At 52.0% G+C, this 283,637-nt stretch overlaps 4 protein-coding genes and 1 long non-coding RNA gene across 16 annotated transcripts; 3 read left to right on the top strand and 2 right to left on the bottom strand.

Moving 5' to 3' along the window:
* Positions 1 to 7,958: 7,958 nt before the first annotated feature.
* On the top strand, positions 7,959 to 51,186 carry ACSS1 (acyl-CoA synthetase short chain family member 1). Of its 5 annotated transcripts, none has more exons than XM_060123079.1 (14): positions 7,959 to 8,257; positions 15,911 to 16,007; positions 30,206 to 30,405; positions 37,003 to 37,178; positions 37,555 to 37,707; positions 40,690 to 40,837; positions 41,897 to 42,034; positions 44,112 to 44,204; positions 45,096 to 45,208; positions 45,415 to 45,844; positions 46,108 to 46,235; positions 46,350 to 46,413; positions 48,573 to 48,691; positions 49,667 to 51,186. In XM_060123079.1, the coding sequence occupies exons 1-14, from the start codon at positions 7,966 to 7,968 to the stop codon at positions 49,844 to 49,846; spliced, it is 2,331 nt and encodes a 776-aa protein (XP_059979062.1). In that variant the 5' UTR covers positions 7,959 to 7,965; the 3' UTR covers positions 49,847 to 51,186. The 5 variants fall into 5 exon arrangements, with proteins under 5 accessions (XP_059979062.1, XP_059979064.1, XP_059979063.1 ...); XM_060123081.1 differs by having other exon boundaries at positions 45,415 to 45,541; XM_060123082.1 differs by having other exon boundaries at positions 8,117 to 8,257; positions 15,911 to 15,990.
* A 6,055-nt stretch (positions 51,187 to 57,241) lies between these two features.
* On the top strand, positions 57,242 to 155,394 carry APMAP (adipocyte plasma membrane associated protein). 8 transcript variants are annotated; one of them, XR_009535291.1, is made up of 12 exons: positions 57,242 to 57,378; positions 65,369 to 65,485; positions 70,003 to 70,118; positions 77,383 to 77,475; positions 78,743 to 78,859; positions 79,986 to 80,160; positions 80,620 to 80,754; positions 81,174 to 81,366; positions 84,205 to 84,333; positions 145,631 to 145,725; positions 154,756 to 154,849; positions 155,184 to 155,394. XR_009535291.1 is itself a non-coding variant. In XM_060123086.1 (11 exons), exons 1-10 carry the CDS (start codon positions 57,287 to 57,289, stop codon positions 145,682 to 145,684), a joined length of 1,221 nt encoding a protein of 406 aa, XP_059979069.1. In that variant the 5' UTR covers positions 57,242 to 57,286; the 3' UTR covers positions 145,685 to 145,725; positions 155,184 to 155,394. The 8 variants fall into 8 exon arrangements, 7 of the variants coding, with proteins under 7 accessions (XP_059979069.1, XP_059979070.1, XP_059979071.1 ...); XM_060123086.1 differs by lacking the exon at positions 154,756 to 154,849; XM_060123087.1 differs by lacking the exon at positions 154,756 to 154,849 and having other exon boundaries at positions 145,634 to 145,725.
* On the top strand, positions 84,460 to 90,333 carry LOC132505171 (uncharacterized). Its single transcript, XR_009535292.1, has 3 exons — positions 84,460 to 88,524; positions 89,382 to 89,493; positions 90,108 to 90,333. It is a non-coding gene; the product is annotated as an uncharacterized LOC132505171 (long non-coding RNA).
* CST7 (cystatin F) lies at positions 88,002 to 97,790 on the bottom strand. Its single transcript, XM_060123092.1, has 4 exons — positions 97,710 to 97,790; positions 90,069 to 90,241; positions 89,079 to 89,195; positions 88,002 to 88,446 (listed from the first exon to the last, which is right to left on the bottom strand). The coding sequence occupies exons 1-4, from the start codon at positions 97,777 to 97,779 to the stop codon at positions 88,369 to 88,371; spliced, it is 438 nt and encodes a 145-aa protein (XP_059979075.1). The 5' UTR covers positions 97,780 to 97,790; the 3' UTR covers positions 88,002 to 88,368.
* Positions 155,395 to 161,067: 5,673 nt separating the features above from the next.
* SYNDIG1 (synapse differentiation inducing 1) lies at positions 161,068 to 218,254 on the bottom strand. The gene is made up of 3 exons (XM_060124112.1): positions 217,778 to 218,254; positions 194,782 to 194,919; positions 161,068 to 162,133 (listed from the first exon to the last, which is right to left on the bottom strand). Exons 1-3 carry the CDS (start codon positions 218,252 to 218,254, stop codon positions 161,975 to 161,977), a joined length of 774 nt encoding a protein of 257 aa, XP_059980095.1. The 3' UTR covers positions 161,068 to 161,974.
* Positions 218,255 to 283,637: the final 65,383 nt, after the last annotated feature.

Genomic DNA, 283,637 nt, shown 5'->3' on the forward strand with positions numbered 1-283,637 from the left:
TAATTGATTGATATACCATTGTGTAAGTTTGAGGTGTACAATGCGCTGATTTGACACATGTGTAATGGCAGCCAAAGAACCCCGGGCCATTGATCTGATATTGGTCTTGGGATTCTTTAGAGCCTCACTTTGGAAGCTGAGTAGGGGTTGCAAAGGTTTCAGAATCCTGGGAATGGGACCAAGAATTTTGTCTTGGGTATAGCTCTAGGGAGACCTGCTCTCAGAGAATTACTGTGAAACTCTCTGTTTTCCAATGTTAACTTCTGCTCATTCAGGTCCCGTTCACAGGATTTCATCAGGGACCCCACAGGCTGCTGCATACCCTGTTTTGGTGCATGACCACCTTCAGCTACACCCTCTGATGTTGCCAAAGTTTGCTCCTCTGGGGAGTTTCTCACACAGCTGTGTTCTGCCCAAAATAAGCGTGCTGTGTCCCTGTCACCACTGATGGTCCCTGTTAGTGCGCGCCCCATGTGCAGGGCTCCCCGATGATGCAAAGGGCTCAACAACCTTAGGACAGAAAGCACTGATCTCCCAAGTGTATTGTATTCTTTCCCAAATCTATTACCCGGCTGGTGAGAGCAGAATCACACCCATGACATCTGGGCCCAAGGAAAGGCGCGCAAAGCTGTTCTTACAGAAGCGCCCTCCAAGTTAAGGCTTCCACACAGATATCTATCAAGGGACTTCCCTGGTAGCACAGTGGTTAAGAATCTGCCTGCCAATGCAAGGGACACGGATTCGAGCCCTGGTCCGGGAACATCCCACATGCCACGGAGCAACTAAGCCCGTGTGCCACACTACTGAAGCCTAGAGCCCGTGCTCCGCAACAAGAGAAGCCACCGCAGTTAGAAGCCCGCGCACCACAATGAAGAATAGCCCCCGCTTGTGGCAACGAGAAAGCCTGCGTGCAGCAAAGAAGACCCAACGCAGCCAAAAAAAAGGTATCTATCAAAAGGGAACGGTAGAGACCCATGGTTTCGTTCTGACTTCTTTGGATCCTCCCCACTTCTTAAAAATTCATCCAAGGCTGGCTGCCTTTTCGCCCTTTCCATCAAAATAAACGGATAAATAAATCAATCATCACCAATAACATGCTGGCGCCACCTGTTGGCAGGCATGTGGCTGTGCTCTGGCCTGACTTGCGGGTCAAACATCTAAAAGCACAGCTTGAACACGTTTGTGTAGAGGAATTTGTTTTTCTACCCATCCTTCCAACCCACCCACTGAGTCACCGGTGGTGGTCGTCTCCCCTTTGAAATATCTACAGTCATGTAACTGTCTCGTTAGCCACCCTTTCTGTGGTTAAACTGCCCAGTTTATGATACTTTGTTATAGGAGCCCACATGGACTCAGACAAAAAGGCCTCATCTTTTTTCAATTTATCATCATTTAAAATAAATAATTCCCGCTATTCCCTATGCCCAGTCCACCACCTTAATCTCTCTCTGCCGCTTACACTAGATCTCTCCTCTCCTTCCCCAGATTGTCTGTCCCTCAAGTTCAGGACTGTTCTGGACGCAACTAGCCTTCGTTGATGAGGGCCTCATTGTTCAGGATATGCTCCTGGACTTCCCTTGATGGAGACGTGGCTTCGAGGCCTGCGCCGTGTTCTTCCTGTCCGCTGGTCCTGAAGCAACTTCAAAGTTAAAGGCAGAATCCATCACTAGGTGGCAGTGTTGGCCAGCTTTAAAGTTTGTCAAAATGGGCACTGGGTACTAGAAATTTGATTGTTTTGTTTTCTATCCCTCATCTTCCCATTCAATCAATCCACAATCAATCAATCAGTCCAGATTCATTGGGTCCCTGCTCAATCCACACACACCCTCCTGGATTCTCAGCTGGTGCCTTCAGGGCTGGGCTCTGTTTAATTTCTTTGGGACCCCCAGGGGCCAGCCCCAGAGGAAGTGGTGTCCACCCCAGGCGGTCAGCACATGTTTGCTGGCTGACCCTTCCCTGTCGTGGCCTTTGTCTCAAGGTCGTGCTCATATCATAACTCACTTTTGGGTTGATTGAGCTGAGAGGCTGGGGAGCCCCAGAGACATTCCTGAGGCCCCAGGTAGGGACGGTGATGTGTTTTCAGCTGTCTCTGCTATCTCAGGCAGAAAAAGAGACTGATCTCTCAGACCAGCCCAGAAGCTGCTCCCTGGTTTCACTCCGTACCTCTCATCCTCCTCTGATTCTGAGGAGCCCAGCATCCAGGGCGATCACCGCCAAACGAGTGTCTGAGCAGGGATTTCCACTGGCCTGAGACCATAAAAGGGACAGGGCAGCCACCACTGAGCATCGGGACCTCGGGTTCAGAGTGAGGGGACTGCACAGGCCTCTGCCGGACGATGGACCTGCAGGATGAACCACGAGGACAAGTGGCCACGGGGGCTTTCTGGCGTGTGTGGGAGACCCACAGGCTGTTCAGGATGAGGTCTTGGTGTGGGAGCTGGCTCTTCTAAGCAGTGTTGCCCTTGGCCGTCCTGCCCCCTTGCCCTTGGCAGTAGAAGCATCCTCCCCCTCTACCTGCCCGCTGCTCGCGGTTCGGTCTCAAAGGAAACTCCGAGAGTCAGCCGAGAGCACCTTCCCTAGCTGCCCAGCCCCTCAATTTTTAATTTTATGCATGTCAAAATACAAACATTCCCAGCCAGAACTGCTGCCATTCTCAGAAGCTGTTGGACCAAAATCTGTTTATCCCTGGCTGCACTTGAGTCCAGGATACAGTTGGTTCTAGGGGGACCGGCTTCAACAGGAGACCGCAGGAAGTGAGCTGGGGTTCGGGGGTGAGGGGAGGGAGGCATGACTTCACTGCTGGAGCCCTGAAGTGGGAGGAGAAACAGCAGACTGAGGGGAACAGCAGCCCTCTAGCTGGGAGGGGGGAGTCTACTAGTTGGGAGCCAAAGAAAGACAAGGGAAGGGGCGGGGAGGGCATGAGATTTAAGCTCATTAGCCCTTAAATACGCCTGTGCGACCCCCATGCCTTAGAAGTTATGATTTTACGGAAACAGAAAAAGCCGGATACTCTGTCTGCCATATCCCCATCGGGATGAACACAGCACCTGGCGTTCGAGAGCCGACGGATTCAGAGTCTGGCTCCCACTCATTCATCTTGCACGTGACAACACCGAGGCACTTACTGCACGGTGGGCTGGGGGCAGTGCAAGGGCCTGGTGCGCTTGTCCTGGCTCCCTGACAGCGCCCTCTGTCCACCCGGCTTCCTCGAGGTGGACGGAGGAGGAAGCCAGGGCTTGATCCACGGGTGACGGTGGCCACGGCTCACAGTTCCTAGAGCTCGGCCCTCAGAGGGACCTTCTGTGTCTGGTGATTGCCCCTGGCCTGCTGCCACAGCAAGTGTCCATGCAGACAGGCGGGAGGGGCCGTGGCTGTGAGGTCCCTGTGGACCTGGGCAGCGAGAGAACCGGTTCCTGGAGGTACCAAAGACACATCACAGGAGATGCCACTGTCTTCTCTGATGGTGCTCTTGACCACTGTGGACTGTGGGAGTGTCTGCTGGGGGCCACGGAGAACTCAAAAGCCAAAGTCCTTCTTGTGGTTTGTGGATGGATGACACCTCAGTCTTTGCTGCTCACAGAGGGCTAGAGGGAGTTAAGGGGTTCCAGGATTTGGTGTTGACAGCATTTAGGGAGCTTGTTGCAAGAGCTGCATGAGAACAGACCCACCCCGAGGTCTGCTGGCTCCACATGGCCCCATCCTAAGCAGATGGGGGTCCCCAGCTCTGGGAGGACACCACTGCCAGCCCTGTGCCACCTGGAGTCTGTTCTGGTTTTCACATCTGGTGTCTCCCACTCGTTGGTGGTGAACCCTCCTGCCCTGGAGCTGCTGTGTGCATGCTCCCTCCCGGGGATCTGGTGTGCAGGGCTACAGGGCACTGCGTGGGGGTCCTGGAGACCCAACTGCTGAAGCCACGGATACGAGTGTGCCCACACGTCATCGCTGCCACTGAGGTCATGGGGACATCGGGAAATGCGGGCCTGGGGGCAGGGAGCCTGATACCCCTGTGCAGCCCATCCCAGACCCCCAGCAGCTGCATCCTCTCCTTCCTCCTACCCACTTCAAGGCTCTTAGTGTGGATTTTCTGTATTGGTTTTGCTTTGCATTTCAGTCATTTGATTTGATGCCTGTTTCCCTGTCTCCCCCTTTCCTTGGTCGTGCCCTTGGGCTCAGGGGCTGTGTCTAGTTCATTGCTGTTGAGCTGACAGCCTCCATGTTGGCCCATGCACACGGTGTGGGTGGTGGTCCATCACTGAAGAGAGTTGTGGGAGTGAGGAGAACAGGGGCCAAGGAGCAGGGAGCTCTGGTGGCTCAGTGCTGGGTCTGCTGAGGGGGACAGGTGGGTCTCCCGAACCTGTATCTACAAAGCTGCTTCTCAGGAGGGTCCAGTGCTCCGAGCAATGTGGGAGGTTGGGCCTAAGAAGTCAAACACCCTAAAGCTGCTAAAGCTGTGAGCGCTGGGGGCCAAGGCCCCCAACTTGACAGCTGTGCCGCCTTAGGTGGGTGTGTCCCCTCTCTGTGTTTGTTTTTTCATGTGTAAAGTGGGGACCAGGGCAACCTTCTCTTAGGATTGTGAGGGTTGCTGTCTCCGAGTTGAACATCAGGGCTGAGACGTAAAGTGAGCCCAGCTCCCCTGAAAACCCTCCCAGGCCTCCCACATCGCACCTGCCAACTTGCAGCCTTCTGCAGCAGAGGGTCCTGCCTGTGTTAAGGGCAGGGGCTTCTGTGACCCACGCTGCCTAGACGACCGGCTGCTCTCAGAACTGCCGAGGCCCCATGGGAAGCTGCTCTGTGGATGTGGCCAGACGGGCGGTGGGGTATGGCTCCACCTGCCATAGTTCCCAGAGAGCCGCTTCCAGGAGGCAGCTGGTGGCCTTGGCCTCAGTGGCCTCATCCTGGGTAACTGGGCTGCGGGAAGTGCAATCTGTACCACCCGATTGGCTCAGCAGTGTTTTCTGTACCCACAATCACTTCTCTTTACCCAGCCTGAAGGAAACACCAACTTTGTACTTCTTTCTTTCTTTTTTTTTTTTTTTAGATGTTGGGGGTAGGAGTTTATTAATTAATTAATTAATTTTTGCTGTGTTCGGTCTTCGTTTCTGTGCGAGGGCCTTCTCTAGCTGTGGCAAGCGGGGGCCACTCTTCATCACGGTGCGCGGGCCTCTCACTATCGCGGCCTCTCTTGTTGTGGAGCACAGGCTCCAGACGCGCAGGCTCAGTAGTTGTGGCTCACGGGCCTAGTTGCTCCGCGGCATATGGGATCCTCCCAGACGAGGGCTCGAACCCGTGTCCCCTGCATTAGCAGGCAGATTCTCAACCACTGCGCCACCAGGGAAGCCCCTGTACTTCTTTCTTTAGAGTCAATTCCATGTACATTGCCCACTGTTCTTGTAATAGGGGTGGGGCAGTTGAGCCACCTTTATGTGGCTGTTACAGTCAGCTGGCGGGTGTCCTGGTGGCAGAGAGTGAATTGAGAGGTGGATTGCGGCCATCTGCCCTGGGGGGCCCGGGGACAGGCTGGGGGCTGTGTCCCACGGAGCTCCAGAGCCCTGGCCTCGGCTGCCCACTGGCCGGGCCCAGGCCTTGAAGCAGAACGTACCTCTCCCCCATCCCCACCTCCGCAACCTGATGGCGGCGGCAGTCTCCATTGGTCACAGTCTGAGGGACCTGGCCCCACTTTGGGTGACCTGAGGGCCAGCTGGGTCCTGGGCACCTGGCTCCCTCAGTGATGATGGCTGGGCAGGGTCTGGGGACTTGGCCGTGAGGGTGCCGCCAGCTGAGATCTCCCTCTTCAGTCTGGCCTGGGCACTGGCAGGAGGAGCCGGACTGGGTGCTGGACGAATGCTCCCAGGTAAGGTAACCGGCCAGCGCATGCACCCCCTCCTTTTAGCCTTGGAGGGTGAAAGTCAAGCCTTGGGACCTTGAACAAATAAAATGAAGGGTAATGATGTTGCTTTGCTTATGGGATTTGTTAAGTGTTAAAAGCCGCAAGGAGGCATGGAGACAGAACTAAATGCCTCCCCTTCCCTTTCTTGTCAGAACAGAGAATAACATTTGTTTTGGTGGAGGTTTTCTAGGAACATCGTCACCTGGCCATGACCTAACCTCAAGAACAAAGGATCTGAAGTCTGCAACAACTAACCACGCCCCTCCCTCACCTTTCCTATAAAAGGGCTTTGCTGAACTCTTCTGGGGAGTTCAGGGTTTTTAAGGCATGAGCCACCTGTCTCCGTGCATGGCCCTGCAATGAATGTTTCTCTGCTCCAAACTCCGATGTTTTGATAATGTTTGGCCTTACAGTGCATCAGGCACACGGACTTGCATTTAGTAACATTCTCTCCATGGGGTCTCTTCCTCCAGAAGGCTAGAGCTTACAGTATGGCAGCTGGGTTCCAGGACAGCAGGAGCTGCAGCTGTGGCCTTGCAGGGCCTGGACTGGGACAGTCAGAGCAGCACTGCTTGCCCACTTGAGGGGGAGCTTCTCACTTACACAAAGGGGTGAAGTTGATGGCCATCTTTGGGGCCCCCAGCCACAGTTATGGTCTTTCCCTATTTCAATTTTATTTATTCTATTAAAAAGGTGATTCAGGCCAAGGGGTGAAGCAGAAATTGAGGTGGGAGTAGGGTTCTGCCCACCATGTGCCTATTTCTTAGGGCTCAGTGCCCTCATTTGTTCCACTCAGGAGTTGAGAGTGGGAGGGACTTGATAGCATTAGGTAATTTTTAAATTAAGTGAAAAATGCAGGTCAAGCACTTGGCACAGAGCAGGGCCCATGTCTAGTGCTAGTTATCACTGGTTCCCCAGCCTAGAACTCAACCAACCAGTTTTCAAAACTACCCTTTTCCTTCTGTTTACCTTATTTATTATGTATTTAGTTTGTGGGTGCTGTAATATTTAAGAGTCTGGTTGAGACAAGTTTCTGTGGGTTCCCTTCTATCTTTCCTGGCTTGACAACAAGAACACCACCCCCACTACTGGGCTTCCTGGGTACAGCCCAGGGAGGGAGGTATCACTCCTGTTTCCCCCTCCTCAGGGCTGCATAAGAATAAAAGAGTTGGTGCCTGAAACATGCAACCTGGAAGGGGCACTCAGTGAGTTCAGTAGTGGAGGTGGTGTAGACACAGAGACGTTAAGGAACTCGCCCGAGGTCACAGAGCTAGAAATGCCGGGTTTTGAACCCAGGCCACAGATGCTGGAGCACTGATCGAAAACTCCCCAGGGTTCCAAATCAGCTACGGTTAGGGGAGCGTTTACTTCTCTACCACATGAAAGCACCGGACCCCAGACCACCGCCCCAGGTCCCCACAGCCTCCTGCGCCCAGGACCAGCCCATAGCCCACAGGGGCTGCTTATGTGTGTGGGCATCTTGGTGGGGGGCGGGGGACGGGTACAGGCCGACCAGGCCGCTAGAGGGTTCACTCGCAAGGGCGCCCAAAAGGATGAATATTTTGCCTTCAGCCTCTGAGATGTTGAATTGACCTAACTGGTGGTCCTCGGACCCACCTAAGCGCCTCGCTCCGTCGGTCTCCTGAGGCCGAGCCGGCTCCCTCCCATGCCAGACAGTTCCGGGCGCCCCGGAGAGCCTGCGTCCGCGGCGCGCGTATCTGCAGGTCCCCGCGCGGCGCAGCCGTCGGGGCTTGAGGACGCACCAACTGAAACCCCGGCAGCCCGCTCTGGGACCACTTCCCCAGCTGCTCCCTCTCGCTTCCCGTCTCCGCTCTAGGGTGGGAGAAGAGAGGCGAGGTGGGACGAGGTGGGGCGGGTAGATTCTTCAGACTGGGACCGGTAGGGTCCGGGGTTGGCCGGAGGGCGGGGTCGGGGGTCGGGGCCTGGCCGGGGCGTTGACCGGAGGGTGGGGCCTGGGCTGGGCGTTGGCCGGAGGGCGGGGCGGGAGCGGGCGGGGCGGGCGGGGCGCGGGCACGCGAGGGCTCGGTTGCCACAGTCGCGCGGGGCTCTGAGGCGCGATGGCGGCGCGCTGCTTGGGCCGCGGTGTCGTACGGCTCCTGGGCGGCCTTCGCGGGGTGGGCGCGCGGGGCTTGGCGGCCCCCCGGCTCTGGGGCAGCGCCTCCGCCCCCGCCGCGCCGGCCGGCTCGTACCAGGAGCGGATCGCGCTGGCCGCCAGCGAGCCGGCAGCCTTCTGGGGGCCGCTGGCGCGGGATGTGCTCGTGTGGGACACTCCCTACCACACTGTGAGCGACTGCGACTTCCGCAGCGGCAGGATCGGCTGGTTCCTGGGAGGCCAGTTGAACGTGTCCGGTGAGTGGGCCTGGGGGCCGGGGCGCCCCAGCTCACGCGGCCCGAGGGGACCCCGAGCCCAGCCGGCGGCGGCCCCACATGCTCCCTCCTCAGCGTTCGGGACTCGACCCCGGCGAGCTGCGCAGTCACCCCGCCCCCAACCACTAGCCCCGGAGACTCCCGGCCCGGCCCGACTCCCCAGTCCCGGCTCGGGCACCCGGCGTCCCCCAAGTTTAACTGGGGCTCCCACCGTCCCGCACGGCGAGCGTGCCGGGCCGCGGTGGAGGCGGCGAGGGGCTCCAGGAGCAGGACTACCTGCTCTCGCCCCGGCGCCAGAGACAGAACCGAAAAGCTTCTGGCCGATGTCACCGCCGGGTGCCGGCCGGCGACCCGCCTGGGGAGCAGCCCTGCTCGTGTAAACAAATCGAGCCGTGGCGGGTGGCGGGGAGGAGGAAGCCCGGCCGGCAGCGGGAGTCAGCCCGCGGGCGGGAAGGAGGCAATGGTGGAGCCTCCCAGTGCTCAGTTTCCCCCTCGCCCCCAAGACCCACGGGGCTGGCTTTAGACCTCGTGCGACTGAGATCCCAGAAACCAGCTCCACCGCCAGTCAGTCCTCTGGTGTCTGCTGAGATTGGATCCACTACTGTTTTTGTCAAGATTTGGGATTGGGGTGGGGTGGGGAAGGGTGCACTGCACCCACCCCCTGCCCAGCAAGCGGAGAAGGCCCAGGAAATGAGGGCGAGCCCAGGCAGGCTAGGCCTGGGGTGGGGCGGCCAGAGGGGCTGCCTGTCAAGGAGGAAGGGGGTAACTGGGGATAGAGAGATCTAGGGGGTGTTTAAGGAAAGGATCTGTAGGTCTTGGTGGCCAAGGCCTGAACTGGGCGGTGGGGTCTGAATCTCCCAGGCTCCACCATTTACTGGCCCATTTTTTCTGTTCCTCTGAGCCTCAGTCTCCTCCTGTGTAGACCGGAGGCAGTAATGCCCACCTGAGGGACTGGTTGTGAGGCCAAGGCACGCAGAGCGATGGAACGGGCCTGGCACTTACTGGTGACCAATAAGTAGTAGTGATTTCAACTTGTGAAATTCAGAAATAGTCATAGAATTATAGGTAGTATCTTGCAGTTATTTTTCAAACAAAGAAACTTAAGGGAACTTCAGACCAGATTTTTTTTCATATGGTATATTGCTTTGCTGGTTTAATAAAAATGACTCAGTAGAGAAGTGTTTTCTCTAAACTTGAGTCAGCAGCGAGTGTCCTTGAACTATTGGGAAAAATCCAAACCCTTAGGTTTGCAGGGTTGGTGGAATGCGCCCTGGATGGGGGAGAGCTGAGTGCAGAGGGACGGCGCAGAAGGGTGCAGCTCCTTTGGAAGCTGCCTTGGACTTGGGAGGCCTGAGGCTGCGGGACATTCAAGGTTGACTCTGAACATGTGCCACCTTTCAGTCTCAGATAAGACGGGGGTCGGGGGGTGGGGTGGGGTGGGGGGGATGGGTAACGACAGACATAATGGGACAGGCAGCAAGGGCCTCCTGAGCCTCACTTGGTCAGGGTCAAGGTCAGGGTCAGGGTGCAGCAGCAAGCAACTCTTCTGCCCCTTTTTCTTCACTTATTTCTCCTTTATGGTTACCTTAGCCAGAAACTGAACTTCAGAAAACTGCCTTGTAGAAAAACAGCTTTTCAGCCGCATTCTCACCTCAAATGTGTATGCAACCCACTCATCTGTCAGGAATATCTCTGCTGTTCGCCAGTGTCTGCAAATCACAGAGGTGATGGTATGAAAAAGGACCAGGCCAAGCCATGGCTGCCCTGGGAGCCACTAGAAAGTTGTGGGCTGGGTGGGGTGTTTTGGCATGATCTGTCTGTGTGACGATTGTGTGATGATGGCTTGTTCCAAAGGAGCATCGCTTGAAACTCCCTTTACCCCTTCAGGAAGGTCTGTACGTACAGTTCTCAAAGTGTGGTCCCTGGACCAGTGGCATCAGCACGACCTGCAAACTTTTTAGAAATACAAGTTCTCAGGTCCCATCCTAGGTGGCCAGAACCAGAAACCCAGGGGTGGGTCCTCCAGGTGCTCCTGATACATACTTGAGGCTGAGAACCACTGACCTATGTCAAACCTGCTAAAGTGGGCAGAATTGGGAATTGTTTAACAGAGAGAACTCTGTTAAACAAACAAAAAGAGTCTGTGGGTGGTTCTGTACTGTTGAGTCATTCCAGGTGTGTCTTTGGAGTCACACCTGGGTTTGAATCCTTGTTTTCCCCGACTGTTCTTTTTTTTTTTTAAGTCTTGCCAAGTGCTTTTTTTTAGTTAATTTTTTTATTGGAGTATAGTTGCTTTACAATGTTGTGTTAGCTTCTGCTGTACAGCAAAGTGAGTCAGTTATACATATACATATGTCCACTCTTTTTTAGATTCTATTCCCATATAGGTCATTACAGAGTGTTGAATAGAGTTCCCTGCACTATACAGTAGCTTCTTATTAGTTATCTATTTTATATATAGTAGCATGTATAAGTCAATCCCAATCTCCCAATTTCTCCCTCCCTCTCTCCCCTAACTGTTCTTTCGTGCGTCTCCTCTTCTGTAACATGAGAATAGTGCGTAACTGAATTCTGTTCCAGTTCCTATTGTTGCCATTTTATTAGTCTCACGGATTCCGTGGGTCAGGACTTAGGACAGGGCTGGCAGTGGCTTGCCTCTGCTCTCCGTCATCGACGTGACTCTCGTCATCTACGTGCTGCTGACTCCCAAGTCTGGGGCCTGAACTGCAGGCTGGGCTCAGCTGGAGCTGTGGCCCAAAGCACCTACAAGGGGCTTCTCACAGGGTGGTGACTAGGCCCAGGGTCGTTGGTGGCCAGAGGTCCCAGAGACCAAGGCAGAGGCTGCTAGGCTTCTGACCAGCGCCGGGTGACCTGGGGACACCTGGGGCTGCTGTTACCATTGAATGAGAAAACACTTCGAAAGCACTCTGCACTGTCTTTAGAACATTCCTTGCACCCAATCACTGGCCTTTGTTAATTATTAATGAATCCTGGAAGGGAGGCTGGGACCTTGAACCTGGTGTTCATCAGTGCTGCTGAGCCTGCTGTGCTTCCTCTGAACGGGACCATGCGGATTTCTACCTGATCAGCCTGTTCCAGGAAGCAGGCTGGGGAGGGCACACAGGTGGCTGACGTGGCTCTGAAAGCCCTTCTTGGATCCTGGGAGAGCCAGGCTGTTGTTGTAGGGGTGGGTAGGTCGTGGTGTCAGAGGCCCTGGGTTGGGGAGGTAAAGCCACACCCCCCTGCAGTGCCACGTTCTGGAAAGGATTCTTTCCAGCTTTTGAAGTTTGGCTCTTTCCCTTGTAGGGCTCAACAGATGTCTTTGCTCCTTGAGTATAAACTCTGAGATGTCAGGCAGTTGCAAGTGCAGAACTGGAGGGTAGTGACGCATTGCTTTCAAAACACAAAACTAAACTCTCCTTTGAGTCTGATTTTAAAAAACAAGTGTGTTTATTCTTACTTTCAAGCTCGGGTATAGAGACACTGTTGTTAACTAAGCATTGAACACAGAGATTCCTTGGACGCTTTTGAGAACGTTCCTTGCAGCAGTGGAAACCATTTCGCTGTAGCTCTCTCCTCTTCATGATGTGCCTCGAATAATTCAGATGGCAGACACACTGAGATGGCAAGAGCCTGCCCCCCGCGTTGCATTTCCTTCCAGCGACTGAAGTAGCTCTCTCAGGTCCTTCAAGGAACTCTAAGTGGACACATGACCTCAGGTCTCAGAAGGAGCGTCCCTTAGAAAAGTCTGAATCCTCCCCAGTTGTTAGAGACCTACTTTAAATAGCAGATGCTTCTGGAAGGTTGGCAAATACAATTTTTGTGACTGATGTAATACCTCAAATTGTACCAAGGAGGTTTTCTATTTAAAACCTATTGTGAGTTCTTTTGTGAATATTAACTCCCTTATCTCTTCGGATTAAAATTGAATTTCTGTAAAGTGGGGAGGGGCAGGGATGCATTTAAACAACAAGCAAGAGTTTGTTGAATGAAAATGTCTGCCTTTGTGTGTACATGTTTATGATGGAAATGATGACCCTCTCATCACCTTTTCTTAAAAACAAACCCAAACCCACCACACACACCAGCTTACCTGCTTGCAGAGCTGTGACAGGCCCGGGTGCAGACCTGTCCTTAGGTGAATGAGATGATGCTTCATCTCCCATCATACCTGTGACACCAACATGAAGTGTCTGGTGGCCCCCTTGTACAGATGGGGAAATAAAGGCTCCAACTCATGTTTGGTGGTGAACGGTGCAGAAAATGCACCAGTGCCTCGGAGCCTGCATTCTAATGAGACGGACCACAGATCAGTAAAGGAGCAGATCCACCCTGGGGAATGTTTTCAAGGTTTTTACAGCTGCTAAGGGGAGAATTAGGAAGTGTGTTCCACCATCCCCTGCCCCCACTCCCGTGTTGAAGGAATCTTAGGGACATGGTCTCTGCCTGCAGGGACGTTCTGACCCGGATGGGGGAGGGTTTAGCGAGCTGGGAAGATGAGTGAGCGCTGAATGGTGTGGTGGGAGGGAGAGATCATTGTGTGCTGGGAAACTTGGAAAAGGCTTGAAATAAGAGGTCCGGTTTGAGCCAAGCCTTAAATTGCACTCTCTTCTTGCCCAACTCTTCTTGGAAATACTTGGAAAGGAAATTCCCGTGTCCCACTGCCCAGTTCTTTGGGTGGAGACTTTTTTAAAAATGGGGGATGTAAGAGTTTCCTTCCCTTCCTCCTTCCTCTTCTGTTTTCCTCTCTGCTGTTGAGGCAATAGCGGGAGCCATGCATACGTGTTAAGAGCCAACATACACATGGCATTGTAGAGCCACGTCGCCCCACACCCTGCACTGTGCTTTTCTCTGGGTGCTGTGTCATCTGAGTGTTGTCCATGGCAGTTGTGAACTGTGTTTCCCTTGGGGACACAGCCACAACATCTGACCCCATGGCAGGAAAACTCCAGTGGCATCTAATTACTACTGTGACTCCCAGAGTCTGGAATCATTACCACCACCACGGATTAGGAGAGTGAGATTTAGCGGTGCTGTTTAGAGATAAACAAGTGAGTCTGCAGTTAGCGGTTAGCGAGTGGTTGGACAGCGGCCTGGCTCTAGAGCATGGTTTTAACCATGACCCCAGGCTGCCATCCAGTGGAGGCGTGGCCAGATGTCTTACAGAGCTCCCAAGAGTCTTTAATTACTCCTGTCCCCATTGGAAAAAGAAAGCCCCCCTGGAATTGGGAATATACATACCAGGTAGACGTGAGTGCATGTGTGCGTATGTCCGCCTGTGTGAGCGTGGTCCTGGACCACAGCATCATGTCAGATCTTGGTAGAAGTGAAATGCTTAGGCCCACCCCGACCTGCTCAGTCAGAGACTTAGGGTGGAGCCTCGCTACATGCTCATAAGTCCTCTGGGGATCCTGGGGCATTTAGAAGCCCTAATTTAGACCAAAAAGAAAACTTCTTGAGGGACTAAGCCATGAAGATGAGAAGAGGTCTCTTCCCTCCCCTGGGCATGGGGCCAACCTGGTGTCATTTGGACCCCACATTGCCCTCCAGCTCAGGGACTTAGGAGGTCCATCCGTCATCCATAGCTTAGGTGCTTCCTCTGCTCTGAGCCCCGGGTCAGGCTGCAGGTGTCCAAACAGGAACAGGGCATCTGGCCCCTGCCCACAGAGGGGCAGCAAGTTGGATACATTGCAGGAAGAGTTAAGAGTCTGGGAGGCTTGAGGTCCAAGGGAAGAGAAGTGCTCCATAACAGAGTGAGGACGTGTAGCCTGGGACCTGTGGGAGGGTGGGCACCAGATGAAGGGCAGGAGTGGTGAGGGTGGGACGGTGTACCCCAGGCAGGGTGAATCTGTGCAAGGCCCCGAGCCAGGAAGGCCTTCAGCAGACTCGGCACGGCCAGTGAGGGGAGGGGATGGGATCCACCCCTGCTGAGAGTGGTCACCACCTCAGCTGCCAGGCGAGGGTATGGCCTCATCTGCTGCTTGTTCAAGAGAAGCCAGAAATCTGTGGTTTTAGTGTGAAAACTCTTGATTTCTAAACTTTGGACCAGACTGACACACACATTGATGTTGGGTTTATTGTGTAAATCCAGGTTTTGCCACCAAGCCCCTTCTCAGTTTGCCTTCTTGCTTTCCTCTCTTCTATTTTTTTGGCATTTTTTTCTCTTCTATTTTTCTAGTCATTCAAAGAACTTTCCTGTGTAAGTCGTAATTTTTCCCATGACATCTATCTTTATTTATTAAATTTTTTGAGGTATAATTTATATACTTGCTAGGAGCCAGAAAGTTGAAATGAAACTTTTTAATTTGTAAGAGGAAATGACAGATAAAATAACCTGAGAGGGAAAAATGTGATACACACACACACAGACACACACACAGACACACACATACACACAGACACACACACACACACACACACACATACACACAAGCTAAAATTTGTAAATGTTTTCATGTGAGTTCACCCTGTTGAGGATTATGGGAATCACGTGGTTTGTTATGGGGCGGGCCTCCCATGTCTTTTGTCAGAATGGTTTTCCATCAGGAAATATTTGTAGTGACTCGCAGCAGGGTGATTATCAGGTGGTAGTTGACCTCGTGTTCCTGTGGTAGCACCTCAGTGTTGCCTTCCACCTGATTCTGACCCAGCCCTGTGAGTTAGATGCAGCAGTGGGTGCATCTCCCATTTATGTAGGAGGAGATTGATTTGGAGAAGATAGTAACTGCCCCAAAAAGAAAAAAAAAAGAAAAATTTATGTACCTGGACATGAGGGTGACCCTGAAGACCAGGTGAGCAGTGGCTGCTGCCCCCAGAGCTGTCTGTGGTGTTTATTCCTCTGCTGATGGGGACGTGCGTAATGAAAACAGGCCACGAGGGCCGGCTGGAAGGGGCTCTGGCACAAACCGGCCAGAGCCAAGCTCACCCTGAAGTCCAGCCAGTGGTGGTGAATAGGAGGTTAGCAATGAACATGATCCTACTAATCTTCAGGTTGACGGTAAACCAGCACAACTGACCTGTTTTTGTGGGCAGTCATGTGACCTGAGCTTGGGTAGTGGAGGGGAAGTGAGCAGAGCCTCCCGGAAAACTAGCAAGGCATTTTGCCATCATTGCATCACTTCTTGGGGGAGGGTGCTGGCTGGACACCTGAGAAGGGATGTGGGCCCTTGTCCTGGATCGCACCTCCACCACACGAGAGCCCACCACACGAGAGCCCACCCCACGCACGCACACTGATTTGGGGCACCCTGTTTGCATCGAGTCTTCTTTCCCACAGCCCAGCCTGCGGCACTCAGCCCTGGCCGTGCACGTTAGAACCGCCGGGGAGCCTTGAAAACCACGGGGCCAGTCGGGTCAGGGTCCCCTGGGTGGGGGCCGGGGTTGGGACTCCTGGTGTGAAGCACCTGCTTCAGAGCATTCCCAGGGGTCACCTGTACCTGCGAGGTCATCTTTGTGTAGTGACACCTCGTTTCTGCAGGGTCTATCACCATTCTCCTTGCAAGGAAGTAGAAACCCGCCTCTGATGAGGGAAGGGTCCACCCCAGTGAGAGCAGCGCAAACCACTGCAAACCTGACCCTCCCCTTTCCGACTCCAGTGGCACCAAGTGTAACGTCCATGAACCTGTTTTTGTGCAGTCAACTGCTTGGATCAGCATGTTCGGAAGTCCCCGGAGAGCGTCGCTTTGATCTGGGAGCAGGATGAGCCTGGAACTGAAGTGAGGATCACCTACAGGTACCGTGTGTCCCCTGAGGGAGGGCACCTCTGTCGTGCTGGACGTCAGCACCAAACGCTGCTGCCGGGCTGTGACAGGAGGAGCCCCGGCCTCCTTGCCTACCTGGGCAATACTTGTTGTCTTTAGATTCCCCTGGAAGGAACTGGGTCCTCAGAAACAAGTATGACAAACGTTCAAGGCACAGGGCAGACTCTTGGTGCGGTCCCGTGTGACTGTGACCTCTTCTGGGCGGGGGGTTATATGAGTATCAGGGGCCATGTTTCCTCTTGGGAAATGTTCTCTGGTCTCAGGAAAAGTAAACATGAACATGGACTGAATAAAGTACACACTGGGGTAACTAAAATCAGCCCCTCTTAGTGTGCTTACAACTGTGGCACAATAAAATGGTCTTTAAAAAGGGGCTAAAATAAAACAAACAAAAAGGGGCTACACCTGATATTTGTATCTGTGACTCCTTAAATAAATTCTTCACGTATTGTGTACGCCAAGCCTGTGTGTTGGGGGGTTTGAACGGACCCGGTGTCTGGGGGCAGGTGCTGGCCTTAAAGCCCTGCCCCCTCCCGGGACTGGCTTGCTCAGAGGTCTCTGGTCTGTCACCGCATCCCTGCGGGAAAAGCCCTTTGCTCAAGCTTCAACTTACCTTTCCAGCGCTATCTCAGGAGGAGGGTTCAGAGGAGCAGGTCCTGACCGCGGGGACCCCTGGTTTCCTGCTTGTTTTTCAGACGCAGGTTTTATCACAGATCCAGGGCACCAAGCCTGGGGAAGCTGTGTTCAGCTGAACTTCTGGATGGAACAAAGTGACATTCGTTAATCTGCTGTGGCTCCTAGTGCGTCCTGCCTTGCTTGTCCCTCCCCTGCTCCCAATACCCCTCAGCCGTCACAGTCCCTCCCAGCCTTTACTGCCAGTCACTGCACTGACCTGGGTCCCCTGGACAGACACCCTCCTGACTCCATGGGGTCCACGCATCAGCAGCACTGTGGCCTGGGACCCCCGGGCCCTGCACACTGGAGTTGGGGGCACTGCTCTAATAGACAAGCTGCTCCGCTGTTCTTCACCCTTATTGGCCCGACTTGATCTCTGTGTGATTGTCCAGTAGATTAAGTCTCTATGAGTGGGGGTGGAGGAGGTCAGGGGAGTTCAGCTGTGGGCTAATTTTCTCCGGTCCTCCCGTGGACCAGGACCCGGAACTGGGGTTGGGCCGAGTCAGGCCCCTGAGAGCTGCTCGGCTGGACTGCTGAGTGTGTGTTTGTAACTGGGGGGGAGTCTCAGGACTGCAGCCATCTTGTTAAAACAAAGAACAACTTCATTTCCATAGCAGAGCAGCCCCGGGCAAGGTATAAACCTGTAAGTACAGGCAAAGAATTTATTATTCTCTCTCTAAAAATAAACAAGCTCAGCCTGAAGAAATGGTTTTACAAACTTCAGCTGGTCTTAGTGCCAGGTGACTGTTGTTATTTACTGTTTGAGGGAAAAGAGAAGTGTGTGAACGGGTTGTCTGTAATTGCAGCTAGTTTTTCTTTTCTTTTCTTTTTTTTTTTGTGGTACGCAGGCCTCTCACTGTTGTGGCCTCTCCCGTTGTGGAGCACAGGCTCCGGATGCGCAGGCTCAGTGGCCATGGCTCACGGGCCCAGCCGCTCCGCGGAATGTGGGGTCTTCCCGGACCGGGGCACGAACCCGTGTCCCCTGCATCGGCAGGCGGACTCTCAACCACTGCGCCACCAGGGAAGCCCCTGCAGCTAGTTTTTGAGGGACTTGCATTCATAATTTTCCTGGTCATGTTAGGTTTTTGACATGAGATTTTCTTCCTCCTGTCTCAGAGGAGAGCTGACTACACTTGGTGCTCGTCGTCCTGCCAGGATACAAACTGCCACTAAGATAAAGTGCATTCCTGCCAAGTGTCTCACATGGTGGCACCCAAGGTGCCCCAGGATGGTCACAGGCCTTGGCGACCTGAAGACCAAGTTCCAGACCCATGGTCTGAGCCCTTGAAGGAAACTGCGTGGGGATGTGGTTCTCACGGGCTGGGGTGCTGGAGGTGGATTCCTGGGGACCACGCCTGCCTGGTCTGTCCTAAGCTTGGGGCACCCATCTCAGTCCTCAGGTGCACAGAGCCTCTCCCTCCTGAGTCTGCTGAATTCTTCTGAAGAGGTGCACTTCTGAAGAATCATCAGAGAGCTTGTAACGTGAACCCACTCCTGTCCCAAGCCCAGTGATATGTGGGTCCACATGTGTTGCACACGCCCTCGCACACACGCCCTAAACGTGCACGTGTCTACAATCTGCTCTTGGTGTTCAAGGATCCTCCAGAGCCGCTCTCCCGGGTTGCAGGCACCACCCTGCTCCTTTTCTGGAAGTTGGGCCGTTGCCTGGGGGTGGCCTGTCTGCTGTCTTCAAGGTTCTGAGTACTGGGGTGTATGTGCAGCTGCACCTCCCTAGGGTGGGGGAGGCCTGGCAGGACCAGCTTTGGGAACCCCAGGGCAGCAGAGTGTCCTCAGCCCGGCCCCACCCCGCCTGCAATTGTTGCTTGGCTGGCGGCAATTCCCAGGCGCACCCTGGCTCTAGACGGGCTGAGGCCTCGGGGGCCCGCTAGGCAGCACGTGGGGCGCCTCATGCTGGCGCCGGCTACGTGGCTCTGGGAGAAGGACAGCCTCGTGGGCTGGGGTTCTGTCCTTCAGGCGCGGTGCTCCCTCCCTGATGGGAGGCGAAGGGGCAGGACCTCCGCCGTGTGGGATCAGCCTGGGATGGCCTGCACGTGTCTCCCCAGGAAGAGGGCAGCCTGTGACCTGAGGCCGGAGCCAGGGCCAGAGGGCCGCCCATCCAATTTCCAGCCTTCCTCTGCCCAGAGGTGTGTTCAGAACTGACCTGAGGGAGCTGTTCTCCCCAGCGAGCCAGCAGGCCTGCAAACCTGGGCCCCCTGGCACCGCCTGAGGCCTCCGAGGCCAGGGCTGCAGAGGCCAGGCAGGCACATAATCTGGGTGGCTCCCCGAGGCTGTGCAGCCAGATAGCACTGGGAGCAGTTCTTTCCAGCCGTCCACGTGCTTATTTCGCAAGATGGTCCTTCACATTCAGTTTAAGCAGACAGATTCTAGAGGCCCTTGGCGACGGGGATGTGGACAAACACAAATCCCTGTCCTCTAGGCAGGTGGTGCGGGGGCTCAAGACCATTGCCTGCCTGGAGCCTGGGCTCTGGGCCAGGGGTTTCCAAGCTGGGCACGGGCAGAGGGCATGGAGCAGAGCAGACGCTGTGGCTGGTCCTGGTGTTCTGTGCTCAGGACCTCTCAGTGGAGGGTGCCTGCGCTCGGACAGAGGAGAGAGCAGCCTGAGAGTATTCACCAGGCTCTGAACCAGGATCTCCCGTGTGAGGCTCTCTGAACAGGGGTCCAGACATGAGTCCTTTAAAAAAAAAGTTTCTTAAAAATTTATTTTATTGAAGTGTAGTTGATTTACAATGTTGTGTTAATTTCTGCTGTACAGCAGGGTGATTCAGTTATACACATATATATTCTTTTTCATATTCTTTTCCGTTATGGTTTATCCCAGGATATTGAATATAGTTCCCTGAGCTCTACAGTAGGCCCTTGTTATTTATCTAAGATGTGACCTTTTAATTAATCTGTAGCATGTTTTAGCCCTGGCCTGGCCCTCCTCTGTGAACGCTGCCGTGAGGGCAGCGCTGCTGTGGTCATGGCCAGGCTGTGCAGCTGAGCTGGGCGTCTGGGCTGCAGCGGGGAGAGCAGGCCTGGCACCCCCCATGTGCCCACACGTGAGCCGAGTGGAGTTTCCACTGTGGGTCCAGCCCTAGAGGCGATGATTTCTGTAGTTGTTCCAGCTGGGCCTTATGGTGGGGCGTGCACAGTGGGGAGCCCCTGCCCAGAGGCGCAGAGTGGACGGAAGGCCCCCTCTCCGCTGCCTGCCTCAGAGCCCCTCGGCCAGCGCGGAGGATGCCTCCTGCCTGGGCCAGCCGACCAGGCACTGGGCGTTACTGGTGCCTAGCGTGGGGGGCCCACTGAGAATACAGAATGGGGCCCAGCCCCTGGGGCGGCCCCCTGTCTGGGGCAGCCACACCAGCACCCCTGGGTAGAGGGTGCCGCGAGCTCTGAAGCCTGGAGGCACCTCCTGAGAAGCTGGCTTGTGCCCCGGGCCCCGGGTGTCTTTACGTGGCCACTTGTTAAGGTCACGGAAGGGCCCTGTGGGCTCTGGTGGGAGGAAGCAGGAAGTTGCTGTAATGCTGTTGGAGAAGACTTTGAGGAAGTGCTGGGGGGTTGGGTTTTGGGAGGCCGAGGAGGGGAGGCCGGAGCATGGAGGCCGAGGGCAGGGCCGGCCAGCGCACTGTGGGGTGAGGTGGCGGGGTGGGCGGAGGCCTGTGTTCCCGCCTGCTTTGTCCCCAGCTGTGTGTGACCTGGAGCAAATCTCCAGCTCTCTGACCCTGTTTTCTCCTCCACTGGGTGCTGGGTGTTGAGCAGCACAGGGGAATGAAAGCCCAGACCTGGGTCTGGGAGGATGTGGGTCTGATTTGGCTGTAGGTCGGGGCAGGTGAAGGGAGGTCAGTAGAGGATTTCAGATTTGACGAGGGGAAGGGCACGGGTGGCCCTGCGGCTGCTGCGGCCGGGAGGGCCGGGTGGGGTTTGCAGGGAGAGGTCCTCACCTCAGGAGAACAGTTTGGAGCCCGCTAAAAGGCAGCCCCCCGACCCTTGCATCTGGTGCTTCTCACCCCCAGATTAACTACAGTTTGCAGTGAGCAAACTCCTTTATTAAAATATTAGGGCAACTGAAGGGGAAGATCACTAATGGACATAGTGAGGCTGAGGGTGGGGTGCTTTGGGGTGAGCCAGGGCTGGTGACCATGAGGCTCCAGGACAGGGGCCCCTGGCAGGCAGGGTGAGTGGGTTTGTCGGTGGGCTCTCCTCGGTGGAGGCACCGGAAGCTAGTGGCTGCCAGGCTTGTGTGCAGTGTCCCCTGCTGACCTCTGAGTAACTCTGATTGCAAAACTTGGTCAGGAATCCCCGTGCTGGCTCCCAGAATCCGGTAGGAGCTCTGGGTTACGTGGATGGAGCTGGTTTTAAACCAGCATTTAACTTTCCTTTAAGACTTGGCTCCAGGTTTTGAAGCTGGCAAGTGCTTTGAATCTTTCTATATGTGACACTTAGTTTTCTTTCTCATTCTTTTGGGCAAGCTGAGGCTCTTGGAATTTCACATTTTACAATGGCCCTGTCTTGGGACTGCAGCAGGAATGACCTCCACAGAGAGTCGAACCTCCTTGATGGGGCCCTTTCTGGGAACCCTCTGGCGGACGTTTAGTTGGAGGAGCACACATAACAGACGTCTCCCTTGGAGCTGGATGCCTGCTTTTTGTGAACTCCCTTCTGCTGTGCAGGGGATGCTGGAGGGGGCTGCATTGCGGGAGATGGAGGGGCAGCAGCCTGCGGAGGGAAGGGGCGCTGGCCTCTTGGGGACCAGTCTTTAAGGAGGTGCTTCTGTTCCAGCTATGTGGTTCGGCTTCTGGCAGCTGCAGACCTGGTGGTGGGAGGGGGGCCGACAGCCTTGCTGTGGCTGTGCTGGGTCCCCTCCGGGGCAGCACAGAGGCCTGCTCGGGTGCTTGTTATCCCAGGCCCCTCCCCCACCCTCCCCGCCCGCTCCTTGGCCACTTCCTCTTCCGGCTGAGGTGGAAAATCAAGACCCCTGGAAGGAGCAGCCCGGCAGGCAGCCCTGAGACCCTGCAGGGCCGCCCTGACGCTCGGCTGACATGTAGCCCCCCGTGCCCACCGTGCTGGACCCTTCTGTCTGCTGCCCAAGACCCGCTTGCAGGAGGGTTCCCTGTAACCAGCCAGGGGCTGGCTGTCCTCCAGGTCCCCGGGCCCTAACCCTGGCCCTGACCCTAAGGCGGGGGCAGCCCCCGCTGTGTGGGCCCCTGGCACTTACGATCTTCGTTTGGATTCCCGGTCACCCTGGATTGTAAAGTGAGGGACCTGATGCCCAGCGAGCTGAGGGGGCTCTCAGGCTCACCCAGCTGGAAATGCCAGAAACAGGGTTTGGACCCAGCAGTGTCTGATCTGCGAGATGTGCTGTGGCATCTTGGAGGCGGTGAAGGTGTAAATGGCGGGCTGCCCTGTGGCGCTAACTTGGTGACAGGCCTGTAGGTCTGTGTGCAAACATCGCACCCCTTCACTGACCAGGGCTATGTGTTCCAGGACCTCCAAGACAAGGAATCGCATGTTAACCGCGATTCCAGCTGGGGAGGAGAGGTCAGTGCCTGAGGGCTCCAGGTGGCCTCTAGGAGGGACAAGGGACGGCTGCGGAACAAGGTGGGCCTAAAGACTGTGGAGTCCTGGTGTGACGGTGGGGCTGTGAGGAGCAGAAAGTGCACATGCTGGAGGGGCTCTGGGGACCTCGGGGCCCTGGAGGCAGGAGGGGTCACTTTGGATACGAGAGGAGGGGCAATGGGCCAGGTTAGGGGGCCTGCCTGGCCCTTCATTCTGTCTCCTGACCCCCTGTGTCTGTCTTGGACCTCATCCGAACCTGGGAACAGTGGGGGTCTGGATGGGGGAGAGGCCTGGCAATTTCCCATCAACAGATCCAGTTAAACTTCCTCTGGGAAGCTGGAGCGAGGTTTCTGGGCCACTGGGAGGGTGGATTCCTTTGCTCCATCTGGGCCGACAGCCCCATTCTCCCTGCTGGTTGTCCTTGGTAGCTCAGGGCTACCAGCCTGCGGGAGCCTCTGGGGTTCTTCGTGTGTTGGCACTGCCTGCCTCGATGTGAGCGGGGCTCTGAGTCTGGAAAGGAAAGAACTTCTTTTCCGGAGACAAGACTCGGGCTGAAGGCCAGTGCCGAGGTCCAAGGGAAATCAGGCGTGAATCAGGGAAGAGGGCAGACCTTTTCTCAAGTCTGACCCGTCACTTCTGTTCCACCAGGGCTGCGTCAGGAGTGGGAGAGAAAGACTTAGGATGGGGGGGAGCTGGACCCGGGGGCAGGTGGTTCTGAATGTGGAGCCAAACACTGAAGCGTGAAGAAAAGCACGCCCACCCCGCCCCAGTTCTCCTCCGTCCTGATTAGAGGAAGGCTCGATTCAACCACAGTGAGCGGCTTTGAGCACTTCTCTTGCTCATTTCAATCCAAGGAAAAATGTTACATAAATAACGATGGAGTTGGCAGACGGCAAACATCCTCAGGTTTGGGAACCTTTGAAATAGGGTGTCAGTTATTCTGAAGCTGTGGGTTTTGAGAGCTGCCCTTGGAGCCAGGCTTGGGTTTGAATCCTGACCTGACCCTTGACCCTTTCAGCTGAATAGCCTTGAGAAGTCACTTAACTCCTCTGTGCCTCAGTTTCCTCATCTGGAAAATGGGGTCGTGATGGTAGCCCCCAGCCCACGGGCTGTTGTGAGTGCTCCACGGATGTGCCTAGGGTTCAGAGCAGCGCTGTTCCCGCTGTCACTGAAGGAACTGTGCATGTGGTGGCAGTGGGCGGGCAGGAGGAGGCTTCCTTGGGCAGTAACACGAGCGGGTTGGGGAAGGCTGAGGAGGCAGGAGCCCGTGGGCCTGCAGGTGGCCGAGGCTGGCCCGGAGAGGAGGCTCCTTGTGGTCACAGTGGGTGGCAAGCGTGGCTGGAGAAGACGGGGCAGCTGGTGGAGGTGGTGGGATGACACGGCAGTTGGCGGATGGGCGGGCTGCACAGGCATGGCGGTGGGCCTACCTTCCCTCCAGGCTCCCGGAACCCCAGGCCATTGCCAAGTGCCTGGAATCTGTAGCTGGCAGCAGCCCTGACTGTGGATGATGCATCCTCAGACCCACCTCCCACCCCAAACGAGGGCTTCCCATCAACAGCCACGGCAGGGCGCGTGGAGCAGGTGGGCCTTCAGGGGAGGGATTCTCGAACCGCATTCAAATACACCGGTGACTCTCATTCACCCTGAGCCAGTGACACGGCTGCCTAAGAGTTACACAAAAGCAAACTGGCATTTTCACTCTCCTTCCTGCTGTTAAGGAACCACTGATTTTCACCAATTTTATTTTTCTGCCATTCTGCAATAATTATAGCTACTGTTTATAGGATCCCTTTATATGTGCCTAGGACTTCATATTTGGTCTTAAGTCTGTTTGGGCTGCTATGACAAAACACCACTGACTGGGCGGAGTGGGGGGGCTTATAAATAACAGAGACTTATTTCTCACAGTTGTGGAGGCTGGAAGTCCAAGATCAAGGTGCCAGCACGGTCACCTGCTGGTCAGGCCCTCCTCCTGGGTCACAGCCAGCGCCTTCCTTTTGTGTCCACACATGGTGGAAGGAAAAAGGGAGCTCTGTGGGGGTCTCACTTACAAGGGCACTAATCCCATCATGGGGCTCCACCCTCGTGCCCTAATTACCGGCCCCCAAGGCCCCATCTCCTAATACTATCATCTTATCATCTTTGGGGGTTAGGATTCTGCAGACATTCAGACCACAGGAGTCCTCGAGACCACCTTAGTAGTGGTCCTATTATTAGGCCATTCTATGGTTGAGACAGTCTAGACCCTGGGTGTATGGGGAGCTGGGTGGGAGCCCCATCTCTGATCAGATGTCGTTCACTGAGGCATTCTCCTGAGAGGCAAATTCTCTGAGTCCAGAACTTTCTGCAGAGTGTAGCAAAACCTCAAGGAGAATACATTTATTTTTTGTAATAAATGTAGAAAACATGCAGCTTTAGTGATTGCAAGTTCACTGGCTGGCCTGGCGTCAGCTGTGGCAGTTCAGCTCTTGTTCCTGTGAACGCTGAGTGTGTCCGGGGCCTTCCTTGGCAACGGCAGCTTGGGCGTTTTTGTGTTGACATGTGGCAGCTGCTTTATATTTCACTGCAGCTTACCTTCGCTCAAGGTCATGGTCACGTGATCAGATCATGACGTGAGAGGAATTTCATACTTGGGTTATGAGCCTGCCCAGCTGAATTTCCTGGGCTTCTGTTCTCTCGGTGGCAGTAAGTAGCAGAGTAAGCGCATGTCATTACGTTAGATTAGATTTAGTGGCTACAGTAACGTCTGGGCCAGAGGAGTCTGCCAGAGGGAAGGAGTTGGTCCCGAGGCCTGGTGAGCTTCTCCCTGTGAGAAGGGGACCCTCTTGCCGTGCTCCGCTTTCCAAAAGCCAGCCCTTGCTTCTCTCACCACCTCCATCTTCCAGAAGTGGCTTGCTGAAGAGAATATCAAAGTCTAGAGAAGTGTACCGAAGAAAGATGTGTCCTGTCCAGTCCTGCATCTGGACCATGGGGTTGACCCCTCCCCTCAGCAGCAGGCTTGGAGGAAAGAAGTGACTGTCACAGGCCTTCCACACACACATCGACACAGTTCCCTGGGTTCCTTCCCTTATCGGCAGAAGGAAACGCAGAGGACAGGAGCTGTGTGCTGGCCTATCAGTGGGGCGGCCCTGCCCATCGCCCTCTCTGAGGGGCAGGATGTCTCCTGCCAGGGTACAGGAGTTACAGGAGGCTGGGAGGCATTTGCGGGGTGGACCCGGCGCTCATGGTTAGAGCTCGGGCTCCAGTCGCCCTGCACCCGCCAGGGCTCTCGTCCTTTCTTGCTTACCTGCTCTTCCTTTCCAGTCCACAGATATCTGTTGCATACCTTCTCTGAGCTAGGCCCGGTTCCGGATGCTGGGAGGAAGGCAAAGAACAAATCCCTGTCCAAGTAAAGCTCATACTCAGTGGGGCAGGTGGACAAAGATAGGAGGTAGCCTCTTTTCCAGTGTTTAATGAGCACAAGAGCCAGAGTAATGGTAATGGTAGCAAGTAAGCAAGGCATGCATTCCGGATGCGTTTCTTAAATACAACAGCACCGCGCGCACACACACACACACACACACACACACACACACACACACACACACACACACACACACACACACACACACACACACACACACACACACACACACACACACACACACACACACACACACCCGGCTTATCTTACTTCCCCTGGGGCTGTCCAGCTGTGTCCTGTTTTGGATTGAGCTGGGCCAGAGGTGCCTTTCTTCTGTCTGTGTTTGGGCAGATGTCGTGTTGGTTACGGATTAGCATTGGATGAATGCTCCTCCCACTTGAAGCTTAGAGTTGGCTGTAGAAGGTTTCCTTCCTTCCCCCAAGGCCAGGCAGCATTTTGCTGGTGTTCAGCACCCTGAATATGAGGCCAGTCTGTGTATTTGTGCCTGTCATTTGCATGCGTCCACGTGGAAGGCATGGCCCTGAGGAGTCTACTCACAGACAAACGTAGATATCTTATTCAGAACCTGCATGACGAATGCTATATTTCTCCTGGCACTTGAAAATAGAACTCTAACTCATTTTGTTGAGATCATTTCTCAGAAAGCTGCGTGTCACTGTCCCTTGGAAAGATCTCGCAGGCAAGGAGGAAGCCAGTGCATCCTGCAGTAACAGCCCAGAGCACCCATCAGTGAGTGGCTGCGTTCTCTGTTTGATAAGAAACAGCATTTCGGTTTGTGAAAGTCTGAGAAGTTATGAGTATCCAAGAACTGCTTTTGAATGATTTTTGAGTACCTCACGTAACAGGATCACTTGAATAGCACTTACTTTTTTGTGATTTGAAGACCTAGGTTTGCTGACCATATATTCCAGTGGTCTAAGTCTGGAGAAGATTGCTAATGAAAAGCAAAAGCTTAAAATGAAAAATCCAAGTTTAAAAATATAATGGATGAACTGGAAAGATGAGGAGAAATTGAGATGGAATTAAATAGGGACAAATGGATAGTCCGGAAAGTCCGATTTTAAAAATTAATTTACTGACTGTGATATGGAGGACCCCTGTTCAGAGTCCTGTTCTGTGTGTGGCGATGGTCAGTGGGTTAGTGACCTCATGCTGAATTTGGGCCACCTTTGTCAGGCATTAGAAAATAAATGTATTCTTCATTTACATGGTTAAATATAGAGTTGGGGTCAAGGGTCTGCGTTCCATATTCTGACCCGGGCAGATACCATGGGAATGCCGGGGTCCGTTTGGTAACCTGGGGGTTTCTAGAGAATGGGAGTGGCGTCACGGAGGGCTGGGCGAGAGAACCTGGGAGAGAAAAGGCTTTGCGAGGTAGTGGTGGGGGGTATTCAGAAATCTGAAGGGCTATCATTGAATGACAGATTTTCTCTGGACATCTTTAAAGGGCTGAACTGGGACCAATGGGTGGAAGTGGAACAGCTACAAGTCTTGGCCTGATTCTAGGAAGACTATTTAGTGCTGTGCGGGGTGATTCCCAGCAACGTGATGTTTAAGCAGAGGCTGGACCGCTGTGGCCAGGAACCCCAGGGAGGCTTCAAGGATCTCTTCGACCTTGAGTTTTACGGCCTTGGCAGAGAGGATGGGAAGGGGAGTGAACTTGAGATTTACCCGGATCAGATTCTTTACCAGAAACTTCTCTGGATGCAGCGGCAAGGGTGTGGGACCCAGCAGACTCAGTTCCAGGGCCCATGAGAAGGCCCCTCGATCCTCCAGGGAACACCTGGGCTACTTCAGCTTGGTCTCCAGACCTTCCCGGGGCTATAGGTCAGCTGCCCAGCTCTGACCGCCAGGCAACTTCTGCCCCTGAAGGGAGTCCTTTCCCCTTTGCTGCCTTTCTCCTCCTCCCCACGGCCAACCTTTCCAGAAAGCTCTCCCTGCTGCCTCAGTAATTGTACCAGAAGCTGAGGTGATAAACGCCCATCACACTTCCATGTGCCTTCATTTCCCCAGTGGGAGCTGGATTGCAAGAGGACACTTTCCCTCTCATTTCTTTTGTCTGGTGCCCTACTCGCCCCCATGGTGCCTAGAATGGAATTTTTAACATCTTACAAATTCATCAAAATGAATTAGTTGATTTTAGTACTTCTAGAAAGTAATTTCAAACAAAGACGTCTGATGGTAAAGATAATCTCTACTGAATGCTTGGCCGAGTCCTGAGTGGGTGAAGCTTTTCATTAACACTCGTGACAGTTAAACAAGGTGGAAGGGGCCTGCTGTTTCTCAGGTGATCTGTGGCAGCTGAGAAAGGTGAGCTCCCATGCCCGTGCAACTCCTATAGAAAGTAACCCAGGCCTCTCTGTCTGGACGGCTCTGTGCCTTCCTCGACTTCAGAATGCTGCCTTCCGTCTGCAGAAAAAGGACTGGATGTCATCACCACTGATCTCTGACGCACCTGAGCCTCCATCTCCCCAGCACCGACTCCTTAAGTCCTTAGCGCTGTTGAAAATGGCACCTGCGCTGGGCTGAAGTTATCCTTCTGTGGGACTGACCATAGCTGCCTCTTGAGTGCCGTCACAGACTATCCTAGCCTCCTCCCCGCGCGCAGGAGGCGTGTTTCTGGGCCCTGGCTCCGGGGAGTTTGCCGTTGGGGGCTGTCGGGGTGCTCTTTCTTTCATCACAAGCTCAGGTGCGGGGTGGATGGGGTCAGTGAATGGTGCTTTTGTCCTCCTAAAGCCTTAAGGAGAAAGGATAGGGTCCTACCAGAGAGGCAGTGTGCCAGCCTGGGCGGGAGTCGAGGGGGAGCGCAGGCTGCACTCGTGTTACCCGAACCAAACGTGGGTCCGTCCGCTTGCCCGTGCACGGTAAAGCCAATCTACTGACACCGGGTTGGAGTGAAGGAAAGTGCAGCGTTTACTGCAGGCACCAAGCAAGGAGTCCAGGGCCGCTGGTGCTCAAAACACCCCACTCCCCGACGGGTTTCAGGAAAGCCTTTTTAGAGGCAAGGTGAGGGAGGGGAGTCCCAGGGTATGTGATCAGCTCACCACAGTTCTCTGGCTGATGGTGACTAACAGGGCTGTTAACATTATCAATCCTCAGGCTCCAGTAGGTCCAGAGGCTACAAGTAGTCAATTTCTTCTGTCTGGTGGGCGTTTTAGCATCTGTAAAACAACTCAGGAATGTGCATCAGATACTATTATCTAGGTACTTTAGAGAGGAGCTAAAGCAGAGGATATGGGGGCGGGGTCTGTCCCTGGAAGGCCCCATAAGGTCCTGCTTGGTTACACTAGTGATCTCTCGTCTGGTCTCCCCCAAGGCCTGTCACTGCCCACCCTTCATTTCCTGCTGGCCCTTGCTGGGCTGCCCCTTTCTGGGCCTCTGAGCACAGGGCAACCACAAACGCTCCTGGGTCTTGGCCAGGAGGGTAGAGCCACGTGGGTGGGGTGGACTTACTCTGCCCTTCCATGCCAGCTTTCTGTTAAATAACAAATACAGCAAGTCATTCACACTGACGTTATGAGCAACATTGGAGCTATGATTTTGAGTGTTTAAAATATTTCTGTTTAAATTGTTTTGATTTTGCTTAAAAATTATTTAAGAAACTAAGTTACAGATGTTGTATGTGCTTTAAAAGTCTACAGTGACCCTTAAATTTGTGTCCTCATATGCTGTATTGAAAAGAAACCATCAATGAATTTCAAATGCAATATAATTTTTTTCTTTGGAAGAAAAATAAAAAATATATATATATAAAAAACAAATACAATAAAACAAGAGCAGTGAAAATGGGAAATGTCCCTTCCTGTGGGAAGTGGGGTTCAGTGGGACCACGTCGGAAGCAGTGCTGAACCCAGCGTCCACCTGCTTCTGCTCTCCTGCACTTTCCTCCATTTCCTGCTCTGGTTTCTGGTAGGCTGTCATCCTCTCGGGGTTGTGTTGGGTCACGTGCTAACCCCAAGCATATCAGCTTGTTCAGCGGGATGCTGCTCTCTGACTGGCTGGCCAAGCCTAAGCCCCTGGAGTGGAGGCAGGGGCCATGTGGGCACAGGAGGCGGGGCACAGTGTCCTGGTCCCTCACCACCCAGCCCTGCCCCGGGCTGCGGGTCGCTTTCCTTCCCAAATCACTGAGGCTTCGCAGAGCTGGGGTCCCCTTCCCGGGGTCCCCTGCCCAGCAAGGCCTGTGCTGACCCAGAGAACAGGGGCCTCTCGGGGAGGATGTGTCAGAAGGCTCCGGGACCGGATGACCCAGGTCTCTGAGAAGCTCTGCTCTCAGTGGATGCAGGGACAGGCGATTTTTCTCAGCAGTGTGGCCGTGAATCTGTGTCAGGACAAGCCTACAAAGTTACAATGTTTTCTGAAAAGAGCCTTCCATGCATCAAGTGTTGGAGTGGCTGCCCTCCCCCTGGCTGGCCGGGGCTCCAGTGCCTGCAGTTTGCAGAATTATTCCAGCCAAATGACTATGCGTTCTGGCCCTCCCCCTTCTCTGACAGCCCTCCCTTCCTTGTGCCACAGGGAACTGCTGGAGACCACGTGCCGCCTGGCCAACACGCTCAAGAGGCATGGAGTCCACCGAGGGGACCGGGTAGCCATCTACATGCCTGTCTCCCCGCTGGCTGTGGCCGCAATGCTGGCTTGCGCCAGGATTGGAGCCATCCACACTGTTGTCTTTGCTGGCTTCAGTGCGGGGTCCTTGGCTGCGAGGATCAATGATGGTGAGCACGTGGGCAGTGGGAGGGAGGGAGGAACCTGGGTCGCCTGGCCTTCAGGGACTTAGCGTGGTGACAGACATCACTGAAAGTCACACATACAGATGATGGACACTACCAGGGACAGCGCATGGCTGAATGAACATTTGCTCTATCAGCTGAGATCTGAGTGCGTTGGATTTAACCAGATGAAGGAAGGGAAGATTCCAGGTGGAGGGAGTGGCATATGTACCCACTGGAGGAGGCTGTGTGGCTGCAGTGCAGGAGGGAAGAAACGTAGGGTGAGATGAGGCTGGGGAGATACGGGGAAGATTCCACAGGTCAACAGCTGGAAGCCTTCTGTGATGAGGACTGATGGGGTGGGCCATCTCCTGAGGCTTGGAGTCAGGTGTGGGCCTCGTGGTGTGTCTTTAAGGCCTTCTGTCTGCAGGTAGGTCAGGGCCTCCCAGACAGGTGTGCAGAGCAATATTGTCTCCTTCCTTTTTCTGGTGTCGGAGGGCTGAGTGTCTGAATGGTGGCCTCATGTCTGTGCAGCCTGACCCCTGCTCCCTTGAGATCCTAGAGGGTTCCCTGAGCTGGCTCCCCTGGGGGCTGTTGGGAATTCTTTGTGTCTCATAGAAGACTTCCCTTTGGGTAATGGACAGAGCTGAAGGGCATAGTTCGCAGACCTCTGTTGACCACTCTCTTTAGGAAAGACTGGGGAGCCTTTCTGTTCCCTTTCAACATTTCCCCTCTAATTTCAAGCATTGGTGCTGCTACTCCTTTCTCTCTCTCTCTGAACTCTGTAGCACCTACTGTGTACCAGGTTTTGTTTTAAGCAGTTTGTGAAGGCCATCTCTCTTCATTTTAACTTAGTCTTCATAAATATTATATGAGATAATACTCTTGCTATTTCTACCCTCTCCCTTTTTCTATTACCATTGAATCATTTTAAAGTGTACAGTTCAGAGACATTAAGCACATGCACAATGTTGTGCAACCGTCATCACTATTCCAGAACTTTCCCGTCATCCCAAATGGACATCTCATACCCATGAAGCAGGCATTCCTCATTTCCCCTCCATCCAGCCTCTGACAACCACTAATCTGCTTTCTCTCTCTCTATGATTTGCTTGTTCTGGAGGTTTTGTAAAAATGAACTCCTACAGTATGTGGCATTCTGTGTTCTACTTCTTTCACTAAGCAGCATGTTTTCAAGGTGCATCTATGTTGCAGTGTGTATCAGTATTTCATTTCTTTTTGTAGATGAATGATATTTGACTGTATGGATAAACCACATTTTGTTTATCCATTTATCTGTTTATGGGTATTTTTACTTGTTTCTACTTTTTAGCTATTGTGAATAGAACTGCTGTGAACGTTTATGTATAAGAATACCTGCTTTCAATTATTTGGGTATATACCTAGGAATGGAATTGCTGGCACATATGGTAAATCTATGTTTAACTTACTGACAAACTGCAAAACTTTTCCAAAGGAGCTATTCTGTTTTACATTTCTACTAGCAATGTATGAGGGTTCCAATTTCTCCAAATCCACATTAACACTTGTTATTTTCCTTTTTAAAAAAATTATAGCCATCCCAATGGGTATGAAGTGGTATTTCATTGTAGTTTTGATTTGCATTTTTCTAATGACTAATATCATTGAATATCTTTTTATGTGCTTGTCCATTTGTGTCTTCTTTGGAGAAATATCTACTTAAGTCCTTTGCCCATTTTTTTAATTGGTCGTTCGTCTTTTTTTTATTGTTGAGTTGTGAGTTCTCTAGATATTCTGGGTACTGTACCTTTGTCAGATATATGATTTGCAATTATTTTATCCCATTCTGTGGGTTGTCTTTTTGCTTTCTCAGTATTGTCCTTTGAAGCACAAAAATTTTTTTTTTTTTTTTTTTTGCGGTACGCGGGCCTCTCACTGTTGTGGCCTCTCCCGTTGCGGAGCACAGGCTCCGGACGCGCAGGCTCAGCGGCCATGGCTCACGGGCCCAGCCGCTCCGCGGCACGTGAGATCCTCCCGGACCGGGGCACGAACCCGTGTCCCCTGCATCGGCAGGCGGACTCTCAACCACTGAGCCACCAGGGAAGCCCGCACAAAAATTTTTAATTGTGATAAAGTCCAGTTCATCTGTTTCCTTTTGTTGTTTGTGTTTCTGGTATATTATTTAAGACTCCATTGCCAAGTACAACATTACAAAGATTTGCCTCTGTGTTTTCTTCTAAGAGTTTTTTATAGTTTTAGCTTTTTCATTTAGGTCTTTGATCCATTTTTTATTTTATTTTTATTTTTTTTGCGGTATGCGGGCCTCTCACTGTTGTGGCCTCTCCCGTTGTGGAGCACAGGCTCCGGACGCGCAGGCTCAATGGCCATGGCTCACGGGCCCAGCTGCTCCGTGGCATGTGGGATCTTCCTGGACCGGGGCACAAACCCGTGTCCCCTGCATCGGCAGGCGGACTCTCAACCACTGCGCCACCAGGGAAGCCCCCTTTGATCCATTTTTAAAAAAATATTTATTTATTTTGGTTGTGCCAGATCTTAGTAGTGGCAGGCGGGCTCCTTAGTTGCAGTTCCAGGGCTTGCCGGCTCCTTAGTTGTGGGATATGGGCTCCTTAGTTGCAGCAGGCAGGTTCCTTAGTTGTGGCATGCAAAGTCTTAGGGCTCCTTAGTTGCAGCTCCAGGGCTCCTTAGTTGCAGCCCATGGGCTCCTTAGTTGTGGCATGCAGGTTTCTTAGTTGTGGCATGCGAACTCTCAGTCGCAGCATGCATATGGGATCTAGTTCCCTGACCAGGGATCAAACCTGGGCCCCCTGCATTGGGAGCGCGGAGTCTTATCCACTGCGCCACCAGGGAAGTCCCAGGTCTTTGATCCATTTTGAGTTAATTTTTGCATATGGTGTGAGGTAAGGGCCCAGCTTCATTTTGTTTGGCCTGTGCATATCCAGTGATACCATTTATTGAAGAGACTATTGTTTCTTTGTTGAATGGTCTTGGAACTCTTGTCAAAAATAACTTGACTGTATATGTGAGTGCTCATTTCTGAGTTCTCTATTCTGTTCCACTGATCTATGTATCTATCCTTGATTTTCGTCTGCTGAACCATCCATGCATTCCAGGAATAAATCCCACTTGGTCATGATGTATAATCTTGTTAATATGCTGCTGGATACAGTTTGTTAGCATTTGGTTGAGGATTTTTGCATCGGTGTTTATAAGGGATATTGGTCCTTAGTTTTCTTTTCTTGTGATCTGTTTGTCTGGTTTTGGTATCAGGGTAAAGCTGGCCACACAGAATGAGTAAGAAAGTGTTTCCTCCTCTGCAATTTTTAGGAAGAGTTTGAGAAAGATTGCTGTTAATTTGTCTTTATCTGTTTGGTAGAATTCACCAGTGAAGCCATCTGGTCTTGGAAACTAAGGCACAGAAAGGTTAAGTGACTTGCCTAAGGTCACACTGCTACTTAGTGACAGACCCAGGATTTGAACCCAGGCATTCTACCAATGCTTTTAACATTACATTAGCTGCTCCTTTCCTCTCTTGCTGATGTGGCCACAGTTACGAAGTGTTTCTGTTAAGATTCTTTGAAACAAGCAAAAGCAATTGACTCTGGAGAATTAGTAACTGGATGCCAGGCAACTCCCAGAACTCAGGAATCCTAAATAGCCAGGCCATGGGAAGGCAGGGGCCCAGTCAGCTCTGAGGGACTCAGTAGGGGAAAGTCCTATAACTTTTCTCTAGAACTTTGCCATTAAGTGGCTCTTCCCCAGGACCCTACAGCCTCCATGTCCAGCTATTCAGGTGTCAGTTTCCTGGGGGCAAGACCCTGTTGGGACAAGTGTCTGTGTTCTCTTGGCTCAGTGAGGGTGGTATTTTGGTTATTTATTGCTGTGTTACAAGCTACTCCAAAAGTAAGTACTTAGAACAGTATATTTTCTTATTATGTTTCATGATTCTGTGGGGCAGGAGTCAGGTGGGCATAGTGGGGATGGCTTCCCTCTGCTTTGTGATATCTGGGATATTGGCTGGATTGGTTTGAATGTTTGGGCGTGGCCAGGGGTCTCTTTCTGTTCATGTAGCCTCTTCACATGACTAACTTGGGCTTCCCCATAGCAAGGCAGCCTCAGGTGGTCAGACTTGTTACATGGTGGCTTATGGCTCTACGAGGAAGCAAGGAGACTGCCACTCGCCCTACAGGCTGACCCTGGAATATGCATAGCATCATTCTGGCTCTACTCCATTGGTCAAACCAGTCTGTAGCCGCCCCAAATTTAAGGGGAGGGGGCCTAGACCATACTTGTCCATGAGAAGTGGCGTGAGACCAGGTCAGAGAATTCACAGCTGTCTTTTGTCCACCACTGGGAAGGAGAGTGTCAGTGTGGCGACCAGGTCTCACCGTGAGTAGGCAGCTTCTTCGGTTAGTATGTCCTATTCTACGGGCCCGGCCCCCTGGCCTGGCCTCTGGGCTCTCGCCACTCCTCTTCCTTTATCTTCCCTCCTGGTCTAGGCTGTGTGAGGAGTGGAGAGAGGGAGGCGTGGGGAGGGTGGAGAATGGCTCTGCGAGATGCTGTGAGGGCAGATTAGTGGCCCAAGCAGTTGTCCACGCCCGAATTCCCCAGTACCTGTGAATATGTACCTTACGTGGCAGAAGGCCTCTGCAGATGTGATGGGACCCTAAAGTGGGGGGATGATGCTGGTCTGCCCGGTGTAACCACCGATCCTTAAAAGCAGAGAACTTTCTCTGGCTGAAGCAGAAAACATGTGGCAGAGAGGGAGGTGAGAGAGATTCCAAGTGACAAGGACTTGACCTGCCTTTGCTGGCTTTGAGGATGAAGGAGGTTGTGTGCATGGGGTGTAGGTGGCTCTAAAAGCTGAGGATGACCCCTGACTGACAGCAAGGAAATGGGGGCCTCAGTCCTATAGCCACACGGACCTGACTTCTGCCAACACCCTGAGCAACCTGAAAGCAGATTCTCCCCAGAGCCTCCAGGTGAGATCTTCCCGCACCCCCACCGGCACCTTGATTTTGGCCGTGAGACTCTAAGCAGAGAACCCAGCTTAGAGTCTCACGGCCGAGCTCACCCAGACTATAGAACCGTGAGCTAAAAAAAAAAATGGGGGTTCTGAGCCACTAAATTTGTGGTAATTGGCTATGGGAGCAATTAAAAACAAATACAGAAGCTGAGACCTGATCAAAAGCCAGGGTGAAAGTGAATCCTCCCCAGACCAAAGTGTCTGCTGATCCTGCCTGTGCTGATGCCGTGTACCTGCCACGGCCCCGTTGCCCGCCCTCGGGGACCGCAGAGAGAGGGTGCTCCTCAAGCACCTCCTGGGGACTGGGCGTGTCAGGCCTGGAGGTTCCTGCCCTGGAGAACCACTCGGGCAGGGAGGCCTCGCACAGATGGGCACTGGGAGTGAGGCCTGTGTCTCGGAGGCCGGGATTCCAGCACCCAGGTTGGGCAGGGGCCACTGTTTTCTCCAGAGGGTCCTGAGCTTTCTTTGTCTCTCATCCCCTTGAGCAGGGTCGCTTTCTACCTGCTTGGCCGTCTCCCTTCCTGCCCCACAGGGAGCTTCCCTGGACAGCCCCAGCTCAGGGATGTAGGCCTGGAGCGTCTCAGGTGGGCTCTGTCCACCTGACTTTGTCTCCCCACGGTGACCGATTGCCAAGGCTCGAGGAGCAAACAGTGTGTGTGGCCGGGGCCTGGCGTGCAGAGCTGATGACACTGTCCTAGGCGCCCCAAGCAGTCCAGAGCATCTCTCTGACCCAGGCAAAGGCCTGTGCTGGTCACAGGTGGCCCGCGGGGCTGTGCCGCCTCTAGGGCTCTTGGGAGGAAGAGAGGCTGTGAGCATGTCTCTAGAAAGCACGTTTCAGACTGGAAAGCTGAGGGAGACTGGCGCCTCAGGTAGGGCCGCCAGGAGCCGCCCTGAGGCGAGAGTTCAAGTGCAGGCAGTTCACTGGGGAGGTGGTCCTGGAAGGTGCTGCGGGCTGCAGGGAGTGAGGCCGGGGAGCTCCCACTGTGGGTGCCCAGGGCTCAGACCGCGGGGAAACCCTGGAAGGTGATGGGGCCCGGGCGTCAGCATGAACCCCGAGGGGCTGCTTGAGGACTACTGGGTGGGGTGATTCCTCAACACTTCCGCCTGTGGCTCCAAATCAGGCCTCGGTGCCCACGTCACAGGTCTGAGGGCTGTGCTTGGCCATCAGCATGGCAGCTGGATGGTTGTTCCAGGCTCTTTCTCAGGGGCCAGTTGTACAATAGCCCACCTCAGCCGTGATCCCTCCGGGTCATCCCGGGTTGGGGCGTGGTGGGTGGAGGGTAGCCTGGGAAGGCCCTGGGGCAGGTGGGAGGGAGCGGGAGACTGGCAGAGTTGAGCTTCCAGTGGCTTAGCTCCAGTTACACCTGCTCCTCCCAGAGCTGGGAAGAGGCTGGCGCTTCTGCTCTGAGCACAAAGATCCCAAAGCAGGTGGAACTTCGCTTTTTTGTGTTGACTCTCTTGCTCAAGGATGGACTTTATCCATCACACCCTTAGGCCTGGGGTGTGTGGCTGTCTGGGCTGTGAAGGTCGGAGTGGGGAGGAAACTGACCAGAAATACCTGCCTTTGACTCCGATAGCCAAGTGCAAGGTGGTTATCACCTTCAACCAAGGACTCCGGGGAGGGCGTGTGGTGGAGCTGAAGAAGATTGTGGACGAAGCCATAAAGCTCTGCCCAACCGTCCAGCATGTCCTCGTGGCTCACAGGACAGACAACAAGGTCCACATGGGGGATCTGGACATCCCCCTTGAGCAGGTGGGTTTATCTCCTTTTGTATAGTTTGAGGAGAAGAGGTTGTCATTGGATTAACTGAGTCTGAGTCTTGTCAGATTGTGGTTCTCAGTCTGGGTCCCCCAGAGGTGCCCAGAGTTCCCCTTTGCTATTTGATGGGCTTCCATCCGGGTAGGGAAGATGGAACTCAAATTCCACAGACAGAGGGAAACATTTAACATAACAGAAATGACTGGATCCATCCTTTTATTTGGAATTAAACTGGGGCAGGCTAGAGAAGGTGAACTCTGAACCCTGTCTGCCGAGTCCTGAGGCCGAGGGGGAGAGGTGTTCTCGGGGATGCTGGGTGCAGGGGCGAGGTCACTGCCCTTGACGGGCTGTCTGGTCTTCTCCCTCACAGGAAATGGCCAAGGAGGAGCCAGTGTGCGCCCCAGAGAGCATGGGGAGTGAGGACACGCTCTTCCTGCTGTACACCTCGGGGAGCACTGGGACACCCAAGGGGCTTGTCCACACCCAGGCGGGCTACCTGCTGTACGCCGCTGTGACGCACCGGGTAGGGCGCTGCCCCGGGGGGCTCCAGGCGGGGGGCCAGAGCTCCTGCTAACGTCTTCTCCTCGCGTGTTCACGAGCAGGGCCGGGAGTCCTGGCATCAGCGTGGTGGAGGGTTGGGCTTGGGGAGCTGAGTTTCTGTCCTTGTCGGAAGGGCCTGGGTCCTTGGACCTGTGTCTTCTGCTGGTCTTTAGCCCGTCACACGTGTGCCAAGCCCTCCCTAGGCCTGACGTGCTGGCTGGCACGGCTGCTTTCAGCTGCTGGGAGTCCAGTGCTCTGGCCTTCCTGTGCCCTTCTCCTATACAACAAGGTTGGTGTAGATATGAGTACATTATTGTTACTTGTTAAGACGCGTTCTTCTACTTAAGATATCTTTTTCATCTGATTTTGAAAGAAAGTAAAACATTTTCATGGGCCCCTAAAAGTGCTGTGGCCTCTAGGCTCTGCTTACTGGGGCCACATTTTAAAAGGAAAATTTTTAAAAAGACTTGATTTTATGAAGAGGCTTAAATTTGGTGTATGGAAATTGTATTACAGGGGACCATCCTTTAAGATTATAAAGCCAATGATCTGCCACAGTTTTATTATAGTAAATGCATTTAAAAATCAGCACTCATTTAAACATGGGTGGGGGGGGGATTTTGGTTAACATGCATCCCTGGTTGCCCTGGGGAATAGCTGACGCTTCCCAGGTGGGATGGGGTCTCAGGATATCGTCTGTGGACTAGACTCTCTCTCTGGCTAAAGGCAGAACTCAGCCCCAGGCAATGCCAGCAGCAGGGGAGCTGACTGGCCATGTGACCGGGAAGCCCAGGCGCATCTAGGCAGGGCTTGGACGCTGAGAGCACCTACAGTCTGGCTGGGGACCAGGGCCCTGCCCACTCAGTCACTATGGTGGGGGTGGGAGTGGGGTATGCTGATCGGTCGTATCAGCATATATCCCAGGCCTGGTCATCCGGAGGTGGACCTTACGGATGAGCACGGACGACGAGCGGGTCCTGGGAGGGCAAAGATGAGGCCTGGGAGTGGCAGCCACTTGCGGGCAGCACTGAAGATGCGGAAGTGAGGCAGAAAGACGTGTCACAGAACCAGGCCGGGAAGACGAGGTATTATGCTTGACACAGTCCATGCTAAAGCCGCTGTCTTCTGGCCGCTGGGTGACCGTGAGCATCACAGAGCTGTTCTTGTCTGAAAGCCCCTTGCTCAGCTCTGGGTGGGCATGTTGCAAAGAATGACACGTTGTGTAGGTCAGAACACTTTGGAAAATGTAGCTACTGAGACCGAACACCAAGAAGGTCACAGAATGGGTCAACGTGTTTCCATCAATTTATAACAAAATTAGCATTAGGGGAGCTGTAAATGTGGTGAAAGAGTCTTCATTTTTTGTTTTCAAGCGTTACCAGGACACTGCCTACATGAGCAAAAGAAGTGGGGATGTAAGGACGGGACCATCTTTTGAATTTCTCTTCAATACAGTGAGGGCATTTTAAAGCATTAGGAATAGAAACTTTCAGCCTTCTGTACATAAGCGTGTGTCTATGAGTGTACGTCTGTGTGTGTGTGTGTGTGTGTGTGTGTGTGTGTGTCCGTCCGCGTACCCGCTGACGGGATTAGGACTGTTGGTTTCTTCAGGGAAAAGGACAGTTGACTCTGCAGGGACGGTGGGGACGTGGGCAGGTTTCAGGGTGAGCAGTGGGGTCAGGGTGCCCTTTGGAGAGTGGCTGGTCCCGGGCACCTGTTCTCCTTCCAAGAACAGCAGGTAGAGAGGTCGCCAGCCCCTTGAAAGATGTGGCACTGTGGGTCCTCATATTAAAAATCCTCTCAGTTCCGGAATGCTGTGGGCCTTGGGGTGTGGGAGTCCTGCTTCACCAGTGCAGTGGGAGTGGTTTCCTTGAAAGACCCCTCTGCCTTGGGTCACGGCTCCACAGGACCCTGGCAGACTCGAGACCACTGTGCTGTCTGGAAACTCCTGGGGGACCTCAGTGTGTGTCTGTGGCAGCAAGAGACTGGGCCTCTCGCCCAAAGGTTAAGAAAACATCTTTATTGCAAAATAGGACACAGATATAGAAAACCACCGAAATCAAATGTGTGGCTTAATGAATTATTGTTGGACAAACTCACTTCAGTCAAAAACTGGAACATCGCCAGCCTCACACAGAAGCCCCTTCATGGCCCATAGTGTCCCTGCCCTTTCTAGTTTTGTCACCCAAATGTGCATCCCTAGGTACTGTAGCTTACTCTTGCCCACTGACTGTTTTGGGTAAGCCTTTTAAGGCAAGTTTAACCAATGGGTTTTCCTCCATCCCTTCATTTCCTTGAATGTTGTCGGTTATAGCGCCCGGCTGTGTGCCTCTCTGTCCTCAGCATCTCCTGCAAAAGGGCAAGTGGACCCGCAGACAGGGTCAGGTTCAGGTTTGACTTTTTGGCAAGAATAAGGAGATGCCCGTGTCTCTCAGACTCTTAGAAGCTGATGATGCTTGGTGCGTTTCTTGGCCTTTTTGGCTTTTGTTTTTTGCAGTTTTAAAAGGATTTAAAAAACGATGGTGTAAAAAAACAAAAAAACAAAAAAAACTATGGTGTAACTTAATGCAGAAAGGTGCCCTTATTTTAGACATAGGACTGGATGGAGTTTTACCTGTGGGTACACGTGTGGCCAGCTCCTTCAGGCCCTGACATCCGCCCGCTCCCCCAAAACCCCCATCCCCGCCCGCCTCAGGACTAGTACTAGGTGACCTCCAGCGTATGCATGGGCTTTGTGCTGGGGCTCAAAGAGTGTCCCCTCTAAAGTCTGGCTTCTTTTGCTGTCATCTGCGGGCCTGGCGCTGCTGTCACCAGTGATTCCCCTCTCATCACCGCTGTGGCTGCTCTGCCCTCACTCCTGCTCTCGGGGGCCATGGGAGCAGCTGTGCCTCGGTGACAGAACACGCCCTGTGATGTGTGGGAACGGGTGACAGGCTCCTGACAGCCCCTCCTCCTGTTTCTGCAGTTTGTGTTTGACTACCGGCCAGGTGACGTCTTTGGCTGCGTGGCTGACATCGGCTGGATTACGGGACACAGCTATGTGGTGTACGGGCCTCTGTGCAATGGAGCGACCAGCGTCCTTTTTGAGAGCACCCCGGTTTACCCCGACGCTGGTGCGGACTGCAGCAGGGGCAGGAGGAAGGAGGAGAGGTTGGGGGGTGCGGGCTGCGGGGTGGAGGCTTTGCTCGGGTCGGGCTCGTGGGTTCTTGTGACAGAGCTGCCGGGCGGCAGGGGCCGGGCCAGGTCTGCAGTGGGATCACACACGCAATGGGAGGGGCTCCAGTCGCTGGAGGCTTCGGGAGACCACCCACGCTAGTGTCCCCCTAACCTCTGCGGCCACCTGCCCGGATCCTGCCCTTCCTCGAGGCCAAGGCCAGTGGCCAGCCTCCCCGGGCGCCCTGCTGCCCGTGCCTTCAGGCCACTCGGGCCGAGCTTGTGGTGTGTGGCCTGGAGCCGCCACCATGGAGAGGGATCCCTTTGAGGACCCACGTCTTGCTCCCCTGGCATCTTGCTCCCTTGTGGCACAGCGTCTTCAAGTGTTTGTTCAAACGTGACTGAAGGTTGGCGGCTCTGCGAGGCTCTTGCCCAGGCTCTTGCCCAGGCGGTCCACAGCGCTGACGGTTTGGTGCCTGGAACTTTGGTCCCCCGCTTCCAGGTCCTCTCCAGCCTCCCGCAGGGGCCAGATGTGCTCCTGGAGGGCGTGCAGGGGGCCTGGCTAGGGATGAGAGCCGAGTCTCAGGTGGCCTCAACCTCCTGTGTGCAGAGTGGTGGCGGCGAGCTGGGGGGTTGACGGGGCGCATGCGTCCTGGGCGCCGCTGCTGCTCCGGGGGAAGCACGGGTCGCCACTAGAGACCATTTAAATGTGCCTGAATGCGGTTCTGCATTGGTGCTACTTCACGGTAATATCCCTTTGACCCGATTCCTCGCTGTGTCCCGTGGGTCAGGACATGGGCTGTCAGCGTGTGGGTCGGCACCCAGGGCCAGGCGGAGGCTGCAGCCTCTGACGCGGGGAGTGCAGGAGGCGGCCCCATGGGGAGCCCCTCCCGTCCCAGAGGTGGATGCAGAGTGCGTTTCGTGGACACCGTGGGTGTCTGCACACGTCCGGCGCCTGGTAACGTGGGCCGCCTCTAAGTAAGGCTCACGGAGGTGACGTGACCCGGGGCCTCTCGTAGGTCGGTACTGGGAGATGGTGCAGAGGTTGAAGATCAATCAGTTCTATGGAGCCCCGACGGCCTTCCGGCTGCTGCTGAAATTCGAGGATTCCTGGGTGAAGAAGTATGACCGCTCCTCCCTGCGGACCCTGGGCTCAGGTGAGCGGCTGCGGGATCCTCCCTGCGGGCCCCGGGCTCAGGTGAGCGGCTGCGGGATCCTCCCTGCGGGCCCCGGGCTCAGGTGAGCGGCTGCGGGATCCTCCCTGCGGGCCCCGGGCTCAGGTGAGCGGCTGCGGGATCCTCCCTGCGGGCCCCGGGCTCAGGTGAGCGGCTGCGGGATCCTCCCTGCGGGCCCCGGGCTCAGGTGAGCGGCTGCGGGATCCTCCCTGCGGGCCCCGGGCTCAGGTGAGCGGCTGCGGGCGGCGTGTGTGTGCCAGAGCCAGAGCAGGTCTCTGGATGGCTTCATCACAAAGGCTGTGTCTGCGCTGAGTTCATGTGATGCGGCTGCAGCCAGTAGAAAGCAGATGTCCCACGTGGAAGCCCCTTCTGGGAGCCCACAGCCGTTAAGGGTCTGGGGCTCAGCATTGTGATGTTGTCTGTGCTCCGTCTTCATTATGAAAACTCACCACCGTTGGAAGGTCAGGCCCGAGCCCTTTCCCTAGTGGCTGCCCAGGATCTCAGCCCCTGCTGTTCCCAGCGCTGTCATCACTGCCATTCTGCCCTTGGGTGCGTGTTTCCAGGCAGGGAGGGAGTTGTGAGATCAAAGGTTATCTCCACTCGTAATCAGGAAAGATGTTGCCAAGTCATGTGAGAACGTTTTGGAAAGGTGACCTGGGTTACCCTGAGTTGAGGTGGTCCTGGGAGGTGGAAGGCGCCAGGCCTGTTCTCCTGCAGGGGATTCGGTTACTAACGAAGCAGGACGCAGGTGACAAGACAGGTGCTCAGAGTGCTCTGCTGCGCGTCCCCTAGGCCAGGGGCGGGCTCCTATGGGCCTCACTCCCTAAGGGCTGTGACCAGAGCCACTCTCTGGTTGGACCAGGCAGCAGCGAGCGTGCAGGGACCCCCTACTCCCCCCAGGGAGTCCTCACCAGCTGGCTGGGCTCTGTGTAGCTTGGGGGCACCCCTGCTGCATAACCAGCTCCAGCAGCAGAGCCCTGCGGGGGTTTCCTGAGACCAGGGTATTGTCGAGGAAAATAATCAGTAACCAGTCTATAATAAGAATAGAAGAGAATTTTATTCAAACCAAGCTGAGGACTGTAAGCTCTAAGGGAAGTGCTCCAGAGAAGCATGATTTTCAGCAGTTTTATGTCTTATCAGGACAAAGAACGTCAGGGATACGTTCCTTCAAGGTTTCAAAAAAGCAGATCAGCACGTGCAGAGAGTCAGTATAGCCTTGGCTCTGGGAAGGGAGTCTTATCATCAAAGGAGTCCCAGCATCGGCGTCCCAGGGAGGCATTTATCTCTATTTTCAGACATTCTTTACCTCTGGACAGCCTGCCCTTTTCTTTAATGATTAACGCAGATGTGCAGTGTATGTCTGATGGGCCACAGACAGGCTGTTCCAGTTAGCATAAGGTCTGAGTTAAATGGTGTGTGAGCCAGAATGACCTTCCCGCACCTCGATGTGTGGACGTGTTTCTTCCATCAGGATCAGTGAGCCGTGCTGGCAGGTGGGTGAACAGCACGGCGGCTCCTGCACCTGGGCCAATTCATGCCTTGGCCGGTGGTGGTCCCTCACAAACGTGCCACAATTCACTTCGCCATTTTCCTCTCCATGGACAGTTTTTAGCTCTTGGCCATGGGAACATCCCCGTCCGTGTCTGCTTCTGGGGGTGGGTGCCTGGAGCGACCTCCTCCAGTCACAGGACGAGTGTGTCTGGCTTTAGTGGGTTCCGTCGCCAGCAGGCATCCAAAGCAGTTGCCACGGGCGTGTGCACTTCTAAACGCGAAGAGAAATACCCGAATCGCTCTGCAAACCGCACTCCAGCAGTGTGTGTGGTGCTGTTTCCTCCACACTCTTGCCAACTTCTTGGCTTTTGACCCTCTAATGGTGAAAATATCTCATTGTCATTTGTGTTCTTCCATAGCCATAAACCTGATGATCTCACTGCTTTTTCAAGTCTCCTTTTGTGTCTTTTGGGAAAATTATAGAGCTGTTTTCATCGTGAAATCAGCTCCTTTTGGTTTCAGCCTTTTGGAGGTCTCTTAACACCTTCTCTCTCTCGCGTGGTTGCAGTGGGAGAGCCGATCAACCACGAGGCCTGGGAGTGGCTGCACAGAGTGGTGGGGGACAGCCGGTGCACGCTGGTGGACACCTGGTGGCAGACCGGTGAGCACGTCCCCGGGGGAGGGGCAGGGAGCACGGAGCGTCAGCTCAACGGGCGCCTGGCGTGTGGGGAGAGGAAGCTTGGGGCAGCAGCTGCCGCTCTGCAGCTGTGAGACATGGGTGTGAAGGCTTCCCTGAGCCTTGGTTTCCTCGTCTGAAAGATGGGGCCCGGGAGGGGACGGAGGGGCGACATAGGGCCCTGCGAACGTTCCCTTCCTTGGCGGCCCACCTCCTGAACCCGGTACAGCCCAGTGATGGGTCCTGCTGTTTAAGCGACCTTGAGTCTAGATTTGGATCTAGAGGGAAAGGAGTTTTTTCTGCACCACTGTGTTTTGATTTGCCCCCCTCCTCTGGGGTGTCTGACTTATCAGGATTTTGGCAGCAAGAGACCACCACTGACGTAATAAACATGGCTGAGGTCTCGTCCTTCAAGAAGCCAGAAAGTGAGACGTTCCCAGTGGCGTGGGCCTCATGGTTCAGGAAGGCCCCAGGTGTTCCCTACAGCAGAGTCTTGGGGGGGCCCTTCCCATGCAGGCTGATGGAGGCCGGAGCCAGAGAAATGCCTGGGGGCAGGACCCGTGGGCGTTCTTTCCCTTTGCCCTCCTTTCCGATGTCCCCACGTCCCCACAACACGGGATGGGGGCCGTGGCTCCTGGGGCTGAACCTGGCCCCCGGCCCGCTCTCATTTCCACAGTGGAGGGGACCAGCACCCAAGCCTGGTTTCTCCTCAGAGGTCCTTTTGTCACTGGGGGCTGTTTTCTTGCCCCGGATGGGCAGGTCTACCCCCTCCCACTCTGGAGAGCATCTGTGTGTGTGGACCCTGTGTCCATACGGTCTGGATACACGTGTCAGTAGCCCCAGACCCACTGGTGTTTCTTTCTGTCCTCCCCGCAGAAACGGGGGGCATCTGCATCTCGCCGCGGCCCTCGGAGGAGGGGGCAGAAATCCTGCCCTGCATGGCGATGAGGCCCTTGTTTGGCATCGTCCCTGTTCTCATGGATGAGAAGGTGAGTCTCCCTGTCTACGTGCCCCGCCACCCCCTGGCCTCGGCTGCCCTCCCCCGTCGCGTGGCACCCACCGCAGGGTCTCCTCTCAGAGGAGAAAGCTCCGGGCGGCTCCCTCTGGGGCACTTGTCCTGTTCCTGTCTCAGGCCCGGCAGTTCGGAGAACGCGAGATGGTCACTCCTCTGTCTCCCCATCTCCCGGGTCTGCAGGGAAATGTCCTGAAGGGTGGAGATGTGTCCGGGGCTCTGTGCCTGTCCCAGGCCTGGCCAGGCATGGCCCGGACCATCTTCGGAGATCACCAGCGATTCGTGGACGCCTACTTCAAGGCCTACCCGGGTGAGACTTTCCTGCCGCCGCTGGACTTGGTCTCAGAACCGTTTCCGAGGGGCCGGGGGTTGCGTGAACGCTCCCTCCTTTCCTTACCTCTGAGCCAGGAGCAGTCCAGCTCGGGGTTCTCCCAGGGGCTCAGGCCATGGGCTCCCAGGAGAAGAGCAGGACGCCACCTTGGCGACAATCGTGGTGGCTCCAGGCCTCCCCCCGGTCTCCATGTCGTTGTCTTCCCGACTTGTGTCGTGTTGTTTGGTGGGAGTTCACGTACACGTGTGCCCCTGGAAACCGATGCTCTGCAGTCGCAAGCACGTCAGTGACACTTTTGGGGAAGCTCGAGTGGGCTCCTCCTATCTTCTGCTTCCAGACGTTCGCAGCCTCCTGCTGTCTGGCAGCCCCTCTGCCCTTTACTGGCACCAGCTTAGCAGCACCGGAGAGGTGTCTCCATGGGGGGTGGTGAGTCGGCAGGGGGGCTTCGGCGCTTCCTCCTGTCCAGGGGGTGTCCCTCACGGAAGGATGGGAGCCCCGCTGGGTCCCAGTTCGGAGCTGGTGCTGAATCCCCCACTGTGGTGCAGGCTACTACTTCACAGGAGACGGGGCTTACCGAACTGAGGACGGCTACTACCAGATCACGGGGCGGATGGACGACGTCATCAACATCAGCGGCCACCGGCTGGGGACGGCGGAGATTGAGGACGCCATGGTGAGCCCAGCCGGCCTCTGTGCCCTGCACTGCCACCGGCTGCCGCTGCCTGGGGTCTGGGGTGGTCGTTACTGGCTGAGCCGCTGCCTCACCTCTGCGTTCTGTCACGCCCAGGCTGACCACCCTGCAGTGCCCGAGACCGCCGTCATCGGCTACCCGCACGACATCAAGGGAGAAGGTGCGTGTCCCCCGAGGACCCTCCTGGCCCTGGGGCCAGGGCTCCTGTATGAGAAGCAGACTCAGTGGGCGGGGGCCAGGGCTTTCTCGTGGGTCAGGCTGCTGGTTCACGTCTCTCTCAAGTGGAGATTTTGGGTGAGGAGGCTGAACAGGCACAGGTGTTAGAAAAAAGTCAGGACTCTGAAATGTCCTGGTTCTGCCGTCCTTTAAGGACACTCACCCACAAGCAGTTGTGACCTGTTTGGCCCAGCTGAGCTTGGGGAGCTTCCTCCCCGTCCACAGGGCCCTGGCGGCCCTGTCAGGGACAGCGTGTGCAAATGCCCTGTGCTGCCCACACGTCCCTCACACGTGCTCCGTCACAGCGCCCCGTGCCTTGCAGCGGCTCCTTGACTGGCCTGAGACTCTTTGGAGGAGTCTGACCTGTGGTTCCCCCTGCACAGCGATGGGCCAGGGGAGCACAGAGCCAGTGATTGGACCGGTCCTTACTGGGGACACACTTTGTTCCAAAGTCCGTCAGTTCCTAAGCGGTGGGTCTGGGAAGGGGCCGGGTCACCTGAGTGTTGTAATGCCAGGCATGTAGCAGTCACACTGGCCTGGCCTGGCCGGGCGTGACCCAGACACTCCCTGACCTTATGCTGCACTGCTGGGCACACTGATGTCTACTGCCTGGCTGAGTGGCCGGGGCACTCTCCCTCCTGCTGTCAGGATGCACCATGACCCAGTGTCACCTGCCTCCCAGCCACGTCTGTGTGCTCTTCTTCTGTTACATACTGTCCCTAAGCCAACCTGTTGGAAAATTGAACACTCATTTAAGTGTTTTAAACAAGCGTTTTCAGTTGCCACAGAAGGATGTGCCCGTGAGGATGTCGCCCATGATAACAGGGGCGGGGATGTGGGGGGCTGTTGGGGGTCGAGGGGATGAGACAGGACGGGCCCTCGAGTGTGCGTCTCAGGGGCCTCGGCCCACATCACGCTCCCACCAGCAGCCCTTCCCTGCATCCTAAGCGACTCCGGCGTTGCCTGCCAGGCTTTGGGGGAGAATTTGTGTATTGGGTGTGATGAGGATGTGCGTTTTCCTGATTTCTAACAAATCTGAGCATTTGTCCACTTGTAAAACATGAACAACAGCAAAAGCTGTGGGTGTGTATTTGTCCCCACTCTCTCTGCACTCGATCTGACAGAGGGGAGCCCCCAGGTCTCGTGTGATTAGGACGCAGACCTGGAGAGCGACCTAAGTCCCTGCCCCGGGGGCTCATGTGCTGGAGGGGCTGGGGGAGAGGGGAGAGGCAGGCAGACAGACAGGACCAGTGGGGGTTAGGTGGTGCGCAGGGAGGGTAGATCAGGATGGGGTGGGCTCGGTGCAGGGACGGACAGGCCAGTGGGCAAGAAGGAGACTGTGGAGAGAGCTTTGGCTTGGAGGCAGGACAGTGCGGGTCAGGGGGAAAGGACAGACCGTCCTAAGTGGCGCTGGGATAGCGATTGCTCACGTGGAGAGAAATGGAGTTGGAGTTGGGTCCGTGTGTGAGATCATCCCTGGTGGGTTAAGGAGAAACGTGCTGGACACCCGTGGGAGCCATTCTGATCCTCACTGGAGTACTGAAAACAAAACCTGGTGTTTGTGCTAAAATACTGGTTGACCAGCGCAGCCCAACAGAACTTCCTGCCTCGACAGAGCCATTCTTTGTCTGTGCTGTCCACACGGTGGGCCCCGGCTACGCGTGGCTCACGTGACTGGGGAGCTGCATTTTACATTTAACTTACCTTTAAATAGCCACGTGGCTGGTGCCCACAGGCTGGACACGTGCCCAGAGACTAGTGCCTGGGCGGTGTTTCCACACCTGTCACACGGGGTGGAGAGTGAATCTTCTACAGCCCACGTCACGGCTGTGTCACGGGTGTGCAGACAGACGTGAGTCACGGCTCCAGGGTCTCTCCAAACATGCCCGCCACCTGGGGCGCTCAGAGGAGCCAATGGAGTCACTTCCACCTTGAATGAAAATGGAAATGCACCTTTGGGGTTGCAGCTAAAGAGACCAGCTGCCACAGGGTCACCAGCGTATGATTTAAAGCCCCTTTGGATTTATGGCGATTTGTGTGAAACATCCTGCCCCGGGAGGTGGGTCGTGGTCTGATGTGCCTGAACCTCTGGTCTCCTTCCAGCTGCGTTTGCCTTCATCGTGTTGAAAGATGACGCGGGTGACGCAGACGTGGTGGTGAAGGAGCTCCGGTCGGTGGTGGCCTCCAAGATCGCCAAGTATGCGGTGCCCGACCAGGTCCTGGTGAGTGGACGCGCCTCAGGGGCCACAGCACTGCTCCTCCTCGCTTCCCACCATTGACGGGGGACGGTGGCAGGAGGTGGGCAAGGGCGGTGGGCTGCTGCGTCCTCGGACGGAGGGAGACACAGCCACCTGTGCAGGGGCCGGGCTGGGCCGTGGAGCATCGTGGATTGTAAACAGAGGCCTGGAGTGGGACCAGAGGTCCCCGGGACGGTGAGGAGGCACCACCAGACCCTGTCTGGGAGCCTATGTTGGGGTCAGTTTCAAGGAGGAACTGGGCCACCTTCTAAGCCCTGCTGGCTTTTCACTCCTTCCTTGGCTGGAAGCTGGGCCTCGGTGGCAGGAGGGCCCAGCTTCACTCAGTGCCGTACAAAGTCAGACTGTCGGTCCGGTGACCAGAGCTTCACCTGAACTCCCCGTAAGTTAACTGGACTCTTTCAAAAGACAGGCCACTGTTACAGGTCCCAAACGCATCCCTTAACATATCGCCTTGACGTTGGATGCCCGTAGTTGGAAAATGTCAAAGGCTAAGTTTCAAACACTAAGCAAGACATTTTCCTCTTGAGCACCCCTTGCTTCTTATGTTAGAAAAAGCCAATTACGGCCCCGGTTGGGGGAGGAAACAAGGCGCCCCGAGAATGCCTGGTTCTGCTGCCACCTGGGAACCCCCCAGTGTAGCGGGCAGGAGAAATGCATGTCGGCAGTGAGGTCCACCTGGGTCGGGGAGAGCCTCCCGGTGGAGGCTCAGCTAAACCCCTGACCACAGCTGATTTCAGCTTTAGGTCCAGATGGAGGAGGATAAAACCAGAGGCCACGGCCCCGCTCTTCTCTGGGATGGGCTGTACATCACCCATTCCTGTTGGGTCCCCAGGGAGGGGCGTCCTCCCTTGAGTAGTACCCTCCTCATCTCAACGCCATCGGACATGGGCTGGGAGTCTGGGCACCACCCGAAGTCTAATGCTGCGCCTTCCCTGCCAGGTAGTGAAGCGTCTTCCAAAAACTCGGTCTGGAAAAGTCATGCGGAGGCTCCTGAGGAAGATCGTCACAGGCGGAGCTCAGGACCTGGGGGACATCACCACAATGGAGGACCCCACTGTCATCACGGAGATACTGAGTGCCTACCAGGAGTACAAAGACAAGTGGGGGGCCGCCCAGTGACGATGGCTCTGCCGAGACCCCAAGCCAGGCCCCGAACTTACGCTCCTAGAACACAGCTCCCGAGTCGGCTTGTTCCTAGACGCCCCAGCGGAACCCACGCTACCCTCCACGCGAAGCCCCAAGTCCCTGCCTTCCCTCTACGTGGGGACCCATGACAGGTCCTCACACAGGGTGAGCTTTCTCCCACTTGCCCTGAATTTGGTTTCCCGGTGAAAAGTCCATCACCTCCATTCCCGTGCCTTCCCGACAGCACAGGAAGGTGGAGCCCCTGTGCCTGCTCAGGTGACTGGCAACTACAAGCAGTCATGTTTTCTCCAGGTGTTTCTAGAAACGCAAGGTGGAAATTTTATTTTTATACTTTTATATTTTAGAAGAAAAATGGTGCAAACACATACGTGCAATGTGTGGTTTACTTGTACACACTCTTCTTAACACTTATGAAAAGCTCCTTCTTTGCTTCCGCTCTTGGGGAAATGTGGAGGGTTGGAGGGTGCACTTTTGGGTACCATTTGGCCTACTTGAAATCCGAATTGGAAATGTTTGTGCCTCTGTCTGAACACAGCCATCTTGAAATCTCTCAAGCCCACAGCATCTGTTTTTGGTGTATGTTTCCACTTCTCTTGGTTTGTGTGTGATGAAACCTAACTGCTAAAAGCACCTGTGGGGATGGGCTCCCTTTTCAGCTCTGAAGGGCTCCGGTCACATGTGGTTTCTGCAGCTTGCGGTCTGGAAACATTCCCCTCCCCCCCGGCCTTGGACACTCAGCAGCCAGTTGGCGCGCTCCATGCCTAGGGCTGTTCAGGGAAGCCAGGGACTCAGTAATGCAGCCGGAACTGGGTCCCTGAAAACTGCCCTACCTCCCTACTCTGAGCCATGTCTTTCCCTTTTCCAATGTGCCTTCGGTTCTCTGGACTTAGCAAGACAACGTCGACCATTAGGTTGCAAAGTGCCTATTGGTAGCCAAGCACGAGAGGGACCACTTGTGGAGTGCAGGGCGGGTGGCCTGCTGAGCTGGGTCCTGGAGGACAGGGAGGGCTGCCTCAACCTGCACCCCACAGAGGGCGGTACCCTGCAGCTGTGCAGGTGTTCACGGGGACCTGGAGTGCTCAACACCCGCCATACGTGGCTGTGCTGGCCTCTCGGTGACAAGGTGAGGACGGGTGGTCTTGGCTGTAGCACAGATTGGCAGCTCTCACCACCTGTACCGGCAGCAGTTTGCTGGACTTAGCAGATTATGGTTAGGGCGCTACTTATGAAATGACAGCTATGAACTGGGACAGCGACCAGTGCTTCAAAATGATCTGCAGGGCTGTTCAAATAAGGCTTTATTTCGTTCATTCTCTTCTTTTCCGTGGTGATGTTTTTTGATCAAATAACACTATTCTTTGTTGTTGAATATAATCCTTGGCACAAAACTGGAAGAGACCTATTCACTCAAAAGAGAACACTTAAAAAATTCACTCTTACGGGGAGGAAATACACAACAAGCGCTCACCTATCTTAAACTGTTATTTGGTAAACTTAACCTGTCTCTAGACCACTGTGCTGGCCAATCACTAATCACAGGTGGCTAGTTAGATATAAGTAAAAAAAACAATAAAATAAAATACTTAGTCCCTTGGTGGCAGTGGCCATAGTTAAATACTCAGGTGCCACATGGCCAGGAGCTACTACGCTGGACGACACGAGACCCCCCTCGTCACGTGGAGCCCTGACCGGGGGTGCTGGCCTAGAGCACAGAGAACAAGGATGCAAAACCACACCCAGGAAGTGCCGCCCATGCAGACCCACAGGTGAGCAGCTCAGCCTGCCTGCGACCCACCCCCTGCCCAGGGGTGGGCAGGGTTTCTGTGTCCTTCAGTGGATGAGATGCAGGCTTTAGAGAAAAACGCACTGAACTGGTGCCCTGAGAGGTGGGACAAGAAATGTTCCTCCAGAGCAGGAGCTGGGCTGTCCCAGGGAGAGTGTCCATGCTGAGCCCCAGGTGTGGGGAGGGAGGCTGTGGAGGATGCTGAATTTACAAAGGCGGCTCACCGGGGAACAACCCAGATCTGCACCTCTGGATGCCTGGGAAGTCACAGCAGGACTTCCCTCTTATCAGAATAGTCTGGCCTGGGGCAGGGCAGCAGGAGAGGGTTATAGCAGCTTTTAACAAGTCCAGTTGTGCAGTGCCCCCCCCCCACCTTCTGGTGAAGCCACCCTGGTTTCGTCTCCTGGCTGCTGGGGGCTTGTGAAGGTCATTCCCAGCATCACAGTCCCTGGCCATGTGATGCATCAGGCCACTGAGAGAGGACAGGACACGGAGGTGAGCCTCGAGCAGGGCCTACCTGGGGCCCAGCCGGGGGATGCGCAGGGACGTTTGAGCTGCCCCTGCCCATCCCGGCCCCAGGCTTCACTTCCTGCTTCGGATCTTCTGTCAAGGCTGAAATGTCCTGACAAAGACCCAACTCGGAGTGGCCAAGATGCAGAATGCAGAGCAGAGACGGATGTCGGATGGTGTGGAAGCAGAGAAGGGACCAGGCAGAACTCAGAGACCGTCGTGATGTGACCGCACATTTATCTAAGGGTAAATCTCGAGGTGATTCAGGCAAATGCCGGTCCCGGCTCACCCACAGCTGCTGAACTTGTAGTGCAGGAAAGGTAGTGTGAATTCTCACCCCACTGCCTCGGCCTGACTCGAGTGAAATTCACTCGAGTCCTCGCAGACTGACCTGCCCCCACCTCCAGCCCTCACAATACCCAATGTCGGAACAGAAATGCTTCTGCTGCTGAGCACAGTGGGCAAGGAGCATTGCCAGGTGCCCCACTCCTCAGCCCACTTCATCCCCATGGCGCCTCCTGAGCAGACACTTGTCCCCACTTGGTAGAGGAGGCGGGAAGGTGGCGGAGCTGGGTTTGGATGGAGCTGACTCCATCTTTGACCCCCATGCTCAGATCCCCTCCTGGAAGAGCTTAGGGGAACATCTACATTTTATTTTACAATTTTTAAGGCATCTTACTGTTGGCCTCTGTATTGGTATCTGGGCCGGGGACAGCAGCACCCAGGTGCAGGCCCAGAGAAAGCCTTCCCAGAGGCAGTGACTCTGGGGGGGGTAGGAGGCAAGGTGGTGACCTCCAATCTGAGTTAGAGGCTTTTCCTTCATCATTGGGAACTTCTGCTGTGTAACACGGTGAAACCAAGCAAACAGATCCTTTCTGGTCTGTGAAAACCATTTGTCTTTGGTTCCACAGTATTATTTTTCAATGACTTGTTTTTATTTATCCTGCCTGGGCTCCATAGGGCTTCTTGGGTCTGTGGCTTGATGTCCACCTGAATCAATTTTGGAAATATCTCCATCATTCATTATATTTTTAAATATAGTTTTTGTCATTCTCGCTTCTTTTCTGAGGACGCAGACATCCCATATGTTGGAACTTCTCATGTTCTAGTCTCTCTTCCTGCCTTGGTCTCGACTGCCCTGAAAGCAGAGCCTGAGATAAAGGCTTGTATACAGCCTTCCCTGTTCTTACTTAGGAATGTGATTCCAGGAACAAGTTTGAGGGATGGGTGTGAAACAGGGAAGGAGGGTAACTAACACCATGGCAACCGCTGCTGACCTCGCAGGACTCACAAGGAATCCTATACATGTGTCTCGGAACTGGCTGGCCTCTCAACTTCCTCCTCTGGACCTGCGAATGCACTCGGGGGAAAAAGTGGCTCCCGACCCTGGGCTCATCTTCCTGGGCCTCTCTCTGTCCTTTCTGTTACCTGATCACCATGCTGGGCTTGCCAGTGTTTTCACGCAGATGTTTCAAATATTTCGTTCATCATTGTCCTCACTGCCAAAGTGAGTCTCAGTTATCTAATCTGCCATCGCACGAACAGAAAGTCATGCATAATGTTCCTTAAATGTGAAAGGTTCTGAATTCCAACATCCACTTCACCCAAGCATTTCCCATAAGTTACTGAGGCCCTTTACATATTACTTTGTACTTGTTTGTTCCCTCCCAATATAATGCAGGTATCTCCCCATCTTATTCCTTGTATTGACTGCATATGGCAAACCTCTGAATTTGAGCATTTATTTAACCATTATTAATGGACACCTGAGGTGATTCCAATTTGTCTACATTAGAAACAAGACTGAAATGGACATCCATGCCCGTCTTTGCACCATGGGATCAAAAGGAATGCTCGACCCCTGCAATGACCTGAATGTTGCCCCCCTCCCCTCCTATTCACATGTTGAAATCCTATCCTTCAAGGTGATGGTGTCAGAATGTGGTGTCTTTGGGAGTCTGGGAATCTGGGGCTTTCAACAATTCCCAGGTGTTTTGCACAGTTGGCAAGGCCCTGGTCCAGTTTCGGGGATCACTGATCAAGCCCAACACTAAATGCATTTCCATTTCAATTTAAGAAAGTGATCCGGACAAAGACAGCTTTCAAACTAGGCAACAGCTTGCTTTCAGACATTTTTGGGGATGAAATATAACAAACATATATAGAAAGGTATTCAAAACATAAATGTACAGCTTAACAAATTGACATAAACAAACACCCAGGTAACTCCCGTCAAGGTCATGATAGGAAACTGCCTGCGTGTGGGAAGCCACCCAGCCCATTCCTCATCATAATCTGTGTTCCCACTGACAAGTCACAGCCCCTCCAGTCCCAAGCCCTCAGGGTAATGCCTGAGTCCCCCCAGCCCCTCATGGCGCACAGCTGCCCCTCTCATGTTTCCTGCAGACAGTCTCTGAGGCTTCCAAAGCAAAGTGGTGGTGGGGTGATTCTCTTGGTCTCCAATCTTAGGGACACTGGACTCAGACCCCTGTCCCCCCCCAAACTGGAATGCTGTATATATGTCTTTATTTCTTATTTCTTCTCTAAGCAGTGATGCTCGACTTCGGCTTTTAAAAGTGTCTGGGGAGGGACTTCCCTGGTAGTAAAGAATCCGCCTTCTAATGCAGGGGAAGAAGGTTCAATGCCTGGTCAGGGAACTAAGATCCCACATGCCGCGGGGCAACTAAGCCCGCGCGCCTCAACTAGAGAGCCCATGCGCCTCAACTAGCAAGCCTGCATGCTCTGGAGTCCGTGCACCACAGCTAGAGAAGCCCGCGCGCCTCAGTGAAAGATCTCACATGCCGCAATGAAGATCCTGAGTGCTGCAACTAAGACCCAACGCAGCCAAAAAAAAAAAAAAAGAAAAAAAGAAAAAGTGTCTCGGGACCCTTTAAAACTACCTATGCCCAAGCCACACCCCAGACCGATTACATTGGAATTTCTGGGATGGGACTGAGGCATCAGGATATTTCAAAGCTTCCTGGATGATTCTAATGTGCGGCTAAAGTTGAGAACCCCTGTCTTAAAGAGTGATAGCATCCTGGGGCAACACGAATCACAGTGACGAGCTGGGGCACTTGCCACTGCTGCCTGGCAAACGTGTTTATTTTCACCCTCATGTCATGCCTTTCAGTCCAGGTGCCGACACTGTGAAGACCTCAAGACTCTGATTATGGCGTCTAACCCCTGGGACGGTCCTCCTGGCACAGGTGACTTAAAAACAAGTGACTGGGAAGCAGCACGGCTGGCATAGGCTCAGGGTGAGGGGAGTGGGTTCTGGTTGGTCTAACCCATGGGACACTTGGTAAGGTCTGGAGACATTACTGATTATCACGACTAGGTGGAATGCTGCTGGCATCTAGTGGGTGGAGGCCAGGGATGCTGCTAAACATCTTACAGTGCACAGGACAGCTCCCCGCTCTCCCTTCCCTCCAAGGAATTATCTGGCCCAAACTGTCAACACCACTGAGGTTGAGGGACCTGATCTAACCAATCAGAGTGGTCCCACTCCCCTGCCAGGAACGGGGTATTAGCTGTGCTGGAGGGTGGGTGGGGTGACTGAGAAGAAAGAAACCACAGCTAGCAAAGTGGGCCTGACCATGACACCCAAACAGAAAAACAGGACTAAACCATGCCGTGCAACACACGTGACTCAGCTCATGCAGAGTACGTGCTCCAAGACAAAACCACTGACCCCTCCAGTGGCTCTCCTGATTACAAATTCTGACCCATCCTTGCCAAGACCATCTACGGCCAACTACAGCCCCACACCCCTCGAGGACCCTTCCATAACACCCCTGTTTTGAGGAGACTCACGTGTCCTCTGGTGCATTCCTTTGCTGCAGCAAGTTGAATGAACCTAACCTTTTATTATTTTCTTGTACAGCCACGTTCCTGGCTGTTTTCACTTGGCATGGAACACAAATAACTCCAGTGAAAGTGCCTTAGACACTAGGAAGATGTCCTGCTTGTGAAATTAGGGGAGGGATTTTCAGCAAATGAAGTGGGTCCTGAGTGATAAAACCGGTCTGACCAAGTGGAGGTGAAGGAACAATAAGGACCAAGGCAGGGAGGCACAGACTTAGAAATAGCGAGCAATCCTGAGTGTGTGAAACACAGGATTCAGGGTAGGGACACTCCAGACAGGCAGGAAGGGGCCGATCATGCAGCGCTGTTAAAACCATCCCTGGCAGAGCAGCTGTACTGGCTGCATCCCGCGGGGAATGAAGTAAGATGCTGCCAAGGCCTGAACTATAATCCGGGACCCTGCCGACCTGGATTCACACAAGGAATCTTCATTCCCCCACGCTGGGTCTTCCGAGCTTTTCTTGGGGACAGCTGGGTGGGAGTCCGGTGCCCTCGAGCACCCAGAAAGGCCGTGGCACACTGGCCTGGGGACCGCCTTGCCTAGTAGCAAGAAAATCGATTCTCAGGGTTTCATTTTGAGTGGCCTTTTCTGGAGACGCTGCCGAGTAACAGGAGCCGGCTTCCTCTGCCGGGAAAACCTCCTCCCAGTGTCTTCCCCAATCCCATACAACTTCAGCTCCGTCATCTGCCGGACGCCCTCACGAGCCCGTTGGTCTCCTTCGGCAAAATTCCTCATTAAAACCCCAAAGTGTCTCACGACGACCGGCTAGAGTCGGCTCTTCCGGGAGGAGATCGCGCGGGTCAGTCGGCGGGCGCGGCCCTCGGCTTGTCCGCTGCTCCTGGCGACAGCTCCGTCCACACGCTTACAAACCGCCGAACGTCGCTGTGACCGACACAATGGCGAACACGGCCGGCTGCCCTTTTCCGGCGCGTTTTCCCCTTAACCCCGTCGGTTAGGAAACGGCCACGGGATTCTTGGTGGGCCTCGCCTCGAGGTCAGAACGGACGTGAAAGGCTGGGACGGCGGGCTAGGACGCGGCGATGCAGACGCCGGAAGCCGCCTCCGGGACGGCGCGCTGGCTCGGACTAGCCGGTGACCGCCTTGCAGCAACTCCCGCCCCGGCGGCCGGAAGGGGCGGGGCCCAAGTCACTTCCGCGCACGGCCGAGGAGGGAGGCGGGGCCTGTTCGTCACTTCCGCGCGCCGGGCCGTAGGCAGGGGGAACGGGGCTCAGGCAGCAGGCGCACGGGCGCCATGAGCGAGGCGGATGGGCTGCGGCAGCGCCGGCCCGTGCGGCCGCAGGTTGTCACGGACGATGCCCGGGTCCTGGAGGCCAAGGGCGGCAGGTAGGCCGGGCCCGGACCCCGAGGCGGTGACAGCGGCGAGCGCCTCGTTTAGTCCCCGGGGGCCTCGCTTCACGGGAGGAAGCGGGCTCTCGTCGCGCGGTATACCTGCGGCCCTTCGGTCATTGCCCGGCTCCCAGGCCCCCCTTCCCCCGGCCCTGCCGCACTTCCCCGTGGGGACGTCTGCGGAGCAGCCCGGGGCGCGCGGAGAGGGCCTCCGCACCTGCCCTTCTTGTCGCGCCTTCAGGAAGAACGGGGAGCCGAAGGGACGTTTTTGGGCAGTTTTTGTGAGGGTCCAGGCTTGCACATTTTCCTGGTAGGGACGGAGATGCATAGGGACCTTCCGGAATTTAAATATACTTTGCTTTGTTAGCTAAAAGCTGAAGCATAAGCCTATAAAATTCTCCTCTTAACTTTATGCCCTGAGTGTCCTAACTTTGGATTTTTAGGAAGAACCAAGAGGCCCCACACAGACCAAGCTCGAAGTGTGGAACTGATTGACTTATATGTTGTTAGAAATATTGGGAATATTTCTTGGAGTGCCAGCGGGTATGGTACATACTGAATGCGGGACAGCTTTTGCTGAGAGAGACCGAATTTATTCCCTGATGATAATGAGAGGAACACATTTGAAGGAGAGACATAGCAGAGAGGAGCGTTTGGGCTCTAGAAAGGAGATTCATGGAGAGTTTTCAATAATATGTCTCGGGGCCAGTGGAAAGGTTGGATATATGTTTCGTATATAGTCCTCACTGTAGGGTGATCAGCTATCCTGGTTTGCCCTGGACGTGGGCAAGTGCTGACCCTGGGCAAACCAGGACAGGTTGGACACCTTTTTGACTGTGGGTGTTGTGAAATCATCTGGTGATGACTCAGGAGCCTGTAGAGCACACATGATCGGACTGGCAGTGCTGTGCTCCAGAAACTGTGCCAACACCGAGTCTCTACACACTCATGCCCAGAAGTCCAGGAAGCAGCCGGCCTGGGTCTGTCTGAAGGTGCAGGGCATAGAGTGCCCGAGGGCACTCGTGCGATGGGCCCAACTCTCAGCTGGGCTCCCCCAGGCACTCCAGGCCCCAGGGCAGGGGGCGGAGTTAATTCAACTGTTTTTCAGTTTCTCTGGGGGTTTCTTCCTTTATGGTAGGGTTAATTGAATGTTCCAAAGTCCTCACCTGTTGCTGGTCTTTCCCTGGGTGCCTTTTGCACTGTGTTGATTTAAGACATTTTCTTGGCTTTCCTGTGTTTCCCTCTTTCTCTTCTTTGCTCTTCTTCTGTATCTTTGTAACTTTGTATCTGTATCTTTCCTGTCACCCACCTTCCTTCGTATGTGTATATTGTAATTCTTTAGTTTTTTCTTATTTTTACCATGCAGTTCTTCTCTATTTTTCACTTCTTTTGTGGTGGTTTCTAGTAGTTCATCTGATTGTCATCTTGGATTACCTTAAAAGTTGAGGGTTCACCCTAAGACAGGAAAACGTTGTGTATAATGGGTGAAGTGAATCTGAAGGAAGTAGAAACGTGATGATGATAAACTTTAGACATGCTGAACAGAATAAAGGAAGCCTTGAAGGACATACTGTTCAGTTAACAGAAGCAGGACAGTAGATTTCGGTGGACAGGACACTGAACGATACCTTGCTCAATCTCCTGACTCTTGGCATGAAAGGTGGCATTAGCTCTGTTTTCCTGGTGAGGTCGTTGAGGTCTCTGTGAGTGACGTGGGTTATGTAAAGTTACAGAGGAATGGAGTCACAAGTGACATGAAAATGAATGAAGGACAGAATTGGCTGCTGGACAGTGAGAAGCATTGAGAAGAGTTGTGTGTGACTCTCAGGTTCCAGGTATACTTGGCACCTTGGGTTCCAGTCTCCCCTGGATTTGGGCCTAACAGGTTTTCCATAAAAATCACAGGTTTTTTTTGATCTCACTGAATCTGTTGGTCAGGACTTCTGTCTGCAACTCGAGGCCCTGATGTCCTGTGTGCAGAAGTGGTTAGAGAATGCCCTCTGCCGCGTTTGGCTGGTGCCGCAACAGGATTTTGTAAGTCGTGGCTGAGCCCATGGTAGTTGTCAAATCCTGTTGCGTCACTGTGATCGCTCTCTTGCCTTAGAGACTGCAGGAAATTTCAGGGTGCAGGTGTAGAGGTTGGGGCAAACAAGTTGATTTCCCAGATGGCACCTGGGAGGGAAGTTGCTGACCTTCTGGGATGTGTCAGCCCAGATTGGGAAGGAGAGTAGGATGGGCATGTGCAGCACTTTGTCGGTGAAAACAGTACGGATGAATGGAGGGTCCTTTATTCGAGTGGACGCAGGGCAGATGTGTGGTGGGGGCAGCCGTGCAGGAGAGGCAGAACTGTGGCTGACTGTGAGTTCACAGGAGCTGGCAGTGAGATGGGCCTGTCAAAGAGTTAATGAACCTTGGGCTAAAATAACCATGTGCCCAGAGCCTGGGTGGGAAGCCCTCCGACCTCACCCCCAGGACCTGTGCACCCAGCAGTTACAGGCTCAGTGCCCAGGGGAGTGCAGCTCTCACCTGTGCCGAGAGCTCGTTGAGTCCTGTGTTTCCTCGGCTGCATGGCTCTGCTCAGTGGTTTCTCCTGAAGTTTCTGGGCAGAGCTCATGGGTTTCGAGCCCTCCCCACCCTCTGCCCGACCTGCTGTACTGTTGCCCTGTGTGCTTGTCATTCCCCGGCGGGCCGTGTTTACACCAGGATGCACGGAGGGCGGGAACTTGATGGGGCCTGGCATGCCTGCCGTGTGTGGAGGTGGTCATTAAATGCTCGTGGGCTCCCAGGTGGTGCTGTCTGATGTGGCAGCCACTTGGCCACATGTAGCTACTTAAGTCTAAATTAATTAAAATGAACCAAAATTAAAAATTCAGTCCCTTTTTGGTGTTATGTAGTGGGTTTGAGGGATGCTGGGGCTGATGAAGGAAAGTGATGTGACTGTGGGGTGGCAGCAGCCACGTGAGCTTCGTGGGTGACACTGACGGGTTTGCGTGTGGGGGAATCTCACGGGGGAGGGGATGAGAGAGGCTCCCAGGTCAAGGCAGGTGGTCAGAGAGCTCCAAGGGCAGGCGTGGGGTGGGAGTGGTGAGGCTGTTTTATCCATGGGTAATAGCTGTCTGGTGAGGTTTCACAGAGAATGCAAAGCAGGCAGGCTCTAAATGGCTAAAAATTTGTGTTTGGGCTATTTTTAAAGTAATTGGATATGTAAAGTTGGAGTTTGGCGCTGATGGGTCTTTTGAGCTAATGTCTCAGCCTGCAGTGAGGAAGTAAACAGCCTGGGGCCGAGCTGCTGTTTCTAAAACTTGACCCTGTGCAGAACTTTCCAAAGGGGCTGGCTGGCGGTCAGCCAGGGTGTTGATGGACTTCTTTCACTGGGGAGGGGTTTGGATTAGGTCAGCGGTGTCCGGCTGCACATCAGGCACAACTGGGGGGCTTGAACCTGCCAGACAGAATCTTGGGCCTTGTTTACAGCTGCCCCAGGGGAGGTGCCCCCTTCAGGAGCACTGGGCTGGGTGGCCTCCAAGTTCTTCTCAAGTTCTTTATACTCTGATTGTAAGAGGGGGCTGGCTGGGTCCCCGGCAAGGATGGGCCGTGTGGACACAGGCCTTTGTCTGAGTTCCGGCCGCCTTTCTAGCTGTATGCAGGTGCCTTCTGTCCTGGCTGGACTCCTCGTTTTCCCCGTCGTAGGAAGGGGCAACCAGGTCTTCAAGCACGCTGCCACAAGCTCTAAATCACATTCCTAAATTAAGATTTTCAAATGTACACAACAGTGTAGAAAAGGAGAGTTAACAACACAGAGTCCAAGCTAGATGGGAAGGATCTGTCTTATGTGGAATCGTGTTCAGCAAGGAAAAGGGAAAGGGGCTCTTTGGCCGATGTCACCATTTTCGTTGGTGAGTTTGCACAAGGCAACTTCCCCTGAGGAGCAGGGGCCGGGGGTAGGGGGATTACATCAGCCCCCTTTGCAGGACGGCCCGTCCTTCTTTGTGGGGGCCCTGCGGAAGGAAGGGTTTGTGCAGTGCCGTGTGGCCCGCTCTTTGGGACTCCACTTTTAAAGGAACCACAGGACCAGTCATTCCTTCCCTGTGCCCTTGCAGATGCCCTCTTGCTGTGCAGACACTGGCTGTGGCCATCACGCTGACAGACTGGGCACCGAGTGAGTGATGCATGTCCCAGCCTGTGGACGGGCGGTTTGCAGAGTTGGTCACTGACTTTGTTTACTTTCTTGACATCTTTGTTGAGATGTAATTCACATACCATTATTCTCCAGTTTAGAATGTCCAATTCAGGGGTTTTTAGTTTATTCAGAGAGATTTGCAACAGTCATCACAGTCTAAGTTAAGAATATTTTCATCACCGTTAACTTTTTTGGAGGTGAAATTCACATAAGATAAAGGGAACCACCTCAGAGTGTACAGTTCAGTGATGTTTAGTGTTGGGCAACCACCACCGTGGTTTCAAAACTTTTCCTCATCCTATGAAACTCCTTGTTCCCATTAAGTAATCACTCCCCGTCTCCCCTCCCACCAAGTGTCCGTTAGCAGACGAGCGGATAAACGTTGGTGGTGTTGAGCTGCGGAAGGCAGGAGGTGCTGACACGTGCTGCAGCTTGGATGAAGCCGGACACGTCGTGTTGAGCGCAGGGAGCGGCTCACAGAGGCCACACCGGTAGCTCCATTTACCTGCAACGCCCAGAAGGGCAGACACAGTCAGCTTGTGCAGAGTGTTTCAAACGCTACTCCAGGCTCCAGGTCCAGGCGTCTCCTCTGGTCCTTGGCAGGTGGCGTTGCTAGCAGTGACTGTGGGCTTGGGGTCAGACCTGGCCCTCGGTCTCGTCCTTCTGGCAGTGGGCCGTGCTCCGGCCAGCGTGCCCCATCCACTTGCCTCGTCCTGGAGCGGACAGTCCGGTTCTGCCTGGTCACCCTCCTGAGCACGTTGCATGGCACCTCTTGTTTTCACCATCTTTGTCATCACCCTTTTTGGGGCCCTTGCTCCTTGCCCCTCGCAGGCCTCTCAGGTCATGCCCGCCTGCTGTTGTGTCTGGTGGTCAGTGCTGATCTGTGCCACGTGTGCACTGCATGCTCTCTGTTCTTGTACCCTTGACCACATGAGTCAGTCACGATAGAAGAAGGCTAATGGGGTTTGGAGACCGGCCTGGGAGGGAGGGGTTGCCTGATTTTCCCTTCCTGGTCACCTGTCTTCTGCCAGGAGCCTGGCAACTTGGCGTTTCATCTGCTGGGGGTGCGTCCTCAACCCCATGTGAAAAGGGGGCTAGGAACAAAACTCGCTTTTTGGAGGTTATTAGAGGGAAAATAGGTGCAGTTTGGGATACTCATTAGCAGAAGGGAAGTGTCAAAGGTCAGCGCTGTCCCCTGTGCATGAAGGTACAGGTGCACCTCAGTTCTGCTTGGAGGTGTCCCGGCTCATCAGGTACAGGCGTGCTGTCCCCCTCACTGTGGGATACAGTCAGCCCGGCTCTCTGCTGCTTTCCTCCAGGTCTGGTCCTTGTCCTGGCATCCTCCTGAGGTCTCACCAGCAGTGCCTTCCGTGTCCGTGTTTCAGCTCACAGTCTGTTCTCACTTCGTACTGAGCCTTTGCCAGCAGAGTCTTTAAGGTCTGTGTTTCTAACAACAGTCAGTTCGAGGAAATCTAGACCTTTTCTTTCCTGATCCTCACGATTCTTTCCTCCTCCACCTACAGCTTGATTCCAGAGCTACTTCCTCATTTTTAGGTATTCGTTATAGCAGCACCCCATTTCCAGGTAACAGATTTAGTTTAATCAGAAAACTGTATTAGGACTTCCATGGTGGCTCAGTGGTTAAGAATCCGCCTGCCAATGCAGGGGACACGGGTTCGAGCCGTGGTCCGGGAGGATCCCATATGCCACGGAGCGACTAAGCCATGTGCCACAACTACTGAGCCTGCGCTCTAGAGCTGGTGAGCCGCAGCTGCTGAGCCTACATGCTACAACTACTGAAGCCCGCACGCCTAGAGCCTGTGCTCCGTAACAAAGACAAACCATAGCAACGAGAAGCCCGTGCACCACAATGAAGAGTAGCACCCGCTCTCCGCAACTAGAGAAAGCCCATGTGCAGCAACAAAGACCCAACGCAGCCAAAAATAAATAATAAAATAAAATAAATAAATTAAAAAAAAACTGTATTAGTTTTCTGTGGCCGCCATGACAAGCAACCACACACTTAATGTAAACAACACAAATAGATTCTCTCACAGTTTTGGGCTCAGGAGTCATGCACAGTCTCACTTTGCTGAAACCAAGGTATCAGCAGGGCCGCCACGTTCCTCCTGGCAGCTCTAAGGACAGTCTGTTCCTCCTGTTTAGACTGAGGGCAGGATTCAAGCACTTCAGCATGCTGTCCATGTGTCTGCAGGGGGCACTCTGTCATTCTTTCATTTCCACCTACCCCCAGTAGAAGCAGAATGATTTGTTTTCTGCTTTATTTGCTTATTAAAATCATGAATGTTCAGAACTGGGTAGGACTTTGAGGTTACTCTGCCACAAACCCCGAGTCACAGTGGGGAACCGTGGGCTTCGGGGTGCAACAGCTCACCTGAAGTGGCGTGGCTGTAGTTGGGACAGTTGGGGCTGGCACCCAGGCCCCCACATTTCTGCATTCTTCATTGAAACCATCTTGTCAAAAGTCAAGTGAAACATTGCCCTCACGTCAAGTTGCTTTGTTAAGTGTGAGTCCTGATTTTTTTCAAGTCAACTTTTTTTGATAGAAAAAGATTTTCCACTTTAGGAGCTCATGATTTTAATTTGCTTTAAGTTACTCTCGATTTCAGGTGTTCAGTGAATTTAAATATGCTGATGCAAGGAAACAGTGATCCTGGGCAGTTTATTTCTTAGCAGGAGGCTTCACGTGCTCCCTGGTCCGTGGGAGGATGTGTGTGAAGATTGTTGGAGAGGAGTCTCAGTCCTCCATGGTCATTTGTCCACACGCTTCGCTAGAGGTCCCAGGGCACTGTCAGGTCTCCCCACGGCTTTCGCAGTGACGGCCTGGAGGTGTGATCTTGTAGGTTCTCTAACTGTCTGTATCTGTCAGGCTTCTCCCAGGCAGAAGAGCTGGGGTCACCTCTTGAGCTCTTAGAGGTGCGATGCCCAAAATGGTTGGGGTTGGATGCTCAGGACGTTCTGCTTCTGTTTCCTTCTTTTTTTTTTTTTTAATTAATTTTATGTATTTATTTATTTATTTTTGGCTGTGTTGGGTCTTCGTTGCTGCACACGGGCTTTCTCTAGTTGTGGCGAGGGAGGGCTGTTGCAGTGTGTGGGCTTCTTATTGCAGTGGCTTCTCTTGTTGCAGAGCACGGGCTCTAGGCGTGTGGGCTTTAGTAGTTGTAGCACGTGGGCTCAGTCATTGTGGCGCGTGGGCTCTAGAGCACAGGCTCAGTAGTTGTGGCACACGGGCTTAGTTGCTCTGTGGCACGTGGGATCTTCCCAGACCGGGGCACGAACCTGCGTCCCCTGCATCGGCAGGCAGACTCTGAACCACTGCGCCACCAGGGAAGCCCAGGCGGATTCTTAGCCACTGCACCACCAGGGAAGCCCTATTTCCTTCTTGAGTTTGTCTCTGAGCGTTGCTTCTTCGAGTCCAGGCGGCTAGAGGTGGTGGCTGAGGGATGCTGTCTTCCCCGTGGATGAGGGTGGCTCCTTGCCTCAGCGCCACTCTCTCCTCTGTCACTTTGTGCCCATCAGTTCTTTGGGTTGCCCACTTTTAACCTCTGCTAGAGGATCCAAGATACAGCTTAGCAGACTACCTTGGAAATAACCGAGAAGAGTGTCCCACACGCTGAAAGGTTAACAAAAGAGCAAGGGCATGGAGTGCACAGTGCTGACCTTTAGTCACTGACGTGGAGGTGGTGGCGGGCAGGCCAGGTGGGAGGGCTGCCCCTGCCCGGAGGGCCGAGACTGCGGCCACTCCGCCTGAGCCCTGCCCAGTGCCTTCCTGTGCTTTGTCTCTGGCAGCTCCTTCAGTGGCAGAGTGTTCCGAGCCACCTTCCTGATGCTGGCTGTGTTCCTCACCGTCCCCCTGCTTGGTGCCATGATGCTGCTGGACTCTCCCATAGACCCACAGCCTCTCAGGTGAGCTGTTGCACAACTTGGGGGGCTGGGGGTGCTGCTTGACAAAATATAGTAAACGGGCTGAAATGACTTCTTGACTGATAAACCAAACTGCTCTGAAAGGTAAGTTATTATGGGAAGTAGAGATCTGTGATTTCTTTAGTGCCTTTGTTTCATGTTAAGTTAGATGTTGTACAGTATTATCCATGTTACTGTTTCAAAAACAAAACTGTACAAAGCAAAATTAAAAACCAGAAAAATCCCAAACAAGAGAAGCTTAAGTATTAGAGATGATTAACCTGAATTCATTTGAAGTGTCAAAAGCACACATAAACGAAGGTTAAGTTCAAGTTGCCTTCTTTAAATTTTTTAAGTAACTGATTTTTTTAAAAAATTGATCAGTGCTATTTGTTCAGCAGTCACAAATATGTTTACTGGAATAAGGATTTATAAGTAGCTGATTTTTAGTAAACCTTGTAATTACTGTTCTATTTTTCCTAAGTTACCCTTTATCAGTGGGGATCTGTGGGTAATGCAGTCCGTTATAACTTGAAAAAATAGTGTACACCTCAGGGTCTTGTGAATGTATTCACATTTGTAATTACAGTCACGCAGAGCCAGGCTCCTCTTGGTGTGATTATTTATGACATCAAGGGCTGTGCAGTCTGGTTCAGTAAGTTCCTGTTTCCCCTCAGAACCGCCCAGGGTGATGAGGCTGTCTGAAGTTTACTATGAGTGAGTTCATGTAAGATTTTAAAGCTTTAGATAAGAACCCTGTCTCAATATAGAGAGAATCTAACAGGTACAGCTGAATAACACGTTGGTGGTTTGTGAGTGAGAGTTGAGGCTTCATGGTGGTGTGTTGGGCATCCTGTCGAAGGGGCTCCCTCCTGCTGACCCCCTCACTGGGTAGAAGGATGTGGCTAACCCTGCCCCAAATGCAAACTGCCTGGGCCTTTCTGGATAATCCAGTTGGCCAGGCAGGAGCATGAATTGTGTCCACAGCTGGGGATCAAAACCTGGGCTGGGGAGCCGGCCTTGGAGAGAGGAGGCAGTGAGGAGCAGGTGAGCATCCGGCATCTGAGGGGCAGGGAGGGTTAGAGCTTCCATGACCGAAGACCTGTGATCTCAGTAGAGGTCATTTATTGTGCAGAGTGGTGAAGAAATTCGGGGAAAGAAGGTGTGAAGTCCTGACAGCCTGGAGGGGAGCGAGGTCAGGAAGGCTTTGAGGTTGTGCAGAATGAGCCCTGTCTGTGGAGTAGATGTGCCGGGTGAGGAGAAACCCAGAGAAACCGGTGTGGCTGATGGGCCTCTCCTGGGCTCAGAGTTAGGGAATGACTGGGCCCACACTGGGGCTGTGGGCCCCCAAAGCCAGAACGAAGGCAGAAGGCTGGCAGATGGTGAGAACGGGAACGATCTGGGGTTTGGGGAAAAGTGCTGATAACAGCAGCAAACAGGACTTTTGTAAAACTCCCTTCAGAGCAAAATGAACAAGGAAGGGGGAGACCCACCGACTAGGGTGAGCGGTGCAGTCTCAGTGCTGGTGGGGCTCAGCTGGGGGAGGTGTCCTGGGGGCTCTGTCTGCAGGGGATTCAGGAAAACAGAGGACAGACAGACCCAGAGGGCGCAAGACTAGGGGAGACCCTTCCAGGGTGGCTTGTTATGCAGTTGGTGGCAGTCCTTAGGGAGCAGAGTCAGCGGGAAGGCTGCCAGACTTGGCCAGATCCTGCTGTGCAGAGCAGCCTTCTTTTCTTTGTTAGGAAGATTGGGGACTAGTGGACACGACATAAGTGACATCCTGATTCCTGGAGGGTGTTGCTCAGTGTACGTCAGGATACATTTTGCATGTGGAGAGATGGGAGCCCAGTGGTGTGGTCACCTGTGGTTGGCACTTGCATCAGCTTAGTGGTCCTCACTGCACAGGAGTGTCCGCTCGTGGAACCAGAGGGGTTGGGTGGCTCAAAGATTTCCTGAGCATCTCTGAGGACCCCAGTGTGTCTCCCTCCTGAAGGGGTCAGGGGGCATGGGACACTGTCTCTCTCCTTCCCCTGCAGGTCTCCCGTGGGCCTTGCCTGAGTTTTATTTTTTGTGTTTCTGTTTGCTCCTCACATCCCTGACCACCTGTAGCATTTTATGGCTACTATTTATTTATTATCTTTGAGTTTTACAGTTTCACTCTGCTAATAAAATGCATACTTTTGACAGTAATGGTAATAGCTTTCAGTTGCTAGAAGAATTATTATTCCTGTTGGTTTTTTAAATCATAGCCACAAAAATCTCTTCTTTAAAACACTGTGTTTTTTTGTGTTAAATTTTACAGTAACTGAAAAATATGGTTTAAATATGGCAGAAACAGTCCTATCCTTTTATGAAAAATAATGTTTCTGTTCCTTTCTGGATGGAAGCTGAGTCCTTTCCACAAAGTGGTGGGTGGAGGCTGCGGTGACCACTGCTGAGTTGGGGCCCATGGGCCGTGTCCTGGCCACATGCTTGTGAGACACATTCACAGCTCACAGTCGGGGGGGCATTTCCTCAGTTCCACCTCAGAAGGAAGACTAAAGAGTGATCCTGATCAAATGGAACCATGGGGAGAAACAGGGTAAAACTGGAAACTGAGCATAAGTGGTGACTGAAGTTAGGGGGAGTAGCACGAGTGAATAGGAGTTAACAATTAATGAGTTAATGCGAGTCCATGGACCTCGGCCGGCCGGAGGTGCTGGGCTGGGCCTCCTGGGCTGCTGTTCCCTGATGCTTCTGCGCCCAGCGGCGGGCCTGGGGGCCCTTTTTGTGTGTCCTTTGCATTTTCTCCTATGTTTCCTTGTTTCCCGTGGAGATTACTCAGACTCCTTGGGGGCAGGGACAGCACGCGATACACTGACTAGTTTGATGCTGCAGCCGTTCCCTGAGGACTTCCTGAGTGTAGGGAAACCAGCAGCGTCCACGTGGGCAGAGGGAGGTTGAGTCTCAGGGGAGGCTCCTCTGCCCCTGCTCTGTGTGCTCGTCTGTTGTTCCGTTTACACGTGTACCTGCACCTGGGAGGTGTGACCTTCCCGGGCAGAGTTTGAACCCAGGTGTGTTGCAGGTCATGGTCCTGCTCTCCCCCTTTGGAAATAAAACTCCTTAGTTAACCCAAGAGTGTGTTTTTGAAAAGCAGGTAGAAAGCCATAATTGGGAGGCAGCAGATGGTGAAGCGGGGGGATTTAATTTGGGGGGAGTTGTGCTGTGTCTTGAGTAGGGGGCGGAAGGGAATGAAGAGTTCTGCCTGGAGGGGGATGGGGGTGGAGAGTTCCCACATCACCCCCGCCCCCCGCCTTGGTTGTCCCACTCTGGCGGGCGAAGTGGGGGGGAAGTGGGAGCTCTCCTCCCTTCCTCCCTCCCTCCCACGGTACTCCCCGGGAGCCTCCTGGGTGCCAGGTGTTCAGGATACAACAGGGAAAAAACAACAAATCCCTGATCTCGTGTGTTCTTGTGGGGACAGACAGTTGACATAGAGAAGTGAGAGCTGAAAAGTGCTGCCAACAAAGTCGAGTGGTGTGGGGTCTGTGCTTCTGGGGGCCGTGTTGGACGCTAAATTGGGTGGTGGGAACAGGCTTCACTGAGAAGGTGATGGAGAGGAGGCAGCAGACTTAGGATGGGAGATGCCTGGTGCCCTCAGGGACCAGCAGGGAGGCAGAGTGAGGGGAGGAGAGGAGGCTGTGGCCGGACTTCAGGGCGAGGAGCTCATGGAAGACCTTGGCTCCGGGGGAGAGGGCCTGTTGCAGGGGTTTGAGGGGCGGATGCCGTGACCTGACTGTGTTTCCTAAGGTGCAGGTGGGCTGCTGGGTTGCGAGCAGACTGTGGGGGACAAGGGAGGAGGTGGGGAGGGAAGATGGTGGCGTGGACCAGGCTGGCAGCAGAGGACCTGACTTGTACAGGTGGCATCAGCAAGAGTTGCTGACGGGTTGGGAGAAATGGCGTATTTGCCTGTGTGTGGAGAGGGGAGAGCTCCTGGGGCGGCTTCTTCGTGCGGGGAGGGGTCCAGGCCAGAGGGAGCTGGGGGGCCCCCGAGAGTGACAGGTGGGAGACAGGTGCGCGTGTGCGGACGCTGGGGCTGTGGCGCCAGGCCCAGCCGTCTTCTGTCCCCTCTGGAGTGGGAGGTGAGGCTGTCACTGTGAAATGTCCACTCCGCTCCCTCCGTCTCAGCTGGACCCGGATGGCCTGGCAGCCCTGGGGGAGAATAAAGGCCTGGGTGTGTGAACTGCAGGGTGGAGCAGGTTGGATGGGTGGGCGGAGGCCCGGTGGCCTCGGGTGGCTGCTCCTGCGGAGTTCTTGCATCAGCCATGCTTATGTTCTCAGTTCTCTTTTGTGCTGTGACCTTTCCTGATATCCCAGGAAGTTCTTTTTCTTAACTTGTGCTTCTGGCAACTAAGGATGTTATTGGAACATGCGCTCTTTGTCAAAGAATGGGGAGTTATGCGTGTAGGTCCTTGTAGGCCCTCCGTAAATACTTTCTTCATGTACTTTTATAGACAAATTCCTATAATTGCGTTATTTTACAGCTTCAAAGAACCCCCGCTCTTGCTTGGTGTCCTGCAACCAAATACGAAGTTGCGACAGGCGGAAAGGCTTTTTGAAAATCAGCTTGTTGGGCCAGAGTCCATAGCACATATCGGGGGTAAGTAGACCCCTGGGACTTGGCGCTGTCTGTTGCCTGAGTGGGGTCCTGTGGGGGCAGCTCCGTGGGGAGCCCCGGGCAGCCTTCTTGGCTGTGGTCGTGCACGTGTTTGTCTACCAGATGCCCTGCGGGAGCCTCTCACCTCTCCGAGTTGCAGGCCATTTTAGTGCTGGGTGATTTTGAGTTCATGTCTGTGAAGCATTTTATTCTGCTCAAACTGTTGGACCCTTTAAAGTGAAAGGAGAAAGGAAAAAATGTGGACAAACATTGGTGTTCAGTTCATTTATCACATTGGGTAGGTGTTACTTGATAGGACGTTCCTAGCACAGATTGTCTTTGTGTAGATTTCATTTTTGAAAAGAACAGGAACCATTCTCAATATTTCCACTTTTTTTTTAAAGCTCACTTTGGTGGGTACATTTAAGGGTAACGATCTGCTTCAAACTTGCCGAAACCTAAGAACTGGAATAGGGTCTGGTTCTAATTCCTGAGTCTGTAGCAACCTGGAACAGGTCTTTTCTGTCTGTTAGAATGAGAGTTAAGCTCAGGAATCAAAAAATATAGTTAATGAAAAGTTTGCCGAGGGTTGAGATGTGAGGATTTCCCAGCTACTTCTTACCTCTGCTCACTGGCCGTCTTTCCAGAGCACGGTGGAACGGCTGTGGGCATGGGCGGCCAGCGTGCTTCTGTTTCCTTCCGAAGGCCTGTCAGGCCCACGCCTCCACTTCTGTTGCTGTGGACCAGCCCCTCTTTCCCAGCCCAACTGTTTGGCTGGCCCGAGGACTGAGTGTTTCTGCCAGTTGGTGGCAAAGTCAGAATTGTTCAGGAGGGATGGGCACTTCGTGATAGAGCTTCATGTTTCTCTTAAAAAGATTTTGATGTTTATTAATTTCACAGATTTTGTGTTTTTGGTTAAAAGAACCCAGTATTGACATTTAAAACTGGAACTTTGAGGAGTTATAGTGATTTTTTAAAAAATCTCTCAGAGGATGCTTTTCTTGTCTTTTCTACTTGGTCTGATGCCTCATCTTGCTCTCTCATCACGCCTCCCTTTTCTCTCTTAAAGGAACTGCTTGTCCTTTGGTGATATTTCTGGTTACCCCCTGCAGGTGTGAACCGCACAAAGGCCCTGGGGACCCACTGCTGCTGACAGTGGAGGGAGGCACTAGCCTCCAGAGTTGCCGATGAACATCCTTTAAGTTTTTAAATAGACTATGTTTTAGAGCAGTTTTGGAGTCACAGCAAAATTGAGGGGAAGGTACAGAGATTTACCATATATCCCCTACCCCCTACTTTCCCCATTATTATTATTTTTTAAAATTTATTTTATTTGTTTATTTTTGGCTGCATCGGGTCTTCGGCTGCTGTGCGCGGGCTTTTCTCTAGTTGCGTTGAGCGGGGGCTACTCTTCGTGCTGTATGTGGGCTTCTCATCCTAGTGGCTTCTCCTGTTGTGGAGCACGGGCTCTAGGCGTGGGGGCTTCAGTAGTTGTAGCATGCGGGCTCAGTAGTTGTGCCTCGCGGGCTCTAGAGCGCAGGCTCAAGTTGTGGTGCACAGGCTTAGTTGCTCTGTGGCATGTGGGATCTTCCTGGACCAGGGCTTGAACCTGTGTCCTGTGCATTGGCAGGCAGATTCTTAACCACTGTGCCACCAGGGAAGTCCCTTGCCCCGTTATTAACATCTCCCATAAGATGGTACATTTGTTATAATTGATGACCCTCCATTGACACATCATCATCACCAGATTCCACAGTTTACATTAGGGTTCACTCTTGGTGTGTACGTTCTATGGGTTTGGACAAATGTTTAATGACATGCATCCATCATTATAGTATCATACAGAAAATGTTTACTGCCTCTCCAGAAATCCTCTGTGCTCCACCTCTTCATCCCTCTCTGCCCCCAGCCTCTGGCAACCACTGATCTGTTTCCTGTCTCCTTAGTTTTGCCTTTTCCAAATGTCTTAGAGTTAGAATTATACAGCATATAGTCTTTTCACATTGACTTCTTTCACTTACTGGTATGCATTTAAGGTTCCTCCATGTCTTTTCACGGCTTTATAGCTCATTCCTTTTTATTGCTGAATAATATTCTGTTGTCTGGATGTAGCGTAGTTTATTTTTCCATTCACCTACTGGAGGACATTTTGGTTGCTTCCAAGGTTTGGAAATTATAAATAAACCTGCTGTAAACATCTGTGTGCAAATTATTTCGTGGACTTAAGTTTTCAGTTCATTTGGGCAAATAGCAAAATAATTGCTGGATCGTATAATAAGAGTATGTTTAGTTTCATAAGAAACTGCCAAACTGTCTTTCAAAGTGGCTGCACCATTTTCCATTCCCCCCGAGCAGTGAATGAGAGTTCCTGTTGCTCCACATCCTCGCCAGCATTTGGTGTTGTCAGTGTTCTGGATTTTGGCCATTTTAATAGGTGTGAAGTGGTATCTCATGGCTGTTTTAATTTGCAATGTCCTGCTGGCATATGATGTGGAGCATCTTTTCATATGCTTATTTGCCATCTGTATATCTTCTGTGGTGAGGTGTCTGTTTAAGTTTTTGGGATATTTTTTAAATTGGATTATTCATTTTCTTATTGTTGAATTTTAAGAGTTCTTCATATATTTTGAATACAAGTTCTTTATCAGATGCATCATTTGCAGATATTTTCTCCCAGTCTGTGGCTTGTCTTATTCTCTAGATGGTGTCTTTCTCAGAGCAGAAGTTTTTAGTTTTAATGAAGTCCAGCTTACCAATTCTTTCTTTCATGGATCATGTCTTTGGTGTTATATTTAAAATGTCATCACCACACCCAAAGTCAACTAAGTTTTCTCCTTTTTTATCTTCTAGGAGTTTTGTAGTTTTGTGTTTTACTTGATCTAGGTCTGTGATCCATTTTGAGTTAATTTTTGTGAAGGGTGTAAGGTCTGTGTCTAGGTTCATCTTTTTGCAGGTGAATGTCCAGTTGTTCCAGCAACATTTGTTGAAGAGACCATCTGTACCTCATTATATTGCCTTTGCTTCTTTGTTAGAGATGAGTTGTGGATCTATTTCTGGGCTCTGTATTCTGTTACTTTGATCTATTTGTCTCTTCTTTTGCTATTACCACACTGCCTTCATTATTGTAGCTTTATAGTAAGTCTTGAAGTCAGGTAGTGTCAGTCCTCCAGCTTTTTGTGTTGGCTATTCTGGATCTTTTGCTTCTCCATATAAGCATTAGAATCATTTGGTGGATATCTACAAAATAGCTGCTTGGGATTGCTTTGAATCTATAGATCAAGATGGGAAGAACCTCTTGACAATGTTGAATCTTCCAATCCATGAACATGGAATATCTCTCCTTTTATTTAGTTCTTTGATTTCTGTTATCAGAGTTCCATGGTTTTCCTCATCTAGATCTTGTACATATTTTGTTATATTTAAACCAAATACTTCATTCTTTTGGAAGCTAGTGTAAATGGTATTCTGATTTTAATTTCAAATTTCACTTGTTCATTGCTGGTATGTAGGAAACTGATTGACTTTTGTATATTATCTTTGTATCCTGCAACCTTGCTATAATTGCTTATTAGTTCCAGGAGGTTTTTTTGTTATTGTTGATCCTTTGGGATTTTCGACATAGACAATCATGTCATCTACAAGTGAAGATAGTTTTATTTCCTCCTTCCCCATAAGTATACCTTTTATGTCCTTTTCTGGTCTTATTGCTTTAGCTAGAACTTTCAGTCCAGTATTGTAAAGGAGTTATGAGAGCAGACATCCTTGCTTTGTTCCTGATTTTAGTGGGAAAGCGTCTAGTTTTCACCATTAAGTATGATGTTAACTGTAGGTTTTTTGTAGATATTCTTTATCAAGTTGAGGAAGTTCCCCTCTACTCCTAATTTGCTAAAAGTTTTTATCATGAAATGAGTGTTGGGTTTTTGTCAATGCTTTTTCTGCATCTGTTGATATGTTCATGTAGTTTTTCTTTACTCTGTTGATATTGTGGATTACTTAACCGATTTTCAAATGCTAAACTAGCCTCGCGTACTTGGGATAAATCCCACTTTGTTGGGGTGTATAATTCTTTTTATACATTGTTGGATTTGATTTGCTAATATTTTCTTGAGGATTTTTGCATCTTTGTACATGAGAGATGTTGGTCTGTAGTTTTCTTTTTTTTTTTTTAATTTATTTTAATTTATTTTTGGCTGCGTTGGGTCTTCGTTGCTGCGCGAGGGCTTTCTCTAGTTGCGGTGAGTGGGGGCTACTCTTCATTGCAGTGCGCGGGCTTCTCATTGCGGTGGCTTCTCTTGTTGCGGAGCACGGGCTCTAGGTGTGCAGGCTTCAGTAGTTGTGGCACGTGGGCTCAGTAGTTGTGGCTCACGAGCTCTAGAGCACAGGCTCAGTAGTTGTGGCACATGGGCTTAGTTGCTCCACGGCATGTGGGATCTTCCTGGACCAGGGCTCGAACCCGTGTCCCCTGCATTGGCAGGCAGATTCTTAACCACTGCGCCACCAGGGAAGTCCGGTCTGTAGTTTTCTTGAAGTGACTTTGTCTGGTTTTGGTATTAGGGTGATGCTGGCTTCATAGAATGAGTTAAGAAGTATTTCCTCTGCTTCTATTTTCTGGAAGAGATTATAGAAAATTGGTATCATTTCTTCCTTAAATGTTTAATAGAATTCATCAGTGAACCCATCTCAGTCTGGTACTCTTTTGGAAGGTTATTAATTATTGATTCATTTCCTCAATAGATACAGACCTATTCAGATTGTCTCTTTTCTTCTTGTGTGAGTTTTGGCAGATTGTGTCTTTCAAGGAATTGGACCGTTTCATCTACATTATCAAATTTGTGGACATAGAGTTGTTCATAGTGTTCCTTTATTATCCTTTTAATGTCCATGGGGTCTATAGTGATGTTCTCGCTTTCATTTCTGATATTGGTAATTTCTATCTTTTCTCTTTTGTTAGCCTGGCTAGAGGATTATTTATTGGGTTGGCCAAAAAGTGTATTTGGGTTTTCCGTAGCATCTTACGGAAAAACCCAAACGAACTTTTGGGCCAAACCAGTATTTTATTGATCTTTTCAAAGAACCAGCTTTTGTTTTGGTGATTTTTCTCTATTGATTTCCTGTTTTCAATTTCATTGATATCTGCTCTAATTTTTATTATTTCTTTCTTCTGCTTACCTGGGGTTTCATTTGCTCTTCTTTTTCTAGTTTCCTGAGATGGAAACTTAGATGATTGATTTTAGGTCTTTTTTCTTTTCTAATATATGCCTTTGATGCTACAACTTTCTTTCTAAGCACTGATTTCTCTGCAGCCAGAAAATTTTTATAAGTTGTATTTTCATTTTAATTTAGTTCAACATGTTTTCTAATTTCTCTTGAGGTTTCTTCTTTGAATTATGTGTTATTTAGAAGTGCACGTTGTTTAATCTCCAAGTATTTTGTGATTTTCCAGCTCTCTTTCTGTTATTGATTTCTAGTTTAATTTCATTTCGGTCTGAGAGCAGACGTTGTATGATTTTTATTCTTTTAAATTTGTTAAGGTGTGTGTTGTGGCCCAGAATATGGTCTGTCTTGGTGAATGTTCCATGTGAACTTGAGAAAAATATATATTCTGCTGTTGTTTGGATGAGGTAGTTGATATCCAGTTAGTCAGTGATGCTGTTGAGTTCAACTGTGTCTTTACTAATTTTATGTCTGCAGGATCTTTCCATTTCTTTTTTATTTTTTTATATCGAAGTATAGTTGATTTTCAATGTTGTGTTAATTTCTGCTGTACAGCAAAGTGACTCAGTTACACATATGTATACGTTCTTTTTCATATTCTTTTTCATTATGGGTTATCCCAGGACATTGAATATAGTTCCCTGTGCTGTACAGTCAGACCTTGTTGTCCATCAGTATCTGTCCATTTCTGAGAGAGGTATGCTGAGGTCTCCTCCCCTAATCATGGATTCATCTGCTTCCTTGCAGTTCTGTCAGTTTTGCCTCATGTATTTTGATGATTGTTTTTAGGCACATACATGTTAAGGACTGTTATGTCTTCTCTACAGTTGACCCTTTGTCATTACGTGGAGGCCTTCTTTATCCCTGATTGTGTTCCTAGGTTTGCAGCTGCTCTGAGATTAATAGAACTACTCCAGCTTTCTTTTGATTAGTGTTAGTGTAGTATATCTTTCTCTGTCCCTTCATTTTTAATCTATATGTGTCTGTATATCTAAAGAGGGTTTCTTGTAGACTGCATATAGTTGGGTCTTGTTTTTTGATACACTCTGACAGTCTCTGTTTTTTAATTGGGGTTTTTATACCATTGATGTTGAAAATGATAATTGATATACAGTTGACCCTTGAACAAGTCGGGTTTGAACTGCGTGGGTCCACTTACACGTGGATTTTTTTTCCAGTAAATACATTCTGCAGCACTACTCGATCCACAGTTGCTTAAATCCACGGGTGCAGAACCTTGTGATGCAGAACCTCTTGAATGCAGAACCTGGAGGATGTGAGGGCTGACCATAAAGTTATACACAGGCTTTCGACAGTGCACGGGGTGACAGTTGACACCCCTAACTCCCAGGTTGTTCAAGGGTTAACTGTAGTTGGATTTCTATTTCCCATATTTGTTACTGTTTTCTGTTCATTGCCTTTGTTTTTTTATTTCTTATTTTCTCTTCCACTCTCCTTCTGACTTTCTAGTTTCAGCTGAACATTTATGATTCTATTTTCTCTCCTTTCTTCGCATATCAGTTATACTTATTTTAAAAACTTTTTTTAGTGGTTGCCCTAGAGTTTGCAATATACATTTAAAAATATGGAGCATTTCATGAATTTTCACATCATCTTTGTGGTTCCAGTTCTCGTGTATGTGCTGCTGAAGTGAGCACTTAATTTTACACCGAGGGCCTTCCTAGCAGTTCTTCCCCTTTGGTTGGGTGTAATCGGCTTCAGCAGCAGACACTGACATGAAGCAGACGTGAACAGCCCGAGGGTCCCCGCTTCTTTGAGGGTAGAAAATCCTGTTTTTATCCCTGACTGGTGTCTGCTGTGCCCTGGATCCAGCCTCGGGGTCACGACCATGCTGTCTGAGTCCCCCGTGGGGTTTATCGCTGCACGTGTTAAGACTTTTGTCCCCAGACACCACTTGCCTTCATCTTCAAAACTGCCGTTTCCTCTCTGGAGATAAAAAGCACAGACTGGCCGCCTCTGTTGTAGAAGGTTGTGAGAGCACAGTTTTTAGGCTAACCCAGTAATACCCTTATTCCCTCCTGTCTTTAAACAGATGTAATGTTCACTGGTACAGCAGATGGCCGAGTCGTAAAACTTGAAAACGGTGAAGTAGAGACCATCGCCCGGTTTGGCTCAGGCCCATGCAGTAAGTCAGTGACCCCTGACGTGTGTCTCTTCCAGGCACCCAGGAGGGTGCCAGAAGGAGCTGTCTTCCCCAGAAGTCGGGTTCTTGGAGGAGGAGAGCCTGACGGCCCAGCTAGAGGCTGCCTGGGCTCCTCATTTGCCACCTGTGCTTGCAGTTTCCCATCCAGCTGTGGCCGTGGCCCTGCCGGGCCCCCACACCCCAGAGCTGCTGCAGGAGGTGCTGGGCTTTGTTCCTCACGTGCTGGAGCGCATTCCTGTACTAGCCCCTCAGGAACCTCAGCCCTGCATCCAGAGTGAAATACCCTTAGGTCACTCAGCTGTTAGAAACTCACTGTTTAAAAACTGGTAGCTCCCAGACTTATTTTTTTAAGAGCTAGAATGTTTTTCTAAAAATGATGCATTTTTATGGTGAAATGCAAACAACGCAGAGAAGAAAGTAAAAATCACTTCAGAGTCTTCTCAGATGTAACTGTTAACAATTTAATGAATAACTTTTCAGATTTCTTTCTGTTCATGGATACTCACACCCACACATGGTTTTATGTGATGGAATCATACTCTACATTTGGGTATTTAACCTGCTTTTTCCCGCTCCGTATTTTGCCTGTAAGTGCCTCTGCAGTAAGTGCCCTGCAGTATACACCTTGAGGAGCACACCCTGCAGTAAGCACCCTGCGGTGAGCACCCTATAGTAAGCACCCTGCGGTGAGCACCCTATAGTAAGCACTCTGCGGTAAGTGCCCTGCAGTGAGTGCCCAGCAATAAATATGCTCCGCCACGGGTTTAAAAAGAGTATAGGTAGCAGAACAGGAGAGTGGATCTCAGCAGTAAAATAGGAGCTTTCCCTTTATGACGGAAGGAGGGACCCTGCCATGTCCCTGGATGGGCATAGCATTCAGGTCCAGCTGTTGGGCCTAAATCCCACTCCTGAGGTTCTGGGGGATTTGGGAGTGGGGCCTGTGTCTGCTGACGTCCCTGAGTTAACTGTTTGAGTCTCAGGATGCTGATGTGAACTTGATTCTTGGGTATCAGTTGCTGTGCTTATGTCCACATCCAGATTCTCGGGTGGTCCCTCTAGACATGCTGGACAATTGTCCTAAGCTCTAGGGGGGCTGGAACATGGGGGGCCGAGTCTGTCTCTGAAGCCATGGTCTGTTTTGTTCTCTACAGCATGATGCAGGTTTAGGACGGGGTGGAGGAAGTGTTTGGACACTGAGGGGCCACAAATCTTGGACCAGCCACTGATTCCTGTCTGTTTGTTTCCCTAGAAACCCGAGATGATGAGCCTGCTTGTGGGAGACCCCTGGGCATCCGGGCCGGGCCCAACGGGACCCTTTTTGTGGCTGATGCATACAAAGGGCTATTTGAAGTAAATCCCTGGAAACGTAAGTGACAGTAACTTGTTTCCTTCTATGATGATTGCTGATCTTTTAAACAGTATGTGCATTTATTTATAAATGGATTTAGTAGAATTTGTTCAGTACAGTCTACTGGAGACCCTGATGTTTTTCTTATTCACTGAATGGAACTGAAAATATTACCTGCAGATACCAGCCAGTATTCACACCGTGTGGCTCCTCACTTACGCCTGCTTCTGGCCCATTCCCTCCTTTCCCCTGGCCTTTGTGTTTGAGCCACAGAATCTCAGAAGGACTCATGTTGAGGATGTTACGCTCCTCTTCCTGTCTTTACTTCTCTGTATTTCTCTGCATCTGGTCTTGCTGTTTGTTTTCTGCCTCTCTGTCTTTTCCTTCCTCCAGTTCCTTCTCCTCTTTCTCTCCCCTGACTGAGCACGATGTCACCTCGATCAGTGCCACAGTATTGCTGTGTGTGCTTCAGCGGGAGGTTCATGCTGAGGGAGGAGTTGCCATCGTGGGTGGTGCACCGGGCCCCTGGGCGGCCCCCGCTCTGCTGGGTGCTGGCTGTGTGAGAGTTACTCAGCCTCTCTGTGCCTGCTTTCCTCACCCACGGGGCAGGGTTGACGGGAGTGCCTGCCTTGCGCGATAGTTGTGGGAGGTTTAAATGGGATTATATGTGGGAAGCGCTGAGCGCTCCTTGAACGTTTGTGCTACAATCTAAAAAGATTTACTATGATTTCTGCCTTTTAAATTTAAAAGCAGATGAGGTGAACATTCTATATTTCTCTCAAGCAGACAAATAGAAAATTGCCTTTTTAACCTAAGATTCTTACCAGATTTTTAAGTCAGTTGGTCTTGATAAAAGGAGTTCCTCATCCTTAGAGGGGGGATTCTGCCTTTAGTGGAGCTGGTCTAAAAAAATTCATCACCTAATAGAAAGAAAGGAAAACACTGATTTTTACTGTAAGAAGGAATAAATCTTCTGTCAGGACACGGAGAAGCTCATTTAGTTTTTCCTTGTAAATCAGTTAGGCCGATTGATATTTTGAAATTATTGAGTTACACGTTCTTAGAATACAAGCAAGTCTCTCCCCTTCGTTCTTCTTTCTTTCTTCCCTTCTTTCCTTTTCTTCCTCCCCCCGCCTTCCCTCAGGTGAAGTAAAACTGCTGCTGTCCTCCGAGACACCCATTGAGGGGAGGAAAATGTCCTTTGTGAATGATCTTACAGTAACTCGGGACGGGAGGAAGATTTATTTTACGGATTCTAGCAGCAAATGGCAAAGACGAGATTATCTGCTGCTGGTGATGGAGGGGACAGATGATGGTCGGTGAGTGTTCCTTCTGGATCTTCTCCTCAGGGAGGCCGTAGACAGGCAGGGTGACTTCGCAGAGCTTACTACATCCAGGAATTGTTGGGGTGTTTCTGAGCATAGTACTCAGCTTTTAAGGGAGGATCTTACTGTCTCCTGGAAACAGGTGGCGGACACAATGAAACAGCGAGATGTTCTCACTTTCTTCTTTGGAGAAATGAAGGTAGAATGGCCAGGCTGTCTGAGGGTGTGGTCTCGCAGCGGGGGGAGACCTCACAGGCGACCTCTGAAGGGGACTCCTGTGAGGCTGCAGCCACGGTGGCCCTCCCTGGTGCTGAACCAGTGCTCAGGTCCGCGAGAGAGCTGACCGTGGGCTTGTCTGGAGGAGGGTGCCTGAGGGCCCAGACCGGGAGCAGGGCTCTAGCCCAGCAGGGGCCCCCAGACACCCCATGTGACCTCCGCTGTTGGCTCCCGCAGCCTGCTGGAGTACGACACTGAGACCAAGGAGGTAAAGGTTTTGCTGGACCACTTGCGGTTTCCCAACGGGGTACAGCTCTCACCTGCGGAGGACTTTGTCCTGGTGGCGGAATTGACCATGGCGAGGATCAGGAGGTGCGTGAGCTGATGTCAAGTCCACCGAGCTGTGGGCCGGGCGGCTGTGAGGTGTCAGCTGCAGAGCCTGGGACGCAGCGGGTGCCTGTCCTGTGTGATGAGAGAGTCATCTTCCCTCTCCCTTCCTCAGCCTTCTTGCGCGTCATGGGCTGGGAGAGTCTTGATGGAATGCTGGCTGTGATCCCGGCCCTTTTCCCTGCTGGTGGGCCTGGTCCGGCCCTGCTTCCCGCACCTGCTTCTTGTTGGGTGGGCCCAGGGCTCTGAGGGCTTCTTGGAGCAGCCGTGCCATCGTTTGTGATGGACGGGTTTACAGTTGTATCCATTTGGTTATTGGGACCAAGACCAATTTGGTGTTTGGCTAAAATTTTTCCTTCAGTTTGGGGGCTGCCACTCATTGCCTGCTTGGGCGAATTTTTCAGGTTCTACGTGTCTGGCCTGATGAAGGGAGGGGCCGACCTGTTTGTGGAGAACTTGCCTGGATTCCCAGACAACATCCGAGCCAGCAGCTCCGGGGGTTACTGGGTCGGCATGTCGACCATTCGCTCCAATCCTGGGTTTTCCATGTTGGATTTCTTATCTGAGAGACCGTATCTTAAAAGAATGATTTTTAAGGTAACTATGAGAACTATTGATTTCAAAAAACAAAATGAAAATGCATCTAATTATGGGTTTTTTGACCTTTATGGAAGCTCTGAAAATTCTAGTTCTGCTTATAGTATTTGGTGCTTTTAACGACTTCTTTAAAACATATTTTATTCTTTGCCTTGTAACGTAAATGTAAACATCTGAGCCCTCTGAGTTTTTTCTCTTGGTTTCCTTGTCTGGGTATTTTTATCGTCACCCTCCCCGTTGTGACCTGTTGGGCCTCTAGCCCTGCCTCTTGCTCTCCGCTCTCCCCGAGACCCCGTCCTCAGCAAGCTCAGCTCTTCCTTGAGTGGTTGCAGGTGCCCCTTCCTCCCGCCCCGCTTCCTCCTGCCTCCTCGGAGCCTCATCACCCCCTTCATGGGATTTCGCCCATGTCCTTAGTTGCAAATACTAAACTATTTGAGCCTTAAGGTCCTGGAAGGTGCTGGGCAGCAGTTGCTGAGTCTGTGCGGCACGTAGCCCTGTGTCTGGGCCCTGCCAAGGGCTGTGGGCACCTTCTCAGTGAGGCTGGCCCATGGCCTTCAGTGTTGTTCCAAGTTCGGCAGGTCACTGTTCAGAAATGACGCATCGTCGGCTGCAGAGTTACATCTGTTCGCTGGGACCTGGAGGGCGCAGAATGGCAGTGTGCAAGGAGAAGGATCTTGAGGAAGGCCTGACCAGCTGTGGGGCCCTGGGCAGGGGGTGTGGTCTCTCTGCCTCAGTTTCTCCATCTGTCAAGTGGGAAGAATAATAGCACTTCATTAGGTGATGGAAAAATTTAATGAGAATATGCAGATGATGCCCTTAGCTGAGTATAGTGAGTGCTTGAAGCTGGTACCATCAGAGGATGTGCTCTGTCCGTGGTGATCGCATCTCCCCCCTGGTTGATAGGCTGCATCTCTGCACCATCAGAGCAGGTGCTTCTTCTGTTGAGTTCTCTCCGTTATCCTCAGCGCCTAGAACAGTGTCTGCATCAGGAGCCAAGACCGTGTGTGAGAAAGGGCCAGCGGGGTGGGCGTGTTCCCGGACATGGGCGTCCTGGGTAGGAGTGGCCCGGCGTCGTCATGTGGCTGGGAGATAGATGGTGGGTCTGGGGCAGGTGGGAGGTGGGAGGTGGGAGAGGACCACAGGCCTTGCAGACTTGAAAAGGAGGTTAGATTTTCTTCAGAATGTTGTTGAAGTCTTTGAGGATTTTCTTTTTTTAGTTTTGAGGCAACATCAGACCTAAAAAGCAGCAGGAAGGGAACAGAGGATGTCTTTCCCTCAGCTGTTTGCAGGCAGGTGGCTGACCTGTCGCCCCCGGATGCTCCAAGCGCTGTTCCTATAGCAGGGATGACTCCCTTGGGATAGGATGTCCCGCGGATACGGGTGACCCTCCGGTGCACAGACCCAGCTCAGGCTCGTCAGTGGCCCAGGGCTGTCCTTTGTAATGGGACTGTGCCCAGGATCGGGCTGGCTTAGTCGCCACCTCTCCTTGTCCCCTTCAGCCTGGAGCGGCTCCCAGGCCTGACCTTCAGGATCCCAGGTCAGCTCTGCTGCAGAATGTCCCTGCCTCGGGCTGCCTGGTGTTTCTCATGGTCAGGTTCAGGCTGTGCCTCTCCAGTGCCCTCAGCGTGACCTGTCGGGAGGTGCGTGGTGTCCACTTGTCCCTGCAGTGCCCGTCACCTCATCCAGTGGTGGGTGCCGGGTTTCTGCTGTGAAGTTACTCTTCATCATTTGTAATTAATAAGTATTTTGTGGGGATAGTTAGTAAGTGTCATTATGATCTCGGGGTTGATGGTTTCATCAGTGATTATGATCTGTTAACCATCGTTGCTTACTTTGACGCTCACACTGTCCGGCTGTGGCCAGTGGGAGCCCCTTCCGTATGGCCCCTTGACCTTTGCATGTGTCCCAGTCGTTCTTGGAGTAGTTCCTGCTTCCTGGCCCCGCACATTGTTCAGGCTCCTCTTGTTCTTTCCCTGCCCGGCTCTGGGATCAGCCGTTTGTCAGGGAGCCCGGCTTCTCCTAGAGGGGACAGGTGCTAAGTGTGCTTACTGACGGGGGGTCGCTGCTCCCAGGCCCTCGTGACAGAGCTGGGTATGTATGCACACGTGTTCGTGCACAGACCCTCACACCTACATTTATGTATCTTCATCTGTTTCTTTAAATTGAAAACCGTAAGTAAGGCTGTATCTCTGCTTCCGGTCCCATACCACAGGATTTATGCCAGTTTTCTTACTGTCTGTGTTTGTACTTCCCTTCTCTAAGGTGAGAAACCCGGGTCTCATGCTCCTTCATACCTATGCGATCAGATTGCCCAGTTGTCCCTGTCTAGCCATTGTCCCGTCACGTGGCCTCAGCTGTCCTGTGGCCCCAGCATCACATGGCCCCGGCTAGGGCTCTAGCACCCATGCCAGCCCTTTTCCCTCCTCCCAGCCGTGTGCAGGGGCCTTACCTCGTAAGGGCTCATGGCCTGTGCCAGGTCACCCTGCTGCAGGACACCATCTCCCCTGCTTGGGCCCTGACACCCTGCTTGGAGCCACGGCCCTCTCTCTTCTCCAGCGTGGACTCTCCCTGCTCAGACTGACTCTCTGGTCTGGGCCACCCCTGCACGCACCTACCCTGCTTGGCTCCACAAGCTACTTCTTGACTGAATTGTTCAGGTGTGGGGTGTGCCGGTATTTTAAAAAGGCAGCTGCAGTGCCGTGTGGAAGCGAGCCGGTGGGGAGGTGGGGGGCAGGGTGGGTGGGACGTGCCCAGCAGTTGACAAGAGCCACAGTGCCCGGCCTGCAGGACTCCACGTGGCCCGTGTCACGCTCTCCTCTCACTGTGCTTCCCTTTCAGCTGTTCAGCCAGGAGACGGTGATGAAGTTCGTGCCGCGGTACAGCCTCGTCCTGGAGCTCAGTGACAGCGGGGCCTTCCGGAGGAGCCTGCACGACCCTGATGGGCAGGTGGCTGCTTACGTGAGCGAGGTGCACGAGCACGACGGGCACCTGTACCTGGGCTCCTTTAGGTCCCCTTTCCTCTGCAGACTACGCCTGCAGTCTGCTTAGGCCCGTCGTTGCCCTGTGCGCCACCCCTGGGCCAGGAGGTGCGTGGACACACCCTTCCCACCTGCACCTGCCGGTCCGCAGAGGTGTGGTGCAGCCTCTCGGGGCACTGTTACCTGGACACCTGGACTTGGCCTTGCATCTGCCCTGGGGAAGATGAGTCCCTTGTCTCTTAAAAACCTTCCCAAGTGCAGTGATTCTTTAGGCCCTGGGGACTTGGTGCACTTAACAGGCTTCAGGTGTGGGGATGGAGCTGTGGGTGAGTCGGCTGGCGTCTCGCTTTTGCTGCTGGCTGTGTCCCGCCAGCCTCGATGTCTTTGTTGTTAAATGGGTGATACCTGTCTTTGTGAGAGGGGCTCCGGGAGGGCGCAGAGAGCTCAGAGGAAACTTGTGTGAAGCCTCGGATGGGCTGTGCAGGTGAAGAGGGCACGGCTACGTTCCCCAGAATCAAGTGAGACCCGAGCCTCGGCCCTGGGCGTCCCTCCCGTGGCTCCCACCCTCCTGCTGCACCTGGCCCCTCCCTACCCGGGTACCTGCCAGCACTCTGCAGGCAAGGACCCGGGTGTGTGTGGAGGAAGAGCACGTTGATTCCAGCAGCTCAGAGGACTCACCGGCTTCTCCATGGACAGCGTGCCGTGTGGATCAGAGGATGGGGAGTGAAGGTGGGCGCTGGGCACCAGGAGTCCTGTTCACACACCTGGTTCCTCACTCCAGACCCAGGTGTGAATAGTGCACGTGCTGGGGTTGCGTCTGCTCTAGTGTTACAAGCCTGACGCTGCTCTATATCCTGACGGGTGTGTCCACACATGATCCCGGTTGTGGGGTGATCCATGTGATTATGGTAATTAAATGGACTTTTCTGCTGATTAACCTCTTGATGGTGTTGCCTGGGAAGTTCTTCTGTGCTTTAATCTACTTTAACAGCGAGTAAGGTCTTGTCCTCCGCCTGTCGTAGGGGCCGTTCTGCTGGGGTCATGCTTAGATTTGCTCGGGGCCTCCCCTGTGGCCGCCTGCCTCCCACGCTGACTCAGTCCACGTGACACTCCTCTCCTGTTTCCATTCTGCAAGGTGGGGCTGATGTCTGCTCCTTCCTTTCCTGCGTATTTGTGAGAACACATCAGGGATTGTGTCTCTGGAATTGTCTTTGTAACTTGAAAAGGCAGTATTTTGAGTAGGGGATGACATTGAACGTCAAGGATGGCCGACATCGTGGTGAGACTTGAACCGTTTGTGTCTTGTGCTGGTTCATAGCTCCTTTCCCCTCCCTGCCCTGCGCCATTTTAGGGGAGAGAGTCAGTGTCTGATGGGGGCTCATTCCGAGTTGCCTGCTTGGGGCTAGCTTTATGCATAGCTGTGTACAGCAGAGTCAGACTGGCTGCATGGCCGTGATGTGACCCGTGTCCTGTCAGGTGTTGTAACTTCATAGGAAATGCTTTTTAACAGGCAACAGTGCACGCGTGTATCGAGTCTGCAGGAATAGTAAGGTGAAACCTGACCATTCTGCCTCGAAAACACAGAACCCAAGCGTGCTGACCCTGAACATTTCTTCTTGGTTGGGAACTGAGGGCTGTGCTCTCAGTGCAGAGAAGCTGGTAGCTTTTCACAGTTTTCAGCAAAGGTGTCTTTTTTTTGTTTTGACTCAGATGTTGATTTTCTGTCTCAAAGTGTCATTTCCTGTATTTTATCTGGTAATTTGCCATGATGAGGTGTAAAATATAGCCTCATTAGGCTTAAATATATGATAGGTTTTTGTTGTAAACATGAAACGGATTTACTCTAATGGGAATTACTAACATGATCTTAAAATTAAATTAAGTGATTCATTCACTGTGTGCTGCTTTGTCATCGTTACAAAAACTCCATCAGGACTCAGTTGCTGCCTTTTATAGGACAGAGGCCCTGCGTTGAGGTTTTTGTCATCAGCCTTCTCTCTGCCGTGTTGAGTTTTCATGTGCACTGACCTCTTTGTGATATAAAGAGACGTGGCCGCGTCTCATGGGGGAACCAAGGCTGGGGAGGGACCTGCCTAGGGGCACAAGCGGCTGGGGGCGAGGAGGCAGGGTGGCTGCCCAGTCCAGGGGTCAGGCCTGCGGGTGGCTATGTCCCGGGCACCGAGGTGGGACAGCAGCGGGACTAAGCCTTGCAAGTGGTCCTCTGGGTGGCTGCGTTCCTCAGGGCCTGGCCTGTCTGCAACCCGGGGAGGGCTGGGCTGCATCTGGAGTGGAGGCCCTGAAGCTGGATCCCAGAGTCTGCACGGCTGGTGAGCAGGGGTGGAGGGCCTGGCGGGGAGGCTCTGGAACACAGAGCAGGGCAGGCCTGTCTGTCGGGAGTTTGACTGGTTTTGGTCAGTTTGAGACCTCAAGTGTTTCTTCTTCTTGGTCATAATTCTGGTACCGTATGTCTTAGAATCCTGTGTCCTTAACTTTACATTTTCCCAGTGACAGTGAATGAGATGAAGGTGCAGCTTCCCACTGTCAGAGTCATTCCCTCTTAGAGCAAAGCTGGTAAGTTTTAAGAAACAGGTAGAATTGGGTGGCAGCATGGGACTTCAGGCCACCACTGGTTGACATCCACTCCCTGTGGTAAGTGACGCTGTCACGGGCACGGGGGAGTTGGGGGCAGGGGTGCCATGAGGCTGCTCCCCGTCACACCTCCCTTTCTCACACCATGTGAGGCCTGTGGGGCAGCGTCCGGTTGGTCTCACAGTTGTCAGGAGACACTTGGCCTTGTGCTCTGGTGCGTGTTTGAAAGTGAGGACGGAGGGGACCTTAGAGCTTGTGTCCCCTGCATCAGTCACGGGGGCCCCACAGGTGTGTCCTGAAGCGTCTGGCCCTGGTGCTGGACCCCGGTGTGCCTGCCGTCCTGCTGACGGACGGGGTCAAGCAGGGGCTGAACTTGCTTGTGTTCACGAGAGGGCTGCCTTCAGGGGCCTTCAGAGTCTCGAATGAGTCCAGCCTCGCGTGGCACAGTGGCCGCCACTGCCCCTGAATTAGTGGCCGCAGAAATGGAGGCAGCTGTGGAATTATCGTGACTTTCATCGCCGCAGGAGCCAGAGGAACTTCACTTGGGGGTTCGCGTTTGTCACGTTTATGACAGCGAGCTAAGTCGCCGAATTTAATGCACATTTTCTGTTTCCTGTGAATTACCGAGTCGTTCTTTTAAAGGTGACAGCACGTTTGGCGCTAATCCGTAGTTGGACGAGGACGCCCGGGCTCACGGTGCAGGCGTCTGGGTCCCCTGCTCCCGCTTGGCCCAGCCTTGTGCCGCCTCCACTGCGAAGCCCTTCCCGCCTTCCCACCCACAGCGGTGCCCCCGCCCAGCAGGTCCCCCACCCTGCCTCCCTGTCCGGGCCGAGCCGTGGGATCTGCTCCGTCCCTGCCCACCTACCTGCCCAGGCGCAGCTGCCGAGCCTCAGGCAGCAGAGAACGTGGGGGTGGGATGCGCAGAGGACAGCGCAGCTGGAGGTGGGGGGCCTTGGGGCTTTGGTCTTCAGTAGGGTTCAGTGGCGAGGCCCCCCAGGGCTTTGTGGAGGGAAGGGGGCCTCCTGACTTCCCCGTTCTCCCCTTAGCAGGTCAAGCAGCAGGCATTGCTTCAAGGTGATCAGTTCTTTATTCAGGTTTATTCCTAACTATTCACCCAAGACGTCACTGATGCCTGGTCCCTGCCCAGTGCAGGGACAGTTATTCAGATGGAAAGATGGCCCTCTGGGCTTTCCTCGAGGGCCTGGGATCTCAGGGCAGTGAGGTGGGAGGGCCCCTCGGGGTCGAGAACCCGTGTAATCCCCACTGGAGGACTCGCCCTGTCTGTGCAGACCCTGAATCTAGGTGCACAGCGTCGGGGAGACTAGTTAAGTTTGGGAGGAGGCTTGATGTGTTCAATGCAGCCGTCTGCCATTCTGCTCTCAGGAGATGGTTTCCCAGGGCCCACGACAGCAGGGATGGAGCTGGGAGGCGGGAGTCAGTGACAGCGGAGGACGGGCACCTTGAAGCTCTGGAGCCAGGGGATGACCCAGACTTCAGAGTAGCAGCTGAGAGTCTGAAACGAGGGTGACCTGAGAGTCCCCCCTTCACGGAGGCGTCCCACCCCGCCAGGGTAACCTCACCCGCCGCAGAGGTGGGTTCCCAGTGCCACTGCCTCAGGCGTGTGTGTGTGTGTGTGTGTGTGTGTGTGTTTGTACACGTGTGTGCTTGTGTGCTCACGTGTCTGTGTGTGCGCCCACGCATGTGCATGTGTGTTTTCTTTACTGAAGAATTCACTCCCTGCCCTGACTTTATTTTGAAAAACTTCAAACCTACAGAAAAGTTGAAAGAATAATTCAAAAATATATACTCAACACATGTATTTACAAATTACCAAATTTTGCCACATCTGCTCTCCCCGTGTGTGTATATAAAATTTCTCAATTATGTACAAGTTTTCTTTTGCTCTCCTCCCACCCCCAAACCTGCAGTGTTTACTCCCTGGAGGTGTGCCTGTGGGAGCGAGGAGGGGTGTCGTTTGGGAAGTCCTGGGGGGCTGCCTCTCGCTCTCCCGTGTCGGGGGTGGACGTGGGCGCTGCTCAGGGGTGGGGTCAGAACCTCGCAGGTAGAGCAGTGCCGAGGGTGATTTCCGAGGCTGCGGAGCTGGCTGGGGGGAGGTGAGCGGTGGGGAGGCCAGAGCCCTCTTACCTGCTTCAGGGTGCGGTTGGTCTGGAAGCTGCAGTTGTCCAGGCTCGAGTGCCTGGTCTTCTTGCAGCTGGTTCTGCTGATGTCCAGGTCCAGCATGAACTTCAGGCCCTTCACTATCTGAGGGGATAGAGGGCGGGCCTGGGTCACTGGGTCTAGGACATGGTGAGAGATGGGGTGAGCTGGGGGCCCACTTCCCTCCCCCCAGGCTTGGGCATGCGCTCCTGCAGACGGTGGAGGCTGAAGACCCCAGTCCCCGGGTCTGGGCCCCTGGAGTCCTGACATTGGCTACTTATACCCATGCAGACCACCCTCCATGATAGGGACAGCATCCCGCCCTGAGAGTTTGCGGTTACCAAAGAGAAGAGACATAATAGAGTCACCCCCCCCAATCCTGTACCCAGGGGTGACCAGTATCGTGAGTCAACCTGTGGGGTGGTGTCGGGCAGCACACATCCTCGGGGCTGTGGGTCTCTCTCCCCAAGGCCAGCTCCCCGGTCAGTGACTGCGAAGCTTGCTGACCGGCTGCACCGGGCCCCTGCTTTTCGAGAGTGGCTGCGTCCTGTCACTGACTGTGTCCTGTACCCTCATTGACCTGTGTTCTCGGGACCCAGGACGAGCCAGGCCTGGCTGCCTCGTGGTGTCCCCGTGGGAGGGGGAGCACTAGGCTGCTCGTATGGGGCCGCTGAGAAGCGTGGGGACCTCGCAGGGTGTGACACTTCTGCAGGGACGGGGCAGTGGTTGGGGGACGTGGCCGCAAGTGCTTTGGGGTCGTGGAGCAGTGGCCTGCGGGCAGCCCAGCAGGCAGGCAGCCCTGAAGGTGGGTGGTGGGGCAGCTTGTGGCCCGTGGTAGCCGCCCTCGCCCGCCCTCCTCCCTGTGTGCTGCCCGGGAGGAGCCTGGTGCAGTGAGAGGCGGCGCCGGCCTTGGTGCCTGACTCTGGTGGCCCCGGTCCGGTTCTGGCCGCCTTGGGCAGTCCTGAGCCCAGACCCCACCTGGACGAGGGCTCTGCTGATGTGTGACTCCCGGAACAGGAAGGCGTCGTTGCTGCAGTTGTTGAAGCTCTCAGCGCTGTGTCTGGCTGCCTTGAGGACGTCCGGGTCGTTGGTCTTGATAGTCTTGGGAAATCCTGGCTTCACACCTGAGTTAAGGATCTTGGAACAAAAATCTGGATGAGAAGCAGAACCAGACAAGAACGTTAACTGGGGGGGGGGTCCTTGGTCCAGGGATCATGCCTCCCGCCTCTGCTCCCAGTGTGGTGCCCGGCCCACCCGGCCTGTACTCCCCTCCCACGGCCGTGTACCCTGCCGGCCTGTCCATGTCTCGCCCCCCAGTGCGTCTGCCCTCCATCCCCGTGGTCGCCCCATCCACAGCCGAGGGCCAGTGCGGTGGGCGGCGCAGAGGTGGATAAGATGTGGTCCCGTCCTGTCCCTGCCCGCATGTGTCCCTGGGTTCTGTCCTTTCAGAACCCAGGTTGTTTCCAACAGTTACGGGAGCCTGGACACCCCTGCCCACCCTCAGGCCTGGAGCCTCTGTCAGGATGAGCCCTGGTGTTCCGAGAAGTCGGCCCTGGCCTATGAGGCCGCCCTCTGGCTTCGACCCCTCCGCTTGTCCCCAGCAAGTGGCAGAGGGGAAGTGCTCGAAGGCCGTCCTCCGCCCCCAGGACTCTCGACCGAATCCGCCCAGCTGCCAGGTCCCCGCGGCACCCGTGTGTTGCCTCCTTTGGGGTGTTTGGGCAACAGGTGGGTGGTGGCTTTTCTAGTTGGTGGCTCAGGGGTGACTCGATTTCAAATTTATGTTTCTCAGTTTTGCTGCAGTGGTCACGGACTACTTTTATATTAAAATCTAAACTGAGGGGAGGGAGAATGGGAAGAGGGTTTAGGGTTGTAGATTACTTCTCTTTTCTACGAATTCCCCAGATTTTCCTGAAATCATCTTGTGCCAGAAGTGACTCGGAGCTGACCCACCCCCCGGGGCCAGCTCAGCTGTTTTCTTTCACTGAGTCGCGTGGAGAGTGGGGTCCGCGCCTCGTGCACGGCCTGCATCGGGGATCAGCTGCGTCCTGGCCGGTGTGGAGGGTCCACTGCCCTGCGCTGCCCTGGAAGGCCACTCTGCCTCCCTTGGCCGTGACCTTGGGGAGCACCTGTGGTGCATTCAGTGGGGGTGGGGTCAGCACGTGGTGGACCCGCTGGAGCCACAGGAAGTAGAGACTCGTGGACGAGCTTCTGCGTGTTGCATGTGGAAAGGAGGGGTCAGTGCTGCCCGGGTCCCCTCCTCACGGGGTACTCGCTGGGACTGCAGACCCAGGGTGCTGGGTGTGGACCCCGCTGTATTGCGGACACACGGTTCCCTGGTTGTGAAGAAGTCTCGACTCATGGGAGGAAAACAGTGGTGTGAGGTCGGCAGTGCTTGGGGGTTTTGTTCCTCAGGGGCTGGACGGGGGTGTCCCACTGGAGACAGGGCCCCCAGCTGAGGACCTTCACCTCAGCTGGGGGTTGGGGTCAGGGTCAGTGGCCTTGCTGGGCCGGGACCCAGGCACCTGGCAGGACGGCCCGTGTGCAGCTATGTGTCCAGGAGCCTCGGCCAGGGTCAGTCCAGAACGCTGGGACCTCTTCTGGGGGCCGGCCTGTACGTGGGTCACAGCAGAGGGTGAGACATGGTGGATGCCAGCTCAGCTCAACTCAGTGGGGAGGTCTTGCCAGGGTGTCAGTGAGCCCTTCAGCCCAGAGCGAGGTTTTCGGAGGAGGTTGGTTCCACCGTCCGCCGCCTGAGGTCTGCACAGAGCCCTCCTTAGAACTGGACATCTTCTGTGGCAGTGGGCACACGAGACCCCCACCGGGTGCGAGAACCAGGACGGCCAGAGCCGGCCCTATGCGGCCTCGCTGAGGGGTCTCCTCTCCAGTTGGGTGGAGCGGTGGAGGGGGCTCTGGCAGTGGGCAGAGGAGGCGTGGGTCTGGTCTGGGTAGAATCTGCAGAGGGCCCACGATCCTGGGGGTGAGCCGCTGGCGCTCACGACAGCCTGTTTGTAAGGGGGGCTGGCACTGCCCGCCCAAGCGGGACCCCTCCTGGCAGGTGGGCCCCAGCTGGGTCCCTGGGTCGAGATGGAGCTCTGGATGGCTCTGTGAGGCCCCCTCAGCTGGGAGGCCTGCTTCACCCCCATGAGAGCTTCCCAGCAGGTGAGGTTGTCGCTCTTCCCCCACGAAGCTTTGTCCCCAACGTCTCTGAGAGTCTCCTTTGCCATAATCCGGCCCTCACATGACGTCCCCAAAGACTGGGCTGGGCCGTGGCTGAGGTCTCTGGACGCGGCAGCTGGGTTGGTCGGCTGGCTGGGCCCTGAGCCCGTGGCTCTGACTCTGGTGCTTTGAGGGCTGCTGGCCTGCTGTTGACGACAGGAAGTCCAGTGTGTTTTTCTGTTTTGAAAACCGTTTGATTTCTGCTTGTCAGCATAGTCTGAACAGCAGACGGGAAGGACCACCTGGTGGACGGTCCAGTCGCCCATGTGTTTGTGGGTCTATATCCACGGCTATTTTTTCTTTGTACAAATTACATATATTGCTTTTTCTGATTATAAGCTTACTTGTTTGGTAGGAAACTTGAAAAACACAGAAAAGTACAACAGAAACATTAGAGCTCACTCTCAGTGTTGCAAAGGTAACCACTGCTACCTGTTTTTTAAATAAAGTATACTACATTTGATTTCGCTTGAACTTAACATGATTATAAATAATGAAGTGAAACTAGGTGAGGCCAAACCTCTGATGATGTCTCTGCCAAACGTGTGATGTCAGTTCCTAAGCAATTTTGGTAAAGTTACAAAGAGGTTGTAGGAAACTTGAAGTTGGCTTATTTTTAACTACATTTCCTGAAATATAGGCTTCAGTTAAGTGAGGTTTCATCAGCAGAGTTATCTAAACAAACAGTAAAACCCCATTTTTAATTTTAAAAAGTTGAAAAGTCAAACCTATTTTCAGAGCGATTCTTCAGAACGTCCACAGGGCAAGGTTGGTGCAGAATAAGCCCAAAGAGGGGCTCTCCTTCTGGAAGAAGACAGGCAGCCGGGGGCCCTGGGCCCCAGCCAGCTAGCCCCCTCCCACCACCGCCAAGGGGTCCCCCCCCCCCCGGGCTGGCCGTGGTCCCATCTACAGGGAGGAAACAGGCCTCGAAGGAGTGCAGGGCGGGTTAAACCTAGGTGTGAAAGCTGTGCTCTTTTTCTCTCAAGAAGTATTTCTCAGTAGGTGCTGTGGGCAACTCCAGGTTGGGGGCAGGACAGTGATCTGGCAGAAGGGGCTCAAAGAGGGAGCTGGGGGTGGGGACCAGTTAGGAGGCGTGGAGATGGGCCAGGGGAGCAGAGAGCAGAGCACGAGGCAGACCTGACTGCCCTTAGCTTCAGGCTGGGTGCGGGGGCCACAGGGGGGGATCGTGAGTCACTCTGGTGGCAGGTGGTGGCCTGGTGACGTGGACTGAAAGGACAACCAGAAGGAGAGGTTGTGAGGAGGAACAAACACTCTTCATCACACATGCTGGGGTGGGGGAGGGCCGGGCGGCGCAGAGAAGTGAGGTTTCCAAATAAGCCGGACTCCCTCCCCCATCCCCTGCCAGGCAGGGCATGGAGGCTTAGGCCCAGAAAGGCACTGGGAAGAGGGAGGTGGGCAGACCCCTTGGTGAGGGGCGGGCTGAGTCAGGAAGGAGAGAAGAGGGCCCCTTACTGCTCTTGGGAGAGAAGCAGCTCTTCAGCTGGTCTTGAAAAAAATGACTCAAGACGGCAAGAGATTGGGCAAGAGATGGGGGGCCGGAGACTTGGGAAGATTAGGGTGACAAAAGCGCTGTGCTGGGTACTGACCGGGGGCTCCAGCCGCCCCCGGATGCACAGTTGTAAGAGCACCGGGTGAGCGCAGTGTGCAGGGGTGCGAGGCTTGGAGGGAGGACGGCAGAGGCCCAGCTTTCCTGGGGCCAGAGCAGACTCCCAGGGCAGAAATGCGAGCGCCTGTCGTCTCAGACCTGGGCGGTGGAGCTGGCCCTGGAACTGAGAGCGTGGGCAGGAACCAGTGCGGGACCTGCCCCTGGCAGATCCTTCCCACCTGCCCTGGCACAGCTGGGACCTGCTCCAGGAGCCAGCACGGCTGGGGATCCTGCAGGCCCCTGGGCTGCTCAGGCTGCACCAGTGGACTCCCGGCCACCTGTTTCTGTGAAGTCACCCCAGGCCCCTTCGACACTCCCTGATTCAACCTGATACAGGGGAGTCAAGGAGTCTCTCCTCATGTGATCAGAATGGGAAGCAAAACGTCAAGGAAACATTCTGATGTTTCTTGCTGAAAAGTAACTTTCCATCTAAATCACAAGTGATTCCTACTCCAGCTCCTGTCCTGTCCTGTCCCTACACCCCCTTCTTCAGAACTAACACTGGCCCCACTGATTTCGGTGGCCAGGCTCTGCGCTTGCCCTCACCAGTTGGGGCACTCAGTTCCCTCCACCAGTGTGTGGGCACTTCACAAACGTCGAGAGGCTCAAGGCAGATCCACAGTTGAGCAGGTGGGGCTGGAGCTTGGGGGACATGGTCAGCAGCCCTTTGGGTTGCGGCAACAGTTAACTGTTTCTGTGCAGGTTAAAGAGGATGGAGTCTGCCCTCCAATTACCACCAAACATGCAGCAAATGTCCCAGGAGAGGACAGTAACTTCCTGACAAAGAACAGCTGGTAAAATGAGTCAGCAGCAAATGTTTTTGGTAAACATCCCTCAACTTGCTTTTCTGAAAAATGAAGCCGTGGGATGATGTCCTGTAGGAGGCGCTGGAGCCTGGGACGCTGGCTGTGATTCCAGGGGTGCTGGGCCCTTTGGAGAGTCCAGTGCCTCAGGCCGCGCAGCCCCTCCCTCCCTGGTGTGGAAGGGAGAGGGGGCTGCTCAGGCAGCTGAGGCTCCCCACCCCTTCCTGTTTCAGGAGTGTCCTGTGTGTGGCTGGGAGGTGGGGAGACCCTAGAAGGGAGCCAGGGTGCCCAGGAGCCAAACACTGAGGCCCCCACTGGAGGCTGCCCCACCGTGTCCCTGCTGGTCTCCTCGTGGTGGCTGCTTCCCTGCCAGCATCACGGGGCCCTTGTCATGTCACGGGCGGGGTCCTGGAGGGCTGTGCCCAGAGAGCGGGGTGCTGGTGTCCACTGCCCACCTGGAGGTTCACTCCGAGCCTCGCCCCCTCACGTGACACCAGAACTCAGTGTGCTGGTGGTTGCCCTTAATTCCGTGGGGCCACACCCACCCGGCTGTGCTCTGGGGGCTCTGACTAATGAGTAGCCCCGTTGTTTTGAGAGCATAGGTGTCCCCCGGCACAAACAAGATGCTGGTTAGCCCCCGCCTTAATCCACTGGGACATGACCAGAGTGAGTCCCAAGTCTGCCTCAAAGGCTGCTCGGCCTTCCTGAGCCTCCGTGTCCCCATCTGTATAATGGGGTGATGATGGCGCCAACCCCACAGGGTTGTGGTGGGGATACAGGAGACCATCCGCAGGAAGATCTTGTCGATAAAGGACATGCCATGGTGTCATGATTATCAAATATGGGAAATGGCTGCGGTGGCACTCTGAGGGCAAATGGGTGTCCCCACTGGAAAAAAGAAACCTCAAAATGCAGAGGGTGGGTCACTGGCCCTCATGCCGAGATGCAGCAGTTCCCCCCCACCCCCCACCCTGGGATGCAGGCCGGCGTGGGCCTCCCTTGTGGTGGGTGGTCTCCGGGTCCTGCCACTGGTGACGATGGCTGCTGGACCCCAGACCCTGCCAGGCGGCCTGTGATGGGAAGATGGGCCCCTGTGAGCCCGACTGGGAGGGCTTCCCAGGAGAGATGAGAGTCAGGTTGAAAAAGGGCTTCCATTTTCAACTGAAGGAATAGTGGCTGAAGAAATCGATGTAGCAATTTCCTAGGTTCTGAAGGGCTTGGGGAGGGAGGCTGCCGGGGTCAGGTCAGCGTAGTTGAGCGCCAGGGGCGGGGAGAAGCCAGGTACCCAGGTGGCGACACTTGGGGCCCCTGTCCTCCCACCACGGAAGGCTCTAGGATCTGTTCTTAGAGGAAGGCCGTGGGGCTGAGGGGCGGACTCGGGTCTGGGGCCGAGCTGTCTCTTCTCGACCCCCAGACAGGGGCCTCCAAGCCACTCACTCGAGCCCGAGGCCCTCGCTGGGGCCGTCACCTGTCACCTGGAGGCAGCAGAAAGGATCTGTGTGGCGTAGGGGCTGCGGCCAGCAGAGGCTCAGGAGCAGGGGTGCGGGTGGGCAGCTGCCCCCCACCCCAGGCCTGGGGCATTGCCTTCCGTGGGCCACCGCAGCCAGGCGCCTCCAGGGCCTGAGGGGTGCAGTGGTTTACCCATTTCATGGACAGTGAGACTGAGGTTCAGAGAGGCTCCAGGTCCCAAGGCCTCTGCATGTGGCTTGGACTCTGGACCCTCCTCCATCTGGGCTGTGGGGCTGAGAGCAGGCCTGATGGGGGAGGGCCAGGCCAGCCAGAGGGCTGTGTCAAGGGCAGGCAGTCTTCCACCTCCCGAGGGGGCAGGTGCGGGACTGGGTTGGAGAGGGTTTGGTCCAGCACCAAACCCCAGCAGAGGGGAGGCAGTCCTGCCAAGGGAAGGCGGCCAGCGTCCAGCACCTCCTGGGCCAGGATTCCCCACACAATCCTGCTCTGCCCCGCTTGTTAGGGGAGGGAATGAGGCCGGCAGAAGCAGCTTAGGAAAGCGGGACAGAGGGCACGAACGTTACATCCCAGTGAGGTGGAGATGGCAGGCCCCTCACTCAGGCTTTCTGAGGGAGTCACTTCCCTGGCCTGAACGTCCAGCCACTTCCCTGGCGTGGCCTCCTCGGTTGGGCACTAAGGGGGCCCAGGAGGACAGACAGCTCCCGGAGGAGAGGACCTGTGAGGCTTCATGGTGTGAGCTAAGACCGCGGCTGGGGGAGGGGACAGAGGCAGGATGTCCCGTCCTCATGGTGCGTGAGATGGTCCTGAGGTGTCACCCACTTCCGAGGCTGTGACCTCCAGGGACTGAGAGGCTCAGGCTGTCCCCTGGGCACCTGCCTGGGCACCCCAGACCTGGTCACCCGTGGCCAGGCTCCAGACCTCTTCAAAGAGGGAGGAGGGCAAAGACCAGTCGCTACCTGGGGGCTGTATCCTCCACCTCCCGCTGGTCACTTCAGCCCCGGCTACCAGCTTCCTCGTGCGCATGGGGCAGGTGCTCACGGGCTGTGTTACTGGGCAAGTCGCCTAACCTCTCTGTGCCTCATTTCCTGGCCTACAGGTGGCGGTTCCCCTCGCCCTCCCCCCAGCTCTGGCCTGGCTGGAAGGATGAAGACTTAGGTTCCCCCGAGCCAAGTCACAGGGCAGCAGCAGAGGCAGGAAGCGTGCACCATCAAATAGAAACGGCCTGACTGCTGCCCTGTGCGCTGTCTCCGTGGAGGGGCCGTGGCGGGCCTCCCTTGGCTACTTGCAGACCCCTGGAGCGGTGGGGGACAGAAGGCACGTCCCCGGTCCCCAGACCCCCCCAGTCCCCCTCTGCCGAAGCTTGCTCCCCACAAAGGCAGCTGCTGTGAGGTCCCCTGGAACGTGCCTTGGGAACGGGGTTGGGGGTCAAGCTCACGGCGCCTGGACGGTGGGGAGGTCCCCTCTTACCTTGCGAAGGGTCCCCCGTGGCACCCAGGACGAGGCCACAGACGACCAGCAGTACGCCGGCAGGATGCATGGCTGCACGCAGGGCTGTGCTGAGCAGGGGCGCCGGCAGCGAGGTGCTGGGGGAGCCCCGCCCCGCGAACCGCCTGCCTGGGGTGCGGGTGGTGGTTTCTTGCTATTCATCTCCACATCTAGCAGCTACAAGCTCAACCGCTTCCTTTCTAAAAGTTTCCAAACAGCGATTATTTGCAGGGGAGGGAAGAGGTGATAGCTGTGAGCAAAACTTTTGCGATTTTCTACCCTTGAAACACACAGAAGAGACGTTGCAGCAGAAAAATGAGCAGGGATTTTCAGAAGCACACGCACTTGGGGTTCCTTCTCCAAAGGGTATGCTCCTCAGGCCTAGATTCTGGGGTCTGACTGGCCCCCTGCAGGAGACTGTTCTCCTGCTGGCATGAATTAGGTGACTTTCCCTGGGAAGTAGCAGGAAAACAGGGTGCAGACTGCAGTTCAGAGGATGAACTTCGCCAGGCCTGGAACCGGGTGAGGAACAGCGTTTGCTGAAGAGTGATGGATTCTTGAACCTTTTTGGCTCAGAGCTGGCAAAGGAGAGGAACAGTGTCTGGGCTAGAGGTCCCGGCGCTCTGCTCAACCTCTAGACCAGGCCCACGGTTAGGAGTGGGAGCTCTGGAGCCAAGAGGCTTGAGGCTCTACCTCTGAACACCTGGCTCACCTTGGGCGGGGGTCTCCAAGCCTCAGTTCCTCAGGTTATGCTGAGGATTTGGGGATGTCGTGAATGTAAACGGCCACTGTGCCTGCGCCCTCCACCAGGCATGGCAAGGAGTTGGGCTTCCCCTGTGCTCACGGCTTGACCCTGCAGTACCTCGGGAGCCGGCGGTCACTCCTGCATGTCCTCAGTGCGGTGGCTCATTCCCACTTTCAGAAGTTCCGGGGGTTGGGGAGCTCAGAGCGGTTACGGGACCTGCCTGTCACTGCACTGTCTCTGGCCCTCGGCCCTGTTGTCCGTGAATGTGGGTGATGGTGCACCTCACCGCCCAGGCCTGGGGGCGAGCAGAGGCCCAGAGAGGAGGAAGGAACTGGGGTTAGAGCAGCGTTACGGGCCCCCGGGGAAGTGTGCATGTGTGCGCTGTGTACATGTGTCATGTGTATGCGTGTGCATCCAGTCTTTACATGTGTCTGAATGTGAACATGTGGAAGTGTTTTTCTGAGTGTGAATGAAAGGTGTGTATGTGCTTACACGCAGATGTGTATAAGTCTGTGTGTGTTTTGTATATATGTTGTGATGTTGATTTTATGTGTCCACTGGGCCACTGAGGGCCCGGACACTTGGTCAAACATGATCCCATGTGTGTCCACGAGGAGTGTTTCTGGAGGAGATCAGTGCTGGAGCCAGTAAACTTACTAAGGCACCCGGCCCTCCTGCGTGGTGGGCCTTGTCCATTCAGTCGAAGGCCTGAATAGAACTAAGCCCAGGAACTAAGAATCCTCTCTGCCTGCCTATCTTCCAGCTGGGACATCGGTCTTCTCCAGCCTTCAGACTCAGACTCAGACTGTCCTAGGTCTGGACTTCTCAGCCTCCTTAATCCCATGAGCCAATTCCTTGTGATAAATGTCTTCATACATACACACACCCTACTGCCTTTGTTTTTCTGGAGACCACTGACCCATACATTTGTGCAGGTGTCTGTGCCTGTATGTATCTGTGTGTGAGTGTACATTGCTTTCGAGTCTGTGTGTTCATATGTGTCTGTGTCTCTGTGCATGTGTGTGACTGTAGGTGTGTACGTGCACTATTTCTGCCTCATCCTCGGCCTGCTGAGGGTTGTGGGCTCTGCACTGAGCCCCACTCATTCATTGGCGGGTCTGTTCATCACTCACCCTTCCTGCCACCCCTTCCTGCTTGAAATGTGGTCCCCTGCCGCCCAGTGCCCAGTCAGCACTCCCTGGGCCCTTGATGGAAATGCAGCTTCTCAGGCTCTGCCCGTGATCAGGCTCTATGAGTGGGGCCCAGGAATCTGTTTTCACAACCCCCCCCCCCAGACTTTTTCTTTTGGCCTCCACGCTGTGCCCCCTGCTGGTTGGCTGGAGCAGTCCAGTTCTCAGGCTGTCCTCCCCCCACCCCCGCCCGCCCCCCGAGGAGCGAACCGGACACCTGAGCCGTCCTGCTGCTTCCAGGTCCCGAGCTTCCTGCCTCGTGCAGCCTGTCTTGGCCACAGCCGGGCTCAGGGAGCCTGGGGCTCCGCCAGAAGTGTTGCTGCATTCGTTCTGATGACAGCCGCGGTGTTGGTGAGAGGGCATGTTCCAGCACTTGCTGTGTGCCGGGCACTTTTCTCAAATCCCCATTTGACATTTGGCAGTTGAGGAAACTGAGGCACAGGGGGTGAGAAGTTGCGCGAAGTTCTGCAGAGTTGGGGCCCAGGCCCAGCGCTGTGGTCCCGGCCGCTGCCCTGCACTCCTTGCCCCCGTCCCCCCTGCCCCCGGCCTGGGGCCCCAAGCCTGGGGCTGTCCGTGCCGGCCACGCTGGCACCGGCCAGCCTGCAGATGCCAGCTTGGCCATGGGGGTCCCCGATGGTGGCCCGAGTGAGCCGACATCCTGTCCAGCACGACTGTTGGCAAAAGCATCAGCGAGCCCTGCAGAGCAGGAGTGTGGGAGGCCTTGGAAGGAGCCTAGGGTTGTGTGTGTGTGTGTGTGTGACTTTTGTGCACCCAAACAATGTACAGAAGAAGCACAAAAAAACTGGTTGTCCCAGGAGAGGATTGCCCGATGGGCTTCTGAGACCTTAACGTCCTGCGTGTACTTTATTTTCTAAAGTCCACGGTGGTTGTCTGAGTGGAGGGGTAGGAATGTGCTTTTTTGGTCTGCGAAGAGCGGCTGGGTGGCGAGCAGACTTTGTCCACACGGTGGCGCCGTGATCCAAGAAACGAGCAGGTCTCGCCCGGCGTTTCCCACGCTGGGGGCTGGGGGCTTCCTCCTCTGCTCTGGGAACCCCCCTGCTTCTGTCGCTACATCTGCTGTACTGGTGATGGATTTCAGCAGTCCTGGGCCCTCTCTGGGGAAATACAGTTCTCAGTGGGGTGGGAGGGACCCTGCAAATCTTCGGCCTGGGGGCTCTTCACTCTCCCCAGGCTGGGCCTCCTCCTGGGGGATCTTGGTGCTTGTGCGGGTGGGGTTCCTGCACCCAGTGCCGCCTGCAACCATCCGTCATGATCACACATGCTGCACGTGGGGAGCTGCATGTGTCGGCATGTCCATCTCCATGGGGTCTGGGGCATCCCTGGGAAGAGCCACAGGCTGGGCCTGGAATCACCCTAAGATGCTGGTGCCGCGTCTGGACTTGATCTCAGCGGGGCTGTTGGTGTAGTGGCCCCTGGAGTGGCAGGTGACAAACCCCTGGATCAAACCTACCCTGAAGCTCATGTGCTGCTAGATTTTCCAGTTATGAGTTCCCATCCAGTCTCTTGCTGCTTAAGACCATTCTAGTTGGATTTTCTAGGTTTGTTTTCCTTTCCCTCAGCATAAAAGGCCCCGACTGACAGATGGGAAACAAGTTTGTGGCTGGGTCGGTATCAGGGGTATGTGCTTGCCAGTTGGGAGGCTGGAGAAGTTGGTAATGCTATTGACCAGGAGAACTGAGAACCTTTCCAGTGGTGACGGGAGCCTGGATCCACAGGTGGAGCTGAACTCACGTGCCACAGGCACAGTGGGGCTTGGTTCCTAGATACTGCACACAACCTGCCTTACCTGTCTCAGTGCTGTAGCTTCTGCCCAGAGGTCACGTAAAGGCCTGGCCTGGCTTCTGACACCCGTTACCTAAGGTTGCCAGTTAAAATACAGGGCACCCTGTAAACTTGAATTTCAGAGAAACAACAAATAAATCTTTAGTATAAGTATATCCTAAATATCGCATGGGACGTACTTATACTGAAATCATTCATTCTATAAAGTCCAAATTTTGTGTATTTTTATGTGCTAAACCTGGCAGCCCAACCCTTGCTTGGTCTGGTGACCTGGCTGGAAGGACAGAGTTGCCAGCTCTTTACACGTGATTCTTCTGTGTGGATCCGGGGGCCCTCAGCCTGACCGCACCGGCCAGCCCTGGGTCCTGGTTTGGAGCAGCACCTGGTGTGACGGGACGGGACGAGATTCTGCTGCTCCTCTTGCCCTTACGCTTTGCGGGTAAGAAGCGTCCTCAGGGGCCCTGATACCTGCTCGCCTGGGTGGGCTGGATGCTGCCCCTCACCTGGGGACTCCACGAGGGCTGGGCTGCTTGGCCTCCCACTGTGTCACCCAGACAGTGACTCACAACATCATGTTGCAGCAGCGGCTTCTCATGGAGACTGGAGCTCAGCCTGCACAGCTGTCTCTACCGCCCTGAGGGGGGCTGAGGCCCGGGCCTGGGACCAGGGGGCTAGCCTGGAGGGGCTGAGGGAGCGGCTGCCCCCTCTGCTGACTGCTTGGTGGGCACAGGGCACCGCCAGCCCCACGGCGGGACCTTGGTGCTCATCCTCCAGCCGAGGGGAGGGTCATGCCCTTTCCCAGGGGCAGCCTGAACCCCCGGGGCTCCAGGCAGCACCTCTGCACAGGCCCATCGCCGCTCCATAGTTCCGGCTGCCCTCATGCCCCAGCAGGCCCCCGCTCTCCCAGCACCACCTTGTTTGCTCCCCAGGGACTCATCCCTACTATCTCCACAGAAGGGATATTTACGTTGAGCTCTGATGACGGGATAGGAGTTTTATTGTCAGGAAAGGAGGGGGTGAAAGCAGAGGTAGCATCATGAGCAGAGGCTGGTGGGGGTCGGGCGCCTCGTCGGGACAGCTGTGCTGTGCTGGCCCAGCCTCATCGTGTGGTCCTGGACCTCTGGGTCCTTCTTGGGGCCACCTGAGCCTAGGAAGGTTTGCTCAAGGGGAGCAAGTGCTGGCGCTGACAGCAAGCTTGGCTCTGCCGCTGCCAGCCAGGCCCTTGTCCAGTGGCTCTTTAAGCCTCACGCTGCAGGACAGTGGCAGTAGAGTGACCTATGACCTGGCATTGGAGAGCCGAGGACTGTGTGCAGAGTTAGACCCTGTGTCCACCTGTATCGTCCCCAGCCGCCTGCTGGGTTTCCATGGGCCGCATTCTCTTCGGGTGGGTTTTACAGCCAAGGGCTGTCAGGGTCTGGAGTTGGGGCTCTGGAAACTCCTGGAAATTCTGGAACTGGACGATGAGGAGGAAAAGGCTCAGGGCAGCACGTCAGGGGCTGGAACCTGCTGTGACCCCAGCACAGGGACACGGGCTGCTGACCGCCGAGGCGAGGCAGCTCTCTGACCTGTTTTCCCCCTTCACAACTTTCTTTCTGACTAAAGCTGCGTTTTCTGCTCCTAAGGCTTCACGTGATTACATTTAGCCCCCTGCCATACCCCTGTATTCTGGGTAATCACCCCACCTCGAGGTCCTTCCTCACATCTGCAGCGGCCCTTTTCCCTGAAGAGTACCATAGTCACAGGTTTCAGGCTTAGGATGTGGGCATCTCTGGGGCCATTGTTGCGTCTGCTCCAGGGGGTGTCAGGAAGAGGAGGGCCCTGCAATGTGGTGGGCCAGGAGCTGCTGAGGCCTCTGGGGGCCTCGGCTCAGCTGTCTCACAGACCGCCTACCTCATCTTCCTCCTCAGGAAGGTCTCACGCTGAGTACCGCCCCTCCAGCAGACCTGAGACAGTGGCTGGAGCACTTGGCATATGGGGGGGGGGTCCCAGTGAGACACATGCACTCGTGGGCAACAGCCAGACCACACGTGACCATGGCACCCTGCCCACTCCCTGCTGCACCTGCCCAGGAAGCCAGACCACAGCCTCTGCTGCAATCATCCCAACGGTCAGGCTTGGTCACGAACTGCCAGCTTCCCTAATTTTTGTCCCCGTATTCAACTTAGCATCAACAAGAGAAGAAAGCCGAATGTACCCCCTGCCAGGCCCGCGGGATGCCCCGCTTCTAGTTGCCTGCTTCCAGCCTCCCCCGTCCCCCTCCCTGGCCTGCACGCCCGTCTCTGCCACATGCCGGTGGCTGAGTTCCCTTGCTGTCTCACGCTCTGAATAGGGGAGATAGCTTTTGCTTGTTCTCCTATGGGTGGTCCTTGTTTATTTCCACGCCGGGGGACGTGGGTGGGCAGTGGGACGGGGACACAGCCTGTACAGGTGGGTTAACGCACAGGTTCTTGCTGGGCGGCTGGGGATCTCAGAGCCAGGCCCCTGGAGGTTGGGGAGGTGCTGGGTGGTGGGCTGAGAGCAGCCCTCAGGGCGGCTGGAGAGAACCCTCAGGCAGAGGTGGCACTCACAGTGTCCCCCCAGTAGCATGGCCACCCCATCAGGCACTGCGATGTGGGCAGGGCACTGAGAGCACCTGCCTCCGGCCTCCGGCAGCTTCCAGGTGGGGTCCTGGTTCCTACGGAGGCCTCTTATTAGAATAGCCCCACAAACTTGGCAAAAATGCAGACTGTTTGTTCCTGAGTGAACACTCACTCTGTGGATCTGGGTGTGGGGCTGGGAATGAGCATCTTCAAAGCTCCTGGGGGCCCAGCTAGACCTTGGAGCGCAGCTGGGTCTCCGCAAGAGCTCAGGCAGACACACCGCCCGCCCCACGGCCCAGGTTTGTCTTCCTCCCTGCGTCCCTCCTCGTTTCACGGAATGATTGCGGATTTAAATGCACGAAGATGGTATCAAGTACAAATTGGCACTTGTCGTTGGCACCTGCCACCTACTTCTACGAGGATTAAATCAGGTGCTGCTGCAGCTGCTGACTTTCAACACCCCCCTGAAAGGAGCTCGGGTGGAGAGCAGAAATGAGGCACTCTGCTCTGGGAAAGACTGGCAGAACAGGTCTGCAGATACATATTTTCAGGAGCAGATTTTATGAGCCCAATTCTTGTATCTCCTCCTATCTAGATAAGCACTGAAATCCTTCATGGTGATGACTGCTTCTCGTGACTAGCAGAAACCTTCTGTAAAAAAATACGTGTTTGATTGCATGTACTCCCCTTGAATGAAAATCACACATATACGGACCTTCCCTCCACCTCTTTGGAGCAGTTTCTCAGAGCTATCTGAAATGCTGTCTCCCGGGCTGCAGTCCTCATTTTGCCCCAAATAAAACTTAGCTCACAACTCTCACATTGTGCATTTTTTTTTAAGTCGACAGTGGCTTCTCTGCCTCGGTCCCCCTTGGCATCTGACGTCCCATTTATTGCTGTTAATTAGGTACCTGGGCGAACCTTCCCTCGGGCGTCTGTAACTCTTGAGCCTCGTTCGTTTGGCTCCACGCTGATGTGGATAACCCATTTCACTGGCTTTCCTTCTGCCATTAGTTTCCGTAGCCCTCGTGTAAAATTTCCAGATTGTAATTTCCCGACTCCAAGTTGTGTGGTGAGCTAGGGTTGGTTTCACCGCCTCCCTTGCCTTTGTCCCATCCTTGGTGAATTTTTAATTGTGCAGGTGAATCTGCTGAGGTGTTTACCCTCCTGAAACCCCTGGGACCAGCCCGAACCGGGGATGGCTGGACTTACATGTCGTGTGTGTGGTGGGTGCAGGTGTCACAGAACCACGAATCTAGGGTCAAAGGGGCAGTCATGAAAGTCGGTTCTCACTTGATTTCTTCCACAACATTTTAGTAGAAAAATTTTCAAGCTTTTTCAGAAAAGTTGAATGAATTGTTCTGTGGACATTCACAAGCCACCCCCTAGATGCCACAGTTAACTTTTTCTACATTGCTCCATCCATCCATCATCCATCCATCCATCCATCATCTATCCATCTATCCATCCATCCATCCATGATCCATCCATCCACCATCCATCGTCCATCCGTCATCCATCCACCCATCCATGATCCATCCATCCACCATCCATCATCTGTCATCCATCCACCATCCATCATCTGTCATCCATCCACCATCCATCGTCCATCCATCTATCCATCCAGCCAGCCATCCATCATCCATCCATCATCCTTCATCCATCCCTCCATCCATCATCCATCCCTCCATCATCCATCCATCATCTATCATCCGTCATCCATCCATTCATCCATCATCTATCATCCGTCATCCATCCATTCATCCACCCATCATCCCTCAGTTCCTCTTGCTGTTTTTGCACATTAATTACAAAGTAGCCGCACTTCAGTTGATGTTAAATCCTGGGGACCCCATGCTGCCCAGTGACCACGTGGCCTCAGTTTAAATTCCCCTGGAAACAGGAAACCTGCTGCCTGCTGCAGCCCAGTTCCACCGCTCCAGGTGAACCAGGTTCCCTTCTGTGCCAGGGGCCCAGTGACAGGCTCCCTTTCTCCCAGGTGTGACTCTTCAAAAGAAGGCATTGAAGGGAAGCAAGAGGTGGAACCCATGGGGATGTTAGCGCCCTGGGCTGGGCCCTTCCAAGCCTCTGGCCCAGGGCCTCTGGCAGGCCCGGAATGTGTGGGTCTAACAAGCCCGTAGGTGAGGCTGATGCGGCTCCTCCAGGCTCCACTTTGAGAACTACTGATTTAAGCTTGCACGGCTCAGTGGAAGTCCAGTTATCCCTAAAATAACTGCTTAGAGTCTTGGGTGTCCTTTTGGAATAGGTATGGAAACATGCTTCTGGCCCGAGGGTACCACTGTTTGACCCCCGAGGGAGGCCAGGCCAGCCCCTCTCCTGGGCCCACGGACACGCCAGGCTGCTGGTCGTGGGGCGGGCACCTTCAGGGTGGCGACTTACTACTGTCTGGGTGTGTTTCAGGCTGCATGTCTCTGCAGGTCTGCCGCCGGCCGCCCCAGTGGCCTCTGTGGCTCTCCTCAATGCCTTGGTGTCCATGGCTCTACCGACCGACAGGAGATGGGGTCCTGGCTGAGTCCCCACAGAGAGGCATCATCATTACAGCTGGATGGGCCGTGGCACCAATAACCTTTCTTTGCTTAATTTATTTCCTCACCACCCAAAGTAAAATGTTCTGTAAGCAGGCAAGTGTTATCTCTGAGAACCCCTTTGCCGCCTTCTGTGGACTGCGCAATGCTGTCTTTCACACTCTGCTGTTGCAAGTTAAGTCATTAAAGAAAGAGTAAACTTGTGCTAATTGTCGATGGCTTATTACTACCTAGGAGGACGGCCAGGCTGGGGATGTGTGTGAATTTCATTAATTTCTCCAGGCTTTTGGGGTTTGGCTTGAACTCAAAGGCCCTCCATGAGCAAACTCTTGTAAAAGCTTTAATTAACTCTTGCCAGTGTCAATGTTTTATTACCTTCTGTAGCCGACAGGCTCCCCCCCGAGACTAATTTACACGGATGTTCCCAGCCGCCGTCATGAAGCCACAGAGGCCACTGGGCAGACGGGAGTGGATTGAGTTGCTTTATGGGCTTCAGCTCAAGGACAGTTCCTCCGTCAGAGATGATGGCGGGGGCGAGTGGGGGGTGTCTTCTGTTCTGGGGAGTCAGAACTTGTTGCATCAGAAACCGAAGGGCTGAGCTTAGACCGACATATACACACTACTATATATAGCATAGGTAACTAATAAGGACCTACTGTATAGCACAGGGAACTCTACTCAATACTCTGTAATGACCTATATGGGAAAAGACTCTAAAAAAGAGTGGACATATGTATATGTATAACTGATTCACTTTACTATGCAGCAGAAACTAACACAACATTGTAAATCAACTATACTCCAATAAAAATTAATTTAAAAAAAGAAGCCAAGGTGCTGAGCTTGGAGATACAACCTTGGCCATGCCCTTGAAGGCTAAGTGGGGTCTGGGACTCAAGTTTGGGCCTTGATCTAAGCTTGGAAGCTGTGGGGTGGAGGATGAGTCACGCCCACCTCTGGCTCCCTTTCCCTCCATTTGAAGGTGAGGGCAGGAATATTGCCCCTAGACGGCCAGGTGCGGGGGCATCTTCACGGCCATAGGTGTATGCAGAGACGCTGACTTCCACTGGCTTGTGGTCTGGGGTCCATGGCTGCCTGGCCTCTCAGGGTGGGAGCCGGAGGACAGACACTGTCAGCCTGGGGCCCCTGCAGCAGCCATCTGCCACATTCCACCCACGCCCGCAGTCCCTGCCTCTCTGCCCACAGGACCAGAGGGGCTTGGGGGGATGACAAGCCCAACCTCACCATGACTCCTGGGGGTAGAGGGGGTGGAGGTCTGCACGATGGGGGCACTGCAGCCTGCCAGGCCTGCATCCCCGTGGCACTGGCTTCCCCTTGGCTCCAAATCCAAATTTATCCAAACGTTGATCTTTGAGGCTTGCTACTTTGATTTGATGGAGGTAATATTTACATGCAGTGAATGTAAGATCGTAAGCGGATGATTCCATGAGCTTCCGCAGATACACACAAGCGGGTACGGAGCCCTGGGTTCCCTCGAGCCCTGGCACCAGTCTGCTGGCTCCCCAGGCACCGTGTTCTGATTTGGCCCCTAGAGACTGGCCACCTTGAGCTCTGCACGAGGGACTTTTCCATCCCCCTTCTTTTGTGTCAGGTGACGTCCCTGGGGTTGAACCCTGTGGTTTGTGTGTCAGCGTCTCCTTTCCTTTTACTGAGGAGTAGGGTTCCCATCTGTTTGTCCATTACTTGTTGACATGTGTTACATTTTGTCCAGGTTTTGGCCACCATGAAAAATGCTGCTATAAACGTTCTTGCATAATGCCCTTGTATGGTTGTTGTTTTTGTTTCTCTTGGAGGGTATTGTTGAGTCGTTGGGTAGTGTGTGTTCAATTTCATGAGAAACTGCCAGGCTGTTTTCTGGCCGGACCGTTCTTCACCCCCAGCAGCAGTGCTGTCAGCACTTGATACTGTCAACCCTGAACTTTAGCCATCATGGTGGGTGCACAACAGTATCTCCTTGAGATTCTCATTTGCATTTTCCTGAAAACTGACGGTGTTGGGCTTCTTCTTATCTACTTGTTGGACAACTGTGTATTTCACTTTGTGAAGTATTTGTTCATGTTTTTTGCTCATTTTTAAATTGCCGTGTCTTCTTATTGATTTGTATTTCTTTATATCTTCTGGGTAGAAATCAACAGTCAGGTATACACATTACACAAGTTTCTCCTGGTCTGGGGCTTGTCTTCATAAGCAGAAGTTTTTCATCTTGATGAGTGCTTTCTACTTTTGTAATTGAGATGTACATAGACTCTCTGAGCTGGGATTGTAAGTTTAGTTTTTTTAATTAGAAAATTTCATTATTCCCTGAAATATGACACAAATGAATCTATCTATGAAACAGAAACAGAATCATGGACATAGAGAACAGACTGGTGGTTGCCAAGGGAGAGGGGGTTGGGGGAGGGATGGAGTGGGAAGTTGGGGTTAGCAGATGTAAGCTTTCATATATAGAATGAATAAACAACAAGGTCCTACTGTATAGCACAGGGAACTATATTCAATATCCTGTGATAAACCATAATGGAAAAGAATATAAAAAATAATGTATATATATGCATAACTGAATCACTTTGCTGTACAGCAGTGATTAACACAACATTGTAAATCAACTATACTTCAATTAAAAAAAAAGTAAAAAATTTCATTATTCCCATGATACATCCCCTGCTCACCCCAAGGTAACTGGCGTTGGCAGCCTCACCTGTATCCTCCTTCACCTTTCTCCACGCTGCAAACACACCCACGTGAGATTGCCCTTTTTTTTTTTCACTTAGATGGGCCTGGACTCCACACTCAGGGACTGGCCTTCTCATGTCACAGCACAGTGGTTCATCCACGGAGGCAACACAGATGGAGATCTGACACCACCTTTTTCGTTGCTGCTTAATATTCCAGAGAATGGCTGTGCCATGGTTTATTTAATTCCTCTTTTTAAAGAATTTTATCGTTTTATTTTGCTGGGAATTCAGGTTGTTTCCAGTTTCTTGCTGCCTCAAACAATGCTGGGATCTGAGCACACACCACCTCACCATGTCACAGGCCTTGGAAGCTGCTGCCTTTTTCCTGTGGGATAAATTCCCAGTGTGAGACCGTTGGGTCATTGAGTATGTGGTTTTGAGACTTGACAGGTCTGGCAGATTCTTCCCCCAAAGACTGGGAATTCACAGCAGTGGGTGAGGTTCTGTGTCCCGTTCACAAGCACTGGCTGTTGTCACTTAACGTGTACGTCAGTCTGATGGGCGATGACACTCGTCCTCATCCCCCTGCAGCCCAGTTGTGCTTTTCCGTGAACTCATCTTAAAAACTGACTTGCACAGATTATCTACAGATTTCTTTGCTGTTCAGAAATGTTCTTTTTCTCTCTTTCTCCCCATTTTGTCTTCAACACTCTCCCTTGCTCTTCACCTTGTCCTTCTCAAATGACGTGTTTGAAACCAATTCTTAGGAGATCTTTGGTTCTCATTCGGTGATTTCCCATCTTTTGAAATGGATGTGACTCTCCCCACGTGTTTTCCTCCAGCCTCAGGCCCTGCCCACAGGCCTTGTGGCCGCTTGAGCTCCCTGGGAATCCAGTGCGCAGCTTCTGGGTAAGACTTTGATTACGGCTGGCTTTATAGGAACCGTCTCAGTTTTGTAATTGCGCCTAGCGTCCTGGACGTGGTTTCTTTTTAGAGGACTGATCCTACCCGCGCCGGGATCAGGTTCATCGTGACTGAATCTGAACCTCCCTCCATGGTGACTGAGCTTGTTTCTGAGCCTTTCTTCCCGAGAGTGGGTTTTGTGGCTGGAGAACCAGCTCCTGGCCGCTGTGGAACTGGCACCGCCGGCCTCGGTGTGGCGTGGTTCCATCCCAACCACCAGCAAGGCGTCTGCACCCCGGGAAGGAGGGTGCCCTTAGAGCCCAGGAAGCGGTGTGCATGCAGGGCCACAGCCTTGTCCAGAGCATGAGGAACACGCCCAGCCGCTCTCTCCTCCTCCACTCTGGGGCGCTTTGTGGGGACTGGGGCCAGGCAACCAAAGCACGGAAATGCTTTTCAAAGCGTCAAAACCTATTTGACTAGAGGTTGAGCCTTTCAGCATTTCAACTGTCCATACGTGTCCACGTGTCAAGTGACATGTCAAGTGAAAGGGCCTCCATGAAATTAATTTCTTTCTCTCTCTCTCTTTTTTCTTTTAAATATTACCTAGAGTACAGGGCCTGCACAAGTACGGCACTTTATTATTTTTAAAAATATTTATTTATTTATTTAGGCTGCGCCGGGTCTTAGTTGCGGCACACAGGATCTTTAGTTGTGGCCTGTGGGATCTAGTTCCCCGACCAGGGATGGAACCCGGGCCCCCTGCATTGGGAGCTCAGAGTCTTACCCAGTGGACCACCAAGGAAGTCCCTCTTTCTTCTTTCTTTCTCTCTCCCTCCCTCCTCCTTCCTTCCTTCCTTCCTTCCTTCCTTCCTTCCTTCCTCTCTCTCTTCTTTCTTTTCCTTCTCCTTCCCTCCCTCCCTCCCTCTCTCCATCTAATAATGCTCTATGTAGAACATTTGAATGATTATACCACAGAGTATAATGAATAAAAGAAAGCTTGCAGACTTCCCTGGTGGCCCAGTGGTTAAGACTCTGTGCTTCCACTGCAGGGGGCACAAGTTTGATCCCTGGTTGGGGAACTAAGATCCTGCATGTCACGTGGTGCGGCCAAAGGAATAAAAAAAGAAAAAGAAAAAAAGTTTGCAAACTTGCACATGATCTCACTATCCTCAGATAATCTCCCACACTAGCTTTGTGGATTTCTTTCAGTGATACACATACATTTATACACATATAATATATATATTAAATGTTGTGTGTATTTAAAATTTGACTCCTATTATGTATGCAATTCTCTCTTACTTAACATTATATTATCTGCGTGTAACTATGTCATTAAGTATTCTTTTTTTTTTTTTTTTTTGGGCGGTACGCGGGCCCCTCATTGTTGTGGCCTCTCCCGTTGCGGAGCACAGGCTCCGGACACGCAGGCTCAGCAGCCATGGCTCACGGGCCCAGCCGCTCCGCGGCATGTGGGATCCTCCCGGACCGGGGCACGAACCCGTGTCCCCTGCATCGGCGGCGGACTCTCAACCACTGCGCCACCAGGGAAGCCCAAGTATTCTTTAAAAGTGTAATTTTTGGATAAACTTTTTATTGAAGTATAATATACACAAAAGAGTGCACGCACCATAAATGTGTAGCTCAACTGATTTTTCACATGAAAATGTGATTTTTACACTACAAAGTAATCTGTTGCATGTAACTTATTTGAGCAGCCTGTTGTTTGTAATTTTGCATGATGATAAATAACTCTGTAACAGACCTCCTTGTGCACAAATCTGTGGGTGCATCCTGGGTGACTGATTTTTAATTAAACATACACGATTGTAGGAATCACCCTCCCAGACTTCAGACTATGCTACTCAGCTACAGTCATCAAAACCACATGGTCCTGGCACAAAAACAGATACATGGGTCAATGAAACAGAATAGCGAGCCCAGAAATAAACTCACACATGTATGGTCAATTAATCTACGACACAGGAGGCAAGAATATACAATGGAGAGAAGACAGTCTCTTTAGCAAGTGGTGCTGGAAAAGCTGGACAGCCGCATGTAAAACAACGAAAATTAGAACATTCTCTAACACCGTATACAAAAATAAACTTACAGTAGATTAAAGACCTAAATGTAAGACCTGAAACCATAAAACTCCTAGAAGAAAACATAGGCAGAACACTCTTTGACATAAATCATAGCAATATTTTTTGGATCTGTCTCTGAAGGCAAAAGAAATAAAAGCAAAAATAAACAAATGGGACCTCATTAAGTTTAAAAGCTTTTACACAGCAGAGGAAACCATCAACAAAACAAAAGGAAACCTATGGAATAGGAGAATATATTTACAAATGATGATCAACAAGGGGTTAATATTCAAAATACATAAACAGCTCATACAACTCGACCTCAAAAAAAAAAAAAACAAACAACCCAATCAAATATGGGCAGAAAACCTGAATAGAAATTTTTTTTCCCAAAGAAGACATAGAGATGGCCAGCAGGCAGAAGAAAAGATGCTCATCATTGCTAATTATTAGAACAATGCAAATCAAAACCACAATGAGGTATCACTTCACACCTGTCAGAATGGCTATCATGCTTCGTATGTGAGAAGATTTTAACTTATTTAATTTCTTTAATTGTTATGAGAAAATTTGGGCCATCATTCTTAGAAAGGTTTCAAATTGAGTGTAACTTACATTTGGAAACATGCCAGTTTGTGTTACAACTTGATGGGTCTTCCATGTCACCGTCACCCAGGTCAGCCCCACTATAGTCCCTTGCGTCCCCACCTGTGTGTGGCTGTTTGACCAAATACTTATCTGCACCTACTGATGTGGCCTTGTACTTTCCCATTATTCTTTTAATGTGGTGAAACACAGTAAGTGATTTTCAATGACAGGTCAACCTTGCATTTCTGGAATAAACCCAACTTGGACATGCTTATTACCGTTTGCATATATTGCTGGATTGGATTTGCTAATGTTTTCTTTAAGATATTTGTGTCTATGCTTATGAAAAAGATTGACCTCTAATTTTCCGTTCTCAAAATATCCCTTTGATGCAAAACCGATTTTGTCAGACAGAAGGTAGAAGGTTTAGCCCTCTGGAAGGCAGCTGGTGGGGAGGGGAGGGAGTTGGTGGTGGCTCAAGAGCTACAGATTCTGGCAATTTTCACTGAGATTTAGCAGGTTTTCTTGCACAAATGTCTTTTCAGTTGCTCTATGCCCTTAGGGCGGTTTCCAGAGACTTCAAAACGGTTATGATTATTTAAAAATACTTTTCACCAGTTGTGGCTGTCTCACTGCAGAACGTGGACTGTTTCGTTATCTTTTTTGGTAGGATTTCCATTATTAGTGCTTTTCTTTCTTTTGCATTTCTTTTCTCTCAGGTGAGACTTCCGTGTAATTTTGTCAGCTCTGCTCTGCAATGGACTATTTCTCTCTCCAGCTAAATCTATTCTGCTCTTCAACCCATGGAGTTTTCAATTTCAATTATTATATTTTTCATTTTCAGAAATTCCACTTTGTACTTTATTAAAACTATATGGTCAATTTTGAGAGTCTCTTGTTCCTTTGGTTTTTCTCCATTTCAGCATATTAAGCATCTTTATATTTTTGAATTTGATAATTCCCTTTCATTTTCTCAGTGAATCCTCTCTCCTCACTTTTTGTTGTTGTCATTGATTCTAGATTGAAATGGTTTGTTTCCTCATACATATCATGATTTAAAAAATTCAAGTTTATCTGTGGGGATTCTTTGTGGCCTGAATTTAAAATACCTCCAGAAAGGATATACGTTTGCTTCTGTCAGGAGCCTGGAGATTGTGAATCTAGGTCTGCTGTAACCTGGATTTTCAGCTTTTATTTTGCACACAGAGGCAGTGTGACTCCCATCCCCAAAGCCCTGGGCGTGTTGTCTTCTTGGGGGAGATTCCTTCCCTTTTCAAAGCTCCCAAGTCTCTGTCCAGCATCAGGGATGCTCGGTGACCCCTTGTGGGAAGGCAGACCTCCGGCCTTGTTCTCTGGCAGGTTCTGGATTGGACAGGCCAACTCCTCTGCCTGCCGGGTGCCTGTGGGTGACCCTCCACCTCAGCAGACCCGGGGTCCAGTCCGCTTCCCCCCCTCTGCCGATGCACAGGCTTGCATCCTGGCATCAAAGCTCAGCAGCTCTGTGACCTTGGGTTAGTTTTTAAAAAACGTCTCTGAACCTCAGTTTCCTCATCTGTAACGTGGCCACATAGCAGTACTCTAATGGCAGTTAAATTATTTCTTTCCTTCTCTTTCTTTCTTCTTTTATACCCATTTTCCCTCACTTAGAGTAACTATTAAGCCAACCAGAAAACCTGAACTGTGTATTAAATTAGATTGAAGCTCTCCTTGCAATATAATAGCGGTTCTTTGAAAATATTTCACCTCTTAATCTGTTCCGCTGGTGTCTTCTTGCCTCTCTGATTTGCCAGGAGGGCAGAAAACCCCCAAAAAAGCTTCGACATAAAAAGTCTCTTGGTAGCTGGTGTAATAAATCTTCAACCGGAATTCAGGTAACTCTCACCTTTGAGCCACGATGAGGAAGAGGGGAAGAGCTGGGCAGAGGGACGTCCCACGCGGCTGCCCCCCTTGGAAGGCGTTCTCAGACATGGCGTTTAAGGTCTGCTGGGGTGTCTTCAGGTAGCTGGAGCTCCCAAGACTGGGGTGTCATGTCCTTTGAATATTTCTCGAAAGATAAAATACTCTGACTGCCCGTGTATTTCAAGTCTTGTGCATGTAATGAGAACCTTTGCTTCCAGTGCCAGATGCTCTGAAAGGGGGTAAGATGTTAATTCACAGTCAGTAAAGTTCCCTCCTACTTTCACTGTGAAGGATCTGGGATCCCGCCCAGCTGAACTGTCGGGGCTGCGTGGCAGTCACAGCTGTGAAGGGTTCAGGAGGTTTGTTTGTCACCTCTTCTGGGTGGCAGGCCCCTTGCTCCCTTTTCCATCAAGGCCTTGTGTTCCTATAAGAGATGACACACATGACGACTCCTCTCGCGTCCTGGGTTCACTTGCCCGTCCGGAAAGGCCCCCTTCTCCTCTGGCAGGTGGTGCCTCAGCTCCAGAAGCAGCCCCTCCGGAGGCTGTGTTGCTGTGCCCAGAGGCTTCTGTGCTTCACGATTCTTATTGGAAACCCTCCCCAAGGCACGCTCGCACATTGGGGGGCCGTGGGCTGGCCTTGGAAGGACAGTCCTGCTGCTGTAAATGGCACCCGAGAAGATGCCTGGGGAAGATTTCGCTGGTGTAGGCAGGAGGGGGAGATGCAATATGCAAAGGGATGGAGGGGGGGTGGGACCCATCTATCCATCCATCCATCCATCCATCCATCCATGCACTTAGGTATGGATTTATTAATTTCTCTTCTTTTTTTCAGCAGGCATTTGAAGGCTCTAAGCCTGGTGCTGGAGTTACAAACACAGGACACTCTCGTGTCCTGCTCTCTCATGGCCAGGAGTGACATGTAAACAGAGATTCATTCCACAGTGTGAAAATCACCAAGGTGAAGTGCATGCGGGTGGAGAGGAGGGCAGAGATTTGGGAGCAGGGCTGGGTGACCAGGGGACGCTCCAGAGTTCACCTTCAGGCCAGCTCTTGAACTAGGGGGGCTGAAAGGGCTGAGTTACTGTCCGCATGAGAGTCCGGCATGGACGAAAGTGTGGCCCGTGGCAGGACGTCCTCCAGGTGGACGAGATGACAGGTGCAGGGGGACCTGGCTACGGGATTTTCACTTTATTCTACAGGAGCTGGGGCCTTACGAAGGGATGTGATAACAGCAGAAGTGCATTTTGTAAAATCGTTCTGCAGGGCTCTTTGGTGGACGAGGAAAAGAGGCCAGATGGGAAGCAAGTGTCCAGGCAGGAGGTGCCGATGCTGAGCTGAGGGGAGCAGTGTGGAGGTCAGTGGCAGCTGCTCCCCGGGAAGAGGCTTTGGCAGGAGGTGAGGGAGAGACATGGACGGAGGTGAGACAAGGCTCAGGGGCTGATGCCGGGACCACCAGGAGATCCGGAAAACAGGCTGCAGGTGTGACAGGTGTGCTGGGTGGGTAATGGATGTTGGTGAGTATTGTTCAGGTTTAGGGGTCTGTGCACATTCAGGTGGGGAGGTCTCACAGACAGTTGTAAACACGTCTGAGCTCAGGAGGGAGGAGGGAGAGACACGGGGGGTGATGGGCAGCACAGACATGGGGGTGATGGGCAGTAGCCATAGAAATTCTCTGGAAGCCCTCTGACGAGGTCCTAGCTTATTAATTAGCATCTCTACAGCACATCACAGTGTTGGTTCATATTAAGCTTGTGATGAGCTCAAAATGTAGGACTTTTCCATCAGAACTGCCGACAGTTCCAGTCTCTGCCATCGCGTTCCTGGACGACTGATCCTTTGAGTTCAAATGCACGACCTCACGTCTGGTTGTCTCTAGTCTGACTCTGGCCTACGGGGCCCGGCTGATGTGCGGCCCTCTGAGTCCTGTGGCCCCTGCCGCCATGGTGCGGTCCCACTGGCGGGGCTGTTGACCAAGCAGGGCCCTGCAGCTCCTCCGGGTGTGGCCCTCATCCTGGGAGCTCCTGCCTGCAGCTCAGCGCCCCCCAGTTCTGTGCGTGGGGCACAAAGACGCCACCTGCTTGAGGGGCAGTGGTCGTTGTCATGAGGTCCCTGAATGAGTGTGTGGGCAGAGGTCACAGGTCGTGTGCCTTGGCCGTCCTGGACGTACCCACCTGACTGTGGTTTTGGGCCCCCTTTCCTGTCCCTGGAAGAGTTTTAAACTGGAAGGACGCTTAGACGGCCCGCTGTGTTGAAGGGAAAACAGGAGTCAGAAAAAGCCCCGCTCTCTGCCAGGGACTGTCCCAACCCAAATCACAAGACAATTTCTTTGTTATTTGTGGAAAGATGGTGAGGAATGGTGTAAGTGGTTAAAATCTTTTACTTCGTCTTTCTTAAACATCACATTTTCAGAGACTGGCAGGCAAATTAGAAGGGAAGAGCAGGCGTGTGGGTGGCGTGTGGGAGCCCAGTTTGAAGCTGTGATGTCTGTTCCCCAGCAGCACATGGGTTCCAGGTTTAGATGCTCCCCAAGATTCGCCCCAGTTTGGGGCGTTCGACCTTGCCAGTCCTGGCCTAGTTGTTGGGGGCAGGGTGTGCGGCCAGGATGGCCCGGAACCAAGAAGGCCGTGGAAATCCAACCGCCTCTGCACTTAGCAGCTAACTTCTTTTACATTAGCCAGGGGCAAGGAAAAGTTTGTTTCTTTTTAAATTGGGGTAGAGTTGTTTTACAATGTTGCGTTCGTTTCTACTGTACAGCGAAGTGGAGTTCCCCGTGCTGTACAGCAGGTTCTTATTACTTATCCATTTTATACCTATTAGTGTACACATGTCAATCTCAATCTCCCAATTCATCCCACCTCCCTCCCCCCTTCCCCGCTTTCCCCCCTTGGTGTCCATATGTTTGTTCTCTACATCTGTGTCTCTATTTCTGCCTTGCAAACCAGTTCATCTGTACCATTTTTCTAGATTCCACATACACGCGTTAGCATACGGTATTTGTTTTTCTCTTTCTGACTTACTTCACTCTGTATGACAGTCTCTAGGTCCATCCATGTCTCTACAAATGACCCAACAAGGAAACGTTTTGTCGACAAGGAATATCTCCTGTGGTTGGTTAGCAGGTTAAAAAGTTGTGAGTCAGGCATAGACAATTTCTCCTTCAGTTTGCGTGTCACGCAGACCATGAGATGGGCAGACGAGGCCAAAATCGATTAGAAGTGAGGAGCAGCTGCCCCTGTGTGGATCCTCAGCGTGTCCTTCCCGGGACTTACACCCCCTCCCCCCGGCCCTGTCCCCCCACCCCACCCCATCCCATATCATCGCCTCTGGCTGCTGGTCCACTCACCTTGTCTTGCTCCGTCCACCGGGACCCGGGCAGCGGTGCAGCGTCAGTGCCCTGGCCCTGGGGGGGGGGGCACGCCCCTCCTCCCCCTCCTGCAGGTGACGGTGGTCATGATGGCCCCCTCCCCCAACAAAGCTGTCGATGGCCCCCGCCGAGCCGTGGTCCCCTGTGGTCAGAGGGCCGCTCAGCCTCGGGCTGCCTTTTTGAAGGGACCTGAGCTCCCTATGGACACTCCGGCCCAGTGCAGGCAGGGAGGGGCTTCGGGAGGGCCTTGGAGAAGAGGTGCTGCCTGGGAGCGGGGTCGGTGGATGGGGAAGGTTCCAGAAGGTGCTCCTGTGGTCAGAGGGGAGGCATGTGGCATGGGCCCCGATGGACCAGCGTCTCCTCCGTCGTGCCAGCCGGGTTGGTTCTGTGCGGCCTCCACCCCATCACTCGGTGCAGGTCCTTCCTGAGGGGTCGGCTCAAAACAATAAACACTGAGTCAATGTGCTCGGGGCATTTTCACCTTTCTTGGTCTCCAGCTTTGTGAGCCAGAAAGACGGCCTTGGCTCTTCCACAGCTCAGGCTTTCCCTGGGAACAGGAAGCCGTCTGGGTTTCGGCGCTGGAGGGGTGCTGGGCGAGGTCCCACGCCAGTCCACACTGTCTTTATTTCTGTAGCTCTACAGTAATGCTTATCATTGAAAATAACTGTATTGTAAAGATAAAGTGCATTTTGTGTGTGTGTGTGTGTGTGTGTGGGGTACGCGGGCCTCTCACTGTTGTGGCCTCTCCCGTTGCGGAGCACAGGCTCGGGACGCGCAGGCTCAGCGGCCATGGCTCACGGGCCCAGCCGCTCCGCGGCATGTGGGATCTTCCTGGCCCGGGGCACGAACCCGTGTCCCCTGCGTCGGCAGGTGGACTCTCGACCACTGCGCCACCAGGGGAGCCCCTTGCTGTGGTTAACTTGCGCTTCCTGGTCCTGATGGCGCCTGGCTTCTCTACTGTGCTGCTTCCATTTTTCACATAATCTCCTGTCAACTCTCTGCTCCAGTCTTTTGCTCTCTCTTCCTTAACGTCCCCGTTCAACCCCTCGTCCTGTTCTTCACTGGATGAGGTAGGTGGACGCAGAAATCAGTGGTGAATTGGTACTGACGGCAAGAAAAATTTGGAGAAATATGTTAATTCCAGAAGCTGGGGAAGTTCTAGTCCAATGCTGTCTTTGCCTTCTCTTTGGTCGTTTCTGGTTTTTCGAGGCCTCTCTCAGTCGGGAGTTATTCTGTCCTCTTCATGCTTCTACAATACACCTGTGGGACCTCTGTCTGTCCACCCATACATCTGTCCACTCGGTGGCCTGCTCGGGGAGAGGCAGTGCCTGGGCTCTCTCCCTGTCTCTGCTGGTCTTGGGATGGGACCCTCCTGGGCACCCCTTTGGTCCTCCCGGCCCCTGTCCTACTGCAGGCTGTGACCAGCCTCATACAGCCCGACACGGCCTGGCTCTGTCCTCTCGCTCCAGTGGTCCCCAACCCTCGGGCCGTGGACGGGTACCGGTCCACGGCCCGTTAGGAACCGGGCTGCACAGAAAGAGGTGAGTGGTGGGCGAGTGAGTGAAGCTTCATCTGCCGCCCCCCATTGCTCCCCATCGCTCACATTACTGCCTGAACCACGCCCACACCCTGTCCATGGAAAAATTATCTTCCACGAAACCGGTCCCTGGTGCCAAAAAGGTTGGGGACCGCTGTCCTGCTCGGTCCTTCTCTGATACCTCAGTGAGGGACATCCCGGACCCATGTGGCCCCCACACATCCCACCTGGACATCTGGGGCAGGACAGCATTCCAGGGAGCCGAGGGGTAGATGAGGGGGTTCGTGAGGCTTCTCACCCAGTGCCCCCCCGATTGAGTGTCTGGGGGCCTGAGCTGCGGCCAGGCAGCGAGGTGGACGTTCCCTTCCCTCTCTCACCCCCGTCCCTCACCCCTGCTCCTGGGATCACAGCCCCACATGCCCTTGACTCAGACTCTGCTTTTGGAGGCTGCAGGCTGAGGGAGTCCAGAACGTGGCGCCTGATCCTGCTTCCATGTGGAAAGCCCCGCAGTAGCTGACCTTTAGAACAAGATGCCGTGTTCCAGTGCGGCTGCGGGGCTCCCCCGGGGCCAGCCCCTGCCTCCCTCCACCACCCCTACTTCTCCAACAGAACCCAAACTCCCCTCAAAAGGGATGCACAGTGAATTCCGCTTGGGCTGCGGGTGGCAGGGAGCTCAGGGAAGTCTTCCCGGGAGAAGGATGCTTGGGTAGCCTCTTGAATTGTGTCTGTGGAGTTGCAGGGGTTATAGTGTAGAGGTCACGTTATAAGGGTCATAGTGTAGCGGTTAGGGTGTAGGGGTCATGTTTTAGGGGTTAAGGTGTAGGGGTTATAGTGTAGAGGTCACAGTGTAGGGGGTCACGGTATAGGGGTCAGAGTGTAGGGGTTATAGTGTAGAGGTCATAGTGTAGGGGTCACGGTGTAGGGGCCAGAGTGTAGTGGTCATGGTGTAGAGGTCATGGTGTAGTGGGTTAAGGTGTAGAGGTCATGTAGAGGGGTAGGGTCTAGAGGTCATTGAGTAGGAGTCAGAGTATAATGGTTAGTGTGTAGGGGTTATGAGTACAAGCTTGGAAGTCAGACTGTTTATTTCAGCTCCAATTCTGCCCCCCTCCTAGCTGTGTCAAATTACTTACCTCTCTGAGACACAGTTCCTTCATCTGTGAAAACAGGTTGTCGCTCACATCTACGGTGTAGGATTGCTATGGGGTTTAAGGGGTGGCTGGTGTACGCTGCCTGGCACTTGGTGACTGGTCAGTCAGTGCTCTTTGTGTGTGCTAAGTGTGTTTTCTGAGTGGGTCCCGCCAGGGCCTGGGTGTTGAGGCCATTCACTCACTCAGTAGAGTATGTCCTCCTAAGGATGGAGACCTGTGTTAAACACCCAGGAACTTCTGCTCTGCTCAGGAAGCCTGAGGATTGAGCACATAATGAGTCATGCGCTGCGATGAACGGTACTCCAGGTGGGGTCTACAAGAGTGTCTGGTGTAGCCCAGAGGTTCTCAAAGTAGGGTCCCCAGAACAGCTTCAGCACCACCTGGATATTTGTTAGAAATGCAGATTCTTGGAGCCCATCCCAAACTTGCTAGATCAGAGGCTCTGGGCTGAGGTCTCCCAGTCTGTGTTTTAACCCGCCCTCTGGGTGTTCTGGTGACCTAGAAAACCCCTGGGGGGCAGGACAATGCAGCATCCTGCCTAAGGACCCAAATAAGACGAGGCTTACTTCCCCAGTAAACCAAGTGTTCCTGCCCTGCGCCCATCCTGTTTTCCACCCTTACTCTTGGGATGGCCATTGACTAGTCACATCTCTCAGGCGGACCTGGATACTCTCTCCACTCTCTGCCTCTGTCCTGTGTCTGCCATGTCACCCTCGCTGGAGGGAATGCACTGGAATTTCCAGGAGCTGATAAAGATGACAAGACAGCTGCTGCTACTCTTTGGACAGAAAAGCTTGTCCCCATAACCAGCAGGGCCAGACTAAGAGAGAGGATTTATATCTGTGTCTGTCCATGGGTGCAACGCCCCTAACGCAGATACAGTTTCTGGAAGTCTCCATAAGCTTCGTCAGCCCAGGCTGACCCCCAGTGGCTGAGGAGAGAGGAGGCCCCGGAAGCAGACCCTAAGATGGTTCACGGGCAGGTGATTTCTAAGGAAGTGCTCCCAGGTGAAGCTGGCAGGGAGCGGGGGAGGCGGGTGGGAGGGGAGAGGCTGCCAATGTGGGCTGACCCCACGGGGAGATCTCTGTCTTGCCTGGGTTCCACCTGTCTTTGGCTACGGGAGCACAGTAAAGAGGTGACCCTGGTCTTCTCTAGGGAGACGCTGGTCATCTCTTATCTAATTGTTGCCCATCCACCTCCCCTGCCACAGTGACACAGGCTAGTGGAAAACTGTGAGGATGATCCCCAAGGCTGAGGTGATAGATGCTCATACTTGATCCTTGGGGAAGATAAACCAATAGCAGGTGCAAAGATTTAGGTGGATGATGTCTTAATAACAGTAAAGAACAGGGGTACTTCGTTCCCCTGCAAAGCACCCCAAACGGACACACTTACCTGCTCTTTACAAACAAAGCACCAGTGGGTGTTTGTCCAGTAGAAGGACCTTATTGCGTGTTGGTCACGACCCAGAGCACGTGTTTCTGGAAGCCCCCATAGCCAGGTGGCATTAGCAGATGGTTGGAATCGTTTCTGAGTTGGGAGGCGGCCAGCCCTGGGCTCCTGTGGCTGCGCCATGTGTGATTTCAAAAGGAAAACCCAACAAGGATCTCTGCAGTCGCTGGAGCCGGGGCTCGTGGCCGTTCAAGCAGCATGTTTTCCGGAGAGGTTTTATCATTAACCTTCGATTTTGCGCATACGTTCAGGCCGTCTCGTTCAAACAGGGGCAGTCAAAGACATATTTCCAAAGAAATCAAGGACTGTGTCTGGGGGAGAGGACAGACTGGCAGATGGGAAAACTGCTGGTTGGGGTCACATATGCCCAGATTTTCTGCAGCAGGAAAGCACCCCAGAGGGTCATCTCACTCGGGCATTTCGGATGTGTTCCCGGGTCCTGGGAGGGCGACACCGAAGGGGCCGGGCTAGGGTGGGTGGGAGGAAGCTCTCACTATATCACAGGTGCCCATTTACAATTTCTACATGTGTGCCTGCCGTGGATAAGCCGTTTTGACCTCAGTGCGTGCAGGGCTTTGCTTGAAAACATAGTTCTGCTATGGAAACGTTAGAAAAGCACCGAGCCCATTTCCTCCTCTCCCTTTGCACCGACGAACCAGAGGCACAAGAGGCTCAGCAAAGCACATCGCCGGTTGCCCTGCGAGACAGTGACAGACACCAGCCTTATCAACGCCAGTCTGGCTTTTACTCCACCAAACGATTATCTGATTAAAAACTTGGCAGGTTCACTTGAAATGGGACATCGGACCTCCAGAAACATACTTTCCTGAGGGGGGGGCAGCCATGGGCTGGCGTGGAGCCTGGCTCTTCCTGAATACAGGGTCTGGTCTTTCCCCTGAATCTTCCCTACATCGAAATCTGTCCTGTCTCTGTCTTTTTTGGACTTAAGCCTTTATTTGTTTGAAATCGGCTTGAAACCCCTGCTGTGCCTTTTCCATCATCGTCACCAGCTCATCTGCACAATGTGTTAGGGTTTACGACAGCTTTTCCAGGGATGGTCCACACTAGGTCAACAGTAGTGCCGTGAAGCAGGTTGTTATGTCCCTAATGGATCCGAGGTGACTTGTCTAACTTTTCTCCACCCGTAGGTACTGGTGGCAGCGGACGTGCGCCCCAGAATTGTCTCCTCCTCATTCCACGGCAGGCAGAAGGCTCGCTCCTGTAGGGTCGGCTGCTTCTGTTGGCTCCTTATTCAGCAAATACCTCTGGCGTGTCTGCTCTGTTGCAGGCACTGTTCCAGACACTGGGGGACAGCAGAGGACAGAGTCCCTGAACCCAAGGGTCTGGACGCCAGCGGGGCTGGTCTTCAGAATCCCTGGGCCGCCTGCGTCGATACCCACCTGTGTTTAACCACCGAATTCTAGGCTCCAGGGGTGTCCTGCAGTCTTCTCTCCTCCACTTACCTGGCACAGGAAGGTCCCTAGGGCCAGATGTCCAGACCATCCTTCGCTCCCCGCCTTTCTGGTTTATCTCTGCCGGCTCTTCTCTCAAGAAGGGAATCCACAATTTCTTATGCCTTTGGGCTCATTGCCCGTTTGTTTTACTTGAATTTTAGAAACCAGGGAGGGTAGAACAGTCCTCACTTTCTTCACCAGCTCCCCATTGCAGACCGCGAGTACGTCCTGTCTGTCTCTGGAAGACAGTCCCCCGGCTGGACCCCTGTCAGTGGCTGAGCCCCCATCTGTGGGCCTGCGGTGCCATGGGGACGCCTCGCTGCTGCAGGACGTGTGGCCAGCGGCTCCCAGGCCAGGGGCTCCGGAGCCCAGCGTGGAGGGGACACGTGGGGCTGGGCGGAGGAGGGGCACCAGTTTCTCCCTGGAGGATGAGGCAGCTGAGCGGGGACGAGGACAGCGGCTGGGGGATACAAGGTCCCGTAATATTGCGTTGACTCAGCCTTCAGCCTGATGGGTAAGGCCCTCTTGGTGAAATGTGTGTGGCTTAAAACCGAGACTGTAAACCAAATAGGAATTTGGTTTGCTTCACGAGTCAAGATAATTGTACTTTGAAAAATGTTTTCAACATAACATTAATTTTGACCTTTATGTGAAGTGTGACATGTGTGTTTTTAAAATGGGTATTCATGCGTGACACATTTTCCATTATCACCTTATCAGATTTTCTGAGTTGCTGCCGCAGTAGATTGGTCAGGTGTTTAACATAAGCAATCAGTTATTTTTATGCTCCTGCAAGGACAGGTTATAGTGGGGATTGAACGGAATTTTATTTTTTTTCCTTCCAGGAGTCTCAGGAACAAAGGCCACGGGAGGGTGGTGGGTCCTGACACCAGGACCCGCTGGCTGGGATGGAGGGATGGAAAGTGAGGGAGGGGACAGCAAGGCATCGGCCCGTCAGTGTACTCCTCACTCCTGCCCCTGGAGGGACTTGTGACGGGACCTGGCAGTGCTTTCCTGTCCCCTTGGATCTAAGGTCTCCTTGTGAAATACCTGAAACGCAGGTTGAAGATTTTTGTGGATTCCTGCTGGAGTCACTGGCTTCCTGAGCTGACTTTCCCTTCTGCCAGAGCTGTCCCCGCCCAGGGACGGAGGGGCCCAGAAGCTGGGCTCTCTCCCTCCAATCCCCATTTCTAGTCGGCTAAGGGCTCCTTCTGGGGATCCACCCTCTGTCCCTTCCCGCCGGACCCCACGATAGGAAAGCCCTCAGGCAGGGTCTCCAGGGCCCGCAGGGGAAGCTACGGATGTGCCCGGAGCCAGGAGAGCTGGGGTTTGTGGCCAGGGTACCCTAGGCGCCATCGTTTTTATGGGACAATTTGGGAACATGGTGACCGGTGTAAAACCTTTGGGAATTAGTATGGAGCAGAGTCTATTTAGATGGGAAAAAAGTATATTGTCTGTGCTTCCAGTTAACTGGGGGACTCAGGGACTAGAGGATTGGGATAAAGCCACGTGACCTGGATTCCCATTTAACAGAACAAGCACACGCACTGCATTGTTCTAGCCTTCCACACTCAGTTCTCAAAATCACTTGGCAGCAATAGTGGCCTTAGCTGCTGAATAAACATGGTTACTGAAAATCTAAAATAACACATTATAAACTATTTAAAGCAGTAAGAGAATTCACACTATTAGGAGCTTGGAGGAAATTAGCCATCTTTAAATACCTCAGTAAACAAAGACTGTGTTACACTTCGTAAGCACACAGATTGCAGGGACTGCTTTGTTCATTTCAGAGGAGAGACACCGAGCACTGTTTGGTATTCGGGTATTTGCCCACAAGTGTTTAGGTGCTTCGTTGGGGAAGAGAACCCGAGATCTTTCCACTGAGAGGCGGTCTGGGCCCGGCGCGTGGGAGGTGGTGGTGTGTCTGGGGGGGTGTGGGGCGGGAAGAACGGAGCTGGAATCCAGCGGGAATTCTTTCCGTCTCACCTCACTGTGTGCACTTGCGTCCCTTTCCCGTCCTTTCACAGCCTGGTTTCCTTTTCGGGAATTACACTTTCTCCAAGGGGCCAGCGTAGGGGCCAGTTCAGGCCAAGCCGCCAGGTATTCCCTCCGCAGTGTTTGCATCTCGAGTCAACAGTGGCTGCTATATCCACCCCAGTGATGGCAGCCGGGAGAGATCACCCACTGCAGTGAGTATCCTTTTTTCTCCTTGTCCCCGGGGCGCCTGTCCCCAGCCTCGCCCCTGGACCTATGGGCTTCTGATAGCTTCCAGTGAATTCTCTGGGTTGGAGCAATTCTTACGAGCACTGAACTCTGGCTGATACACTTCCCCACCACCGGCTGCTCTATAACCCATGGCTGTGACGGTCCTTCCATCCTTCTCACGTCTCGTCGATGTGATGCACGCGGTCTGTGATTTAGCTTTGAGGACTCACATCATAGCAGATGTTGCCAGGGGCCTTCCCTTACCTCTGTAGCTCATGCCAGCCAGACTCCACTGCCAGCACCTATGTCTCTCGGCCCCCTGGGCTCAGGAGCCCCAGGCATTGTAGGGCAGACACAACTGTCCCTGCTGTGCCCTTTCTGAAGTCCAGTTGCTAATGCAGCACAGCAGCCATGCTGAAATTAATGGTGTGAAGCATGATGAAGCAGTGCTGAAATTAATGGTGTGAAGCGTGATGAAGCAGTGCTGAAATTAGTGGTGTGAAGCGTGATGAAGCAGTGCTGAAGTTAATGGTGTGAAGCGTGATGAAGCAGTGCTGAAGTTAATGGTGTGAAGCGTGAAGTTAATGGTGTGAAGCGTGATGAAGCAGTGCTGAAATTAATGGTGTGAAGCATGGTGAAGCAGTGCTTCCCACCATTAATTTCTGGATGGCTGTTGCATTGCATTGGCAACTGGAACGGGCTGGGGTGGGGTGAGAGCTGGGAGCAGGGAGGGCACCCCCGGTCATCCCAGGACGAGCAAGGCCAAGGGTACATGGGACAGAGCAGAGGCCCCTGGGTGGGAAGTGGCCAGGCTGGGCTGGGGCTCAGAAGCCACCCTAGGGCCTCTGGACGTTTCTGTCTTTTCTGCAGTGGGGAGGGGGGGTGGCAGGTGGAAGCCAGCCTGTGGCGAAGCTGCATGGTTTGTTACAAAAGTGCCAACGTAAACAGCTGCACCCAAGGAGCCTATGTTTGGTGTAAACCCTGGAGCAACTGAATTCCTGAAGTTCGAATCCACGGAGATGCACATGTTACTCCCCACATCTGTCCCTTCACTGCGATGGAAGCTGCATGGCTGCCCTGGTCTCTGTCACATCTCAAAGGGGCAGTTGTCCACCTGGAGAAACCACGATCTGAGGGCATGTGCCTGGATGCCCTTCAGGTGTCGTGCTCAGCCCTGGGTGGGTGCACCAGCTCTCACACGGGGAGAGGTGCGGGAGGCGGGGGGCGTCCATGCCCCCAGCAGGGATCGCAGACGCTGTGGCCCGTCCGAGGCGGGGTGGGAACAGACCCCAGAGCAGAGTCCCTGGTAAGGCCAGTGCCGTGCTGGACTCCAGGCCCCATGGGCCAGTCAGGGGCCCAGCGGGACATGAGGGTCCTGACGGCCACAGGCGTCGGCCCTGGGGTCCAACGGGAGTGGATGCAAGGCCAGCTCTCCTTGCGTTTGGGATGTAGAGTAAGACTCTTGAGACCTTATTCTCACGAGCAAATGGGGTGATAACTGTCCCCAAACCACAGAGTTGTTGTGGGGCTACAGGGGACCTGTGACGTGCCCTCAGGTGCGCAGCGTGTGATGGGTGCAGCCATCCTCACTAGTGGTTCTTTTCCTGCTCCTTCGGTGATGACCGGGGCTTGAGGGCGGGATGTCTGGACACTCCCTGCAGAGGAGCTCCATAGACCCCGGGGCTCCTGGAAGCAGTTTGGAGAAGAAGGCTTTGCCTGACTCCCTTGTGGACAAGGGTGGTGGCTGGAGCCCAGAGGTGAGGGACTGTCCCCACCGCTGGGCTAGGGACCGAGGCTATGGGTGTTTCGGAGGCAAGGGCTTGTTCATACTGCACTGCGCGTGGAGAGACCCTCAGAGGCTGGGACGCGACATGCCTTTGCTGGGCTGCAGCTGGTGTTGAAACGCATCCCTATGGTTTCCTCCTTTGGGCTAAAGAGTTGGCCTTTGATAATGTGCACATTCAACTGCCTTCTTTTGTTTGGATCTAGTTCATGCATTCATTCAAATATATGTTGGGTAGCTCCTGTGTGCTAGGAAATTTTCTGGGTGCTGGGGGAGAAAGTGGTGAGATAAATGGACAAAAATCCTTGTCTATGAAGAGTTTCATCCCAGTGGGAAAGGAGGAAGACTGTAGACAAGACAAATAAGAACAGGGCAGAGGTTGTTGGGAACTGGTGAGTTCTAGGAAGAAGAATAAGGAAGGAGATAAGAATTGATGATGGAGGGAGGGAGGATGGGGGTGGGACAAGGGCGGCGTCCAGGCAGAGCAACAGCAAATGCAGACGCCTCCCCGGCTCCGTGTTCCGTGGTCCTGGTATGGGCAGACGTGTTGGGGGGGAAACAGCGGCTGAGAGTTCAGGGCAGTGGACGGTGGTGCTCTGGGCGGCGGGTCTGGACGGAGTCCTGCCATGGCCGTGGTGAGCGCGGTGGGAATGGCTGCTTTGCCCAGGAGAGTGAATGCTATGTTGTCCAACCTCCCCTGCAGAACAGGGCCAGGAAGCATGAGGCCACCCACGTCCCCTCCCTGACCACTCAGTGCCACAGCCTGGTGGGCTGGTGTCCTCCCCGTCCCGCCTCCCATCTGCTCTGGCTGCGTCTCTGGTGTGTCTTCCCAGACAAGCCTCTTGCCCTCACGTCCTGCCTCAGGGTCTGGTTCTGGGGAGACCCAGCCCGGATGCTGTGAGCATCACCCTCATGGCTCCGTACACGCACACAATGCGGTGACTGTGGCCTCGGGTTGAGGGCCCCTCCGCCACGCAGGTGGGCGCTGGGGGGCTGGGAACACAGCCCGTCCTCACAGAGTGAAAAGCCCTCTGTGCTCCTCGCCGGCATCACACGTGGGAGTGTGAACTGGGCCAGCGTGAACTGTGAGCCCTTAGCACCCCCGTCTCTGCGCTGAGCTGCGGTCTGCTGGGGGCGGGTGGTGGCTCTCATGTGCTGTCCCCAGGCATGGGGACTTGGTTAAGTACACACACTCGGTCACCTCACTGTGCAAACAGGTACTCCTGAGGGAAATACCTTAGGGAATTTTGCTTTAGGCCACAGAGAGCGACCCGGTTTAAGTGGCGTGAGCAGAGGGTTGTTTAGAACTAGAACCTTGCGAAACTGGCTCTTTGGTGGGACCCTCGCCCCTCACTTGGGACGTTTCCGTCCAGGAAAGGAACACCTCTGGCCTCTCACTTCCCCCTTGCTCCTTCCTCCCCCGGTGATGAGGGGCGCTTTATGGGGTTGGACAGTGTAGGGAGAAGGAATCCGGCTCCTTCTTGCCTTGGTTTTAGGGCTGTACTTCCCTGCAGGGAGTGGCTGGTAAGCACAGGGCACCCTGCCCAGGCCGAGGGCTGTGCACTCAGCGCTCCTGTCACTGGTGGTGAAGGGCCTCTTCCAAGGCTCAGGACGCGGAAGCTTGTCTGCGCACCTTGCATCTTGGCTGCGTCTCCAGGATGGGTGGTGCTGGTTTCTGACGACTAGATTGGCAGTTGATGTGTCTCAGTTGGTTTTGAAATTGGTAATTGGTGTGACTCTGTTGGTTCTGAACTTGAGCGGGAAACAGCGGCACACGATCCATGGACCCCTCTGAACGTGAGCACGTGAGCTGCTGCTCACGGTGGCAGCCTGGCTGGCTTCTTGTGACAGGAGGACACTGGTGGGCGACCTTCATTTCCCCGGTGATGTGCGCTGTGGCGGGAACATGGCAGCGGGTCCTGCCAGCCCTGCCGAGGCCGGGCCACCTCTGGGTGACCAGGTGGCCCCCCCATCAGCCTCGGAAGGTCGCTCCTGTTCCACAGCTGCAGGGGTGCTGGGCGTTACTGTCAGCTGCAACGTGTGAACAACCAGAATTTTGGGAAACTTTTCCAAGGAACTCCTCCAGGGTATGGACAGTTTCTCCCATTCATGGGGTGGAGCTGCCCCAGGAAGCCAGGAGACGGGCCCCAAGTCATCCATGGCATCCTCCCCTCACCCAGCCTGGAGGAGATAAACTGTAACAGCTAAGACAGAAACTCAACAAAAGCAAGCAAGTAAATGCCATTTTGGAGAACTGATTAATATGTCAAAATATTCAGCTCCCAAGGTGTGTCATAAAAATAACCAGAGTTCTCTGCAATTTCGTGATTTAACATTCAAATGAATGATCTAAATTCCATTTCATCAACTCCTTTTCGAACCTGTCTCCTCTTTCCCGGGGCTTTGGGCAGCTTCTTTGCTGGACCCTGAACTGGTGCGGGCCGGAATTCCGGGGGGTGGGGGGAACAATGGGTTCTGGAGAAACCCCGGTGTGGCGGGGGGGCAGGCCGTATGTTATCCTAAAAGGAGAGATGTGCCTTCGTACAGACCTGTCCTTTGTTTCCAGCACAGAGAGGAGGCCAGGGACCGGGTTGCCAGGCAGTCACAGCCCCTGCTCCTGCCGGGAGCGGGATGGTGACCCGTGTGAGGTCATCTTCTGGTTCATGCATCCTGGCCGAGTCTCCCCAGAAGGCAGTGCCTGAGACATACAGAGCCTGCTCTCACCTTTTATGGGGGCTGGAGGTGTGATCCCGGGGATACGAGGCAGTGGGGGTGGGGAGGGAAAGGGGAGCAAAGGTGAAGGCCTGAGCACTGGGTGTGTCTGCTCCTCAGAGAGGCTTTAGGACCCACGGTGGAGGGGCAGGGGCCCCACCTCCCATTGCCCGTGGCTCCAGTTACCGTCCTGCCTCTGTGTCTTCAAAGAGCTGTGAGTCTGGGCATCAGACGCCCCTAACCCTAACTCCCCATCCCCCCGCACGGCCGTGCCTTCCAGCCCGGCAGCTGCAGGGAACCTGGGGAAGGCAGGGCGGCAACGGACAGAGGCCCCCGCGGCAGCCGAGACCTAGCTCCACGGTCAGGAGCCCCGTCGGAGGGCATCTGGCACCGCGCTGCTTACACGTGGCTCTAGAAGGACGCCGACGGGGGACTGGTTGGGAAGCAGTCAACCCGCAGGACAGAAGGAACCCTTGAGAATCAACGGCTCGCGGGCGCCGCTCAGGGATGGAGTTGACACGGGTACCGTGACCCTGGCGTCCCTGCTCCTGGAGTCCGGGGGTGGGGTGAAGGGCAGGGGCCTCGTGGTCCCTTCATCTCGGGGAAGCAAGGGGCGCTTTCGCTGCATTCGAGCCGAGGGGGAGTCCCGGGGGCGGGAGCGCCCTCCTCCCACAGCGCTTTCACACCTGCACCCACGCAAGGCAGAGTCAGCTCGGGTTCATTATTTGATCAGCCAAGGGCACGACATTTCCCCAGGAGCGTGGGGCCCGAGGGGTGGGAGGGGTAAGGTGCTCCATGTAGACCAGCACCCACCCCGCCCCCCACCCCCCACCCCGGCCCGCACGGCTGCAGGATCCCCGAGGGGTCCTCAGAGAGTCCAGGGGTGGCAGCTGAAAAGACCAGCGGAGGTCGCACTGGGAGAAGAAGTCTGGGGCTGAGCTAGGGGCTCTGATGCCAGGCCAGAGCCTACTGATGTTGCCCTGCGCACCCTGGACCCCGGCTGGTGGATGGACACCACCATCCCCGCCTCACCAGACCGCCAGGCCCCAGCCCGGGGGGGTTTGCTAATTTTTCACGCTATTTTCTTGCCGCACGGGCGACCTCAGAACCCTTCCCCACAGCACTCCAGGTGGCTGGCGTTGGTGTGGCCATCACGAGCTGCCCTGCTGTCGCTCAGGGGAGCTCTTGTTGTTTCCCAGCAGAGGAAAAAACCAGAAAAAGCATCCGTGAGCTAGAAATAGAAATTGAGGCCACTAAGCAAATGTCCAATTATCTTTGGAGATGGTGCCCAAGTGCCGTCTGCCTGCTGATCTGCAGCCTTTTGGAGCGGCCAGCTGCCTGGCTGGGCAGTGACTCTCTGGGGACGGCAGCCGAGGGCTAGCCAGGCTTAGTGTCCTGGCCGGCGTACATTTCAGTGCATTAATGTGAATAAAGCACGCTTGCTTCCGCGTGCAGCCAGACATGTTTTATCAGTATCTCTCTTTCCCGGGACAGGAATATTCCTGTACTTGTCTCACCCCAGTGCCCCAGCCTGCACATTGCAACGTGAGTGGCGGAATCTGTACAAAGCCCTGGGACCTGCCTGCATCTGGCCGTGACGCTGCTTCTCTCCTTTAGACACAGCCGTTAAATTGCCATTTTGTGGCGGGGAAGCACTCTCCCAGGAAAATTAGCAGAGAAAATAGGCAGCACCGTCCTCACTATACTCGCGAGATGATGATGGGGTTGCACAGCGGGGCCACTACTGGGGAACCAGCGCGGTTGCTTTGTGTTCACTGAGAACGGGAGCTTTCGGGCTGTGTCTCATCTGCTGGCCTTGCAGCATTAGGATTCGGTCTCAGAGCCCTCGCAGTCAGGGACCCGGGGCTGGGCTCCTTCCTCAGCTGCTCAGAGAGGCTGTTGCACTCACCAAGCGACTTCCCAAATATCTGCTGTAACAGCAGGTGGTCAGCTGCGGTGGCTGCCCTAAGGAACGTGACTCTCTTGCTGAGGTCCTGACCCCAGCCCTGGAACATGTCTTAGAAAGGTTTTTGTGTGGTTCCCCAGTTCAAAGGTCTGTCTGAAGGATGCTGTTTGGATTTCAAAATATTGGGTTAAAATTTCTGGGACAGCTAAATGGAAGATTTGACACGGGGCCTGTTTTTAAAAGTCTGAGCTGATTGCTGCTATGGACACATGATCCCTGTCATCATTGCTACAGATAACTGGTAAAGTGAAACGCCAATATTTGTTAAGTACACATGGGCCAGCCTGGGTCACAGAACTGGCGGAGGTGGCCCCACCAGACAGCTCTCTAAACAAGGCGTTAACTGTGTAGATGATGAAGCTGAGGCGTGGATGTTAAGTCACGATTCAAATTCAAACATATATGAGAGGAAGACTCGGAATATAACCCAAGTGTCTGGCTCTAAACCCAGATTCTCAATCACCCCATTACATGCCCCCCTTCCCTTCCAAGAGTTGAAGATTAAAGGAGTCAATACACACAACACCTAGGTTGCTGCCCAGCATACCCTGACCACTGAATAGATGTCAGCTCTTTCAGCATCACTGCCACCATTGTTGTCCCTGGAGTAGCTAAGGGGAGAGAGAGTTAAACCTCTCTGCCATACGTGGGGAGAGCCTGGCTGCAAAAATGCCAACACAGAGGGAATCATAACCCTCCCCCATCCAAAAAGGGGAGAACACAAGAAGAGCTTCCCAGTGACAATGAGTTCCTGGAGGCAGCCATGCCTGATATCCACCCCTGGAGTTTTCAGTGCTATGTGCCAACTGCACCTTTGATTTCTTTGTTTAAGCCAACTAGAATTGGGGAGCCCTCGCTTGCAATCAAAAGAGTTCTAACATGTTCAAGCAGAGACATCCTCACCTTCCCTGCAACTCCCACAGCCTGTGTCTATCATTTATCCCCTTAAGGGCCATATTTTCTAAGTCCAAAATCATGATTAATGCCTTGACAAAGAGTTTCTTTTCCTGACCTGAAAATTTCATTACAGGAATTTAGTGGTTTATTAAAGGGTCACCTTGGTAAAAGAGCCACCATCCCCTGATTACAGGCACCGTGAACCTGGAGCAGCTCAGCCCCTTGGCCACGGCCATTGTCTCTCTCTACTTCCTACTGCAGGGACCCACGTGCTGGCTGATTTAACCTTCCTGGCTGCAGGCATAAAGTCGGGGTCTGCATCTGACTCATTTTTGTGTCCCCAAAGGTGGCTTACATGTAGTCCCATAAAAGGCAGGTTTTTCAGTAAGTGTTGATACCCAACGTTGGTGTGGTTTTCTGGGAACTTCTCTTAAACTATCAAATCCCAAGACATCAGTAGATTTTTTAATCTGCTTTTCCAGACCCCAGAAACACTGCAAAATTAATTAAAGGGACACAGTTCATGCTTTCCCAACACACAAGTTAAGCATCTGATTTGGAGCCCCAAAACATTAATCTCTAATTAACTATATGCTCCTGACACCCATAATGTTGCAATGATGCTAATGCATGAGGTTATTAATTATATCTAATTATTCAATTAACGAATAGCAAATACCAGTGGAGATGAAAGTCTGTGAGTGATTAATGAGAAGACTCCAGTTTGACAGGCTTGGAGCTGCTTAGCGGCAAGGGAGAGGATTTCTGGGGCACTGAGTGGCCTTCACGGAGGGGGAGGGTACTCACCTGGCCTCCCCAGAGATGGAGACTCGAGGCCTGGAGATCCAGGCTGTTTGTGGGCTCAGAGCTTGCCCTGCCAGGTGGGGGTGTGCCCACCTCTCTTTCCCAAAGCTGGGGGGCCCTGGGCCCCAAGCCCAGACCTGCCATGGTGGACGGGGCTGTCCTGGCCTCTTAGCAGGTGGGGGCTTAATACACAGTGACTCAGGAGTTCCTGGATGCTTCCTGGGCCTTGAGTAAGATACAGAGAAAGTCATGGGTCGGAGGGAAATGTGGACTCAATGTTAACTTGGGGATAAGCAGCAGATGTGAATTCTCACCTGGGCGCTTGCACCCTGGGGTACACAGACCAAGGGGACAGATTTCCAGATCTTCAGCGTCCACATGCTGGCCTCCTTAGTCAATCAGGGGACACGCAAGACCCGTGTCCCTTTCCCCCCTAACGGTGCCCACTGGCCCCTCATCTCTCCTATTCTGGAAAGCTGGGCCGCCGGAAGACGGCAGGTGAGCGCGGGGACCCTTCCCACATGAAACCTTCTCGGTCTGGAGAAGTGCTGGGAGGGTCTGCATCCAGAGATGTGGGCAGTGGAGCGCGGAGCTGGTGCAGACTACAGCCAAAGGCAGCATTGCTCTTGGGGGACAGTCCCGTGGGCGTGAAGCAGAGAGAATGTGAGTAAGAAACATTGAAATTAATTGTTTTCATGAATTTGAAGTATCAACTTTCTCCCTGATTTTGGCAATGCTTATCATCTGGGTATGTCATTTGGCCAGAAAGAAAAGTATCTTTGAACAGCCAGAGCAGTGATGCTTACAGCTTAATAAGATTATGTTTTTCAATGTATTTCGAATTTGGGGTGGGGAATAACCATTTTTTTCAATATAAACACAAGCTAAAACTTGCTGATTACAATATAAAAATGTATTTTATTTTATTTTTTATACAGCAGGTTCTTATTAGTTATCTATTTTATACATATTCGTGTATATACGTCAATCCCAATCTCCCAGTTCATCCCACCATCCACCTCCCACCCCCCCTCCCCTCTTGGTGTCCATTCATTTGTTCTCTACATCTGTGGCTGATTACAGTTTTGTGTGCATTATTCTAAAGGAAGCTGAAACCCAATTTTCAAATCATAGAGTGAAATATTTATTCAAATTATAGTCAATCCTTATTTTATCAAAACAAATATTTACTAAATTTACTGATTCCTATTCTCATTAACAAAAAATAAAATTGTAAGCAACCACCAAAAACCTAACCCCCAAACCCTTAGGTTTTTAGCATTTTCACCTTCTGTTTTTCTTAAATATAAAAAGAAACTTTGGTCATTATGTCTCAAAGTAGATAAGGCTGTTTATGATTTTAATAGATTATTCTTAATTATTCTCAAGGCTTCTATCACATGTACTATTTCATAAATAATAATGTTTCCTACATATGGCATTATGACACTGCATAATGACAAATCCAATAATGAGAAACAGGCTTTAGGCTTATTTTCATAATCTATTATAAAATAAATATGAATTGATTATATTAGTTTTTACAATGTTTTAAAATATACTTTCAAAATATTATAAATTATACCTAAAATACGCATTATTATTATTTTTATATATATATATTTATTATTATTTTTTAAATAAACTTATTTATTTATTATTTATTTTTTTTTTGGCTGCGTTGGGTCTTTGTTGCTGTGCGCGGCTTTCTCTAGTTGTGGAGAGCGGGGGCTACTCTTCCTTGCGGTGTGTGAGCTTCTCATTGTGGTGGCTTCTCTCGTTGTGGAGCTCGGGCTCTAGGCGTGTGGGCTTCAGTAGTGGTGGCTCGTGGGCTTCAGTGGTTGTGGCTCACGGGTTCTAGAGCGCAGGCTCAGTAGTTGTGGCGCATGGGCTTAGTTGCTCCGCGGCGTGTCGGATCTTCCTGGACCAGGGCTCGAACCCGTGTCTCCTTCATTGGCAGGCGGATTCTTAACCACTGCGCCACCAGGGAAGCCTTCCAACTTCTTATTTTACAGAGGAGGAAGCTGAGCCCAGAGAGGTAACATGATGGTCAAGGTTACAGGTCTCTTGAAGATACCTTGTCAAGGAGTAGAACGAGTGATTGTTTGTGGTTCGTGGGTAGAAGGGAAAGTAAGGATTCTCCTCCCGTTAATCCAGTGGGGAAGGTGGAAGAACAGGACAAACACCATGATCCACTGATAGGATGACTAAAAAAGACATATTTGAGATTTCAAGACGCAAATCGATTGAAAGGGAAAGGATGAAAAAAGATATTGCCTGCAAATAGCCACCCAAAGAGAGTTGGAGTAGCTGTACTAACAGCAGACAAGATAGAATTTAAGGCAAAAATTGTTGCTAGGGAAAATTGTAAATTTTATAATGAAATAGAAAATCCATCAAAACGATGTAACAGTGATAACAACAGAGTCCCAAATATATGAAGCAAAACAGGCAGATTTAAAGAGAGACTTCAATACCTCATTTTCAATAATGTATAGAACAGCTAGACAGACATCAGCAAATAGACTTCCAACACCATGAAACAATGTTACCTCAACACGGCACCCAACAACAGCAGAAGACACATCCTTCCCAAGCACATGGAACATTCCACAGAGTAGACAATATATAAGGCCACAAAAGAAGTCTTAGTGCAGTTAAAAGGGTTAAAACCATACAAAGTATGCTCTCTGACCACAATAGAACGAAATTAGGAAGCGATACCAGAAGGAGATTTGAAAATTTCACAAAAGTGTGGGAAATAAACAGTACACTCCTAAATGACCAATAGGTCAAAAAACAACCAAAAGGAACTGAGAAATACTTTGAGATGAGTGAAAATGAAAACACAACATACCAGAATTTATGGACACAGTGAAAGCAGTGTCAGAGGGAAGATTATACCCATAAATGCCTACATTAAAAAAGAAGAAATATCTGAAGTCAATAACCTAGCCATTCATCTCAAGAAACTAGAAAAGGCAGAGCAGCAGCAGGAAGTAAATAATAAAGATAGATGGAAATACATGAAATAGAGGACAGAAAGACAGCAGAGAAAATGAGGCACGAAACCCAAAATCGGTTCTTTGAAAAGAGGAACAGAATTGACAAACCTGTAACTAGAATGATCGAGAAAGGATGAGAGAGACACAAATTACTAAATCAGGAATGAAAAGGGGACATTACTGTGGGCCACACAGAATAAAAAGGGCTGTAAGGGGACACTGTGAGTGTGTGACAACACGTTAGATGATCTATATGAAATGGACACATTCCTAGAAAGACACTAACTGCCCAAACTGACTCAAGAAGAAATAGAAAATCAATAAATTTACATAACAAGAGATTGAATTGGTAATACAAAAGCTTCCCACAAAGAAAAACCCAGAACGAGAAGGCTTTCCTGGTGAATTGTTGACAAGTATGAAGAAAAATAAAGTGAGCATTCAGTTTGGGCAAAGAGGAAAAAACAACAAAGTTGTCCTTAGTAAAGGCAAGACAGGAAATTAAGGACAATAAAAGCAGGACCTGGTGAATTTGAAAACAGAAAATGAGAAGTAAAAAATAATCTCAAGTTGACTTGAAGACACACGTGTGTGGATACTCACAAACTCCCATGTGTGCATTGCCACACACACACACGTATGTACACGCACAGTCGTACAGTAAACTCAGCCTCATAAGAGGACAATTCAAAACGAGAAAGTGGAGAAACCACAGATGCAGAAAAAACATTCAGATTCAAATTGAAAAGGATACTTTGCTTAGCTCTATGTAAATAAACTTGAAAACTCATGGGGACTGGATGATTGATTCCAGAAGACCCAGGAAACTAACAGGTTGGTGGCCATGTCCAAAGCTGAGCAGTCGTTCAAATGACCCTCAAGAAGCATCGGCTGTGAGAGGGGCAATGGCGCACTGGTGCACGCCTGCAGTTAGTGTGTGGAGCTGCTGCCGTAAGCTGTGTACATATGCACACAAGACACCATTGTTTTCTGGGCACTTGGGCATGCAGGTAGGAAGAAGCTGATTTTCCACTGCACATCCTTTTGATCCATCTGGCTGATTTTTACCATGCTCTTGTCATTTTTTTTTTTTTTGCGGTACGCGGGCCTCTCACTGTTGTGGCCTCTCCCGCCGCGGAGCACAGACCGCGGACGCGCAGGCCCAGCGGCCATGGCCCATGGGCCCAGCTGCTCCGCGGCATGTGGGATCCTCCCGGACCGGGGCATGAACCCGCGTCCCCTGCATCGGCAGGCGGACTCTCAACCACTGCGCCACCAGGGAAGCCCTCTTGTCATTTTTTAATGAAAAAAAATGGGGAAAAATAGTTTCACAAATGCCAGAGAGGTCTCCCCATGCCTATTATTAAAAACACCCCCAGATACAAGGCTGAGGAAAACTTGGGATGTCATCCGAGTGTGCTGAGTGTCCTGACTGGTGTGTAGATGTTGGTCTCCTGTAATGACCCAACGTGTCCCACTGGCCAGGTACTCTGTTGGCAGTGATAATACCCCGGGCTTGTGGCCCAAAGTCTCTTTTTGCCAGTGGCGGTCCTAACCCATTCTTTTTTTTTTTTTTTTTTGCGGTACGCGGGCCTCTCACTGTTGTGGCCTCTCCCGTTGCGGAGCACAGGCTCCGGACGCGCAGGCTCAGCGGCCATGGCTCACGGGCCCAGCCGCTCCGTGGCATGTGGGATCCTCCCGGACCGGGGCACGAACCCCTGTCCCCTGCATCGGCAGGCGGACTCTCAACCACTGCGCCACCAGGGAAGCCCCTGACCCATTCTTTTACCACGAAATAATAAAGTTGGCTTGGCAGAATGGCTTCTGAAATGAGAACAGTGATGCGTGCCCATAGCTGTCAGTCTTTAGCAGAAATTTGTCATATTTCTGCTAAGAATTAAATTCATTCTCCATTAAAAAATACGACTAAAAGAATTAATTAATTTTCAATATAATGACTGAAGCAAGCAAATCTTGCATAACAGTGAGGGTGTCTGAACTTCTAATGAACTGTTTAAAGTGTTTGAGTGTAGTTGAATTCAATTCTCTGATGATAATTGCAAAGATCTGAGACTCCCCTAAAGGAGTCGTTTGGTGAGATACTCTCCAAGGGAACTGATCTTGAGACTAATGAACAGGGGCGTCAGAGTCAGAGGCCATAGCAGACTGTTGTCCCTGTGGCCCCCATGGTGACCTCACGCTCCATTAACCTGGGGCTTGGCCAGGCGGTTGTTTAGGGTGGGGCATTAGCAAGTGTGAGCTTGGTAAGTGCTTGCACGTTGGGGTTTGTCTTCCTGGGACTCTGCGTCGTGGAAGCCAGCTGCCATGTATGAAGGACAATGGTTCAAGGCCACCTGTCATCAGGAAGCCCAAGTTGCCCAGTAGAAGGTCAGATGGAGAGAGCTCTGTGCCATCCACTCCCAGCCATGTCAGCTGTCCTGGCTGAAGCCCCGCGGCCCAAGTGCGCACTAATTGGAAGGAAGAAGTGTCCAGCTGAGCCCCGGCTCAAATCCTTTCTTGTCGCGTAAGCCGCTAAGTTTTGAAGTGTCTTGTGCAGCTTAGACAAGGGCCAGAGGTCCAAGCTGAGACGCACCTTGAGGAAAGGGAGAAGAGGCAGGAAATAAATACACAGAGAGCGATGATGCTGTCGTTGTAATGCAGTCAGAGCTCCGACTGCTTCACAAGGACTCTGAAGTACAGTGTAGCAAAGATCCTTATGATTCAAGTGTGGTCCCCATGCCAGCAGCACTGACATGCCGGGGCGGCTTGTTCATTTCTTAAAAACCCCAAACCTCGGGCCCTGCCCCAGCCCTGCCGAATCAGAACCTGCCTCTCCACGCGATTTCCAGGTGCTCCATGAGCACGTTCACATGTCGGGTTCTGGGTCGTGAGCCCCGGGGATGCCATGCTCTGGGCTGCGAGCAGGTCGTGACCGTCTGCACACAAGTGTATTTCGAAATGTTGGTCTCCCTGGAGACTTTTGCAAGGGAGTGATTCATCCACTGAAGGTCTCACTGCCCCCACGCACGGAATAATCAGCCCTCATGTTCCCAGCTACCAGCGTACGTTTCCAGGCCATGTGGCAGTCATCAGAAAAAAGTCAGTAAGAGAGGTCTTTTTTCACTGTCAACGCAGAGGCACTGTATTCACCAGGAAAGTGACTGCCTGAGAGGAGGCTTGGGGAGGGGGGACAATGGCAAGGGCGCAATGTCTCTGAGCCGCTGGATCAAGCAACTGAAAGGCTGGCCCAGTGCCTCCTTGAAGACTGCACAGAACTGACCCCCATCATGGGTCAGAACACAAAGGCCAGGCCCTGCCCTTCAGACCCTGAGCCAGGGACAGGGGTGTACCAGAGAATCTGCACATCTCAGGACACTACAAGGTCTGCAGTCTTGGCAAGTGGTTCCAGGACCACACTTCCTACTTTAATCTGAGAAGTAAAGACTTGATGGTACCAAGCAGCGGTGTGCTGTGAACCAGCAATGTGGAACGGAAATAACCCAGAAAACCCCCTGATTTGCAGCGTCTCCTCATTTCTGCAGTGTAGGCACTCTGACCACCGCAGACTCGAAGCCACTAACAGTTTAACACCCAGCTCCCTAAACTGAACCTGTCCGAGCCCTAGAAGCCCGGTCGGGGAGCAGGTTTCTTGTGCGGTGCCTCTGCGGAAGGGGATGCTGCCGCCCCTCCAGGCAGGTGCCTGCTCACGGGGCGACTGGCACACACCCCCTCCCCTCCTGATCACAGCCCCCCGGGAAGGTGGGATGAAGGAATTCAGGGCTAATCTCCCGCCCAGGGCCAGGACGGGTCCTATGTCACGGATGGCGCCCAGGGTCTCTGTGGGGCGCCAGCATCTTTTCACAGAGCGAAGAGCCTGGGTCTCTCCCTGGAGCTCTATCGCCACCTGGCGGCAGGGTCCCCCTGTGTGGATGCAGGCGAGGGCGCAGTTGCTTCTGGGATTCAGATGGTGCGACCTGGGCACGTGGTGGGTGAGCTTTGATCCACAGAAGATGGAAGCCACGTGGTCCCGAAGAAGTTCCAGGAGGCCTGTGCCTTGTGCCCAGCCGCCGGCCCCTGGCCTGGTCTCTGGCTCCCCTGCCTCACGGCTGCGTCCTTGAGGTGCATTTGTGTCAGAGCGATGCAGTTGTCCCAGGCTGTGCTTTTTTTTTTTTTTTTACACCTTTTTTGGAGTATAATTGCTTTACAATGGTGTGTTAGTTTCTGCTTTATAACAAAGTGAATCAGTTATACATATACATATGTTCCCATATCTCTTCCCTCTTGCGTCTCCCTCCCTCCCACCCTCCCTATCCCACCCCTCTAGGTGGTCACAAAGCACCGAGCTGATCTCCCTGTGCTATGCGGCTGCTTCCCACGAGCTATCTATTTTACGTTTGGTAGTGTATATATGTCCATGCCACTCTCTCACTTTGTCACAGCTTACCCTTCCCCCTCCCCATATCCTCAAGTCCATTCTCTAGCAGGTCTATGTCTTTATTCCTGTCTTACCCCTAGGTTCTTCATGACATTTTTTTTTCTTAAATTCCATATATAGGTGTTAGCATACGGTATTTGTCTTTCTCTTTCTGACTTACTTCACTCTGTATGACAGACTCTAGGTCCATCCACCTCATTACAAATAGCTCAATTTTGTTTCTTTTTATGGCTGAGTAATATTCCATTGTATATATGTGCCACATCTTCTTTATCCATTCATCTGATGATGGACTTAAAAAATAAATAGAACTACCATATGACCCAGCAATCCCACTACTGGGCATATACCCTGAGAAAACCATAATTCGAAATGAGTCATGTACCACAATGTTCATTGCAGCTCTATCTATAATAGCCCGGACATGGAAACAGGCTATGCTTTATAGGGACCAAAACTGAGACCAGTCCCAGTTCCCGCTTGTGCCACTGTGCTGCCTTCCTCTCTCTGGTGGTGATGTGGGACGTCACAGGGTCAAGTGTTCCTGCCCTGGCCGGGCGTCCGGGCTGGATGGCCTGAGTGCCCTGTCTAGCAGCCTGACCTGCCTTGGGCAGGATGAACTCCAGGAGCCGGACAATAACAGTTCTGCCCCTCCTGAGATTCCGGGGTTGGAAAAGGGAGCAAAACAGGGGAGTCTTTCTTTCTAAAAGCCTTTTAATACCTTCTCAAAACCCCAGCTTTCCAAATAAATATATAATACACAATATTATAACATTAATATATTATATAAAGTAATATGTAATATACAGTCCCAGCTTTCCAAATATATAAATAATAAACTCTAGTATACTATGTTATATTATTTGATATATTTATATATTGCACATATTATTATTTATATATATTTGGGAAGCTGGGATTTTGAGAATATTTTAAACGCTTTTAGAATGGCCGACTCCCCTGCTTAGGGAGAAATTTCCTAAGTTATAAGAAGAATGTTCTCTGTAATTTTGCCCAGAAAGGATCACATTAGCAGTTTGGTACCTACTTCTCTACAGCTGTTCTCCCCTTAATGACTCATGTGTGCCTGTGTCCTATAAAATGGCAGGACTTTTGCAGCCTTGGGTGCCCTTGGCCACGAGTCTCAGACCGCTTCCCAGAGGCGTTTGGGCTCGGACACCTCCAGGCTTTGAAGGGCCGGCGGCCCTATCGGATGGATACTCCGCAATGTGTTTACAGTTGTCTGATGAATCCCTGCTGGGAGACCGTCTGCGTCTCATTTCTCACTCACACGTGCCTTGCTACTTGCCGAGCTCACCCCCAAATCCAGAGGGCCTTATGGTGGGTCGGCGGGAGGTGCCGGGTCCCAGGCTGGCTCCAGGGGTTCCCTGGGGGGCACACCCACCTGGAGGAGATCAGGGGACAGTGCTCTGTACCCCATCACCTGCCACCACAGGGACGCTCTGTCCTGCCCTTTGTTCAGTTTTGCGCATTTGCTGTTCTGCTGTAGTTGACCACCGGGGACCCTAAAGCCACCCCAGAAAAGCCCCAGTTACGTTTGGACCAAGAGATGTGATGTAAGGGGGACCCGCAGAGCCCGGGATGAGCTGCGCCCCCGCGCCCCCCACCTGTAATCACGTCCTCATCCAGTGCATCCCCAAAGGCCCCAAGCCCAAGCAGAGCCGTCCTTGGAGACACACCTGTTGTTTCAGTTACCATGGCTTCACAACAAACCAGACCAGACCTTAGCAGCTCTACACACCGGTGTTTATTGACCGTGCGTGTGTGGCTCAGGAATTTGGATGAGCACAGCCCTCTCCATGCGGTCTCCAGCTCCTTACTGGCAGGCGGCCGGCCCCCTGTGGAGGCCACGCCCCAGGAGAGAGAGGCGGCTTAGCCTCCGTTGTCAGCATCGCATCCTGGGAAGGGCGCGTGGGACAGACGCATCTCAGGGCTGCCACGTTTAGAAATTCATCGTCCAGGCCACCGTTTTACAGAGGTGACCTCAGCGGTTGTACAAGCTGGACACTCAGGGACAATGTTGCTGGGCCGGGACTGAACAGGCTGGGGCTGCAGACTGTCCCAGGGAGGACTCGGGGTGTCCTGGACGATCCTTGGCCCACCCGGGGCCTGGTGATACCCCGGGTGGAGGGGGACGGCTGGAGGCTCCAGGCAGGGGAGGAAGTGGATTTGGCAACGAAGGGCCCCCTGTTGCTCGTGGGTCATCAGTTCCTTCTGGCCAGGAGCCCAGCCAGTGGCAGAGGATGAAGAAAGCAGGGGCTGGGGTACGGGGGAGCCACGCAGCCAGGATCGCAGCCAGGGCTCTGGTGTCAGGCTCCATCGTGCAGCTGGAGCCAGGCAAGGGGCGGGGTTCCCTTCAACCCCGTCCCTTAGCCAAGGGGGCCTCCTTGTGCCAAGGGCCTTCCAACAGCGAGCCTGAGGCCTTTCTGCTGGGAGGACAGGCCGGGGCCTCTAGCAGCCCTGCTGGGTGGGGAAGGCTGAGGCCCGCCTCTTCTTCCTGCGTCCAAGGAGCCCGTCATGTCTCAGATGAAACTCGGGGGTGGAGGAGGGGCTTCTGTGACTGCAACTCCCCAGTGCCTCGCTCAGATGTGGCTCCCAAAGCCAGGGTTCAGTGGTGCGCCCTGAGCCAGGCTGTAAAACGCCCCAAGTCTTCCTCCGATTTCCCCTTCCTTCAGGAAGCCCTCCGTGACTTCCTGCAAACAGGGTTCCGGCATCTGCCCTGAGCACCCACTGTTCCAAGGTGAACGTGAGGCCAAGTCCTCCAGGCACAAAGTGCCGTCTGGTCCACAGCAGAGGCCAGACCATGTCGCAGGCCTTACGGGGCGGAGGGCACAGGACCGTGGTTCTGATGGGGGTGGGGACTGTGCGTGAAGGGTGTTGTGCCCTGCAGTCCCCAAGGGAATGGGAAACAGCCGTGTCGGGAGCCCATCTGAGCCCTCAGCCCCTGGCTCTGGTCATGTCGGCGGAAATACGCTCACCCGCGTTCACCGCAGGACAGCGGGGCTCTAGGCTTGGCGGCTCTGTTACCCTAGCGTGTGGGAAGGAGACTCATGTGGCTTGGCCCCCGAGCAGGATGGACACTTGTGGCGAGAAACTGCAGCCTGGGCTTGGAGGAAGGGCTGGGCAGTGCCCTCCCAGGGAGCCTCATCGCCTGGGCTGGGCGCTGCTACTCGCGGGGGTGCCGACTTGCCTGGCTCCTGCCCTCACACCCCGTCTCCACAAAGAGCTGCCTGGCCAGAGCCATGGGGGCAGCTTCCCCAGTGGAGTCTGGGGTCTGGGTGACCCCACTGCAGATGCACAGGCCTGGGGAGACCCTGCCTGCTTCCTCAGTGTAGCCCCATGGTCCCTGGCTCCACCTGGGGCCCTGCACACCCAGGCTCACTGCCATCATCTGAGGGAGGTTTCTGGGCTTGGCTTCTGTTTCCACTTGTCACACATCCTCGTGTGACTAAAAGGTACTCTCTCTTTGCGCAATTTTGGTTCAAACAGAATATGTTCTGTTTGGAGAAAGAGGGGCGGGCACCAGCATGCCCTTGTGCTGACAGTTTAGAGAGTAAGGCAGAGGCTGGGGTGGGTGCGAGGATGCTGGTGGGAGGAGGGAGGGGGACGGGGCGGGGGGAGCGTGTTAATACAAGAGGGTTTCTGAGCGCGCTCCACGCCCCCAGTGCTGGGGGGCTGGGAGCAGAGCCAGGACTCCGCCCGCAGGGCCCGCCTCCAGCCCAGCAGTTGCCCCACGTTGAGCCCAAGAGGCTGGAAAGGGGCATGTGTGAGCCATGGCCCTACCTGGATGCGGGATGTTTGGACTCTTAATTAATTTAAATGTTCCTTAATCATCCTCAGATCGTCAACCCTGATGAGGGTTGCCATGGCCACAGGGCTCTGGCGAGCGAAGGGCCCTCCCCACTTTCACGTCAATCACTTGGCCCACGTGAAGCTCAGGCAGCTCTGCTCCCAGCTCCAGGTGCCTCCAGCAGTTACCGGCACCTCTTCCTTCCGCGACGCCCAAGGATCCCTGGTGCTCCCTGGTAGGAACCAGTCACGACAGGCCATCATTCAGTGTTTCCTCTGTACCCTCACAGCAGCACCACCAGGAATGGCAGAAGAGGAAACGGAGGCTCACAGAGGACCAGTGACATACACAAGCCTAGTTATGACTGTCCAGGCCTTGTGCCAGGTGAGGATGTGGTGGTACCGGGCAGTTCTATAGTGTCAGGTGCTGGGCTCATGGGCCGTATACCAGCAGCATTGAAATAAGTGCAGGTAACCATCCCGGCTTTTCAGGTGAGTGAGAGGCTCAGAGAGGGTGAGTAACTTGCCTCGGTTCAGGGAGCAAGTGAGAGGCTGAGGTGGGCTTCCTGGGTTGCCGGTGCCCACACTTGGGAGCTGTGGTTTGCTGTGGTTCCTGTGTCTTCCTGGAGCAGGGATGCTCCCCCTTCCACGCCACCGCCCACCCGCCCTGTGGCGTGGCCCTGAGGGCCGTGACACTGCAGCAGGAGGCAGGGAAGGCGGGTGTGCACGCACAGGTGCACCCGGGCCTCACGCACAACCCGGAGCGTGTCTCATGGTTAGACGCCCCCGTTGGGACTGTGCGAAGCCTCAGCCCAGTGGCTCCTGCAGAGTCTCCTTCCAACGGGGGCTGAGTCTTCCAGGCTCCTGCCAATGCGCACGACTGTTCGGGACCAGGCCAGATATGTGACGTGTCCCACAGCAGCTGCGGACGTGCCGAGGGCACGCGGCGGGCGGCGAGTGCCTGATGCCATCAAGAGTGGCGCCGAAGCTGGGCCCTGGTCTCCATAATGAACGTCATGAATGTCGCCTGCCCTGCTGTTCCCGGCCTCCTAATTAGAGCGAGACGTGGTCATGTGTATCCGCTGCAGCTTTTCCAGATTGTTTTTCACCCGTTAGATGATTACGGCTCACACATGGTCAGACGTTTCTTCTGGGAAGTTAGGTCTTCAGAGTGTGTGGAACTGTCGCCTCACTCCCTCTTCCATGTTCTAGGCCAAACCCATGAGACTTAAGGAAGCCCGGGAGCCCTGGGGCTCAAGGCGTGTGCTTGTCCTGGACTTGACTGACGTTGATGACACGAATCTCCCCACAGGGACAGGTCTCCCGAAGACCCTCTCCTTGTGAGGAGTTCTGCAGGTTACCCAAGGTCCGTTTCAGTCGGGGGCTCCTGGCCGCTGCAGCAGAAGGACCCCAAGTGTCCAGAGTCTTGAGTACAGAAGTTCGAGCTCATTCACTGAGTAGGTTGGCAGGTGACTCCCTCCATCTGAAGGCTCGTCCCAGGAGTGCGTCCTCTGTGTCCTCCATCCCAGGCCTCATGGTCCGTCCCTGGATCCAGATGCAGAAGGGGAGGTGCGTGGGGAAGGCACAGCCACTTCCCCAGTCCTGGACCAGACACTGCTGTCCTCACTGGCCCACGTCCTGTTGGTGGGAACTCAGCGGTTACCGCTGCCTGTAGGGAGGCACCGTGCAGTGCGCTGGGTGCCCGGGAGGGAGGAGGGGACACCGCAGTGAGCAGACCTGGGGCGCAGGTGTACGTGAAGAGGGAGGGCTCACGGGGTGAGGGACAGGCCTGCTCTCAGCACCTTCCTTGCATGTCCTCCTTCTTCATGACCTGCCGGGTGGGAGTTCGTCCCGGACTTGGTGGTCTTCCCCAATGTCTGGCCGTCTCCAACCTGGTTGTGCGTCAGAATCACCACAGTTTTCTGGAAACACAGACACTTGGGGCGCAGCCCCCCAGATGCTGATTCACATGCCCAAGGTGGGACCTGGGCACCTGCATCTGTAACAAGTCCTGCAGGTCTGGCTGTCTCAGCCCCAATGCTTGGCAGTTGGTTCTGCCCCAGGTCCAAGGAGAGGCGTCCACCGCCCACAAAGAGGCAGTGCCGCATCTCAGGGCAAGGGCAGGGCATCCACTCCCGGCCCGGCTGCAGCAATAGTGGGTTCCTTCTCCTGGTCCTGCGGGGCCTCCGAGGGCCCCTGGGCAGCATGGGGAGGATGTGCCCATCTTGGGAAGATATGAGCCTGGAGAAGTATGCAGGTACCGATGATGTCCCTGTGGGGAGATGCGTGTCATCAACATCCCTGCAGAGGAGAGAGCAGACGGCGCCACTGCCCCTCCCGCCGCCCCTGTGGTGACCACCCTCTGGCGTCCAGGTCTCCTGGCACAGAGCCAGTCAGACCCGCAGCTGAGGACCCTGTCCGGCTGCCCAAGTGTCCTCGCTGCACAGATGGCCCCACCCACAACACTGCCCTGGGAACAGGCTCTGCAGAGACAGTCACTCCTTCCTGCTGTGGTGCCAGGAGCACACTTTTTTCTTCTCCAAGATTCAAGGAGGAATCTGTTATCTCAGCGTCACAAAGTCGAGCACCTCCACGGAGGTTTCTCTCTCTAATTTTATTTATTTATTTATCTATCTTTCTATTTATTTATTTATTAACATCTTTATTGGAGTATAATTGCTTTACAATGGTGTGTTAGTTTCTGCTGTATAACAAAGTGAATCAGCTATACATATACATATATCCCCATATCTCTTCCCTCTTGTGTCTCCCTCCCTCCCTCCCTATCCCACCCCTCTAGGTGGACACAAAGTACCGAGCTGAATCTCCCTGTGCTATGCGACTGCTTCCCACTAGCTAGCTATTTTACCTTTGGTAGTGTATATATGTCCATGCCAACCTCTCACTTCATCCCAGCTTACCCTTTCCCCTCCCCGTGTCCTCAGTTCCATTCTCTGTGTCTGCGTTTTAACTCCTGTCCTGCCCCTAGGTTCATCAGAACCGTTTTTTTTTGTTTGTTTGTTTGTTTTTTAGATTCCATATATACGTGTTAGCATATGGTATTTGTTTTTCTCCTTCTGACTTACTTCACTCTGTATGACAGTCTCTAGGTCAATCCACCTCACTACAAATAACTCAATTTCATTTCTTTTTATGGCTGAGTAATATTCCATTGTATATATGTGCCATTCCACTGTATATATATTCCATTGTATATATATGTGTGTGTGTATATATCTTCTTTATCCATTCATCTGTTGATGGACACTTAGGTTGCTTCCATGTCCTGGCTATTGTAAATAGAACTGCAATGAACATTGTGGTACATGACTCTTTTTGAATTATGGTTTTCTCAGGGTATATGCCCAGTAGTGGGATTGCTGGGTCGTATGATCGTTCGTTCTATTTTTAGTTTTTTGAGAAACCTCCATACTGTTCTCCATAGTGGCTGTATCAATTTACATTCCCACCAACAGTGCAGGAGGGTTCCCTTTTCTCCACACCCTCTCCAGCATTTATTGTTTGTAGATTTTTTAACAATGGCCATTCTGACCGGTGTGAGGCGATACCTCATTGTAATTTTGATTTGCATTTCTCTAATGATTAGTGATGTTGACCATCCTTTCATGTGTTTGTTGGCAACCTGTATATCTTCTTTGGAGAAATGTCTCTTTAGGTCTTCTGCCCATTTTTGGATTGGGTTGTTTGTTTTTTTGATATTGAACTGCATGAGCTACTTGTATATTTTGGAGATTAATCCTTTGTCAGTTGCTTCATTTGCAATTATTTTCTCCCATCCTGAGGGTTGTCTTTTCATCTTGTTTATGGTTTCCTTTGCTGTGCAAAGACTTTTAAGTTTCATTAGGTCCCATTTGTTTATTTTTGCTTTTACTTCCATTTCTCTAGGAGGTGGGTCAGAAAGGATCTTGCTGTGATTTATGTCATGGAGTGTTCTGCCTATGTTTTCCTCTAAGAGTTTTATAGTGTCTGGCCTTACATTTAGGCCTTTAATCCATTGAGTTTATTTTTGTGTATGATGTTAGGGAGTGTTCTAATCTCATTCTTTTACATGTAGCTGTCCAGATTTCCCAGCACCATTTATTGAAGAGGCTGTCTTTTCTCCACTGTATATTCTTGCCTCCTTTATCAAAGATAAGGTGACCATAGATGCATGGATTTATCTCTGGGCCTTCCATCCTGTTCCATTGATCTATATTTCTGTTTTTGTGCCAGTACCATACTGTCTTGATTACTGTAGCTTTGTAGTATAGTCTGAAGTCAGGGAGCCTGATTCCTCCAGCTCCATTTTTCTTTCTCAATATTGCTTTGGCTATTTGGGGGTCTTTGTGTTTCCATACAAATTGTGAAATATTATGTTCTAGTTCTGTGAAAAATGCAGAACTTGATAGGGATTGCATTGAATCTGTAGATTGCTTTGGGTAGTATAGTCATTTTCAAAATGTTGATTCTTCCAATCCAAGAACATGATATATCTCTCCATCTGTTTATATCATCTTTAATTTCTTCTGTTTATATCATCTTTAATTTCATCAGTGTCTTATAGTTTTCTGCATACAGGTCTTTTGTCGCTTTAGGTAGGTTTATTCCTAGGTATTTTATTCTTTTTGTTGCAGTGGTAAATGGGAGTGTTTCCTAATTTCTCTTTCAGATTTTTCATCATTAGTGTATAAGAATGCAAGAGATTTCTGTGCATTAATTTTGTATCTTGCTACTTTACCAAATTTATTGATTAACTCTAGTAGTTTTCTGGTAGCATCTTTAGGATTCTCTATGTATAGTATCATGTCATCTGCAAACAGTGACAGTTTTACTTCTTCTTTTCCGATTTGGAGTCCTTTTATTTCTTTTTCTTCTCTGACTGCTGTGACTAAAACTTCCAAAACTATGTTGAATAATAGTGGTGAGAGTGGGCAACATTGTCTTGTTCCTGATCTTAGTGGAAATGGTTTCAGTGTTTCACCATTGAGAATGATGTTGGCTGTGGGTTTGTCATATATGGCCTTTATTATGTGAGGTAAGTTCCCTCTATGCCTACTTTCTGGAGGGTTTTTATCATAAATGGTTGTTGAATCTTGTCAAAAGCTTTTTCTGCATCTTTTGAGATTATCATATGGTTTTTCTCCTTCAATTTGTTAATATGGTTTGTCACATGGATTGATTTGCATATATTGAAGAATCCTTACATTCTTGGGATAAACCCCACTTGATCATGGTGTATGATCCTTTTAATGTGCTGTTGGATTCTGTTAGCTAGTATTTTGTTGAGAATTTTTGCATCTATGTTCATCAGTGATATTGGCCTGTAGTTTTCTTTTTTTGTGGCATCTTTGTCTGGTTTTGGTTTCAGGGTGATGGTGGCCTCATACAATGAGTTTGGGAGTGTTCCTCCCTCTGCTATATTTTGGAAGAGTTTGAGAAGGATAGGTGTTAGCTCTTCTCTAAATGTTTGATAGAATTTGCCTGGTGAATGTGAATGTGAAGCCATCTGGTCCTAGGCTTTTGTTTGTTGGAAGATTTTAAATCACAGTTTCAATTTCAGTGCTTGTGATTGGTCTGTGTATATTTTCTATTTCTTCCTGGTTCAGTCTCAGAAAGTTGTGCTTTTCTAAGAATTTGTCTATTTCTTCTAGGTTGTCCATTTTATTGGCATATAGTTGCTTGTAGTAATCTCTCATGATCCTTTGTATTTCTACAGTGTCAGTTGTTACTTCTCCTTTTTCATTTCTAATTCTATTGATTTGAGTCTTCTCCCTTTTTTTCTTGATGAGTCTGGCTAATGGTTTATCAATTTTGTTTATCTTCACAAAGAACCAGCTTTTAGTTTTATTGATCTTTGCTATCATTTCCTTCATTTCTTTTTCATTTATTTCTGATCTGATCTTTATGATTTCTTTCCTTATGCTAACTTTGGGGTTTTTTGTTATTCTTTCTCTAATTGCTTTAGGTGTAAGGTTAGGTTGTTTATTTGAGATGTTTCTTGTTTCTTGAGGTAGTATTTTATTGCTGTAAACTTCCCTCTTAGAACTGCTTTTGCTGCATCCCATAGGTTTTGGGTTGTCGTGTTTTCATTGTCATTCGTTTCTAGGCATTTTTTGATTTCCTCTTTGACTTCTTCAGTGATCTCTTGGTTATTTAGTAGTGTATTGTTTAGCCTTCATGTGTTTGTATTTTTTACAGATTTTTTTTCCTTTAATTGATGTCTAGTCTCATAGCATTGTGGTTGGAAAAGATACTTGATACAATTTCAGTTTTCTGAAATTTACCAAGGCTTGATTTGTGGCCCAAGATATGATCTATCCTGGAGAATGTTCCATGAGCAGTTGAGAAGAAAGTGTAATCTGCTGATTTTGGATGGAGTGTCCTGTAAATATTAAGTCCATCTTGTTTAATGTATCATTTAAAGCTTGTGTTTCCTTATTTGTTTTCATTTTGGATGATCTGTCCATTGGTGAAAGTGGGGTGTTAAAGTCCTCTACTATGATTGTGTTACTGTCCGTTTTATGGCTGTCAGCATTTGCCTTATGTATTGAGGTGCTCCTATGTTGGGTGCATAAATATTAACAATTGTTATCTTCTTCTTGGATTGATCCCTTGATCATTATGTAGTGTCCTCTTTGTCCCTTGTAATAGTCTTTATATTAAAGTCTATTTTGTCTGATATGAGAATTGCTATTCCATCTTTCTTTTGATTTCCATTTGTATGGAATATCTTTTTCCATCCCCTCACTTTCAGTCTGTATGTGTCCCTAGGTCTGAATTGGGTCTCTTGTAGACAGCATATGTATGGGTCTTATTTTTGTATCCATTCAGCCAGTCTATGTCTTTTGGTTGGAGCATTTAATCCATTTACATTTAAGATAGTTATTGGTATGTATGTTCCTATTACCATTTTCTTAATTGTTTTGGGTTTGTTATTGTAAGTTTTTTCCTCCTCTTGTGTTTCCTGCCTTGAGAAGTTCCTTTAGCATTTGTTGTAGAGCTGGTTTGGTGGTGCTGAATTCTCTTAGCTTTTGCTTATCTGTGAAAGTTTAAATTTCTCTGTCGAATCTGAATGAGATCCTTGCTGGGTAGAGTAATCTTTTTTTTTTTTGAAATATAATTGTAGTGTTTTCTGATTTCTTTTTCTAGCAGGTAGATACGGTTTTGGGGGGAAGCTCCTATTTAAACATACCTAGATGGACCTAGAGATAGTGAGGTAAGTCAGAAAGAGAAAGACAAACATCATATGATATCGCCCATATGTAGAAACTAAAAAACAATGGTACAAATGAACTTATTTACAAAACAGAAATAGAGTTACAGATGTAGAAAACAAACTTATGGTTACCAGAGGGGAAAGGTGGGGGAGGGATACATTGAGAGATTGGGATTGACACATACACACCACCATGTATAAAACAGGTAACTAATAAGGACCTACTGCACAGCACAGGAACTCTTGGGTAGAGTAATCTTGGTTGTAGGTTTTTCCCTTTCATCACTTTAAATATGTCCTGCCACTCCCTTCTGGCTTGCAGAGTTTCTGCTGAAAGATCAGTTGTTAACCTTATGGGGATTCCCTTGTATGCTAATTGTTGCTTTTCCCTTGCTGTTTTTAATATTTTTTCTTTGTACTTAATTTTTGATAGTTTGATTAATATTTGTCTTGGCATGTTGCTCCTTGGATTTATCCTATATGGGACTCTCTGAGCTTCCTGGAGTTGACTATTTCCTTACCCATATGAGGGAAGTTTTCAACTATAATCTCTTCAAATATTTTCTCAGTCCCTTTTTTTTTCTCTTCTTCTTCTGGGACCCCTATAATTCGCATGTTGGTGTGTTTAATGTTGTCCCAGATGTCTCTGAGATTGTCCTCAATTCTTTTCATTCTTTTTTCTTTATTCTGCTCTGCGGTAGTTATTTCCATTATTTTATCTTCCAGGTCACTTATCTGTTTTTCTGCCTCAGTTATTCTGCCATTGATTCCTTCTAGAGAATTTTTAATTTCATTTATTTTGCTGTTCATCATTGTTTATTTGCTGTTTAATTCTTCTATTTCCTTGTTAAACATTTCTTGTATTTTCTCCATTCTATTTCCAGGATTTTAGATCATCTTTACTATCATTACTCTGAATTCTTTTTCAGGTAGACTGCCTATTTCCTCTTCATTTGTTTGGTCTGGTGGGTTTTTACATTGCTCCTTCATCTGGTCTGTATTTCTCTGTCTTCTCATTTTGCTTAACTTACTGTGTTTGGGGTCTCCGTTTCTCAGGCTGCAGGTTTGTAGTTCCTGTTGTTTTTGGTGTCTGCTCCCAGTGGGTAAGGTTGGTTCAGTGGCTTCTGTAGGCTTCCTGGTGGAGGGGACTGGTGCCTGTGTTCTGGTGGATGAGGCTGGATCTTGTCTTTCTGGTGGGCAGAACCACGTCCAGTGGTGTGTTTTGGGGTGTCTGTGAACTTATTATGATTTTAGGCAGCCTCTCTGCTAATGGGTGGGGTTGTGTTCCTGTCTTGCTAGTTATTTGGCATAGGGTGTCCAGCACTGTAGCTTGCCGGTCGTTGAGTGGAGCTGCGTCTTAGTGTTGAGATGGAGAGCTTTTGCTGTTTGATATTACATGGGGTCGGGAGGTCTCTTGTGGACCAATGTCCTGAACTCGGCTCTCCCACTTCAGAGTGCTCAGGCCTGGTGAGAGCACCAAGACCCTGTCAGCCACACGGCTCAGAAGAAAAGGGAGAAAAAGAAAGAGAGAGAGAGAGAGAAAGAGAGAAAGAGAGAAAGAGAGAGAGAGAGAGAGAGAGAGAGAGAGAGAGAGAGAGAGAGAGAGAGAGAGAAAGAGAAAGAAAGAAAGAAATTAAGAAATAAAATAAAGTTATTAAAATAGAAAAAATATTAAAAAAGTAATTTAAAAAAAAAAGAAAGAGAGAAAGAAGGAAGAGAGCAACCAAACCAAACCCACCAATGATAACAAGTGCAAAAAACTATACTAAAAAAACAAAACAGAACAAAAGAAAAAATGGGCAGTCAGAACCGTAGGACAAATGGCAAAAGCAAAGCTATACAGACAAAATCACACAAAGAAGCATACACATACACACTCACAAAAAGAGAAAAAAGAAAACAATGTATATATAAAAAAATTAAAAAAGGAAGAGAGCAACCAAATCAATAAACAAATCTACCAATGCTAATAAGCTCTAAATACCAAACTAAGATAAACATAAAACCAGAAACAAATGAGATGCAGAAAGCAAACCCCAAGTCTACAGGTGCTCCCAAAGTCCACCGCCTCAATTTTAGGATGATTTGTTGTGTATTCAGGTATTCCACCAATGCAGGGTACATCAAGTTGATTGTGGAGATTTACTCGCTGCTCCTGAGGCTGCTGGGAGAGATTTCCCTTTCTCTTTGTTCACACAGCTCCTCGGGTTCAGCTTTGGATCTGTCCCTGCCTCTGCGTGTAGGTCGCCTGAGTGCGTCTTTTGGGAGGTCTGAGGTCTTCTGCCAGCATTCAGTAGGTGTTCTGCAGGGGTTGTTTCACATGTAGATGTAGTTTTGTTGTATTTGTGGGGAGGAAGGTGATCTCCATGTCTTACTCCTCTGCCATCTTGAAGGCGCCCCTCTCGCTCTAATTTTAAGTGCACTCTTTTCCAAGTGGAGCGGGTATCTGCAGTTCTGGGCTCTTGGAGGATGCTGGTAGGTCTGACCTCAAGGGGGGAGGACAGCCAGGGCCTCCGTCACAGAATACTTTGAACGTTTCCTTTTAGGTGGGCAGGTAGATTCTCAGATGCAGAGAAAATCCACACTCTTGGTTCGGAACCTGTCCTGTGTTGCATTTTCCTTTGTAGGAAGAAGAAGCGCCCTGTCTGCTGAGAGGAGTTCCGTTCGGCCTCTGAACCTCAGTTTCCCTGTTTGTGAATCAGAGAACTAATTCCCACCCTCCCGCGTCACAGGGCCTTTCTCAAGAGGACCAGATTTAATCAGATTCAATAATCTATGTAAACACTTACTGCTTCCCCAATGACTGATGCTGAGGGAATAAACAAACTCGTAAAATAAGATGTCCGTCCTCGAAAAAAATCATAAAATTCAGAGGAAGGTACAGTTATGTCAACAACCAGGATGCAGGGCTGAACTGGTGATCACGCGGCAATCACAGTCCCGGGACCCCGTCTCCATGGCAACCCTGCTACCCGCCTTGCCCCCACTTTAACGACGAGGGTCCATCACATGCCTGCAAGGGGGCGGCAGGACTCAGCCTGTCCTGCTGGGACTGGAGATGGTGACCCTTGGGAGCAGGGGCTGTGTCTTCTGAACCTCCTTGTGCCTCAAGCCCAGCAGAGTCAGTCTCTGAGTTTTCTTTTTTTTTTTTTTTGCGGTACGCGGGCCTCTCACTGTTGCGGCCTCTCCCGTTGCGGAGCACAGGCTCTGGACACGCAGGCTCAGCGGCCATGGCTCACGGGCCCAGCCGCTCTGCGGCATGTGGGATCTTCCCGGACCGGGGCACGAACCTGTGTCCCTTGCATCGGCAGGCGGACTCTCAACCACTGCGCCACCAGGGAAGCCCTCTGAGTTTTCTTAACCATGAAACATACCATACACACAGTGATGTGTATAACCGTTTGAGAACCATGGCTCCCCAGCCCGAGCTCCCCTCTGCTGACTGCACCCCCTCTCTACTTTCTCCCCATCATCTTTCATCACCTAAGGAAGCATCACTACAGTTTAGATTCTCCTCCTTTGAACCAGATCTAAATGGACCACGATAGGCATCTTCTAAGACATGTGTTTTCTGCTTGCCGCTGTCTTGAGGTTCAGACAGTTGCCGTTCCTTCCAGGGCAGGGCTGATGGCAGTGGGTCCATGAACGCTGCTGAGTGAAGGCAGCGGGTGTGGGGGGTAAAGACTCCGTGTGCCCGGCAGAGGAGGAGGGGGAGTCCTGGGCTTGCGGGAGCCTGAAAGCCAGGCTTGGTGACAGCTGCACCGCCTGGACCTTTGAGGATGGGCCTGACTCTGCTGGGTGCCTTCATGGGTCAGGAGGCAGCCAGGGACTCCAGCCAGACAGGGCACAATGCCATGGCATCAGCAAGGGCAGGGACAGGGTTCGGGACTCCTGGGGCCGAAGCAGGACTTCAGTCCCTGCAGACACTGCTGCCCCCACCACCTCCACCATCAGAGGAGGCCCCTGCCCAGAGGGGGGACTGGGCTGCCCACGCCCAGGCCCCCTGGTGAGCTCTTGAGTCACCAGATCTCGGCATTTCTAGGTGGGGCCCTGAAAGTGGTCATTCACGAAGTCCAGGGACTCTTCCTGCTCTCTGCCTTTCAGCCTTTTCCTGTCCATGACCTTTCCCAGGACGAACGTCCACCAGACACAAAAATTTCACAGCCCTTCACCCAATTCAGTCCCGTGGCAAGAGCTCCATCCCCGAGGCCGACAGAATACACGTCTTACAAACCTTGCTGGGACCACATCCAGGGAACGACGACATTACAGTAGGTGACTGAGAAGATGCCCACGCTTCCCCAACTTGTCCCACCTACACATGGTTTGAGTCCACATAGGGATTCTCTGGTGTAGACAGACAGACAGCCGCCCAAGCCACTGTTTATTCTTCAGCTGAGTCACAAGTTGGGCTTTGGTGACCTGAGGGGTTACAACCGAAGGTCCTAGGGAATGGACAGCTGAGTGTCGTGCTGGGATTTTGTGAGACACCCCCCGCCTCCCACCCAAGATGCGCAGGTATTTTATCTATCGTCCATCCCTATCTATCTATCTATCTATCCGTCTATCTATCTGTCTACCAACCTACCTACCTATCATCTTCAAACTGGCCTCAAATGACCTGATTCCAATGAAAACACAAGCCCAGTCCCCTAGAGGCCATAGGGGCAATGGATACCCTCCTTGGCACTTAACTGGCCCCTACAGAGCACTGTGAATTCAATCAATCTCTGCTGGTCCGTCGAGTGCCCAGTGGAGGCTGCATTCAGATGCGTGAACCCGTCTGTCTGGAAGGTAAGTGTGGTCCCAGCTCACTGGTTGCTGGAGGGGAGTGCGCCTCTGGGTGACAAGGACACTGGGCAATGCTCAGCTAAAGGAACAGTCATCTCGGTGCCCCTGCACGGCAGGACCTGGGGCAGCGGCAAACAGGAGCCTCGGCCAAAGGCCAGAGCCATCCCGATGCTGCTGATGGGCTTGGTGGAGGCGGGAAGCCTGAGCCGTTTCAGGCCATGCACGGCTCCCCCCTGGAGAGCCCGGGCCCCCTCACCCTTGGGGTGTGTCCACCTGGGGCTTCTCCCTGGAGGACCCCACATTCTGCCCCCATCACCCCAACCACCCTTCCTGATCCTGCTGTGTGTCTTTTCCATCCAGCAGAAGTGGGAAAATCTTTAGACCCCTGTGATTTCCCCGCCCTGTGACTCACTCAAGACACCCTCTCTGCTATGAAGACCCACAGGGAGCCCCGCTCCCAGGGGTCACCATGCCCTGCCGTGTGGGACAGCTGTACGTGCCCTTGTCATTGACCCTGGAGCCTGTTCCAAGGCTGCAGTGGGCCCCACCTGTCATTCCCGCAGCGCCTTAAACGCCCTGTCCATCCTCACCCACGTGGAGCTCTGACCCCTTCCCGTGGGTCAGGGAGATGACAAATTCATGCTTGTCTGGCGGGGAGCCAGCCGTCCGCAGGCCCCGGCTGTCTGCGGGTTTGGCGTCCACCCTTGGTTTGCTACCAGGAACAGAATCTTCAGGTGAGATTCTCAGGGGGTGAGGTCCCGCCCCCTGTCCCCCTCCGGGCAGCTCAGCTCATCCTGAAGACCAGGGAGGGGCTTTCAAGAGGTCAAGGGGGCGACATCACAGCCACAGCCTCACACTACTTCCGGCTCCACCCGACGCTCCCAAGGTCATTGACAGCAGAGCACAGACGTGAGCCTGGCCTCTAGCTGGTTAGAGACGGGACAGGTGTGTTTCCGAGAGGTCAGGTCAGCTCAGGATCTGAATCTACACTTAACTCTTTATTGGCAAATTGGGTCAACAGATGTCAACACCCGTGGCAACAAAGGCAGGTGGACTTTGAGGGGACGACACAAAATTGTCCTCAGGGCTGGAGCTGAAGCCAATCCACAGGGGCCCCTGGGAGGCCCTAAAAAGCCTCAGGGGCCCTGGAAAGGCAGCTCAGTGCCATGACCACTGGGCATTCGTGGTAGCAGCTGTTGGCCTACGGGAAGGCAGCTCGTGGATGATTTTAAACCCGGATGCTGCCCTGAATGAGAGGTGGCCTCCAGCATCCGGAGAGGCACAGGGTGAGTGGCAGGGGTGAGGGACACCCTGCCCTGGCTTTTGGTGTCAGTGGGACCCCGTTCCCAGGCAGCTGTGTGGCCCCACTGTCTGTGGCATCTCTGGCAGCCGCTGATGGCACAGTGACCGAGGGATGTGGCCTCCCCGACAGGGTTCTCCTCGGGACCTGGGGTAGTTCCCTGGGGAGAGCTGGAATAGCTGGGCAAGCGGGCACGCCTGGTGGGGGGCGACACCCGGTGGAGCAGGATACCCAGGGAAGCAGGGGCAGAGAGGGGCCTCGGGGCGGCAGGAGCCCGGCAGCCTGTGGCGTCTGCAAGGATGTGGGCGGACCTCTGCTGTGCAGAGGAACCAGACACCCACCTTTGCCAAGACGACACTTCCATGGAGGTTGCCTCAGGCCCCCTCCCCACTCGCCCCACCACCCACTGGCAAAGACTGGCTGCGAACATAAACCAAAGTCCTCTCGGGTCCCTAAGAGTCCTGACCCACTAACGTCTGGGCGCAGATGTGATTCCTCACTGTTTTGGTAAACCACGGCTGAGGCCGCGTGCCGTAAGAGGGGGTGACGGGTTCGGGTCTGACCATCTGGGTGGCAGCTGACTTTGCTGTTTCCGGGGAGCGTGACTTCGGAGAAATTACAGGCACTGGGTCCCCGCTGCAGAAAGTGTTTTGACGAGAATGCAACGAGCTGGTGCAGAGCGGACGCTGTGCCTGTGGTTCTGCCAGGCACCCTGTGGCCTGGGGGGTGGGTGCCGGGCGGGGCCTGTCCTCACTCTCCAGACACTTAGTTGGTGCCGGGCGAGTTACCTGCTCTCACCCTCAGCTCTGACTCCCACTTGCCGGGGCTCTCGGGACTTTGTGGGGAAACTGGGCCCAGGGCCTGGGGCAGGGCCTGCCTAGGTGGTGCCTTGTCTGGGGCGGCTGCAGTGACAGTGGGACAATGTAGCCCTAGGGGGGCGCACGGTGGCCCCCAAACACTTCGAAGATGCCGTGTGGGCAGCGGCCGCCCACAGAGGTACCTCCCCGACGAGGCCGAGCTGGTGGCAGTGCGGGGCCGCACTGTGTCCACCTGTCAAGTGAGCTGCGGGGCCGCACGCGGCCGGTCAGTTGTCCTCGGACAGGCTGGACCCCGCCCCCTGCACACTCATGGCCACAAGGCACCACGTGTGGTTGTGGTGCGGGTCCTGGGGAGGCCTGGAGGAACTGAGAGGATATGGGGAGGGCTAAACATTTTAAACGGAGGCCAGGGGGAGACGGGAAGGGGGTCCAGGAGCCCAGAGGGGCTGGCGTAGAGCCCCTGAGGGTGGCGGAGGAGATGGGGGAGAGGACATAATCAAATCCAAAGATAGGCAACTTTGGGCACCTCTTGAACTAAAAATGGACAATTTAGGACACATACAAAGACCATTTCACACAATGGCTCACGATGAATAAACCCAAGAGATTGGGCTGAATAGACAGGAGGGCACAAACCAGCCGGTGGACGTACCCTCAGGGCCTGAGTGACCGTGACCACCCATCTCTGCATGCCCGCGGCCAGGCCTGGCCTCCCCGCTTCCCCTGCCGGCTGTCCAAGGAGGCGGCCTAACCGTCACCCTCCCCTAGAGATGAGGTCCAGAGAAGTGCGCCCACCTGCCCGGGATCAGACAGCTAAAAATCCCAGATTGGTTTGGTTCCAAATCATCCCTCTATCACCAGGTTCCTCTGGCTCGTCCCAGGATGTCTGGGCATCTTCCCTGTGTCCTGCTTAGAGCGTGTTTTTGGTGCCTCCATAGATGCAAGTGCCTGATGGACCTCGGATCTGACCCAGGAAAGCAGTGCTAATAATTTTCAGAATATTAAGTGTTTAAGGTCGAGGAGAAGAGAGGCAAGTGAGGGGATCAAACCTGAGTCCTTATTCCAGGACAGTGGTTCTTAATTTCTGCTGCACTTTGTAATCACCAGGCTGTACCTCTGCTCAACCACATAAGATTTCTGGGGCTGGGACCCAGGCAGCAGGGATGTTATAGGTGCTGTGGGTGGAACCACTGCCCTAGAGAGACGGCCTCTGTGTCCACTGAGGGTATCGGTCTAATAATATTTACTAATGTGTTCAAGTGGGAACGTCAGCAGCTGGGAATGCTGTGATTCTCATCTCAGGACCCCCTGCTACTGCTCCAGCAGCTGAGCCCTGGCGGCTCTGCAGCTACTTCAACAACAAGGAAAAGGTATTAGTGAAACCCAAGGGTTGATATTAATCAGAAAGAAAAGCCTTAAGCAAAAAGGTAAAAGGTAACTTTTGTTCAACAATGAACACGCGTGAAACAGCAATGAAATGGTATTAAAATGTCTGTGATTACGTATTTCTCAGCATTCATCCGATAACTAAAGCAGCATGAAGCAATAGTTGCACTTAAAAAAAATGACAAGAAAATAGCTATTCATTTAGTTGACAGAGAAGGTTCGTGTCCTCTGTAAGATCACTAGTGTCACTGTCATCACCAAGGTGAATGTCAGCGCAGGCGAGTAGAAGCATCCCCCTGCGCTCGTCCTTACGCTGAGGGGGCGTCTTGGCTCCTTGGCCTGGAGTTCCTGGAGAAAACTGGGTCCTTCTGGGAGGAGTCTGGGGAGGGGCCGGCCTGCCCTGGGCCCCAGGTCAACGAGGCCCCGGGATTGCATATTGCCGCGTGGTGGCTGCGGAGTATGGACACGTTCCAGAGGAGGCCTGACGTTCCTAGGCTGGGGACAGCGTGGAGGGAGTGACACTCTGGGCCTGGGAACGACTCTGGCTCTGCATTCTCAGGGCTGGACCCCTCTGGAGAGCCGTGACAGCTGGGGGTCCTGCCAGCAGCTGCTCTGTCTCTCTTGCCGCCCAGCCCGTTGCCTTCCTGCAGGAAAGGCACGTGGCCTGGGGGGCAGTGCCAGAGGAGTCAGGTGGGGCCACAGACAGAAGAGCACGTGTCCCCTGCCCCCTGCCTGTTGCACCATATTCCATAAAAATAAACACGTGTTCCTGTTCGTCTATTGCTAATGTTATGGCATTCCGGGCACTGGCACCAGCGTTGATCCACCAGAATCCATCCAGAGACAGCCGCGAGGGTCGGGATCTATGGAGCTTCCTTAGAAGGGTTAGCAGTGCCCATCTGTCCCATGCTCTGCACAGTGCTGTGAAAACGATATGAAAGGGTGAAAACAAAAGGAATCCATGGGCAGAAGGTCCCAGGGCTTTATGGCGTCGTTGGCGATGACTTACACTGTACAGCATCACGCAGGTGTGTCTACCTGTGTGTCCACCCTTGCCAGGCCCGCTCCTCTGCACCCGCACACAACTGGCCCAGGCTCTTCATGCGCATGCGCCCGGGGAGGCTCATAGGTGGTTGCTCTTGGAGAGGTAGGCGATGAGGGCCACGGCCACGCCCACGTAGATGCCGGTCCCGATGGTGATGGAGAGCACGGCCAGGAAGAGGGCCCGCCGGGAGCTGGTGCTGGCCTGGTGAAAGTCCCCCTTGGCCACGGCTTTGTTCGTCTGCAGCGGGAGGAGGGAGAGGAAAAAGGGGGCCAGGATGAGCAAGGTGAACCGAGAGGGGACTCACCGAGGGGGAGTTGTGCAGGGAAGGCGGGGGGCTGTCGCTCACCACTGCTTCCCCCTGCCCTGCAAGGCAGTCAAAGCTTAAGGGAAAGAAAGCGAAGCCCCAGGGACACCCAGGCCGGCAGTTGTCAGCTGAGCACCAGCCACGGGAGTCCCGGGTCTCAGGCACCAGGACGCGAGGGCGGGGACGTCACAGCTCAGCGGCCCCCTTCTGCCCGGTAAAGATACTGAACAGTTTTCTAAAGTGTGTTCACACTTACCTCCTCTGGTCCTCACAGTGTACGGCGGTGTGGGGAAGGAAGCGGTAGTCCTCGTTACCCGGAGAGGAGCCCGAGGCGTAAGATCCTCCAGTGGACAGCGGGTACTGAGACTCCGCCCCTCAGCCGGCGGCGCGGGAATCTGCGCGCCCGATGCCCCCTCCCTGCCGTGGCGGGGCCGGAAAATTCATCCACCAGTGAAATAACTCGAGGTGAGACCAGCGCCTCTATTTCTGGTCACCCGATTGCACAGTGAGGTGTTAGTTTAGTAAGATTCATGTTGCCTCGGGGTCATGAGGCAGCTGGAAACATGGAGGTTTCGGGTGTTGTGTCTGATATGGCTTTTTTTTTTTTTTTTTTTTCGGTACTCGGGCCTCTCACTGCTGCGGCCTCTCCCATTGCGGAGCACAGGCTCCGGACACACAGGCCAAGGCCCAGCGGCCATGGCTCACGGGCCCAGCCGCTCCGCGGCATGTGGGATCTTCGCGGACCGGGGCACGAACCTGTGTACCCTGCATCGGCAGGCAGGCTCTCAATCACTGCGCCACCAGGGAAGCCCTGATTTGGCGTCTTGTGCTGGACTCCACCTCCACCACTGCCAGCCCCCTCCTCGTCCCCTCGACAAGGGAGGCCCCGGGCTGTGGGGACCATCATGGGATCCAGCTGTGACATCACGTCTGATGCCCCCTGAGTGATGGCAGATGAGGGTGGAGGCCAGCAGGGCAGGTGACCCCGGAGCGTCATGGGGCGCTGAGGAGGGCTGACCCCCGGCAGGGCGGGGTCCTCCTCGTCAGGGCAAAGGCAGAGCCCACTCCCCGTGTGGGACGTCCTGACCCCCTCAGGACCCATCTCCAGAAACCGGACTCTCACCGGATCCCATTTCCATGCGTGTTGAGTGTATTTCTACTTTTGCGGGCAGGATGGGAGATGGCATCCTGTTTACTCAGACACCGAGGTCCCAGACTCAGAGGTCACTAGGAGATGACTTTCCGTCCTCCGCAGCTCTGCCCCCGACCTGATGAGACGTCAGGTGGAGAAGGGCCTCCGGTCTGCTCGTGTCCTTTTATTTTTTCCTCTAACTTCTGTTTCTTCAGGGCCAGTTTTATGTCCTCGTCCCCAATTTTTGGGCTTGGAAGTGAGCCTGGGGGTTCCCTGTGGACGATCTTTGATGAAGCGGAGTGAAGAGAACGTGAGCACGAAGCTCCCAGGACAACAGTAACTACGTCTCAGCTGAGTTCACCCCAAACTCTCCAGGCCCCTCCCTGCTGGCCCCCGGCCTCTGTCAGGGTGGGTCCCCAGCCCCAGCCCAGCCGGGGCTCTGTTGCAGGAGCCACAGACAGACAGACAGACAGACAGACCGGGAGGCCGGGCCAGGCATTCGCACCCCGCGGGGAGCTCCCAACTCCAAGGGCTGCCCGTCTCATCTGGGTCCATGCACGGCTGGAAGCCCCGGTGAGCTGCTTATAATGCCTGCATCGGCTGGGCTCCCCGAGGGCCGCCCTGGGATGGCCTGACCCGCGGGTGTGGGACCGAATCCGGGTGCTCCGTCCTCTCTCCTGACGGGTGGGCTCACTGTCCTCTGCTGACCTACATCATCCCCAGCCGGGCAGCTTAAATCAAGAACAAGCCGCTAACCTCTCCCAGGTTCCGGGGTTAGGGGTTTGGGAGCCCCTCGGTGGGTGACTCTGCCTGGGCCTGAAGGGGCCTGGGCTGCAGTCTCTTGACGTCCTGGCTGCGTTGTGGGCTGAGGCAGGAGCTCACAGCGTCCCCCTACTGGGACCCACCCGCTCCTTCCTTGCGGCCCCGCAGCCCTCGGGTCCACCTAGGGTCCCCTCCCAGACGGCGTCCTGGCCTCACGGTCTCTGGGGACCAGCTCCTGGGGCCCCTGCACAGAAGTGGGGCTGCGGCTGGGGCTTGGCTGACGTTTGCACAGCTGAAAGGAAACTCTTGTGAAGAAGGACGCACACACAGGGCGACACAGTGGGTGGCCCCTCCTTCCAGGAAGAGCAGAATCCCGGGGGGTGCAGCCTCGGGGCAGTGACAGATGGGGGTCCTGCTGAAGCTCACCCTGAGGGGGTCCCCACGGGCAGCTTTCTGTCCGTGTGGCCTCTGTGACCCCAGAGGCCGACCCCAGGGCTGCCGCATTGGGCAGAGGGAGGGGCACGGCGTGTGTCACCGGACAGCCCCTCGGGCCCTGTCTGCAAATGGCCGTCCCACCCCCCCCAGGCTGGGAACGTCCCTGCAGCTGGTTTTCCTTCCCTGCCCTTTTGGCCAGAGATCACCAAGTGAAGTTTATTCCTTTCTTTTTTGAGGTCTTTTGCTCAGAAAACAGAAAGTGCAGGTGACTGGCCTGGTTCTGAGCAGCATCTTCTGTGCGCCAGGGGCTCAGAGGGACCCAGAGAGTGTGCTGTCCACCCTCATGGACGCTGCTTGGAGGATACATCACAGGCGAGGGAGAGAGTCTTAACTCAGGTCGAAGAGAGCTGGAGGTCAGAGTCAGGGAGTGCCTGGGCCCCCGAGACACCGCTCGCTGGGGACTGGGTGTAGCCACCGCCCTGACCTGGGGAAACGTCCCCCAACCTACCCAGGACGTGCTGAGCTCACGCATAGCCTACTGGGATATTCCACATTCAAACATGTACTCTCGTTCTTGAGGTAAATAACTACCCTCACTCACCTGGTTTTAAAGCTACGTAGAAAAGCCAACTTTAAATGCAAGAGCAGAAGTAAAATATTGGTGCTAAAACTCATGGAAACACTGACTCCCTCCCTTGAATGAAGTGTTATTTAAATGGAGGAAATAAAAATCATAGAAACAGAGAACGCACAGCTGGGACCAATGTGCTTAGGCCAGAATTGACCATCAGAGCCGTGATCCAGATACAGCGTGAGGTCCGTCCCAGGTGCTGCCCCCGTCAGCCTCTGAGGCTGGGACGGCTCTAGGTCAAGCACCCATGCGGAGGAACCGGCCATCAGAAGTCGGGAAGGTCCTCAGACACATTTCAAGCTCGTTTTGTGCAGGTTTCCAGGGTGAGAAATGACCCGTTTGCAGGGGAACGAAGCCAAATTCACATCCTCGGCTGCCCTTATCCTCTGACACTTCCTCCCTCTGTGGTGACTGGGAGCATTTAGGGGCTGGTTTCATAGAAGGCTCGTCTCCTGGTCTGACAGGTGCCAGGCCCCCTTTCTTCTGGTGCTTCTGGTGCGTCCAGTCTGGCCCCGACCTGCGGCCATCCTCACCCCCTTCCCAGTGCGCGTCGCCTCCCTCCCACCTGAGGCCCGGCTCACCTGAGAGGTTTGTCTGGCCCTCGGCTCGGGGGGCCCAGGTCCTTACTCCTCCCTCAGCCCTTTCCTTCCTTCCTTCCTTTGCTCACTTGCAACAGCTAGAGGTTTGACATTGCGACAGACAACGGCCCAGGATGGCGACGGGGCTGCACAGCTGCGTTTGCCAATTTCCAAAACGAGAACGGAACCGAATTAGAGGTTCTGAAGCCCTCCATCCCCCCGCCCCCTGAGGGAACAAGGGGCCGGGTGTGTGGAGGCGGGGAGGGGATCTGAGGGACCAGAATGCGAGTCCGGGTTCTCTCCATGAGGGGCATAGGCGCCGCCTCCCCCTTCAGTCCCACTGAGAGCAGCTCTGACGGGACACTGGGCATCTGTCTTGATGTGTGTCCCCTGCATGGAGGGCAGGAGACCCTTCCCGCCTGGACGACCCAGAAGGTAAGGGTGAGCTGGGCAGCAGCGTCGGGGGGGAGCCGGGGTCAGCGCTCTCTGGGGGGACGGGCCAGCTCTCCCGTCGGTCAGGGGAGGAGTGGGTACTTCCTGGGGCAGACGCATGCTGCCCGGGCTATCTTAGACCGTGTCCGACAGAGCCCAATGGAGGGGCAAGCAGACCCCCGAGGAAAATTCCAAACTCTAGTCGAGGATGCAGAGTGTGCGAGTGTGTGTGTGGGGTCTGCAGAGAACCCGCCAAATGCCTGGATGAGGAAGAGAGCTGCACACCCTTTGCAGGTGTGAGGCCCCCATGGTGAGGTGAGTGGGTGAGACTTTTCTACCCCCATCTGTCTCCACTCGCCATGCCTCACCCCAAAGTGGCAGACCCCATGGTGGCAGCCTGGGGGTGGGGAGAGACCACACCCCTCCTTCCCAGGAACGGCTCAGGCATACCCCACCCGGTACATCGTAAAAGAACAGTGCTATCTGCCACCCAAGAATGGCTCAAAGGGAAGAGAGACACAGTGGAAATCCACACTCTCATCTGGTCCTGCTGAGAGTGTGAATTCCTGTCACCACTTGGGAAACGCAACACTGCTTACAGCTGGACATATAGACACACACACGATACAAGTGTTCCACTCCCGGCAAATACTCAACAGAAACGATGCATTTGTACACCAAGGACACCTCCAAGCATGTCCGTAGCCATACCGAACATCAGAGCCCCGGTCTGGAAGTCATCCCAACATCCAACCACAGTAAAAGGATAAGTGACAATGGTACCCAATATGGTAATGAAATAAATCTCAGGAACATGACGTTGAACAGAAGAAGCCAGACACAGGAGTCTATTGCGTCGAGTACAAAACAGGCCAAAGTCATCCACACTGTTGGCAAAGGAGCCAGATTGGTGGTGTCCTTGGGGAGGGTCAGTAACCGGAAGAAAACACAGTTAAAACAATTTACTTTTACACCCTAAGATGATTTTAGAAATGATTCTACCAAGAGTTAAATGAACAAATAGGAACCATCTATAGAGAATAGAGAAACCCATTTCGTGAAACTAGTAAAATCTTGATATCAGAACCAGAGAAGGAAAGAAAGAGAAAAGGAAAGGAAGATGCTGATTCCCTACAGACGGATGCAGGTGAGATTCAGTGAGCGAGAGCCGGCTTCCTCTCCACGCTGCTCTCTGCCTCTGCATTTGCTGGGCCTTTTTGATCGTCCTTCACACCATTTTCACCCCTAACTCATCTATTATATGTCCACGGGGCTGTCCCTGCCCCCTGAGGGAGGGGAGGCCCCCGGGCCTCCCAAGTCTCCATCCCAGGCTCACCACGGAGCGTTGCAACTGCAGCTTTGCGGGCTCCGCACAGGACCACTCAGTGAACTGATGACCCAGCGGACTTTCCTTCCAGCTCTCGAGGGTGACACGCTTTGGTCGGAAACACCCCCACGTCCAGGAAGCCCTCGGCTGGTAATCGCGGGTCTTACGCAGAGTCTACGAGCTGATTAGGAGGATACGCATCAGGCGTAGCCGAGAAGGAAGCGTTTACGACCACGGCTCCTTGCTGGGGTGGCTCTGCCAGGCACCCCCAAGGACCTGGAGGCCAGTTTGGGCAGGACGTGGTGCCTGCATGACGGAGCGGAGGGGTCCACGGTCCTCGGGGGTCCAGGAAGGAGGAGAGAGAGCAGCCAGGAGGGTGGCCGGTGGCTGCCGGGCAGGGGAGCGCTTCCACGATGGAGGCAGCTAATCTGTGCCGCCCCGCGTGGTGGCCACGAGCCACCTATGGCTACTTAGCACTTGGGATGTGGTGAGTGTGACTGTGAGTTTTAATATCATTTAATTTTAATTAATATAAACATAAATACCCAAACGTTGGGGGCCACCATGGTGGGCAGCACAGACCCAGGAGAAACGGGCAGAGAGTCCCACGGGGAGTGGTGTGGTGGGCGGGATGAACCCAAAGGAGGTGGAAACCCTGCAGGGCGGTTCAGGCATCAGTGCTGGGGGGCGGGGGTTTCCCCGCGCTCGGGAAACTGCTCCACACACACCTGCCTCTGTGCATTTAACTGTGAATTTATTTTGGTAGCTCAGTGTCAGGCGGAGATGAAGGAGGTTGGGGTGACCCTGTGAGAGGGCAATGCCCATGAAATCTGCAGAGGAAGGGGGGCCTTTGGACCCGGGGTGTGGAGTGGGCGTCCTGGTCTGGGGTCCACTGGCATCCCTCGCAGATGGAACCTATCAGGGGCTGATGCTGGGCCCCAGGCCTCCGTGACGTGTGGCAAGGTCGTGCACTCCATCCCTGCTGGGGGACACCTCCCCCAAACCCCGGGAGACGATGCTCCCAGGGTCTGGTCCTGGACTGAGTTCACCACAAGCTTTTGTCAAAGTCCTCATTTCCTTTGGCTGTAAAATACCCACTGTTGTTTGAGTTTCAGGAAAAACATGACTTTCTCTGCAATATATCTCTCCTTTGTTTTTCTTTTTTGTTTTTTTTAGCCGCATGGCTTGTGGGATCTTAACTCCCCGACTAGAAATCGAACCTGGGCCCCGGCAGTGAAAGCGCTGAATCCTAACTACTGGACGGCCACGGAATTCCCCTTGCTTTGTTTTTCTTACGGTCGCTTATTTTAGGGGCAGGAATCGCTAAGGTTGGAGGAGTCCACATCCACGTCTTCCACAGACACGTGGTCCCGCTCCGGTCGAGGAGCTGGGTCCCGGCACAGCCGGGATGGCCTCGGCAGAACACAAAGGCCGGCGCCAGACCCCCGCCTCTGAGGAGTGTGACAGACACCCTCTCTCCTCCACAACCATCTCTCTGGAAATTTATAGCACTCTGGGTATTTTATGGCTCATTTTTCCTCCTGCACCAGTATCTGTCGGGCTGGATTACATTTCTCTGCATCATTGCAAAGCTTATTTCCCTTATTTATGACTGTCTACCGCTTGCTGTGTGCTGGCGGGTACCCGGGGCTGCGCTGGAGGAGGGGCCACGTGGCGGTTTAGCAGGCTCCATGGGGAGGAGGGAAAGCCTCTCAGGCCAGGGCTCGCTCAGACCCACATGCACGCTGCTTTCCTTACGTGCTTTCGTTCCAGGAGCATTTTTATGACCTCCCCTCCCCCTTTTAAAGCAACCCTTCTATTTTAAGCCATGAAAAAAAAATAAATCTTGTGAGTTAGGTCTGAATGGCAGACAGATCAGCTATGAAACAAAGGTACCCCCTGTGCTTGGGTAGAACCGGATGGGAACACAGGCTCCCCTGGGTGCTAGCACCAAGCCCCTGCACCTGGCCTTGGCCTGGGTCACTGCGGGGGCGGGGAGTTACCCATGATGGTGTCTGAGGGCCCCTGTCATCAAGGTCATTTTGTAGGAAACACAACAAAAAACATCAGTACGAGCAACGGCCCCTGTGCCGTCCTGTGCAGAAGCCTGAGTGACCTTGTTTCCATCCTCCAGCTGAGGTTAGAGGAGCCCCAGGACCCGCGGTTCCTGAGAGGCCCCGCCCAGTGCTTCACTTCCCACAGCTCAGGCCTCCCCGCTATGCTGGCCATGGGGCTCTGCTGGAGAGAAGCCTGCCTTGGTTTCCCCCTGTGACTAATCAGTAGGAACTCATGTCTAGCTTCATACAGGCACAGGTGGATAATACAAAAATAATTATACAGATGGAAATATTTCTCTCTATAAAGATGTAGACACATGTATTTCTACATATGGAACTAATAACATGCGAGTACACACATGTGTATTTCCTATTTCCTAGCTCTGTTACTGAGCAAACCCAGAATCAATGACACCCCAGTAGCAACAAGCACACCCAGTGCCCAGATAGTGGTTTCTAAAACCACTTTCCAATAAAAGGGGTCAGAACGCCATGGGGAAGTGGCTGATTTTAGGACTCAGGCAGGTAATACACAAGATGAGCCCGGGACGGCATTTTATAGTACAAAAGAGGAAAAATACTCCAAGATCAAAAGGATGCGGCATGTCAGGGGGACGCAGGAAATGCTCCCTAGAGCCAAAGTGACAAAATAAATAATGTAGTATTGGATTATAAGCCAAAGTGTAAAATAAACATCCAAGGGTCCATACTGATATAAATAAATGATTGGATGAATCAGTTCACTGGGGAGAATAGACAAATCTCCCATATAGACAAGTTCCAAATAATCTATGTAGGTCCTCCGGCCTCAGGGAAGTAAAGCACCCTTTGAGGGTGGGCTGCGCAGTGACTTCCTAGGACAGAGGACGGAATGGACGGCGGGAGGAAGAGTGACCTTGCCGTGAAGAAACCTGACAGACACGACCACAGCCAGCATCCGCAGTGACAGGTCATGTTGATGGGACGCAGCACTGACCTTCACCTCCATGCTCCTCCTCCACAAACCCATAACCCCGGTCTAAGCAGGAGGAAAGCATCAGACAAGTCCCGATAGAGGGACATCCCACACCGTACCCCACCAGGTCTCCTCACAGGTGTCAAAGTCATCAGAAACAGGGGACGCCTAAGACGTGTCACAGCCCAGAGGATCCCGAGGAGGCCTGACCGCCAGGTGCTGCGTGGATCCTGGCTGGGACCCAGGGGCAGAAAGAGGGCATCAGACAACCGCTAAGGCGATCTGGACAGAGCACTTAGAGTACAATGGTGCAGCAACACTGGCCTTTACCTGGGGGACAGACGAGCCCCATGTGAGATGTTGATGGGGGTTGGTGGGTGACTGGGCTCAGGGAAGCAGCCAGCTCTGCACCCCTTTGTCCATTTTCTGCAGAGCTAAATTGGTCTGAGATAAGCTGTTTATTTAAAAGGCAGGGTGTGGATGGGGCAGGTGAGAGGCCTGTCTGGTGCAGGGGCACGTTCCCGGGCTCCGTCCCTGAGAGCCGCGGGAAGGGGGGGGAGGCGGGGGGAGGGGCCGGCATACCTGCTCAAACCAGCACTGACAGGGAACTCGCTCAGCCCTTTTGCGGTATGCGGGCCTCTCGCTGTTGTGGCCTCTCCCGTTGTGGAGCACAGGCTCGGGACGCGCAGGCTCAGCGACCATGGCTCACGGGCCCAGCCGCTCCGCGGCATGTGGGACCTTCCCGGACCGGGGCACGAACCCGTGTCTCCTGCATCGGCAGACGGACTCTCAACCACTGCGCCACCAGGGAAGCCCTACTCGCTATTTCTGTGTCCGATTTTACTTTCCTCCCTAAAGCAGAGTTATAACACCTTTCTAGTGGGTGTTGTGACAATGTCAGCAAAGGACACCCTGACCTACTGCTCCACGTCGAGCTCCATGCCAACAACTCACTTGCCTGGCCTTACTTCCTCCTTCCTGACACCACAGAGAATGACTGCTGTTAATACTGGTTTCCATAAACGTACCCTTAATATAACAGTGTGTTAGGAAGACGTTCAAACACACAGAAAAGGTAAAAGAACCTGCAGTGAGCATATCAACCCCATCAGTTCACTATTAGCATTTTATTTATGTTATTAGCTTCATCTATCCAGCTCTCTATCCATCCATCAACCCATCTTTTTTCTTTTGGATGCGTGTCAGACACGCAGACACTTAGCAGACACTCCCTGCTAAGCATGTCTGCATATGACTCCATTGATGGAGAATGAGAGATGGGGAATTCAGGTTCGGTGTCGAGGGACAGAGCACCTGCCTCCTGGATCCTAACAGGTGCTCACAAACGGAAACTACTTCCATCATTTCATTCTTTATGCAAAAGTCCTGCTTCCTTTCTGGAAACAAATAAGGAGGAGATTAAAGATTTTAAAACCCAGGAGAGGAAAAATCAGACCTTTCTCTTTCAATACCCCTTGGGGACGAGAAAAATTTTTAGGAACAAAAATGAATGTTTGGGCCCTTTGGATCCAACAGTGGACGCAGGCTGGCCGATGTCTGCCCCATGTGTGTGGCCGCTTTCACCATGTGTGTGACACCTCCGGCACATGTGTGGTGGCTGTTCTCTGCCAGCGGAAACCTGTCAGGTGCTGGGTCGGTGCCTCTACGGAATCTGGGGGCCCCCCATGTTCCCTGCAGAAGAGCCCCCATGACTGGGCTTTGTCTTGTGCACATCAAGCTTCCTCAGATTGTTACATTACGGGTGACGTGATGGTCCTTTTATTTTCCTGCCAGTCCATGGCACAGAAAACCAATCACACAGCAAACAAAACACCCTTGTTTTAAAAAGTCTTCCCATGACAGGGCCACTAGATAATCACGAATTATATGGCTCCAATGAAATTAAGAAAAGCTTGTTTCTTAAGAAGCAAAGACTAGCAAAGATTTAAATAAAAAATGAAAAAATTCAGTGTTCCCTAGTAGACTGGAAATTTGGGAGAAAATCTGAATGCTTTAAAAGATGAATAATTAAATAACCATGTTATATCCCTGTGGTGAGACATTAGGTCACCACAAACATCACTCATTACATGACACGTACTCATGATATTGGTTACAAAAAGGCATATTTTAAACCCTAATCTTGCCTATACAGAGAATAATGCACACAGAAAGGACTGGACGGAACAGACCAAAGTCTTAAATGTAAATGCTGAGTTTCCCCCTGTTGCTTCATAGTTTAATTCGCTGTCCAGAATTTCAGTGCCGGTAAACAGAAAAAAACCTGTTGATCCCACAGGTGTCATTTCCCATTGGGCCGATGCCTCGGTTTACCCTTCCCAGTGTGTGCAGCCTGTGGAGTCAGTGTTGCTCGTGGGGAGGAAGCCCCAGGGCAGTGACACCCAAGCTCCCCTCAGCACAGCAGGTGCTGGGACCCCCTGAGCCTGATGCCTGGTGCCTAGGTCTGGGGGGGAATCTCTCTGCCCCAGACTTGCTCTCAGGCCTGATCTGCAGCCCCTGATGGCTGATAAACCCACACGGTCGCTGAGCTTGGGGCTGGAGGCCACCGGCTGGGGCCTGGTCCGGGCTCCGTTGGAGATGAGGCTCTGGCTGGCTGCCTGCCATCCCCTCCTAAACCTGTCCCGGCCTCGCGGCCATGGCGCCTGCACAGAGACGCCGTCTGTGCTGCTCCACGTTCAGACGTGGGTTTGCTGTGCTGTCCTTCCCGCGTGGCCTGGGTCGGCCTGGCGTGGGGACCCCGCCTGCTCCACCTCTGCTTCTTGGGCCCTGGAGCCCCTGGAGGGAGCAGGCATAGAATCAGGGCAGGTGGCCCTCCGGCTGGGTTCAGAGCTTCTCAGTGCCAAGCCTGAGAATGCGGCCTTTGATCTTCAACATTTCTGGGCTGCCCTGAGCATCTCTCATAAAAAACCCAGTGTGTTCGCTCAGTGGACTTGGGAAAGGAAGGGTCGTACACCCCAGGGGAGCCTTTCACGTCAGGCCGGTTCTGGCTTCACACTTAAGCCACCGTTTATCAGCTGCCCCCGTCCCACGGTTCCCTTGGTTAGTCTGTTGGTTGGTTTGTTCCGGCAGCAATCGCACCTGCAGATATTCATGCAGTGGAGAATTTAGAAAACATACACTTCTGTTTTTACCTTCCACCATATTGCTGCTCTTAACGTATTTGCACGTTTGTCAGTCATTGCACTTCCTTTAAAAATCCACTTTTGCACCTGCAGCAGCAGGTGAGGGCCACCAGCAGGTTCCCAAGGCCTTGAGGGCAGAGTCCTTGGCCGTGGGCGGCAGGGCAGTTCTGCAGCTCCGCCCTGATCTCTGTTCCCTTTTAGGGCCTGTCTTCCCAAGGCAGCTCAGGAGGGTGTGTCTCTCTCAAGCGCTTTGACAAACGTTGGCAATTGGCTCCCACCTCCCAGGCATGGGAGGGAAGCGAGGGCAGGTTCTGCCTCTGGCTGAGGTACTTAGGGTTGGGAACAAGGGGATGCCAGGGGTGGCGTCAGGAGCCAGGCAGGTGGCAGTGGCGTACGGGCTGCCAGTCGGGTGGCAGAGCCCGGTGGGGGGCAACCACTGGTGGACCCACAGACGGTGAAGAGTCAAGATGCCTCGTTTGCACGTAGGGCTGTGACATCTGCCCAGACCTGAGAGGAAAGGTATGCTGGGTCTGGAGGTGAACTCGACCAGGGGGAGACAGCTTCCAGGCCTGCCTACTCACCGAATTTTTATAATGGCAAGGAACTTGCTGCAGGCCACCAAGCACATCACGTTCACATTAACCGCGATCCATCCTTTGCTCCTGAGTTCCTGGAGGGGATGAGGACCAGAGCAGAACACGAAGAACCACCGGAAATGATGGGGAAGAGTATTCTGAGCTGCGGAAGGCGATGGCAACTTTATTGACCAAGAAGAAACTAAGAAACTTCACAGGAGCCACGGTGTATGCTCCAGGGCCTTCTAACATGCTATGGCTTCTGACACATTTATTCCAGAAGTGAGGAGACAGTTGTGAGGCCCCGTCTGCCAAAGCCCGGGCGTCTCTCCCACACCCTCATCCTCTTGGCTACAGGAGACCTGTTTCCTTGTGAAGGCACAGCTGTTTGCTGCCCTCCTTCCCCCAAACACTCACAAAATGTTCAAAAGAAAGGGCAGCGTCCTGCTGCCCTTCCCAGCTCACCTCACCAGCGGCCGAACTACCCTCTTGTTGCCTGGACTCCTTACAAAGCACGAGAGACGGGACCCGAGTCCCTGGGACGGTTCTGATAAAATCTCACTGAGATGACCTGCTAGTGATCTGCACACTGTCACTGTGTGATAATGTCATTAAGTTAGGTGCTCCGTCCAGGCAGCAGGGGCTCCACTTGACTGGAAAGGTTTAAAACGAACTGATTTCCAGTGATCTCCTCACTGCCCACCCCTCCCCACCCAGGCTGGCAGCGCCACCCCAGCACACATTTGGAAAATGAAGGGCTCTTCTGGTCTGGTCTGAGCGCACAGGGTAAGACCACAGGGATGTGTTGGGTGGTCAGGGTCCTGGTTGGTGAAACTTCTAGAAATCTAAGCTCTTATCAGAACGTTGGGTCCTGGGTTTCAGAAACCGTCAACACTGCAAGCTGCCATCAAAGACAGGCGATGGTGGGGTACAGGTTAGTGTCATTACAACCCTTCCAAGGGTCCCTGAAGGCAACGCTGACCTCTCCGGACAGGGTTCTGCGTGCTGTCTACCGGGGGAGGCGCCGGAGACACCAGGAAGCACCAGGGCTTTTCATGCCATTTTCGCAACTTGCTCCTTTGCAGGTGGGACCCCCAACGTCCAGACACCCCAGAAGACCTTACACCGTGAGTGGTGCTCTGAGGTCCGTCCAGCATACTCCTAACCAACTCACCGTATTCCTCCTCGTCTGTGAGGCTAAAACATCTCCTTTCTTTGGAAATGACTGTTTTGGTAAATTCTTTCGAGACCAAGGAATGTTGCAGTCGAGGCTGATAGTCCTGGGGGCCAGTGAACGATGCTGCTGCTTTCTGGATGAGACCAGGAGGCCACGTCTGCAGGCGCGGGTAGCTGCGAGGCCCGGGGACCCCCTGCTGGACCTCTGCCCTCACGGCCCGCACCCCCGGGGAGATTTCAGCTCCAGACCCGCCGCAGCTTAACTTCTCCACCTCACGGCTCAGCTGTGGGCCGATGCCAGGTCATGGTTTCAACTTGACCTGGGGCCACTGCCCAGAAATTCTGAGTCTGTTCTCCGATTTCCCCAAATGTCGATTTAAAGCCACCCCCCCATATCTTCCTGGGTTTCCAGTCTTCCTTGACTTCACAGACAGAGGCTCCCCAGGCTGGCCTTTAGGGACATATTTAATTCCCAGCATCACCCTGTGGATGACACGGGGCACGGGTCCGTGACGTCCCCGGTAAACCCTTCTCCCTTCACATCGGCAGCCACGCTAGTTACTCTTCTACCTTAATCACGGCTCCTTCTTGCTGCCCTCTTATCTCTGTAGTTATTCTCTGTCGCTCTTTATGGCTTTTCCCTTGAATTCTGTTTGTCTGATGTTAATATCACTGCAACTGGTTGCTTCAGAACCACTTACCCTTCTGGCCAGGAGATTCCACAACTCAGGGGTTCTAGAAGCAATGGGAGAGAGGTGGCGCTCGCAGTGTGGGTGGCCCAAAGAGTATGAAGGGAACTGGTTCTGAAGGGTCAGCACAGGGGCTTCCAGGAACCGACATCTCAGGGGCGTGGGCGCCACTGCAGCTACAGAGTGGGTTCTGCCAACCTTGAAACCGAGGGGCTCAGGCTGCCCCAACCAAGCTGACCCGGCTGGTAAAGCAGCTTCCATCCACAGAAGCCCTGAGATCAACCCTGGCTGTTTCCGGCTTTCCTGGTCGTTCCATTTTGGGGCTGTGACCAAGGATGCTGCTGTGAACAACCTCTGTGGCCACGTGGGTGCGTTTCTCTTGGGCAGATGTCTAGGTGCAAAATAGGGAGAAGGATGTTTACATTTATAAGAAAGTATCACAGCATTTTCCACTCCCAGCGGTGGGGGAGGGTCCCAGCCCGTGGGCCCAGTGATTCCAACATGAACCGGGTGCTGTGTGTGCCAGTGATTTTCATCTGTGCTCCCCTGAAGATGAATGATCAGACGCCCATCTCCTGGGCTCCCTGGTCCTTCGTGCACCTTCCTTTGTGCATGAACGACAAAGGTTTCTGTTTCATTATTGATTTGTTGTCATTCTTTATAGGGTCTCCATGTCACTGTTTTTATAGAGGGGTGCCCACCAGCAGGTGAATAAAATGGGGGGTGGAGACGTGGGGCGCTCAGGCAGCTGTCCCTGGAGCACTGGGCTGGGGATCAGCTTCAGATGAGGGCCAGGGCCACACAGGGGTGCGTCAGGCAGAACAAGGGCGGGTGAGGGGCTGGGTGCCTCCCCCCGGGCACAGCAAGCTTGGCCACGGCCGGTCATCCCCTTTCTGACGGATTCTACTGGTCTCTCTGCACGCACACCATTGTCCTCCTTTGCTTGGAGGTAGAACACCTAAAACCTCTGAAACCCCAGGCTCTGGATGCCAGCGCCCAGAGGAAAGCATCGTGCAGTTACAAGGCACGGACACCCTACCAGGTCCATGCACTTCCATGTGCCCTTTGTGCACTGACTACGACCTTTACGTGGATGGCTTCTGTTCCCTCTGCTATAAATCGATGGGCCTTGAGGGGGTGACCCCCATTGATGGCCCCCCACCAACACACAGGCCAGGAGGAAAAGCCACACGGGGCTCCGAGTGGAAGATGCTCCACTCCACCCAGACTCCGGGTTCATGGCCCGTGTTCGCCTCAGAAGAGCCCTGGCTGCCCCGGAAAGCTTCCCACATGCCCTGGCAGCCGGGGCTAATTCCTCTCCTCCTTCCTTCCAAGGGATTTTTATGTAGGAAGGGGGCTGAGCAGCTAAGGACGGCCTGGGAGCTGGAACAGGCAAGCTGTACCCACGACTCGCCCGTTTCAGCTGTTCTTACTCGGTTCCCTGGTTCCCAGCGGGGACCACTCCCCTCTCACTCGCGGGTGTAAGTACAAACCAACAAAAATGGTTTCACGTCCACATTGTACACCCACAACATGAATAAAAGATCTAAAGATATGCCACAGCCTAGAGCACCATTCTTCCATTTTTTATCACTACCTCTGCTTTCAGGCCCCGAGGTTCTCTGTGCCCAGTGACGTGAAAACACTTTATCCTTTGTGAGCCTTTATACTGTCTACAGGGGGTTCCTGCTTCCGGGGTGGGGCTGGAGTCCTGAGGGGCCCCTTCCTTAGGATTCCTTCACCTCGGCCTCAAACACAGGCTCACAAAGGTCCCTTCCACTTTGAGAGCAAAGCATCTTGCTGTTGAGGATCTAAGGTTTTCCATTTCTAAGTCTGAAGATGAAAACCAGTGTCAGCTCCAGGCACTGGGACTGGGGAGATGTCATGCTTTTAGCTGTTGGAACATCCACCAAGAGAAAGGCTTCATAAGAGCAGGGAACACCATTTTGCTCAAAGGATGTCAGAAGGTGGAGACACCTGAGCGTCCTGGCCCCGCACAGACCCTACCCCGATTACAGAAAGATGCTTACGAGGGGGTCCAGGCAACAAGAGCTGCTCAAGGTCTCCAGGTGATGCCAACATGCAGCCAAGGAGAGAACCGTCGATGGCACAGAGAGATGGCAATTCTGGGGGAGCCAATGCTCCTTGCTTTCAAGGAATTGGTCCATTTCATCTGGGTTATTGAGTTCACGGGCACAGAGCTCTTCACACTTGTTGAATTCTCTTATTCTTCTCTTAATATCCAGGGCATCAGTAGAGATGACCCTTTCTTTCCTGGTATAGGTAATCTCATTCTCTCTCTACTGGTTAGCCTAGCTAGAGGTTTATTAGTTTTATTGACTTTTCAAGTTTTGTTGGTTTTTCATCTTTTCAAATCTTTTCAAATAGCTGGCTTTTGATTTTGTTGATTTTCTCTACTGTTTTCCTATTTTCAGCGTCAGTTGATTTCTTCTCTAATTTTAACTATTCCCTTCATTCTTTTTGCTTTAATTTATTCTTGTTTCTCTAGTTTCTTAAGGTGGCTGGTTAGGTTCCATCAAATGCATCTATCTTTTTCTAACAGATTTATTTGATGCTACAATTTTCCCTCTAAGCACCACTTTAACTACATCCCACAAATTTTGATGTTTTATTTTCATTTTTAGTTCAGAATATTTTTAAATTTCCTGTGAGACATTTTTGACCCATGGGTTATTGAGAAGTACATTTTTAAAGTGCCCAAAATTTGGGAAATCCCCAGCTACGTTTCTGTTACTGACTTGTATTTTAATTCTTGTGTGGTCTAGAATGTACTTTGTATTTTTTCTTTAAAATTTTTAAGGATTGTTTTTTTGGCCCAGAATACAGCCTATCCTGGTGAACGCCCCCTGTGCTCTTCAGAAGAAATGTGTATTCTGCAGTGTTGGCTGATTAACAGTGCTGTTCAGGTCATCTATATCTTTACTGATTTTCTGTCTGCTTGATCTATCAAGTACTGACAGAGGTGGCTGAAGTCTCCAGCTGTAACTGTTATCTATTTCTTCTCTTAATTCTGTAGTCTTGCCTCATATCTCGACTCTGGGGTTAGTGCATTCACTTTACGCTTACGATTGTTATTTGTTCTTGGAGAATTAACCCCTTTATCATTATGCAACACACCTCTTTATCCCCGATAACATGCCTTGTTCTGAGGTCGGCTTTGCATGAAATTCACATAAGATACTCCAGTTTTATCTTGATTTGTGTTAGCATAGTATATCTTTTTCCATATCTTTACTTTTAATATTTACTTTCAATCTGTCTGGGCTTTATATACAGGTTTCTTTAAATGTAGACAGTATATAGTTTATAAGTAGACAACATATAGTGGGGTCTCATTGTTTTAAAAATCAATCTGACAATCTCTGTTTTAGCTGGTGTGTTCAGACCACTGACATATAAATGATTATTAATATAATCAGATTAATATTTACCATCTTTGTATATTGTTGCATTTGTTTCTATTTTCTTTTCAGCCTTCTCTGTTTTTTTTTCTTTTTAAAATGTGGACCATTTTTAGGGTCTTTATTGAATTTGTTACAATATTTCTTCTGTTTTATGTTTTGGTTTTTTGGCTGCGAGGCATGTGGGATCTTAGATCCCTGACCAGGGATGGAACCCACACCCCCTGAATTGGAAGGCAAAGTCTCAACCACTGGACCACCAGGGAAGTCCCCGTCTTCTCTGGTTTTAATCGAGCATTTTATGTGATTCCATTTTATCTCCTCTATTGCCTTATCATTTATACTTCTATTTAAAATATATATCTCAGTTGCTAAGCCTACTTTCAAATAGCACCATATTGTCTCAAGTGTAGTGCCGGTACTTTATGATGGAATATTCCCAAATCCTCCCTCTCATCTCTTCAACACTGTTGTCACTTTTCACTTTTACTTATTCCCTAATCGCCCAGTGCACTGTTACTATTCGTGCTTTAAACAGACAGCGATCTTTTAGAGAATAAGAAAAATAAAAGATTACATCTCATTTTTATTTATTCATTTTTTGCTGCTCTTCTTTTTTATCAATGTAGGTCCAGTTTTCTGACCCATATCGTTCTCCTGCTGCCTGAAGAACTTTAATATTTTTCTAGACCTCAGGGGTGCTGGCAGTGAATTCCCCCAGTTGTTCGTTTGAGATTGTTTTTATTTATCCTTGACTCTTTCAGGATATTGTCCCTGGATATACACACAGGTTGGCAGGTTTTTGTTTATTTGTTTTATTCTTTCAACACTTTCAAGATTGAATTGAACTGCATTCTTAGTTGTGTGGTTTCTGATGAGAAGTTGGCCACAGTTTTTATCCTTGTTTCTCTGTAGGTAAGGTGTTTTATTCTCCTTGGGGAATCTTCAAAAGTTTCTTTTTGTTTCCTACAGTTTAAGTATAATACATCTAGGGTCTTTTTGTTTTTGTTGAATTCTGCTTGATGGTCTCTCTGCTTCTTGGAACATGTGTAATACTCTGCAGTATTATTTCTTAAAATATTTCTTCTTCTTTTGGTATTCCAATTACACATGTTACACCATTTCCTATGGTCTTGCAGTCCACAGTTTTTGGATGTTGTGTTCTTTTTTTTTTTTTTCACTGTTTTCAATGTGTGTTTCAGTTTGGGTAATTTCTTTTGGGCCATCTTCAAGTTCACTGATGCTTTTCTCAGCTGTGTCAAGTCTACCAACAAAATAGTCTTCATTTCTGTTACTGTGTTTTACTTCTAGCATTTCTTTTACAGTTTTTCTCTCTCTGCTGACATTACCCGGATGTTCATGCATGTTGTCTACCTTTTCCTTTAGAGCTTTTAACATATTGGACACAGTTGTTTTAAATCCTCTGTTTGATAATTCCAACATCTGAGTCATAATCAAGTTTGGTTCTAATGATTGCTTTGTCTCTTCAGACTTTTCTTGACTTCCAGCATGCCTTGCAATAAAGACATCTTCATAGGGCAGTAGATATTAAAGTAAACAGGCCTTTAGTGTGAGAATTTACGTTAAGCTGGCAAGAAGTGGAGCGTGTTTGATGTTTGTTGTAGCTTTAGGTACCTCTTCGAATGTCTTTATTTTTGTCTTTCCTCTTGGCTTTGGGGCTTTCCTGTGTACTGCCTCAAACAGAGTATACATCTCATGCCCCCCAGCTCACATCCATTGTTATCATACTGGATGCTTATACTCACATGGTGGAAGGGTATGGGGGAGGGGAAGCTCTGTGACCCTCTAAGTCTTGTAACTGGAGTGCACAGTGGGCCAGGAGTGCACTCTACAAAGAGGGATGAACTCCACGGTCTTTCCATCTCTCCTCCAGAGTAGGGTTGCTCCCCACCCCGCCCCCATCAAAAGCCTGCCAGAGACCACCCTGCAGCACTTTGCTTTTAGGATAACAAACGAGATGCATGTTGGAGATTAACAAATGCTTTAAGGCGGGTCTCTTTTGTTGAGGTAGTTTCTGTTCCTCTCCTGTACACACACATACTGTAAGGCTGTAGATATTACATATTTGAAGAAATATGTTAACTTAGCTTATTTTAAAAATCACTTAGAATATTTAATGCTGTCACTTAGCCTTACCAGCACAATGCTGTTTGCTTTGCTAACTGAAGGTTCACAAGACTCTCAGCCCTTCTGTCTTCACTAGGCAACATCTTCATCATCATTGTCATGTGTGCCCGTGTGCATTTGATAAGTATAATAGCTTTGGAGTAAAAATGCCCTTTGCTTTTTACTATGATCATGTCATGACCTCATAAACTATTAGAAGGCATTTTAGGTCTCAGAAATTTTGTTCATTTGATATTTTCTTTCTGAATATAGTATTTAGGAAAGAAAGTTGTTCTCTCATTATTCATTTTCTGATGGACCTAATAATATAAACATGTTATGTGTATACTTTTCTTTCATCCCTGTAAATGCAGCTGTGGCAGATTATATCTTCCCTGAAACGGCTGCTGCAGTGTTTTCCATCCCTCATATTCTTCTAGATCCTTGACCTCTATGTTCCTTCCCACGAGTCTGGGTAGAACTTTACCAAGGCCTCGGCCAACACGGTCTGGTGGAGGTGATGCTGCATGGCTTCAGAGGTTGGGTCATAACAAGGTCTCATGATCTGCTCTGGTATTTTTGGGACACTTGCTTTGGGAGCCCAGCCACCATGCTGTAAGGAAGCGCAAATTAGCCCATGTGAAGGGACCACGTGGGAAGGCCAGGTACTGGGTGCCCCTGTGCTCACTCTGGGTAAAGTCCGAGCCAACACCCAGCATCAATTACCAGACATGGGTGTGAAGACGCTGCAGATGTTCCAGGCTCTAGTGACCCCAGACATTGAGGAGCAGAGACAGGCCTTCCCCATGGCGCCTCCCGGATCCCAACCCAAGAAACCATGAGCACAATGAAAAGGTCATTTCATGCCACGAGGTTCAGGGCAGTTTTCTTTGCAGGAATAACTGTATCAGCACCCAAAATAAAACGCAGAGGTTTATCAGAAAGCCAGGAGCAGGTGTGGTGTGCAAAACACTCATTGCAGAAGCAGGAGGAAGTGCGGGGAGATTGCGAGAGTTTGCTCCCCAAGGCAGCAGGGTTCACCCCTTCCGTAAAAGTCTGAGGGCATTTCTCTGGGGAGGCTGGGGTTTGTACCTCTTATTTCTTGGTATACTTTTAACGAGTCCACTTAGACACGGGGCCTGAGTTTCCTCATGTGCAGACCTTGACGGTGCTCCTTGGTCCCTGCAGGGTCTGAAGGCAGAAGGCTCGGGTTCACTCCTTCTCTACCTCAGTGTTGCTCAACTGGAAAATCTACCCTCTGTGAAGTTAGACAAGAAAGTGAGGCTGGGTCACATCGCGTGCAATTTGGGATAAGGTGTGTTCTAATCACTGTCTAGGAGACAATCCTTCTATCCCTGGAGATTTGTAGTCTGATAAGCTAATGAAAGTATTGTAGTCAGTAAGGGCTATACTATTATACAGTGACATCACTATATCTATCTGACTTACAAACATTAAAAATAAGTACAAGGTATGGGTAAGGTCCTTAAATTGTGTGTGTGTGCATGTGTGTGCACGCACATGCATGGCCCGTTTATGCCGCGTAAAGACCAGCTCCCATGAGATCGTCTGTGGATGGGAACACACGGAGGGTAGACAGAGAAGGGGAGGGGAGAGCTGTCTTGGGCCCACACACCTTCTCTCTGGTCTTCCTTTTGTGTGTGTCTGTCCCTTTGGAAGCCTCAATATTCTTGCCACCTTCTTCTCCATTGTAAGAAACAAGCAAAATCTCTACAAGAAAAGTGCCTTTCTGGCCGGGCAGTTAGAAACAACAGACTCATCTGAACTTTGCTCTTCCGTATTTCCCACCCCTTCCAGACAATTCCTTTTGGTGGGTCCCACCTTCGGGTCAGGTACAAGCAGGCCAACCTCTGTCTTATTTCTCTCATCACCTCCTAGAAGTGTAATATGTAGTTTTATTTGCCGAGTATACCTCAATAAACCTGGAAAAAATGATAAACTCAAGACCACAGCCTCCCTCTAGACCCTCTGGCAGTTCTAAGTAACAGGGGGCTTCAGACAAGGGCCCTGGGCCAGGGTATGACCTGCACTCCCAGCTACATCCCAAGATCTCAGTCTCCTCCTCCAAGAATCTAGGGCTTTGCAGAGGCCATAACTGGAGGAAAGAAGTGTGTCTGTTTCCTCCGCGTCCTTTGATAATTTTCTTTGCTGTTGTTTCTGGAAGATGGCCCAGTCACTTGGCTATAGGGGACTGAGAGCTGACATGCAAAGGGGGAAAAAAAGAGCGAAGGAGGAGGGGAAGGACCATGAGGGAAAGAAGAGACTCTTTCACGAAGAAGAAAGGTCACTGCAGCTACTTTCAGCGTGTAGAATATTCCCTTAGCTTTATTGTGTGGAGGACGTTAGCATTATGCACAGCGGGAAGGAACATTTTAATGCAGAGCATCTTTTTCCAGCTTCAAAGATGAGAGTAAAATATAAAGGTAATGAAACTGCTGTTGGGATGATGTCTTTTTCTCCTTGGGGCTTTGTGGGTTGGCAGAGAAACGGGCTGGTAGGAGCACAATTTGTGGGTCAGAAATGACCCCAGAAAGAGAAGGAGACAGGCTGAGCCCTTGGTCCCAGTGAGACACTGCAGGACCACCTTTCCAGCCCCACTCCAGGACCACCCCTCTGGCTCCCCCAGGATCAGCCCTTTGGTTCCCCTGAGTTAAACAGTTTTCCCCTGGCGCTGGTGGCCACGCTTACAAACAGGAGAAATGCTGAATTTCAGTGAGAAGTTGGTGAAAATCATGATGAACCCGTTTCCCACCAAGCCCGTGGATGTCCCGGACGGCCTGCCTGCCCTCGTGGGGTCTAGGCAATCCCCCCAGAGGAGGAGGGCAGGGAGGGCAAGACGATCCAGGTGTCCAAGCTCCCTGGGCTGAAAGGACGTCCAGGACTCTGGGGACAGGAGGAGACGGGGGTGAAGGTGGGTGGAAGTGGGTGCCTATCTCAGGAACGGCATGTGGGGGTGACTGTGTCCTGTATCGCCGCCCAGCCGCCCAGGAGGGGAGACCCTGGAGGGGAGGAGTCAGCTCTGCGGGTCCACGAGCAGGACGTGCGGGCTCATTGGGGTTCCTGGTGCTCTGTCCCCACGGAGGTGTCCTCCCAGCTCTGTCCCTTGGAGTTAGGGTGTTGAGGTGTGGCCGATTAAACAGATGTTAAAACATCATCGAGGAAGTTGCCTTACCTACTTAAGATACTAACGTCGTTAAGAATTTGATAAATGCGTACAGCTCATTGGCTGATTTCGACTATATGCTTTCGTTTATTAAAGGAGGCCACTGAAAGAACTCCTTTGAAAATAAACCACTAACTTCTAGGGGACAGAAGTCCTTGGGAGCAATACTGCGGCAACATCTGAGGATCCGTGCTCTCAGGTATTGTTACCTTCTGTTCATTGCTTTCCCTGACATGCCCGTTGGGTTACATTAATCTCAATGTAATAAAGAACTCTATTCTGAGCATTTAAATGGGTGAAGCAGGACTCCTCCTTGACAGCAGCTTGTCAGTTAGGACTTTAACCGTGGGTCTGTCTTATTTATTCCCTGACCACCTCCAAGAAGGACCGAGGAGGGTTGACTATTTCCCGAAGGCCAGAAACCCTTCCTCGTCCCATTTCCTCGTTGCTTCCCGAGGTCTCAGTGGACCTGTTGCCCTGACCACCACAGAATCTCAGCCTAGGAACTTGGATGAGTCCCTCTCACAGTGCCTCTTTCCAGCCAAGAAGAGCGGGCGGTTTGGGGAAGAGCTGTCTTGGCCAGGCCTCTGGTTCCTGGACCTGCTCCCCCGTCTCTGTCTTTATGCCAACCAAGCAGACAGAGTGTGTTTACTAAACTCCTGTTCAGGCCACGCACCACGAACACCACATCCTGGAGATGCAGCCGGACTGCAGCGCCCCCGTGGCCAACGCGCTTCATCCACAGACCACCGTGAGCTGAAACCCTTCAGGCAAGCTTTCTGACCATGACAAACGATTATTATAATCCTCTGCTGGGAGCTGAGGGGGAAGAGCTCTGAGTTTAGATATATTTAGAAATATAGCTCAAGCTGATTCTGCTTGAAGCCTTTCCCCTGGCTTTTGAATTCTGTTAAGTTACTGGGAAATAAAGTTAATCATCTTGCAGGTTAGTACAGGCTGTGTCAAGGAGACTTTTACGTCCTGCTGCCCAGGCCGTTCTTCGGTTTTACAGCTCGCCGGGAGCCTGCGTTGGGCCCGGGGCGTCCCGTCTCCTCTCGCACCTGTGGGGAGACCAGGGCAGCAGGTGGGCCCCGGCAGGGAGTCACGATCTTCCCGATCGGATGGCGGGGTGTTTGGGGGCACATCTGATTTTGTCCTGGTGCCAAAGGGCAAAGTCCTCTCTCCTGAGTAAAGACAGCACACCCACATCCCCAAGTCCTTAGCTGGAGTCAGATGGCTTCTGTCTGCTGGGGAAGGGCCGCCCTCTGGGGAAATGAACTCAGTTACTCAGGGCCTCCCTGGTCACAGGTGGTGACAAGGAGTACCAAAGACTTTTCAGAAAGAATTGGCCTTTCTCATGACAGGCTCTTAGGCCAAGAATGGAGGTGCCCAGAACACCCTGAGCATCTCCAGTCCAGGCCCGGGAGCAGATTCCAGACACTCCTCCAGGAACCGTGCCTGAGAGCCGGCCCAGGACAGACGCAGCCCTTTGACCACGGAGCTGAGCCGCCAGCTCCTGCTGCAGCTGCAGCTGCAGCTGCAGGACAAACACACTTCCAAGAGGCAAAGCTGCAGAGGGTGCTTCCCTGCATCCCGGGCTCCGGCCTCCAGGGATGCCACCGGACAGCTTCGGGAAGAGTGGCCACATGTACTGAGGGGATCTGCAACCCTCGGGGCTCCGGCCTCCTTCAGACTCCAGAGAGTCAGCCGAACTCTGTGCCCCACCCCCCATCCAACATTCACGCATAATAAATCAAACCTCACTGTGATCAGTCCTTGCAAGACACCCCGCCAATTACCTGAAAATCAGCCTGAGAGCCAGCGCGATCAGCTGTACCCTCTGTGGGCAGAGCGTGACTCAGGCTCCCTGCTGTGGACTCAGCTCCCAGGTCTGATCAGCACTTGCCCCCTGTGCGATGGGACAGGCACAAACGCACTCCCAGCGCCCCTGACGGGCAAGGCCCAGGGATCCTTACGTGGACGCAGATGGCTCTGGATGAAGATTTGTTCACTTACAAGCTCCATTCTGGTTTTCAAACCCTGCATGTCATTTCCAGAGGAATGCAAGGCACTTGTGACACCTCTGAGGGCCAGGCAAAATGATGCAAAATCATCTCAGGAATGCAGAGAATCATTTTAGAGTTGAGCTCTAGGGGCAGGGTCTCAAGATGGACTTACCACATCTCCACTGTGTTTAGATTCCCGGGAGGACCACGAAGCACTGCCAGTCTGTTCTTGGTACTTTCTGGGCCTGTGAACCATCCTGGACACCTTGGAAGCTCTTGTGGCTCTCGACGACCAAGAAGGGACCCCCAGAGACCCAGTCTGGTGGTGGTGGGCAGTGCGGGCCTGGGATGGGGGCGGTGGTCTTGGAGGGAGGCAGGAGTGGCAGGAGGCTGGGGTGATGGCAGAATGGGGGTAATGGGGAAGCTCTGGGGTTCAGGCTGGCTTTGAAACCTCCACTCAGTTTGGATGAAGCAGGCAGTGCTGGGGCCTTGAGGGGTGATGCTGTCCACGTGGGACTGAGATGGGCCAAAGTGGACTCAAACTGTGGCACTTCCTGGAGAACCATGGATGGGCCGGGATGGGGGATGGGGGATGGGAAGGGTCCAGGGCCAAATTCACCACCTGCGTGTTGCTGTCTCCCGGCGCAGGGCCAGTTCTAAAGGATACTTTCCGCCTCCACGTCTTGCTGTTTCCTGCATCCCCTAAGCAATCTGCGTCGTGTCATCTAAGAACTCGTTGCTTCATCATTTATCTTTGAATTACTTTGGAGGCAGCCGGCTCCACAGCTCTCCCCAACCAGCTCACGCTGAGTACGTGGGGCTCCTTCGACCCTGCCCTCGTGTGTGTGTGAACATCACCGCAACGCAAAGCTCAGACCAAAGTAAACACGCGCTGCAGGTGTGTTTCAAGGACTCCTTCCTATTTATATGTACCAATCATTTAAATAAAACCAAAGGTTGGAAATGAAGAATCCCCGTCTAAAAGGAGAGAAGGGAAATAAGAATGAGAAGCTTTACACACAGGTAAGAGACTGCAGGTCTCAGTACATGCTGTGCTCAAGGTAATTTTCCAGCTCTAAATTCAGTATCTTCTAGGCTCTATGTCTGGGATTCACGCAACCCTCAAGTGCCAGAAAATGCCAAAGCTCATCAAGGAAGCAAGAAAAGAGGGGCCCTCCTGAGAGCAGCCCACCCAGAGTCTTGAGCCAGCGTCCCATCCTCTCGCTGCACCAGTTTTTACAGCCAAGGTGCAGGTGTAATGTCATCAGTACTTTTGACTCCCATGTACAGCTAGCTGGCCCCATGGGTGAGGTAGTCCAGTGAGCGGTCTCTCAGTGAGGAAGACTTAAATTTCATTATTGTCAACATCAAAACATCAGAGATGTACCCCAAATGACCCTCATTCCCACGAGAATCTATGATGTGCTCATCAACCAGTGACTCATCACAACTGTTCCCGAATTTCTATGTTCTGTTGGCATCACTATACTTGTGAGTCCAGACACAGGAGGTACTGCCCTGCCTGTGAGGTGAGGCTTCGTGCTGCAGACAGTGAGATGGATCAGTGGCCTGGCCTTCCCCGTGGCCACAGCCAGGGACGCCTGTGGTGAGGCTGGTGTCTGTCATGGACCAGGGCATGTTCAGCTAAGTGTGTCTAGGCTCTGGGCAGGCTGGACTCAGCCTTCAGAGGCACAGCCACTGCACAGAAGCAGGAGCTCCCGGGACTGCACCTTTTGTTTGGTCCTCGGGATGTCATAGGACCTGTGCAGAGCCTCAATCTCAGAAGAGATGGGAAAGAAAAGACCAACCATGCTTTTAGGGGCTACGTCCTTACAGCTTTAGATACATCATCTAAAAGCAAAAAGATCACGCATTTGCAAACGTAATTTGAGGTGAGCATGAGGCCAGAGGGAAGAATGTAACACACACTGGGATTTTAACTCTGGACTCCCAGGCACTGTGTGGGCTCTGCCCTTGGACAATCAACGCACGGGTTTCTCTGCTCCAGACAAATAATCACAAAATCGAGATAGTAATTACTGAGACGATGCATAAACGATAACTGCAAAAAATCCATCTAATACGCTCCAGGGAACAGAACAGATATGATGCATTTGTTCATCTATCCACCAACACAAGCTGAGATCAGTGACTCAACTCCAGCATGCGTTCTGGAGGAAGAAAAATAGATCAGAAATCTGATTTGTCCTGGCTGCACCGGATCATTAATATTTATACAGAATTGTTTAGATCCAGAAGTTGCAAAACAGCTCTCAGAAGCTACAATCAGCATATCAAATACACATAGGGAGAGGGAGATAGAGATGGGGCAGGAGAGATGGAGGGAGGAGGAAGGAGGGGAGGGAGGGAGAGAGAAGGGGGAGGGGAGGGGGAAAGTGATCACTCCAGACCATTAAGCTGTGTTGCATGTTTTCCTGATACAGGTTAAAATATATCCATCTGATATATCAGGCCATCCTTCTAGTCACGTTTATACTCCATTTCTGCAAAGTCAGTGCCATTCCCGCGCCTGGTGGGGCTCCTGCAGCCTAGCCGCTCCCTCACCATAACCCTGGGGGGAGAGGTGGGCCTGGTCCAAATCCTTCCCACCCCCTCGCCCCCTTGGTAGCATCTTTCTTCCCAGGTGGTCCATCACTCCTGCTTCTCCACACCTCCTGGGGCTGGAACAGGCTTTGCCAGGTCCTCCTCTGTAACTCCAGCAGAGTTCATGGCTTTAGTACTTAGTTACCCTGCTACACCAGATGATAACTCCACCTGTTAGAGGACCCGTGACTCTCACGTATGAAGTTGGGTCTTGTGCTAATTCTGAATCTGCTACCGCTTACAGACGCAGTCACCAGGCGGTACTCAACTTACTATAAATCAGGGGGCATCGGAGAAGAATGAACTTGAGGATAAAAGAGGTGCATGGTGACATATATAAAACATTTCCTCCAGACCTACGGATGATTATAAACCGCACCACTGAGTGTGTGGAGGACACGGGGTCCAGTTTTATGTAATGCACCTGTTCTAAGCACACAACTTTGAAAAAAAAATGAGCATTTCCAAAATCTGTCTTTGTTTGTGACAAGGTTTAGCTAAGAGAACGTGGAAATGCCGGTCTCTCTGGTGAGATGAATGGTTAGAGATGGACAGGTGACAGCTCCTAAAAGCATCTGAGGCATCTGCCACTCAAGGCTTTGTTGTAACTAAGCTCCTGGCGGATGGGAGGGTGGAGGGAGGTGAACAGGCCCGTCTCGCTGCATCTGTCTCATGCAACCCCAAGGCTGCGCAGCAGAAATCCGCAGAGGCCCCGCAGTGCCTGACACACATGTCTGCTTGCTTTCTTGTGAAAGGATATTCTGCTCTGAGTTGACTATTCCAGAGCAGCTGCTTCTGTGCCATGTCCTCTGACCGCCCTTTATGCTGTTGTATTGCCCACCCTTATTCTCTGGCTTAAAACGCTCAGTTAATAGACAGACTCCAGTTTGCGTTCAAGACTCTCCGGCCCTGCCCTGTCTTCCCTGGCCCCCCAGGTCACCTCTGTCTCTGTTGCTTCCTCCTGGGGGGAGCCCTCAGCCTACGACTGGCCCCTACAGCCCCTCCTTGGTGGGCAGCTCAGAGGAGGGAGCTCGGCACTGTCTCCAGGGCGCCCAGAGGAGGAGGGGTTCGTGCTGGCTGCTCACCGACCTGCGTATGGCGCGTGCCCAGAGCATTTAGCAGCTTGACTCGATATTGAGCCGTGGTGACTCCTCCCAGCTGGGTCTGGACACCCTCAAGAGATGCCACGTCTATAAGCCACATGGTTCATCTTTACGAAATGACTGAACAGAACACGGGTGTGCAGGTCTCTGCATCAGACACACGTGTAGCCGGGACCCGGCGAGCCCCTGGGGGCTTTCCCTCCTTTATTCACACGGCGATGCTACTTCTGAGTCTGAATAAGGCTCCCATGGGCTTTGTTCTCTTCGTCCCATTGCACTAGGCCACTCATGCAAAGAGCCAGGGCGAGTTCCCGTCAGCGCTGGAAGGAACGGGAATTCAAGTGACAGAAAATCTAAGTTCCTCAACCCAGCCTTCAATTTTCTAATTAAGAAACATTCCTGTTGTAAGAGGAACACGGTCTCTGTAGAAGAACTATAGATTTCTGCTTCTAATGATAGCACTAGTGATCCTTCTGCAGAAGACAGCTACAGATTCTTTAGGAAATATTAAAGAATACTTCGAAACGCTGGTGCTATTCATAAAATTCATAATCTGACGCTTAGTTCCCTTTTCTCATTTAATTATAGTTATAATAATGCAGTTAAGAAAGGAAAGAAACATTTTACGAAGTGAAATCAAGACCTAATAGATGCTCAAATGTAGAAGATGCCTGAGGCCGACGCAGTGCACGGAGCCCTCAGGCCTCCCGCCAGCGGGAGCTCCGGACCCACGGCCTCGGGGCAGCGCAGGTGGGCTGGGGAGTCGGGGAGGGTCTTCCAGCTCCAGTCTCAAGCTCACACCTGCCCTGCTGGTGAAGGTGCCCAGGTAAGCGCCCAATCCCCCCGTCTAGAAGGCTTCTCTTCCTCATTGTAACACGCTCCAAGCAGGTGGGGACAAGATTTAGAAGCGAGAACTGTGCTTTTCTATTTTTGTTTGCAGATAAAAGTCAAAGTTATGTTGCAGGAAATTTGATTTTAAGTGTTAGAAGCATTGATAGTTGTATCATGTATCCATACGTGCTACCTCTCTGATTTCTGTGTTATTTAATCCCTTGAAACTTCAGTCTTTTCATCCATAAAAATGGGGATAATAAATTCCCACCTTTCAGACTCGTTGCCAAGATTAAATAAGATAAAGCGGGCACATCAACTAGCTCACAGCCATCGCGCAACAAATTTGGGGTCCTTTCTATCTTCCACATCATTCAGAGCATCATTTTCTGGGTGGACCCACCGAAACTACACACAACACCTTCCTCTGTAAAAAGTGTATAAAACTTGCCTGCACTGAGAGCTGGATCAAATGATTAGCACTGGAGTAAAATGAAGCTGTGGACAAACGCTGCCCTCAGGCCTCCACACTAAGGCCGGGGGCCAGGCCCACCGCCAGCAGGTCTGGCCTTAGGACGCCATCGCCTTCACTGACCCCTGATCCCATGGCCACAAAGTGACGTGATGGCAGTGCCCTGTCATGGACTTCCCATGAGATCACACGTGTGCAACTGCTCAGACTACGGCAGCATCAGGAGCGGGGGGGAGGGCTTGTTCAAAAGCCGGTTCCACGCCCCCCCCCCCCCAGTGGCTCTGATGCAGCGGGTCGGTGGGCCAGGCAACACGCCGTTCTAACTGAGCTGGGGGTGTCGACACTGCTGGCCAGGACCACCCAAGAAGGCAGGTGTGCGGTGTTCAACGCAGGCCGGGGCCCAGAGGTGCAGGTGGTGCCCACCTCCCTGACACTTTTACCACCACTGTTACTGCTACTTGAGGCCTTTTTCGAATCATAAAATCTGTTGGAGAAAAGATCCCACGTCTCCTTCCAGGTGTCCCTTGACCTGGGGACCCACGTGTGTGCCGACAATTCCGATTTCCTGCGTCTACAGTCAGGCTGAAGAGGCACGAACAGAAGGCCTGGCGGGCTCAAGGCTGGGCTGAAGCACCATGTACCAGGGGCTGCCAGCCTCCTGGGCCTGCAGTGCAGTCCAGAACCACGCTGACCCTGAAGGGACCCGCGCGCCAGGGTCTCAGCCGCGAGTTCCCGTGGAGATGTGTCCACCAAGGGGTGCACGCTCACAGCACAAGAAAAAGAGGGGCTGAGGGCCGGGGACCCCAGAGCCCCTTCTCTTATTCCAACAGCAAAGGCAACCCCGCAGGCCTCAAAATGCTGGCTCTTCACCCCTGAGAATGTGACCAGCGGCCTCCACGGAGACTGTTTCACTTGCCGTTAACAGATGATCAGAATCCTTTCCCATCAAAGGTATTAAACATCCTGACTCATCAGGCCCGAGTCTAGGAGGTTCTTAAGGTGTGAAGGGTAACGTTACTTTCTGAGAAGAAGGATCTCATGCCAGTCTCCTCTACTGTGGCTGGATTTTTATTGTATTTACCATCTTTTAGACAAGGATGCTGTGCACGGCTTGCCCTGCCCCAGAGACAGGCCTCCCCCAGGGTACATGGAGAAGCCAAGACCAGGGATGACTTCTGCATCCCGGCACGTAGACAACATTTCCTGGGCAGCCCCCACCCCCAGCCCTCGCTTATCCAGGGCTCACCTGGCCTCTGCCGGCAGGTGACAAGTGACACCAATGTCCACTTGCATCTCTCTGAACAGGGAGCATCTGCCCTGTGGAACCCATGGTAAAAATATGAGTCCCGTTCTACAACTTGGCAATCAGAACACAGCTCTGGCTTGGAGGGCACGCCCTGGGGGTGATGGGGTTTGTCAGTAGGCCAGGCTGGGAGGCTGGGAGTGGGCCGCCCCCTTCACCCCTCCATGTGTCAAGACTGGGATGCAGGGGGTGGCTGACGTTACACTTGGGCCCTGGTTCTCTGGGCTCTGTCCTCCTGAGCTTCCTTCTCCTGGAGAAACCCTCTTGCCTGTTTGCGGCGCGTTAACCCAGGCTCAGGGCGCAACTGACACGGGGCGCTGGGCTCTGGGCCTGGGGTCTTCTGGGGACACCATCTGCACATCGAGGGCATCTGTCTGGGTCCCGCTGTGCGTCCCAATCCTTGGTGCACGCAGCGACCGCGGCCACTGCTTGGGTCTGGGAGATCCCGGCCTCGCTCCACCCACAGCTGCTCAGGCCCCTGACAGCCTGGAGTCTTGCCCTGCAGCCTCGGCTTGTGCCCCCAGAGCAGAGGCCTCTGGCATGTGTGGGACAAGGTCGCAAAAGAGAAGCTCAGACACATCCTCCAGGTCAAAGCTGGACGTGAAACAGCCACCTGACCCAACCCCAGCGGTGCAGGACGGTCCCCATCACCCCTCCCCGTACCTGTCCATCCTCCAGAGATGGGACCTCAAACAGCGGCCCCGCCATGTCCCCCTGGGGCCTCTCAGTGTCCCTGTGAAGAGGTGCCTGCCCTGAGGGGGCCACCAGTGGGTCCTCTTCTCCCCCTGCTCCTCGTGGGGTCAGGAAAAGGGGGTCAGGGGACACGGGAACACGCATAAAGGGACTCTCCACTCACCCAACAAACTGAATCAGTATGGACAACGGCAAGAAGCAGTGAGAGGCCAGGGGTCTGTTCTCAAGCCCAGAGGAATCAGTGCTTCAAGCGTGAGACCTGGCCGGTAGGCCCCAGAGCCCTGGATGCTGGAGAGGGAGCCCGGTGCCCTGAGGATGCAGTGGGCTCCAGGGCCAGCGGAAGGGGCTGCCTTTATCTCCCATCTGGTGGGGATGACAGGTGATGCTGAAACTCACGCTTTAATTGGCAAGTACACATCTTCCTTTGATTAATAAAAATGGGAATGTAGATCATTTCTGAATGAAGGCTCCCCATTTGCTAGAGGAAATCTTTCAAAACCTGGGCTCCGTGAAGGCACATGGAGGACGTTTGCTGTGAAAAAGGGCTGGGAATCGATGCCCTTAAAGCACGGAGGGCACGGTTACCCACCAGACAGGCCGTTTCCTCCAGAACCTTAGTTTGGGATAAGCACACAGGCGCTGCAAGATTGGACTCTATTTTACGTGTGAGCCTTTCACAAAGAAAACCAAACCCACTTTGCCTCCGTTCCCAGTGTGTACCAAGTCCGCGCCCAACATGGGCTCAGTCCTGCTGGCGTGGAGGCCGGGCTCCCAACCCGCTGCTTTCCCAGTGGCCACTGTCAGAGGATGTGTCCCGGGCCTGATGGGGTGAGGCTGGGCACCCCCTGCCCGGTCCCCCCAGATGGCTCTCCGCCCCCGAGCAGGCTCTCCTCGATGGCCTGGGTGTACCAGCCGTGTGCGCGTGATCCACGGGGAGGCCTTACCTCATGGGACAGGTAGAAGGCGGCGATTCCCAGGGGCCAGAAGCAGCAGAGCATGGAGAAGACGCTAAGGCCCAGGTGGTCCCGCGGGGGCATCACGAGGAAGTTGTCCTCGCTCTCTGTGTCACTGGAGTAGTCGCTCTGCCGGGAGAGATGGGGATGGAGAGCAAGGTTACCAGGGGTCTCTCCATCATCCCCCGAAGCGGGGCTCAGGCCTGGCAAGCCCTCCTGGCAAGTGTGTGTCCCCCACAGGAAGAGAAAAACCCCAAGGATGGGCTCTGGGTTGCTCCATGGGAGATTAAACCTCACAGACCTGCGGATCTCTGGGATGGGGTGTGGACAGCTGGGTGAAGGTTTGACCATCGGAGGACAGGGCTGGGTGGGAAGCGCACAGGCAGAGTTGGAGTCCACTCTTTGTTCCAAGACTTCAAGCTGGTTTTAGGGTGAGGCAGGGCAGGTGTTGGGGCCAGGACCTGCCCTGAACCCCCTTCTTGCCTTAGACTCTGATCTGAGTAAGGACGTCACTGGGCCTGGTCTCAAGCCCGGGTGTCCCTCCTGTTTTGGTTAATCAAACACATGTAAAACTGCCAATCAGAGCCTCTACTCAGCCTGTGCTAGAAACTTCCTGCTGGACTGTTTGTGTCTCATCTGAGAGAAAACAGGTGAATTTGGAGGGGCTCACCCCAATCTCAAACAGGGACTTTCTCTAGGGGCCCAGGATGGAAGTGGGTGATGCACTGTCCACACGGTACCCACCTGCCCCCCGCATGTGCGCGCGCACACACACACACACACACAGACACACACACACAGAGACACACACACACGGACACAGAGACACACACACAGACACACACACAGATACACACACATGGACAGACACACACACAGACACACGTACACACACAGATACACAAACACACACAGATACACACACGGGCACACAAACACACACATATACACACACGGACACAGAGACACAGACACACACACAGATACACACACAGACACACACACACACGGACAGAGACACACACACAGACACACAGATACACACACAGACACACGTACACACACAGATACACAAACACACACAGATACACACATGGACACAAACACACAGAGACACACACACAGATACACAGACACACACACATGGACACACAAACGCACACAGATACAGACACACACAGACACACAGACACACACACAGGTACACACGCATGGACACACACACGCACACAAATATACACACAGACTCACACACATACACACACAGACACACACAAACACACACAGACACAAACAGACACACACAGGTACACACGCATGGACACACACATGCACACAAATATACACACAGACTCACACACATACACACACAGACACACACACACACAGACACAAACAGACACACACACAGACACACAAACACACACAGACACAAACAGACACACACACATACACACACACAGACACACAAACACACACAGACACACACACACAGAGACCCACACATGCATGCACCCCATGGGTCCCAATCCCAGGCATCTCTTCCCAGTGAGGACCTGCTCCTTCCTGCGGGGCAGGCTCTTGCCCTGGTTGGTCACCGTCCCTGGGGTCATCTTTCCAGGACCCTGCAGCCTCCCCTCCGCTGGGCCAGGTCTGCGGAATTCCTGTCTTTCCTCTGCAGCATCACCTCTCAAACAATAAAGGGAAAGGGAAAGGCCCATCCTCACTGCTGCAGAGAGGGCACGAGCAGCCTTCAGGGAGGCATCTCGCTCAGTGGGGTCTGGGGACTGAGGGCTGAGGGGCAGACGCACATCTGCCGGCCCGCAGGGAGGCCAGAACCTTCCATCCAGGTGAAGGACGCCAGGCAGGGTCCCCAGGACGAGCTGCCCAGGAGGCCCACGGTGTCCACGCTGGGAGCACAGCGCTCGGCGCCTCAGGCTGGGCTGCAGCAGCCGACCTGCCCTGGTGGCCCTCTGCACGGGGCCTGGGGAGGGACCCTGAAGCGACACTTGCAGGGCGGGATCCGAGGCCCCCGAGAGACACGGAGGACGGGGCTGAAGGACAGACGCCCAGCGGATGCGCGTCTTTCGACGGGTCTGGATGCACCCAAGCCACAGCTCTGTCTGTGGGCACCTGTTCAGGCTTTTGGCTTCGGTGGAGTGTTTCGGTTTTGTTTTCGTTTACTGAGGGTTTAAGTACCTGGGCTGGCTGGAATCTTACTCCAAATCTGGAAATAGCTGCTGTGGCTATTTCTCTTGTCATTTCTACTTTACAAAGGACACTGCTGGGATCTGGGTGGTTACAGTGTCCCCAAACTACAGAACCGTCTGGCCAGTGGCCGCTTACTGCAGACTTCTGTGCTGTCAGCTGTCTGGCCACCCATCAACCCCACTGCCCTTAGTTGCTTCTTGCCTAAAGCTGGGGTGTCCTCTCTGTACCCCTTGGCCCTGGGGTTTTGATAACCACTTCTCGACTGGTCTGTTGGTGACCAGTGGCCAGGGTGGTCCGTGGAAAGTTCCACAATCAGCAGTGTGGTGTGAGCTGAGGCCACAAACCACACAGGGCTGCCTGGGCGTCGACCCCCATCTTTGGAAACAACTTCAAATGACACCACCATGCCTGTGAAGCAAAGGTTCCCCCCACAAAGTCTTCACAGATTTTTCGTTAGAGCATAAGGGAAACACACCTGTAAATTACAAAGTTGTGGCTACACGGCACCAAAATAACTAGTCAATTTTCATTAAAATAGGTTTTTAAAAATTCAGACAAATGACAGGGCAGACAAAAACAGCCCAGCCCTCTGTACCATCTCCCTCCCATCCACGGCAGTGCTGTGGGTACAAGTGGCCATGGGCATCGCACCAACAGATAGAGGAGAGGAGAGGAGGACGCTGGGGGCGGGTGGCGACGGAGACACCATCAAACCAAGTAGAGAAAACACACCACGCACAGCAGCTGTTTCTGAAAATCTTCTTCATGGGGCGTTAGCTTAGAATATCTGCAAGGCAGGGTGGACGCTTCCAGAGACGTTCACAGTGCACGTGGTTGAAGGAACAGATACTATGAGGGGGCAGAGCAGTACAGGGGCTGCCGTCCTCCTCCCCCAGCCCACCACTGCCCACGCAGTCCGCCCTCGTCCATGACCTCCACGCAGGGAGCTGGCTCTCTGTCCCCTGGGGTTCCTTCCTCGGGAAGATTGACTAGGATAATCATAGCACCAGGCGGGACGCACATCGGCCCTGTGAGCACAGCCCCGAGGGTGAAGGGGTGCAGGGGCTCGGCCTCGTCCCTCGTCTCTCTCAAGGTCTCACTGTCCCCTCACCACTGCCCGGCTCCCTGGGGCCCCACTCCCTCCTCAGCCCCTGGCCTTCTCTGCTGCCTAATTCTGGGGAGCGTCTCTGCGTGGCCTGGGCGGGGGCGGCGGGTGGAGACCAGGATGGACTCGGGATCGGGATGCCCTGTGGAGCCTGCACGGTGTGTTCCCGACAGCACCACTTCAAAAACGCAAAATCACAGAGGCCTCTACGTGGTCATGGAAAGTGAGGATGTAGATATTTACTCATTGCCCTGGAAAGGTGCTTGTAATAACCGAGGGGAAAACCAGGGTAGAAAGTGGAAGAAGTCATTTTTCCTCCAGAAAGTCAGAAATTCAGATGCGTCTGGATGGCGGGCATATCAGTGCTTTTTTTTTTTTTCTTTTTGCATTTCTGGGGTATAGTTTTTCTACAATAAGCAAGGTTATTGGGCAAGACGCAGACGTGCTGACAGGTGGGGGGTCCCCCCGCCCTCCTTCCTCCTGTGGAGTGGGATCCCTCAGGGCTTCCCTGAGGCCCTGCTTGGAGACATTGTGTCCAGGGCCCAAGGAGCAGCTGGCAGAGCAGGACGGGAACTCAGCACAGCACCCAGGCTCCCTGAGATGCAGGTCAGACCCACCAGGTCACTGAGGGTGAAGATCAGAGACTCAGCCCGCGGAGCCCAAGTCTGTGTTGACCAGCAAGGCACCACCGCCCCACGGAGCTGCTTAAATTACCCAAATCAAAGATGCCCGACGTAGTTCCTCAGCCACCCTACCACCTGCCAGGGCCTCAGGTGGCACAGGTGGCCGGTGTCCATCACACGGGACAGTACACAGACTGCACATAGCAGGTACCAACAGCACACGTGTTGAACGCATGAAGAATTCCCAAGTGCCCTTAGCCGACATGGACAGCATCTGAGAAGCAGCCAGGCTCCAGGGTTTGCCCAGAGTGCGTGGGAGGAACCGGGCCCTCATTCCACGTGGGCAGTCAGCCCCGCTGCCCCAGGCTCCTCTCCTTCCTGTGAGCCCTAGGGTCCTAACCGTCCACTCAGGTGGGACCACAGTGGGAGGATGGTGACTCGGTCAGGTTCAAGGCTGTCTCACCCAGGGCAGCTGATGGACAGAACCGAGGACAAAGGCAGGTGGACGCAGCCCCCCATCCTCCTCGTGTCGGTCACAGACCCTCCAGATGTTCTGGGGCTGCAACATCCCATCCACGTCAGAGGAGCGAGGAGTGTGGGTGAGCGCCGCTGACACCTGGAGCTTCCATAGCCACGCACGGAAGTGCCTCTCCTGACCACTGCCTGGGTTGTGAGCCCTGAGGTCCTTGCAGGGAGGGCGCTGGGCCACACTCCCTCACCTGCACTGTCGGGGTAGCCCCACTGGTCCACTTGTGTCCACTTGGGGGTCTTCCGTGGGCAGGTGAGCTATGGAAGACCAGATCCCTCAGCGCTCGGCAGAATCCTCTGGCCCAGGCTCCCCTGGCACCTCAGGCCCACTGGCCTCTCCTTTACCCGGAATCAGATGAATCAAAACCAGACTCTGCTGGGGACCCACTCCGTGTATTTCACACAGGGTCATAGATGCAAAGAAGTGCAGGGGTCTGGGGGCTCAACGGCATGGAACCTGGGGGACATATTTTAGTATCTAAACACGCTGTGCCCTAAATTCTACCTGGGGGCTGTTACTCAACTTTCCTGAATTAATTTAAACACCGTTTTCTCACCAGCTATGGTCTTCAATCCGATGGTTGGGGTACGATGACAGGCTCCCTCTAAGAGTTGCCCTTCTTCTGATCTGGAAGTGCTCAGGGGTCCTGAGGACAGTCCTACAAAACGTTCTCAGGACCCGTCTTAGTTTAGTTCCCCCAGAAGCAGATCTTGAGTCAAGGACTGGGTGCACTTGTTTTCTTGGTAGAGGACCATGGGAAATGCTGGCAGGGAAGAGGGGAGGTGCCACGTGGCCAGACCAGAGCCAGTAAAGGGCGTTTTACCAAGGCAGATCCTCTGTGGGCGCCTGGAGCCTGGTCCCTCTGGGACCTCGGGGGCCATGTGGTAGAGGGAACCCCCGGGGAACCGCCTCCTGGCAGTTTCGGCGAGTGCCTGGGGGCAGAGGTTCTCCCACATTGCGGGGAAGGCTTCAGGGCCCAGAGAAGGTCCTCAGGTGGGCAAAGGCCAGGCCAGGGGGCTTCTCCTGCAGGGGTGACACTTAGGGGTGGGCTGAGAGCATCTGCTGCAGAGGCTGTGGAAGAACTGGGGGGTTAAGACACCCTAAAACTTCAACCAGGGCAAGACCACCACACTCAGCGAACGTCTGGGAGGGTGAGAAGATGGGGACACAGAGGAACGTGGACATCCAGGATGATGAATCCCATCTACCTCCAAATAAACAGGCACAAAGAACAAATACACATCGTGTGTTTTCAAAGACAGAAGACCTGGTTTAAAATAACACTACAGGCATCAGGTAAAACCAACCTGCATGTAGCAAGCAGTCAATCTATGTTGGAAATTATATTATTTTTTCACTGTCGTGTTTTTGTTTTCACAGTGTGGATATAATCAGGTTATTCACTGGACTTCAGATTCTGTCCAAGAAATTGTGATTCCCCTCTGAAGGCCCCTTGCTCAGTAAGGAGGTGGGACTAGCGTGTGCAAAGGCCCTGGGCCTGGAATGAGCACTGTACACACACAGAGCTATAGGGAGTGAGGGGACTTGGTGTGGGAGAGGGGCCCCCAGCAGACCGTGTGGAGTGCGGGCCGCTTTCCACCGCTGCGACCAGGGCTTATCCCACATCAGACAAGAAACCAGGAAATACACACAGACACAGCCCTCCAGGACCAACCACAGGTGTGGGTGTCACAACCGAGACCAGCCCTGGCGTGTCGATTTATCACCTGTGGATCCAGTTTCTAATGTGAATCCCTGCTTCAAACCTGCATTATTTCCACGTGTGATATTCTGCACCTAAGAGCTACATGTACAACTGCATGAGGTGATGGTCGCTGCTTTAGATCTTGCTTCCCCTTTACGTTACGTTTGCCAGAGGGTAACCTACGGTTTGCAGATGGAAAGTCCAAGTTATTGATAGTTTTGGCACCGTGGGTTTGGATTGGTTTGAACTAGGACTTGACTCACGTGAGTGCAGGGTCAGCATCTGAACTTTCGTGGCCTGGGTGCTCTGCTGGCCTCACCTGGTCCAGGTGGAAGGATGTGCATCCTCACTTAGAGAAAGGAGAATGAAAACCACACTGAGATATTTATGTTTCACCTATCGAGTTGTCAACGATGAAAAAGCACAACCAGCCATCCTGTCAGTTAGGCTGTGGGCACACAGCCTGGCTGGATGCAAACTGTGACACCTTAGGAAGCAGATCTGTCGACATGCAACACAATTAAATACGTGCTGAGTTTTTGGTTCAGTAATCTCAGTTCTAGGTGTTATTCTGAAGATTCACCTCCAATCATAGAAAAATACAGACGCTCAAGGTTATTCACGGCAACGTAGTATGTAACTGCAAGATATTGGAAACGACCTAAATGCCCATTCGAATGAGAGTGGTTACATAAGCTATGAGGCATCCAGTGGTTACATAAACTAGGAGGCATCCACCGCATGGGATAAAGTGCAGGTGAAAAAAGAGTGTGTGCTAGTGGTGTGAGCTGTTTGGATTGGATTGAGGATGTTAGTTTCTATCTATCTATAAGTAGATAAAAAATAAGTATGTCTCTGTACACACACATGGTTACACAGGTGTGTTTATGTACCTATGTGCTACATGTTTCTCCTGGCTCAGTCTGCCGGAGGGCCTGGGAACAACGCGCCCACCCCCCAGGTGCTGAGAAGACCAAGTGCCCGGACGTTGGTTTCTAGACACGGCTCTCCAACACAAGGAGCCAGGGTGCTTTGGAGAAGTGGCTGATTTCAGGGTCAGGGCCGTCAACATCCAAGACAGACCTGGGACAGCTCTCTGCGCAGGAAATAATGATAAACTGGCTAATGGATGACAAGCTGTGTCAAAAGGACACAGAGCCAACCAGAAGGGGCGTCTGCTGTCAAATCTGTAACAAAGTGAGAATAAACACACAGTAAATACCGTAACGGATGGACAGGAACCCATAAAGTAAGAATCAATGGTCCAGCCTGAAATGAAGTAATAAATGCCTACAAATAAATACGGGGGAAGGGAAAACTCTTCCCACAGCTGAATGCCAGCTAATAAATACAGAAGGAACAGTGGGGTTAGGAGCTTGTGAAGGACGTTAAGACCAGTAGGGGAACAACCAGTGACAAGCAGGGTGCCCCATCCTCACACAGCACCTCCTACAAGACACTTATCAATTCCAGAGAAACGTGGCTCAACCAGGAGACACTTGGTAGGCACCGCCTGCAACACGGGATGGAGTCACCGCTGGTCACGGGCACGTGCACCAGGGACGCGCCAGCGACACGATACGGGGAGGCAAGCATGTTCTCCGCGGCGGTCCTGCCCAGAGCGCCGCCACCTGAATCCAAGCAGCAGGATCCCCAGACGACCCAGAGGGAGGGCTCCCCTGTGAAATAACTGACCTGCACTCTCCAAGCATGTCAAGGGAGTGAGGGTGGTGACAGAGAAGGTTCCAGATTACAGAGGACTAAAGAGGCACAGCAAGAAGATGCAAGATGGGCTCCTGAACTGGATTCTGGGCCTGACTCTTGCCTTTCGCTATAAAGGACAATGTTGAAAGAACTGGGAAAATGTACATAAGGTCTATAGACGAGATGACAGTATTGTAACGATTTCAATTTCCCGACTTTTATAATTGAACTTGTTTTTAGAAAATACAACTGTCCTTTTAGGGGTAAAAGGACATCTTGTCTGACACTTTCTTGCGAAGAGCTCAGGAAAACATATGTACATTGAGAGAATGGGAACACACCCACGGTAAACCGTTAAGACTGAAGGAAACCGGGTGACAACCATATATAGGGGTTGTCTGTACCGTTCTTGCAATTCTTCTGTCCGAAATTATTTCGAAAATAAAAAGTCAAAAAACCCCTCACACGTGTGCCGTTTTAGGAGGGAAAAAATTATACTTTAAATTGAATTTCTTTCTTTTGGGGATTAAAAATTGCATACACTTTCCCCTCTTTTTTCATTATGCTTTAATGGAAACGCTGTGAGCATTGCAGGGAAAAATGAAAAAAAATATCAAATTCACTCTTTTCATGACACAAGAATAATTCATTTTACGCTGGTATTTCATCAAGTTTGTCCTCTTTATGTTTCCACAGAGAAGCTGCTTAGTAGTGTTGGATGTCACACACTTGCCCTCGGGAGCTCAGAGGCCTGCGGAGCCCAAGGCGGCTTCTGGAACAAAGCTGGGGCACTGAGCAGTCAGGAGGCTGAGCGTGCCCACCACCGGGGCCCGGGTCGCAAAGGTCTCCCGGGCGAATCTGGCAGCGGGTGGCTCACTAGGGCCCACAGGGATGCTGCCCTCGGCTGACAGGCGAGGAGGGTGGAGGGCCCAGCGGAGCATGCACCTCCCGGGAACAAGCTATGGGGATACAACGTCCATCCACCTGTCCTCACCCATCTGTCCACCCACCAGAAAGGCCCTGGCTCCCAAGGAAGTGCAAGAGCTACTTGGTGCCACGGGAGGGGCAGGCGGGAACCACGTGCCTTCCTCTGAGAGGCTGGCGGCCACCTCCCTCCACAGACCTTTGCGCGCCCTCCACCCTAGGCTCCAGAAGCCTCCCTGGCTTGAGTGGGAGTCACGTCTGTGCTGCTCCGGTGAGGGCAGACTGTGGCTCCCCCGCCTGGCTTGTTTGATTTCTCCTTCATCTTCTCATGGCATCAGGTACTGGCCCAAGGCACCAGCCCCTGTACAGCGTGAGGCCCCTGGAGCTACGTCTCCCATCTCTGCAGCAAGGAGAAAGCCGTCTGCCCGAAACTTGGGAGCGGGGACCCCAGAGCCCATCACCCTTCAGCCCCTCGCCACTGACCATGGCCACTGCCCTGCACATTTGCATGTGCCTATGGCCCAGGTGGGCTCCCTAGTTTGTAAGAATGAGAATATCTTCTAAACCAAGGGCTGCCTCTGTGCAAGATCCCATTACAGAAAACCTCTGGTTGTATGTCAAGGTACTGGCTGGGGCTGTTCTAGGTCATCAGATACCAGCCGTTTTTTAAAAATCACTAATTTCCCAGTTTCCTGTTCTGAAATATTCTGCTTTATTGAAAGGAAAGCAGATATTTAAATTATATATTAGTTAGTTTGAAGATTATAGAGTATTAAAATTCATTAAAGATGGCCTTGTACAATATGTGTATGTATGTATACATATAGATTATTTCACTCTGTGTGTGTGTGTGAGATGTGATGTCACATCTAAAAACTCTTCAACTAAGTCTTGGTCACAGAGATGTATATGTGTATACACACACACACACACACACACACACACACACACACACTTACACATACCCTTTGAAACAATTTTAGACTCACATAAAAGTTTCAAAAATAGAGCAGAGTTCCTGTAGGGACTGCAAAGATAGAACAGAGTCCCACATCCTTGACCGCCACCTCTTACATAAGCACGAGCCAGCACCTAAATCAGGACACCGACCCTGTCCAATGCAAGACCCCCGACCAGCCCCCCCAGCACGAGGCCCCGAGGGTCACCCAGGCTGCTGGGGTGTCAGCAGTTCACTCTGTTTTGTTCCTGCGTGATTTTCCACGATAGGGAGGTGCCGCTGTGTGTTCGTCCGTTCGTCCACCGAAGGGCGTTTAATTCCAGTTTTTGATTCTTACTAATAAAGGCTGTGACGTATTCGTGCAGGTTTCTGTGTGAACATAGGTTTTCGTTTCTTTAGAGTAAATACCCGGGAATGGGGGTGCTGGGTTGTCCGGTGTTGGTGTTTTTACAGGAAAATGACCAATTGTCTTCCAGAGAGGCCTTCCCGCTTCTGCGTCCTCACCAGCATTTGGTGGTGTCAGTTCTTGGCATTCTGCCATCCTAAGGGCCGTGCAGTGCTCTTTCGTCTTGGCTTTAGTCTGCATTTCTCGGAAGGTAGTGGTGTTGAACATCTCCGTGTGCTTATTTGCCATTCGTATCTCCTGCTTGGGGAAGTGCCCGTTCTCTCCGTTACGTGGCAGCTGGGCTCCATCCAAACTCTCCTGCAAATCCCTGTCACCCCTACCTTAGCTTCCGCCTCCCAAACGTAGACGCTCTGCCCGCCAGGTGGACTCCAGGTGTTATGAGAAGGGACTCAAAGCTGGCAGATCAGTGGTTGGCCTCCTGTGGGCACCCAGCCCGTGCTAAGGACAGCAGATGGGGCTGTCATGGGGGGACAGTTCCAGCTGGAACAAAGGACAGAGCTGTGAGCCCGTAGGAGCACACTGACCTCCTGTGCACACGGCCCGAAGCCAGGACATAGCCCAAGCCTCCAGCAGCTACCCAGCCAGGAGCTCACCTGCCTCCTCTGTGAAGCTGCAGCAGTTGCTGCATTTCCAGAAGACAGGTGTAGAGGATCTCAAGCCATTCTCACCTTCCCCCTGCCACCCTGAGGCTAAGCGTGAGGCAGTGAGGACTCATGGAAAGAGACTGGCCGGGGGAGGGGACCGGAGAGAGGCAGCCAGTGGTGCAGGTGCTGCCCGGTAGCGCTGGCCGGCCTCGGGGAGGGAGGGTCCAGAAAGGGGGTCAGGGACCTCCAGTCTGCTTCACAGGGGGCAGGTCACCTCTGGATTATCCATTTCTCGACTCATTTCAAGAGGGATTCAGAGCTACCAGGATGGTGAGGAGAGTAAAGTGATGCCCTACCGGGAAGAGGGGGACCCCGGGGAGGGCAGGGTTGGGGTGAGCATTGTCTCCATGTGTTAAGGGCCATCCTTAGAAGAAGGAGAGATGGGTCCTCAGGCATCCAAAGGGGTACCAGAGGCGGCCCCTCTCTAGAGAGGGAAACGTTTCCAGAAAGGGTGAGCCTTGTACCTTCTCTGTCTGTGAGGTGGGTTAGAAGCCGCCTGGACCACTGGTCAGCGGAGCTCTCTGTGCTCACTGCTCACACAGTGTGGTCCAGGGGCTGCAGTGTCGGCCTTGCTGGGAGCCGTCAGGAATGCAGACGCCCAGGCCCCACCCCAGCCAGCCGGGACCTGCCCACATGGAGGCTGCCAGGCTCAGGAGAGGTGTTTGGATGGGGAGTCACGGGGGATGCTCCATCGCTGGTGGCGGGGTCGCTGTCTCTCCACCGTGTGTGCCAGGAACGTCCCCGGTTATCTGCCCTGCTACCTACCTCTGGACGAACATCCGCTTCAGCAAGTGAACAACAACGGTGACAAACTGTCAGTCCTTCTGTTCTCTGTCCTTGTGCATAAGAAGCACCTCTGACTACGTCCCTGTGACATGATGCTGGTCCTCCCCAGAGGAGTGGCATGGCTGTCACTGGGCGCTTTGCTCCCGCTCAACCCCATGGACACACCGAGGACTGGCCAGGGGCTGAGCAGGGCTGTCAGGGCACCGGCTCCTCTCCTCCCTTCCCCCTGCAGTTATGGGGCAGTTCTGTCCGGCTAGAATGACCTCACAATTTCTCTCTTTTCTAATGAAATGCCGATGGTGCTGTGTTCATAACAGTCTTCACGTCGTGCTTTCTCCTTAGTCCTTACTTGGAGCCTGTCTTCGTTTCTGTGGTTTGTGGGAAACATGGTCTGCTCTTGTGTTTCAGCACAGAGTCAGCTGCTGCCAGGATGCCCCACGCGGAGGCCCCGGGGCTGCCGCAGGGCCTACGGGGCGCTAAGTACCAGAGGCCCGGGTCCCGTGTCTGCTCCGTGCACTTGACGTGGGACACTTTTTAAAGCACCTCATTAAACAAAGTCGAGGTCACATAAATGCTCACCAGGAAGACCTCAAGGAGCCTGGGTGCTCACACAGGTAGCGTCTGGCTTCATTTCTATTGAAAAAAGCATGACACTGACCAGGAGGGCTCCTCTGACAGTCATTCATTTACTAAGAAACCAATCGGCACAAAGGATCGTTAGGTGCCCACTCGGTGCTGAGCTTCGGGGTGTATCCAGGAGCTCCTGTCTCTGCTCCTTTCCCAGGAGGCTAAAATCCACTCGCCCACAGCCCCCAGGGCCATGGGGGCACTGCCCATACCTCAGGTCCCGAGGCCAGGCTGGGCCCCCTCTGTGCTTTGTCTGAAACCCCCTCCTTTCTCGACACGCTGCCCCTTGCTCCCCCGCTGACCGGCTGGTCTCCCAGGGGACGTTTCCTAGTAAATCACGTGCTCATGAATCCTTGCATTGCGTCTGCTTCTGGGAAACTCAGCCTAAGGTGGCTCGGCCGCGTCCGACAGGACAGAAAGTCATCAAGTAAACACACACACACAAACAACGGCATATCAGCACTGCGACCTGGATGCTGGCGAGAAGGCAGCCAAGTGAAGGGGAGGAGAGAACACTCTGGGTCCAGAGCGGGCTGCAAAGCCGCCTGGGGGCTGGGAAACGGAGGGGGACCAGGAGGCTGGAGGTGGTGGGGACAGAGTGAGAGGCGAGGCGACGGGGGTGGGCGACTGCTCACGGGGCCCCTGCGTGTCTGCATTTTATTTAACTCAGTTTGGGTGATCTGCTACCTAACGATGTATCAAAGGGATCAAAGCAAAAGTACTAGAAGAGGAGACACAGTAATTGACTAGCTTACCAAAGGCTTGAAAATCTATCTATTTTCTAGAAGAAACACGAGAGGAAAATCCCGTACAATCTACCATATTGAACCACGTCCAGATTTCACCCAGCCTGGGCCAGCAGAGCACGGGATGGTTTGCTGGACAGACAGGTATCCTCTGGGATCTGACCTCAAGTTACAGCTGTCCCTCCATTGCATCCCTGACCCTCCACCACCAAGCCTCCCTGAAACACCACTGCTTTCTCTGCTAAATCCTTCCTGAATCTGCATTTTACAGTGTAGACCTCTCTGGGTAAGGTCTTGTGTAAGGTTATGACTCCAAGCAACGTGTTCTGTTTCTCAATATACTTCTTTCCACTCTGAGGAATGTTCTCTGACTTCTCAAGTTTTACCTGTTTGATGATTACACAGACGTCCCCCAGACCCCCTGGTGGTTCTCACCTTTCCAGACTTGTCCACACAGCACTACCGCAGGCTGGTGTACGTTTTGCTTCATACGACATGAAGACTTACAGGTGCCTCAGATGAACCGTGCAAAGGAACATTTTCCCACTAACACTGCTCTCAAAAGCACACACATCCTGCTGTGTGGATTTCTTCTTTAACTGGACAAAGGCTGTTTTCCTAACTTGGCCTCGTGTTTCTCCGGTGACGGGGCTGTGGTGCGCAGCGTGGTTTTCATTATCCAGGAGGAAACAGCCTTCCTTCTGGGACCCTTGCCGACACCCAGGCCAGGCCAGGTGGGGCCATCCCGCTTCCTCCCACCTGTGAAGGGGGGCAGCACCCTCCCTGGAGACAAGCCCGACGGGAATCCTCAGCACTTTGCACAGTGAGACCTCTTTCTTGCCTCCTCCGTGTCTGTTTCCTCCAGTGAGTATCAGCACCGAGCACCTGCTGCCCGGGGCCACGAGGAGGGTGCGCAGGCTCTGCATCCGGAACGATGGAGTCTCCCTCACCTGCTAACGGTCTGAACGATCTGATGATTCTCGCACCAGCCAAATGCCTCTTGTTAACAAAAACCTAGCTTAACCTCAGCCCACGAGTGCCGGCCACCTGCACCGCCTCCCCCGTGTTAGTTTCTTTTTGCATCTCAGAATTCACAATGCACCCAAACTACCTGTGTGTCAGTCCTGTGAGCTTTTCCTTCTGTTTTTAGGAAACGCCGTGAAATGGTTTGTTAGGGAAAAAATGGAAAATATTGGCAGTCATGAAGTTGGGCTCATCCTGGATTTCTGTGGTTATGCTGCCATTGTTTCCCCAGCAGCGGGACGGACAGAAAGCTGAACAGGCCATAATATGGGGGTGACACTTCCCACGATTCCCTTAAAAAGGACGTGGTCATCACCAATACTTTGAATTCAAAGGATATGCTTCTTCTAACAAACTTGCACAAACTTTCTTATGACATAATGTCATTATGACATTATGATGTGGCAGGTGGGAGCTGAGGTTTTGGTTACCATGGGCCAAGGTTAAATGGCATTCCCTGGGCTCCAGGCCATGAAGAGTGTTTTCTGCACACCTGGAGGTCGCTGAACGCGGGAGTTAGCGGCAGGCCCGTGAGGAGACACGTTTCATGCACCGTCGAGCAAATTTGCCCCTCGGGGACTCCAAAGGATCCTCTTGGTACCAAGTTTTGTTCACGTGAGTATTGCTTGAAATAGGTGGGCCTTTGGCTAAGCTTGGGGAAACTTTATTAAACCCCAATTTGGTTTAGAACAAAATTTTACTGGCATTTGTTCAAAACCGAGTATGGAAGAGATTCACCAAAGTCACGGGCCCACCTTTCACTGTTATTCAAACCACGTTTACCGGGTTAGCACGTTCAGCTCACAGCAACCCGTACATACGTAAAAGCTGATTTCATTACAATAACTGTAGTCTTACAACGATGAAAGACTCCAGTTCCAGGTGGCCACAGCTACATGGATGGCTCTCTCCCACTTGCAATTCTGAGCAGGGGCTCAGAAGCCACAGCTGAGAGATCAGTGTGAGCTTGAATGAGTAAAAAGGCTTTTATTTCCTTGGCATACAAATTTGGTCTGATGTCCCAACCCTTCTGCTTATCGGAAAGTGTTTCAGGGAAATGTGACGAATGATCCCCTTGTGTTCTTATGACAGATGGGTTTATTACCTCAGAGGTTCTCTCCTCATCAAACGGCTCTAATTACATGCTCCAGTGCCTTTTCCTGGCACGTGTGAGATGAGACTATAACGATACTGATTTTTATTGTGTAAGAAACATGCCGCAAGTCCCACATTGATATGAGAGTTTTCCTTGACATAGAAAATTAAACCGGTAAATAGCGCACTGCTGTTCCCATCATGCTTGTATTTCACACAATAGTTTTGAATTTGTCTTTGGAAATCATAAGTATGTAGGATGCCCTCAAAATATTTACTTCGTAAAGGTAAATTTAATTTCCAGGTGAGAAGTTATTCCCACAGGCCTCTTTACAGAATGAGGTGCTTGAAGAGTGCTAGGTAAGACGTGACTATAGGAAATAAAACAGATTTCCTGTGCAAATGGTCCAGGCATAGATCCAAAGAAACTGGAATATCTAAATACATTTCTTTATTTACAGACTGTCTCAAGGGAGGAAAATGAGTAATTTCATTTCCTAATGCTGTAAGTGGATATATGTCATATTATTTAAAGATAATTAATTCGATTAAAATTCTTAACCTAACCACCAGGCTTCTGTGGGCATTTGAACATATTCTTGTCCATGTCTAGCGCCTGTTGGGAAATGCATCTAGCACTTCAAATAATATCCTGCAAAACTTCTGGTATAACAGAGCCAGGAGGCAGGCCTGTTCCCTGAGAAATGACTGAACAGAATTGTCCAAACAGCCTCGTCAGGGCACTCTGCACTGACCCAGGGCCAACGATAAACGGAGGGGCGTGTGCTTACAAACCACTGCTAAATTCTGAGTCAGAATAGTGTGAGTCTGGGGTGTTCCTGCTCTGGGCTGATCTAAATCCACCACCAGCTTGGCCATGAAGTATTTCTGCTAGGGTGGAGCTACCCTTGGAGACCAGAAGCTTCACTGCTAGAAGGAGCTGAATTGACTGAGGAGCACAGGGTGGAAACTCCAGTCCCAGATACAAATTGGAAATCTTGCAGCTCTCCCAAACTATGGCTCTAGTCCTGGTTGGGCCAAGTGGCAGACAGCAGGATAACTCAAGAATTTAACAAGGAGCTCCTGGAAAGGAGAGGACCACAGCGGCCTGGGGATCTCTCCTCACATCCCAGGCTGATGTGAGGCTGTGCAAATGCATATTTGCCACCAAAAGGCAGTAAGAAGAAAAAGAGGAACAACAATAACAAAACCAAGAAACATGTAGAAAACAAAAATCAAAATGGCAGACATAAATTCAACCATATACAAAATTACAGTTAATGCAAATAGATTAAATACTCCAATCAAAAGACAGAGATTGTAAGACAATTAAAAAAACAAGACCCACCTATGTGTTTTCTATACAGACACACTATAAATTCCGAGACAAAAATAAACTCAAAGCAAAATGATGGAAAAAGATACCTCGTGCAAACTATAATAATAAGGAAGCTGTGGCAGCCGTACTAATGCCACACAAAATAGACCTGAAGACAACAAACATTATTAGACACAGAGACTGGCGTTCTATAATGATAAAATGGTCAACATTCCAGCAACATATAACAATTATAAATGTACATGCACCAACCAATAGAGCCCAAAATACATGAGGCAAAAACTGACAAAACTGATGAAATGACCAGGAAGATAAGCAACAAAGACAGAAAACGTGAACAGCATGGCCAACTCAACTCAACAAACATTCATGGGTTCCTCACACAACGACAAATACAAGTTCCTTCACAAATGCACAAGGCTCGTTTCCCAGAACACACTGTATGTTAGGCCACATGTCACATCTCAATAAACTTAGAAGAGAAATTATACAAACTATGTTATTCAACCATATGAAATTAAGTTAGGAATAAATGATAGGAAAAGTGTGGGAAATCCCTGAAATTTGGGAATTAAACAACACTTTTATAAATAACCCATTAAGAAAATAAATAAATCACAAAAACACTTTTATAAATAACCCATTAAGAAAATAAATAAATAAATAAACCCATTAAGAAAATAAATAAATAAACCCATTAAGAAAATAAATAAACCCATTAAGAAAATAAATAAACCCATTAAGAAAATAAATAAATAAATAAAAACCCATTAAGAAAATAAATAATCACATATTAGATGATATTTTGAACTAAATCGAAAATGAAAAAACATATCAAAATTTATAGCAGGCAGTTAAAACAGTGTTCGAAAGTTACAGCTTTAAATACATATATTACGAAGGAAGAAAAATCTCAAATCAATAACTTAGAAACTAGGGAAAGAAGAGCAAATTTAGCCCATAGGAAACGAGAGGAAAATATCATAAATATCTGAGTGAAAATCATTGAAATGGAAAACCGAGAAGCAAGGACAAACCAATGGAAACAGATGACAGATATTTGAAAAGATCAAGGAAATGTATAAACCTTTGGCTAGACTGAGACTGAGCAAGCAAGAAATGGAAACTCACCAAAATTAGGCATGAAAAGAGGAGACATTGCCAACTGTATAGAAAGTGAGAAGATTTAAATGGAATGTTATGGACAATGTTATGCTGACAAATTAGGTAACTTGGATAAAATGGGCAAATCCCTAGAATGACACAAATTACTAAAACTGAGTCAAGAAGAAACGAAAACCTAAAGATTTGCTTTAAAATCATAGAGAAATCAGGGCTGATCAGTAATCAAAAATCTTCCCACAGAGAAGAGCCCAGGCCCAGATGGCTTCACTGTGAATATGAATGAATACCTGAGAAGAAACAGTACCAATGCTGGGCAGAGTCCTTCAGAGACAAGAGGAGGAAACACTTCCCAACTCATCCTATGAGGCCAGGGTCACCCTGACACCAAAGCCAGAAAAAGACAAGAAAAGAAAGCTGTAGTTGTCAAGGACCAAGACCCCTCACGGGCACAGAAATAAACATCCTTACCAAGTTGTTAGCACATTAAATCAAGCAGTATTTAAAGAGGAGCAAACACCATGGCCATGGGGGATTTATCCCCAAATGTAAGGACAGTTTAATATATGAAAATCAGTTAATATAATAGGTCACATAAATACAATAAAGGACAAAAATTCCCAGCATTTGCCATTTTTTATATTAAAAAAACTCCTGTTTAACCAAGTCTTGACAAAGGCTGCTCCCTGCACCTGATTAAGAGCCTCAAGGACTTGGTCCTTAATCTGAGTCTGAGCACTGATCCCGAACCAGGAGCGAGGCGAGGACTCCCAGTCAACACCTCTGTCACCAGCACACGTGAGGGTCCAGCCCAGGTACAAGGCAAACAGACCAAATGAAACCCGGCCTCCCCGCCCCACCCCGGAGCAGCCTCTCACATCCTCATAGGACGCTAAGATCGTGCTTAAAACACTGCCTGTTATTTTCTGAGTGATTTCAGTTTCCTCTGGGTGCACTCTTCTATTTTTGTTCTTCTGTTCTTTGTTCTTCACGCTTTGGGGTTTTCGTCAAATGTTTGCGAGTCCTCCCTGCTTCGTTCCTGTGTGTGAAAGAGGCCTCTGCAAGGTGCTACCCTGAGTGTGAAACCCTGTCTCTCCCAAAAGGTTTCCGGTTTTTCACGGGAGGGCAGACTCAGGGCTTGGACAGCCCAGGTGAGGGCTCAGACATGAGGAGGTAGCTGTGTCTGAAACAGCCGTTCAGGGACCACAGAGTATCGCCATCAGGACACAAGAGTCTGACACCAGGAGAGCCACCTGGGACCCCTCCAAGCTTCCACCTCTCATGTGCAGCGTTAGGGACAGAGCCTGTCGCCCAGTGTGGCTGCCGGGATCAGACGGCAGGGTGAGCAGAGGGGCTAGCACAGGAAGATGCTCCACAAACACACGTCGCCTTCTGCTTCCTTCCCGTGTCACTATTGCCCAGTGACGACATCCCAGGTGCTTTCCAATGGATGCTGGAGGCTTGGCTTTGTCACAAAAGGGCGACGATCAGCCTTTCAACATGCAATGAGGCCCCTCCAGCCCTGACCCGCACCCACTTCATTTCATAACTTTAAGCTCAAATTTTATATTTTGCAGAACTGCTTTATTACTTGTGCCTGAAATCTCTCTGCTTGAGTTTGTTTGTGTGAAAAGGAGACGTGATTTCCTGCGGTTGGGGCCCCGTGAGCTGTGGTTTTAGCTGCGGTCGGGTACCAGGAGGAGGCCCCGGACCGTGCACCCAGAGCGTCCTAAGGGCCCCCGAGGCGCCTGCCCGGTCACCCTCCATCCCCTCGCACCCCTGCAACTCCCCAGGCTGACTCTCCGCTGTGACGGGCTCCCACTCTCCTGGCAGCGCACAGCAAATGCCGTGGCGGAGGCCTCTGCACAAGATGCTTTCAATCAGCTGCAGATCCGCTCACACCAGCACCACCGCTCCAGAGGCAAATGAAGCTGCAGGAGCTCCTACAGATGTGCGTCCAGTGAGCGGACCCGTCTGGACCAGGCCACCTCCACTCCAAGTGCTGGGCAAGTCCAGGCAGAGATGGGGGCAGAGGAAAGGCTCTGGTGACAAGGCCCTGCTCCTACCAGGGCAAAGCTCTCTGAAAACTGTGATTTCCAGGAAACAGAATCGATCTGCTGTAGACTGAGTGAAGCCATGGAACTCCCCAAGGAGTCAAAACCACATTTTCCCTTTTATCGGAAGTAGAGCTGCCTTCTGGGAAGAGCCCCACATCAATACGGACCATGTTTTTTTTATTTGAGTAACAATACGACCAGGACTGTTCTCATTCTGTTCAGTTCAATGATCTTAAAAAGTGATGCTTGCTCTGTGGGAGCTGCTGCAGTCCTGGCCCTGTGGTTGGCATGTTCCTATCCTGTCACCCTGAGCAGCCCCTCCCACACCGACTTTTGTCTTGGCCACGTGACTTGCTTTGGAAGATAAGATGTATAACGTGTGCTCCACGGCAGAGACTTGAAAAGCCCTGGCTCCCTGCTCACCCTGCTCTCTGCTCCCGGAATCCCCACCACGGCTGCCACATGATGAGAGGCATGTGGTCCTGTCACCTCTGTCACCCGGGCCAATAGCCCAGCCCACATTCTCAGGCTCAGGCCAGTGGGGGAACCCGGCAAGCCCAGCAGAGCAGCCTCCATCCAGCTAAGACCCCTGCAGAATGCTGACCCCGAGAATCACGAGCTCACAGGGCTGTTAGAAGCTACCGATTTGGGGGATATTTGTTACACAGCAAATGCTAATGCGTACATGCCCATTATTTTTTCATGGAATGGGAAAACAGAACACTTCCTGCCTGTAGGATGTGACCAGAGAGAGGGGAGACCTGAAGCCCACATGAGTGATGAAGAAACAGCGTAGGCAGGGCTACCTCTACATTTTCAGTCTACCAAGTGTCCCCCACTTTTCACTGCTGGGGATGTTATGTGTTGGAGCTGATTTCTAAGAACTTGTGACAAAGCTGAAAATCCTGTGCCAGCCAGCCTGGCCAATGGGGGGCTTGGGACCCTCTGTGCACAGAGAGGCCCCGACCCTTCCTTCCTATCTCCTCCAGACAATGGCAGGTACCACTTCCTGAGCATCTGTTCACTTGTAATGCTGCCCTGATTCTCTCATCCTCTTCTATGACAGGCCCCTCGTCCTGCTCTGCAGCCAGAGCAGCTCTGACGATGCACCCCTACCTGAAACACCCCCATCCCCCCGGGATCCCCTACACACGAGCCTGCACGGCGGCACCCCTGGAGCTGCAGACAGGCTGGGCTCCCAGTCTCGGCCCCACCCCTCCGTGGGGCTCCTCTTGACCCTATTACTGTCCCTCCTGTCTCCAAGCCTCTGGGTTGTGTCCCCGCCTAAAATCCACTCTCCCCGAGACGGCAGTGAGGTCCTCAGGGACAGGATCCCATGTCCCCTTGGTCCTGCCTTCCCGGCCCCACCAGGTCTAACCCCTCGCTGTCCCCGCAGATCTAGGTTGGACACCTCTGTGTGTCATCTGCTCACGACGTCCCTTTGAATCTCACCCCCTACCCCGATGAACCTTCTTGCTGGAGGGTCTCTCTCTCCCCGGCCAGGTGCAACCGGGCGCCTCCTCTGCAGCCACAACTGAGCCCCACGCTGAGCTCGGGGGTCAGCCTCTCCTTCGGAGGCTCTCGGAGCGGCAGGTTTCCATCACCATAACTCCCGCGTTTCGCTGAAATTGCATCTTTGTATGTCTGCTTCCTAAACTCCACGCAGCACTTACACTTTGGCTTTAGGCAAAACCCCAGACCTTGGTAAAGGTGGACGCTGAACAGAGGCTCCTGAATGGCAGCTAAAGCACTCGCCCAACTTTCTCAAATTTCAGCACGGCCCAAGCTCACCCCCGCTCTGCCCCTTGACGGGGTCCCCGGGGTGTGCTGGTCTTCCCGACGGCCTCCGACAGCTGCCCTCCGCTCCGCTCCCCGTCAGCTGGGTTCGGGGCTCTGTTCACAGGGTTTGCTACAAAAGCACATTTTGTTTTCCGTTTCTGAATATCTGTTTGGACTAAAACCACCTCTCCAGCTGCTTCTCGTTCTCGTTTTACCTCCGATCCTGACGCCCCTGGTCTCCTGGGCCCATCAGTTCCCTGTGACCTCACTGACCTTCTCCCCAGTCTGGGCCCCTGCAGTGGGGCTGTCTACTCGACACCCTCCCTTGCTCTCTCCTGCCTCTCCCAGCTTGCAGGCAGGAAGCAACGAGCTTGCTCTGCCCTGAGCCTCCCCTGCTGAAGGGCGGCCGGCCGTCACGGGGAAGGTCACAGCGCTCGGGCCTGACCACACCTGCACACAGACCGCCCCCCCCACCCCCAACGCTGGCTGTCTCTTCTAGGATGGTCGCTTCCCTGAGTCACCGCCCTGAGGGTCTTCACCCTCCCCCAGCTCCATGACCCTCCCCCACGTGGGCCCTCATCCCATCCTCTTCCACCTAGAGCACTTGGACTTGTTAACCTTCTCAGACAAGCCTTGTGTGGACTGCTTGAGAAAGATCCGACTTCTGCCTGGACGCCAACTCCTGCCTCCCCAGCCCCCCGGCATCCTCTGCCCTGGATGTTTCCCTCCACCCACAAAAAGTTCTCACCTATCAAAGTAGGAAACCAACTTCCTTTCCCTCTGACCACACGCTTCCTCCTAAAGGTCTCTCCCTCCCAAATGACAGAAACCGGCCCTTCTCTCCCTGCCATGCATGTCCTGGAGGAAACCCCTCTAGCCTCACAGCAGCAAAATGACTGCCCCCCGGCTTGGGCGCTGGCCTCCTGGGCTCAGACCGCTGCAGCCTCACCCTCGCCCTCCACGGGGGCGGCCGTGCATCACACCCCAGCCAACACGCACGTTTCTGGGCGTGTGATCTGACGTCTGTGCCTGCCCTACGGGAGACGGGACCCTGCAATAATTCAGCTCGTCTGCCCCTTATGCTACCAATTTCAACTGTTTCTTCCAGCAGGTTTCAGCTCTTCCAATGATCCTTAGTAGACGCTCTGGAATGTCAAATTAAGGAAACCACACGTAGCAGCAAAAACATCCCAAATTGTCCCCACACGTGTACTTCCAGCCTTGTGTGGCCCTAGGACCATGAGCCCCCCTCCCCTACTCGCTTTTGCCAGTGACCGGTCTCCCCTGTGGGCGGGGTGTCAGCAGAGCCCCACCCCCTGCCAGCACTGGTCAACCGTTATATCCATCTTAGCCCTGTCCTGACGGCTGTGACCTTGTGCCCTCTCTGACCAGAATCTCTGCTGAAGTCCCCCAGGTCCTGGTCCTCAGCTCTTTCTCCGTCCCCGCATCTTCCACAAATGTTCTGAGTGAAGGGCACCCAGAAGGCTTCGGTCTCCCTGCACTTGCGCACACTGGCTTCACGCCCCGACTTCTACCTGGCACTCGTATCCCGCCGGAGCCCCACACCCTGCTCCCGAAGGCCCATGACAGACACGCGCTCTGACCTCCAGCTCCTGGAACCCCTCCTCCTCCACGTCGTAGGAGAGCGTGTGGATCTTGATGTCTTCGGGCGAGAGGTCGAGGAACTTGCCGTCGGGGTACTCCAGGCTCTCCTTGGCGGGCGACCGGTCCTCGATGAAGGTGGTCTCACAGCAGTCGGCCGCCATGCTGTCCCCCCAGGGGTGCAGCACGCCCTCCGAGTAGAGGATGATGTTGGGCCGGTAGAGGGACTCCACCGACTGCTGGAGGGTGTTGGGGTCCAGCAGCTGCTGGACCGGCTTGTTCCTGCTGCCGTCTGGGGCGGCCGGCGCCGCATTGCCCACCATCCGGCAGCTCTGGTACTGGGGCGCCGGGTACACGGACACCAGGCCATCCCTGCTCTCAGACACGAGGCTTCTGGTGTTGATCAGGCCATTCCTCTTGCCGGCCTCGCCGAGCTTGCCGCGCACCAGCCCGCTCTTCTGCTCCATGACTCCAGCCATGGTGCTGTCCTCCCGGCCGGGCGTCGGGCTGGCGGGCTGGACTTGAGGGTCACGCTTGCCTCACGGGGCCCATTTCTCCTGGAGGAGGAAGAAACGGAGATGAGACAAGAAAATCACGCCTGAAGAGCTGCTCATCAGCTAGACCCTGGTTGTCTCAGGTTTCCCGGTCACCGGGGTGCACAGCCGCTGGTCCGAGCCCACCTGCTCTGCCGAGTTAGACAGGCTCCATGGGGGCAGCGGCCAGAGGGAGCCAGAGGTGGACTCCTTGCATCTGTACTCTAGTCTCTGCTCCAAATGAAGGCAACTCTGCAGGAACTGGAACCACTGCCGCTCTAGAGAAACTCATGATTTCAACTGACCTGCTGAAACCCACAGGCAAGCCTACCCTCACCAGCCCCGACCACAGGGGACGTGGGGCAGTTCGTCCAACTCTCCCAGGCCCACGGCTCCTCGTCCCAGCAGAAAGCTCACACCAAAGAAGAGAGGGCTGACTTACAAAGATCTTGTGACTTAGTACTAATGGAACAAAGAAGTAAAACAACTATTTTAGTTTTTGAACTTTTCAAACAGATTTCCAACAAACAACCAACCTACGACCTCTTGTGAATAAAATTTTGACTAGAGGGACATTAAAGTTTTATATTCTAATAAATTCAAGGATTTTTTTTTTTTTTCGGTACGCAGGCCTCTCACTGTTGTGGCCTCTCCCGTTGCAGAGCACAGGCTCCAGACGCGCAGGCTCAGCAGCCATGGCTCACGGGCCCAGCCGCTCCGCGGCATGTGGGATCTTCCCGGACCGGGGCACAAACCCATGTCCCCTGCATCGACAGGTGGACTCTCAACCACTGCGCCACCAGGGAAGCCCTCAAGGATTTTTTTGAGTAATATATTTTTATCTTTATCATCTTTATTCAGGGTTTTTTTTGGTCTAGTGTATCTTAAATATTGATCTATTTTATTTAAAAAAATTTTTCTGAAGAACTAAGTTGCTTTTGCATATAACTTACAATAAAATACCTCTGTGTGATAAAAACAAAAAACAAAAAAACGCCCCACACAGATTTAGAAGTGACAGGAAGACCTACATGTTAGTGCTGTACAGGGACTAAGTTCCCCGGCTGAGGAAATCTCACACACACATTCTAGTATGTTCTTTCCTTGTGTTAGAATTATCTCAACGCTCACACTTGCCACTGGCCTTCAGCAGGGTCCCAGGAGGCAGACTGGAAATTTCCTTGCCTCAGTGGTGCTCGGCTTAGAGAAACAGCTGGGATACAATTAAGAAGTCTTCTAAACTGTTTCTCCCTAAATCATGCTCCTTTCTAGGGTTTCAAATGTTAAAAAAGAAAAGAAGATACCCAAGCCTAAGATTTTGGGAGACAGCTTTTCCTCTTTGCAAATTAATAACTGTTATGTAGGAAAACATTCCCTCTTGGGGCTTTCAGGTGCTCCGGCTTTCTATGAGATTTAAGAACTTTCTTACATCATAACTGCTGGGTTTGGTGGTAGCTACAGGTATCCAAATTTTCAGACTGAGCAGAGGAGGAGAGAGCGAAGACACCCTTGCGACTAACTGGAAAAGAGCAGTTTAACTGAGTCGACAGATGACCAGTCGAGGGCAGTATATGCACTGGGAGGTGTGGGTGTCACCATTGTGACACTGTGTCCCATGTCCTAGAGCAGGACACAGTATGGGCTCTGCGGCTGTGGCTCTAAGAAGCCCTCGGCCCTGGGGCCCAGTCACAATCCGAGAGCTAAAACCACCGATTCTGAGCACCTGCGAAGCATGTCCTGTGTGTGAGCATCACCTCCGCACCCAGTCACCTTCCAAGCTCATCCAGGCGTTTCTGGTGCAAACACCCAGCTTCTCTGGCCTTCATCCTTCCACAGCGAAGCTGCTGGGCCCCTCATGCAGGGCTGGATGTACCAACAAGACCAGAATAACCTTCTTGAAACTCAGTTAGGCTTCTCAGACTCAGCTCCTGCCTGGATCCGAAGTGAATATCTCACAAAAGACATTTGGTTACATTTATTCAAATTCCTCCTCCTGGATGGAGTCTCCTGTGGCAGTTCAGCCAGAGTGACCTTCCCTTTTCTGGTGTGTTCCCGGCAGCCGGGCTCCGGTTTCTCCTCTACCTCCTTGTGCGTCCTTCTCTGCCAGCGTGACAGCAACTCACATCACCTCCTCCTCAGCCCCTGCCCTGCCCAGAGCCTGAGACCAAAGAACCACGGCTCCTTCACCCCTCTGGTCCTGGTATGCAGCAGATGCCCAATGGACAGTCTCAGGGGTTATGGGATTGGGATAACGCTACGTGGGCATCTCCTTGAGCTGCACCAGCCTCAAAGTGGGTCGAAATCATGGCGCTTTGAGGCAGGCGCAGCTTAAGTCTCCACCTAGAGGCGGCTGGGAACTTGCACCATTAGCACCACCTGGGATTCTGTCGGGGAGGCACGGTCTCGACCACCTGCAGCTACCGAGTCAGAATCCGCATTAACACGACCACAAGGGTTATTTTGCACCTTGAAGGGAGGGGCCCTGCTCTGTAGTGCATAGTGTGGGTTCTGGCTGTTGGCTCCATATTACAGCTATTTCCTATCCTTCTTCTTAGTATTTAAACAAACACATCCAACAGTTTACATTCTTCATCTTTTGGTTGTTTTTGGCCGCGCTGCATAGCTTGTGGGATCTTAATCCCCACCAGGGATTGGACTTGTGCCCTCGGCAATGAAAGCGGAGTCCTAACCACTCGACCGCCAGGGAATTCCCCAACAACTTACATTCTTAAAGACCTTTTTTTTCTTCTTGGAGTGAATTTTTCCAACGTTGAGTATGATAAACTATGATTACATCTGAGGTAAAGGGGCTGGAATGAGTGGAATTTTATTTCTGTCCCTTCAGCATCCTGCAATACTATTTCTTCTAACACAGACTGGCTTGTCATTGTCTCTAACCCCTAATTCCTATCCGCTCATTTCCTCTGTGTTTACTTCCACGCACTCCTCCCCGACTAGAGCCGTTCCCGAACCCGAGTTTAGCGGCTCTGAGATAAAACGTCCCGTGCCAGAGGCTGGGGTCTCCTCCAGCATCCTCACGACGCTTACTGGGGTCTTACCCATGATGGTGCCATTCCTCCAAGGCTCTTTGTAACAGACGTAAAATTATGTAATATAATCGCTTATATTATATAACAAACGATACTTCATTTTTTTCTCAGTCCATGATATTCAGAACCAGCAGCTGCAAAGAGGAAACCCTTTGACTGGATCCTTTCTTTCTGCTTGAACAGCCTCCGCTCTGTCGAGGATGCTGCCTGCCTTCTGGGAACAGAGATCTTCCTGGGCTGCATCAAGCGCTCCCAATTTTGTCCTCCGGGTGAGGCCCTGCAGTCTGCTTTTACGAGTCTAGCAGAGGAAGCTGGTCATTCGCGCTACAGCTGCTGCATTACTGATGCTGGTGGTCGGGGGAGGGGAGAGGATGAACAGGGGTCTCCTGGTGCCTAAGGTTCATCCCCTTTCTCCTCCTTCCCTCGTTCTCTCTCTCAGAACCACAGCTCAGAGAGCCCTCCCACCCACGGGTTTGGGTGAACACCAGGCAGGTAAGGAAACTGAGGGGGGTTGTGAAAGAAAACAGAAAGCAGACAGGCAACAGCTGTACAAATTCTGCGTTGTACAGAAACACACTTTTCTTTACTTTGAGGCTGTCAGGATATGAGAGGACGAAACTAAGAGTCAGGAAACCAGGGATTTACCCTCAGTTTTGCTACTTCCTATGATCTTTAGCAAGTTGCTCGTGGAGGAGGAATTACTGATAACGCAGTTGAGCGAGAAAAGCTTTAAGGTCCCTTCGGCTCTATGATTTGTACCTCATGGCCCATGAGCCTTGGGGTTTTATGGGGTCAGATGGAGCTTTTCCACAAGGTGGTGAAAAACCTCACACTGACCACAACAGGCTAGCCTTCGGTTCAATAAGATGTATATTTGTCAACTGCTTACTGTTGTGAGGCACTGTGTTAGGTGATCGCTGAAGACAGAAAGATGACTTCCAGATATTAAAAGCCGAATCAGCGAACAACAATTACATAAACCAGTGTAACAGTAGTTACACAACCAACCTGTCGGAAAGTCACATCAACATGAAACTGAAATCTAATGTTTCAGAATGAGCTACAAGGAATGGAGAGAATGGTAGACATCGTGAAGAGCAACATAAATCAGGATTGGGAAAATAATCAGAAGCAACAGAATTCGAGACTAGAAAGAGACGTGAAAAGAACCCAGGAAAGAATTAGAAATAAAAGAGAAAGTAATTTCAGAAATCAAGGCTAAGCCAGAAGGGACACAGGAGCGAATAAACACAGTGGATCGTTCCTTAAAAGAAACAGAACATGGAAAACAAAAATGTTTTAAATTAAAAAAACATGAATACTTCAATTTATATGACATTCTAGCAGAGTGTTTGTTGTGGAAGCAATCAAAACATTGTTTGAATCAGGGTTGGAAGGACGATTTCGTGCAAAGGGCGCAGGGCAGTATCTCAGTCGATGCAATGACTCAGTATCCTGGTAGGGCAGGGGTTATGGTGGACGTTTGCATTTGCCAGAGCTAATCAAACTGTAACACCAAAGACGTGCATTTCACTGTGTGCATTTAAAGTGCTGAAACTATTGTGAAACAAAGTAATAAATGCAGAATAAAGGCAAAGAAAGTACAATATGCATATACAAGGAAACCTCGGAGAAGAAAATAAACAATGGGAAACAGCAAACACTAAAACTATGATTTAAGAAAATGTTCCCGAAGTGAATGTTGAACGGGTTCAGTCAGCACCCAGAGAAACAGACCAAGAATGACTAATCCCAACGTAAGTTACAGGCAATCTACTAAATGTTAAAGAAAAACAAACAAACATAACACCTTTGGTTATCCAGGGAAAAAAAAAAACCTGGGTCACTCAAAAGGATAAGAAAATCAGATTGTCATCAGGCTGGCCCACAAAATGCTTTAGAACAGAAGCCAATGGAGTAACACACTGAAGATGCAGCGCAGGGAGACTTGAGTCAAAGGTTTTACATTGACTCAAACTGACCCCGGGCTTAAAGCCTGTGGGTGAGCGGACGGGAGGAGTGTGGGTCCCACGAGGCCTTCCTGTGGAATCCAGATGCTACGAGCTAGGATGAACGACCAGAGGGGCGGGCGTGAGGGCTGGCAGGGGTCGGGGGCTACAAGCAGGACAAAGACGACATGTTCCCTCTTGTGGGAACATATGCCGTCACCCATGAAGCCTTCTTACCAAACAAACACAGCACAACGCAACACAGCAAAACACAACACAACCTTATTTTCATCAAATCTCTACATCTAACCACCAATTAGGAAATTCAAACAACAGGGGGCAGGTCAAATGACATCATGGGTGTATGAAACCAGCAAAATGCGGAATGTGGACAACTCTACAGGAAAAATAACCCAGGAATTGAAAGGATTATCAAACAGAGAGAGAGAGAAAGAGTCTGTGGATTAAAGAGACTTAGAAGACATAGCACCTAATTGCATGTATTAATTTAATTTGGATCTGATTCAATTTTTTGTATGTATATATATGTACCTGTAGATATACACTCGTGCCCATGTATGTACACACAAACACATGCATATACTTACACATACATATTCATACTAAATGACTCTCTACATCTATACACACATTTATATATGTTTATGTATTGAGACATTGGAGAAATGAGTACACTGGCTGGAGCTTTGTAATTTTTTTAGGTATTGTTAATTTTTGGAAGGTGTATGATGAAGATTAAAAAAGAGCTACCTACTTTTAGAGATTCATACTAAAGTATTCACAGATGAAATAAATGATTCAATGTCTGGGATCTGTTTAAACATCATCTGGGAAGGGAAGAGCTGGGTAGGGTACAGAGAACACAAGGTCGGCTCTGGGTTGATAATCAGTGAAGCTGGATGATGGGTACATGGGGTCCATTATCCAATTCTCTCTACTTTCATGTACGTTTGAAATTTTCTATAACAAAGAGTTAAAAAAAATCAACAGATGAAGATGTGTAAGAAAGATGTTCCAGGTGGAGGGAACAGCATGAAACAAAAGCCAAGAGGCAGGGACGCCTAGCAGAGGGGCCAGGGGTCAAGTGGGAGGAGGGCAGGGGCCTCGACTGGAGGGTCTTGAATGTCATCTGCACATAAAACATTTACTGTGATAAACTCTGGGCGTCGTTGAAGATCAGCTCCTGAGTGGATGTGGTATCACGGAGGCTGCTGGGCAGCGGGGTCTGTGGGCAGCACGGGGAGTGGGCGCAGGGGACAGTGGGGGCATGGCTGTGATGCAGCGGGCACCCCTCTCAGCTCAGCCGCTCTAGGGCAGCCAGAGGCCAATGACTGCAGGGACCTCAGGGCGGCACGATCCGGGAGAGCGTGGTTGCGATTTTGCCTCCGACAAATGGGTTGTAAAGAGGCTATTAGAGTAGCCCGGGCAGTGGCCAGGGGATTCCACAGCCGGCAGCCCCTGTGCTGCTGCCACTGGACAAGAGGGCTTCCTGGGGGACACAGGCGCCTGGAGAGCCTGCGGGGACGCCCGGGAGACACACCGTCCTTCCCGGGTAACTGACGCGTCCGTCCTCTCACTCACTCACCCTTCCAGGCTGTGGGTGGTACCCAGTGTCCGCAAGGCTGTACTTCAAGAGGGTCACCTACTGAGGATCTCTGTGTGTTTCTAGAGCTGAGTGGCCGTGTGGCCCGAAGCTGTGGACACAGGCTGGGGAGGGTCCTGGGCGGGTGTACGTGCCCCCGCACAGTCCTGACCTGGATGCGGGGGCCACGTCCCCCCGCAGGGAGGGGCGGCCAAGCCTGGACCTCCGAGCACCGCATTGCGCTGCCTGCTCAGTGCAGCATCTTCCTGGGAGCCCAGGGTCCCTGACGGGGTGAGTGGGGCTCATGCGGGAGGAGGTAAAGGTGACAGAGTGGCCGGACTCCTACGGCTGCTCAGGCCAGACAGGACGACCCACCCGAGAGCATTTGTGAACAATTCACAGAAAATAGTTGTGAGCAGCCTGCAAGGCTGAGGAGCCGCCCAGGAAGAGGAATCAGTCGAACAGGAAGGAGAAGGATGGGGTGGGGGTCTGGGAGGAGCTGAGCGTGGAGCACAGGCTCCGGACGCGCAGGCCCAGCGGCCATGGCTCACGGGCCCAGCCGCTCCGCGGCATGTGGGATCTTCCCGGACCGGGGCACGAACCCGCGTCCCCTGCATCGGCAGGCGGACTCTCAACCACTGCGCCACCAGGGAAGCCCCCCGCCCGCCATCCATTTTTGATTGGTTTTTTGCTTTGTTCCGCATTTGACTCTTGGTGCTTCTGTTGTGTTAAGCTTGGTTTCAAAATCGCTCTCCACACAGCTCATCCCTTTGGTCCCCCAAGTTCAAAAGCCCTTTGTTCCTCCCCCTCTGTTCCGTCCAGTCACCGATTCTGTTGATTTTCCTCAGAGATGCCCCTTGGATCCTGTGACCAGAAAGCCCCCTCGGCGGCGGTCGGGCAGTGGGTCTCAAGGGCAGGCCTGGGCCCCGCGTAGTGACTGGGTACACGGCTGCTACCTACCCCTGCTTTGCCTGTGCCTCACCCAGTTTCCATGTTGCCATGTCTAATTTTTTAAAAGATGCTGAAAATGGAGATTTTATGAAAAATCTCCCAAATTTACTCCTGTTCGCTCATTTTTGTACAAAAATTATGAGTCCATGAGATTTGCTCAGCAAATCCCTCCCCAGGGCTGCTGGGAGGAGGGTCCGGATTATGCTGAGGTTTCTGAGCCCGTCCCCCTGTGAGAGGCTCTCCTGTGCCCACTCCCACATTCTAGGCCTTGGGTTGGGCCCCCGGCTGTGACCGCCCCGTCCAAGCTCACCTCCCACCCCCTAACCCCATACACCGAGACTCAAGACACCCAGCTGTCCGCTCTGAACTGGCCTCTGCAGATGCTGGGCCCACCTCTCCCACCACCGCCACCGCCACCCCTCCCCCCAAAGCTGCCCTGACTCCACAACCGGCCTTGGCTTGGACGTCACTTCCCCTGTGGAGCAGAGTCTGGCCAGGCCTCTGACACCACCAGCCACGCTGCCCTGAGATGCACTTCGGACAGGACCCTGCCTCCAAGGCCTGGAGCTCCTGCGCGTCAGAGACCAGCTCCACCCATCTGCGATTCTGATGGCAAGGCCTGGGTCACTCATGGTCCCCACAAACGCTTGATGAGTAACCAAGGCTGTTTGCCAACATAGGCCACAACCGGACGCTCAAATACGGTGACAAGAACTTCACTGATGAAGACACAAATCATCCTTCTTCCTCAATCAGGAGAAATTATTTGCTTGGTCAGTAACATGGAAAGACAGGTAACCTAAAAGCTCTCCGACCTTAGACCCAGTTACTGAATGCTAGTGGCTTGTCTTGATTTATAAGTAACTTTTCAGTTAGGAAGAAGCCATTCCAGCTGGAAATTCTGTGTCATAAGGGGAAAGCATATTCCTGTACTTTTGGTGTGAGGGTTGGACGTTCATCAAGCAACTTCCTGGAACTTCCTTTGGCATAAAGACCTACCATTCTGCTCCCACCCAGGTGTCTGCACAGACGCCAGGGGGAAAGAGCCGCAAATGCCTATGATCCGGCTTAATCCAGGCAATGACTCCCACCTCATTCCTATTTTAATTAAAGATAATAATGCCTCAAGATAATAGGAGCACTGTTTTCCTATGACTCTGCCCGTCGAAGGCTTTCTAAACCTGGACCAGCAAACGCCCCCCAACCCCAGTGACGATCCCCTCTCAGTACAAGTGGAAACTACCCCGGGGATGGGGAGTCAGGCTCCCAGGGGACAAAAGCCAGTGTCCAGAGTGGACGGCGGCCTGAGCAGAGGTGGCCTTAATCCTCAGTGCAACGTCACCTATAAAAGTTTCAAAATAGGGAATTTGAACTCCTGCCCCCCAAACCAGGGGAAGAAGCAAGTTGGCAGGAATCTAGCACCTAGTACCTGGCGAGGCGAGCACGCAGGGGCGCTTCCGTGCATCCACCGAGAGGCTCTTGGTGGGCGCCGATGGTGAGTGGGCAGTGTGCTGGGCGGGGGGGCCGGACGGCCATCTGGTCTGGGCGCTGCACACAGCACAGGGGAAGATGGTCTTTGAACAAGCATGGAAGTAAGCCCGGGGCTCCAGACCAAGCGAAGCTGGCCTGGAGGGAATGAACACAGTACCTGGGTCTGGGGGTTCAGAAGGAGCCTCCTGTGCAGATGTCACTTAGGGGAGACGTGAAGCTGGGGGCCAAGGCCGAGGGGACGTGTTCCAGGCTGAGGGGACAGGCTGGGAGAACAAGGAGGAAGGGAACAAGCTGCTGGATGGAGAGAGGGCTGGGGAGACGGGCGTGTGGGAAGTGCGTCCTGACAGCCCTGGGGTGCAGCGAGGGGCGGGCTGGAGAGGAGGGGCCTGGGTGGGCATCTGAGAAGCTGGAGGCAGGGATCCCGGCCGCAGCCCGGGCAGCTGGACCTCAGGACAGGGTGCAGATGAACAACGCGCACCCCAGGAGGTGTCGGGGGCAGGGTCGGCAGGCCCGGGGCTCCTTGAATATGCATAAGGGGGGCATGGAGAACGTAAGGGTGAAGCACCCCCCACTCTCCCCTCCTGCCCCAAGCCCTGGTGGACAGAGGTGCTATTTGCCAAGGTGGGAAATGGTGGGGGATGGATCTGGGAAAGTTGGGGCTGGTGATGAACTCACATTTCCCGGGTGGGCTGACTGACAGGTACCCCACCCCAGGCCCTGGCTGCCACCATCCAATGGCGCTGTCTTGGCTCACACAGGCCAGGTCAGAGGGGTTAAGGCCCTGGTGTAGCTCCAGCCAATGACGGACAAATGCCCAGCATCTCTGCCCCTGGGTGGGAGGGTCCTGCACACCATCCCACAGGCCGGCACCCTGGTGCCCAGAGCCTGCTTTGCTGCTGGTCGCGCCCCGTCTCACTTCCCTATTCCGCTACTGCTGTGCCCCCCGAATCCCTGTCCTGGGCCTGCTTCTTGGGGAAGGAACCCAATGCACCAGGCTCTTGTCCTCCAGGCCCATGAGGTACCTCCCCTGCTATTGCACAGACAAGAAACCAAGCAAGATACCTCGTGTGTCCCCAGACCTCATCTCCGTGTCACCTAATGACCTCAGCTCGCTCCCCTTGTCAGGACCTGGAGAAGAGGGGACATGTTTCCCTCCCGTCCCAAACAGAGGCCGCCCCAAAGGGCCAGCAAGGTTGAAGGGTAACACGTTGGCTCGGATGAGCACATTTTAAAGCGAAAAGCAAAAGCAGCCTGGGAGTCAGTTAATTCTCTCTGTAAATGCATAAGCTGCCTTGTTATGGGGCCGGGGCGTGTGGGGAGGAGGCGTGCTCACTGCCAACTGATAAACTGGCGGTCGGTTCTATAGGGCAGTCTCAGAAGGCACGATCATTTAAGCTGACCCTAAAAGATTCTCTCAAATGAGCTGGGAAACGACTAGGCTTCCTGACCTCTGAGGCCCAGAGTGAGACCCCGACTCACCGACTCTTCACCAAGAAAATGAATGCCCCCAGCGGCCTCAAAGATTCAGCCTGGGGCCATGTCTCAGGTGGTGGCTTTCAAATTCTACACGGTCCAAAGTCATCACAGCTGCTGATCTAAATACAAACGGAAAAGATGCTCCAGCCAGGAAGAGGAACAGGTGAGATTTGAACCAGGTATGTCTGACTCCAAGGTGTACTGTCTCCTTGCTCAGCTGGAGTGACACCCACGTGTCACCCAGAAAGTTGGGGAAGCTCGTGAGACTGTGGGCTCCATCGTCAGCCCTCACATCTGAGGGGCGTGTAGTGTTTGAACATCCCAGTTTTGTTGCTCTCTCTTGTTTTAATTAGTAATTTCGTTCATTTAAAAAAAATAACAGCGTTATTGAGATATAATTCACACACCAAAAAATTCACCTGACTTTTAAAGTGTACAATTCCAAGGGCTGCAGCATACCCACAGAGTTGTGCAACCTTCACGCCTATCTAATTCCAGAATATTTTCATCACTTCCTACACAGCAAGCAGCCACATCCCCCTTTCCCGGCCCCTGGCAACCACCAGTCTGCCTGCTGTGTCTACGGATTTCTTTTTCTTTTTAATTTACTTTTGGCTGTGTTGGGTCTTCGTTGTGGTGCTCGAGCTTCTCATTGCGGTGGCTTCTTTTGTTGCAGAGCACGGGCTCTAGGCGCACGGGCTTCAGTAGCTATAGCACATGGGCTCAGTAGTTGTGGCTCGAGGGCTCTAGAGCGCAGGCTCAGTAGTTGTGGTGCATGGGCTTAGTTGCTCCACGGTATGTGGGATCTTCCCAGACCAGGGCTTGAACCCGTGTCCCCTGCATTGACAGGTGGATTCTTAACCACTGTGCCACCAGAGAAGTCCTGTGTCTACGATTTGATGACTGTGGACGTTTCACATAAAAAGAATCACACACGTGGTCTTCTTGACAGGCTTCTCTCACTGAGTGTCATGTGTTCAAGGTGTATCATGTGTGTACGTGTCAGTGCTTCCTTCCTTCCACGGCCGAGTGGTCATCTGTTGTGTGGCTGCATGGTATTTTGTTCGGGGGTTGGGGGGGGGTTCTCACTGAGATACTATGTAATACTGGATTAATTATGACTGCATCTCTCTTGTTGAGCGGTTGATAAAATTGAGCTTTCTTTTTCTGGCAAATACATAGAATAAAACTGTCTTCAAAACAGAACAAAGCAAAACAAACCCTCAGCCTGTGCCTCTGGAGTATGGGAAAGGCATTTCACATACAGGCCAGAACACAGAGTGACAGATGCCACAGGTGTGGAGTGAGCAGAGGTGGGATCTTCCCTGCATCAGCTGGACCAGAGAAAGCCCACAGGCAGGCAGGCCATGCAACTTGCTGATGGAGGGAACACCATGGGCTGGGCCTGTCTCCTCAATGGACAGAAAGCTCCGACTTTCTGTCGGAGATGCAGAAATGCAGCAGGCGCTTCAGAACAGAACATGCTTCAGATGCAGAAATGCAGCAGGTGCTTCAGAACAAGGCAGCCCAGCCTGCAGCCTCAGCCCCGTCTCCCTCACCAGAAACAGGGTCTGAGCGATACTGAGCTCTGTCTGCATCTCGCTCCGCTACACACATGCTCCACCACCATCCTGTATTCTGAACACGGCAGAATTATACATGGACCTCTCTGTGTAGAAACTGGGATTATACATTCCAGGTTGTGTTTTTCTCAACCTTGTTTCTAATGTTTCATAGATGCTCTGCTCTGAGGAAATAACTAGGAAATAATCAAAAGAAAGTTTTGGGAAGCAGCATTGTAAGTGTAATAATTTCCAAACACAGGTATGAGCAATGAAGTCAAGACAAATGAAGAAGTAAGCCTTCTTTCTATGAGTTGTCCTTTTCTCTGAGCCTGTGAACAATTCTAGATTTTGAAAAAAATCTGTCTCCTGCCCCACCCCCTCACTCATCCCACCCCCACCTCCACAGGAAGACATGAGGATCTGCACTGCTGGGCTTGTTTATGTGTGTGTGTGTTGAGCGGGAGGAATTTCACAAAGTAGTACCTGATGTCCGTGCTTCTGTGGCTAAATAAGACCCTTATGTGCCAAAGATCTTGTGCAGCAACAGTCCCATTTCACACATAAAACCACCTTTAGAGCAGCATCTCTGAGTCAAAAGAGAATATGGAGCAAAGTAGCTAGGCAGCTGACGGGGAGAATGGAACTAATTAACAGATTCGTTTAGCGTGACATTTGGGACAGGTGACAGGCCTGGATTGTTCCTCACACAATCTGCCCTCATGCAGCTCAATCAGGAAACGTCAGGAGGGCACCAGGTGCGGGGTCTTCCCTAAACCCCAACACTGTCAGACGACTTTTGTGTCAACAGCAATACTTCCCTCCTGCTAAGCAAATAATAGACGTGTTCCCACCAATGCCCAAGTGTCGAGAGAAGAGATCTGCTTGCAAATCCTTATTAAAACAATTAAAATTTGCCTTTAACACAAACACACAGAGAAGCCTGTGATTTGGCACTGGAGATGGTTAATGGAGCATTCAGAACCAGATGAGTTATTGTTATTTAACGTTTAAATGGCATGTAACAATTGCAAAATGCTGTATCGCTCCAACTCATCACTTCTGGTGGCCTGGGACTTCCTGCTCACACAGCCGATCCAGACTCCTGCCAGGAGCCAGTCTCTGTCACAGCACCTCTGGGAGGAGCGCAGGGATCTGAGTCTGATTCATGAACGTGGAGAGGAAATGCTGTGATATCGGAAGTGAGAAAAGCTGCGTATCAGGGCCTCTGCTGCCTGTGAAAGTTGCGTCAACTTCCTTTAGCTTTGTGGGTCTCCATCTCAGTCTTAAAGATGTCCTGAGAAGAGCCTTCCACTCCAATAGCACCTCCATGTCCACCTTCACAACCTCCAGGGTTCCATCACCACCACATCACCATTACCACCATCTCCACCATCACCACCATCACCATCACCACCATCTCCACCATCACCACCATCTCCACCATCTCCACCATCTCCACCATCACCACCATCTCCACCATCACCACCATCACCATCACCACCATCTCCACCATCACCACCATCTCCACCATCTCCACCATCTCCACGATCACCACCATCTCCACCATCTCCACCATCACCACCAGCACCTTCATCACCAACATTCCTATTATCACCATCTCTACCCTCATCATCACATTCCTCATCATCACATCACTACCACCACTACCACCACCAGGAAATGGCAAAGTATAGCCCACAGGACAAATCCAGCCCACAAGCTAAGAAAGATTTTTACATTTTTAAATGATTGAAGATAAGAATTATATTCCATGATACATGAAAACTAAGAAATTCAAAAGTCAGTGTCTATAAATACAGTTTTATTGAACCCCATCCACATCCATTCATTCACATATGCCTCTGACTGTTCTGCACTAAAAGAAAAGAGTTGAGCACATTTAATAAGAGGCCATATGGTCTGCAAAGCCTAAAGTATTTGCTATCTGGCTCTTCACAGGGAAAGCTGAGTGATTCCTGACCATAACCCCTCCCATGCCACCACCACCACTGCTAACACCACTACCACCAGCACAAGTGATGTTGCCACTACCATCACCATCAACAGCAACGACACCCCACCCCCACCGCCCATACCACACTATGGTTTGGAGGTGTGGAGACCACCCACGTGGTCAAAGAAGCCCATGAAAAAGCTGTGAATGAGGACACAGAATCAAGCAAGAATATTCTTCCCCACCAGTGAGTGAGAGAGAGAGAAGCCTTGTAAGGAAGTATTCTTGTCCCTGAGATCTTGTGGGTGAACCTGCAGCCACAAGCCTGCACTCGCACCCGAGTCCTCACACCCTGAGTCCTCACCCTCCGTGTGCCTTGAACACTCAGCTTGGAGTGTCTCGGGCTGGGAACTTCCCCCCCAGCCTTCCCCGATTCTTGGCAGAAGCAAATGAAAATCCCTTCTGGAAGAATGTGCTAAAGACGGGTCTCAGAACATGTTCACAGATCATGCTCTGGAACCTGAGTCTGGGATGAAGCACTTGAGGAAATAAGCCCCAGTCAGCAGGGGCAAAGCAAACGCTGCACGACCAGGATCACACTGGCTGCAGGTATTGACATCGGGTACAAGGTGTAGAATGAACACGCTTACTGTGTTTGAAAATGCAGGACTTAGAACTTTAAAAGTAAAAAAAAATGACATTTTTTGAAATTAAAACCTCAATGGACAGACTGTCCGCTCTGGCATTAAAGTTGACGAGCGGCTCCAAGGGATTCTCTTACTACAAAATAAAACCCAGGATTAGAACACATTTGGAGACATGCTGGTTGTGAAGCAAAATCACCAAAATCACTGCCATTCCTTAAATAACTACTGGGATGGGCAGAGTTGCACTGATTTAGGATGACAAATGCAACAATGACAGTGAGTTATGCAGCCTTGGTAGAGAAACAAGATGATGAAGTTGATCCCTATTCTCGGCTAAGACTCTTGATGGAAGTGGTCTCAGTGTAAGCTCACACTACAGTCACCTGGAGGCCTTGTCCAAGCATAGACTCCCAGGCCCCCAGCAGAGTTTCTTATTCAGTGGGATGGGGATGCAGATCCGCGGACCACACTTTGAGACCCACTGTTCTGTAGATTATGACAGAGCATCAAGTAAGTGATGACCCCTGGCCACAGGCAGAAATAGAATCAAAACTCTAGGGTGGAAAGCCCCCCAAATGTAAGCACATAATAAGATCAAGCAATGAGCTGACAAGGAAAGTTCCCCATACACAAAGACTGTATGTCCCTGTGAGTGAGAATCAATAGAAAAAAAAAAAGCACTTTGGACAATCAAGGACTTCAGATATTGGAATAGTAGGAAGATAGAACAATTGTTTATAAAATATTTACAGAAATATTTGTAGAAATGTAGAGTTATAAAATTTGTGAAATATTTATGAAAGAAATAGAAATATTTAAAGATGAGCAAGTCACAAGAGACTATCAGAAATAACCAGAAAAAATAGCTTGAATCTTAAAAAGTGAAAATATTTAATGTGTTAGAAAAACACAACAGAAGAATTAAAATAGCAAAATAGATGCAGCTGAAAAAAAAAAAAACAAAACAACTAGAAGATGAATCTGAGAAAATACCCAGAATACATCATTAAAAGAAAAGATAGAAAATAGAAAATGTTGGTTAAGAGTGTGGAGTGCAGAATAAGAAGGTTCAACCACTTCTAGTAGGAGTTCCAGAAAGAGAGAAGAAAGGGCAGATAAACACAGGAAATGCCACACGGACATGCTGTAGTCAAACTGATAAATGTGAACTTCAAGGAGACCTTAAAAGCAGTTGCAGGAAAAGGGCAGATAATTTACTCAGCAACAAACATCAGAATGACAACTGACATCAGGTAACAGAGATGGGCTGAGAGCTTCAGTGTATCAGAAGTAGCTGCCAACTTTAACTGTATGCAGTAAAATCGTCTTTCAAGAACAACGTGAGATAAGACAGATCAAGAAATGAAGAGACTTAAGCCAAAAAGAATTCTATACGATGCACTTCAGGAGGAAGAGAAATGATGCTGGCAGGTAGCTTGGGAGGCAAGGACTGGTGAACAGAGAAACCAACATCACATTCGTGAATCCAAACAAATAATGAGGATATACGACCCCCACCCCTGAACTGTGAGGTTCATCTAAAAAATTTAAACACTGGAAAACAATAGTATGTAAATCAGGAAGTGGGTGATACTAAGAACCTTTCAATGTTGCACAAATGTCTTAAATTATTCAGTTTTAGACTTAGGTTAAATACGCCTGGGTAAATTTCAAGGATAACTACCAAATGAATAAAAATAGTATACATATTTCAAATCAGGAGAAAGAAAAAGTGAATAAGACTGAAAAAAATAGAGCAGGACAAAGATAAAAATAAAAAATTGAGGTAACTAGTGAAAATATATCAGCATTCACAACAGGCATTAATTAGTTGAAAATGCCAATTAAAATGGATTACTCAGGGTTTAAAACAGTATCCAGGGCTTCCCTGGTGGCACAGTGGTTAGCAGTCCGCCTCCCAATACAGGGGACATGGGTTTGAGCCCTGGTCTGGGAAGATCCCATATGCCATGGAGCAACTAAGTCTGTGTGCCACAACTACGGAACCTGCGTGCCACAACTACTGAAGCCCACGTGCCTAGAGCCCATGCTCCACAGCAAGAGGAGCCACTGCAATGAGAAGCCCACACACTGCAACCAAGAGTAGCCCCTGCTCACCACTGCTAGAAAAAGCCTGTGCGCAGCAATGAAGACCCAATGCAACCAAAAAAAAGAAAAAGAAAAAAGAATGGAAAGAAAGAAGTAAAATTGTCTCTTTAAAAATATATAAATAAACAAAACAGTATCCAGACATATGTTATTTATAAGAGACACACCTAAAGCATAAGGACGTGGAAGTACTGAAAGCAAAAGGATGAAAAACATGTATACAAGAAAAATCCTAAGCAGAAAATAAACCTGGCACAGTTTAGTGAATCAAAAACAAAGTAGACACCAAGGAGTAGGCAATGCCACTACATAGCAACATAGATAATACATAGTAAGAGGTTCAACTCACCAGGCTCAATGATCGACTTCTGTGCACACAATCAATTCATATCATAATCTACAAAGCGAAATTGGTAGAATTACAGGGATAATGGGATATCTTCACCACCAGAACAAGAGACTTCAAAACACTCTCTATATTATGTTAAGAAATAGACCCAAAATAAGAAAGACATGGAATATTCAAAAAGCAACGGTAGCAATTTTAAGCAATGAGCATATATAAAACTCTGCATCCAGAAATTAAAGAATAGATTCTTCTAGGCACATGTATTTTTTTCTGTTTCTCCTTAGTTTTCCTTCCTTCCCTCCCTCTGTCCATTCCTCCCTCCCTTTCAAAAGTAGATCAAGTACTAAGCCATGAAGTACCAACACATTTCACATAATCAGTATCTTATAGACCATGTTCTCTAATCACAACACCGTTGATATAGCAGTCAATACATTTAGTAAAAACCACTCTCATTTGGCAGTGAAGAAAAAAGAAATACTTTCTTAAGAAACATTGGACCAAAGAAGAATCATAACAAAATATAAATTTATTTAGAACTGAATCACAGTGAAAAAACTACATATTAAAACAAACTACATGGGGGATTCCCTGGTGGCGCAGTGGTTAAGAATCTGCCTGCCAATTCAGGGGACACGGGTTCGATCCCTGGCCTGGGAAGTGGGATATCCCACATGCCATGGAGCAACTAAGCCCGTGTGCCACAACTAATGAGCCTGTGCTCTAGAGCCTGCGTGCCATAACTACTGAGCCCGCGTGCCACAACTACTGAAGCCCATGTGGCCCAGAGCCTGTGCTCTGCAACAAGAGAAGCCACGACAGTGAGAAGCCTGTGCACCTCAATGAAGAGTAGCCCCTGCTCACTGCAACTAGAGAAAGCCCATGCGCAGCAACAAAGACCCAACACGGCCCCCCCGCCAAAAAAATAATAAATAAATTAAAGAAAAATAAAACAAACTACATATCAAAACCTAGGGATGCAGATGAAGAGATACTTAGAGGAAAAGGGATAGCCTTAAATGCATATATTAGGAAAATAAAGGCTGAAACATAATGAGTCAACACCCAAATAATAAATTAGCCAAAATAATAACAAAGGGAATGAATACATGTGACAGGTAGTAATAAAGATAAGAGCAGAAATAGTGAAATAGAAAGCAGAGGCACAACACAGGGAACTAGCAAAGACAAAGTCTGTTCTTTGGAAAAGCCTCTGGTGGCCCTGATGAGAGGCTGGGTGCCCATGACCAAGCTGGGCTTCTGACCCTGGATGGAGATCTCATTAAAATACTACTGAAAGAAAAAGAGAGGCAGAGTCAAGATGGCGGTGTGGGAAGACGTGGAGTTAGCCTCTTCCCACAACTAGGGTGCCTACTGGTCACTGGTGGGGGGACTCTGACGCCCAAGGAGACAGGAGGAACCCCAAAGTGAACTGGTAGGATGTAGTGGGACTGAGTGGGGAGGAGAAGTGGAGGCCAGACAGGATCAGGAGAGGCAGGCAGGAGGGACTCTCTGGGAAAAGCTGGAGAGGAGCAGAGGGCGATCACCTGGCCCACTGGGGTCAGAGCCTGCTGAGCTCCCAAGCTGGTACCCCACAACCAAAGCCCCATCCAGGCTGTGTAGGTCCTGGGAGCATAGGAGAGAGACTGGGGAGATCAGGAGAGGCAAGCGGGAGGGGCCCTCTGGGAGGAGTGGGAGAGGAGTGGTGGGTGATTGCCCCACCCACTCAAGCCCAGGAAGCCTGCTGGGCTCTCAGGTGAGGTCCCCTGCCCTCTGAGACGTGGGGTGGGGGGCATGCCTGGGCCCCTTCTGTTCCATGAGCCCAAGCCCAACCCCCTACAGCCCCCAGGGGCTTTTCCAGTGCTATGGGTCCTGAGCATTGGCCCTGCCCACTGTGCAAATCTTGCCCTTGCTTAGGCCCTGCCATCCACAGTCAAGGCCTTCCCCCTCCTTTTTTTTTCTTTTCCTTCCTCCTCTTTTTTACTATTGTGGTACTGATGTACCTTCCAGTTTACTCATCTATATTTTTATTTTTCCATTCTTTCTAACATATCTTATAGTCTCCTAGTCTAATTTTATTTTACTTTGTTATTGTTCTTTTTTTTTTTTTTTTGCTGCCCCACACAGCTTGTGGTATCTTGGTTCTTGAGCCTGGGGTTGGGCCAAAGCTCCTGCAGTGGGAGCTCCGAGTCGGAACCACTGGACTAACAGAGAACCTCAGACCCAAAGAAATATCCATCGGAGTGAGGCCTCACGGAGTTCCTCATCTCAGCACCAAGACACAGTTCTACACAATAGCCTACAAACTCCAATGTTGGAAGCCTCAGACCAAACAACCAGTAAGACAGAAACACAATCCCACCAATAAAAAAAAAAAAAAAAAAAAAGAGATGGCAAAAAAATATGTCACAGATGAAGGAGCAAGGCAAAAACGTACAAGACTAAATAAATGAAGAGGAAATAGGCAATCTACCTGAAAAAGAATTCAGAGTAATGATAGTAAAGATGATCCAGAATCTCGGAAATAGAATGGAGGCATGGATTGAGAAAATACAAGAAATGTTTAACAAAGATCTAGAAGAACTAAAGAACAAACAAACAGAGATGAACAACACAATAACTGAAATGAAAAATACATTAGAAGGAATCAATAACAGAATAACTGAGGCAGAAGATTGAATAAGTGAGCTGGAAGACAAATCGGTGGAAATAACTGCCGAGGAGCAGAATAAAGAAAAAAGAATGAAAAGAATTGAAGACAATCTCAGAGACCTCTGGGACAACACTAAACGCACCAACATTCGAATTATACGGGTGCCAGAAGAAGAGAAAAAGAAAGGGTCTAAGAAAATATTTGAAGAGGTTATAGTTGAAAACTTCCCTAACATGGGAAAGGAAATAGTCATTCAAGTCCAGGAAGCACAGAGAGCCCCATACAGGATAAACCCTAGGAAAAACACACCAAGACACATATTAATCAAACTAACAAAAATTAAATTCAAAGAAAAAATATTAAAAGCAGCAAGGGAAAAACAAAAAATAACATACAAAGGGATCCCCATAAGCTTATCAGCTGATTTTTCAGTGGAAACTCTGAAGGCCAGAGGTTTCCAGAAGTATCCAGAGTGGCAGGATATACTTAAAGTGATGAAAGAGAAAAACCTACAACCAAGATTACTCTACCCAGCAAGGATCTCATTCAAATTCGATGGAGAAGTCAACAGCTTTTCAGACAAGCAAAAGCTAAGAGAATTCGGCACCACCAAACCAGCTTTATAACAAATGCTAAAGAAACTTCTCTAAGCGGGAAACACAAGAGAAGAAAAGGACCCACAAAAACAAACACAAAACAGTTGAGAAAATGGTAATAGGAACATACATATTGATAATAACCTTGAATGTAAATGGATTAAATGCTCCAACCAAGACACAGACTGGCTGAATGGATACAAAAACAAGATCCATATATATTCTGTCTGCAAGAGACCCACTTCAGACCTAGGGACACATACAGACTGAAAGTGAAGAGATGGAAAAAGATATTCCATGCAAATGGAAATCAAAAGAAATCTGAAGTAGCAATACTCGTATCAGATAAAATAGACTTTAAAATAAAGACTGTTACAAGAGATAATGAGGGACACTACATAATGATCAAAGGGTCAATCCAAGAAGAAGATATAACAATTATAAATGTTAATGCACCCAAAAAAGGAGCACCACAATACATAAGGCAAATGCTAACAACCATGAAAGGAGAAATTGACAGTAACACAATAATAGTGGGGGACTTTAACATCCCACTTACACCAATGGACAGATTATCCAAACAGAAAGTAAATAAGGAAACATAAGCTTTAAACGACACAACAGACCAGATAGATCTAATTGATATTTATAGAACATTCTACCCAATAGTGACAGAATACACATTCTTCTCAAGTGCATAAGGAACATTCTCCAGGATAGATCACATCTTGGGTTACAAATCAAGCCTCGGAATGTTTAAGAAAATTGAAATTGTATCAAGCATCTTTTCTGACCACAATGTTATGAGATTGGAAATCAATTACAGGGAAAAAAACCTGTAAAAAGCACAAATACATGGAGGCTAAAGAGTGTGATATTAAATAACCAAGAGATCACTGAAGAAATCAAAGAATAAATAAAAGAACACATAGAAACAAATGACAACGAAAACACAATGATGCAAAACCTATAGGATGCAGCAAAAGCAGTTCTAAGAGGGACGTTTATAGCAATTCAATCTCACCTCAAGAAACAAGAAAAATCTCAAACAATCTAACCCTACACTTAAAGCAACTAGAGAAAGAAGAACAAAGAAAACCCAAAGTCAGCAGAAGCAAAGAAATCATAAAGATCAGAGCAGAAATAAATGAAATAGAAATGAAGAAAACAATAGCAAAGATCAATAAAACTAAAAGTTGGTTCTTTGAGAAGATAAACAAAATTGATAAACCCTTAGCCAGACTCATCAAGTAGAAAAGGGAGAAAATGCAAATCAATATAATTAGAAATGAAAAAGGAGAAATCACAACTGACACTGCAGAAATACAAATGATTATAAGAGACTACTACAAACAACTATATGCCAATAAAATGGACAACCACAAAGAAATGGACAAATTCTTGGAAAGGTACAATTTTCCAAGACTTAACCAGGAAAAATTAGAAACTATAAACAGACCTATCACAAGTAATGAAATTGAAAGTGTAATTAAAAATCTTCCAACAAACAAAAGTTCAGGACCAGATGGCTTCACAGGTGAATTCTATCAAACATTTAAAGAAGAGCTACCACTGATCCTTCTCAAACTCTTCCAAAAAGTTGCAGAGAGAGAAACACTCCCAAATTCATTCTATGAAGCCACCATCACCCTGATACCAAAACCAGAAAAAGATATCAAAAAAAAGAAAATTATAGACCAATATCACTAATGAACATAGATGCAAAAATTCTGAACAAAATACTAGCAAACAGAATCCAATGGCACATTAAAAGGATCATACACCATGATCAAGTGGGATTTATTCCAGGGATGCAAGAATTCTTCAATATATGCAAATCAATCAATGTGATACACCACATTAACATATTAAGGAATAAAAACCATATGATCATCTCAATAGATGCAGAAAAAGCTTTTGACAAAATTCAACACCGATTTATGATAAAGACTCTGCAGAAAATGGGCATAGAGAGAACCTACCTGAACATAATAAAGGTCATATATGACAAACCCACAGCAAGCATTGTACTCAATGGTGAAAAACTGAAAGCATTTCCACCAAGATCAGGAACAAGACAAGGATGTCTACTCTTGCCACTCTTATTCAACACAATTTTGGAAGTCCTAGCCACAGCAATCAGAGAAGAAAAAGAAATAAAATGAATACAAATTGGAAAAGAAGAAGTAAAACTGTCACTGTTTGTCAATGACATGATACTATACATAGAAAATCCTAAAGATGCCACCAGAAAACTACTAGAACTAATCAATGAATTTGGTAAGTTTTCAGGATACAAAATTAATGCACAGAAATCTCTGGCATTCCTATACACTAACAATGAAAAATCAGAAAGAGAAATTAAGGAAACACTCCCATTTACCATTGCAACAAAAAGAATAAAATACCAAGGAATAAAGCTGACTAAGGAGGCGAAAGAGTTGTACTCAGAAAACTGTAAAACACTGATGAAAGAAATCAAAGATGACATAAACAGATGGAGAAATATACCATGTTCTTGGATTGGAAGAATCAATATTGTGAAAATGACTATACTACCCAAAGCAATCTACAGATTCAATGCAATCCCTATCAAACTACCAATGGCATTCTTCACAGAATTAGGACAAAAAATCTTACAATTTGATGGAAACATAAAAGACCCTGAATAGCCAAAGCAATCTTGAGAAAGAAAAACGGAGTTGGAGGAATCAGGCTCCCCGACTTCACAGTATACCACAAAGCTACAGTAATTATACAGTATTACTGGTGCAAAAACAGAAATATAGATCAATGGTACAGGATAGAATGCCCAGAGATAAACCCATGCACATATGGGCACCTAATTTATGACAAAGGAGGTGAGGATATACAATGGAGAAAAGACAACCTCTGCAATAAGTGGTGCTGGGAAAACTGGACAGCTACATGTAAAAGAATGAAATTAGAGCACTCCCTAACACCATACACAAAAATAAACTCCAAATGGGTTAAAGACTTAAATGTAAGACCAGACACTATAAAACTATTAGAGGAAAACATAGGCAGAACACTCTATGACATAAACCACAGCAAGATCTTTTTTGACCCACTTCCTAGAATAACAGAAATGAAACCAAAAATTAAAAAATGGGACTTAATTAAACTTAAACGCTTTTGCACAGCAAAGGAAACCATAAACAAGATGCAAAGACAACCCTCAGGATGGGAGAAAATATTTGCAAATGAAACAACAGACAAAGGGTTAATCTCCAAAATATACAAACAGCTCATGGAGCTCAATAAAAAAAAAAAAAAAATCCAGTTAAAAAATGGGCAGAAGACCTAAATAGACATTTCACGAAGGAAGACATACAGATGGCCAAGAGGCACATGAAAAGATGCTCAACATCACTAATTATTAGAGAAATGCAATCAAAACTACAATGAGGTGTCACCTCATGCTGGTCAGAATGGCCATTATCAAAAAATCTAGAAACAATAAATGCTGGGAAAGGGTGTAGTGAAAAGGGAACCTTCCTGCACTGTTGGTGGGAATGTAAATGGATACAACCATTACGGAAAACAGTATGGAGGTTCCTTAAAATACTAAAAATAGAACTACCATACAACCCAACAATCCCACTACTGGGCATATACCCTGAGAAAACCATAATTCAAAAAGAGTCATGTACCACAATGTTCATTGCAGCTCTATTTGCAATAGCCAGGACATGGAAGCAACCTAAATGTCCATCAACAGATGAATGGATAAAGAAGATGTGGCACATATATACAATGGAACATTACTCAGCCATAAAAAGAAACGAAATTGAGTTATTTGTAGTGAGGTGGATGGACCTAGAGTCTGTCACACAGAGTGAAGTAAGTCAGAAGGAGAAAAACAAATACCACAAATATATGCTAATGCATGTAAATGGAATCTAAAAAAAAATGGTACTGATGAACCTAGTTGTAGGGCAGGAATAAAGAGGTAGACATACAGAATGGACTTGAGGACATGGAGTGGGAAGGCGAAGCTGGGGCGAAGTGAGAGTAGCATCGACATATATACACTATCGAATGTAAAATAGTTGGCTGGTGGGACGCAGCAGCATAGCACAGGGAGATCGGCTCAGTGCTTTGCAATGACCTAGAGGGGTGGGATAGGGAGGGTGGGAGGGAGGCTCAAGAGGGAGGGGATATGGGGACATGTGTATACATATCGCTGATTTGCTTTGTTGTGCAACAGAAACTAACACAGTATTGTGAAGCAGTTATACTCCAATAAAGATCTATTAAAGAAAAAAGAATAAGAAAGGTCTTGCTAGAAAAGAAAGTAGTAACAAATACTTAAAGAATTTTGAAAAGCCACAGTAGAGCTGAAAGAAGGAAGGGACGAGGTGGCCGAAGCTTGGAATCCGGGGGGACACGGGTGGTGGCTGAGGGGACAGGCACACAGGCTGACACCTGACTTTCCATTAGAACAACACAGGCTGGAATGACAGTGGGGTCGTGCCCTCAAAGTCGGGAGAAAAACTTTAAGTTATGCACCCCAGCAAGCAATCATTCGAGTGTGAGCAAAAACAAAAAGGAAACCGAACAACAATGGTAAATATTTTCAGCACTCAGAATATTTACCTCGCACACGCCCTCTCTAAATAAGTTGCTCACACATTTACTCCAGAAAAAAAAGTGACTGTGAAAACCAAAGAAGTGGGTAATCAGGGATAAAAGAAACAGTGAATATCCAGAAATGAATAAAAAGAAATCCCTGTATAGCAGCTTTCTTGCAGCAATCTGTTTAATTTATAACAAACATCTGTGGGCTTCACAAAGGCAAATTATGTTTGTTGTGTTGTTTCCTCAACAACAGGAAAGACAGAAAAAACACGGTGCTAGAAGACACCAGTGATGCTGGATGAAGGGACAGGGTTCTTCCCTCAATGTTAAAAGAAGGTTATTTAGAAACTGCAGGAGAAACACACAACCAGAAAAACTGTACAAGAGTTCCATGTGTCTAAATACAAAGAAAACAAAATTTCTCACTATTTTGGGCAGCTTTGGAACATAAAAGGGCAGAACCCGTTTGACCTGGACACTAAGACTATTTCTTCTTCTGGTACAGGAGGTCTGATACTGGCAACTAGTACAGAGGAAATAGTATTTTATCACTACAACTTGAGTTTACAGTCAGTAATATTTATCGAATCATGATGATAACTTTAATAATTTAACATTTGGAATCTACATAATTAAAAAACAGATTTTAAAGGTTACCAGTCCTGACCAAGTTGTCATCATCATCATTTTGGCCAAGAAGTGCTGGGCATTTCCTAAATGCCAGGCACTGTGCTAAAACCTTTATAAGGATTATCCTGTTTAATTTTCAAAATAACCCCTTGAGGTAGGCATTACCGTTATCCTCATTCCATCAATGGGGAAACTAAGGACCAAGAGGCTGAGTACCCTGCCCTCACCTGCAAGCAGAGCCAGAGTCACAGCCAGGAAGCCTGATTTCAGGATCTGACTCACAGCCACTAAGCGAGACACACTCACCCCAGAGTTAATTCAGGAAACAGCCGAGCTCACAGGAAGGCACATGGTATGAGGGAAGAAGAGTGGGCAAGCGTGCCGCCCACGGCCTCCTCCTGCCTGGTAGGAAGATGGGAGATGGGGGTTTAATCACGTCCATTTACAGATACAATAGTAACAGAAAGAAGAATTCAAAATTACACACCAGAAAGGTTGGGGGAGGTGGAAGGAGATGGGCAGCAATATTAGTGACCTTCACTCTAGCCTTCAGTAAGCGAAATTCTCCCCTGTCGAAGCAGGGAGTCCACTGGACAGAATCTAAAGCCAACAGAGCAAGAAAAAACCAGATGCACCCAGCAGTACAGGTGTCGTGATGGCTATCGAGAGGGACAGGTGGCCTCTGGGGAGCAAGATGGGGGTATGACTGATGTGTTAGGACTCAAGGTGAGAGGTCTAGAATTTTCACTGCTAATTTTGTCTACTACTTATTATTTTACTGTGCCTTTGTTATCCTTGCTAAAATAACCACCAAAATATTTTTTAAGTCACTTATTGTGGAGAAATTGGAACTCTTGTGCATTGCTGGTAGGAGTGTAAAATGGTACAGCCACCACGGAAAACAGTTTGGTGGTTCCTCAAAAATTAAACAGAGAACTAGCATATGATCCAGCAATTCCACCTGTGGGTATTTACCCAAAAGAACTGAGAGCAGGGTCTCCAGGAGATATTTGTACACTGTGTTCGTAAGAGCATTAATCACGACAGGCACAAGGTGGAAGCAACCCACGTGCCCATCAACAGATGAAGGATAAGCAAAATGTGATACATCCATACAATGGAATATTATTCAGCCTTAAAAAGGAAGGAAATTCTGACATGTGCTACAACACGGAGGAAACTTGACGCTAAGTGAAATAAGCCAGATACAAAAGGACAAATATTGTATGATTCCACTTCTAGGAGGTACCTCCTGGTCAAATTCATAGAGATAGAAAGCAGGGTGGTGGTTACCAGGGACTGGGGGATGGGGAAGGGGAATTATTATTTAATGGATATAAGGTTCAATTCGGGATGACGAAAAAGTTCTGGAGATGGGTGGGGGTGATGATTGCACAACAATGTGAATATACTTAATATTACTGAACTGCATATCTAAAAATGGTCAAAATGGTAAATCTTATGTAATGTGCATTGAACCACATTAAAAAAAATGACTTTCTTCAAAAAAGGACGCAACGACTTTGGCGTCCAAGCCAATAAAGTACAGTAAATTTGAAGTTATTTGAGTTTAATATAAATTAGTTCTTTTACCACTTTCTGGAAAATACAAGAACCTTAGAACATGTTAATTCAGATTACAGTCCCCCAATTCAGTACTATTACTGCCCTTATTTAAAATCATATATATATAATATATACAAAATATTATTTTAAAAATATATAATTATATTAAGTATATATATTTAAACGCTATAATACTTTGTTATTGTTTTGTGCAGTCAATATTCACTTAAATTTGCTCACATACATAAAGATACACTCAGGGAAAACCCTTGTCATATTTCAACAAGTCTCAGTAGCCATTGATAGTAAGATGCGACCCTATTTCAAAATTTCAGAAACGTTGAAGTGTGAAGACAGTGCATATTAGAACTGGAGAAATACAATATTAAAGAGAACCTCAGACTGCAACATCTACTCAGAAAATCCTTTCGGGTGGGCTGCTTACTGAATAGGCTTAACCTGCAGTAGTTACATCCTGTGCTTTGCGGGGTGGTAGGGATGTGTGTGCGTGTGTGTGCGTGCACACACACACACGTGACTGCGCAGTGGAGAGACAGAGGGAGAGAGAACTTGACTGTGCGCCCAGCAGACCAGAGTTTCATGAGGAATAAAATTACCAAAGGATCAAAGGAGCCACACAGCAGCCCCTCTATATCCACCGAGGAGACACACACAGAAGCGGCCTGTGGATTGGCTGTTGCTAGGATCCATTTCATGGACAAGAGTAAAAAGAAAGCTGTAAGAATGACATGCTTCTTACCATCCCAAATTCACAGAAATGAATCCAGAAGAAGAACGCGGCCAGGTCCTCATTCACATCATAAACCGTCTACAGAAAGACGCTTAGGGGGCAGCGTGAGATCTCAGGGACCCACAAGAACAGACTGGGAGAGGGGTTTGCTTTTTCCCATGCGATGGGGTATTACTAACCCTCAGATTTGCTAAAATACACTAAAAGCATAAAAACGAAAAATGACATTCCCTCACATTTTCCCCATAACGAAGGGCTTCTTTAACCCAGAAACACACTTTCTTTATTACAAGGATTCAGAAATGGAAGCACAATCTCACACTGGGTCCACGGCCCACCTTCTAATTAATTAACACAATAAACGCTCAGGCTGCTTTCCGGACCTTCGTGTGAGAAGCCCAGGGCCAGCTCGGCCTGAGAAACGTGCGACATCAGTAGCCGAAATGCATGCACCAGAGTCCGCCTTAGACAGAACAAGTCACCTTTCACCCAGGCGTGGGCGACATCTCAGACTTATTCCCTGCTGCGTATTTTCAGTCCCTCTGCCAGTCTGGCGGTTTCCACACACCTAGCAAACACAACTGGAGTAAGGGAGCCTGCTGGGCCTGCCTAGACCAACGACAGAGGGCAAAGGCCTTAGGAGGCCGGGGTGGGGACCTCATCGCAGGTCACCGGCTGCTTCATCAATTTTGTTACCTTGCAGCAGATGGGAACCGGCTACTTCTCAGGTGAATTCCTCAACATGCAGTGGACGGGGCTTTATTAGTGAAGACGCAGAGTTCGGGGATGCTCAGGCCGTCACACACAGGACGCGGCAGGAAGCAGAGGCTGGGACACAGGCAGGGCCAGGGGGCAGCTGCTCCTCCTACAGGAGCTTCAGAAGAGCCGAGCTTTCCTTCAGAACAAGGGGTTTCTCTTTGACGAAAACATTTCCCTGAAAGGTTAGTTAAGTCCCAAGACGTGAGGTAAGGGAAAAATCAGCCTTGCTGGTGATACAGTGTTTCCACCAGGACACAGAGAATTCCTATTAAAAATTCTTGTTTCTGCACAAAAAACCCACTGCAGCCACAAACCTGCCTCAGCCTTTGCTTCTGAGTGATGCCCTCTCTCACCAACGGCCGTCCCAGCCCCGCTGCTTGGATACAGGTTACTGGCTAGGCTTCTCTGCAGTGTCACCCCCATCACTGCCCCCTCCCCAATTGTTCCTGAGAATCACTGAGCACCAGCCCCAATCCTCAGGACCCTCCTCCTCTGAGGATGCTCTCGAGAGTCTACGCAGCCCCCCTTGACTTGTGGCAGTGGCTGAATACGGCCACTTTCATTTGATTCCAGGCTGTGCTCCTGCTGGTCTTAGCTGGCGGGCTTCGACACAGTGAGCCTTAAAGTTAGACAAAATAGGCACCGAATGAGGCTGGATCACAAACACCAGCACAGGGACCAGGATAATATTCCAAGTGACAGATTAGAGGCTGACCGCAGAGCACCTGCCCCACCCATGTTTCCAGCCTATTTCAGTCCTGATGTCACCAGATCATCTCATTTCTCGGGAGAAATCTGCTTTCTCCATTGAGGCAGACTGTGCACACGATGTGTAACCTCCTGCAACAAAGCATCTGACCACGTTGCATAGCAGCAGATGCTTCAAAAGGCAGAGCTGAGCGCACAAGAGAGCAAGGGAAATATTCAGGGGCAGAAATGTTAAAGACAGATGCGAAATACAGAGTCTGAAATCCGAGCTGCTGCTGCTCCCTCTCTCGGGAGAGGCCAGTCTCTCTGGGCTTGGGTTGTAGTGGTCCCTCCGGGAGGAGTAGGGACTGAGGCCCCACATAAAGATGGGCTCCTCGAAGGATGACACGTGCAGTGAAAGCACTGCCTAGAATCACTGCCCATCAGCACAGTGTGGGCCTGAGACTGTGGCACGTTCTCTGCTGGAAACTCCACATCATGCAGAACCGAGGTCTGAAATGTTATTATGCACGTGGTCAGGAAACCCCTCAAGCTGAGAAACTCACATTAAAAAATGGTCTCAAGTCAGGGACCCCCTGGGCACCTGCCAGATGCACCTTCCCCTCAGTAAATCCTCAGCCAGAATTTTCAGAGTTCCAGTGAGATGCATCACAGTATAAACATTTAAAATTTACCAAGAAACAACCCACCATGTGCCTGTGTCAGCGGATGGAGCTGCCTCCCAGGAACTTTGGATAAAGGACAGTAAGAAAGAGGTGATACGGTAAGTCGCTTTCAAGATGTTCAAGGCGTACAAGGAGGCACTAAACCCACATAGAGAAAAGCACGCTATCAAAAGAGTCTAGGCAAATTAGAATTTCCTAAAGTAAAAATATGTATTGAATTTAAAACACGACGGAGGAGTTAATGAGCACATTGGACGTATCTGATGAGGGAATTAAGGAACAGTAATATGGCAGTGCTGTTACTGCCTGTAGTCAGCATACAGTGAGAAACATGAAACACAGATGAGAAGGCAGGAAGATAAAATGAGAAGGTCCCTTAATCAACTGATAGAAATACTTCAGGAAGAGACTGGGATTCCAGAGAACATTGAGAAGGAAAGAGGCAACGTCTAAAGAGATTTGAGATTTTTTCAGAACTAGTGAAAGATGTAAATTTGCAGATTCAGAAGCACATAATGCAGGTAATTCCACACCTATACATCTTAGAGTAAAACTACAAAAAATATGATCCTGACAAGAGGAAAATATATAGATTGTCTCTAGGAAAAAGGCAAACCAAGAGTAGAGTTCTCAACAACAGCTATAGAAACCGTAAAAAAATCAAAAAGACCTCAGAGAAAGTGCGAAAACACTCTGGACCTAGAATTCAGTAACTAAACTATTCTTCACAAATGAGAGCAAACTGCATTTGGCCAAAGACAGAATAAACCACCAACAGACCTTCACTGAAAAGGCTACTGAAGCATGTTCTCCAGACCAAAGGAAATTGACTGCAGAATGCAGAAATGAGGTGAAGACGTAAGGAAGGGAGAAATGTGATCAATCATTAATAAGCATTGGCTACAGAAGATGACAGCAGCCATGCAGCAATAATGATGAATTCTGGTGTCAGAAAGTGAGAGGGAACAGAAATCCTGAACAATCATGCAAGGCATGAGGAGGATTCTAAGATCTTTATATCACTGAGGAGAAGGACGATGACAGCACTAACTCTAGTTTGTACATTAAGGAATGCACATTAAAATTTTAAGAGTCATACCTAGCAATATGAATAAAAAGTATACCTTTAAATAAGTTGAGGGAGAAAAAAAGAATAAACAGTTCACAAGAAACCAGAGACCCAGATTTATTTTAAAATGACAACTAATTGAAGTTGTGTGTGTGTGTGTGTGTGTGTGTGTGTGTGTGTGTGTGTATGCACGTGGGCACTGAATCGCTGAACCCCTCTGGGGCTGAATAAAACATGTCTGCAGCCCAGCTGGTCATAAATTCTGAGCAACTGGCATCTGTGCCAGGGGTTTCTGCAAAAATTACAGGGACCCAGGGACATCATACAGTAAAGTGATACTCCGGAGAGAGATTTACACCGCAAGCCTTTGGAATCCTTCATACATTTTATTTATGGTCTTTTTACGCTGTGTTACTTTCTTAAGTCACAATGAATGCATTCTGTTGTGGGACTTGGCATCCCGGCAATTGTGTTTTTATTTCTTATTGGCCTGGTGGTAATACTCTTTAAGTTAATCTTTAGGCTCCTTACTTCTACCTCTATTTATTTCCTTTTTCCTTCAATTCTCACAAGTATTCCAGAGCGTGCCTGTGGGTAGGTGGGGTTGGGAGCTGGAACAATCATGTCTTTTGTTTTTTTTTAATCATTTTGAAGAACTGTATCTATTTAGCTTCCAATTCCTAGTCTTGTTTTAACATTTGTGTGCTCATTTGCTTTTTGTTTTTATTTTAAATTTCAATCTTTAACTTCTAGGCTTTCCTCTTAATTTTGTTGCCTCTATGGTTTTTGTTTGTTTTAACATTTATCTTCAATCTTTTTCATCTCGTTGACTTTTTTCTTCCTTGGAGAGTTAAGTTATCTGACAGTTAAATATCATTCCTAATTCTAACTTTCCACTTCCCCACTGTTAACCACTGGGTCACCTCTTAACCTCCTTCTCACCTCCCTAGTCTGTTTTATCCCCTCCTCTTCTCAGGCAGGTTTCTTTACTTCTTTACTGGCCTTTGCTTTTAGGCCCACACGTGCCTCAGGGAGACCCAGACCCTTCTCTCTAGTTATGCCTGAGCGGCCCCTTTGGGCCGCGGCTCTTACGAGGGATCACGGCTGGCTGACCTTCCTGATTAGGGCTTCCTGGATTTGCGGGAACATAGCACCTCTTGCCTAAGCCCCGCCCTTCTTGGCGCTGAGCTCCTTGCTTGGGATCCACGAGTTCTGGGCAAACCATCCACAGTGCGTCCTGGACCAGGAGGAGACAGACGGCCTGCAGGAGGCCAGCGCAGGCTGCTTCCCTCCTGGTGGAGAAGGCTGGCCTTGCTGTGGGCGCCCTGCTCACACCCGCCGGGGGCTCACTTTCTTTTCTCCGGCAGAGGGGTCCCCAGAAGTCAGAGGGACCTGCCACCTCGCTGACACCTGTCCTGTGTGCTGAGCAGGTGCAGCGAGGGGCTTCCTCTGGGCTCCGTGGCCCCCTCCCCTGGGGCTCCCATGCTCACAGCCCTCCGACTGTGGCGAATTTGGGTTCCTGTTGGTGCAGAGGGCCAGGCTAGGAGCAGGCTTCATACAAAGGGGGGCCCTAAGGCCTGAGCTCTGAACAGCATCTTTCAGAAAAGCCCAGGCTCTCAGCAGCCAGGGATAAACTGACCCTGACTCTATTTGCTTCTCCCTCAGGAGCCACCGGAAAATAAAGATGAAGAATCAGGAAAAGTTCTTGCGTTCCTGGATTTGCAGATGCCGACGGCCCCTGTCCGTATGCCTGCGGCGCTCATCACGGCAAGCAGCAGAAGGTACCCTCTGGTCCAGGTGTCTGGTGGGCTGCGGAAGGAGTCAGTGGCCCAGGAGTGGCCTCAGCTCCATGGACCAGGTGCTATGACCTCCCCACACACTGGACCTGGTTGCCAGTGGGCTGACTCTTGACAATGAGCCGGGCGGGTCCGGGGAGAGCCGCTCCCTGGAAGTGAGGTCACCAGGCACCTTTGCTGCAGGCGGGGCCACGCCTGGAATGCTTTCTTCTCCAGCTATGACCTGTTGGGGCTTCTGGATCAGGACGTTTCCTGCCAGCCCTAATGTTACACGACTTCAAGAAACTTGAATTTTGGGAAATTTTAAGTTTGAGAATTTATTTCTTCAGCTTTCAGGGGAAAAAGTGATGTTACACCAGGACGTTGGCCCCCTTAACCCTGGTGGCATTAGGGACAGCTGCTGTCACGCTCTCATGTCTCCGGGGACGTTGTTTCTCCTAAACCTGGCTCGGTTTCTGGACAACTTGACTTGTGACCCTGCATGTGTTTTTCTTTCCTGCACCGTGGAAGCGCTGCTCCTCCGACACTGGGCATATTTGGGATAAAGGTGTAACTTTACCTCATCCCACGTGCCCTTGGTCTTAAAGTTGCCTGGATTAACAGACCCCACCCCCTGCCCCCAGTGCGGCTGCATCACCTAGAAAGATCCCCCCCCCCCGGAGGTGATCCATCAGCGGAGCCTGGTGTGTCACGCTGAAAAATGCGGGTAGATTGGGGCCAGGGCTGGACAGGTGGGACTAATCACACCCCCTCAGAGTCAGCATTGAGACTATGTCACAGCCCCTCTTTTATATCTGTCATCCTGGGACACATATTCTGGACCGATAGAGGAAGCCACCTCCTTTAGCCATGTTGTTTTAGACCCAGCCTCTGGTTCCCCCTGTGCCACAGCATTTAGCAGGAGGGAAACTTCGAATGACACGTCCCCATCCACAGACGCCTAAAACCTGGCCTCAGGTGCTGCGGGTAAGGCCTGCCCTTACCTCCCATGTTGGGCCTTCGGATCTCCTGAGAAGCCCCAGCCCACTTTGCTCTCATGTCCAGACCTGTTCCCCTTAGGAGAACGCAGAGCCCTGCAAGTCGGCACATCGCCCCAGCCAGCTCAGTGAGGCGAAGGGCAACAGAACAGAACGGGTGGGGGCCGCCTGGGATCCCGCTGAACTCAACTTTTGTTAATGATGCTGCAGCACCGCCAAAAAACAACCCCCAAGGTGTGACATCCGGTCGCCTGCACTCCACCCGAATCCAGCTGGGAAGCTGAGTGAGGGGGCAGATCTGGGGCATGGCTGTGCAGGGACCAGGCTGGTCCTGCCCCCACCCCCCACCATGGACCAGGAAGAGGCTTTCATGCCTCATCACCTCCACCTCCAGAAACAGCCCCCGACAGCCTCTTCTCCTCCAGGCCATCTCCTCGAGGCATCCCTGATGGCCCCCTCTCCTGCTCTGCCCCCACCCCACGTCTCCCCACCCCCATTGCCAGGCCAACCTCCTCCGTCCAGCCCTTAAATGCTGAGTTTAAGTCCTTCCTCCCTGGTAATCTCCCTGTTGCCCCTGGTGCCAACTTCACCCACGTGCCACTGCCCACCAGACCCCCCAGAATCCCCACCAGGACCTCTCAAGAGCATCAGACTCAATGCACCCCAAGCCCTCTGCTGGCTCTTGTCCCACGTGTGTCCGTGAACAGCCACCACCTGTCCACCTGTACGAGCCCCAAACCTGGGAGCCTATTTTACCACCATCTGCTCCTCACTGAGTCAAAATCAAGTCACTGAGCCGTCCTGCGATTACGTCTCTGACCCAGGCCAGCCCCGCCACCTTCCAGCTCCTCCCATGCCCATTCCTGGCCAGGGCAGTTGCTGGTGACACCCTGTGTAAGTCCCGCCAGTGACACCACTCCCGGATGCAGACCAAGGCCTGAGAGGCCCAGCACATGCCAACCCCTGTCTAATTCTCCACCTCAACTCCGACCACCCCCAGCTTTCCGTGCTCCACCCCACTGGCCTTTTTTCACTTCCTTGGAGTAAAAGTTACTCTTCACGAACTACAGATTTCAAGTTTGGGTCTTGATCCACTCTGAAGAAAACTGCAAACTTAAGAATGTCCACGCTTCACAGTGGGAAAAATAAGCCCCCAAGGACCAGCCCCCTAATAGCCTCACAGCCATAGGTGGGGACCGAGGGGCCAGGTGGAGACTGGTCAGCCCACAGGCGGTCTGCATGGATTTCCTCAGTTTGTCTCAGTTCCCTCTATTCTCTAGCTTCCTTCCATGGGCTTCCTTGAACATTTTTGTTTGTTTATGTGGTCCCTTTATACATGGCATCTTTATCTGACCCTTGGACTAGAAATGCCACAGCCTGTATTGCACTAAACAGGCCACCAGAGACCCACAGGCCAAGCATGTCTGCAGCAGGAGCTGCTTGGGCTGGAGTCCGGTCTCTTCCTTGCAAGGATCAGACCTGCTGAAAGGAAAAGTTCTTCAATCCACTCAGCCAGGAACACAGGCGGCTGGACGCTGTCCTTGGTGCTGGACGCACGTCGTGGCCACGCGAGGAAGCCACATCCTCGTGAAGCCCACGCTCTACCTGAGGGTGGGAGGCAGACGTGAGTGACATGGGTGGGAGCCGTGGACAGGCTGGAGCAGGGCAGAGGGCCTGGTAGCGGGGTGGGGAGGCACCCAGGGGTGTGTGGGGGACACTGTGTGTTGCAGTGCATTGTTGCTTCCAGGAGGACTTTGCATCTCATCTCAGGAGCAGAAATAGACAAGCTGCGCATGAGCCTGGGCTATTTTTACCGCTTGGACACCATGAGTCATGCTGTTCAGAGTGTCTCCCTCTTTGCACTGTTGCTGTGAGCTCTCAGCCAGCTCTGGACACCATGACAGGATTTGGGGCACTGACCTCTCTCCTGGTCCTGTCTCATTTTTTCCCTAATTTTTTTCTCTTCACCTCATTAGTATCACCTATGGATGGGCCGGAGAGTTGGTAAATCAGTCTTGTTAACTGCCACGCATCCTTGTCACGCCCTGGGTGATCGATGCTACGCATAGCCCAGCCTGTAGATTCCCAGCCATCAGTAGCCCTTCTTCCTTCAGGGAAGCCAGCCCCGCTCCGCGGCCCACAGGAAGGAGCAGCTCAGAGGAGGGGACAGTGTGGTTTGCTCACCAGCTTTGCTTCAAGGCCACAGAGTTTCTGAGACCCTGACCATGAGTCTGGGGCAAAGGATGGTTCATGCATCTGGTATAAAGGGTCCTTGAAACTTGGAGCACAAGTGTGACATGCTTAATGCCCTGACGTCTGAATAAGCATGGAACAAGCTTTGTCAGAGTTAATTTAATAAACAGAGAAGACCTCACTAGTCAGAGTTTAAAGCAGAATAAATATAAGTACTGATAAAACTTTTGGAGGTGCTTTCCAGACACCCCATAAGCATGTTTCTTTGTAATACGGTTGCTGGCATGCTCTTCTTACTTCTGAGACCTTTGATTTTTGTCACTTTTAATGGCCAAGGACAGCCCGGCAGGCCTTCACGCCTTCCTGACCAAATGGTGCTGTACGTGGGGATGTACGTTTGATCTGGAAATGCAAGTTACATGTTCTTAAGAGATTCTGGATGGGATGTCCATGGATTGACGCTTTCTCTTAAAAGTCACTAAAATACCTGCCGAGGCCAGTGAACATTTGTTTCAAAGTCACATTCTTTCCCAGCTGGCTCTGCAGGAGAAGATTCCTTTGTGAGCACCCGGAGAGGTTCTGTCTCGTCCAGATTCACTGCCGTCTGTGCCTGGGAGATGATTCTTCCTGAGAGGCTGTGATGCTCTGTACATCGGCAGCGACATTATGCACAAGCAAGGCCGCTTCCCAAGGGGACACTGCCTCCCAGTGACACCGCCTCCCAGTGACACCCCAGCCCCTGCCCTCGCCGGCCTGGGACAGAGCTCACCTCGTGAGCAGGAGACAAGCACATCCTCCCAGGAGTGCCACCATCTCAGTGGGGCTGCGACTCCACATCTATGGCGATGCCCGAGGCTGCCGGGCAGGCTGGAAACAAGGACTGGCGTGTAAGCAGTTTATTTGGGAGGTGGTTCCAGAAACGCCGGGCAGGTAGTGGGGAGTAAGGCAGGGGGCAGAGAGGAGCCAGGAAGCTGTGTGCTATTAAGCCGCTTCTGCTGCTGGCAGCTGGGCCCCATCCTGCCGGGGAGCCCAGGGACCGTGCGGAACCCGCAGGCAGAGTTATCCCACCCGAGGGGCCTCTGCACACCAACCCCCATCCACCGCTTCCGGCCCTCGCTCCCCGGCCCTGGTGCAGGCTGAGGGGGCTTCCACTGCTGGACAGGAGCGGCGGGTAGAAAGTGGCAGGTGTTTTTTTGCTATAAGGAACTTGGGCTCCCAGAGGTGAGGGTGCAGAGGCATCTGCACACGAGACTCCTGGACGAGACCGCGAGGCCGTCTTGTTTACCTCCATGGGTACACTCGAAGCGTGATGGGTGATAACAGGGGGGCAAGGTGGGCAAGCCCCTCACAGTTGGTCTGTCCCCACCATCCTGGAAAGTGGGCGCTGTTATTGCCACCACCCCCTTCAGAAGAGGGAACTGAGGGGCACAGGCAGAAAGTCTGAGGGTCAGACAGCTGGTAAGTGCGAAGTGGACTTTGAACCCCGCCCATCTGGCCTCAGAGCCCCGTCTCCAACCTCTGCTCTGTGCAGCTCCCTGTTAGGAAGGCGGCTGGGCACAGAAACGGACACGGCTGGGCTGTTTACAGCCGCCTCAGGGCCTGGAACAAACTTGAGGGCTGGAATCTGCATCACACAGACGACATCTTACTGTCACCCAGGGCCGGTGCCGAGGATGATGCAAAGTCAGCTGGGCTGCCATCAAAGTACCACAGACAGGACGGCTTAAACAACAGACGTTTATCCTCTCGCCGCTCTGGAGGCCGGAATCTGAGACCAAGGGGCCGGTATTTCCGGCCAGGGTCTCCGCCTAGTCTGCAACGGCCTCTTTCTCCCCGTGTCCTCCTCACACGGCCTTGCCTGGGTACCTGCACTGCAGAAGGGAGACCTCTCTCCTCCTCTTTTAAGGCTACTAATATTCCATCATGAGGGTTCATCTCACCCTAATCACCTCCCAAAGGCCTCACCTCCAAATACCATCACAGTTGAGGTTGGGATTTCGACCTATGAATTTTGGGGGACACAAACACTCAGCCCATAACACGATTAAATAATAATTTTGAGGCGTTTTAGTACATTATCTATAAAAGCATAGTCAAAGCAAAGTGTAGATAGTACTACATAAAGTATAAAATAGAATGTATAATATACTTAAGTATATGAAATCTGCAAATATACTATGTACCTAGATCAGTAGATATATATCTTCCTAAAAGCTCCAAATCATTCCAGATGTTTGCTAGCTTGAGGAAATCTCATTCTTTTTCAGTTTTTTAGTGGTTGTGTGGTAGAGTTGGTAAGCCATCTGTTTCTGCTTTCCATTTTCTTCACTGATTAGAAAATGCTCCTGTGGGTCCCACCCGGGGGTCCTGAGCACATGTCCCGACTGGCAGTGTCAGATCACTAGTGTAATTTATTCCGCTATGTGGGAAATGCATCACCCCCAGCAGCGGCTTCTAAGTAGAAATCCCACGTCCTCTGTCCTGTGCTCCTCCTGGGGCAGCACTGATGTTCAGATAGACACACTGATAAGAGTCAGCATCTTTAAAGCTGTGCTTATCCAAGCATCTCACGGAGCCAGACGGTGAAGCCGTGTGTGAAGCATGACGCCCCACAGGGCCTGGACACGGATGCCGCCTTGGATCTTAATGTCCTATAAAAATTCCATGTTTCTAAGAAAATATGAGCCAGCAATGAGATAGTAAATGATGAAAGTTGTATTAGTGCTACTTGGACGAGAGAAAATTCTTTAGTAAGCCCATAAAAGCTGGATCTAGGGCAAAAAAAAAAAAAAAAAAACAAAACTCAAAGGGATTTTTCGGGGGTAGGGGATAAGGAGAAATTGAAAATTAGAAATAGATAAAAATTATATCACTCAAAAGAAAAAAAGAGTGAGGGCTTCCCTGGTGGCGCAGTGGTTAAGAATCCTCCTGCCAATGCAGGGGACATGGGTTCGAGCCCTGGTCCGGAAAGATCCCATATGCCGGGGAGCAACTAAGCCCGTGCGCCACAACTACTGGCCCTGTGCTCTAGAGCCCGCAAGCCACAACTACTGAGACCGTGTGCCACCACTACCGAAGCCTGCGCGCCTAGACCCTGTGCTCCGCAACAAGAGAAGCCACAGCAATGAGAATCCCACGCACCGCAACAAAGACCCAACACAGCCAAAAAAAAAAAAAAAAAGAAAAATTAAAAATATGTAAACCACCTCATTAATAATTTTAATTAAAAAAAGAGTATTTTAAAAAAAATATTTTAAAATATCTTAAGTACAAAAGCAGACAGATCTTCTTTTCCTCGACTCTGTTGGGGGTATTTTAACTTAGTGTATGGGGACAAGATGTCATAGGTGGAAAAAAATCATCATTTTCACTGCAGATGCGGTAAAGGAAGGAGTAAAACTAGTATTTACTTGCACTGTGCTGAGTTCTCTCACGTTCATTAACAGGGTGATCACCTCGCCGACCCCAGCATGGGACATGATGCCCACTTATGGAGGAGGAAGCAGATGGCCAGAGAAGCTGGTTACACACCTGGTCAGGAACAGAGGCAGAGTTTACACCCAGGTCTGTTGGAAGCCCACCCTCATTCCATCACATAAAATACCACACTTTTAGAATCAAGAAGAATAAAATGCATTTAACAGGAGAAGCTGAAATGTGTACACCAAAAACGATCAGACTCCATTAAAGAAATTACAGAACGAAGTAAAGGCAGAGGCATTTCATGTTCACAGACTGGAAACGGCGCTGTCGCGATGGCCACACTCCTCAGGTCAGCCTGCAGATTCCATGCAACCCCATCAACACAAAGCTGGGTTTTTGGCAGAAAGTGACAAGCTTACCCTAAAATGCACCCAGAAATGCAAGAGACAGGGTTCCTCTCCTGCTGCTTCTGCAGCATAGGTCAACCTAAAGGTTACTGAATACAAAATAGTAACAATCCCATTTATCGGGCAGTTACTGTTAGCCTAGGGGTTCATATACCTCACCAAGGTGATCTTGATCAATCCCCCCAAAAGTTTAGGATTACACAGAACTGCTCCTACTTCACGCCTGAAGAAAGCGAGGGCCAGGTTTTAGGATTTGGCCCTAGTTCTGCCTGAGTAAATCCCCACTGGATTGTCAGAAAGGAAGGTTCTCTACCGTGTTTCTTCCAACCTGATCGACACTGTCTGAGGCTGGGATTGTCAATGGGGTGAGTCTCACCCAAGCTGCCTCCTGGTCCCACCCCAGGTGACACCCAGGCTTGCTGCCCTCAGGGAACCAGTTAGCCGTGGGGAATGGAAAGATGTGGGCTCAGATTAGAAACTGGGTTATGCCCAGGACATAAATGGAGGTGGGGGAAACAAAGGATGAGTGCTTTGTATCTCCCCAAAAGGAGGTGATGGGGAGGGGACCCCAAAAGGCGGTCAAGTAGCTGAGCTCCAGCAAGTTGGGCAGCAGGCGGGGGGTCTGAAGGACGTTTCCTGCTCACAGAGGCAGGCCTGTCATCTGAAGCATCTCAGAGGGACCCCACTCCCTCTCCACAGGTCAAAGAGTTGAGTTGGCAAATCCCATCCTAGCAGGGGAGCTGCTAGGACCCAGATACACGGGTCCTTTGCCAGGTCAAATCCTTGTCTTAGTTTAAATGTATCCAGTGGAAGTGTAGTCAGTACGATGTCAATAACCACAATCACAGTAGGTGCATGAGTGACTGTGCCAATAAATAGAAACTCTTTCTAACCAATTGGTGTTAGGTAGCAAATGAGAACTGGCGTTTCTGGGACCTTGATTTGAGCAGTGTACACCATTCCTAACAGGGGCACCTACACAGACACAGAAACTTAGCACGCTGGGAGGGACCTCACACCTGCCCGTGGGATAAAGGGCATCTGTGGGTCCAGCTCGGAGGGGGAGGAGGGCTGCCATGTGCCCCCAGCCAGGGGCGTCAAGAAAGCCAGAACCACGTGGTACCATGCTGGGGTCCCCTCCCCAGCATGCGGGGGCTCCCCTGCACAGCCACTCTGGCCTTCTGTACAGCAGAGGGGCCAGCAATCAGAATGGGGCCCCTGGTCCTCCCCGTGGCCAGTCCTGGTAGCCCCTACCCTGCTCACTCCCTCCTGCCACCTGCAGGAACCGCTCACAAATGGGCGATGTCACACCTGCCACCGTCTCTCCACCGGTCACCTCTTATGTCACTGTTCTGCGGTTTCAGGGTCCACCCAGCTCCCCGGCTTCTCAAGGGCTTCCCTCCCTTCCTCAGCATCCTCTCTCTGATACCTCCACTCACCTGCCGGAGCATCAGGCCTCCACCATTGCCCCCAGCACTGAGCTCCAACCACGGACCTTGACATCTCTCACTGTCTGATCACCTCACACCCCAATCCCACAGTGTGATCTCTGATCCATCGTTACAATCCCACACTCACACACACAATTCCCTTGCCTGTGTGCTTTCTTGGCGAAGCCCCTGCCCCCCTCCAGCCTCCCTGACCCCACACCTGGTAAGTGAAGAGGGTGGTTGAGACCCTCCAGCCTTGGCCTCCATGGCCCGAGATCTCACAGGGCCGAGCCCACGGTGTCTGTTGCCCCTTATTCCCATTAGCTGGGCTGATCCTAAGTCTCCTTTCCAGACTCCACAAGCCAGGAGGACGCCTGGTCCTTTCTTCATCTTGCCTTTCTTGCCTCTCCCCTGGGTGGGCTCAGCCCGTCCTCAGGCTCAGTACCCGCCACATGCTGGTGGTGTCCACACTGGTACCTGCCAGGCCCCTCTGAGCGGGCGGCCGGCCCGGCACTCCCAGGGGGCCAAGCCCCCGACTCCCGGAGCCTCGAGGCAGAGCCCGCCCTCCCTCCACCCCTGACCCAGCTCTGCACAGCTCGGAGTGCCCGCTGGGATTCAGGTCACTTCTGGGCCCTGGACACCAAGCAGTGAGCGAATAGGAGCCCTGCCTCATGGGCCTCCAAGCCCCTCAGCCACGTGGTCCTAGACCTGAGCCATCCTCCATTCGCCTCTTCCTGTCCCTCCCAGGAGTCCCTGGCCATGGCCTGCCCGCCTGCTTCCCCTTCACGGACACAGCAGAGTCGGACCCCTCAGGAACCAGAGCCTCTCGCTACTGCTCCAACCACGTGCGAGGGTCCCGATGGACTCAGAACACAGCCTGGCCCTGGCCCCTCTGCCTGGAGAGGCCCTGCGGCCCCGCCTTTCCCTCAGCATGGCCGGCTCTCTGCGTGGGTCCATCGGGACTCGGCTGCCATGCCCACACCCTCTGAGCACGTCTTGTCTTGGCTGGATCCTTCCTGTCCTTAGGATCTCAGCCCTGAAGTCGTTCTCTTACAGATGCCAACCATGTCCACCACATAGATCGTTCCAATGGCCCGTCTGCCTGTCACGTGAGCCTGCTTCCTCCACAGTCTAGACTGCCTGCCTGTCCCCACACCACCCAGGGATGCACGTCCTGACAGCTGAGGCCACCTGAGGTCACTTACATCAGAGCCTGGCTCATAAAAACTCTCAGCTCTTGGCAGGATGAAAAACCAGTCTTTCTGGAAGGCTCCAGCCCACACCGTCCCAGGTGACTGATTCACATCCACGATCACTTCACACCTGAGCGTTTGCCTGAATCCGCTTCTTCATGATTCACCACCAGACCAGCCACTGCTGGGCCTGAAAGGAGGCACTGGCTCTGCTCCGACCTGGACTCGCTGTGAGTGGGCATCGTGTCTCTGCTACGGGGCCCTGGCTTCACCCTGTCCGTGACCCCGGACTCAGAGGGGACCAGGACAGAGTGTCAGCTCAGCAGAAGTGACCAAGGAGGTCAGACCAACCGCAGCCCTGCGTGGAGACTCTAGGGAAAGGCCGTCTGAAAACCTCCAGAACTTATTTTAATATAAGAGATTACTGTTTCCAAAGGATATTTGATTTGGGGGAAAATCCAGTTAAAATAAATCCACTTAAACCGGGAACCAACCTTCACGGCAGTGTGTGCACACGTGGGTTTCATGCCCCAAAGGGAACTCGTTGTAGGAAGTGAGTTCATTTAACCTTTAACAAGGTTTACAGATAATTATGAATGTGCGAATTCTCAGAGCAGGGATGATCGGGTGGTCAGGTTTGCTGGTGTAATTAATTCTTCCAACAAAACTGATTTCACAGCAACTGGAAAGAGGATGATTTTTGCAAAATAGTCAGGGTTTCCCTAACTTTTGTGAGGACACCTCTGTGCTTCCATAGCCTTGTGTTACAAAGGGCTCCACCTGCCCTCTCCTGGCACCTGTCCTCGACGGCCACCCTTGTCTGCATGGCAGTCAGGCCCTGAGGAAGTCCAGGACCGCCTGCACTGGGCCCCCTCTGCTGGGCCAGGGAGGCGGTCCGGGATCCCCTGGGATTTCTCTGCTCCCTAGCTCTGCCCCACACAGAGGGCCCAAGTTTACAGAGTGTCCGGTGGGGCTGCTGACTTGGCATCTGCCTCCCCCTCCTCTGTGCCCACCGGGACCCCGGCTGCCCAGCTTCCCAGCATCACCTGGCCGCCCCGTGCATAGCCCACTCTCGGTTAAGGCCCCATATGTGGCAGCGCCAGCCCCCGGGAGCTGCCCCGACTTCGGCTAACACTGCTGAGCACTGCCCCCTCTCAGCTCAGGTAATCGTCAAGACAACACTGGGGGCAACTGGTGCCTCCTCTTCATTCATAGGGAGAACGAGGCACAGAGAGGTTGAATAACTTTGCCAAGGGCCAGGTGTAGGCCAGGGCTCAGACCCGGGCAGGCGGACCACGGAGTCCCCAGCACAGCCCCTTTGCACCACCACCTCCCTGCCACCGTCCCTCCGGCCCAGCCTCTCTCCATTTCCCAAAGGCCACAAGCAAACCCCATCCCGAGGGCTCACAGGCAAAGCATAACTGCTATTTTAGGTAAAATAACTCTATAAATAAAAATCAAGAAGCTGCAAAGACAAGCCTTATATAAACTCCTCCAGGAACGGTTCTCTTCCCCCCGTGTGGAAACAGACCAACCTACAGAAGGACCGAACACGGCAGAAGAAACCCCATTGCTTCCGCCTGCCAATGGACATCGCGGGAGCAGAACGGAAAGAATCCGCTTACCTAAAAGCCTGGGCCCCAGATTTGCCCACGTCCTCGCCCGACATGTGCTCTCAGGCTCCTGGCTGCCCACCTCCCACCCTGCTGCCCCTCTGCTGTTATCTGTGGGCACAGGGGCAGCGGACCCACCCCTGGGGACCACATTCAGATCTGCCAGCTGGACGAATCCGGGGCTCCGGGGCACTAGAGGGAGGGCCACCTAGCGAAGAAGAAAGCATTCCACGAGGTGTCTTCACACAGTCCAGGCACGTGGCTGTCTGTGTCCCCAGAAATGTCTTCTGGCTTGCTGTCCCCCCAGGTGCCCCCACGAGCAGCTCCTTCCAGAAGTGACGTTCATGGCGGCAGAGTCTACTGTTCAGGGTGTGAGTGTGTGTGTTCCTGTAAGTGGATATCCCCATGTGTGTGTTGGTATGTATGTGAGTGTTGTCTCTGTGAATACGTCTGTGTGTGTGTGCGTGTGTGTGAAGGAATGGGGAGGGAACGTGACATTTGTCTACCTACGATATTGTCTTCTAAGAGGAGCTGGATCTCCAGTTCTAGGTCAGGGCACCTGCAGGAGTCTCAGCCTCCACAGGCAGCTCCGACTTGCCAAAACCATGAACAGGGCTGAGTCACTGCAGGAGAAACGATGACTAACGTGCAAAGGCTTTTTACATGTAACCCGGGGATCAAACGCTGGCCCTTTCGTCCCAGAGCCGGCAGCACCCTGGTGAGTCCCTGGCCAACGCAGGAGCCGTGCTTCTAGCTGAGAATCCTGGTGGAGAGCCTTCCTCCATATTTAACTCCTGTTCTGCAAACCCTCATATCTGGTCCCCTCAGCTGGTCGATAAGGCACCTGGGCCCAGAATACAGAGCCCTCAGCGACAGCCGACTCAGCGGGGATCCATCTCTCTAAGCAGAGTCAGTGTGTGCACGGGGTGGGCTCTCTGCACCCACGTCCACAGGTTGCAGCACAGAGGCCGCCGGGCCCCCCTCAGCTGGTCCCAGAGCCCGCGGGACGGTCTGGAGCCTGGATGATTATTGCCACCTTGCTCTGGTGCTCATCCATCTGGTCTACCTGTTCTCAACCCGCTCCAGGCAGTGGAGCCACAATTAGGTCACCAAGGGACACGGAGAGCTGATGACGGGGAGGTCGCTTGGCAAGGCACTGTTTTGAGCACTTTGTGTGAGTGAAGAAGGATCGATGTCTGCCCGGCTGCCAGGTCTGGTGCCGAGAAGGCAGCAGCTCACGTGGGGCAGCGTCCCCCGCAGGGGCCCAGGGCTTCCGGCTGAGTCACTTCGCACCTTTCCTCTCTGCAGGGGAGTGATGGCCTGCTGAACTCCCATCTGACATTTGCTCAAGGGCTGCAGTGTTGAATTCAGTACAAACATATATTTTTATGTGGAGGTATTTTCAGCCCGCTTTTCTAGCCACACGTGTCAGTTATTACTTGCTATGTAACAAACACCCCCAAAGTTAGCAGGTTACAATGGCAGCTGTTTTATTTGCTCACAATCCGCTGGGTCAGCAGGTGGGCGGAGCTTGGCTACTTGGCTCATGGCTGGTCTGTCCTGGGGGTTACTCATGAGGCTACAGTCACTGGGGCTCCACTGGGGCTGGGGAGCCCAGGACAGCCTCACCGGCATGGCTGGTGGCTCCTGGTAGCTGTTGGCTGGACCATGTGCTGACCTGGGCTCCTTCACAAGCCTGGCAAGGTCCAGAAGAATGAGTCCAGAAGAAGCCTGGGCTTCTCAGAACCAGCACATCACCCTCCCACTTCACTGTGTTGGTCAAAGTCAGGCAGGTGGCCAGGCCACATCCAAGGGTGGAGAAATAGACTCCCCCTCTTGATGGGAGGGTGGGGTGTCACTGTGCAAATGGGGGGGTGTGGGGAGATGAGAGGAACCTTGTCACCCATGTTTGCAAACAAGCTACTGTACCTCCCACCGGGCAAGATATTCTGGAAGGAAGGAGACATGCATGATTCCTGCGTGTGCACACATGCATACATGGATACATGCACACTCTGTGTGTCTATACATGTGACATGTGTTCATGTGTTTATTATGCCCGCTGCCTGCCGAGAGGTGCGCTGGACCCTTTGTGAGACATTCTATCACTTTCTTTGAGAAAACAGCACTGGTCTGAATTTGGAAGTGGAGAGAGCAGAGCACAAATGTAAGAGATGGCAGGATGGCCTGGATGGCCCCTCTGAGCCTGGGTCACAGCTACGACCCCTGCCACACTCACCCCAGGAAACCCAGAGGCACAGCAGTTGCCAGCTCTAGCATTTGTTTCCTACCTCTAAGTGTGTAAAGTAAAGGGACACTAAGAACTTGGTTTTTAACAAATATTACATAAGACAAACTTTAAGCACATTCTATTTCTTGACCCCAAATGCAGGCTATGCAAGTTTACGTAAGGTGCGTAAGCTGACAGGTAATTGTCGTCGGCAGGCTGGCATCTCCCACTAAGCAGCCGGGACCCTCCCTCGGCTCAGACCAGGGACAAGGGGTACCGTCCTCCTCTTCCACGCCCCCCCCCTCCCACCACCTCAGCCCTTCATTACCTGCCTGCCCAAAGTGCGACCTGGGACCAGCGGCATCCTCATCACTGCACACTTGTTAGAAATGCAGAGCTCAGGCTCCGACCCAGACCTGCTGAGCCCGGGTCCGAACGTCTGCAAATCCCCAAGTGTTTTGTGTGCATTAGAGTTTGGCAAGCATGGCTTTAACAGGTGTTTCAGTAAGAAAAGCCAACTCAGCTGCTCCTTTAACATTATTAAACTCAATTTGTATTCTTTACGTTATTTGTGTATAAACCAATTTTCAACGTCCCCTGGTGAATCTACTGTGCAGCCAACTTTGAGAAGCACCTGGACTTGGGCCACTCAAAGTGAGGCAACATCAACATCTTGGTGCCTGGCGGGGACGCAGGGTCTCCTGCCCTGATCCGCTGTCCCAGAACCTGCATTTCCCAGCCCCCAGGAGATGCGTGTGGTCACTCAAGCTGAGTGGCTCTGCCTGGCCTCAGTCCTGGCTGCTTGGCTCAAGTCCAAGGTTTGCCACCTCCCTTGTACCCACCTGCCTGCCATCCATCCCACACACACTACACACAACTTATCACCAGCAAACCACCGTGTTCTCTTGTGTTCACAAGTACACATGATCTGGTCTTCCTATCCCACCCCTATCCCTGTCAACTCCTCTCATTGACAGGGGGGCAACAGTCACGGGCTGAGTGGAGAACCCACCACAGGATATCATCTTTGCCCATCTTCACCTGGAGGCTGGAAAAGTTAAATCCTCCTCCTTACACCAGGCTTTCTTGTAACCAAGAGTGGTCACACACACAGCTCTGGCCAAAGACTGCTGTGGGCAAATGTCTTCTGAGGGGCTCTGTCCACCTCTCCCACCTTTTGTCTTGATCTCAGATGTGATGTCCAGGGCTGCAGCAGCCTTCTGGGAACCAGGAGGTGGTAGAGATGCAGCCCTGACTCCACTGAGGTGCCGACTCAGCACCTCCCACCTCCAGGCTCGTATCATGTCAGAAAAATAACCCCCATAGTTCAGCTCCTGTGCCCCTGGTTTTCTGTCATTGTTGCTGTTTCAGTTCTAGGTTCATAGGTTAGAACCTGTGTTCTAACCTAGACTTAAACAGGCCTTTTTATTTTGCACATAAATAAGGAAAAGAAGAAAATAAGAAGTGAAAAAGCAAAAAAGTTAGATCCAAATCAGCTTTGCCACTGATTTATATGTAAATCTGGAGAAGTTAATAGACCTGCGAGGACACGAAACTTCTCCCTTTTTTCCTCACCTGTCCCTTTTATCTCTTCAGTGAAAACACTGGAGAATGATGGAATTGAACAAAATTCCCAAGACCTAGAATTCACTCACGTAATAACTAATGTACAAACGTGTTGTGCAAAACTGGTGCTATTAACCTATACCCCAGCTTCTGACTATGGGCCTAAGATAGCATCACATTCTAGAATATACTTTTGAGAAACAATGTGACTTGTGACTCACACATAGTTGATGGGATGTGGCAGGAGTTACTCCTGAGGCTACATCAGAAGAGTCCACGTCAATTATTTGCTAGTAATTAGAACCTTAGCGCTCCAAATAATATAGGTTTATTTCTTATTGTGGTAAAAATACACAACATAAAATTTACCACATGGACTATTTTCAAGTGTACGGTTCAGTATTGTTAAGTAGATTTACGTTGTTGTGAAACAGATCTCCAGAACTTCTTTTTTTTTTAGGACTGAACCTCCCCACTTCCCCTACCAAAGTTCTCTCTCTACTTCATCCTTTATTTGCATTTTCATAGTAATTCCAAGAAAGAGGTGGGTAGGCATCTTCTCCATTTTACAGATGGGAAAGCACCGGAGTCGGGTGGCCTCACCTGCATCCCCTGGGCTCTTGAATGGCAGGCTTCTGGGTCGTCTGGTACCCAACCCACAGCTCGTGCCCAGAGATGGGGTTCTCCTGAGCACCAGAAGCGGCCAAGCAATCCTTTCCACAGTTGTGTTTTATTGAGGTATAATTGACATATAACATTATGTTACTTTCAGGTGAGCAACAGATGATTTGTTATTTGTATATATTGTGAAATGATCACAATAGGTCTAACTAACATCTATCACGAGGCACAGTTACAACTTTTTTCCTGTGATGAGAACTTTTAAGATCTAGGCTCTTTCAAATATACAATACAGTATTGTTAACTTTAGTCACTATGCTGTACATTACAACCCATGACACTCATTTTGTAACTGGAATTTGTACCTCTTGACCCCCTTCACTCATTTTCCCCACCCCAGTCCTACCTGTCTGTGGCAACCACCAATCTCTTCTCTGTATCTATGAGTTCAGAGTTTGTGTTTTTTTCAGATTCCACATACAAGTGGGATCCTATGGTATTTATCTTTCTGTCTTATTTCACTTACCATAATGTCCTCAAGTTCCAGCCATGTTGTTGCAAATGGCAGGATTTCCTTCTTTTTTATGGCTGAATAGTATTCCACTGTGTATATATGTGTCTATTTCTATAGCTATATATATCACATCTTCCTTGTCCATTTATCAGTGCTACCATATCTTGGCTATTGTAAATAATGCTGCAGTGAATACGGGGTACATATATCTTTTTGAGTTAATGTTTTCATTTTCTTTGGATAAACCCAAAAGTGAAATTGCTGGATCGTATGGTAGTTCTATTTTTTATGTTTTTAGGAATCTCCATACTGTTTTCCATAGCGACTGCACCAATTTACATTCCCACCAACAGTGCATGAGAGTTCCCTTTTCTCCACATCTTCAACAGCACCTGATTTATTGTCTTTTTGATAATAGCCATTCTGACAGGTGTGAGGTGATATCTCATTGTGGTTTTGATTTGCATTTCTCTGATGATTGGCGAGTTGAGAACTTTTTCAGATACTTGCTGGCCATCTGTATGTCTTCTTTGGAAAAATCTTTACTCAGACCCTCTGCCCACTTTTTAAAAAAACTTATTTATTTTTGGCTGCGTTGGGTCTTTGTTGCTGCATGCGGGCTTTCTCTAGTTGCGGTGAGCAGGGGCTACTCTTCGTCATGGTCCGCAGGCTTCTCATTGCAGTGGCTTCTCTTGTTGTGGAGCATGGGCCCTAGAGTGTGCAGGCTTCAGTAATTGTAGCACATGGGCTCAGTTGTTGTGGCTTGCAGGCTCTAGAGTGCAGGCTCAGTAGTTGTGGCATACAGGATTAGTTGCTCCACGGCATGTGGGATCTTCCCGGACCAGGGCTTGAACCCATGTCCCCTGCATTGGCAGGTGGATTCTTAACCACTGCACCACCAGGGAAGCCCCTGAGATCTTCTGCCCATTTTTAATAAGATTTTTTTTTGTTATTGAGTTGTATGAGTTATTTATATATTTTGGGGTTTTAACCCCTTATCAGACATATAATTTGCAAATATTCTTTCCCAGTGAGTAGGTTGGTTGCCTTTCATTTTGTTAATGGTTTGCTTTGCTGTGCAGAAGGTTTTTAGTTTGATGGAGTCTCACTTGTTTATTTTTGTTTTCGTTGCCTTTGCTTTTGGTGTCAAATCCAAAAAATCATTGCCAAGACCAATGTCATGGAGTTTACCACCTATGTTTTCTTCCAGGAGTTTTGTGGTTTCGGGTCTTACATTCAAATCTTTGATTCATTTTGAGTTAAGTTTTGTGTGTGGTGTAATATAGTGGTCCAGTTTCATTCTTTTGCATGTGACCATTTAGTTTTCCCAACACCACTGATTGAAAAGACTGTCCTTTCCCCCTTGCATTTTCTTGACTACTTTGTCATATGTTAATTGACCATATATGTATGGGTTTATTTCTGGACTTTTTATTCTGTCTCATTGATCTATGTGTCTGTTTTTATGCCGGTATCATACTGTTTTGATTACTATAGCTTTGTAATATAGTTTGAAGTCAAGAAACGTGATGCTTCCAGGACAGTTCAGCTGGTCAGAGTATGAGGAGGGTGAAAACTGTGGGCTCCTGCCAGGCTCACATATCCTGGCCAAGAGGGTGGGGAATACAAGGAGGTCAGGGTGGGGAAGAAGGATTCAGAGGAGAGAGAGGTGCAGGTCAGGACTGTACTCCCAAGATGTTTTCTAGGGCTGAGCTGAACTCCAGTGGAGACAGGGTACCTCTGATTTGTGCCCCCAAGAAACAACTTGAGTTCACCTGGACTTTACTCTCCAAGAAAGGCACCAGTTTAGTCTTAAGGAGAAAGGGAAGCAATGGGCAGAGTCTAACTCACTGAAATATGTTTTTGAAATATCTGAAGCTCTGAATACAAATTCCAGGAAGACCAGCATTTCTGGGCAGCATCTAAGGACATTTCTATCTTCTGGGGAAAGCCTTGTGCCCAGAGCGGGAAGGAGGTCTCACTGGGCAGCCTGCCATCCTGTTTGATATATCTGGATGTTCTCTGTGCCATCCGGGGCCTGTGGCATTAGAGGAAACAGTTTCCCCTCTGACCGTGGGGTGTCGTGCAGGAGATTTCTATTCTCCTGGACAGCTGCAGGCACCCATCCTCCCAGCTGGGCCACAGCTGGGCTTTCTGCTCACCCTGGGTCACTGTTTGGTGACCTGCATGGGCACTCTCCTCCCAGGAAACCACCACAAAGTACAGAAGGACAGATGACCCAGCTATGTTTGTCCCACTTCGCCTCCATCGTAGAATGGAACATCTGCATCTGCGTGTCTGCCCAGTGATGACACAGGACGGGCAGCTGTCCTGAGCTTCACACCAAGCGCACTGCCAGGTTGGGGGTGGGCAAACGTGACCTTGAAACAAACACTAAACGAACAGATCCCTGAAGGGTCCACACACAGGGCCCTTCCTCTGGCGACATGAGGCTGCAGATCGGGCTGGGAACCCCTGAGTTTCACCCCATCAAGTTTGATCGGGACTCCCAATCAAACGGAATGCTATACACATTTCCCACCATTATCCCTCCCTTCCTGCCTGGGAGGGAGATGCAGTATGGGGCAAACAGGAGAAGTTCCTCTGGGTTTCCTGGAATAAGCACCGGAGAAGCTGCAGATGAGCTGTGAAAGCTTCAGTCCAGCCCTTCAGACTCAACTCCTCCAAGTTCATGAATTCGCCTCATTTCACCTGGAAACTGGACAGTGGGGTCCCCTTGGGGCAGCCAGGCCGGTCCTGGGGTAAGGCACCAGCTCAGATGAGCACAGCAGCTCCACCTGAGAGAGATGGAGAACTGGGCCACTGCCCAGGGAGGGGAAGCTGAAGACTGCGTCCCTGCAGGTGGGTCCAGACCCCAGGGTCCTGGAGCCCCTGCTACCCGCGGTGCAGGAGGGGTCCCTCCTGCCAGCTCTCAGCCTCCCTGGGCCCGGCCTCACTCATCTCTGATCCCACAGCCCCCGTTTCCATTGAAGAGCGGCCAGCTCCCCCGGCACCCAGGACCTACTGCGGCCATGAGGGCAGGAGCCCAAGGGACTCACCATCCCTGCCCTCCTGGCTGGTCAGGGCTCTGCCGTTGCCATGTCCATGGTCCAGAATCTCCCAGTCACCCCAAGAGCCCCTCTCCTCTTGTGCTCACCCACTCCTGAAGCAGGCCACGTCACCCCCATGCTGCCCCCAGCCTCTGGCATGCACGCATCCACATGCCCACGGGCCCTCGCCCCAAGGATGGAGAGATGCCCACAGGTCTGGGGACACGTTTCCGAGAGGTCATACGCTCTCTCCCGGACGCTGAGCGGATAAGCCAGGAGCACGGATCCTGAGGTCAGGGTGGCTGCAGGAGCAGAGGCCGCACTCCCATTCTGCAGACGGAGCGGGGACACTCAAGGCTGGTGGGGAGATCTGGGCTGGAGGCGGGAGCGGTGCCCTGGGAAGGTCCTGGGGAAGGATCTGCCGGTGCCTCTCTGACAGCAGAGAGGGGAACAACCAAAGCTCCAATGAGGAAAAGCTGTTGGCCCCTTTCCTCCTCCTTCCCCACCCCATGTCCCAGCGCCCGAGCAGAACAGAAGAGCTGATGACAGATAGACCAGGGTCCCTCCCACCAGGCAGCGTTTCTCCAGCCCATAGTGGGACGTGGCTGCACTTCTACATTGGACGAGGTAATGGACTATCTGAAGGCGACCAGACACCTGTGTGGGAGCCCAGGGCCCTGGAACAGCAGGAGCACAAGACATGGGCGGCTCTATATGGGCCACAGCTCGGGAGCCCAACCTCATCAAGGTCACCGGGAAGCCCTTTTGCTCGCACGTCTGGGAGCCTGGCTGCTGCAGTCCTGGGTACACAGAGCAGCCGGAGAAGGCAGAGCGGCTCCAAGTGGGGATGAGCTCAGAGCCAGCGGGATGCAGCCTGCGCCCACCGAGGAGCTTCTGAGTCCGGGGGCAAAGAGGTGAACAAGAAGCGGGGGCGGAGGCGCCTCCGAAGCGTCCACTTTCCTGATGGAGCGCGGGCGCTGGGTACGGGAGCACGTGAAAACCTCCCTGCTCGGGACCACGATCAAACACCTGTGGGCAGAGGGCACAGCCACGCGTTCACAGCTGCACTGCGGCCACTCGCCCAGCGGGCGGGTCTGTCCTGCACATACACAGAGACGACTAGAATCTGGGAAGAAACTTATGTCTGTGACCCAAGAGCCTGAAGTATGTGTTCTTCCTGGAAAGGGACTTGGCAAATCACTGCTCAAGTCCAGCAACAGGGAAGGAAAGGGCATTATTCTGCACAGTTTGAGTCCACAATACATTTTCCTCTATGGTTTTAGAACAGACTGTGATGTCCCCAAATACACCCAAATGTCCCTATGCACAGGTAATGCACCTGTACCCCGAACATTCAGATTGGCAATCCTGCCAAGAATATTGTGCAGAGGACTCGACAAGTGGGGTTAAAGGGGACGACAGAAGGTCTGGGATGCGGTCACATCAGGGGCCCTCCTGTTCTGGGTCACTCAGGAGGTACGTGCTGAGTCCAAAGGCTGTTAGGAGAGATGCCGGCAAGAGTCTTGAGATCTCATTCTGAGCAAAGGGAACAAGGAAGTGGGCGCCCATGTGTCAAGTGGCACATTCCATCCACAGCTTTGAAAATAATAAGAGTGAAAGGCAGAGAATGAACTTAGAACTAACAGAAGAGATGACTTCCCTTTACTTAAAATTGGCTTTTAACAGAAATCCATCTTGGTGATGGAGTGGGGCTACGGCCCTGCATGGAGAACTGAGCCGGGTGTTCTGTGTCTCTGGGTTTAGTGTAGAAAAGCAAAGCCGTGAGGCAGTGAGCATGTTAGTTCATCCGCTCAGAGCCTGTGTTTTGAAGCTGCTTGTACGGAGGACACGAGGGGAGAGGAAGAGAGTAGGAGAGAGAAATGGGGATGGGGTCGTCTGCAGGCGAGAGGCCCTGGAAAGCGTTTCGGGGCTGGGCTGGGAAGGGTGGGCTTGCCCAGCACGGGGGCCTCTCCACCGTCTGCGTGCACACAGGGCACAGTCTGGAGCAGACGCCTGGCTCTTAAAACACATCTACCAATGCCTGAGCCACAGGCACGGGCCAGACCCTGAGCTCAGACGGTGTCTCAGACCCAGAGCACACGGCTGACCTGCCTCATTTCACCTTTCCTGCTGCCCCACAGGACACAGCACCCTTACCCCAACTGGAACGGATATGTTCCCTCTAAGGGAAACACTTGGGAAAGGGCCGAGGCGGAAATTTCAGCTACTAAGGTTGGCTGCAGAAATGCACATCCTTTATTTAAAGGCAATCTGAGACACTGCAGAAACAGAAGTATTGGTAGCAATCTTTGGTGGCATGACCTGGGCATCCGTGGAGTCCCTCTGATGCTAAACAGAGCCTAAGCCCAGCCCTCAGGGCTGTATTTCCCAGCCCTGACCTAGGACTTAATCGCGCTGTAATCCTCAAAAGCAAACCCTCTTATTTCAGACCCTGCACAGCTGAGAGCCCATGGAACCAATGTGGGAGGGCCAGGATCAGGAGAATCGGTTAAAAACTGCATCTTGTACCTGAGGCAGAACGGTAAGTTTACGTCACATGCTCGTTTTTCTGCTTCCCTGAGCAGGGGTGAAGCCTCAACATATTTGAGGTAAGACTATTTGTCTCCTTCAGAAGTATCTTTGGTTTAAAGTTGAGGCAATGGAATAAAACTTCTGTGTTTCTAATTGTCTGAAACGTTTGTTTGCTTTTTGGTTTTGTTTTGGACACTGACACCTCCCAACAGAAAAGATTAAGAAAGGAACAGATGGGAGGCACTTTTGAAAAGTGGTTACTCAATGAGGTCAAATGTTTGAGAAGTAATACATTTTAAAAATATGAATTTAGGGCTTCCCTGGTGGTGCAGTGGTTGGGAGTCCGCCTGCCGATGCAGGGGACGCGGGTTCATGCCCCGGTCCAGGAAGATCCCACATGCCGCGGAGCGGCTGGGCCCGTGAGCCATGGCCGCTGAGCCTGCGCGTCCGAAGCCTGTGCTCCACAAGGGGAGAGGCCACAACAGTGAGAGGCCCGCGTACCACAAAAAAAAAAAATTTAAACTAAGCAGGCCCTTCATGAAAGACTCAACCTGCAATCAATAAACACTCATGTTCTCTCCTTCAGAGTCACAGCCCCTAAACGTCACTATAGCATTATCAGGAACTATGTTTAAAAATGACTGTGATTAACATAAGATCCAACTGGGAACTAAAAACTCAAAATGTTTTACACTGAATATTGATTTGAACTGCAATGCAAAACCTCCACCTCTCTGGAATAATGTTAATAGAACTCCTTGGTAAATTCTTTTATGCAAGCCAATATGCAGAGTTGTCCCCTGGGTTGATCTTTAGGAAGCAACTTTTATTTTTATTATTTTCTACACATGTATATTGTTTCCTGGTTGTGTTATTCTTAGTTCTAACAGTTCTCTGATTTGTTTTTGTTTTCCTTAAGTATTTTATTTCATTTTGTGCAATTTAATAGGTTATTTATCATAACACGGTTTAAGAGGACTCAGAATTTTGATCGAAACAACGTTTGTAACTTAAAACATCATGCATTATAAGTGGTACTTTGTGGTTTGTTGAGAACCTGCTTTAAAACGTTTTATCCTAAAGAACACGTGTCATGTAACTTTTATAATGTGATGTGAGTCTAAATGAAGTTGTGCTAGAGATATCTTTCATAAACCTTTCCCACACTCGCCCTCTGAACTCACCCAAGGGGAATGTTGACACCACTCAGGCGGCTCCTACGTGAGGACATACCCACATGGACAGGTGCCCCTGACGTTACCCCGACGCTTGCCAACAAGAAGTTGGGGGATGCAGGGGCAAGGATGGGCCGGGGCCCACACTGTGTCCTGAGAACCATGGGGACACAAACTTCACCCAGGGAGATATCCAAAGACTCTGACTAAAGTGCTCCTAAACCAGAGTCAGCCCTATTTTAAAAACTGGGGCAACCATAAACATTTTGTTCTCAAAATCCTGGAAGGAACATGGATGGAAGGAAAGAGAATCTCAGAAAAGTTAAGTGATCTCAGATCATTCAACAGGCAAGCAGCAGAGCCTGGAGATGGAGGCCTGTCTTGGCACGGGAATGCCAGAGGATGTCCTGGGGCGGGGCAGCCACCTGTGACTCCAGACTCCTCCCCCCTCCCTCCTCCTCCCTCCTCTCTCCCCCCTGCCCCCTCCCTCCCCCCTCCCAGCCTTAGTCCTCAGGCTGCCTGATCTAAACTAAGCCATGTTGAGGGCACTGAATTGTAGCCCAGTGCCTGAAAGAGTTACAGCTGTTCCTGTTTCAAACATGGGTATAAGCTCTCAGGAAAAATTTGAAATTGCACAGAGAACATAGAAGAATCACATTTGTTTAAACTACCGACTACTACCTACGTTACTCCAATTCTGCGGGCATGGGCAGGATCCGGGTCAGCCTACGGTCAATGTTCAGAATATTTAATATTTGAACACCTTTCACGTTTTGTTTGCCAACATGTTGGCACAATGCCTCCAGGGCAGGGATGCTGGACCAAAGCTGTGGTCCCAGGGTCGCTCCCTATCAGCCCCTTTCACCCCAGACAGCCTCACGTGACCTCCCACCGAAGGACCAGGCCTTTCTGCTTCTCAGTAGCCCCAGGCTGTGCTGATGCCCACACCCCAACACCCCAGGCCTCGATCTCTGCACCTTTGCCCCCTCAGTCCGACGTGAGTCTGTTCAGACTACAGGTCACAGCACTGCGATCGGCCCGTTTGGCCGTGAGGATCCCCAAGGTGCACGGGCCCCACAAAGGCCAGAAGGAGGAGCTAGGGGCCATGCTGGTTTTATCTGGGGGAAGGAGGACATAAAGGTGCTGGCCTACAGGATGGTTATTCATATCACAAGAGGCTGGCCGAGGATGCCATTAAAGAGTGCACCGTATCCAGGTATTCAAAAGTTTGCCAACTCCTCCAAGCATGTCGTTGACAATTTTTAGGAAAAGCTTTTCTGTAAAAGAATGTGCGGAGGTGTGCAGAGTGGGGGGGGGGGGCACGTAGGTATGGGGGTCCCCTCCCACGGCCTCTGGAGGCTGGTCCCAGGCTACCTTCTCCAGCCAACAGGCTCCACACTCGGAACCCATCTGAGGGAGCAGAGTCTCCAGATGTGACCAGGTGACGAGCAAACGTTCTCTAATTGAGAGATGAAATGTCAGCACTCTCACGAGCCTCAGAATAGCACCAACTAGTGTCTCCCGTAGAAAACTTACATAAGAAAATATCTTTTTATTCTCTTATAACAGTAATAACTCCCGAGAAAATATGCGTTAGAGCTAATGAGAGAGGGAGGCAAGTCAGTGCAGCACTTTAAATTTCTGCCAATGCTAAATGTGGAAGAAATGAACTGCTTATGACTTAGGAATTGAGTTTTAAAGTTTTTTTTGTTTTTTTTTTTACCAAAAAAGTAATGTTCTTTTACTTGTATCGGTTCAGCTGGAATCTGTTTCTTCCCTGCACGTCCGCTGGCAGGAGTCAAATGTAATTGTTTCAGATGTCTCTTTTCTCAGGGTCTGAATTTCCCTCTCCTCCTTCAACCCCCCTCTTTGTGCCTCCAGGAATGTTAGCAGGTTTCTTTTCTACCCCCAGATGGACAGGGGGGCACCTTCATTTCTATTTAACATCACCTATTTCTAATGGAATCATTCAAAGAAGTTGTTTCTGCTGATGGTTATGTGAAAACGAAATGAAACGTCATCAGCTGGACATTCATGGGCCGCATTTAGCAGTGAAGTGAGCTGGGAATAAGTTTCCAAATCCTTCCTCAGACACGGGCCTCCCAAACTCGCAGGAGGGTGGTAAACAGGAGGGAAAGGCAGCAGGGTGGATGAGGGGCACACTGCAGGGTCAGTGCGCTGTTCTTCCCACCTCTGCGAACCACTGACATTTTCCACTGTAAAAAACTTTAGACATAGATTTCCCCAGTTTTTCTTTTATTTAACAAGGCCCTCTTGATTATGACGATTCCATTTTCATGCAGTAGGTGGGGGCAGGGTGGGAGAGGGCACCAGATCAGTGACAAACCAACGTTTGCTCTAGGCAAAGGGACCCTGGGGTGTTGGAGAGAGGGTGGGAGGGAGGTGGAAGGCTCACCCAAAAAAGTCTCACAGGCTCACACCTGTGGTCTGATCTCCAGAAAGACATTCCACACAACCACCAGGCACACAGCAGGCGATAATTCATCCCCAAATCTGCTCCAGCCACTTCCTGTCTTAGCCAGAACGGACATCAGCCCCAGCGCCAGGCTGGCTCTCCACTCTGGATGCTGTGAGCATTTAGGGAGCCAGACCCCCTCAGGAGACCACATCCCAGCACCAGCGCTGACTGCCCAGCAATCTCTCCTCAGCAAAAAAAGTTGGCTGGCTCTGGGGTTTGTTACAGGCCGCTCGCCCCACAGGCTGCAGTTCTGCTCAGGGCAGAAGCCGCTCCCTTTGGGCTCTGACCAAACACACCGGCCAGCAGGAGGGGGACCCACAGATACACTGACCCAGGTGCTCGCCCCACTGCCTGAGCCTGATTCTAACCGCAGATCGGAGCCACCTACCCCCAGCCCCCAAATCTGCCAATCCCTCAGCCAGTGTCCGCTGCACCAAACCCGAACCCGGGAGGTGGCCCGGGAAGGCGCAGACGGGAGTCTGGCCAGGAGCCTGGCGGCGCCAGCGCATCTGACGCCGCAGAAGGGCTGCACGCACCTGAAGTCTGGGTGATAGGCGCCCACGCCCCTGCGTACAAGGGGCACCCAAGGAGACGAAGGCGACGAGAAGACCCCTTTCTCTAGTCCTTCAGGAAAGCCAAGCGACCCCACCAGCAGCCTCCCCAAAGCAGGACTGTAAGCGCCCACTCCACTGGAGTCTCGCAGAAAACGCATCGCGATCAAAGCCCCTTCCTCCGGAAAAATGCCCCATTCTGCCTGTAATCCAATTCCCTCTCCCCGCACCTGGAAAGCGCGCACGAAGAGGCAGAAACCATACCCAGGGAAATTGTGACCAGAACTTGAACCCCAAACGCATCCACTCATTCCCCGCTCCGCGCTGTGGCTGGCGGCTCCCAGGGCTCCGGGCTGTTGCGGCTGCCAGGGATCAGACAGCGCGCGGAACCGAGGGGCTCCCAGAGTCCCGGTCTCCGTCCCGGTCGTCGGTCAGGAGTCACCATCCCCAGCGCGCTCGCACCCTCGCCTTCCTTTTTCCCTCCGCTCGGCAAATCGAAGCCCGCTTCCCTTGCCTGTCCCAGATGGACCTCGGACCCCAGCTCCGCGGCGGCCCCGCTCACCAGCCCCAGTCGGTCTCCTTTGGGTCGCTGGAGGGGGTCTCCCGGACCCTCAGAGCCAATGCCCGCCGCGCGCCTCCACCGCCCCGGGCAGCCCCGCTCCGCCGCGCTCCCGGGTTTTGGTCTCAGCAGCTCCCTCCGACTTTGCACAGCGGCGCCTCCGCGCCGCCGGGGCTCCTGAGGTGGCGAGGCGCCAAGCTGCAGCCCGGGCTGCCGGCGCCCGGCCCCTTCCTCCACATTTTCCTCGTCCGCTCCGCTCTCCCTGGCGCCTGGCGACCCCGCGCCTCCCCGGCCCCGCCGCCCCGACCACCCGAACTCACCCCGTAGCCGCGACGCCGCAGGTCTGCGCGCTCTGAGGCGGAGCCAGGACGCCCTCCCGCGCGGGGGCAGCCTCTCTGCCGCCTGCCCGCGGCCCCCGCCCCGCTCCCGCCGGCCCCTCTGCTGCCCGCTCTGCCGTGGCGGTCGGTACTCACCTCCCGGACAAGGTGACCCGCTAGTGCGCCCGGTGGCGGCCCGCGCGTCTCCGGAGGCAGCAAGCGCGCGGGGCGCGGGGCGCGGGGCGCGGGGTTTGCGGCGCCCGCCTCTGCTCCCGCCTCTCTCCCACGCCGCCCGGCTTTTTCCCTTCCGTCCACTCCCTGCCGCTCGGCCCTGCGCTCGCCGCCCGCGCCCCCGGCTGCCCCGCGCGTACTGGAGCGCCGGGCGCGGGGCAGCGGCGGCGGCCCGGGCTGCTGGAGCGAGCTAGCGGCGGCGGCGGGGCGGAGCCCGGCCCTCCGGCCACCGGGAGAGGAGGGTGAGAGGAGACTCCCGCGGCGCGCACCCGGCCGGCGGGTGGGCGAGGGGCGCCCAGGGCGCGCCGCTCGGCTCGGCTCCCGAGCCTGGAGACACGCGTGCCGGAGGCGGCGGCCACGGGCTCTAGGGATGGCAGGAAGGAGGAGGAGGAGGGAACGGCTCCGCGCGAAGGCGCCGCCAACTTTGCCCCAGGCCGCCGGGCCCCGCGGGGGATCGCGTCTGGCAGGTGGCCCGGGCCCGTGTCTGGGAATGTGGGTGACAGAGGCTGGGGGAAGGGGGCATCCACTGGGGACTAGGAGGGCGGATTTGTCGCCTGGTTCGGAGAAGAGATGGCTCCCCTCGGTCCTAAAGGCCTCTCCAGGCTCTGGTTCGTTCTTTCTGAGGTTCCTAAGGACCCACTTTATAGGCCTGAATCTCCTCGGGTCCTGACCAGCCAATCAACCCCGTGAAACCAGGCGCGGGGCCCAGACTCCAGGACCTCGACCCAGTGTCAAACCGGTCTGATGTGCGTGCAGGGCTGGCCCCGGGCAGTGGGAATTGAGAGGAAAACTAGGTTGTCGGGAGAAGGGGGCTGGGCATAAGCCTGGTGAGGAGAGTGGGCAGTGGGGAGGGAGCGAGGGAGGGCACCTCCCAAGATAGTCTGCATTTCCAGCGTTGAGGGAGGCGGGGGAAGTGGTGTTTGCAGTTGGGATTTCAGAGAGAAAGAAGTGAGGAGGAAAGACGTGCCAGAAGGGAGTCAAAAGTGATTTAGGAAAAGAATCTGTGAGCCCACTTGTGTCACAGGCAAAGGAGCGCCCGGTGCCCCAGCCCGGCTGGCACTGGCTGCACCCTGGTGTTCGTTGTCTGTTATGCCCCAGGAAACCCTCCTTGGTGCAGAGGCCTCTCCCTGCCTGGTCACCGACCTCTTGGCCCTGAGAAGGCACCTCTTCCTCTGCCCGGGCTCCTGGGGTGGAGTTTCCAAAGGGCTGGGGTTGGAGGTGGGACCAGAACACCAGGTCCCTCCCCGTGTTCCCTTTGTGGGACTGGCCTCCTGTGGGTCCTCAGCAGCCCAGAGAGAAAACTCAAGTCCCAGTGCACCTGTAAGGGGGCAGGTGGGTGGAGGTGCAGGTCAGTGGAACCGGCACCATCTGTGCTCTGTCTTTATCCACCTGAATGCCATCCCCCCTCCATCTCTGTCGCGTGGCAAAGCACAGCCAGGCTTCTGGCTCCAGATCCCAGAGCTGCAAGGCTGTGGTCTGGAACGCTCAGAAAAGGCCACGGTCCACTCCTCCCGGCTTGAAGAACTTCTCAGATGGGAGGAAGATGCCATCTTATCCTAGTCAACTTGCCACTGTCCCTGGATCCTTTCCGGATCAGAACATCACATTCTCTCATCTGAACCACTGAGCTGAGCAGATGTCATTGGACTCATGTGAGGTGGAGAATCCTTACTCCTGTTTATCAGATGAAGAAGCTGATGCTTTTTGAAAAATATCATCTGGGGTTTTCGCAGCCACCAGAGCTCGGGGGCGGCCTGACCTGGGTTCTCACCTCTCAGAGCACTTGTGTATCTAGACTTTGGGTTCGCTTCGGGGCCAGTTTTGTTTTCTTCGTGAGAGAGAACTACCAGGCGGGCCCTCATGAGAGCAGCGTAACACGTGACCCCTGACTGTCACTTGCTACCCGTGCACTGCTCCCTCCAAAAGTGAGGGTTGCAGAGTGAAAGGAAGGGGATGCCTTCACCGTGGCCTCCTGTGTGGAGTTCTGTGGGCTGCCTCTCTGTCGTGTCCTTGGTACTTTGGAACGTTCCACGCTGCTGCTTTGGAACTTAGTACCCCGGCTCTTCCAGGTGAAGTGTGGAGCGTGGGTACACGCGGGGGGGGGTGGGGTGGGGGAGGGTACATTTCCTGACATTTTCTAAGGCTTTGTTTTCATAACACACCTCACTCAATCTAGCATTTAAACATTCCCATGGCCTTCTATTGTGGAATGAATATGGTGGGCCCCTTAAGTCACTGTGTTTTATTCTCATACAGCTCTTGGGCACATCCCAGGTACTGAACAAATAGTGATTGACTGCATTAGATGGGGGGAAGGGGTACAATTAAATGTCTTTGAGGAAAGAGGGTAGTTTGGAGGACAAGGGAAAAGTTCATGACATGGAAGGTCGTTTAATGTTATTATTAATTTCTCCCATGCCACTCGCATAGCTTCAAGGTCTCCAGAAGTATGTTATCTTTTCTAGACCCTGACCCTGAACGTGCACACACAACTTTTAGTGTTTCCGCAATCCCAGTGGGTGTTACCGATCGTTGCGTAAGAAACTCTCCAGGGCCAGGAATTTCAGATGAAGAGAGGGGCGTCCCCTGCTCCTGGCAGATGTGGCAGTTCAGGGGAGGCACCCACGGCTCCTGGTGGGCACCTGGCTGGTCTGGATGGTAGGTAGCTGCATGTATAGGGTGGTTTCTCTTGAGTCTGGATCCCCGGGTGTTGCTCGGAAGGTTATCATCAGTGTCGTGCTGTGATGCCACACTGAAATAGGAAAGCAAACAAGGGGCGGTCGCGTACTGAGCAGAGGGAGACAGCAGAAGTCACCGAATCTCCTGGGTATCGGGTAACCTTCTCAACAAGTCTTATCTCTGAGGAGAGATTACAGAGGAGCTAAGAGAGGTCTCTGGGGCCAATTCCTGTGCTGTGAACTGCCGCTCAGTCACCAGCCAGCCGTCAGGCTTCTGGACAGCTTTCAGGAGAAGCTGTTAGTTCCCAGAGGCAGGTGCCCAGATGAGAGGAAGCGCGGACTGGAGGTCTTCAGGCAGGAGGCGTTCCTCAACACGTTGTGAACTGAAAGGTTCCAGACACCAGGCAGAGCTTATGAAGTACCCTGCCGTGCCCTGCGTGGTGCCGGCAGCTCAGTAAGGCTCCTTCTAAACCAGCTTTAGGTCAAACGTGTGAAATGCTCAGCCTCGTTACGTGTTGATTGTAATACTAACAGTGGAGAGGGTGTACCCAATTTTAAGGCAATATCATTCATCCAGTTTTTTCTTGTCTCCTCCCCAGATCTGTTATTAAATCGTCTTGATTGATGACATCCAGGAATTGAAAAGCTGCAATGTCTTATCACAGGAGAATCCTGTGGACTTAGAAGGACAGAAAGATGACCACTCAGATGTTCAGTGTAGACATGATAGGTGAGGCTCTAAGAAAACTGTGAATTGGTATCAGAAATAAAAGGAGAGAGATTCAAAACCTACACAAAATTTTGAGGCAATGTTGAAGTGAGAGTTTAGAACAGGAAAAGATACACCAGCACACCAGAACGTCAGAGCTGGAGGAGTTCTCGGTGCTCTCCTGACGGCCCTCTCATTCTCAGGTGGCTTGAGTGGGGAGTGAAGCCCAGGTCTGGGCTACAGACTTTGCAGACTGGCTCTGCGTTTGTCACACCACTTTGGAATGAATCAAGGAGAGCAGTAAGTTAACAAATTGTAAGCCACCTCTGTGGTGCCGTGGGTCAGTTACCCACCGCAGCAAACAAGCCAACCCAAACATTGCGGCTGAAAACGGCAGCCCTCTATTGGCTCACGGCCCCGAGGGTGGCGATGAGGGCTGAGCCGCTGGGTGGTGTCACCTGTGCTCCCTTGGGCATCCGTGGTCAGCTGCCCACCAAAGCCTGCCTCATGTGTCCGGGGCGGTTGGCTGCGGACTGGGGGGATGGGCCGCTGCTCCCCCAGGGCTGGCCCGGGGCTCCTCACAGAGCTGGTGGTGCCCAGCGCTGTGGGCCCAGTGCACACGGTTTTCCAAGCCCACGTCACATGGCTGAGGTCTCCTTTACCAAAGCTGTCGCATGGCCCAAGTTCAGGAGGTGGGAGACAGCCTCCGGCTTTTGATGGGTGGGGCCATGAGGTCCCGGCTTTTGATGGGTGGGGCCATGAGGTCCCGGCTTTTGATGGGTGGGGCCGTGAGATCCCCCTGGAGACGGGATGCATGGAGGTGGGAGGCGTTTGGAGCTGTTTTTGCAATCAGCTGCTGCTGAGAGTAAGACTTGTTCTCAATGCGCATGACTTCCCTGAATCTGGACCTGAGCTCAGTGGGGAGGCAGGAGTGACCCCAGGAGATGAAGAGGTTGAGTGTTTGGCCCGGTGGTCTCGCAGCCAGTGAGTGAGGAAGGGGCTCAGATCTGGCTTGTCTTCAGCTCGGCGAGCAGCCATCCTTCACGGAGGGTGTGCGTCAGGGGCGAGCTGAAGGCTTATCACGGTGAGGGGCTCAGCGAGCCTGGGAGTAGGTGTCTGCCACGCCCGTGGCCTGTCCTCACACAGGGAGCCTGGTTTCCTGCTGTCTAATGAGCATGGTTATAGTATCTGCTGCCTGGCCGTGTACAGATAAAGACGTGCTCCACGCGCGCAGTGTGTTTCCTGAGCAGGGATGGCGGGTTATTGTTTTAAAGACAGTTGGCAAGACTGCGGGGCTGCTGGGGACTTTTTGCAGGGGAGTTGAGGGGCATGGCACAAAGCATGCTGGTGCTACAAGGCCTTCAGATGCCACACGAGAGGGGAGATGGACGTTATCGTTCATCCAAGTGCTTCTTGTTTCAAGGGGGCCGAGGCTGGGTGAGGCCAAGTCTGTTGTCAGATCCTCCAGGCCCTTCTGTCTGGTTCCCTCTGCCCCAGCTCCCATGGGCCTTGCTGATTAGGACCCACCCCTGCCTATTTCTTGGCTTCTCATCCTGGAACAGCCTTCATCTCTCTCATCAGAGCGTGAACACGTGGGCTCGTGCTCCACCCTGCCCCAGACTTTAAAGTCAGAGTCCGGAGAGACGGGTCAGCGAGTGTAGGACCACGGGACACACGTGGGACACATACAGGACACACGGGACACACTTGCGACAGTGAAGCGGGCAGGTGTGGTGATGCTGTCCTGCTGGGATCGATCCTACACCTTTCCCAGGAAACAGCCCCCACACACCAGGAAGTCAGGGACCAACGAGGAAAGAGATCAAGTGCAAGGGGCCCCCTGTTCTCCATGCTATCGTGAACCCTTTCTGCTGAGGGTCTCCCACCCTCACCCATTCCCTCTCCTGATTTTGACAATTTATTTCTTCTTTCTGGACCTGAA

This window comes from Lagenorhynchus albirostris, chromosome 15 (assembly GCF_949774975.1).
Source record: "Lagenorhynchus albirostris chromosome 15, mLagAlb1.1, whole genome shotgun sequence".
Taxonomy (NCBI): Eukaryota; Metazoa; Chordata; class Mammalia; order Artiodactyla; family Delphinidae; genus Lagenorhynchus; species Lagenorhynchus albirostris.

Bases quoted from the DNA above. Each gene is read 5' to 3' on its own strand.
- ACSS1 (XM_060123079.1), top strand. From the start codon at position 7,966: ATGGCGGCGCGCTGCTTGGGCCGCGGTGTCGTACGGCTCCTGGGCGGC. The intron at 37,708-40,689 runs GTAGGGCGCTGC...CTGTTTCTGCAG, and splicing joins ACGCCGCTGTGACGCACCGG to TTTGTGTTTGACTACCGGCC. The intron at 40,838-41,896 runs GTGCGGACTGCA...GGCCTCTCGTAG, and splicing joins CCCGGTTTACCCCGACGCTG to GTCGGTACTGGGAGATGGTG.
- SYNDIG1 (XM_060124112.1), bottom strand. From the start codon at position 218,254: ATGGCTGGAGTCATGGAGCAGAAGAGCGGGCTGGTGCGCGGCAAGCTC. The intron at 194,920-217,777 runs GTCAGAGCGCGT...CTCTCCCGGCAG, and splicing joins AGGGGTTCCAGGAGCTGGAG to AGCGACTACTCCAGTGACAC. The intron at 162,134-194,781 runs GTAAGGCCTCCC...CTCCCGCTGCAG, and splicing joins CCTTCTACCTGTCCCATGAG to ACGAACAAAGCCGTGGCCAA.
- CST7 (XM_060123092.1), bottom strand. From the start codon at position 97,779: ATGCATCCTGCCGGCGTACTGCTGGTCGTCTGTGGCCTCGTCCTGGGT. The intron at 89,196-90,068 runs GTGGGGTCTGGG...CTATCCCCTCAG, and splicing joins TCAGCAGAGCCCTCGTCCAG to ATAGTGAAGGGCCTGAAGTT. The intron at 88,447-89,078 runs GTAAGAGGGCTC...CCCTCGTTTCAG, and splicing joins CCAACCGCACCCTGAAGCAG to ACTCTCAGCTGCTACTCTGA.
- APMAP (XM_060123084.1), top strand. From the start codon at position 57,287: ATGAGCGAGGCGGATGGGCTGCGGCAGCGCCGGCCCGTGCGGCCGCAG. The intron at 81,367-84,204 runs GTAACTATGAGA...CTTCCCTTTCAG, and splicing joins TTAAAAGAATGATTTTTAAG to CTGTTCAGCCAGGAGACGGT. The intron at 84,334-106,465 runs GTGCACGAGCAC...GGTGTGTTTCAG, and splicing joins TGGCTGCTTACGTGAGCGAG to GCTGCATGTCTCTGCAGGTC.